General features: G+C 33.4%; 23 protein-coding genes and 1 long non-coding RNA gene across 54 annotated transcripts; 15 read left to right on the top strand and 9 right to left on the bottom strand.

Annotated features, from left to right (window-relative positions):
• Positions 1-6,398: 6,398 nt before the first annotated feature.
• On the top strand, positions 6,399-25,867 carry LOC136342592 (fatty acid synthase-like). Its single transcript, XM_066288556.1, has 36 exons — positions 6,399-6,499; positions 6,976-7,084; positions 7,700-7,861; positions 7,913-8,117; positions 8,875-9,078; positions 9,716-9,996; positions 10,054-10,196; positions 10,263-10,404; positions 10,463-10,673; positions 11,013-11,207; positions 11,384-11,691; positions 11,782-12,049; positions 12,332-12,558; positions 12,962-13,165; positions 13,394-13,544; positions 13,604-13,873; positions 14,072-14,301; positions 14,364-14,530; positions 15,841-16,150; positions 16,206-16,385; positions 16,439-16,563; positions 16,625-16,755; positions 16,811-16,967; positions 17,018-17,183; positions 17,244-17,555; positions 18,761-18,917; positions 21,065-21,220; positions 21,278-21,529; positions 21,608-21,761; positions 21,818-22,022; positions 22,087-22,237; positions 22,877-23,064; positions 23,349-23,476; positions 23,962-24,213; positions 24,995-25,258; positions 25,683-25,867. The coding sequence occupies exons 2-36, from the start codon at positions 6,982-6,984 to the stop codon at positions 25,761-25,763; spliced, it is 6,840 nt and encodes a 2,279-aa protein (XP_066144653.1). The 5' UTR covers positions 6,399-6,499; positions 6,976-6,981; the 3' UTR covers positions 25,764-25,867.
• Positions 25,868-27,013: 1,146 nt separating this feature from the next.
• LOC136342589 (fatty acid synthase-like) lies at positions 27,014-46,896 on the top strand. 2 transcript variants are annotated; one of them, XM_066288554.1, is made up of 35 exons: positions 27,014-27,231; positions 29,747-29,908; positions 29,962-30,166; positions 30,236-30,439; positions 32,495-32,775; positions 32,846-32,988; positions 33,462-33,597; positions 33,848-34,058; positions 34,834-35,022; positions 35,084-35,394; positions 35,450-35,720; positions 35,781-36,016; positions 36,920-37,111; positions 37,165-37,324; positions 37,578-37,847; positions 37,919-38,148; positions 38,208-38,374; positions 39,700-40,006; positions 40,920-41,099; positions 41,171-41,298; positions 41,353-41,483; positions 41,543-41,699; positions 41,759-41,924; positions 42,820-43,131; positions 43,190-43,346; positions 43,404-43,559; positions 43,611-43,862; positions 43,922-44,075; positions 44,451-44,655; positions 44,723-44,873; positions 44,944-45,131; positions 45,231-45,358; positions 45,764-46,012; positions 46,285-46,545; positions 46,713-46,896. In XM_066288554.1, the coding sequence occupies exons 1-35, from the start codon at positions 27,129-27,131 to the stop codon at positions 46,812-46,814; spliced, it is 6,855 nt and encodes a 2,284-aa protein (XP_066144651.1). In that variant the 5' UTR covers positions 27,014-27,128; the 3' UTR covers positions 46,815-46,896. The 2 variants fall into 2 exon arrangements, with proteins under 2 accessions (XP_066144651.1, XP_066144650.1); XM_066288553.1 differs by having other exon boundaries at positions 43,190-43,559.
• Positions 46,897-47,716: 820 nt separating this feature from the next.
• Positions 47,717-54,082, bottom strand: LOC136342603 (serine/threonine-protein phosphatase Pgam5, mitochondrial-like). 3 transcript variants are annotated; one of them, XM_066288585.1, is made up of 7 exons: positions 53,949-54,082; positions 51,162-51,350; positions 50,859-51,034; positions 49,847-49,974; positions 49,148-49,234; positions 48,541-48,674; positions 47,717-48,045 (listed from the first exon to the last, which is right to left on the bottom strand). In XM_066288585.1, exons 2-7 carry the CDS (start codon positions 51,323-51,325, stop codon positions 47,895-47,897), a joined length of 840 nt encoding a protein of 279 aa, XP_066144682.1. In that variant the 5' UTR covers positions 51,326-51,350; positions 53,949-54,082; the 3' UTR covers positions 47,717-47,894. The 3 variants fall into 3 exon arrangements, with proteins under 3 accessions (XP_066144682.1, XP_066144680.1, XP_066144681.1); XM_066288583.1 differs by lacking the exon at positions 53,949-54,082 and adding an exon at positions 53,740-53,929; XM_066288584.1 differs by lacking the exon at positions 53,949-54,082 and adding an exon at positions 53,740-53,928 and having other exon boundaries at positions 48,541-48,671.
• Positions 54,083-54,642: 560 nt separating this feature from the next.
• Positions 54,643-56,892, top strand: LOC136342607 (PR domain zinc finger protein 15-like). Its single transcript, XM_066288590.1, has 3 exons — positions 54,643-54,717; positions 55,614-55,858; positions 56,373-56,892. Exons 2-3 carry the CDS (start codon positions 55,626-55,628, stop codon positions 56,680-56,682), a joined length of 543 nt encoding a protein of 180 aa, XP_066144687.1. The 5' UTR covers positions 54,643-54,717; positions 55,614-55,625; the 3' UTR covers positions 56,683-56,892.
• A 1,543-nt stretch (positions 56,893-58,435) lies between these two features.
• LOC136342604 (band 7 protein AGAP004871-like) lies at positions 58,436-61,579 on the top strand. Its single transcript, XM_066288586.1, has 7 exons — positions 58,436-59,182; positions 59,251-59,351; positions 59,483-59,638; positions 60,567-60,664; positions 60,736-60,897; positions 60,994-61,159; positions 61,217-61,579. The coding sequence occupies exons 1-7, from the start codon at positions 59,125-59,127 to the stop codon at positions 61,346-61,348; spliced, it is 873 nt and encodes a 290-aa protein (XP_066144683.1). The 5' UTR covers positions 58,436-59,124; the 3' UTR covers positions 61,349-61,579.
• A 3,518-nt stretch (positions 61,580-65,097) lies between these two features.
• On the top strand, positions 65,098-77,951 carry LOC136342590 (fatty acid synthase-like). Its single transcript, XM_066288555.1, has 34 exons — positions 65,098-65,287; positions 65,720-65,893; positions 65,977-66,181; positions 66,400-66,603; positions 66,823-66,988; positions 67,233-67,350; positions 67,809-67,951; positions 68,007-68,151; positions 68,201-68,408; positions 68,497-68,685; positions 68,919-69,271; positions 69,327-69,603; positions 69,663-69,895; positions 70,484-70,684; positions 70,752-70,893; positions 70,957-71,214; positions 71,329-71,558; positions 71,927-72,096; positions 72,146-72,325; positions 72,382-72,529; positions 72,590-72,873; positions 73,031-73,161; positions 73,612-73,768; positions 73,830-73,995; positions 74,053-74,280; positions 74,343-74,592; positions 74,653-74,808; positions 74,871-75,122; positions 75,179-75,332; positions 75,418-75,622; positions 75,690-75,884; positions 76,125-76,378; positions 76,433-76,634; positions 77,403-77,951. The coding sequence occupies exons 1-34, from the start codon at positions 65,152-65,154 to the stop codon at positions 77,759-77,761; spliced, it is 6,873 nt and encodes a 2,290-aa protein (XP_066144652.1). The 5' UTR covers positions 65,098-65,151; the 3' UTR covers positions 77,762-77,951.
• Positions 77,952-79,437: 1,486 nt separating this feature from the next.
• On the bottom strand, positions 79,438-80,762 carry Vps37B (vacuolar protein sorting 37B). Its single transcript, XM_066288587.1, has 3 exons — positions 80,424-80,762; positions 79,969-80,146; positions 79,438-79,913 (listed from the first exon to the last, which is right to left on the bottom strand). Exons 1-3 carry the CDS (start codon positions 80,559-80,561, stop codon positions 79,516-79,518), a joined length of 714 nt encoding a protein of 237 aa, XP_066144684.1. The 5' UTR covers positions 80,562-80,762; the 3' UTR covers positions 79,438-79,515.
• Positions 80,763-80,880: 118 nt separating this feature from the next.
• Positions 80,881-83,136, top strand: LOC136342606 (ATP synthase subunit C lysine N-methyltransferase). Its single transcript, XM_066288588.1, has 5 exons — positions 80,881-80,991; positions 81,165-81,267; positions 82,179-82,358; positions 82,409-82,590; positions 82,916-83,136. The coding sequence occupies exons 2-5, from the start codon at positions 81,174-81,176 to the stop codon at positions 83,063-83,065; spliced, it is 606 nt and encodes a 201-aa protein (XP_066144685.1). The 5' UTR covers positions 80,881-80,991; positions 81,165-81,173; the 3' UTR covers positions 83,066-83,136.
• Positions 83,137-83,230: 94 nt separating this feature from the next.
• LOC136342595 (zinc finger matrin-type protein 3-like) lies at positions 83,231-97,908 on the bottom strand. 5 transcript variants are annotated; one of them, XM_066288572.1, is made up of 11 exons: positions 97,658-97,906; positions 96,821-97,027; positions 96,417-96,566; positions 93,243-93,623; positions 91,173-91,411; positions 90,255-90,358; positions 90,003-90,074; positions 89,752-89,949; positions 89,574-89,653; positions 84,549-84,821; positions 83,231-83,596 (listed from the first exon to the last, which is right to left on the bottom strand). In XM_066288572.1, exons 1-10 carry the CDS (start codon positions 97,689-97,691, stop codon positions 84,595-84,597), a joined length of 1,692 nt encoding a protein of 563 aa, XP_066144669.1. In that variant the 5' UTR covers positions 97,692-97,906; the 3' UTR covers positions 83,231-83,596; positions 84,549-84,594. The 5 variants fall into 5 exon arrangements, 4 of the variants coding, with proteins under 4 accessions (XP_066144669.1, XP_066144668.1, XP_066144667.1 ...); XM_066288571.1 differs by lacking the exon at positions 83,231-83,596 and adding an exon at positions 83,682-84,494; XR_010732670.1 differs by lacking the exon at positions 83,231-83,596 and adding an exon at positions 88,291-88,457 and having other exon boundaries at positions 84,691-84,821; positions 97,658-97,908.
• A 140-nt stretch (positions 97,909-98,048) lies between these two features.
• On the top strand, positions 98,049-101,988 carry LOC136342597 (myoneurin-like). Its single transcript, XM_066288575.1, has 5 exons — positions 98,049-98,070; positions 98,929-99,833; positions 100,140-100,327; positions 100,385-100,699; positions 101,692-101,988. The coding sequence occupies exons 2-5, from the start codon at positions 98,965-98,967 to the stop codon at positions 101,739-101,741; spliced, it is 1,422 nt and encodes a 473-aa protein (XP_066144672.1). The 5' UTR covers positions 98,049-98,070; positions 98,929-98,964; the 3' UTR covers positions 101,742-101,988.
• Positions 101,989-106,014: 4,026 nt separating this feature from the next.
• Positions 106,015-119,550, bottom strand: Gbeta13F (guanine nucleotide-binding protein subunit beta-1). The gene is made up of 8 exons (XM_066288580.1): positions 119,257-119,550; positions 115,354-115,440; positions 112,939-113,148; positions 112,762-112,885; positions 112,488-112,700; positions 111,776-111,938; positions 111,538-111,686; positions 106,015-110,216 (listed from the first exon to the last, which is right to left on the bottom strand). The coding sequence occupies exons 2-8, from the start codon at positions 115,408-115,410 to the stop codon at positions 110,110-110,112; spliced, it is 1,023 nt and encodes a 340-aa protein (XP_066144677.1). The 5' UTR covers positions 115,411-115,440; positions 119,257-119,550; the 3' UTR covers positions 106,015-110,109.
• A 1,592-nt stretch (positions 119,551-121,142) lies between these two features.
• On the bottom strand, positions 121,143-146,064 carry LOC136342594 (facilitated trehalose transporter Tret1-like). 4 transcript variants are annotated; one of them, XM_066288565.1, is made up of 11 exons: positions 145,943-146,037; positions 127,314-127,340; positions 125,407-125,427; positions 124,728-124,866; positions 124,542-124,677; positions 122,733-122,918; positions 122,568-122,666; positions 122,314-122,513; positions 122,029-122,253; positions 121,785-121,971; positions 121,143-121,717 (listed from the first exon to the last, which is right to left on the bottom strand). In XM_066288565.1, the coding sequence occupies exons 1-11, from the start codon at positions 145,969-145,971 to the stop codon at positions 121,260-121,262; spliced, it is 1,707 nt and encodes a 568-aa protein (XP_066144662.1). In that variant the 5' UTR covers positions 145,972-146,037; the 3' UTR covers positions 121,143-121,259. The 4 variants fall into 4 exon arrangements, with proteins under 4 accessions (XP_066144662.1, XP_066144664.1, XP_066144663.1 ...); XM_066288567.1 differs by lacking the exon at positions 145,943-146,037 and adding an exon at positions 129,697-129,924; XM_066288566.1 differs by lacking the exon at positions 127,314-127,340 and having other exon boundaries at positions 145,943-146,064.
• On the top strand, positions 132,319-135,139 carry LOC136342608 (facilitated trehalose transporter Tret1-like). The gene is made up of 4 exons (XM_066288591.1): positions 132,319-133,024; positions 133,241-133,376; positions 133,957-134,142; positions 134,987-135,139. Exons 1-4 carry the CDS (start codon positions 132,902-132,904, stop codon positions 134,995-134,997), a joined length of 456 nt encoding a protein of 151 aa, XP_066144688.1. The 5' UTR covers positions 132,319-132,901; the 3' UTR covers positions 134,998-135,139.
• On the top strand, positions 135,377-155,190 carry ATPCL (ATP-citrate synthase). 7 transcript variants are annotated; one of them, XM_066288561.1, is made up of 19 exons: positions 135,377-135,489; positions 144,037-144,266; positions 146,344-146,547; positions 147,658-147,993; positions 148,052-148,172; positions 148,231-148,428; positions 148,480-148,610; positions 149,053-149,285; positions 149,507-149,629; positions 151,626-151,661; positions 151,900-152,064; positions 152,121-152,575; positions 152,629-152,671; positions 152,725-152,845; positions 152,935-153,264; positions 153,500-153,618; positions 153,838-154,009; positions 154,059-154,128; positions 154,296-155,190. In XM_066288561.1, the coding sequence occupies exons 2-19, from the start codon at positions 144,062-144,064 to the stop codon at positions 154,672-154,674; spliced, it is 3,441 nt and encodes a 1,146-aa protein (XP_066144658.1). In that variant the 5' UTR covers positions 135,377-135,489; positions 144,037-144,061; the 3' UTR covers positions 154,675-155,190. The 7 variants fall into 7 exon arrangements, with proteins under 7 accessions (XP_066144658.1, XP_066144655.1, XP_066144657.1 ...); XM_066288558.1 differs by lacking the exon at positions 135,377-135,489 and adding an exon at positions 137,775-137,931; XM_066288560.1 differs by lacking the exon at positions 135,377-135,489 and adding an exon at positions 140,756-140,982.
• On the top strand, positions 135,496-137,121 carry LOC136342602 (solute carrier family 2, facilitated glucose transporter member 10-like). The gene has a single exon (XM_066288582.1). It carries the CDS (start codon positions 135,576-135,578, stop codon positions 136,584-136,586), a length of 1,011 nt encoding a protein of 336 aa, XP_066144679.1. The 5' UTR covers positions 135,496-135,575; the 3' UTR covers positions 136,587-137,121.
• LOC136342612 (uncharacterized) lies at positions 148,680-155,431 on the bottom strand. The gene is made up of 2 exons (XR_010732676.1): positions 155,322-155,431; positions 148,680-149,378 (listed from the first exon to the last, which is right to left on the bottom strand). It is a non-coding gene; the product is annotated as an uncharacterized lncRNA (long non-coding RNA).
• Positions 155,432-155,772: 341 nt separating this feature from the next.
• Positions 155,773-186,743, bottom strand: tweek (transmembrane protein KIAA1109 homolog tweek). Of its 6 annotated transcripts, none has more exons than XM_066288549.1 (80): positions 186,277-186,743; positions 183,468-183,724; positions 183,198-183,408; positions 183,044-183,133; positions 182,701-182,990; positions 182,261-182,404; positions 182,076-182,212; positions 181,867-182,022; positions 181,563-181,803; positions 181,185-181,341; positions 181,020-181,128; positions 180,776-180,968; positions 180,578-180,716; positions 180,208-180,337; positions 179,709-179,915; positions 179,452-179,646; positions 179,112-179,391; positions 178,759-179,057; positions 178,470-178,597; positions 178,094-178,402; positions 177,785-178,036; positions 177,330-177,690; positions 177,117-177,280; positions 176,902-177,051; positions 176,412-176,628; positions 176,200-176,356; positions 175,917-176,072; positions 175,502-175,851; positions 175,099-175,242; positions 174,869-175,033; positions 174,624-174,812; positions 174,393-174,573; positions 174,089-174,335; positions 173,606-173,786; positions 173,334-173,495; positions 173,148-173,273; positions 171,638-171,758; positions 170,857-171,000; positions 169,872-170,003; positions 169,123-169,311; positions 168,856-169,065; positions 168,646-168,801; positions 168,369-168,588; positions 168,153-168,309; positions 167,942-168,086; positions 167,568-167,760; positions 166,885-167,164; positions 166,617-166,730; positions 166,415-166,556; positions 166,143-166,357; positions 165,931-166,080; positions 165,626-165,868; positions 165,079-165,256; positions 164,810-165,021; positions 164,385-164,754; positions 164,137-164,328; positions 163,883-163,999; positions 163,550-163,823; positions 163,362-163,499; positions 163,148-163,297; positions 162,959-163,096; positions 162,103-162,312; positions 161,841-162,048; positions 161,429-161,664; positions 160,704-160,942; positions 160,399-160,609; positions 160,134-160,289; positions 159,937-160,076; positions 159,680-159,881; positions 159,192-159,271; positions 158,966-159,125; positions 158,749-158,906; positions 158,490-158,670; positions 158,245-158,435; positions 157,503-157,802; positions 157,270-157,452; positions 157,021-157,209; positions 156,837-156,967; positions 156,590-156,785; positions 155,773-156,529 (listed from the first exon to the last, which is right to left on the bottom strand). In XM_066288549.1, exons 2-80 carry the CDS (start codon positions 183,706-183,708, stop codon positions 156,342-156,344), a joined length of 14,997 nt encoding a protein of 4,998 aa, XP_066144646.1. In that variant the 5' UTR covers positions 183,709-183,724; positions 186,277-186,743; the 3' UTR covers positions 155,773-156,341. The 6 variants fall into 6 exon arrangements, with proteins under 6 accessions (XP_066144646.1, XP_066144647.1, XP_066144648.1 ...); XM_066288550.1 differs by having other exon boundaries at positions 163,154-163,297; XM_066288551.1 differs by lacking the exon at positions 171,638-171,758 and adding an exon at positions 172,941-172,989 and having other exon boundaries at positions 168,856-169,311.
• Positions 186,744-186,852: 109 nt separating this feature from the next.
• Positions 186,853-192,638, top strand: LOC136342600 (solute carrier family 25 member 3-like). Of its 3 annotated transcripts, none has more exons than XM_066288577.1 (10): positions 186,853-186,988; positions 188,621-188,747; positions 190,424-190,534; positions 190,592-190,693; positions 190,757-190,875; positions 190,951-191,149; positions 191,320-191,446; positions 191,645-191,768; positions 191,954-192,079; positions 192,258-192,638. In XM_066288577.1, exons 2-10 carry the CDS (start codon positions 188,666-188,668, stop codon positions 192,342-192,344), a joined length of 1,077 nt encoding a protein of 358 aa, XP_066144674.1. In that variant the 5' UTR covers positions 186,853-186,988; positions 188,621-188,665; the 3' UTR covers positions 192,345-192,638. The 3 variants fall into 3 exon arrangements, with proteins under 3 accessions (XP_066144674.1, XP_066144676.1, XP_066144675.1); XM_066288579.1 differs by lacking the exon at positions 186,853-186,988 and adding an exon at positions 187,755-187,819; XM_066288578.1 differs by lacking the exon at positions 186,853-186,988 and adding an exon at positions 187,879-188,030.
• Positions 192,639-192,976: 338 nt separating this feature from the next.
• LOC136342598 (spindle assembly abnormal protein 6 homolog) lies at positions 192,977-197,436 on the top strand. 3 transcript variants are annotated; one of them, XR_010732672.1, is made up of 9 exons: positions 192,977-193,691; positions 194,528-194,691; positions 194,750-194,903; positions 194,960-195,079; positions 195,289-195,633; positions 195,687-195,830; positions 196,414-196,615; positions 196,878-197,147; positions 197,206-197,436. XR_010732672.1 is itself a non-coding variant. In XM_066288576.1 (8 exons), exons 1-8 carry the CDS (start codon positions 193,563-193,565, stop codon positions 196,928-196,930), a joined length of 1,311 nt encoding a protein of 436 aa, XP_066144673.1. In that variant the 5' UTR covers positions 192,977-193,562; the 3' UTR covers positions 196,931-197,436. The 3 variants fall into 3 exon arrangements, 1 of the variants encoding a protein (XP_066144673.1); XR_010732671.1 differs by having other exon boundaries at positions 196,878-197,153; XM_066288576.1 differs by having other exon boundaries at positions 196,878-197,436.
• Positions 197,437-198,226: 790 nt separating this feature from the next.
• Positions 198,227-206,831, top strand: LOC136342744 (transcriptional repressor protein YY1-like). Of its 2 annotated transcripts, none has more exons than XM_066288858.1 (6): positions 198,227-198,910; positions 200,734-200,919; positions 201,081-201,223; positions 201,277-201,356; positions 201,415-201,534; positions 202,228-206,831. In XM_066288858.1, the coding sequence occupies exons 1-6, from the start codon at positions 198,460-198,462 to the stop codon at positions 202,328-202,330; spliced, it is 1,083 nt and encodes a 360-aa protein (XP_066144955.1). In that variant the 5' UTR covers positions 198,227-198,459; the 3' UTR covers positions 202,331-206,831. The 2 variants fall into 2 exon arrangements, with proteins under 2 accessions (XP_066144955.1, XP_066144954.1); XM_066288857.1 differs by having other exon boundaries at positions 198,274-198,910; positions 202,222-206,831.
• A 3,088-nt stretch (positions 206,832-209,919) lies between these two features.
• On the bottom strand, positions 209,920-223,220 carry Cnot4 (CCR4-NOT transcription complex subunit 4). 3 transcript variants are annotated; one of them, XM_066288853.1, is made up of 17 exons: positions 223,089-223,220; positions 221,968-222,126; positions 217,472-217,588; positions 215,868-215,975; positions 215,664-215,805; positions 215,239-215,415; positions 214,816-214,991; positions 214,094-214,358; positions 213,510-213,895; positions 213,049-213,238; positions 212,778-212,974; positions 212,564-212,701; positions 211,928-212,023; positions 211,667-211,805; positions 211,071-211,184; positions 210,432-210,539; positions 209,920-210,381 (listed from the first exon to the last, which is right to left on the bottom strand). In XM_066288853.1, exons 2-17 carry the CDS (start codon positions 222,073-222,075, stop codon positions 210,017-210,019), a joined length of 2,826 nt encoding a protein of 941 aa, XP_066144950.1. In that variant the 5' UTR covers positions 222,076-222,126; positions 223,089-223,220; the 3' UTR covers positions 209,920-210,016. The 3 variants fall into 3 exon arrangements, with proteins under 3 accessions (XP_066144950.1, XP_066144949.1, XP_066144953.1); XM_066288852.1 differs by having other exon boundaries at positions 223,005-223,156; XM_066288856.1 differs by having other exon boundaries at positions 214,816-214,988; positions 223,005-223,156.
• A 630-nt stretch (positions 223,221-223,850) lies between these two features.
• Positions 223,851-226,456, top strand: LOC136342334 (U6 snRNA-associated Sm-like protein LSm8). The gene is made up of 4 exons (XM_066288015.1): positions 223,851-224,174; positions 225,518-225,558; positions 225,846-225,973; positions 226,343-226,456. The coding sequence occupies exons 1-4, from the start codon at positions 224,144-224,146 to the stop codon at positions 226,431-226,433; spliced, it is 291 nt and encodes a 96-aa protein (XP_066144112.1). The 5' UTR covers positions 223,851-224,143; the 3' UTR covers positions 226,434-226,456.
• Positions 226,457-226,611: 155 nt separating this feature from the next.
• Positions 226,612-229,745, bottom strand: LOC136342333 (myotrophin). Its single transcript, XM_066288014.1, has 4 exons — positions 229,615-229,745; positions 229,410-229,514; positions 228,519-228,629; positions 226,612-227,871 (listed from the first exon to the last, which is right to left on the bottom strand). The coding sequence occupies exons 2-4, from the start codon at positions 229,479-229,481 to the stop codon at positions 227,701-227,703; spliced, it is 354 nt and encodes a 117-aa protein (XP_066144111.1). The 5' UTR covers positions 229,482-229,514; positions 229,615-229,745; the 3' UTR covers positions 226,612-227,700.
• A 146-nt stretch (positions 229,746-229,891) lies between these two features.
• Prp40 (pre-mRNA processing factor 40) lies at positions 229,892-237,379 on the top strand. 3 transcript variants are annotated; one of them, XM_066288011.1, is made up of 16 exons: positions 229,892-229,979; positions 230,067-230,238; positions 230,373-230,444; positions 231,668-231,901; positions 232,230-232,366; positions 232,636-232,739; positions 232,794-232,886; positions 233,388-233,608; positions 233,919-234,083; positions 234,757-234,936; positions 234,992-235,117; positions 235,273-235,435; positions 235,763-235,992; positions 236,082-236,276; positions 236,577-236,825; positions 237,031-237,379. In XM_066288011.1, exons 2-16 carry the CDS (start codon positions 230,236-230,238, stop codon positions 237,130-237,132), a joined length of 2,274 nt encoding a protein of 757 aa, XP_066144108.1. In that variant the 5' UTR covers positions 229,892-229,979; positions 230,067-230,235; the 3' UTR covers positions 237,133-237,379. The 3 variants fall into 3 exon arrangements, with proteins under 3 accessions (XP_066144108.1, XP_066144110.1, XP_066144109.1); XM_066288013.1 differs by having other exon boundaries at positions 230,286-230,444; XM_066288012.1 differs by lacking the exon at positions 229,892-229,979 and having other exon boundaries at positions 230,020-230,238.
• Positions 237,380-237,994: the final 615 nt, after the last annotated feature.

Below are 237,994 nucleotides of genomic sequence, written 5' to 3'. Positions count from 1 at the left end.
TATTTATTGTGCGTATCCTTTTCAATCCAGGAATTTACCATATTGATATTAATATTTACTTACTAGATGAAATTTTCATATAAAGAATGCAAGTTTTGCATACTTACCAACTAACAAGCAACAGGTTAGTAAAAGGCAAGAGATGAAAGTGGACGGAAGTTCCATGGATTCTTTAATATGTAAATCACCTAAAACGGAACTAATCTGATTGGGTAAACTGAATCTCTTGACTGATTACCTGAGTGAAAATTCTTCTTCCATCTGCCATGTAGTTCCGCAACCATTACCTTGCACCAACTCCCGCGAATGGAAACTACAAAGAAAGAAATATTATTCTATTTTATTCTGATCTTCATCAAAATATTTTTATTCCTGGGTATATAGAATATCAATAATGGCTATAACCATTGAAAGTGTTAAAGTCTAAGAGGGACGAAAGGAGAAAAAGTTCGTGTAACTGCCTGTGGTCATGCCATGTGTGTGTACAGGATTAATTTTATAATTTGATTAGTTACTGTGAATTTATTGTTGAAGCTAGGGAAAACTTGTTTATTTAAAAGTTTTATATAGGGTGTCTGAGAAATAGGGATCAATTTTAAGATGCATATGTATATTTCTGTTCACAACATTCAAATGTGCATTGATATACAAGGAATCCCATTAAAGAAATATAATTTTGATTGATTTTTTTGGGTTCTGATGTTCATTTATTTTTTCTAATATAACATGTCATAAAAATGTTCGTCAAAATATGTAAAGCTTTTATATAAACCACTTTTATATTAATATTGCAGTAAATTGTCAAATTATAAAAATTCACTCTGTACCTATTTTGAATGAGTGCGTACTTGGTAAAATCAGGAAATAACAACCTGTGATGCTAAATTGCCCAACATATCCTGTCCACTTCTCCTTGACCGCTCTATTCTTGCCACCAGCGTCCTGATGAAAACTTAAAAGGTCATAGCCAACTTTACGTTCTAGACCTTAGAGTGGTAACTGACCACTCACCGTTAACAAAAAACCGAATTGGTCATCCTGAGCGGGAAGAGAGATATGAAGACATTTTCATTCTAACGAGCGATAACCATATAATATCGTAGTAATTCATAAGGTATCTGGGCATCCAATTTGGTTCAAACAAATATGGCGCGCAGTACATATAAGACAATTGTCGGAAGGACCTCAATAAATTAAGAGTTCTTCACAGAATAATGCCGTCAATGGAAGGATCGTCTGCTCTATGGGATGATACAGTCGAAACGCTTCTACGCCACCCCAATTTGGGGTTAGATAAGGAGAATAAAAAGATATGAACATATAATACTGAGAACATAGCGATAAGTGTTATTGCGGGCTACATGTGTATGTAAGATTCGCGGTTCAAGGGCGGAGAGAAAAAAAACAATTCTCAGAGCACTTCTTTATTCTCCGTGAACCAAAAATAGAATCCCGATTCAACCCGGTATCCATACACAGAACACATCTGCTCTTCGTGAGAGAACCGATAAGATGGAAGGGCTGTCCACCCTTTTTCCTACGGGTACCAAACCCCTAAACGTCATTCTCACCTACGCTAAAGGAATTTATAAACAACCCTCTCTTCTCACGCTAATCTGAGGAAGAGTTTAGTACCAAACGCCTGTACCACTTTCAGATAATGCCAATTAATAGTCTTAACATAAACAAGAAATGCGAAGAGATTCATGACAGCCCTTTCACAATTTTCTCGCACTTATCTTGGGAGGAATTTAGAGCCAGAACCCCATGATATTTTCAGATAATTGATTAATTGTTTCAACATGGACAAAGAATGCTCACATGTATATGGAACGGTATCCCACGAAGTAGTTCCAGTACCCTCATCGTTTTTCTCTTACAGAAACACTTTTCCACGAACAACGGAAGCGAAGAGGAGAACGGCCAGAAACACGACCATCCAGAAATTGCAAGATCGCTGGTCAAATCTCAACGCCAACGGGCAAAAAGACCTATCTCTGTCCTAAGTTCATGTAAACATATGCGCCTGAATTACTACTTAACACAAACCTAACAGAGCATTTTTAATGCCTTTTATTCAAATATGAAAGAAAAGGGCTAAAGAAGAGCGTGAACAACCTAACTCGAACATCCCTTATCAACGGCACGTTAGAAAGTAAAACGAAGTGGGATCATTACAGAAATGTCATTGGTACGATGGTGAAGGAAAAGCAACAATCGGCGTGTGCTTAAGAAGAACAATAAGAGAACAAAACAATAACCCAATAAGGAAAAGAATAAGGCGGAAAACGTGTCACAATAGGGGTGCAATAAACTCTCGGCCCTTGAAAAACGATGACAAAGATTTGATGTGTAGAATTATATAAAAAACGGAACTTTAAAATCCACTGGACATTGAAGATCAGAACCTAGGGACAGATTTAGGTCGTCGAAGGTCGGCTTTTAGATATCTCCAGGATTTTAGTGGGTCGGAGCTTTGACCAGTCACACGTTACCGGGCCGCCAAAACAAGATTTTTCGAATATTTTCTTCGTGAAAACTAAATCTTAAAGTGGCCTTGCGAGCGAAAGGATGCTTTGATTGAATGGAGTACGTTATCTGATAATATAATAAATGCATCACGTTCTATGTGGAATTTTAAGCGTTATTTTTTTAGTCTACCACATTATCCAACCAAACTCCAACGTTTTGAATATGAAAGCAATTGAACTTAGACTAAATATTGAACATGCCATCCACATTCATAAATTCGACTATTTCAATAATTTATAATGCCATGCATATTACAAAATTCATTAATTTAACCCCTAGTTCAACACCATATCATTGTTCACAGGTCAATACACTTGAAAATATTTTTTTATAAATCCGATATCCATATCTGTATTATTATGAATGAATAATAGGACCTGCATTTTATCCCAAAATTAGCCGTTGCCTCAAAAGAGGACCGTTATGGTACCAGGTCTTCAATAATATATTATTAACTCAAAATAGGCGACTTCTTGACGCATCTCGATCGTAAATGTTCCTATGGGAATATAAACAAAAATAAATTAACTATAATCAAATTTCGTTGGTACGAAAGCTTTGAACATGCTTGTCCCACAGCATAATTAATATTTTCAATATAATCAAAAAAAAGTTTAGATCCTTGAACTCAACCCAGTTTTAAAATTCAATGTCTATTAGGTTAGTAAAAAACAAACAAAATTATCGTACATACATAATTCAAATATCCTATTTTTATCTCAAATTTTTCTATGTTTATTAAGGAATTCTTTCGACAAACGAAACCACGAAAACCACAATTTCGTTTATGAAAATGGACTATATTTAATTGCACTTATTTTAAATAATGACAGAATTTGTTGGTCTAAGTATGAAGAGGGAGAATGCTTAATTGGGTAGGTTATAAACTATGGACTATTTGGATCACATATCCGACACCGCCACCGCTCCAACACGAAGAGAAGAAAAAAAAGAGAGCAAAATTACTTTAATTATCACTGAAGTACTAAACCCGAAGAATTCCAACCAGGGGCGCACCACCACCAAGAGCCTTTACGAGCTATGGCCGAGCCGAATGCCATAAATCGCGGCCATCTGATGAATATCTATACGAGTCGCTTTTCTGAGAATATTGCAGATCCATCGACCTGCAGATCACGGCAATAGTCCCAACTGAGAAAGCTTCTTTTGACTAGTAGCATATTTCTCAGCCATAAAAAACCCTTGGTTGTGGCCTGATGGGCACCGTGGTCTGACACCCAGATGGTATACTTAGAATAAGTATCGAAGTACATGGGCGTAATTTAAGGGATGAAAGTACAAATAACAACTACTAACAAAAAAAAACAATAACTTAAAGTTCCTAACAATGTTCCTGTATAAGTTTTAGTATATTCTTGGCTGTGCAATTGGATAATCACCTCGTCATCAATTAAATTAGTAATTAATTAAATAAGTAAAAAAAATTAAACTAGTAAGTGCCTATTAATCTAATAGTGTGGTGTTTTATCTTCAGAAATTAAAGAAAAAGAAGAATTTTTGAAAGATAATGATATTTTACTTGTCAACACATTCGTCAGAAGTGGTCATATCCGTGTTATATGCCAAAGTATTAACTTTCAGAGTCATTTACTTCACATGTGTTACTAATTATCATTTTTGGAGCTGATAGTCAAATTCAAAAATATTAGAGTAAATATTAAGTCTACCAGAAAGTTTTGTCCGATAATTTTGTTTCAAATTTAAACATGTATGCACATACTCTTTTGAGCCATATATGGCCATGTTTCTTTATAACTGCATATATATACATGTTTCCTTCGAAATTAACTACAGTAAAGATTTCATGTCATTATTAAGCTATATGCGACTGTGAAAACATGGGTACTAATAAAGTTCATTTGAGACATTGTATGTTGTATGAATTCTAACAGAACAGGAATGCTACTAAAGTATGTCGAAATTTAGTGAAAGTTTTTGGAGGAAATGCTGTTTCAGAAAGTACATGTAGAAGATGGTTCAAAAAATCTGAAGCAGATGATTTCGATCTTAGTGATAAGGGATACTCTGGGAGGCCATCTCTGATTGATGACGATATTGTAAAGACCATGATACGTCAAGATCCTTTTCTAACAACATCGAAAATCGCGGAGAAACTTAACTCAGCTCAACAAATCATTTCGAACCATATTCGGAAGGTAGGATTGGTCTATAAATATTCCAGATGGATGTCTCATGAGTTAAGTGAATAAAATTTACATGACCGCATCGTCATAAGCACATCTCTACTTGCTCGGAACAAAAGTGAACCTTTCTTGGACCGTATGAAAACTGGTGATGAAAAGTAGATTACGTATGAAACATTGTAAGGAAAACAGCGTACTGTAATCCCGGACAACTTACCCCTTCCACTCCTAAACCTGGATTGAGCTTTAAAAAGAGAATTCAGTGTAGTATATGGTGGAACATTCAAGGACCAATCCATTACGAGCTTTTGAAACCCACCGAAAAGCTCAATTCGGAGAAATACTGTTGACAAATGAATGAGTTAAGGAAAGCACTCCAAGAAACGAGTCCGGTAATGTTCCACGGGTAGCAAATCACATTGCATCACGACAATGCTAGACCACATGCAGCTTTGACTACTCGCCAGAAAATCGCAGAGCTAGGCTGGGAAATTCTCTTGAATTCACCATACTCCCCAGGCCTTGCACCTTCTGATTTTTACTTGTTCCTCTCTTTACAAAATTTTTTGGCGGGAAAAAAGTTCAAAATGAAAAAGATGTCAAAACAGCACTTCTTGAGTTTTTCATCTTCAAAGACAAGTCGTTCTTCAAATATGGGTTTCACAAATTGCCATCGCGCTAGCAAAATGTCATAAACAATAATGGAAATTATATCGTACAATAAATATTGTTAGATGGATCAAAAACTGCATAATTTTCTTCTTCTTCATAAACGTACAGAACTTTCCGGTAGAACTAATTAAAGGTAATTTTGTAGTTGGAAACTTATCATCGTCCCCCAAAGAAGACACTGCCGGCAGTTATACATCGGCGGGTTTTTGGATTATTTTGAGGAAACAATGAGTTTTACAACTCACTGGCTATTAATTACATTATAGATTAATTAAAAGAAATCCCGGCTGGATAGTATTAAGAAAAACTGAAATTAATATGGTGTATGCTTCGTGCAAATTTGCATGAAAATGTGTTGAAAAATGTCGTTTATGCAAATTTAGATATTTTCAATTTTCGTTTTCGCAGATTAATTTGATACGAAAAAATTGATACATTAGAAGCTTTTCCCTGTTTTTTTTTATCTCGTCACATGTAAACCCGAAAGTAAGACATCTAATTTTCGAGATCACGAATCTTTTAAGTTTGACTTTCAGGATTAAAACTTCTGCAGACAAATCGATATTTTTACTATTTATAGCAAGATTTATAGCGAATCTTCAGTCCAATCTTCTTCGCTTTTCGATAAATGCTCTCTGGGATCTTTAATAATTTGTACAAAAAATAAAAATTAAGAAATGGGCATGACCTAGGTGCAAACTAGTTTTTGATATTTTCCCGTTAAGTTTGTCAGTTGCTCAAAGCATGTCTTAAAGAGTAATAACTTCAAATCATTGACTTAAAATTATGTTGTTTCAATTTACTATTAATTTGCGTCTTATCATATCAATATTCATGAAAGAAACATAAACATTTTTTTACAATTAGTCGATTTTTTTTTAATTCAGGAGCTTGCGTCACAAATATTCGAATTTTTCATTGTTTTTATAATGTAAGGCTTCCTGTTCTGGTAAAATCGGTTCTGAATATAATAGTATTATTATTCTGCTTGAAATATAGTATAAATACAATCTTTCCTTCATTAATACCTATAGTTCATTGATTTGGGGAGTGAAGACTAGGCCTAAAAGTTAATGTGCATTATAGCGAACGACAATAATTGAAATAAAAGTGCAAGTTTTGAGCGTAAGGTACGTAACAGTAAATTCTCTATATAAGTAAAAATATATCATTTTCAGAATCATTTTTCATGATCTTTTTTTAGGTTCGCATCAATCAAGCACTTTTTTCTTCTTTTAAATCCTGAGGTACTATAATACTTTTTTACCGTTGAGCAGAAACTAATTCACTTGCTATACAATTTTTCTACCACAAAGCAAAGTTCTGCCGGTGAAGTCCCGAAAGTGGGCTCGCCTGGCTAATTCCTGCTTTCCGGTCGTGTAACTTAATTAACTTTTTCAAAATATGAAAATTATTTTTTTACAACGGTACGGAGATTTGAAGTATGTACATATGAGGATGCTCACGTATCCGAATAGATTATCTAAGCCCCTTAGTCTAGTCAAATTATATTCCAATTTAATGCTAGCCCTAGATGCGCTATCATCAAGAATTCTTCTTCAAAAAGTTATTATTGCTTTATCTGCAGAGGCATTATTTCCTACAGGTGAAGATGGTGAAAGAAAATATCCAACTTGGCGAAGAACGAAATATGTCTTTTGAATTTGGTTCATCATTGTCCCACCCTCCTGTAGGAGAAGAAGTGGTTATTTCAGGTAAGAGCTCATCTGTTTTAAGTTAAACTGACATGCTGGTTGGGAAATGTTAGTTCTTTTGGTCGGCAGTATTGGTACTAGAGGTTTTTAACTCACGGTTTAACAACACACCCAACTATTAAAAGATCAACAAGTATATTTATGAACCATAACAAGACCTTTGACAGCGGCTGGTTCAGTATTTTACAATTTTTAAACTGCAATGTGCGTACTTGATATTATGAAAAATTTATTGGAAAGCAAACAACTAGAGGTACGAATTGACGACACTCTTTCTTTCCTCTTCTTCTCCTAAATTTCGCCGAACTTGATTTGATTTTTCATAAACTTAACACCAAACATACTCAACTGATACGCCAGTGCCTGCGTAGGTTTAATCTAGCAAAACAACCGAAAATTAACACAATGGGAACAGCAAAATGAAAAAACAATCGTCACAACAAGAGTATTCTCGACACTTCCTGCTTTACGATACTTCTTACAGATTCGCGAGGGTCTAATATCAAATTTCCACGGTGTCTACTTCTTCATGTTTTGCTCCAAGCTCAGCTAATCATTTGGCCAAAAATTAAATTACATTAAGGCAACATTAATTTACACAATATTTTTATATAGGAATGTCAGGCGTATTTCCTCAAGCAGACACTATTGACGAATATAAGCACAATTTGTACAATAAAATCGACATGACCTCTTACGTTGCCAAATCAAACAACGAGATGCCTACCAGCTATGGAATAATAAAAGATAAGACCCGGTTCGACACTGGATTTTTCGGTATTGGTAATCAAGCAGAAATATAAGAATATCCTTCAAAATTAATTTTAGATTGCCTACTTCGTCAAGCAACGGTGTTAAATCCTATTTGCAAATCCCTTTTGGAAAGATGTTACGAAGCCATATTTGACGCTGGTGTGAACCCTTCGGATTTAGAAAGAACGAATACTGGAGTGTTCTTAGGTATAACATTTGCAGAGTTCGAAGTTCACTACTTCCATTGCGAGCGTATCAAAGGAGCGAACACCATTCTTGGGTTAGTACTGGAAAAATTTTTGGTTTTATCGTTAGGCCTTCATATACAGTGACCAGCTGAAAGTACGCACCATATGAATTTTTTTTAAATGTCAATTTATCAAAAAATTTTATTCTTGACAAAAGTTTGTGCAACTCAAAATGCAGTTTACAAAATTTATATAACGAATTTTATATGGGGGAGTTTCAAAAATCGTGAAAATGGCTTATGATTAAAGTATATTTAATTTAATTTTGGTTCACACATCTGTTGTGAAAAGTTGTCTAGAATTAAAAGATGAGCCCAACAATGAAGTTCCAAATTTTTATTCCATAAAACACTTTCGAATGTTTTTATGATTTGCTCCATATAGGAAATAAAACAAATTAATTTAATATGCCAATTTCGTTTCAGAGAAGATAAAAAAATATAAATATTATTTGTGCATGTGTTTTAATGCAGAAGCGTTTACCAATAATAAAATTTTCTGATGAATTCAAATTTAAAAAAATCCCATATGGTGCGTAATTTCTGCCGACTACCGTACGTATGTAGTAAAAATAGCCAAAAATCATGTTTGAAACTATCCCGCAACAATTCTGATAGTCTAGATCAAAAGCCGATAAGCAAAAGCATTCTCTAAGGTCATGTATTTCATTTCAATAACGTAAAAACTGCGTCTATTGACTATTCTTCTGTAGAAACACAAGGCCTATGTCAATTCGTCTTCCGTGAAAGTGATTCACTTTGCAGATTCACTAGTCATTTTATATCTTAGGAATCTGAAGAGTGCGTTATCAAACAAGATCAGTTCCCATTTGAAACTTCAAGGGCCATCCATAACTACAGACACTGCATGCAGTAGTTCAGGATATGCATTTGAGCATGCTGTTAGAGCTATTAGGCTGGGTCAGTGCGATGCTGCTTTAGTTGGTGGTGCCAACTTCATATTTTCCGAAGGATGTTGCCTTCAATTTGCCAGGTAATTTTATTATTATAGTAGATAACTGGGGGTGGATATTGAGCAGGAACAAAAATTATTGAATATGAATGAAGTAATAGTCGTAGGAAAAATCTGAGATAATTAACATTTATTGCGACTTTATTCCTTATTAAAGCTTTGCATTTAAGTCACTCCAAAACTGGTTTCGATCCTCTCGGATCTCGTCAATTCGGTTCATTTCCAGCCAACTAATCGCAGGCGGATATCGATAACATTAATGGCAACTAGCTATCCTGGGACTGCAGGAAGATATCTTACCAACGCCATCTAGTATCATAAAGTCTTAATAGACTTTAATCTACAAGCTTTTTACTTTGTGAAAAAATCACATCATAAAACATATCAATCACAACACAAGTGACTTGTTGCTCCATTAAGCGAATCCGTCTACGTGAACCTCGTTATGCCTTAAAGAAATACCTCCTTTAGGTGCAGTTAAGCCGTAATCTCACTTACGTAGTGGCTACTTGCTCAAGCTAAGATCATTTTTATTATACCATATCACCTTCTGAGTTTCTTATAACCGAGACTAACATATAACTGTTGATTATATTATGGAAACATATGTTCTTTACGGGAATCCTTTGATGCTTTGATAACAGTTATACATTTTCAGATTAGGTGTATTATCTCCTACTGGACAATGCAGACCTTTCGACATTGATGGATTTGGTTACGTGCGATCAGAAGCTGTCGCAGCAATTTTGCTCCAAAAGGCAAAAGACAGCAACAGGATTTATGCTAAGATAGTTCATGTCAAGACGAACTGCGATGGTTTTAAGGAACATGGCATTACGTACCCAAATGGTCGTAGTCAGACTGCTTTGCTGAAGGAGATGTATGAGGAATGTGGAGTTGATCCAGTTACCGTCAGCTACATCGAAGCTCATGGAACCGGTTTGTTATTTACAAGAAAATGTTATCTTTAAGGTTAAAATTTGGGGTGGTTCGTAGGTACTTCTGCAGGAGATCCTGAAGAGCTTACCAGCATTGACGAATTTTTTACTCCTGGTAGAAACAAACCTCTCTTGATAGGATCTGTGAAGTCCAGTATAGGGCACACTGAGCCAACTGCCATGTTATCTTCAATTGTGAAGGTAAATAATCCCAAAATGAATTTTTTCCCATCTAGTTTTACTCTCCATCACAATTGTACCGATTAGGTGATATTGGCCTTCGAAACCAACATGATATCTCCAAATATTAACTACAAAACTCCTAAGAAGAACTTATATGGAATTATTGAAGGTCGCGTAAAAATTGTAGTCGAAGACACACCGTTCGAAGATAACGAGCCTATAGCCGGTATATTTTTGTTCTCAGTGCTCATTTTTGACAATTGTAAGATTTAAATTCGTTTCAGGAGTGAGCAATTTTGGCTTTGGAGGAGCAAATGTCCACATAATCCTCAAGAGGTGCGCAAAACTAAAACGTGAGGCTGGAAACCCAACAGATGGGTTACCAAGGCTGGTGTGTGTCAGCGGACGTACACGAGAAACTGTTGACGATCTTCTTGATGATATCGCTGATCATTTCGATGAAGAACATATAGCACTGATACACAATGTTTTTAGGTAAGTATTTAATGATGATTTCGTATCTTTATTCTTAGTAGGTACTTATTAAACTTGCTCAGATAGCTTACGTCGCCGATATTACCGCCATGACTGTGCACTTTCGGACGTATTTTGAATATTCTGCAAGCTTTCTTTCGTAATTAATCTTGATGAATTGTAGTCGAGTTTTTTTTTTATACTTTACACACCCAGATGCTGCTCAATCAGTAAACATGGCCTGATTTCATCTTAGCTCTATTTTTTCTAATATTTCTCAATTTTCCTCAAAATTGGCACTCCAAAACTTGGTGTTGGTACCTATATAGAAACAAACGAATTAATTATCATATTTTGCAGGAAGCCCATAAAAGACCACTTATATCGAGGATATGGAATTATATCAAAACGAGGAGTAATAATAAAATCAATCACACCCGTAACTGAGATCCGTCATAAAAAGCTCCATGTGCATTTCGGAGGCATCACGGTCCAAACCGAAAATTTGCTACGTGAGCTGCTCCACTTACCATTGTTGTTTAATTTCAACAATAGGTAAATTGCATTTCTATTGAAAGATATGTTCAAATGATTAAAATCACGACTCGTTCATAACACTAAGTTGTGCAACTGTTTAAAAAAATGCTGATGTCATTTTGGTTACAAATTTCAATAGTTGGCCAATTGTTGTCTCTGCCAAACGCGGCCCATAGCGTCAAATTCATTTTTAGATTGGTGCAGTTCTTCGCACAAAAGAATGTTAGTATTGAAACCATTTTGCAAGACAGCCAATCAAATGTTGCTCAGCTGCTCATCAATGTACTCACCCAGTTAGCCTGCTGCGAGTTATTGAAATTACTGGAAATACGCAAAGATATTGTGTCTGCAAATTCCATTGGATATCTAACAAAAGCATATTTTGAAAATGTCATAACATTTGATCAGTTTTTGGAATTTGCATGTATAATAATTAAATATATTCAAGAGGAATCAAGGAGTGTAGATTTTAACAAAATAATTAAGAAAATCTCAAAGCAAAGTAAGTTCTGCTAAGTTATTTCAGCGAAAAATAAATATTTGATGACATATTCAAATCCTCTAGAGTTTATTTGGTTGATTTGATTTTTAGGATCCAATCTGCTATATGAATTCCAAGCAGTATTGCATTCACATAAGAAAACTAAGGAGGTCAATGAGCATAAAGATGATTTCTACTTCTCTGAAAACCTGATAAATGAATTATTTGAGCTTAAAAACACTCCGAGAACAATAACGAAGCATTCATTGTTGCTGGAAATTGGAAATGGAATTGAGAAACCCGAAAGAAAATATCCTAACATTGTTATAAACTTTACCGCTGAAACTGGGATAATAGGAATTCTTAAAGTTGTTGGAAGGTAATTCAATCTGAAAATTATAATAATATTTCATTTCACTGCCATATAAAAAAACTTTTATCGTACTTTACCGAAAAACACCATTCTCATCTTCAGAGATGGAATATCCCTTGACATTCATTTTCATCTCCAAAGATCTTTATTGATTAAAATGAAATGGTATTCCAGTGACAGAAAATGCTATTTTCGTCACTCTAAGCAATATAAAATTTTATTGTTATCTTTCAATCTTCTCTCTGATCCCTTTGATGGATTCAACTAATTGAAAGTATTATTTTTCAGACTTTACGAAACAGGTCAACAGCCACAAATTCAGCAACTATATCCAAAAGTTCAGTTTCCAGTGAGTCGAGGTACACCGATGATATCTCCTAAAATAAAATGGTGTCACAATAAAATATTTGCTCTTCCTTCTTTCGGCACTGACTCAAAGATGAGCGAGTCCAAGAATTTCCAAATCTGTCTTGAGGAGGATCAGTGGGCAAGCTTGGATGGACATATTATAGATGGTAAGTGTTTGGAATCGTACTTTATCTAACACTACCCCAGAAAAGGAGCATTATGTGAAATTTATTATTTAATGAGTTCTTTCTTCACTTGTTACTGTTACTCGACAGGGATACATAAACCTTTATCTAGTCCTACTTATACCAATCTCTTCTCGACTCTGCTTTCCTTTTAACGCTGGAAAACCGACTGTAGAATTTAATTCAGGTTATTTTGGGTTTATTTAGATTAATTCGGATTGTCAAGGTACTATGAAGATCTTTCTTATTGAACGGATTTTTGCCGGCAAAAAGATTTTTTTACAATATGTATATTTTTTAATTGTATATGTTTAGACTTAATAAAAACTATAATCGAGTTCAGTAAGTTCTAGTAGAAATAATTAAAATTTACTATTTCATTTAGGGAGAGTACTATTTCCTGCAACAAGCTATCTCTTCCTGGTTTGGACTTTATTAGCCGACATGCATGAGACAGATATAGACAAGCAAAGTATTGTTTTCGAGAACTGCAAATTTTTGAGAGCTTGCCCGCTAACCAAAGATACAAGAATTTACCTTACATTGAAAGTTATGATCCAAAAACGAAGCGGCCGGTTTGAAATAACAGGTAGGATTGTGGACTTCTTGTTGCAAAACTCTTCATAAATCTTCTATATATAGATCTAATAGAAAATCCATGAAAAGATTTTGTATTCAAAATCATATATCTCTTCAATCAAAGCTCATAATTTTTGTTATGTCAACAGTGGAAGCCAACCGTCCTTTTTAAGACTTCTCAATCCACAGAACATGCAACACTTACGTCCATAATTCTCCCTTATCTTCTTTTTTTTAGAAAAAGGTGAGGTTGTAATGACTGGCTTTGTTTACAATGGTGAAAAAGAAACCAGGTTTAACTGGCCTCAAATTAAACCAGAAATAAATGGCGATAGCTTGAATTCAAAGGACATTTATAAGGAACTAAGACTTCGAGGTTACAACTACAAGTGAGTGCTTGATCATAATTAAAGGCCACTCTTTTTAATATTAAACACGTCTTTAAAAGGGGAGATTTTAAAGGCTTAACGCAGTGTAATTCATCAGCTACATATGGCAAAGCCAAATGGCTTGGAAATTGGATGTCGTTTATGGATACCATGCTTCAAATGAAAATTCTAGGAGAGGATACCAGGTTGCTTTATGTACCAACCAAATTAGAGAAAGTTATTATCAATCCCAGAACTCATTTGGAACAAATTCAGAAGCAAAGGCTTATTAGTGGAGATGCAACGGTAGAATTACCGGTGTATATTGATTATACCTCTGGAGTTATCAGGTAAGATCGATTACAGAGTAAAAGGAAGTTCGCGATTATATTTAACGAATACTCAATCGCATTAAATCACTCTCTAAATACTTGAAAGGTCCCTAGATCATATCCGCTCATATGTTAATGATAACTTAAATATTTCTACGAACGACACCTAAAAATTTGCTAGTACTGGAAGTGTCTTAAATTTCCATATTGTCTTAGGTCGGGTGGAATAGAATTACGAACACTTTTGGCCTCATCAATACCAAGAAGAAAACCAACAGCTCTTCCAGTTTTGGAGAAATATATATTTGTCCCCAATGAAGGAATACTAAATTTGGAGTCCGCTATTAGAGTGTTTATGCAGCTAGCTTTAGAGCATCATTGTGGGCTAAAAGTGGATGCAATTGAACTTATCGATGAAGCTACCGGAGAAGATTTGCAGCCCATCGGTTTGAATTTAATACACAGGGAAAAAACTCTCCTTTTTCACGTTTGATATTCGTATTATTAGGGCCGATCATTAATGATATGCTGGGTGACCAACCATTAGTGCAAGCAAATGTGATAATACTAACTTCCAAGAATATTGAAGCAGCTGTTACAGTAGAGAATACTGACCTGAAAGATATAACTGACGCTAGTGTTGCTGTTGCAAGTCAACTACTAAGCCGAAAAGCGGTGAGTAAACTTTTATTTTTATTTCACATGTCAAAAATGCCTGAAGCGGCAATTCAACTCATTGTGGTTGAAGTTCATTTCAATGAAAATATTTCCTACTTTAATTTTCTTATTTGTTTGGGCATTCTCGATGAATAGATTTCATGTTTAATTTACTAATGTGAATGAGAAATATTAAACAATTCTTCCTTGAGAGTTCGTAAGACAATGGTGATAAAGCGAAAAATATTTTATTTCGGGGTCAAAAAATAGATACAACTGAGTTTAATATTTATGGCTAAAGTTTTTTTGTCACAAGTAACCACCAGAATCAGCACTATTCAAGGCCAAAAAGAAATACTCCACGACTTAAAGCAACATCTAGAGTGATGAGGGACGAGAGTTTTCAAACATTAAATGAAATTATTATATTACCGGTATCTTAAGAAAAATAAATTTCTTACTTAGTGGTTGTACACATTGAAGCAAACTACAAATTTAATGACATACGCCGGCATTTTTTCTGCTCAAGTTAGAACATAATCCGCATTATTTGAAATATAAAAGAAATGCCACTTACATTAATCTAAAATTTAGAAGGATGAAGGATAAGAATTCTAAAATATTTACTATACAGGGAAGTGTAATGGGGTATAAGGCAAACGGTGATAAAGAAAAATAAGATAAAGGCTTTAAGCTTATTCCATTGGTCCAACAAGAATTGTATTATTTTTTACTGTTTCTGATATACATGCAGGTTCATTAATAATTTGCTATATTCGATTACTTTTTGCGTTAACGAAAAACTGTAAAAGCAACGGAGTACACTGATTCTTTGAAAAATTTGTAAATTTTTTAATTATTAATTGGAATTCATTTTTTTCCAATAAGTATTTTCTTGAATTCTTTACCATAAAAAAAATCTTTTCCTGGAAGTAAATTCATGTAGCATCAGCCTTGGCTTCAAATATTTGCTGCAAGTTATATTAGGCGTCCATAAGGAAAACGAAGTTGCAAACCTCTAAAAGTTTACTGCTCAATTTTTAATTTAGAGATGATATGATATCAGTAACTCTTTTGAATTTTATATTTTATTTTGGTATCTAGAATGAATTAAATATTTGCACCAACCAAAAATTCAACTCTTTGATATTTGAAGTTTTTAATTAAGATATTTTGTATATCAAATACTCTGAGAAAATAATAAATTTTACTTCTTTTCCATTGAACCAATATTAAGGTTTTGGAAGTCCCAACGATGAGTTCTGAAAAAATTTCTTTCTGTAATGTATAATTAAAATTAACCTAAACTAGGTAGTTTCTTTTTTCAGATCCTTCAAAAGATATTGAATGCAACAAAAGAAAACTCATTTATCATAAGTAGAGAGCCAATAAATCTGAATTTTGAACGCGACAGTTTACAACAAAGAAATATTAAGATCCTTTCGGTTATGCAAACGGATAAAGAGAAACTGTTCTTTTTAAGAAAAATAAGTAACCCAAATAAATCCAAACCGGTATTCATAAACATTAGTTGTAAAGATAACGATTTTAAATGGTTGAATCAGCTGAAAACTGAAATCAAGAAAGGCCAAGACGTTGTTCTTTGGAGCCAAAATGAAGTATTAAATGGTCTGATAGGTAAACTTATGCCTAGGCAAATTTAAGAATATTTGTAAATTAGCTTGTTTCGCAGGTCTTGTAAATTGCCTCAGAAAAGAACCAGAAACCCAAAACTTACGTGGAGTTTTTATAGTAGACGCAGCTCCATCATTCGATCCTACTTTGCCGTTTTATAAGAATCAGCTCGACAAAGGAATGAGTTTAAATATTTTTATGAATGGAAATTGGGGAACATACAGACACCTTTTATTAGGTAAGTAAATTAAAGCATTTTAAATCTATCATTATATTAAATTACATTTATAGAAAATCTTCAGGAAGTTGAAAATGAACATTGCTACGCCAATAGCACAGTTCGCGGAGACTTATCCAGTATCAAATGGGTTGAAGGCCCTTTATCTCATATAAACCAGCATGACAATATAGTGGAGGTTATAAAGGAACTATATTCTTGCAGACTAAAATGCGCTTAACGCAAATTAAATTTTTTAGGTTTTCTACGCTGCCTTGAACTTCAGAGATGTCATGACTGCATCAGGTAGAATTAACGTTGACGTTATTACAAAGGACAGACGTGAGCAAGAATGCGTTCAAGGATTTGAGTACTCAGGAATAACTTCTAGGTTAGTAAAGAGTAATGATGTAAAGTTCAATAGATTTTAATCTGTAACTATACAGTGGGGAGAGGGTGATGGGCATGGTAACACAGGGTGCCTTAGCTACTCTTGTAAAGCCCGACCCAAACCTTATGTGGAAAGTTCCACCGTCATGGTCTTTAAGAGAAGCAGCAACAGTACCTGTGGTGTATGGAACTTGCCTTTATGCTTTAGTAGTTGTAAGTTGTAGTGGAATGTTGCAAACAAAGCTCAAGTGAAAGAAATTTAGGTAGGGAAACTTAAGTCAACTGACACCGTCCTTATCCACTCTGGGACTGGTGGAATTGGTCAAGCTGCAATCAATCTTTGCTTATGGATGGGTTGCAAAGTATTTACAACTGTAGGAACTCAAGAAAAGCGCACTTTCATAGCACAGAACTTTCCACACATTAAAGGTTCTTATCACTTAAAGCACGCAAAATGACGTTTGGCAAAATATTAACTTATATTTACAGAAGAAAACATTGGCAACTCACGAGATTTGACCTTCGAGCAAATGATAATGAAAGAGACCAATGGCAAAGGAGTTGATATAATATTAAACTCCCTCGCAGAAGAAAAGCTAAGTGCTTCTGCAAGATGCCTCGCGCAGAATGGTCGTTTCCTTGAAATTGGCAAATTTGATTTGGCTAATGATAACACACTCAACCTGCTCTCCTTCAGGCTAGGCGGAAGCTACCATGGAGTTATGCTGGACAAGTTATTCAATGAACCTGATTGTGTAAAAATGGAACTGAACAGAATAGTTCAGAAATATATCGATATAGGTTAGTTGTGGGATTACCTATAGAAGGAGTGCTATATCTAGGGACTGCTTGGGTTGATTGCTTGATTTTCGAACTTTAATTTTCATTTAATCGATAAACTTTCATTGAAATCGAACTTAATTTCAGTATTAGTTATTCCGGTGTCTAATTGTGCATTTCCCAGTCTCGCAATGAGTGATCAATAACATAAAACGAAGGAGATTCTGAACCATCAAAAATTGTTTGGTTTAAAAGAATGATTTCAGACACTTTCAAGCTGGTAATAGTGTTTTTTGACGTGAAAACCAATTCATAATGCCTTTCTCACTATTTCAGCAACCTTGTGAAATGACACTGGTTTTACCATCATTTCCTGGTATGATCATTCAGACGGCCATGATCTCATTGTATTCTCTCCTAAATAGGCCAAAAAATTTGTTCTATGCTGTCGAACAGGACAAACTTGTTATTTTAGTTTTTCCAAAAAAAGGTCATAATGACGATGTAAAATATGTGTCTAGCCCACTCCTGCAATGCTATTCTACGTTTTCTTCTGCAAAGTCAAATTTCATCTTTCTAATTTGGTTTTAAGTCCATCATGAATTCTTATCATTTGTTCCATGGAATCCGCGAGTTCTCGCTCTTTGGCTTAAAATGTTCCTTCCATGGCGGCTTTTGATAGTATCTTCCTCTCCATGCTTTCTAAGCATTTTGAGATCTAGGAAAAATTATTTTCATGAGAAGTATTAAATCATTTAATAGTATGTACCGAAGGACATCCATCGACGTAGCAAGGGATCCCCATCTGTCCACATTCCTCAACCCTTTCTTCGTCATATTTACATGCCTCTTGATATCGCACATAATATATATAACACAACGAACAAACCCAACGCGTTAGCAACTAACAATGCATATCCCTAAAATAACAATTTTACACTTATTAAACCCAGAAATCGAAGACAGAATAAATAAAATATTTACTTTACAATTCGAAAATATAGAAGACCTGTTTCTTGCCAAGTTAATGAAAAAAGTCATGATGTATTAAAACAGGAATAAATATATATTTAGATCACTATTTATTACCCATTTTTGTATATTTTACAATGTAGTAGCTGGCTCAAATTGCTTTTGTCCCCTGATGCGCACGTCCCTAAACACAGCACTATCTTAATTACATACTTGTAAGTCGGTTATAGAAAAACTTGAATTGTGATTTTTAGGTGCAGTGAAACCGTTAAACTCAACTGTCTTTAGGAAAGATGAGGTGGAGCAGGCTTTCCGATTTATGACTACAGGACGACATATGGGCAAGGTGTTGGTAGAGATTCGAAACCAAGATGTCCAGGCTCTGGAACACACCCCCACGGGCCTGCCACGGTAAATATTTAGAAAAGCAATGGTTACAGTTGGCTTTTCAATTATTTGTTCAAATTTAACAATACCATAAAAAATCCAATTCAATATACAGTAAACCCCAACGAACTAGGCATATGAAGGAGTGTCTGTTTCTGCGCATCTCGATTCATAGTATATAAACTCCAAATAAAACGTGATAGAGTTCATTTTTGATACTGCTCGCTTGATGCGTTGGTCAGGCGGAACTGTCCAACGTTGCCGGCTCGCTTTAAATGGCCGGACGCTTGATTGATGCTATCAACAAACCAATGTATTAAAAATACGGCGATACTTAAAGGCAAACCTAGATAGTAAAGTATTTTTAATACATTTTTTGTTGAATATATGGAATATAAAGCCGAAAATAATTGTTTTCCTCACTTATTATCGAAATTTTTTTTTTAATTATCTTCCGTTTCTTACTATAATAGCGAATAGAAATAAATTAAAATGGAAATTTTTACAATTGAAAATAAAGTCTTCATAATCAAACAATTTTGTTCAAGACAATCCTTACAAGGGGTAGTCGCTGATTTTTAGGACTTTAAGAATCGGTCCGTTTCTAGTGTTACAATGCGTCGTAACATTCAAAATTTTCAGACGACTGGATGTGTTTTGCCATTACATCATAAACGCCCCCCACAAGATAACAATGAAAGAGAAGAACAGGAAATCGCGGTTTGAGCCAGTGTTGAGGAAAATCCTGATCAGTCTCTCAGTGAATTAGCGAACCAAGTAAATGTGTCACGTACAACCGCTCACAAAATTTTAAGGAAAAAGGGTACACTTCGTAGAAGGTGCAAAAAACGAGCCAAATCTTTCCTGAAGATCTAGGGAGACAGTTGGTTTTTCGTGAAACAATAATGGAAAGGGCCAATAATGATGAATATTTCATCAAAAACATCCTTTTTATAGATGCATCGACCTTTCCATTATTAGGTTACGTTAATTCAGTTGTCATTCGTTACTGGTCAATAGAAAATTTGAACCGAACGTACGAAGCGCGAACCCAATATCCCCAAAAACTTAATGTCTGGGAAGGTACTTTAGGTGACCATATAATTGGTCCGTTTTTCATTGAGGGTACTTTGAATGGGTTGAAATACCTTGGTTTGCTTCAGGCACAAATTATTTCAGCAATCCAACAATTAGAAATTAATTTAGGAGATGTATGGTTTCAGCAAGATGGTTGTTCTGCCCACAATACCGCTCTTGTTCTTGAATGTCTTGAGAGACATTTCCCAAACAGAGTGATAAGTGGACGGGGAACCATTCTATGGCCAGCAAGATCCCCTGATTTAACTCCTGCAGATTTTTTCTTGTGGGGTTATGTCAAATCTACAATTTATAGATTTAAGAGTGACAGGGCTAATAATTTGGATGAGTTGCAAATTGAAACTCGAAATTGCATGCAAACTATTTAATTTTGAGGAGAAAAATTATTTGAAATAATTTTGATGGCAAACTTTAAATAACGATTAAGCGCCCGGCTGTTTGAAAGCAAGCCGGCAACGTTGCAGAGTTCCGCTTGGCCTTCGCGTCAAGCAAGCACTACCACAAATGAACTCCATCACATTTTATTTGGACTTTATATACTATGAATCGAGATGCGCAGAAACAGACACTCCTTCATATGCCTAGTTCCCTGGGATTTACTATATAGTGTCAATGCATAGTCCTACAAAAACTTCAATAGTATTTGATGTATCCCATATAAGGAGAGCCAGTGAGTTCTGCTGAAGGAAAACCCCCTCTAGGTTTGTTGTAGGTTGCGAAATTGGGCCAGAAAAAAAATTGACATATCAGCTCTAAAGTTTGACTGTTAAATATATATCCTATATATTTCATTAAAAAAAAATTCTAAAGGAATATATCTGTTCGATTCTTTTGATTACATTGCAAATGCTAAAACAGATATTAGAAGTAAAACTCATTTATGTGAAGCCTCTATAAAGGCCTATAAGGCCACAATATAGTATAACATACCAAGGAGATTTTATATAGGCAGCATCAATAGACAGATGAAAGCGGAATAACTCCTTTTTATTTAGTAGCTATTTCCAAGCACATATTTAATGATTAAATTTAAACTTGAATCTATGAATTGATCACTTAAATATTGTTTTCAGATATTACTGCGAAGCCTCCAAAACCTATATAATATGCGGCGGCTTGGGAGGCTTCGGTTTGGAATTAGCCGACTGGCTAGTGCTTAGGGGAGCTAAAAACTTAGTTCTGGTGTCTCGGAAAGGTGTTACCACCGGTTATCAAAATTACAGAATTTTGTAAGTAATCATTCAAGTTTGCATAAATATTTTAATCTTGCCCTTTGTGATGAATAGATTATGGAAGAAATATGGCTGCAACGTTAAGATATCAATAGAAGATATAACAACACAAGAAGGTTGTCTAAATCTGATAAAGGAAGCTAATGCAATTGGGCCTGTTAAAGCTATATTCAATCTTGCTGTGGTTCTAAGAGATGCACTTTTGGAAAATCAAACAGCCGAAAATTACCAAGTTTCCTTTGGCCCTAAGGCTCGCGCTACACGCCATTTGGATGAAATCAGCAGAAAACACTGTCCAGAACTGAGGTACCATTGAACAAAATTATTTCGGCTAGTTTGCATGACCAGTTCCAATATTATTCTAATTTTTTATTTCGTCGCCAGGGATTTCATAGTGTTTTCCTCAGTATCATGTGGAAGAGGAAATGCAGGCCAGACCAATTATGGGATGTCAAACTCAGTGATGGAGCGAATTTGCGAACAGAGGCGAAGAGATGGGTATCCCGGGTTGGCAATTCAGTGGGGAGCTGTTGGAGATGTAAGTTCCAACTGGGGCTATTCAAAAAATAATAAAAATACATTTTTATTCCAAAGGTTGGCTTAGTGGCGGAATTACAAGAAGATCATATTGAAATTGAAATAGGAGGAACTTTGCAGCAAAGTATAACGAACTGTCTTCAAGTTTTGGACGGATTCTTAAAGAACAATGAAAATACTATTGTTTCCAGTATTGTAGTAGCTGAAAAAAGGAATATCGGAATGTCTGAAAATGTACTAGAAGTTGTAAGCGCACTGATTGGTAAAAATATTAGAACCAGCTTCGGTTAATGAACCATTAATAATGATAAAAAAATTTCAACCAGGTATAAGGGACCTCAAGTCTGTGAGTATGCAGTCAACGTTAACTGAGATTGGAATGGACTCAATGAATGCTGTTGAAGTCAAACAGACGTTAGAGAGGGAATTTAACATATTTTTGACTCCTAATGAGATTAGGAGTCTTACATTAGCACGGTCAGTAAAGGATTACAATTAGTACTTCGTTATTTAAATAAAGGGTTAGGCAAACATATATCAATTTTCCAAGTTAGTCTATTTCATGATCTAGTGAGGCACAAATTAAAAAAAAAAGTCACTAGAAATTGTATTCAAGACATTTGTCAAAGCTTCACCAAAACATATAAACTTGTAGTTCGAGTCGAATAACGAATAAAAAGATGAAATATCTGGCTTATTCCAACTTACCGAGAAATGTCTCGAAAGGTTAAAGAACTCTTCTAAACAAATGCATAATTTAAATAATTTTAAGATGATTTCTGGTCGAATTGAAGCAAACCAGTAATATTCACTAAGTGGGAATTCCGAAATACAGATGTTGGCACGGGTGATATGAAACTTTCGTGTTCGGTCTCAAGACGGAAAGATAGGTGAATGAGTAACGTAATTTTGAAAAATTCGTGTTTTTTCAAGAACTTTTATATTTCTACATGAAAATTTAATCACGAATTAATCCAACTAAATTTTAAATATTGGTACGATTTATTTCGTATAACCCTATACCTATACTTTTTATATATAACGAATATCTCAAAACCAAATCATATAATTTTCGAATTAAACCCCTTTCAAAAATATCTTATGCTTTATTTACAGCATCAAAGAACTGCAGGATAGCGATGATGATATAACACAGAACAAGGAAACATTAAAAGATATAGACTGGACCGAACTCTTCAGTAATGTAATAAACTCTGAAGAAAAAACCTCCGTCATCGTTAAACTAAAAAGTAAACAAGGAGAAAAAGAGGAAGGAAAATTGCCTAGAATCATTGCTTTACCAGGTAAAATTCTTTCTCATATGCATTTGATGGTGGTGTTACTAAAGGCAGTGAAGAACACTATCACATTATGATGTCTTTTATTACACTATATCCTCCTAAATAGTGGATAAGACCGTAATATCATGGTATTCTTCGCTGCCTGGATTACATTTGCTCCCAAAATTATTTACTTCTTCATATCTCCCCACTCCAAATAATCTAAAGAGGATTCCTTCATTTACACCCAATGTTCATTTCTATTGTGCTTTAACTTTTTATAAACAATGATGATGTATAATTTTTAGGTATCGAGGGCGTATGTTGTTTTTTGGAAGATTTAACAGAATTGCTAGAAGTGGAAGCGTATGGGGTAAACTACCTTGCGAGATCCCAAGTAAACTCATTCCCGAAAATGGCAGAAACACTACTTCCAGTAGGTAGCTGTAATTGAAAGCATGAACATATTGTTGAGTCGTGTAAGAAATTAAGTAAATAAAAATTAAACAACGACTTTTTTATAAAGGGCAAGAATATGCCCTTTCACTTCAATTATTATGATTTACGAGTTGGACATTTTCTTGGTGATTTAATAATAATCGGAAACAATGAAACCAGAAAATACACATACTACCGAAATATTTTTAGATGTAAACAAATCGAAGAAAACTGATCGCAGATGATAATCTCACATTATATTACGCTTCTTTAAAATCTTACGAGAGTTTTTAAATTACTTAATTAATAATTAGCACAGATGATCTTGAGATTATTGCTGAGTACTGACCTGCATATTGCAATTTCTTTTCATTTTTAGTTGCTGTATTTTACGCTCGTGAGATGAACATTGAAACATTATTTATTATTTATTAATAATTTATGGATGAAAATATCAAAAATTTTAACTTCTATTCGTTTTAGCAAATCCTTCCTCTTTTGGAACCAAATGAGCCATTCAACATAGTAGCCCATTCATTTGGGACCGCCTTGGCTTTAGAAATTGCCAAAAGGCTAGAAGACATGGGTTATCATGGTAGAATAGTATTTTTGGATGGTTCCATACTCTTCCTAAAGAAATTAGCCGTTCAGATAGCAGGCGACAACGTTGAAAACTCCATGATAGCAATCTTGCTTAAAACCAAATTGAATACGGTAGAAACTGAAAAAATAATGGTACGTTAATCAATGATTACTTTATTTATAAAATATAAGTGTAGGCTTTTTCTTTTCTTTCTTAACTTGTCTAGGGTTTTATTTCTGAGTTGTTACAATTAGGGGCTTACTTACTAACTTAAGTAAGAGGACACTTGAGTTTCTTCACGACACTCCCGACACCTCACCGAATCGTCACCTCGAGAAAAAAGAGTGTCCCAGTGTCTCCAATACCTTAAATGCTACTTTCTGGGGCAGTAAACCAGCGGCGTACCCCAACCAGAGACCGATTCCCGATCCGACATGTAGCCAGCCACATCTGAACATTATAAACATCCTTTGTCAGAATCGTTGTCGACTGTCCTTCGACCCTCTTTCCTGGTTCTAACAAAGAGATGCTCGACTTTCTTTTACTTCATGCGGCTCTCAATCAAGGATAATTACTGGGAAAATTCCAGTAATGCTGCGAACCACTTGAACTCAGTGACCATACACATGGGCGTATCATCAGGGTACCTCACTCTTTATTCCCCTAATCTAGTCTAAATTATAGATTCTTTACAATGTACATCCTCCTATTTGCATCTCGATTTGGTCAGACGGCAACAATTATACTTATTAATTAATATTTACAAAATATTGCAGCGATCTGACAAACAGATCCTACATAAAGAAAGTATAAAATCTAAATCACTGTCCTGAAAACTTTCCATTTGTTTCACGTGCAATTAATGGAACAACACACTTGAAATTATTAAGATTTACCTCTGATGTATGTCTAATGTCTGTCGTTATTTTTTAGGTGAATGTTTTAAAATGCAGCAACTTAGTCGACAAAATTCAACTTCTAATCAAAAGCCTGAAAACTGAATCGAAAATATCCCAAGACATCATGATTCGCAGTTTTAACGCTAATTTACAGCGTATAAAACTCATTGACTACGAACCTGATATCGGGAAGCTGAAAGCTGCAGCTTTCTTAGCCAAGGCGAATAACAGCTCTGTCAAAGTTGAAGCGGATGACTATGATTTGAGTCGATATTTCGAGAAAAATATAGACATTAAGGTGATTAATTAAGGGCTTAGTGTTTGCCAGCACATAAATTAAATGGGGTAGATCATTATACCGTCCGTGTCTTGAATGTTATTAAAGGAAAAGCTCTAGTAGTTGCGACTATCGTAAATTAACCTACGTTCAGAAATTTTAACGTTACTTTAAGCAAAATAACTGTGCCCAATTAAATATGTTTAGAAGCATTTTGTCGCTATCAACTAAAGACATTTCGGCATAATTGTGAAATTGATGATATAATTCATATTAGAATATGCAATTTTTTTATTTAGAGGACAATATATACCAAGCACGATGAACGAGCCAGTTACAGTTTCAAAATTATTCATTAATGCATTAAAAACTTCCATTGTAGGCTTTATATTACTTTCTCTTCTTAACGAAAATTGTTTGAAAGTAAATTTTACATTATTTTTAGGTGTTTAATGGAAGCCACACCACCATATTACAAGACAGGAACCTAGCTGAATCAATAATGGAGTTCATTAGCTCTAAGTAAATATGGAATAATAATTGTGGGTCTCTAGAATAAACTTGTGAATGTTAGCTTAAGACTTATTGAATACTTTTTAGTGAATTAAAAGATATTTTTTCATAGTGAAATGAGTTTTTATTTTACCCCTGGCATATCTATCCTTATGATATGATAAATAAAAAACACGACGCTTTGACAAAAAACTACTTGTATCTTATTGGTCTTCTATTTAAGTCGAACGACTATAAAACAGATATTATAACGATAACTCGTAGGTTGTCGTTCCCAACACACAGCCAAACTGAGTTCCAAGCAACTGCTTGCATGTAATCTTTCTTCACTCTTTATTTTATAACCCTTTTCTAATCTACATTGCCGTTACTTTCCCAATGTAAGTAGATTACACGCAAATTGATATTCTACAAGAGGATCATGAATCAGAACCTACGTAAAAATATTGATTCATAATAGTTCGTTGAGTTTGATCCACGAAGGGCCCACTTTATTTGCTAAAAGAAAGAAAGAGATTCATTTAAGAGAATGAAGAAACAAAAGTCCCTAAAACGATTGCAATACATTTAGACGTTTTAAGACTAATTGGCATCTTTGTCAGCGTACTACAGCATTAGAAACCCAAATCAGTAATAGCAAACATAAAAAGGAAAAATAAAGTTTTTACTTTTCTATAATTTATTATTTCTTGATTGCGCTTGTCATTACTGATTTGCTTTTTATATCTGATAATGTTATAATATGCTGATGAAGGAACCGTTCGGCATCGAAACGTCTAAATATAGTAGTCACAACCCAAAAACCCATCCTTGTAATATCATATCTGCTTCAATAATTTCAATAGACAGTATCGTTTGTGAGTAATCCATGAAATTTTTCATCATTATAATGAAGTTTGTTACCTTTAGATTAAAAAGGTTCCCTTTTATTAATTACTTAATAGCGAGATGAATTCGAAATTCGTTTGAAACTCAGAAAATTGAGAACAATTGGTACGTTTTTTTTTTTCATTTGCATGTCTGAGGTTTTATGTAAATTTTCAATTAATAGAGTAACACATTTATGGGTATTAATTACGTCAAGTGTTGACCTTTATAATATTTGCGTCAACTTGCCAAATTCTAATGATATTTTATTTCCATTGTTTTAGTGATCTGCAATCGTTTAAATTACAAATAGACCCAAAATGTTAAACGGTAATACGCACTGTTCGGTTTATACATTTTTACGCCACCAGTAAAAAGTTATTTATTTCTTGTAGTGTATCCAGTCCATCCATTCCATCCAGTTCCAACATCGGCAACTGTGAGGAAGGTAGTGCTTCAGGCTGATAAAGGAATAACAGAATATTACTAAGTGATATACATTTCTGAAAAAATGGCACAGGACAAGAGTAACAATTTGGAAAATGACCCATCGATACAGTTTGGCAAACTTCTGTCACACTCCACCACGCCGGATGAAGAAATTGTCATTTCAGGTACTTACTTAATTTAAGACTTAAAACTCTGTAATCAGTCCACTGCTTGGGTGAAATCAAGTACGTAATTCTGCGTAAAGAAACATTCCACAATAACTGCTCGTAACATACCATCGAAAGAAAATTCCCCAAAAAAAAAACAGTTATATAAACCTCTGCGGTTTATCCAAACAACTGTGGTCCTGTAGACAGATAAAGGAAAGAACAAAGCCCTTCCTATCGTCACTCATAAAAAATCCGAAAAAAGCCAGTAAAATTCAATTATTTCTACTTACTCTTTACAGACTACTTATTTGTCCATAAATCTCATCAGCAGGTTCGAGAGCTGAAACTTCAGTTTTTCTCGATTGTTTTTCTAGTTTGCATTAGAACTAGTTTTGTCATCCTCCTAGACTCCCTTTAATTCCTTAGGTTCCTAGGTTCTCTTTATCCAGACAACATCCATAACTGTAAATGTCACATTCCACTTCATCATTCGTCCTATTCACTGTAAAAATTACAAAGAAATAACGACCATACGTCGCAAAATCGGTCACACTATCTCTCATGAGTTAGAATTACTTTGGATTAATGGATATGAAATAAAACAAGGTGTTGTTTGATATCTCTTGCACAATACGCATAGAGAATTCGAGATATGTTTCATATTATTTTTTATCTGCTTCATTCTTCCTCCATCGTTAGGTCCGGAGCACACAAGTGTTTAATTAACGCATCCTACCTCCCACCGTCATTTTCCGTCATTGATTGTTGTCACATGAGAACACCATTTGCAAGAGAAAAGCAAAAACACAACAAAAAATTCCAATCCAAAACAATAAAAAAAAAGAACAGTGGCAAACGTTAAACGATGTCAAAAGGGTTCTCACATGTTTTATCCAGATCCAAACGAAAACTTTTTTCACCTTTCCATGAATAGATTTTTCCTTGTAAAATTCTTTTCAAGGAAAAGAACATTTCCTCATATGATTCAGTACACCTGCGCTTTCATAACGGGAGATTCGGAAGTTATTTCACTATTACTCATTATATGTCGCAGCTAAACACATTTTTACAGGATAAACGTTTCTAATTTAAAATCAAAATTAGTTTCCGAACTAATCTGCGCCATACGTGCTATTTTTCTGAGAAAAAAAATTATTTAAAATTATTCTTAACAAAGCTTCACATTTCTATACCACATCGGGCGTAACGTTCATGATTTATTTTTATTAATCCCACAAAATTTGTGTGGAAAATTTATTCTGGCCTCATGCTGCTGACCAGTTATCTTCTGTAGTTCCTCCTTCGCCCTCTAGAGCAGTTCGAAAAGACCAAATTTGTGGTCTGTTTTTTTTTATATTTCTTAAGGAATTGAAAACCGATCTGTATTTAAATCATGACTACAGAAATCTTGTACGGCTTCAGTTTCAAAGATTGCCACAGGAAGAAAGAATTTCGAATTAACGAAATGATCATAATCACAGAAAGAAATGATGAGAGAAACTATACCTCGCAATTAAATTAAATATATATAATTATTAATTACCTCCAGAATTTTGCGAAAGAATCGACAAGTTTAAATTTTATTTGCTAGCACTGAAGGAGAAGAACTTTAATCTACTTGCCACAATAGATTATGGAAATCTTTGGGACATTGATACCAGTTAGTGGGTTCTGCTTCCGCGGCTGGTTCCTGTGGTTTTGAAGTATTAAAAGGACCACTACTCTCAGTTTTTGTCAGACCGATAGGAACTAAAGTCAACAGACTTGAAAAGTAACCTTTAATCAATTTATTTATAACTGAAGTCTTAAATTAATTTAGTTGTGCAATCGGTGCAAGTATGATCACCGTTTTGCGAGTACCTCAATTCTGGGGGTTGCAGCACCAAATTTTTGTTTTCTCAAGTTGCGGTGAATTTGAAAAATATGAAAGTTTTTTTTTGAGTGGGTTATCTTACGAACTGCTAGGTTTGGTTGGTCTTGGGGAACTGAACGATCTCTCCTTTTTCTTCCCAAAAAAATCTGTTTTTTCCGTTCCACCCACAGTCGGGATTTGGAATTCCCCGTCCTAAAGTCGGGCGTAACGCAAAGATAACCCAAGTTTGATGGCTTAATGGTCCTTGCCCTTGTAGACCCTTGGTTGCTGATATCTGGTCATTTATTTTAATTGGTTGTAACTACCAGATGTTGGCTCTCACTTATAATCCATTGGAGTCGAGTTTTTGGAAGATTCTGGGTTCCTTAAGTGTGGGCAATAAACCATACATCCCGGGTCCTTGAATCAAGTCGAGAATCCTACTCGATTTTATGATACGCCTTTCAGCCATTGTTGTTAAAGAAATTAAGAATTTTCCCAAAAGTCTGAATTGAGTTCAGACACTACTACATTTTCGTTATCATATAGATCTGACTCGTTGCATAAGCCATTTAACTAACATATGAATTACGTTTAAATAATGTCTATTGTAGTAGGTACATATTTGACTTACTAATTTGGTTTCTTCCTTATTGTAACCTAATTTCAATACCACAGGTATGTCAGGGGTATTTCCTCTATCGGATAACATAGAGGAATTCCAGAAAAATTTGTACAACAAAACTGAAATGATTTCCCATATTCCTTCCAATGATCCTGAGATGCCCAGCGGCTTTGGGCTGCTGAAAGAAAAAAACAAGTTTGATGCAGGTTTCTTTGGTAAAACTTTATACATAAGTAATTGAACGTAAGATTCATCTTGGCACTTTCAGATGTGCATAAGAAAGAAGCAACTCCTTTAAGCATATTCGGTAAAGTTATCCTGGAAAAAACCTACGAGTGCATTCTAGATGCCGGTTTAAACCCATCGGACCTGGAAGGTTCTAAAACTGGAGTCTTTACGGGAATATGTTTTACAGAGTTCGAAATTCACTACTTCTTGGTGGAACATATCAAAGGAGGAAACACCATTATTGGGTTAGTTTAAATTAATTTTCATTTTGCAGGGACAAATCAAATTTCTTCATATCTTAATATTTCTCATAGAAACGAGAAATGTGCTATAATCAATAAAATTAGCGAATTCTACAAGCTGAACGGACCTTCTGTTATTGTTGACACAGCATGTAGCAGTGGGGGTTTTGCTTTGGAGAATGCTTTCAAAGCGATCAGACTGGGACAATGCAATGCAGCATTAGTTATAGGATCCAACTTCCTATTATCTAAGGGATGTTCTCTTCAATTTGCCAGGTAAAAATTATTGATGTTTTAATTAGAAATTAAGCCCTCCAAAAACACGCAACTTTGTGGCAAGACGTATATTTAATATACATACAGTATTCGCCATAAATATAGCAACTTTTAAAAAACTGAAATAAAACTGGAAATATCAGATAAAGAATCCTATAAATATTTTTTTAACTTATCACTCAACATTCTATTTAGAATACTTAAAGAAAATATAATAAAGAAATCATATAACATTTTTTTAAAAAAACTTTTATTTTTCGTTGGTCAAAAAGATAGCAACTTTTACAATTCCCTTCATTTATTGAAACAAAAATTGTACAAAACAAAAACAAACTCTATATTTAGTTAGTACTTGGTATAGTAACCCTTTTGTTTAATTACAGACTTACATCTCTCAGGCATGGAAAGAATTAATTTATTAATGTAGTCTTAACTAATTTCTCCCCAAGTTTTCTGCAATGCAAGGAATAAGTCATTCACATTTGTATAATTTTTCTCACGAATTTTCGCGTCAATAAACTCCCACATGTTCTCAATTGGGTTTAAGTCGGGGCTTTGAGATGGCCACGGCAGAACAGCAATTTTTTCATCTTCAAACCATTTCTTGACCAGCTTCGACGAATGCTTGGGATCATTATCTTGTTGAAAATACGATCTCAGGGGCATTTTTTCATCCATGTATGATATTAGATGTTCAGTTAAAATGTCTTTATACATAAATCTATCCATTTTTTCAACAATTCTGTGAAGGGGACCCATTCCCTGACCGGAGAAACATCCCCAGACCATCACCGAACCGCCGCCATGCTTAACCGTTGGTACAATATACTTTTTGTTTAACCTTTTTCCCACAGGACGTCTAACATTATTTACACCATCACTTCTGAACAAGTTGAACTTCGATTCATCATTAAAAACCACTTTTCTCCATTATTCAGGCTTCCAGTCAACGTGTTCAGCAAAATGCAATCGGGTCTTCACGTTCTTTTTGGATAAAAATGGTTTTTTAGCTGGCCTTCTACTAAACAGTCCTGCATCTACTAATCTTCTTCGCACGGTTCTTGCACTAACATCTTTTGCCCCTTTTCCTTTTATTTGGCCAAGAATTTTAGTTGAAGACGGAAATGGATTTTGTTTCGAAATCCTAACAATCAAGCGATCGGTTTTTTCTGGTGTCATTTTAGGCCTCCCAGGAATTGGTCTCGGACCAATGATGTCTTTAGTCTTATATTGTGCAATAATTCGAGAAATTATCGACTTATTTTTGCTCAAACTTCGACTAATTTCGATAGGTTTTTCGCCATTATCAAATCTCTCAATCACAATTTTTTTAAAATCCTTTGATATTGTTTTACCTCGACCCATTATAAGAAATATTGTAGAATCTAGAAATACTAATCAAACGGAACTTTACAACTGAAGTAAAATATATTGTTCAAAAAGCAGAAGTTGCTATCTTTTTGACCAGTCAACAATTGAAAAAAATTGTTAAAATTTCAAAGAATGTGATTTGGCCTATGAAAGTGTAAACATCGACTTTGTTGTCAATATCTGTTCTAACAAATATAAACAAATGATCTCGAAAGAGTATAGGGATATTAAAAAAAAGAATTTATAAAAAGTTGCTATATTTATGGCTAATACTGTATGTATGTATGTATATCGGAATCGTTTCCAACAATTGAAGAGGTGAGCAAAATCTAAAAGGTAAAGATGGTCTAACGGCCAAATAATGGACGAATATTTGTATAATATCCTCAATCCTAGACGAGAATTTACGTCACGAAGGTACTGACCGATATCTGATTTCTTCTGCCAGGCTTCCCTGAAATGTATCTCTCCTGTATATTTGTAGCATTTCTAAAATTTTCTCCAAAGGCAGCAACACTCTAAATCTATTTTTATATAGTTTTTACATTAACGGCTATTTTTAATAATCAGTGTACAATTTACAACAGAGAGACTGAATATTTACATATTTTTTCCTAATTACGTCTCCACACTACAGGAAATTGTTATCTGATATATCTTTAAGATGTTGAATTTTTTCTTCAGATTGGGTGTCCTGGCTTCAGATGGAAAATGTAGGCCTTTCGATGTTGATGGCTTAGGTTATGTAAGATCTGAAGCCACCGTTGTACTATTGCTCCAAAAAGCAAAAGATTGTAAAAGAATCTATGCCAACCTGATTCATACTAAAACGAATTGTGATGGATTCAAAGAACAAGGCATTACCTATCCCAGTGGAGAACAACAGTATAATCTACTTAAAGAAATTTATCTAGAAAGCGAAGTAAACCCATTAAGTGTCAGTTACATCGAAGCCCATGGAACAGGTATGAAGGCATATTACTTATCTGAATATTAGGACAAACTAATACAAATTGATGCAAAATTCCGTTGTAGGAACTATGGTTGGTGATCCCGAAGAGCTAAATAGTATTGATAGTTTTTTCACCCCGGGAAGGAAAAATCCACTGTTAGTTGGATCTGTGAAATCTAGTATAGGACATTCAGAACCAGTAGCTACATTATGTTCTATTGTTAAGGTATGCAGACACATTCTGCAGCTTTCGCGGAAATTATGTTACATTAATTTCATGATTTAGTATACTTACATTATTTATTACCGTTTTTTTTCTTTATAGCTCTTATTGTTTTTCAATTATTTAATTGAAATTTCAGGACTGAAAATAATTTTATGATGAGCACGGTCTTCCTTTACATACAAAAATGTACTTCCTTCACTTCACACGCATCTTTCAATTAATTGAAAAAATATACAGGGTGACCGGCATTGATCGGATGAAACTTTAATACCAATTCACTTTAAGAATCTTTATTTTTCTTATAAATTTATCGTCGCTGTCCCCGTTTCAGAACCATTTGCAAGAGTTGCAAAAAAAGTGTTATATTTTTAACTAAACTTTGTATTGGTAACCAAAATGATTAACAAACTTCATTTGCATTTAAAAAAAATCTCCAATCTTAAAAATATTGATATAAATTAATTTTGCTTCAGGTAATATTGGCTTTCGAAACGGACATAATCTCGCCAAATATAAATTACAAAACTCCCAGAGACAACCTGCATGGGATCATTGAGGGTCGCATAAAAATTGTAGATGAAGTCACTCCAATACCAGACGGCGTCGTAGGTATGTCATCATCATAACCAGAGTTGCGTACACACAATTATTCTATTTCTTTCTTATAATGTTGTAAATCAGCAGTCACCGTAAGTACACAAAATCTTGTAATAATCCCTTAGACACCGTACCCCCTATCAACTAACCCAATACGTTCAACGGTGAACTCATTTTATAAGTGAAATTGAAATATTGACAACTACAAACAGTTATACATAATTACTAATTAACAGCTAATTTACCTGTAAATTACATTTAGGAATAAGCAGTTTTGGATTTGGAGGAGCCAACACCCATATGGTACTTAAGAAACCATCAACCTTAAAACGTTATGATCGCAAACCGTCAGATAACTTACCACGATTAGTATGTGTTAGTGGACGTACTGAAGAAGCTCTGAATGTGCTGTTTGATGATATCGCAGAGAAGTTTGATGAAGAGCACATCGCCCTCATACAAAATATATTTAGGTAAGAACTTGCCTAAGTTAATGAGTTTCAGTTATCAACAATAATCGAAGTTATAAGGGCTTGATCGTTCTGATAAATCATTCTTCTTATTTGACTTACTATAAGAACATCAAAGTGTTGCGGAAATTTTTGCGACCGATTTTTGGAGCTAATAAACATTAAAATCCAAATGTTCCAGCATGCCTTGAGCTGATGCACACAAAATCTTTGGACATTTTTATAAAACATTCAACAGACCTTCAGGTGGATGATTCTACATCATTCATCGCGTGATTGAAATTCCTAAATATCTTCTAAGGAATAAATTCTTGTCCATCTAAAACGCTATTTTTCTTTATTTAAGCTGGATAAAATTTCGTGTTGAAACGGCCTTTCTTATTCCTATATAAAAAATTGTGTCATGCACAGAAGTTCGTGTAATTTTTCGCTGAAGCTTCTCATTGAGCACATCCAAAGCCGCATCACAAGCCAACCCATTCGAGCTTCGTGCACTTCCTTGCTCGAAAAATCGGGTGTTGTAGTGTCGTGTGCAATGTCTTTCACAAGTAGAAGCGTGGAATAGAGAAGACTCGGTACAGCATACGTTTAATCCATTTTGCTTATCGCATAAATAGCGTTCTCTAAATCCACAAGATCGGTATCTCCAGACTAACAGCTATCCAGACTAATAAGAAAAAAGCTCCTAAAGAGCATCTCGCAATCTGCTCCGTGGCATCTATTCTGGATTGTATGCAGTCATGTTTTGACCGAAACCAATATTTATTTTCGATTTCAGAAAACCAATTCGCAATCACTTATATCGAGGATACATAATCGCATCGAAAGCGGGAGTACTAAAAAAGTCTATAAACCAGTTTGTTGGCATCAAAACGCTGAATTTGTATTTTGGAAGCTTACCGAATTTACCTGGGAACTTACTACTAGAACTCTTAAACTTACCATTACTGACAACGTTTAAGAGCAGGTAATCGTATGGTATATGGTCTTTTAACTTAATGTTTTTCATCCATTTGTGATTTCCCTAGGTTGAGCGCATTTTTCAACGAGAAGCAACTGAATTTCCACGCCCTAATTGCAAACATGAATGCAAATACCGCACAATTATTCGTTAATTTGCTTACACAAGTAACAACATGTGAACTACTGAAGCAGTTAGACCTTAAGCCTAATAGCGTAACTGCTAATTCCCTTGGTAATCTTGCAAAAAGTTATTTTGAGGGTGCCCTTAGCTTGAACCAGTATTTGGAGTGTACGTCTGTTATTGCCACATTGGTTGAAGATGGAGTGACACAAAAAGGTTCCAAGGGAGTCACTATCGAGCAGTTGATACAACACAGTAATACAATACAATTATTACTATCATCGCATATTTTAGTAATTAAAATTTTTAGAAGCCAAACTCCTCTCAGAGTTCAAAACAATCTTACGTCCTAGTGGCAAACTCAACGGATACGGTTCACATCACATTACTAAAGATTCTCCAGAAGAACTTCTGGATAAAATACTCACTCATCAAAAAGCGACATTTTCTTTCTTGACGAAGAGCACAGTGATGTTGGTTATCGGAAATAAACCTGTATTTCTCAAGGAAAAACGTGAAAATCACATTAGAAGTTTGACAGAACAAGAAGATCTGGCTGGAGTTCTGCAAGTTATTGGATGGTAATCAGAACAATGTTCTACTAAATTTACGGGCTTGACTGTAGTTTCCAAATTGAACAGGTTGTTTGAACATGGACAGCAGCCCCAAATTCAACATTTGTACCCCAAAGTACAATTTCCAGTGAGCCCTGGAACTCCGATGATAAATTCCACACTGAAATGGAAACACGATTTGGAGTATTTCGTTCCAACATTCAATTACAACATAAAAAAATATAAAGGTGGAATTACGAACAATATACAGATCAAGTTAGACCAAGAGAAGTGGGCTAGCCTAGATGGACATATTATAGATGGTAAGAATTTAATTTGAATGGGGCATTTTATGCAAAATTTTTCCCATTGAGTTTTATTCAAATACCACTCATGTAAATATTTCGATAATTACATGCGCATATATCATGATATTGAAAAATTTTGTTTAGATAAAGATATGTAAATGTAGGAAAAGTTAGTGATGGCCATGAAAGGGGTGGAGGTTTGGCTTGAGAGTTAAATAACTAAAATTTGATAGAGGAAGTTAGGTAGTTGTTAAGACGCATGTTTCTACTTATTGGCATCATCAAGCATATGTGCGAAGATAGTATGTTTACACATCATGTCCGATAACTTAAATATATACAGGTGTGGCCTAGATAAAATTAAAGGAAAAAGAAAGAAGAATCATAAGTATCAGCTCAGTTTTGCTATCCTTTTTTTTCTTGCATCCTTGGCTAGTGTGCATGTGGCTATGTTTTTGAACATGCGCAGCATAATGTTGATACAAACTCTTTTTGCACACATCCCTGACGAAGCCAATAAGTAGAAACTGCTGTGAAAGGGTTGTCCAACATCGTCTCTGCATTTTTACTTAAACACTTCATTCCTTCTGCGAACGGAATTGTATATATCAATAAATAAAAAAAATAATTATAGGGATAATATATCGTGGATCTATAATAGTGCCCGTTCTTGGGTATGATAATACTTTCAAATCAGGAGTGTACAAAAAAAAAAACACTTACACATGATAAAAATTCCTCGATATTAGTACTCATCGGTTTTTTCAATAACTAGCACATTGTTGTTTAATATGATTAGTTTTTTCTCATTATTATGTTGCCGAGTTTCTTGTATTTTTACATGTGGTCAATCATTACAAACAGAACTTATCAATAACATTTCTATTTACCGTGGATCAGTATAAAAACTTCTTTCAGGTAAAATCCTCTTCCCTGCAACAAGTTACCTATTCCTTGCATGGAATGCATTCACTGAGACAAACGAGGTAAAGACAACAAAAGTGATATTCCGCGATTGCAAATTTATGAAGGCATGTCAATTGAACAAGAATACTTCCCTTAACTTTGAAATTATGATACAGAAAAACAGCGGGCGGTTTGAAATTTTAGGTAAGAGACGCTCTTCAGTTACAACGACTTACTACATGAAATATCTCTTTTAGAAAATGATATAGTTGTAACAACCGGGTATATTAGCGTTTATGACGATAAAATTGATAAACTGATTGATATTCCTAAAGATGTTGTTAATCCTAGAGATGATGATTTTCTGGAATCCCAAGATATATATAAGGAGCTTCGGCTTAGAGGCTACAACTACAAGTACATTATTATAAAATTAAGGAAGATCATTAAAAAAAAACTTGAAGTAGTATGGAAACATAAAGGACATATCTTGGATAAATTAATCAGCTATTATGTATTTATAAGATATTTGATAGTAAATAGAAGATGGGTTAATCAACTACCAAACCTCTAAACTTTACTACGGTTCCAGTAATGCAAGGTTTTTTTAATGATCATCTGTCACTTCTAAACCTTTTAATAAACAAAAATATCAAACTTTTATCTTTAGGGGAGAGTTCAAAGGCTTAACTAAAAGTAACAAATCCGCTACCTATGGAAAAATAAAATGGATAGACAACTGGATGACATTTATGGACAATATGCTTCAAATGAAAATTTTGGCGAGCGATACAAGACTCCTTTACATACCGGTTGGAATTGGAAAGATTATCATTGACCCTATACTTCATCTACAAGAAGTAAACAAATTGCGCCAAGGTAAAGAGGAAGTACCAGTTGACGTGCCTGTATATGTAGATAAAAGGTCGGGTGTAATAAGGTGAGTGTCGAATAATATTTTTATGTTAATTTAGAACTCCTTAAACCTTAAAAATAATAACTCCATTTTAGGGCAGGAGGAATTGAGATACAAGATCTTCTGGCAACATCCATAGCTCGAAAGAAAACAACGGCAGTGCCAGTATTGGAGAAATATAACTTTGTTCCCAACAACTGCAAATTACCACTCGACCACGCTGTTCGGGTGCTTACACAAATCGCTTTGGAAAATCACTGTGGGTACAAAATCAATGCAGTAGAGTTGATTGATGACTCGTCTGATAAAAACGTCTCACCAATTGGTTGGTATTCAGTAACAATTTCATTTTTATGCGTATTATAGCTTGATAATTTTCCTTAGCACAAATAATAAACACCGTCCTGGAAGACCAACCATTAGTACATGCTGATGTGAAGATATTCAGTAACTGGGACATTGATACTGATGTCGAAGTAGAAAAGAAGGAACTGAAACAAGTAGAAAATGCCACTATTGTAATTGCCAGTAATATTTTAAGTAGAAATTCTGTAAGTATTCCGTAGATACCTTCTTTTGATAATGATGATAACCTTTTTACAAATCTGTTATAAAAAAATAATTTGAAAAAAAATTAGAAATTTTGATAAATTGGCAAATTTCAATTATTCTCAATTCTTAGTTTTTATCTGGAAGACATGGCTTTTCATTTCACTCACTTATCTAGCGGTCATTTGCATTACTTGCCTGGAAACCTATGGATTGCCTTCTGAACTGCTTCATATAGCGTCTCATATATTCGATATTAGAGCTGTATATAGGTACGAGGATAATCCCAGATATTTCTGAGATTATCCATACACTGATACACTTAATTTTTTTTAATATTACATTATTTCTCAATATCGACTCCTTTGAGATTAGTCCATTTTTATCAGCGATGATCTATACCCTATTTATAGTAAAGAACTTCAAACGTTTCGAAATAGGCATTAACGTCGGAGTAAACCTCCAACCAAAGTTTGGAAATAAAAAATAATCTGAAGGGGCTAACTCTGGCGAATACAGTGGACGAGGGTGACGTTCGAAACCAAGTTGATTGATTTTCGCCATCGCGATGACGGAGATGTCCATGTATCATCCACAGTTATGAATCGATGTAAAAACTAGGCATTATTCCCGTCAAACACTCCCTTCAAACATCCTCACTGTGCTGTTTTTGTTCATTTTGCACACAACTCTTTCCTATCCGATTGTTCGGTCAAAATGCGATGCCCAGTCCTTCTTCAAATGCCTATCGTGTCTGCCGACTCGCGCAATTTTAGCTGACGGTTTTCCAGTACAGTTTTGTAGATATTCACCATAATATCTGGAGTGGTTAGATCTGGAGTGTCATTGGGTCGACCACTACGGAGTTCGTCTTGGCAGGTCGTGCGACCACCTTTAAACTCTGCCACCCAATATTGTATACTTGTTCTAGTAACATCTAACTCTGCTTCGATGTTACAGCAAAGAAGAAAAATAGGTGCTGCGATATCTTCACATTGATCGATAAGTTTCAGTTTTGTGATTCAATCGGACCCACGTGGATCAACATTCTTGACACTCTCTCCACCAAAAACATCATTCACAGGAAATCTTAATCTGAGTTGTGAAAAACTGTGTTGATTGGTATTGGTGTTTTCTTTTTTTCTTTGCCTTATTCCAATCTTTAAAATATCACGTTGATATATTTTTTTGTTCGAAAAGTTAACGAAGTAGGTATCGGTGTTTACTTTTTTTGATTTTTTAGCTCTCGCTGCATTATTGTCCTGTTATGTAACTTCAACTTTAATATAAAATCTTCATCCACAAATTTACACAAAGATTATTTTAGATTCTGCAAGAAGCTATGAATGCTATTAACGAAAATGGATTCATCATTACTAGAGAACCACTCTCCCTGGACCCATCGAAAACCAATATAAAAAATATGCATACAATTTCCATAATTGAAACTGACTTGGAGAAACTCGTATTTTTATGGAAGGGTTCTAATACACTAAGCAATAAGCAACGGGTGTTCATAAATGTAGATGATAAAGCAGAGAACTTCGAGTGGCTCGATCAATTGAAAGAAGAAATTAATAAGAACCAGGATATCATTCTTTGGAGTCAAAATCAGCCATTAAATGGTTTAATTGGTAGGTAGTAGAAGCCGCTCAATAACTCAAGAATTTTTTAAACTTCTTTTAACATTTTCTCAATTTTTCACGCACAATTGGATTATGAAAAAATTAATTCTCTCGAGAAAATTTTTGTATTCGTGTCCATAATATTTTACCCGGCGTTTCAGCTTTTTTTCAAAAATCCATATAGAATATTTAATTTACAAACAACAAAACAACCATTTTTTTCAAAAAATATTTATGGTTTTTTAAGGATTTGTTCCCAGCAAAAACCAAAAATCCCTTTTGTTTGTGTAGATATTACATAACGCTTTCCAGTATTTAACAGATACACAGAATGTAACATATCAACATAAAGATACTTCAAGGGGAGATAGTATTCTGCGAAATAATGAAAAAATACTAATAAACCCATAGTTAAAACCGTACCATTTTCGATGCACAGCGTGACAGTCTCACATGTTTTCTCAAATTTTGCGTTTCTTTCAGGTATGCTTCGATTTAAATTTTTATCATATCGTACTTCTATTTTCTTTAAGACTTCCTCAATTCTTTAGATTTTTGGTCTGTTGCAGTATTTTTGCGTCTTTCATCGTTTTCGTAGACTTCGCAAAAATATCGATCGGTGCAAATTAAGAAAATTCAGTCTACATATGCCGTTTAGATTCTAGAATACCATGTCTAGATTTTAGCTATTTTAATATTTTGATTTACGACATTTTACATTTTCAAAAATTTAACTTAAGATGTAGTTAACATAAATGCAAAAAATATGAAAAAAAAAGTTAAACCTTGCCACTCCGTATATCTAAAATGATAGGTTTTTGATCACGAGTCTGTTAGCATTTTTTAATTATTTTCCAGAGTACTATCGCTCCCTGAAATTTCTCTATGATGATATGTTACACCCTGTATAATTATGTTCTAGGGTTGATAAATTGCATCAGAAGAGAACAAAGTTCTCAAAATGTGCGAGCTCTATTTATAATAGATGATGCCCCTGCATTTAACCCTGATTTGCCATTTTACAAACTTCAATTGGATAAAAAGCTGGGTCTTAACATTTTCATGAATGGCTCCTGGGGAACTTACAGACACTTCCTGTTGGGTAAGGAAAATAATTTTTTTTAACAGAATTACTCTCTATTCATTACGAAATATGTTCACATTTTTCCACAGAAAATCTTGATGAAGTTGCGAGTGAGCACTGCTACGCCAATAGCACTGTTCGTGGGGACTTGTCAAGTATTAAGTGGCTTGAGGGACCATTATTACACAAAACAGTACCGGATAATGACTTAGTAGAGGTACTTCCAAGTAAAACAAGATAGCATCTGCTCATTTTTTATTTTGCTATTAAGGTGTATTACTCTTCCTTGAACTTCAGAGACGTTATGACTGCCTCAGGACGAATTAGCGTTGATGTCATAACAAAGGACAGACGAGAACAGCAATGCGTTCAAGGATTCGAATATTCAGGAAAAACCGTAAGGTGAGGGCGTCTGGGAGAAAGGTGAGACCAATTAAGATTCTAAAAACTTTCATTTTCAGTGGCAAAAAATTGATGGGAATGCTTTCACACGGCACTCTAGCCACTTTGATCAAAGCTGATAAAACCCTTTCGTGGGATGTTCCAGCGTCGTGGTCTCTCAAGGACGCGGCAACTGTCCCAGTAGTATACGGAACTTGTCTTTATGCTTTAGTAGTGGTATGTTTTTTGTTATTATTTTGAAAAATCAATTTCAGGTGGAATTTATGACTTTTCAGGTGGGGAAAATTAAACCTAGTGACTCAGTACTTATCCACTCAGGAACAGGTGGTATTGGACAAGCGGCAATTAATCTTTGCTTGGAAATGGGTTGCACTGTATTTACTACTGTTGGCACTCAAGAAAAACGTAGCTTCATCAAAAATAAATTTCCTCAAATAAATGGTAAGTGATTTTTCATGTTACTTTAAAATAAGTTTTTATAATTTCGGCAGAGTCACAATTTTCTTTATCGAAGCAAGTTGCGCTGCAAGCGAAGTCCTCTCGTTAGCAATACAACCAAAATTGGTTGCTGGATTTATTCGACTTTGTCGTATAGTCTCAAGAAGCGGGTCGTGCCAAAAATATTTAGATGAAGAGAGAAAAAAGCCTCTAATCAAAAATCAGAGCATGTCCTGTTGGTTATGGATTTATTGTCCTTACTTTATTGAAATAATTGGGGAAATGGCCCAAAGCTCTCCGGGAAAAACTTTAGCCAAGATTACAATTATATCCAATCATCCAGTATGTTCTGTTTCTTAAACGCGTTCTCATTAAATCAACACGTAAGTTGCACATTTTAGATGTGCAATAAAAGAACGCAGCACCCTCCAAGTTTTGATAAGGCGATTTTTTCCTCTCGGCCTCAAAAAGAACCTTAAGATTCCTTGAAATCTCCTCAGATTAACGAAATATTAAATTTCCTGCTTCCTTTTTTCGACTCGAATTTAAAACAATTTATAGGTAGTTTAGAGAAAATATAATAAATAGATAATCTATATAAAAAATACGATAAATATCCACAAAAATTCTGCTTAGGGCTCTGGCTGACTCAGAATTCTCTACAGGTATTTCCAGATTAGATGTAGGATATTCTAAACAAAACGAGAAAATTTTAATAAGCAATTAACCAACAATAGAATTTTTTAAAAAGAGCAATTCATTAATCTGAATTAAGTGTTTCTCTTAGATTTCAATCCAAGAATTATCTGGTGTATTCAGACACTTCTGTTCTACAGCACAATAACTTTTTACCAAAAAGACAACACTTGAAGTTTTTATATGACACACTCATTTTTAGAAAAGCATATTGGCAATTCAAGAGACCTCAGTTTTGAACAAATGATCATGGGAAAAACAAATGGCAAAGGAGTAGACATCATTTTAAACTCTCTAGCGGAAGAAAAGTTGCTTGCTTCTGCAAGATGTTTATCCCAGAACGGAAGATTCCTGGAAATTGGGAAGTTTGACTTAGCCAACAATAACAGACTTAACCTTCATTCGTTCATGCAAGGTGGAAGTTATCATGGAATTATGCTGGATAAGCTATTTACTGAAGACGATTCTGTTAAACTGGAATTTAAAGCATTATTTCAGAAATATCTTGATTCAGGTTTGTCAATAGTACTTGATATAAGTTATGTTTTCATAATCGTGTTTCATTTTCAAAGGGGCAATTAAACCACTAAACTCGACCGTCTTTAGTAAGAATGAAGTAGAACAGGCCTTCCGATTTATGACCACAGGAAAACATATGGGAAAAGTCTTGGTGGAAATAAGAAACGAGGATCTGAAAGAACCTAAAACCACATTTATGGTATTGCCCAGGTACCTATATTTATCCAGTTTCCAGCACATTCTACCAAAAAATCTACTAATTTTTAGGTATTTCTGTGATCCATCGAAAACCTATATCATATGTGGGGGTCTTGGTGGCTTCGGTCTAGAATTAGCTGATTGGCTCGTACTCAGGGGAGCTAAGCATCTAGTACTTACTTCACGAAAAGGAGTAACCACAGGATACCAATGCTGTAGGATTTCGTAAGTAGTAATTCTTACAACTATAGTCTCAAACTCAAGATATTGCTTTAGAATATGGCAGAGCTACGGCTGCAACATAAAAATATCCACAGAAGACATAACGACAAGGACAGGCTGCGAGGCTTTAATTAAGGAAGCGAACTCTATTGCGCCAGTTAAAGCTATTTTCAATTTAGCCGTGGTCTTAAGTGATGCCATTTTGGAAAACCAAACAAAACAGTCCTTCCAAACGTCATTTGGACCTAAAGCTCATGCTACACAGTATTTAGACGAAGTCACGAGAAAGCTTTGCCCCGAAATAACGTATAATTTTTTTCTTTTGAGATCAAAATGTGGTACTAACAATCCTTTTTCTGTCACAGGGATTTCGTAATATTTTCGTCAGTGTCTTGTGGAAGAGGAAATGCTGGTCAGACAAATTATGGTATGTCTAATTCCGTAATGGAAAGGATATGTGAAAAGAGGCACCGAGAAGGATATCCTGCTTTAGCGATACAATGGGGAGCCATTGGAGATGTAAGTTGAAGATACTTGACTTCTGCCCTTGCATATTAAAGTAACAATTTCGTATTGATGCTCTCTTATATAGGCCATCAATAGCGCATATATTCTCGTGGGCAATATTTGACAATTTCTTAAAAATTCCCATAAATAAAAAAACTTTTTTATTAAAAAAAAACACTACATTGCAAACGTATGTCCACAATAATGACATAGACGATTAAAACAAAGACATGATTAAGGGCTAAAGTTAAGGGAGCCACCATGGTATCGCATTCTAAGAGCGGAGACATCAGATCCTGTCTCGGCTATAAAAAATGCGGTTCTTTAAAATACTGAGAAAAATGGAAAAAATAGATAAAATTTTTGATAAAACTTACGTGCTTTAAGGTTGGACTGGTTGCCAACTTACAAGAAGATCATATCGAACTGGAAATAGGTGGTACTTTACAACAAAGTATATCAAGTTGCCTTCAAGTCATGGATACATTATTACGGCAACACAATGCTGTCATTGTATCCAGCATGGTGGTAGCAGAAAAGAGGGCATCTAATTCGTCTAAAAATGTAATGGAAATTATTGCAGAACTTCTAGGTAAAAATTAGCTAACTATCGCAAAAAATTATATATTTCTATATTATTTTATATTTTATCTTCCTAGGTATAAAGGACATTAAATCGGTAAGTCTGCATTCAACGCTAGCTGAGCTTGGAATGGACTCAATGAATGCAGTCGAAGTTAAGCAGACATTAGAAAGAGAATTTAATTTATTTTTGACTCCAATTGAGATTAGAGGAATTTCCTTGTCAAGGTGAATCAATAAGGCTTATTACCCTTATTTGTTAATTGAAATGTAGGATATTAACGTATGATGTATTTAGGATACAAGAGCTTAAAGAAAACAACAGTGTACAAGACATAAATATGAACCAAGAAACCTTAATAGATTGGGTCAATATTTTAAAGAACTTAGTTGAAAGTAACGAGGAAACCTCTTTCGTGATGAAAATGAAAACGAAACCAACAACACGAGACGAAAGTAAGCTACCTAAGATCATAGCTTTCCCTGGTAAGTAAAACTTAATTATAAATAAATATACTTATACTATACTATACTATATTATATACTTGTATTTTGATGAGACAACACACAATTATTGAATTACAGGTATTGAAGGAGTGTGTTACCTTTTGGAACATCTGACAGAATTGCTAGAAGTTCAAGCTTTCGGTATTAACTACATTTCTGAAGCACAACTAGACAACTATCCTAAAATGGCCGACATGTTACTTCCGGTAAGTACCAATGCTCTACTTATTTGATTATTAACTGGGTCGGCAGCAGCTAAGTTCGCGATATGCAGAATATTCAAATTAAAATTTTAATTTCGTTTTTTGTTTAGACTTGGGCAATAGCTCAACATTCTAATGAAATTTTGCATAAGTTGATAGTGATTAACTCAAATATTTAATTTTTGTGTACCGAAAGAGAGTGCCGTATACTGTAATGTGAAAAATGATGAAACAATGCACAAACTTGCATTACATTTATTCATTTATTCACTATTCGTAGTGCATTTTAATATTCTTCAATGTTTCTCATAACCTGAATTTTATTTGCATTCTTTAATGTAAATTTTTGAATCATAAATTACGTGTTGGATTATAAATTACTTGCTATCTTTGTGTTCTTTAATTTAGCATGTGCTCAGACTTCTGTCCCCCAATGAGCCTTTCCATTTTTTGGCTCACTCAATGGGAACGGTGGTGGCTTTGGAGGTTGCAGATAGGCTAGAGAAAAAAGGTTACCTAGGCACAATTACCCTCTTAGATGGTTCACTTGCCACATTACAGAAACTGTGTAATGTTTTTATGGACGACTCGAACAATACATTATTATCGTTAATGCTAAAAACACAATTAAATGAGAAGGACACACAAAAAGCAATGGTAGATATTGGATATTAATTGATACTGATAAGTATAAATATATAAACATAAATAATACATCAAATGAATTTTAAAATACTTTTTTTTTAATTTGAATGAAAATATGTATAGTGAATCACATTCAATTATTATATAGAATCTGATTTAGGCGAAACATAAGATCATCATATATCCGAAATATCATTAAACTACACATCGAGATTTGCACAATTTTATTGATTAAGTTATTTTAAGATTAAGATATTACATCAATACCTGCAATTTTTTTTCAGGTGGAAATATATAAAGATACTACCTTAGACGAAAAGCTTGCAACCATAGTGAAACACTTTAAAACAAATGAAAAAATTACAAGGTCTTTTATTATCAACTCTATCACAGCAGTTATAAAACGCATAAAAGCATTATATTACACACCTTGCTACGGAAAATTAAAATCTAAAGCGTTGTTAGCCAAAGCGAAGGTCATCTCCTTTAAATCTGATACAGAAGATTTTGAATTGGGACAATACTTTGAAAACCTGGATATCAAGGTAAACAACGTGATAATGACAAGTTCAGCATCCATGCTCATTGGAATAATTAAACTATAAATTCGGTTATTATAAATCTTCAAGTTACTCCATCGTGGTAAACCAGTCTTATACAGCACTAAACTGAATACACATCAGATGAATTAAATAAATTAATATATTTTTAGGTATTTGATGGGAATCATACAACCTTATTGCAGAACCAGGAGTTAGCGGACACAATCATGAACAACCTCTCCACCATTAATGGATTTTCAGAAAATCATTAGTGTCCCTTTCCTATTTTATTGTACATTTGAGTTTTAAATTACGATAAAGTGACTCAAAAAATCAAATAAATTATTAAAAGAATTTGCTGTATTACCTCATTACTTGTAAGGTTTGACTCTCATCTCAATGGGATTCTTCCAATAATTATGAACTGACGGATTTCCTGACGAACAAATACAAAACCTTCAATGAAATGTATAAAAATATTAAGAGTTGCAAAAATCTATTTTTTAAATTTTCTATTAATATTTTTTTTTTTTCATACACTGAACTCGTGTTGATACGGGTAAAGCTCCGTTCCTACGTACTTCTCGGTTATAATTACCTAATTATTCCCTCAATACTAATAATTGTTGCCATATAATCGATTCTCCTGATTACGGCCATGACCTTTCTTCTGAATACTTATTTTAAACCATAAATATCAATACAATCAGGTTATTCTTACATCCCGATTTCGTTCAAAAATCTTCGATCCAAAAAAAATGACTCTTTACTGCATTGAAAACAATTTCCTACTCTTCTGTAATGATTGGGCGTTCACCAATGTGCAAACTATGCTGTTTACTGAAATAAACAAGGAAAATTTCGAACAGATTCTTGTACTGCCAGAAATATTTTGCCAGCAATCCTGTAAATTTAAGACAATTTCTTAAGTAATAGGGTTTAGTTTGGAAACCGGAAGGAAATGAAATAAAACGTAAAATATTCATTAGTGTTTATCATTGTACGAGTGCTGCGTCAAATGACCGTGTGTTAACACAATACTTTTCTTTATACCAGTTTCTGTTATGGCTGTCGTAATACCTTATCTATGGATCGATGAATAATATAAATTAATTAAATAGCTTTTACAATTATTACATATTTACCAAATGAATAAAACCACCCCATGGCAGAATTTTCTTCAAGATTTATGAATTTTATTTCATTTTTGATACAATTCTGCAACTACGCAAACAAAAATTTTATTTTGATCTTAATTTAGCATTACATAGATACATTAGCTTCTAACAATGAAAAGCAAGTAAAAAATACTATTTCGCAAACTTTGAGATCTACATAATTCTATAAGGCACTTATGTGGATGATATGACATTGACGGGCATAAACCCAGCTTCTCCTAAAGTTCTAACTACGCATCTTCCTCCAGGAGTTATCGATATCCACGTTATACTGGCATGGTTAAGTGAGAACCTAAGCCATGCTTCAGCAGGTATTTGCAATGCTCTGAAATATCGAAAAAGAAAAATAGAACTTTAAAAAGAGTATAAAGTAAAATAAGTGGGTACAAGGAAAATGCCCTCCTAAAGGCTAATAAGTCAATATCCTAGTAAATTGGACAAAAAAAACTCATCTTCACTAATTCTCTTGTTAATTTTTGACAATAGTCAAAATGCATCACCTTTTTTGTCCAATTAGTACCACTTGATCCGTTTTACTCCGATACATCAAAAAGTGATCGAGAGAAAAATTAAACAAAATAAGCCATAAAGTATCGCTTTTAATGTCTTAACAATAAATCTGTTATTTTATAGCCTAGGCATTAGAAGTGACACCTTACAATGTGCTGTAAGTCATTAAAAGACCACTTTTTTATCAATAGTAAGAAAAACTTACTGGAAAATAAGAATAAGAAACAAATGTCACTTAATTATATCTAGCGCTTCAAGGTGATCCCTCAAAAAGTGTTCATTATGAAAAAAGAGGACAGTTTAAACTTACCTACAGACTAAATACCTAATAACATTTGCATGGCAGACAAGAACATGGTAGGAATCCTCCGTCTGGTGAGGATCAGCTCTGTGAAAATATTTTCTGAAGGCTGCCTCTATTCGAGCACCATCTTCAAAGAACTTCTTGAAAATAATAAAGCAATAATCGAGTTTATTAGATTAGTGATGCCTATTTATGTCTAATTTGTCACGAAAAACTTAAAATTTTTATTTATTTAATATTTGGATAGTGTGACAAAGTCGTAGCCAAATATGCTTTAAATTTACAGTAACTCTGGGCTTAAATGGTGCAATTATAAGTTTCACAAGTTAATTTGTTGCCATATTGCACCCTGTATTTTAATAACACGAGTTATCGAAAATATATTGATTACGAATCTTTCGAAAATTTACAAATTAGTTTTCACTAGAAAAAAGTAGTATTCAAATATTTAATTTTTTTTTCATAAATTACGCATATTTGGAGGTTGCCCACAAAATTTAAATATAAACTATACAATATTAAAAATAGATTGGTTCGATACATATTTCACTATGAACCGAACGAGGAAGTTAAATACTGCATGGGTATGTACATACGAGATGACTCAACTTACGTATCTTTCTGGTTTGTAACTACCCAATGGCGGTTCTGGTGGTATTGGAGCGCCTTCTCTAAGTAAATCACAGTAATGAACTGGAACCTGTAAGTAACTAAATGAAAATTAGAGTTGTCACATACCACTTGTTTAATTTATTTTCTGCATAAACTTGATTAATTATATGCTCCATAATATAGGGTACTTGTTTTTGCGCATTTAAACATCGGAATATCGGTTGTTTGTAGAATTAGAATATCGGCTAATTAAAAGTAAAGCTGCGTAGTGTGAAAATTAGCAAAATGTTGTTTTGAAATTTGGGAAATTTTGATTAGTTTGAAAAATATCCGGAGAAAATTGAGAACATTTTTATCTTCTTTTGGGTTTATTTGATGAAACAATAAAAAACACATCATTTTATTAGGTTTTTTAAACGCGGTTTGATTATTAGAATAAACCTGGAAAAAACCTATTGAAAAATATTCAGTTACGCCACTGAAAAATGGCAGCAATTACGCAGGATTCTTGTCATGAACTGTGAGAGCAACAGTTGAGAAGCTCACTCCTATGAGTTGCATTATCTTCAAATCTCAACTTAATATCTAAAAATCATAAGAACTATGAGGTACAAGTTAAATTTGAAATTGAACTTAAGCACCTTATATCCCTGAAAATATTAAGAAATGATAACCTAATTTGGTAAGAAAGAAAACTTACATTGGGTAAAAACTGTTGAATAATTGTGCCAGTTTCTTGCGCTCTAGTCATTGTTGATTTCACGAGTTCAGTATATGGCAAACCTAATTCCACAAGTCTTTTTCCTGTATACTCTGCTTGCAGTCTCCCTTAAAATAAAAAATACGTACGTATCCTTTATTGTATTGTTTTTTTCAGTTTCTAATTTTGCAGTTTTAGATCAAAGTTATATAAAACTATTATGGCAGGATGTAACACAGCACTCCCCATACAATATGTAAAAGCCCTTAAAGAATAATTACATAAAACTTGAAAAAAACACAAATCTTACTAAATGGGGAAAACACGCCCAACAGTCGATCTTTTTTTCTCTTTCATTTTGACAGGCATAAGCTATAAAACTTTTACTTTGACAGTTTTTATCCATATTCCTGACGTGTCTTATTACTTGTAACCGTAAAAATGACAGTGTAATTGTTATTTTTACCGAAAACAGTAATTTTATTAGTTTCGAGATTGCTACTTCTAGCAACCAGCTATTTTCACCAATTAATTTGTTTTGTACTCAGGGACATTTACCACTATTCTTAATAATTATGGTTTATAAATGAATACCTAATTACCTGTACCAATTTAGAGTGTTCACAACACAGTAGACATTCTTAACAATTCTAAGGTAAATTCAATCAAACTAGAATGGGGCAAATGTTTTACGAGAATAGGCTTTAAATTGTTAAAAAAAACAATGGAAACAATCAGATACTCACTAAAGAATTAATTTCGTAAAATAAATTATTGCCTTTTATGTATTGTGTTTTGCTCAGAAGCTATGATCACACGTACTGAACTACATTAACGACATAACTATACTGCAAAGCAAGCAGTACTAAACCACAAAGAACCATATCATAACACGGAAGAAAACTGCAATTTGAATAGGAATTTATGTAGTGGAAAATTCTTATACTATTTAAAATTGTGCCAGAAACTTCTATTTGAACTAACAAGCAACATCGCCCAGTAACATACTTACCTAATTTCGTAAGATACCGTTCTTTGTCAGTTTGCCCATCTAAATTGTATTGTCCATGTCTTATGAGAATCAAATGTCTACATGATGTAGGTGTATATTTGGATATGTCCTCATTATTGTTTTCGTCCTTACGTGATACTTTGGTTTTCGTACTGCGAATATATTGCGGAGCCCGACTAAAATAAATGGGTTTTTTTCAGTCAGGTTCAATTGTCACTTTTAAATTAATATTTAATATCACTGAATCAACATGGTTTAACATGTATACTGTCCAGTAAACACGACACACAAAGAAAAACTTACTGGTCCCAGTTATCATCCCATTTTGCACATGCTGAAGGTTCATAATTTGATGTCCATGAACTGAAGGCTTTGTACCTATCACTGTTTAGGTAACAAATCCCAGCTACAGTTGCAGCTGCTCCAACTCTTAGGAAAATGGTTCGGTATTTACTGAATGAAGGCATGTCATATGCGGGTTGTTGAGGAGGACTGAAATGTAATTTCTATGATTTGCAAAGTAGAAGTTTTCTACCTATGAATCTTAGGACTTTATGAGCATAACTACCTTAAATCATTAGTGCATTTGGGGATTATTTAGATGAGAAATCGTAACTTCGGATAAGGTAAATTAACACAAAGCATAAATTTACAAGTCATAAACGAGAGCTGGAGGGATTTTAATAGTACCAAGTGATGATATTTATTTTTTGGAAAATAATACTAAAAAGAATTCTCGCATTAGCTGAAAAAATTACGTTTTATTTAAAAAATAAGAATTGCTGCCTACTTCATATATATTCCTGAAGAGACATAGAATTACTAAACACTCTTAAAATTAGTTAATTTTCCAATTAGCATAAAATATAGCCGGAAACGGAATCATTACTGGTCACCCGAGTTTCAAAATCCAACACCAAAACAAGATGGTTTATGATGCTCTGTAAAGTTAAAATATTAGATATTTATTCCAATAGTTAGGAAATTATTGGTATTGTAGCAATATGCCACGAGTTACACAAACTAGCATTTTCTCACGAGTTTCATACATTGCATTTACTACTTTTGTCATTCGATCAACGAATCATAAGAAAAACACAAATATAAGGACAAATTGAAACCAAACCTTGTATAGTATGTACATGGAACTAAAGTAATCATTGTTGTTACCAATCCCATTTGTTAATAGAATTGCAAAATTAAGATACTTGCTTTTATTTCGTAACTAGATCCAAAATAAAACATGTTTGGATTTCCATGAAGATAACTGTTGGTAAATAAAAAATTAGAAAAATAATAATTTCCTGTGTTCAAAGGTGTTAAACTTCTAAGACCTTTGTGATATAGGATTTGTTCATGACATGAGCTGCTTTGAGGAATGAAACACAAAATTCTTCAAAACTTTTGTAATATATTTATAAACGTTTCAACACTGATTAATGTCTTTATCAGCATACAACATCATTACACATTGTATATTAGTAATACTATGTATAGAAAATAAAAATACAGTATCAAAAGGAAAACTAATTTTAAAACAAATAATGGAAATCTCAATTACAATCAACAAATAATGAAACACTCTTATACTCTTGTGTAGAGATTTTTTTTCTTTCTTTGCTAAAGCAGTTACTATTTGAGCTCTTGTTTTTTGACAAGCATTTTGCCTAGGGTCAGTCACAAAACCATATGTCAACCAACTATATATTGGCTTTTGGTATGTTGTTGTAAGGATATGATTTCAGTTTAGACTCTTGCAGCCTTTCTGATACGGAATCCAAGTTTAACCACTACAACAATCTGTGGAAACTACCAGTGTCTTGTCAAGTAAGTTATCACTGTTATGGTTATTCAACTAGCACCTTGCGTAAAACCATACAAAGTTAAATTAATATTATTGTAAAATGCTGATATCTCAATTTCCTATCAAAATTTGGGGTTTCAATTCTCAGGTTTAGAACATTAAAACAATGAGAATAGTACAAGGGAAAATTGAGAAGAATTGAAACCTAATTATGGTATATAGAGTAATTTACACAGTTTGAAATTTTCCAAACTTTCTTGCCATATCACTTCGATCATTTTCAGCAATATACCATTGCCAATTATATAAAAAAAGGATTGACAACTCCGATGTAATAAATGAGAACTCTGTATATTATTTAATTTTTAGATTTACTATTCCTTTTTGATCATTTCTGTTTAATAATCCCTATTCATATCTCTATTGCTTTGTTTGCAGGAATCTGACAAATAAATTCTTTATACATATTGATATACACAAAGGCTTAGTTTAGCAGATCCCAGTCCAAACCACACAGTCATTAAAGCTAATTGAATATTATTGTGAATGATTGTTTTTGCCAAGATTTTCACTTTTCTTCCAGGTAGTCACTCCTACTAAATACTCTTCATCACTTATCTAGAAGACTTAATGGAAAAACCTTCAAGACATTCAAACCTAAATTTTCTGCCTTACTTGGGAGTATTTAGTCTGGAACAAGGGACTGATAACTTATGCATTTTAGTATATAATATTTTAAATATCTTGAAGAATTTCAAGGTATTTTCAGATATTTCCAAGGTATTTTGATGTACAAAACTTTACCAATAATCTACCCCTCCAGCTGGAATTTTCCAGCTTCATATCATTAATAAATAATTATGTAGTTTTTGTTAACAATAACACATGCAAACAAATTATACTTATTACTATTAATTATAAATAAATTCATATGAAGCTGAATAATATTCACAAAGAAAGGTTAAAAAGTCTTGTTAACACAGATCCACAACTATAGATTGGGTTTTAAGGCAATCAGACATTGAATAAGAGGTGCCTCTACTAATGACACTGAATACACAATATACCCACACTCACTTATAGCTGTAGTAGCTCATAGCTGACCCGCAATATGCGGTAGCTCCTAAATCAGTTTTAACTAAAAATTATTAACTCCTCTGTCCCAAGAATTGGAGGAAGATGAGGGCAGGCAAGGGCATGATTAAAGGGGCACTTGTGATTCACATAAATATTTGCAGGTAACATTTCTGATAAGTAGTTTTTATATTTAAATACTACATACTTACAGATTAACAGATACAAACAATAAACACAAGAAAGATTGATTTGAGGTTGCGGTTAGGCTTCTAATGCTGTCTAAACAGTATTAACCTACAACTTCAACGACCTCTATTGAAAATGAATTTGAATCAAATCAACTAAAGCATTAGCGGGAAAAAGAGATGGAAGAGTTATAAATGATGAGGAAGAAGAAGACAGAAAAGAATAAAGAAATCGCGGAAACGTCAAACATGTATTACTTTCTTTTGTTTGGTTTAAAATGAATTATATAATATATTTAGTAGAAATTGTTGGGTCGAAAATTTACAAAGAGTTTTTCTTTCCACTATATTCCTATGATATGTGATGCTCTTCAACTGTCTAATTTTCAAATTACGTTCTGTATTTCGCTCAACTGTTAGGTATCGGATATTCTTTAAAAAAAGATTCACAATGAGGTTCGGACCGTTAACATAGAGCGTTCTTTAAACCATTTGATGCTTTTCTGCAAACAACTAATTGACAACAAATTAATATATGAACTTATACAAGACATACTTTTATTAATCAACGACCTACTTCAGATTTTTTTAACGATAAAATTTTAATGACATATCTGACGTAATCGTCAAGGTCAATTTGTTAGGATGTTGCATTTGATCTGATCCAAGGTGAGGATTGTGATGAGTGAATTACTTCTGTAAATCTGTGAGTATGAGTAATTACAATCGTAAGAATTTTGAGGAGTTTGTGTTATTTGTTGTTACTTATGAGTTTTTCAATATTTGTTTAGTGGTTAGAATTGGTAATTCGTAGTATATAATTATATTTATATCTCTTTCCCAATGATCTTAATAGTAGTAGGTAAACTTTATACTTATTACTATTTTACATTTGGAAATATAGGAAATAATTCTCTCGTCTTCCCATGGTCATGAGCATAGTCAGGATTTTATTGTCGTTAGAACCCCAAATGCTTCAAGAACATATTTGTATCTATACATTCTCATTTAGGTATATAGTAAGAAAATGGAATAGCAGTGTTCTTCTTAAAGCCTGCTCACATATGATATTTGCACAAGTTATCGAAATATCTAAGACCTCAGGTTGCAATTTGCAGTCTACTCAATTTATTACCACACATTAAAATGCCCACATAAAGTGAACCCTAGTGAGTAGTAATCTCACTATTGCCTCAATTTTACTATGAATACTTGTTTATGAAGGTATCAAGATTTAGAACTTAAATATTTCCCTTTCACATTCACAATTTTCCTTCAAGCCAAAGTCTTAGCTGAGAACATAAGCAATATATATATATGTATACATATATACTCCCCAATAATAATGGAATAATTACTGGACTGTAACGACACTTTCCTGATACATAGTAATAATACCTTTGGTTTCCTTGATATCCTTCCACTTGAACCATTCCGTGGCGTAACTGAGGGTTCCTTTGAAAGTCTTTAGGAAACTCCTGAGATTGTAATCTGGACTTGTGTAGCACCCTATTTCATAGGAAATTACTACTAACATTGTCCTCATTTCAGGTAATAATAAAATAGATCTTATGAAGATTCACAAGATATAACACAGCTAAATAAATGTGAAAATATCCTAGTAAACTTAACGCCTATTGTTACCATTTTGTTACCATCCCAGAAGTTCATCATAAGTATCTTATTCAGGGATATGAAAAAATGTCAAACAAAAGTAATGAACAAAGAGATAAATCTGAAGGGCAGCCTCAATTAACTGAAGATAAGTTAACAGAACTAATTGTAAATATGTATCAAGAAATCAAGACGGAAAATGAAGACGCGTTGAAAGAGCCTAATGAATATTCAGTTTATGAATTTTATGATGAGGAAGAAGAAATAGCAAAGGCTCAACAAATGGAAGAAAAACGAAAACTAAAACAAAGGACTTGCAAGTAAGTGAAGTCCAGGTCTAGTTTTAATATCTCGTTTTATGCTGATTCTAACCTTTGGGGATTCCATAATACTTCCTCGACGATTGGACACTCATCCTGGACATTACTTTGTTAAATTTATATATGCATACTGGTTTATAGAGAGTTATAGCGCGCATCCAAACGATTAATTTGGAATATTTATTATGGGAATTGCTCATCGTGTCCTCAAGATGTCGGTGTTCGAAATTTAAAATTGACAAAAAATAGGTATGTTCCTCTTTGGATATTTTTCACAAAAAAAACAAAATTTTCTATGTCCCATGTTTCTGTTTAATACCCGTTTTTTAATTAAATACGATCTTTTATAACTTTTATTCTTTCCCCAATTTTGGTGATATTTCCAACTGGCAAGATGAGAATCATTCCATATTAATCAACTTTATTCAAATTGCAGAGTAAAGCAAAATTTATATTTATACAAATTTGATATGTTTAAACTTAATGTTTTTTTAAAACTTAATTTCTTTTGCAGAATATGTAGTAAAGTATTTGAGGACCCCCTGTGTGTACTACGTCATAAGCGTCACGCCCATTCAACAAAAAAAATTATTCTTCCCAAGGCAGATATAGAGCCCCACTTGGAATCGAAGGAACGAAGCAACTGTCCAATTTGTTTTAAGAAAATACCAAAAAAAGGGTGCAAGTCAGAATACATTAAACATCTTATGATACACTGTGATCAATATGATTTTATTTGTAAAGTATGTGGTATGAAGTTTAGGAGAAAAGATCATTTGCAGCTTCATGAAGTCAGACATATAGTGCCGGCAGAAGCTCAGTAAATAGTTATTTTTAATATGAATGTAGTACTTCAATAGATATTCAACCCGTATTCTCTAAAATTTTCCTTTTGACTGAATGTTGTAGTACTTAAATAATTGTATTAAAAACGATTTCGATTAATCTGCTTATCTTCAGTTGTCGACGTATTGGAGCCAACTTTTTATTATAAGAGATTTATATACACAAATAAATAAAAATATATAAGTTAATATATAACATTATTTCATTTTTGAGTTGTGTTCCCAAAAAAGCATTGGCAACCAAAAAGAGAGAAATCTATTAGCGACATCATCCAAAGCACTTTTTACTATACGTGCTCTCACCTGCTTGCCCGATCTCCTCTATGGATTGTTCGGTTAATAGCAATTTCGTGCGGGAAAGCATTATTTAACGCAGTCGTTAGGCAAACAATTATTTCCGCACTCGGCTGGCTGAAAAGCCTCTTGTGCAAAAAATGGTTTATGTACTAACGTTAGTTGTACGTATGCCAATGTAACGTATGTAGTAACGTTAGTAATTTACAATGCGTTAAAATTGGCAATAATTTTTATTAGACAATAGGGAAAAGTTATAGGAAACATTTTCAAACATTATAGAGTCCAACAATCTTCAGTTCTTAGAGCCAGGGGATGCATACAATTAAAATGAGCCCATAACGAATCAACATACAAAATTATTTTGTGAGAAACATTTAGTATTTTTGCGACAACGAGCAAGAATACCTTTTTTTAGTCTAAGGTAGAGGTTCTAAAAAAATTATTTTAATGCCTTTATTGACACAGAGTGTAGAAAATGATTATTTTTATGTTAATGATGGATTGTTCTAAGCAAACAAATAAAGAAGTTAAATATGTTTAAATGGTATAATTTTAAGAAACCTCATCTAATATAGATTATACTAAAAAAATATTAAATTACACTAACTACTTTAAAACTTGTTCAAGAAAACTGATTTCCAAAGAAATCCTTTAGAAGCTTGTGCCTCCAGAGGAAGAGCCTATAGAATTTTTTTTTAATAGAAATGTGTCATATTATTTTGATCATTCGGTATGAATCCAAAAAATTACTAAATATTCTGGGATACTCCGTATATATAACATTTCCATAAGACTATTCACTATGCTAAAGTTCATGAAACATGCTAAAAATTGACCAGAACATCTGAAAATGATAAAGTGTATAAGCAAATTAATACTCGTCGAGAATGTCGAAAAAGATTAAATACGATTTAATCCAGGTTTAATCGCTTTTTAGCAATTTTCATTCTTTGTTACTTCGTATGCGCAGTGGATGTATCAACAAATTTGAACGTTACGTATACATTTTTGCACATCTCAACTTAAGATCAAAACTGTTAAGGTAACTGCTTTATAGGAAGAGTAAATTCTTGTTAAAACTAACAAATTCTAAAATTAAGATTTTAACAACGGCGATATTTATGATACCTTTCAAATTTATGAGCTCACTGATTATTTTCTTTACTCAAAAACGAAATTAATGTTTAAATTTGCTAGATTTCATGTTTATAGTAAAGAATAAGCCAATTGAGTTGTTTGCCGTGTGATAGAAGATCGGTTTTACAGTGATGATTAACTAAAACCTGCCGTGGTTTTTCTTCCGTCGGGTTTTTTTTGTAATTTGAGATATTTTAGAGGAGGTTATTGATCCCGGTTAACAATAATTTATACTCCTAAAACTTCTTGATATGAAAACTGATTTCAAAGCAAAGACGGTAGATCGGTGCGATTTGGTCTGTGCTTGCCAAAGAACTAGACTATATGTCTAATAGGTTATTTTCATCAGTTAATCGCTTAAAGCTCCGGAAAACTGCTAAAGAACCAAAACATCCTAAAATAGCTTCTAGACAGCGTTTTCTTCTCCCGCCAAACAACCGATAACTCGCCAGCTTTATTCATCCTTTGAGTTCATCCAGATTAGATTAAGGTCTAGTTATCCAGTTGCAATTCGCTACTGTGAGAAGCAGCTAATTTTTTTCTAAATTGAACTTTTAGCGCTGTGATTGTTTTAGACGTAGATTTTCCAGAAGCGTACTTAAGTTTTAGAGTAAGAACTTTAATCCTTGCTGCAGAATTTAGTCACTTGTGTGTGTGTTGATTAGAACTTCCGGTATGCGGATATGGCAAAGTGCCTTATTGTTTATATTAAGTTATAATTGAATATGTATGTTGATTGCGAATAAGTGCATCAATATACTTTTGTTGCCAATGGTATTTTTAATGAAGAAATGTAAAGAGAACGAAAAAAAATTTGTAGTACGAACACGAAACGGGATTTCGAAACAAATACTTTAGGAATATTACCTACATACGTTCTACAGTATTGTGCTAATTGCGAACATTCGGAACATAGACAAGACAGAACTGGAACATTCCAATATTCCATCATCGTGGAGAGTAAATATAAGGAAAAAAGACACTTGTATGAAAGGTGGATGGAGGCGGACTGAGTCAGGAGGACACGAATTTTTTTTGGAATACGGTAATGTTTTTTAAACTTTAAACTTTTCAACCCGAATCTTTATCTTTTGGTTTCCTCAATTCACCCAGAACAACTGAACATAATGGGGTGTGTAGAATTTGCTGCTACCTTGGGCAGCGTGGTCCTTCTCATTATTACATTACCATTTTCTTTATTTTGGTGTTTCAAGGTAAGAATTTAGATACATTTTATATATAATTAATACGTACAATTAATTTGAGTATAAAGATCAGAATGTTGATAGCTAAACAGTTGCTGGATAATGAGATAAAATCTACACCTTTGATTTGATCCCATCAGGTAGTCCAAGAGTATGAAAGGGCAGTAATATTCCGATTGGGTCGCCTAAGGAGGGGAGGCGCGAGAGGCCCGGGTATCTTTTTTGTACTTCCCTGTATAGACAGTTATTGCAAAGTTGACTTAAGAACCGTGTCCTTTGATGTTCCTCCTCAAGAGGTGAGCCAGTTGCCATTATTAAGTCTTATTTCCATTCTTTACATCCTCACATAAATCCTTTTTCAAACTGATCATTTTTATAGAAACCTACAAGAGGACGAAAATTAAAAAATAGCTAATTAGCACCTCTAATCTCTTTATATGTTCCTGAAAGTAGTGAAAGACTTCCAACCAAGATCTCAATAATAAGGAACGATTATCGAGACATGCTCACACCGAGACACTTGTCCAGTTTGTTTAGAGAAATGTCCGGCTCACGCCGTATTTTGAAAAGACACATCGATCGAACCATATCTTTAAAACTTCTATCATAAAATTCTCAGTAAGACTAGGTCAAATACGTATAACTTAAAAGTCAATATGTATTTTAAATTATCAGATTTGCAGCTGTTCAAAATATAATTATACATGTTCATACCTCGAAACATAAGACCACCCTGTATCTACTCCAAATAATAAAATCTAATTTTAGACTTAATTTTATTCGTGCATAGATGTGCAGCCGAGAATAAAGTCTTAAATGAATAATACTCTCTATTGATCTACATGCAGTTAGTACAGTGTGCATAATAAAAACATTCACTTTTGCCTATGATATGAGCAACTATTTCTGGAAATTCATGAGAATGCAATATGTACTTAGTTTCTTATTTCAAATGTGAGAGAATTGCGTTAAGTTAATTTTAAAGTCTTGATGCCACTCGGCATCAATGCTCGTAGGACCGTTCAAGAAATAATGAGATTCCTACTCATTAGTGTCTATCTATATAGATATTCCGATATGTTGTAAAGAATTGAGTAAATTGATTACAGTCCTCAACTGCAACCTGAGGTTTTTGGTACTTCGAAGACTTGCTTCGATCTCAAAGCAATATCACTTTACCTAAATAAGTAATAGATTTTTTCTACCACTTTTTATTTATTTTAGGCCTTAACCAAGGATTCTGTGACTGTAACCGTTGATGCTGTTGTCTATTACAGAATTGAAGATCCTTTAAATGCAGTAGTCAAAGTAACAAATTACAGGTATCATTTACTGAAAAGCTTCAACTCGCCATAGTGTAATAGAAAAATTTATAAAATCGGCTCTTCCTTAGCAATTCTACAAGACTCTTGGCCATGACAACTCTAAGAAACATTCTTGGGACAAGAAATTTAGCCGAAATTTTATCAGATAGAGAAGCAATTTCCCATGCGATGCAAGCGTCTTTGGATGTGGCCACTGACCCATGGGGTGTAAAAGTAGAAAGAGTCGAAATGTAAGGCGACCTTTTTTTCTGATAATAATCAAGGAAATTATAGTTATTGTACGTAATGTGTGTTGATATTTGGGTTTTTTCCTATGAAAAATATAGAAAAGACGTGAGTTTGCCCCAACAACTGCAAAGAGCTATGGCAGCAGAAGCTGAAGCGTCACGAGAGGCAAGAGCAAAGGTCATAGCTGCTGAGGGTGAAATGAAGGCTTCCAGAGCTTTAAAAGAGGCTTCTGATGTAATTAATCAAAGCCCAGCAGCCCTGCAGGTACAAGATGTTAAATCAATCATCTAACAATTCCTCGAAGCTGTGTTTTTTTTTTAGCTAAGATACCTACAAACGCTTAATAATATATCAGCAGAGAAGAATTCTACAATTATATTTCCACTACCTATTGATTTAATAAGTTACTTCGTGGACGTTAAACGTTCATCAGAAGCATCAGAAGTCATTTAAAGTGTCATTAAAATTTTAGTAAAATTTTCGATGATTATGGTAATCAGCATTCTGTATGTATTGGTAGAAATATTAGACATGTATATGATTTTTCCCTATTTATTTTTAAAATTATGTCCCTGGCTAATGAATTTGATAGACAATTTACTCAAAACCTTAAATTTATAAAGAATTTAAGTTTAACTTTTTATTGCTCATATAATATCGATAAAGTAACAGACATTAGGTATTGTATAGGTATTAAGAAATAAAATCAAATGATTTTCAACTTCCTTCATATGTTAGAAATTCATATATTTCATTTTTGCAGTCAACGCAACTTGCGCTTAATCAAGGACGTTCACGTGAAGGCAGAATATAATTTATTTTTTTCTTTAAAAAAATAAGTCCCTTATGAAAATATTACATTGATTCAAAGGAATGTCCCTTTTTCAAATTAACACATATATTTTCCTACTTCACGCCATTATTTGGACTTAAATTTACAATTCAGTAGTTATTCTAAATTCTTACATTGCATTTTTAATTGATAGTGGGGTTAAAATGACAATGTGAATTCAATAAAACATTACTAAGTACTCACTACACATTGTAAATATTTAAATTATGTTTTATACATGAAAGCAAAGGACATTTAACAGTTTCCCACAGTTCATTATTAGCACATAATTCTAACTTAGAACGTTATGAATTTTAGAATTCAACTTTACATCAAGTGAATTATCAAAAGTAAAAATTTATAATAGTTTCAAGCATGAAAAAGCTTGGCTATTTTTTGACGATCGTAAAAGACTGATTTTAAAATTGTGATCTACTAAACATTCTTTTTTCGGGGCAACTTAGTTGCTACGATTGACCTGCCATATACGAGTCCTTAAATTTATTAAAAATAAATGCAAAAAAAAACATTTCTGTAATAGAACAAGCCGCAAATGTGGCTGCAGCCCTAATTGTTTGTCAGCAACAAACGTAACTGAACGGGGCAAGTTTGCGTTTGTCTTGTTGTCTCACCCCAGACACAAGGGGGGCACAGTTGATTGGTAGTTTCCGAGGTGAACTATATCTCTTTTGTGTAGATATTATTTTGTTCGAAGGATCACAGCTTATTTGGCGCTGAACCGATGCAGAACAAACACATTTGATAACAACACACTTATATTTATCTTACTAAATTTTCAATGCTACTGTACAAGTGACAAAAGTCATAACACAGTGTAAAATTAGAGTAAACTAGAAAACTACAAGCGACCACCGATTATCAAGAAACTTTGACGATCGGGAGTTTTCTTTGAATGGGGCAAATGTTATGTGAATTGAGAGCAGTAATGGGATCCTACTAAGACTGTAGGAGTTAAAGAGAGAATTGGAGAGATGTTGAAGAGGCGTTGCGTGTTGTGTGAGAGATTATATGAGACTGGCCCAAAATCTCAATTTTTCCTACCGAATGTGAACCTTATATTATCCATTTATATTTTTACCGCCTCATAGTCATACCAATTAATGTGAATTATTAGTGCTGAGGACTAAGGATTGCTTATCAATACTGTGCCATGAAGGTGTGAGAAAAATGATGGGTGAGAAGAGTTATGAGCGTGAGAAGAGTGTGGAATGTGTGTGCAGTTGAATAATGTAAATACTGCCTTTAAGGGTAATTAATAAGGGTTTACGTTGGCAAAATAAAAAGACATTTATTAGTGGGTGAAGATGTTGGGTATTTTCCCCACAGTAACAATACTTAAAAACGCCACGCGTGAGGGTTGCATAGTGTGAATGTCCGAATGCAGTGTAGACTTCATATGCATAATCTATGGTGCATAAAAGCAAATGTATTCTAGAATCGTGAGTAAAGCAGAGGTGTACATCGACATTCATATATGACAAAAACCGTTCAATTCGAATTAATGATCTAGACAATATACTTTGACACCTTCCTCAGGATTTGTATTGTTTTCATCTTTTTTATATGGCAGGGCTCACCATTACCTCCGTGGGATTCATTTGAGAAATGAATACAGAAACGTACAAAGATATGTGTTTTTTTGTAAAGGTCTTGGAAAGTTCATTGCCAATGATATGTTTATTCAAATGCCAAGTTGCCTATAAGTTGATGCAAAGTTCAATTATTATTGTTCTAAAACACTGACATTTCCATTTAAGACCAAACTTTGATGTTTATAATAAAACTTATTTTTAAATGGTTATAAAGAAAAATTTGTGTTATATTCGATAAAAAAAACTTACTTAAATTTCACGATCACTCTTGACAATCGAAATATTTTAAAACGAAACTAATACTCTTCTATTGAAACTTATATGACGCTTTTCCTTGGCTTCCTTGCTTTCTAAGCTTATAACTATGCACTTTTCCATCGCAAAAAAACTATTATGAAAAAGTCATATTAGTTTTCATCTATCTTTACTATACTTCGGCAAAAATGTATTTTCAAAACTTGAAATTTTCAATTTTTTCAAAATGATTTAAAAGCCGAGAATAATTGCTTACATCTGTTAGAATTATAAAATTACTCCGGTGAATTCGCAAATTTTCCCACTTTTAACTAAACCTGTACATATTACCATTTGCGAAATTTCCATTCTAAACGTCCTTACCTTGATAATACTGTATAGGAATAAATTTTGCTTAAGCCACGTTCCGAATTGTTTGGCCAATATAAACTGGTTACACTTTTTACAGGGAGATTCATTTATCACATTATTTTTTTAGTAAGAATTTTTGTTTTAGGTTTACTAAAGGAAGTGCGTAAATGCATTTTTTGCCCTAAAAAAAAAAGGTTTACTAAAGGACTCTTTTCAAAATTGTTTCCTTTCAAATAGTTACGAGTTTTTTCAAAAGATTTGACATAATAAAGAAGAAGTGAGGTAATTTAAACATCCACCAGCGCAAATAGGCTTGGTAAATTTTTTAATTTAATTTTTATATTCAAAGACGTGGTTAAAAAAAATCGTTCGACTGTTTTCTTCGATTTCGAGGGTGAATCAGTGGGGAAGCGATTAAACAGATGCCTATGTATTGAAAGAAAAGACGAAGCTTTACTTTGAATATGTCAATAACCTCCGACTTTATATCCTCAAGAACAAGATATGCAATGATACTGGAAATTTGGGCACTCATCATATAGACGTTTACATCACGTGTTATTAAAGACATAATAAGTAGATTGGACAGTAAGTTTTATTATTGAATCGTAACCGTTTCACGTGACGTGCTATCTGAGTAAACCTGACACTAACAACGAATTTGCCATAAAAAAACACACATCTTTCCATACTTGTTTATTGTATTGCCATGTCTATATTCTTTCTCAATTATATCACTTTTTGTCAAAATTAAATAGATTTAAAATTTAGAGGAATAAATACGGGACGCTCCATCTACGACAGAACATTCCTGTTACTTAATTCAATTGGTATTTATGTCAAAAATTGAAAATAACTATTTTGCATATTTTCGCAGATAGATTTTCAAAATGCTTTCAAAAGACCATTCGCTATAAAATAAAACAAACTACGGCGTGGCTGAATGAAAAATGGTATGATATCACAGTGCAAAGGTCCTGGACATATCTCATATTACGGGCGAACCCTGTATGTTTCTAAATCTTTTAGATGAAATTCCAATTACTGCAGGAAAACAAAGGCTAATGCAATTGTTGCAAATGAGTTTGAATATCATAAAAATGTATTTCCTTTATGCATCATGTTATATAAAGACGGTTGCATATCGATAAATAGTATGTTTTGTCAATACAGAAATTTGCAAGTGATAATCGAAGAATCGTGAAATGGCGCTGACGCCTCCTAATGCTGATGAGTTTTCAAGCAAATGTACATTGAATAAAAGTGACTACGCAGATCCTTCAATCGAATTTGGAAAAATTCTTGCCTCTCCACCTCCAAATGAAGAAATAGTTATATCAGGTACGTATAAATTTTATCTAAATATTATTGGAAGTGTAATATTTTTTGGGCGTCACTTTAACTAAAAATGAATACTAAATTACTAATTTTTCAATAGAATTTTCAATATAACTTCGACGACACTGACAATAATCATCTTACAGTTATTTAACTGCGTGGATAATACCACTTTTTCCATTTTCGGAACTACTAATGAGACTTAGAATTAGACTTCCAATAATTCAAACCATTACATACAAAAACAATTATTTCAGGATATTACAATTACTTGATCTAAAAACTTGTTATGGATTTAGCAATTTTATAATTTTCTAAAAAAGTATTCGAAACTTTATACTGAAAATTTCTTAAATTAGTCAACATTTTGGAAAAACCATATCGTACAAAAATTCCATCAATACTGCGAGAATTATTTAAGAAATATTTTTCAAGGCATCTCTGGAGAATATCCAAACTCGAACAATGTCCAGGAATTTGCAGAGAATCTCTTTAATAAAGTGGATATGGTGTCAGATGACAACAGACGATGGGACCCTGAATTTACAGAAATACCTCAAAGAACTGGAAAAATTTACAATATTTCAAAATTTGATGCGGGCTATTTTGGTGCGTACATTGAAGAATTTCTTTGGGCTTCTATTGATATTCCTGACAATATGATTCCTGATTCTATGACAATATTCCTGCAGGATTCAATTATCAACAAAGTAAAACTGCTGATCCCATGCTGAGAAAACTGCTAGAAGCAGTTATATCTGCCATATTTGATGCTGGTCTACATCCAAATGAATTAGCAGGAACTAATACTGGGGTATTCATAGGAGCCTGCTTTAGCGAAACTGAAAAAACTTGGTTCATTGATAATTTGGAACCCAACAGCTATGCAATAACTGGGTAAACGTCTACTCCTACAATTTCTTTAATGTCCATATGAATCACAATAGATTTTCTAACACCAAAATATTGCGTAAGAAAATGTTTTTCTTCCATTAATTTAGGCAGCAAACCCCATACCTAATGATAAATAGGCATGTTCTGGGTGTGGGAGAAATGAATCATATCTATTTTTTGTTCAACTAGAAATCCTTAAAGTTTTTTTATTGATCTTTTAGATGTACACGATCCATGCTATCTAACCGAATCAGCTACTTTTTGAAGCTGAAAGGTCCGTCTTACGTATGCGACACTGCTTGCAGTAGTTCCATGTATGCATTAGAACATGCATATAAATCAATCAGACTTGGCTTGTGCGACAGGGCAATTGTTGGAGGAACAAACCTTTGCTTAAACCCATATGTTTCTCTGCAGTTTAAACGGTAAATAGTCACACCCTGAATTAATAAAAAGATCAGGGTTACATTTACCAATGGTTAAATATTTACGTCAAGCCCCCAATAATTCTAGAATCACCCCACCTAGAGATGGGGTAAGGTGATTTCTCATATGACCTGTTACATGGCATCTTCTAATTACCTTTTGCCACTCACAAAGATCCAACAATTTTTCACTTTTGTTAACTCACAATGACTTTCTAGATTGGGTGTTTTAAGCTCAGATGGAAAATGCAAGTCTTTTGACAAAAACGCAAATGGTTATGCTCGTTCTGAAGCAATATCAGCTATAATTCTTCAGAAAGTTAAGGAATCGAATAGACTATACTGTACCATAATACATGCAAAAACTAACTGCGATGGCTATAAGGTATATTCTAGATATTTCAAAAACACATTAAAAAATCATACTAATTCATTAACAAATAATAGGCCGATTGAACTTGATTTATTTATCTACATGTAAAAATTGAGAAACAATTTATTTAAGAGAAGAAAATTAAGTTAAAACGGTATGTTGAGAAATTGGTAACATTTTTTTTTCATGTTTTGCTTAAACACTATACATGTTTTCGGTTTCCAAATAATCTACAATGGAACCCTAAAATTTACAGAATTCTGGTATTACTTTTCCCTCCAGTGAAATGCAAATTAGACTTTTACGAGAGTTTTATCAGGAGTGCAATCTTGTAAAACCTTCTGATCTAACTTTTCTGGAAGCTCATGGAACAGGTAAGTTCAAAGTATGGAATCTACTATTTCAAAAATGCATTGTAAGAATCCGACGGCCGTATTTGTACGGTTTTCTGTATCTGAATATTTTTGGAGCAGATTGAACACATGGAAAACTACATGAACGACTCGATTCATTATTTAGTTTTAATATTCCTCAATATATCTGGTTCTCTTTCTATTGATTTCTTACCGATTCAACGGTATCGAGAAATTTGGTTCTAAATTTTAACGTTTTTCTTGTAACATTTTTTTTTAACGTCTTTGCATGGGACTCTCTAATTGTTGCTTAAATTACTTGTCGTTATTCGTTATTTCATGATTCTTAATATTGCTCTCATCTAATGATTACGCAGAACGTGGCCTGTCTAAAGTTTCTTTCTACTTCCATAATTTCGGTATCCACGCTCCACAACTTGAAATAACATTGGGTAACTCAATAATCATTTTGCTTTTAGGAACGAAAGTAGGAGACCCTGAAGAGCTTCTAGCAATTGAAACCATACTCCTCCCAGATAGAACTACTCCACTTTCAATTGGAACGGTTAAATCTAATATTGGACATACAGAGCCAAGCTCAGGCATGTGCGCTATTACAAAGGTATTATATAAAAATTATAACTGTTAGAACAAGATTACTACAAAATTCCAATTAGGTAATAATTGCTACAGAAACGGGACTGATACCTCCAAATTCAAATTTCATTGAACCTAATCCAGATTGTAAGGCTTTGTTGGATGGAAGACTGAAAGTGATTACTGAACCAACTCCTCTTAAGAATGAACATGATGTTCTTATTGGTAAGTTTCAGGATTAATGTCATTATCTTTTTCAACTGGTTTTTTGTAGGTATAAATAACTTTGGTTTTGGTGGAGGAAACTGCCATGTGGTATTAAAATCACATATCAAAACAAAACTAAAGACACCTAAACATGATATTCCGAGACTAATTTGTGTGAGCGGCAGAACAATGAACGCTGTAGACTTTCTACTGGATGATATCATTAATAATGATTTAGATGTGGAATACATCAGATTGTTACATAATATATTCAGGTATGGAAAACCTTAAGGTCCTTCACCTTGAGAGTTTCCATCCGGATTTTAAAATGCAAAAAGTTTCTGCATCTTTTTGCATTTTAAGGTACAATATCTCCGAACATTCCTATAAAGGTTATTTGTTGGCTACTAATTCTGGAGAGGTGGCAAGATCAGTCAGGTGTATGGAAAAAATCACTCCGAAATTAGTGTTATGTTTCGGTGATGTACCAGATGATATGGCAATTATTCCTGAATTCCTAAGCATGCCTACTATATCAACTTCTATCCAAAGGTTAGTACTGATCTTAGTACTAATTACGAATATTTTATTACGACTAGAATCTCTTTAACTCAGTTTTATATCGTTGTTTCGGCGAATAAAATTCGAACAGCTCGCATCTTATTAATATTCCCGATCTTCCCATAAATTTTACTATTTTCGCTCCACAGTAATCCCTTTTACTCGTTCAACTATGGTATTTCGTGTTTCCACTGTTGTACCAAACATTTTTTTACACATTTCAGACTGGATCAACACCTAATTCAACATGGTATGAGTGCTTCAGCAATCCTGCAAAAATGCGAAAACCAAGCAATCTCCATAAAAGAAAAAATTTTGAAAAAGTTCTTCCTTCAAGTACTTCTAGCTGATCTTATAAAGGGATGTGGCATCGTACCAGACTCAGTATTTGGAGTAAATAAAGGATTATCATTAGGAGAATTAGTGAGTGCATATTTTAAGAACGCGGTTTCTTTAAAAGTTGCAGTCAATTGTGCAGTGTGCATTGCATTTACCATTGGAACAGATAATTCTTGTAGTAAGAATGTCGTTGATATGGATATCTCCGTTCTGGTGGCGGAGAAAGGAAGCAGAATCGGTAAATACAGATTCTTTCTTCATGTGCCAGAGGACTCTACTTAATTGCCTTTTAGCGATCGAACTGTATCAGAACCTCGATAATATTTTAAAGATCAATGACACAATGAAATCAACCATAACAAATAAATTATCCGAGTGCCTGTTAAAGCCGTTTGATGTCAACGCAATACTAAAATATAATCAAAAAATTAAAACTGATATCTACGTTATCTATGAAGTTGGTAATGGTGAGATTGCACATATCCTGAAATCGAAATTAAAAAAAAATCTTAGAAATCACTGGGTGAATACCGGTCTCAATTTCAACGATTTTCTAATATCCCTTGGCAGGTATAGTTTCCAGCTTATTTTCGATTTAATTCGATATTTGCACACGTGTTACGTTATAGATTGCACGAATTGGGATTCTCTCTTCACCTTCATAATATCTATCCTAAAGTAGAATTGCCAGTAAGTAGGGGAACGTCCATGATCGCCCCCAAAATAAAATGGAACCATCAAAATGACTGGGGGTTTAAAAAGTTTAGCAAACCTATAAATGATTTGAACATACAAGGAAGGAACCTTACAGTTGCGTTAACGGAACGTGACTGTGAATTTCTTGGTGGCCATGTAATTGACGGTACTGTTAACATTGTTATTTTTTTAATATAATTCGATAAATTTTAATTATCAGTCGGTACGAAATCTCTTAATGGAAGTTCTGTAGGGGGTGGCCTTACAAGAATTGATACCTTAGTATTTTTTAGACACCTCGTGCTTATTTCAAGTATTGAAAGTAGTCAGTTTTTTTTTCAATGTATTTATATTTATGCATTGGATTAAAAAAAAGCGTTTAAAGAAAGTTTGTGACATATCCGATAAAGAGATCCAACGTTCAAATAAAACGGAAAGAGAATCTTAATCCATCAAAGATTTTAAGACATACTAATAGCGCCTGAATCCCAAATTACCAGTTTGGTCACCCTGTATAATTTCTGATTACTTAAGTGCAACACTTTTTTTCTAGATCTCTAAGATGTACATAACTTTTCGATGTAACTTTAATAATTGGTAGACATCTTGTACAAAATAGAGAAGTAGGTAAAAAAAAATTGTTGAGAAATTAATGATAGATGCGTGGTTTTTCAAATGTCTGAAGTGGAAATTGAATATAACCACTAATCCTTGAAAATATTTTGATTGTCATAACAATTTCTATATCCCATAGGAAGGACCTTATTCCCTGCCACTGGTTATTTATATGAAGTCTGGAAAACATTGGCTATAATGCATAATATGGCCCATACCGATATAAAAGTGTCTTTCGAAAATTGTAAATTTATAGGAGCTTGTGCTCTGCAAAAAGACTGGCGAACTAAGTTGACTATAACAATACAGAGATTAACTGGCCAATTCGAAGTGACGGAAGGTAAGTTCTTTAAATTGGAATTTAGCTATAATTATTAATTCTTACCTGTTTACAATTTTTCTTCCAGCCGGAGAAGCACTAGTCAGTGGGATCGTAAAAAGAGTCTTTGAAAACGAAATGCCATCAATTCCTTTTGCAAAGGATACCCCGAACTTTATGGATACAAAGGATATCTACAAAGAGTTGAGACTCAGAGGTTACAACTATAAGTAATACACCGTGCTTCCGTTGTAATTTATTAACATCTAAGTAAAATTTTTAATGAATTTCAGGGGCATGTTTGAAGCAATCAAATCTTGTGATAGTAGCAAAGAATACTCAGAAATAACTTGGAGATCAAATTGGGTCAGTTTTATGGATGCTATGTTGCAGATGAAAATAATGCAAGAAAATTCAAGAATGCTGTGCGTTCCAACTGGTATTCAAAAGGTTTTGATCGATCCCCACGCACACTTGGAGATGATAGAATTAACAGGAAAGGAAAATCCAGATCTTCCAGTATTTATATCTAAAAATACAGGAATCATAAGGTACATTATAAGATTTTGTAGAGAAAAAACGTAAAAAGAATTCAAATGTGATTGGATTAAAGCAAAGTGAACAAATCAGTCTTGAACCTGCAAATTTTTTTGCAATGATTTTAGGTGTGGTGGCATCGAATTTATGGGTCTAAAAGCAAACTCAATCCTACGCAGGAAGTATTTTGGCAATCCGATATTAGAAAAATACGTATTTATACCCAACTACGCCACGTTGAAATTAGAACAGGCCATCAGGGTCAACATGCAAATACTTCTAGAAAATTTGCTTTCGTTGAAAGTTAAGATAGTAGAACTACTGGACAGCGCAACACCAGAAGTATTGCAAACGTTAGGTACGTTTCAACAATGACATACAGGGTTCCAAAACAAGGGTGCAAAATCATTTATGATTTGTCAGTTATTTCGAAGACACCGAACGTTTCTAATTTTTTCTCCCCAAATTGTGGTGAAATATAAATGATAAATTAAAGAATTTTTAATTGCATTTTTTTAAACAAATTTCGAAATGACACTTTTGGTTTCGTTTTAAGACATTTTCGTTGCCAAGAATGATCATCAATGTTTTCTCTAAATACAGCCCTAGTAGAGAAATCCCTGTGTAGGACATCCTTGCCTTGGACACTCTGTGTCTGTGGCAAGGATACATCAAGGGGCACACTCACATCTGTGTATAATCAAAAAAATACAAACAATTTTTCAGGACCTATTATAAGTAATGTCCTCGAGGATCAGCCTTTGATCAAACCGGACATAAAGATTTTGAGCGAAGTCGCTATAGAAGTGGCCAATATCAAAGTGGAAAATAAAAGTTTGGCAGCAGAAAAAGAATGCAGCATGGTAATTGCTTCGAAGATTTTCAAAAGGCCCAATGTAAGCAACAAATACCTATATAAATCGATTGTTACTAACTCAATTTCAGATCCTTGAGTTAGCTCTCGAGTCTATACAAAATAACGGTTTTATTTTATCTCGCGAGTCTTTAGAATTCGACGTCTCTTCAGTTGACGTAGATACATTGAGCATTATAACAGGATTTTCGACCGATAGTGAGCAGCTAATAATGTTTAAAAAAAAAACCACGGTCTCTACCCCACGAGTCGTAAGTTCTGTTACATTTCTACGAGTTACATAAAACTATTTTTAAATTAATTTCAGATTAATATAAAGTCTGAAGATAAGAAATTTACTTGGCTACCTGACCTTCAAAGCGCAGTAAAACATGAAAAACACATAATAATTTTCTCTCAAGGGGAGTCTTTGAGTGGCATTCAAGGACTAGCTACGTGTATTAGGAGAGAACCTGGTAAAAGTGTTCCATATAACATAGTCCAATGAAACGTAAAAAATCTATATTATTTATTAGGTGGGTCTGAGGTTAAGCTAGTATATTCCCCAAATTCTCTACCAGAGTTTGATCCAGAACTGCCGGTCTATAAAGAACAGCTTAGTAAAAATATGGCAGTAAATATATTCAAAGATGGGCAATGGGGTACCTACAGACATTTGCTACTGGAAAAAGCACGCCAAATTGAAATGCCCCACTGTTACTTGAATTCTGTTATTGTGGGAGATTTGTCAAGCTTAACCTGGTTGGAAGGAAATTTGAAAAATAATAGTACTTTGCAATCAGATCGTGTTTTAGTTTCGGTAAGAAATCGAAAGGTGCCTTTGTGTAATTTATACTGTAATATTTTCTTTTATCCATATTTTTTGCCATTACAAAATCACAACAAAAATTCAGTCATCTTATTGATCAAAAACGCAAACGCGTTGAATAAAAAAATCTGAAACATCGTCACTTCAGGTTTACTATGCGTCGTTGAACTTCAAAGACTTGATGGTCGCTTCAGGGAGAATAAATATCAAGTATTATCCAGAAAGTGAAGTTTCAAAAGACTGTATGTTAGGACTCGAATTTGCTGGACTTACCCAAAGGTATTTTTAATGTTTAAAATGCAGTCCTATAGCCAGTTAAAAGTGTATTTCTTTAATGCAATTAACCAACATCCCTGGGGGCGAAAATTTTTCTAATATTAATGAGCACTTGTACTTTGAGCAATACTGGAATATGTGACATCATTGTGAGTTCTTCCCACTCGAATGAAATAATTACGTATTTGAATGACGTCAAAGTTGACAAAAAATTTTTTAATATAAATTTTGGATTGTAAATTATTATCTAGAAAAAAGCTCATTACTACTTTGGTAAATTAGACAAAAACAACTAGTTTTTTTTACTTCAAATGGGATTTATAACTAAATAATAGAGATTCTCCTTTTGAGAGTCCAACATTATTTTTTAAAACGCAATTTCCAAAACATTCTAAAATGGAACGAATTGAATTTATTTATTTATTTATTTATTTATTTACTCTACTTCAACAGTGGAAAACGAGTTTTTGGAACACTGCCTTATGGAGCATGCTCCTCTTTGGTTAGTGCAGATGCTTATTTAATCGTAGATATTCCTGACTATATGACCATGGAAGAAGCTGCAACTATCCCCGTTGTATATTCAACTAATTATTATGCTTTGATGAAGGTTAAAAATAAAAAAATATATTTCCTTACCTAAACACTTCATGTTACTATATAATTTTTAGTGTGCAAAAATAAAAAAAGGGGATACTATCCTTATTCATTCAGGAGCAGGTGGGATAGGTCAATCTGCCATAAGATTAGCTCTGTATTTTGGATGCACTGTGTACACTACAGTAGGTACACAAGAAAAAAGGGATTTTTTAAAAACAACGTTTCCGCAACTAACAGGCAAGATTAAAGTGAATAGGGTTGATAGGATTTCCGATCTTCATAGGTATATTTTAGACGAACATATTTCAAGTTCAAGAAATACATATTTCGAAGAAGAGATACTTCATCGAACCAACGGGAGAGGAGTCGATATAGTTCTAAATTCTTTAGCAGATGATAAATTGTTTGCCTCAGTGAGATGTCTTGCGAGAGGAGGAAAATTCATTGAAATTGGCAAATATAATCTTATTAACGATTCTGAGCTGCATTTGTTATTTCTCAAAAAAGGAGCAAGTTTTCACGGTAATTTGTTACCATATAATCATTATTAACTTTTGTAATCGTTTTCTACCTATATATTTCAGGTGTTTTCCTTGACCCATTATACAATGAAATTTGGTTAAAAAAAAAAGTTTGCAACTTCCTAAGAGACGGTTTAAAAAAAGGTTACATTAAACCTCTAAACAGAACAATTTTCAATATGGATCAAGCCGAAGATGCTTTTAGATACATAGGAACTGGAAAACATATAGGCAAAGTTCTAATAAAATTGCAAGATGAAAAGCAAGATGCAACTATTTCAACTTCAAAACCACAATTCTTTGGGGTTCCTAGGTAACCATAATTTGCGATGTAAGGAACAGGAATTTAATGTAAATTGACATAATATTACAGATATTTATGTGATAGTGACAAAACGTTCATAATATGTGGAGGCCTGGGAGGATTTGGTTTGGAATTGGCAGATTGGCTTATTTTGAGAGGTTGTAGAAAATTAATACTTTCCTCTCGAAATGGTATAAAAACTGGATATCAAGCTTACAGAATTTCGTAAGAAATTGTCATGCTATAATATATATCCATTGATACAAAACAAATATTTATAAATTTAGAATATGGAAATCTCATGGCTGCACAGTAAGCATATCAACAGAAGACATTACCACGTACGAGGGATGTTTAAATATTATTAAAATGGCGAATGACATAGGCCCTGTCCAGGGCATCTTTAACTTGGCAGTGGTATTGAAAGATTCACTACTGACCAATCAAAATGAAGAGTCTTTCGTCACCTCATTTCGACCTAAAGCATATGCGACGGAATTTTTAGACCATGTCTCAAGGACACATTGTCCACTATTAAGGTACCTACTGTGAAAACTATAATGTGAAGTAACATCACCATTATTTGTACATTTAGAGACTTTGTGGTTTTTTCATCTGTCGCATGTGGAAAAGGTAATGCTGGCCAAACAAATTATGGCATGTCGAATTCAGTAATGGAAAAAATATGTGAAAGGAGAAAACGTGAGGGGTTTCCTGGTTTGGCAATTCAATGGGGAGCGATAGGAGATGTGAGTTATACAATAAATTAATTTTAAATTAAGTTGTTGGAAGGATTCCGAGAGCTGTTTGCTAAGGCATGATTTCACATTAAAGGTTGGCTTAGTGGCAGAGATGATGGATGGTGCCGTTGAAAAAGAAATAGGCGGCACTTTACCTCAAAAAATATCCAACTGTTTCGAAGTGCTTGACATTCTTCTTCAACAAAATGAGGCAGCTGTTGTATCCAGTATAGTTGTGGCAGAGAAAAAATTAGGATTAGGAGAAGCCAATATGGTGGAGGCTGTAGCTAATATACTAGGTAAGATATTAAATTAATACTCGCCTTTTGAGAGAATTTTCAATATTGTATTCTCTGTAATTATTAGGTATTAAAGATATGAAGGCAGTTTCCCTCGAAGCATCTCTGGCGGAAATAGGAATGGATTCTATGACAGCAGTGGAGATCAAACAGACATTAGAACGAGAATACAATACATTTTTACCTGCCTCGGATATTAAAACTCTGACTTTTTCGAAATTAATCGATATTCAGGCCCAACAGGATAATCATTCTAAACTAGGTAGGTACTTCAATTCCTCCATTTTAGACCTTCCCTTACACAACAATACCTATTATATCTATTATAATAGTAAAATATGAAATAAAGCAAAGTAGAAATCGAAAAGAAGTAAAACATCATCAAGCAAATAGTCAAAAAGAATAATCATAGAGAAAGCAATGAAACCAAAAAAGAACGATCATAAAATTAAATTTAGTTAAGTTTATAATTAATCAAAAAATAAATTACTTTCTACTACAGGTACAAAAGGAGAACAATCTATAGAAAACATTATAAATGCCATCAAGACTAATATCCCAGTAGTGTTCATTAACTCTGAGGAAAATCGGAGTCAGGAACCAAATGCTACTCTAGTTTTATTCCCAGGCATCGAGGGAGTTATTACCGTTATGGAACCTTTATATAAAAATCTTTTAGCAAATCTAATCGGAATTCAATATTCAATTGACAGCCCGTATAGTAATATTCCAGACATGGCTGCTTCAATTTTACCGGTAAAATTGAGATTATCACGAATTTAGTTGTTATACAAGTACACTTGTTTTTAGACGATCCAATCGAGACTTGTTAATTCAAAATCCTTCAACTTAATAGGTCACTCCTTTGGAGGAATAGTGGCACTGCAAGTAGCCGCATTTCTAGAAGAAGATGGTTGTCTTGGAACTATAATTTGCATTGATTCCAGTCCCGAATACATGATTAGCTTAATAAAACTGACGCAGATCGAGGTTGATGATAAATGTCCTGTAAGTTTATTATGGTTAATTAGATGAATCTTCACGTTTCCTAAATTCAGGAAACAACTTGAACTAAACTGAACTGAATTCCTGTAAGTCACATACGGGGTTATTCACGCTATGCGGCACGGAATATTGTGTCCAAAATACGAGGCTTTCAAATCACAACTTTGATACTTTTAGGGCTTTTGGGATATCCTGTATAAAATGAAGATAATTTTAAAAAGTAGTCATAGTAAGTAGTCAAGGTAAAACTTTTTGAAACCTTCGTATTTTGGCAACAATATTCCGTGCCGTTAACGCGAATAACCCTGTATATAGATATGATCCAGATGAAATATCAATACATTCAAAGATCCTGACACCAAATTTTAAAATTCAATTCTAAATTCATAAAGCACTTAACTTAATATCTTTATTCGTCTACTAAGTTTTCGCAAGTTCTTTTAATGCATTTAAAATTATTCATTAACTACCCTTATTAGTGCACTATTTTTGGCACTTATAAAAGTTCTCCTTTTTGAAATAGTAGTTTTCAATCTAGCGTTGAAGTGCAAAACTATTTATTAATTTCAAGTAGAAATGTTATACTTTTTGATCTTTCACAATTTAGTCGGCAAAAGAATGTTGCAGTTAACAGATATATTAATGAACATTTAATAATCCCAACCTTCTCAAGATAAACAATCTTTATTAATACATCTAATTAACAGGTCTTTATAAACGGATCCAGTTTTTCCAACTCAAATACCAATTTTTTTTTCCATTCAATTTCAGGAAGAACAGGAAAATTCAAATACGCTTCCAAACCCACTAAAACTATTGCCCCAAGAAATTGTTAACAATATTACATTTATTGGAGACTATCAACAGAAAATCCTGATGGGCTTGCAGAATAGAATGAAGGCTATTGTTGAATATACTCCGCATTTTAAGCTAAAATCTAAAGTGATCCTGTTCAAGCCAACTTTAAGTACTGCGAAATTCCACAATCTTGATGCTGATTACGGTTTATCAAAATACTGTGAAAATCCGGTTGAAGTGAGAACATTTGAAGGAAATCATACGAGTATTTTCAAAAATGAACATGTGGCGACGGCAATCAACGAATATTTTTCTGTTGAAAATGTAGAAACTTGAAAAAGTTTGGCAATTGAAGTCAGGAAAATAAAGGTGCAATATCTACACTACAATATAATTTTTACTCAATATTAACTATATTGTAAATATATTATTGAAATTACTGGTTTTCATCATAATTAAATTAAATCACCACAAATACATAAATGATTGATTTTTTTAAATTGGATTAAAGAACAAATACTTCATATGTTTAAGTTAGTTATTTAATTATTTCCTTCTAAGGAGGCATTCGAACATGAAACGAGTATGATGAAACATACATATATTTGTACGTACATAGTATGTATTAAATACAAACGAATGGCAAAGAATTTTATTTGCTTAATATGCAAAATGGCAAAAGGACATATCGGTAAAGCCTCGAAAATCTTCGTAAAATTCACAATTTTTATTATAAAACCAGTGATTACGAATTTACGAAGACAAATAGACTTATGAATGGATATTTCCAAAGTGACATAGATTTAGGAACAACCAAATGGATCAGTACTAAAGTGATTACGTGTACCTAATTAATTTTTTAGTTGCCCTTTCGGAAAAATATGCATTTTGTTACACGAGAATTACGGCCTCTATTCGATTTTTCAATAAAAACGCATTAATCCGTTATATTTAAAGAATACTCGTAGATTTCATATTAGTTGTTACGAGAATTTTTAAGTCTTATTGGATGTTTTCATATTTAGATCAAAATCAGGCTTTTTAAAGTGAAATTAAAAAATATGCTGTAATATTCAATTTTATCTGACCACTTGCATTTTTCACAAATTTACATAAGTATAGTTGGAACACTTAATTTTTTTACAAATTTCTAGATCAAAATCAGCTTCAAGGTACAAGACGAAAAATAATATAAAATTAATTGATCCACCCTAAATAAAAGCTGCGAGAAAACTCATTAATTTTTTTCTTTCCTCTAAGTTCCCTGCGATAAGGACGGAAATGAATTTCGGGGTTCTTGTAACGGACAACACAAGAAACGAAGTTTAAAATCAGATCAATTTTTACGTTGAAATTTTCAACCCTAATTTATACCCTTTAGTCGGACACTTTAGGGCAACTATTAGATACCGGGAAGGCAGTCCGAAAAATGTCTTTTTCGATGTTACCGGACGGATCCCCATGCATTTCAAAATAAGGAAGCTATTTTGTCCTTGAGCTGACTTTGCATGTGGAAAAATCGGATTTTCAAAACAGCATTAAAAAAACAAACCCTATTACCATTCGATCAAAACCAAGAGATACGATAAACTCCATGTTACGTAACGTTACTGTTACGCAGTGTTATCTATACTTGTTACAAGACGATATTCTGCTACATATCTGTACACTCATTTGCATGTCCAACCTGAAAGTAGTCGTAAATATATGCTAACAAAGCCTAAGTCATGGTTGTCTTTCTTAACAAAAAATAATGTATGTGAAGATTATTCACCAGAATAGCATTTCCAAAAACTAAGCAAAAATGAGCAAACTTACACGAACTCGGAATCCGTAACCTATTAAAATCATTATCCTATTAAGAATATGATGCCACGATATACACCTATCTGATAGATATTGTATGACTCAACCATTTGCATCGATACAAATTTAATTAAGGGTGTTTTAGTTTATTGTTACCTCTAATTAGGGCTTTAGGACAGAGTAATTTTATAAAAAAAACAAATATAAACCTTAAACATAAAGCTGTATATTATTACAAAATCAGTAATGACAATAAAAAAACAAACATTTACCACAATGAATACTTAATAATTTGGATAATAACCCATTCCAGGGGGCATAGGCATATTTAGCGGTCCAGTGGGATAAGGCACTCCTCCAGCTGGGGGCGACAATGGCAAATTTGGGATTCCCGGAAAATAACCCTTATTTATATTAACAGGTGGTGCATTTATGTATTCAGGAACAGTCACTCCTATTGAGGGATCCCCCCGCTGTAATATTTTGGAGAGTTTATCAGCTTTGACCAATCTAGTATGCATTAACTTCCGTTTTACTTGGAACTCATCTAAGAAATTTTCTAACTCAATTTCACTGTCCAGAAATTTTTTTGCACATTTATCAGATTCTTCTTCCATTTCACTGGCAGCTGTTTGTAAAAGAGCAAGTGCAGTTTCCAAAGAGATATCTCCACCTTTTTGTCCTATTTCAATGCAAATATGTAATATCTGCATTTACAAAATGATGTATAAACATACGCAATTCTGAAGCCTTCTCATCTATGCTCTTCGTGAATTTTTCAATTTCTTCATACAATAACTGAAGCCTGCTGCGGCCTTCTGTGAGGTCTGGTTCTCTAGACAAATTAAATTCAGCAATAGATTTATTCTCAGCTAAGATGCTTTCCTTCCTCTCTTCAAGCTCTTTGATGCATGACTGAAAGAAATAATGAATTCCTCATAAACTTTTAACTGACCTTGCTTAAATGTTTTTTTCTTATTTTCGTTGCAATATGATTTTAATAAAATAATATCAACACTATGGTAATAAATTCTTTCTGTCTGCCTTGAGAAACAGTCAAGTACCTGAACCTAGCAGTCTCAACAAAAAAGATACACTTTCAACCAGGATATCTAATCTACTACTATCAATCTGTAGTTGCCTGAGTGTAGTGTGGTTCAATGGTCAATGTTTTAAATGAGTGTGGACTTACATTCTCAATATTTTCAATAATCTCACCAATCTTCTCATCATTATTGAGCATTTGGTCTAATTCTTCATTTGAGAAATTAGATAACTGTTCCATTGCCCTTTTCGCATCACCATGGATAACAGGAATAGGAACAGACATTCTTTTATCCACTGATTTCACAACACTTAAATGTGGAACTGTTTAGATTAAATGTTCTTTTGAATCCCAACAGATCAATAGTTTAATAGGCCCTAATGAAGATCATTGGTGGTAATCTAATCATAGGTTAACACTAAATAAAAACTCCCACAAGGCAGATGATAGCATTTTCAAATCCAGTAACCCATATGACTTAAATAATTATCATTAGTAACTCTTTGTGCATAATAATATAAAAATATATTGTGACTCATGACAAAAACAAATTCACTGACAGTGACAAGTAGGAGCGTCATGCAAACAGCTGTTTACTGTTATGAAGTACTGCAGGCCGTCAGCTGATTGACACACTGATTTTTTAATATTAATTAATGCTCATTGAGCGTAATGTATTAATAATTGATAAATATACAATAGGGGTAAAAGCAAGGTAGGTAGTACCTAGACTGAACGGATAAAGGACAAAGCGTTGCAAAATGCTTTAAATATCTAAAATAATTTTTTTATTAAATAAAAAACTATAACAAAAGTAAACACTTTTCTAAGTAAACTAAAATTCAACTCTGGTATACGCCGTACAATAAATGTGTGTTATTCTAATAGGTCCCAAACATGAATGAAATTGAGTTATTGAACTCAACCCCTTCACCCTCAAATTCAAGATTTAACGTATCATCCACAGGCAAAATAATGATTGGAATAACTGGTAAATATTACTTTGAGGCTGATAATGAACTGCCAATTCTCAATAGTGATTGCTCTATTTTCTGTCAGCTTTCAATCTAAGACCCTAGTAGTATAAGAAAATATGAAATTTCTTATGGCCCGCATTGTTTTTGAAGAAAAAACTACTTCCCTAAGTTCCCCTTCAATTTCACTAAATTTCAAACTCTTCTATTTCCTAAAGCTACAATTTTCTAGAAAAGAAGTGCACTACTGTGGCGTCAATGATACTTTTTATTATCAATCAGGGTCTTGTGTCATGTGCGATACATGAGCAACGTCACCTGATATCCCTGTGAATAACTAAGAGTTCTAACTCATAGTTGTTCACAGAGAAACTCCAACAGTACTATTGCAATAGTGATAACAAAACAATGCTTGAAAAATTACTTCAACGTAGCATAAACACACGGGATATTTAATGAAAAACGAACCGGCCCAGCTCGAGAACTGGCAATAACTAGCGCATCTAGATACATACGTTCTGTATTGAATAAAATGTTTAGGTCATTTTTTTCTTATTTTAAAAATACTATGAATCATACAATAGTTATTCAGTTATCGGTGATTTTTGATATGACTCGTTTCTTTAAATATTCAATGTATTTGTGCTCCAATAAAGTAATTTCTCAAGCAGGAACTACAATATTTATTTGAAAGAATTTATGTAATTACGCCGCAATAAAAAGCATTGCCCCTTTTTACTTTTATGTAGACGAGTTTTAAGAACCTTCAAGGTTTCCATCTCGGCTCGGTGATTAATTTATGTTTTTGCATGACTTCAAACTTAACCAATATACAAAAAAGAATTAAGTCAACATAACAAATGTTAAAGTTAACTTTAACTTTTTTTAAAGGTATAAAAATTATAATCAACTTAATCTCTACTTTCAGGAGGCATAGCTATTGGTCTAACAGTAATTTGTGCTCCTTTCGTCAGTCCAGCGCTCAGGAAACATTGTCTCCCTTATATACCAGCCACAAATCAACAGATGGCAAATATACTTGATGCACTTAAGGGAAGGAAGGGTACGTTATTGGACATAGGATCTGGGGATGGAAGGATAGTATTAGGTAAGGAATTTGAAATTTAGCATCGTCACGATACTGACTTTCTCCATTAGAAACAGCAAAAAACAAATTTGATGCACATGGCATTGAGCTGAATCCGTGGTTAGTCCTATATTCAAAGGTTGCCGCGATCAGACAGGGACTAGGCAAACAAACCAAATTCTTCAGGCAAGATCTCTGGAAGTACAATGTGGCTAAATATGATAACATCATCATTTTTGGAGTGGAGCAAATGGTATAATATCTAGTGAACCCGAAGGAGACTAAAAATGATACGGGTTAACTTTGATACATTACTAGAGATATTAAAATCAATGAAGTTCATAATCAATAAGTTCAGAAAAATCATGTGATTAAGGGAAATTATATAAGAAGAAACATAAACCCTTTAGGTTAATAATATTACACATACTGACCAATAAAATTTACAAGGTTACTTAGCAGTTTTAGCTAGACAATAACTTTATGTCCAAAATGGTGATCGTTATATTTGCATATTGAGTGATTTTAACTTTATCTACCTGTATGAAATTGTAACTTTCATATCTTTGTTATTTCAGATGACTGACTTAGAAAACAAATTCTTGCAAGAGTGCAAATCGGACTGTAGGATTTTGGCATGTCGTTTTCCTATGCCGAATTTAACTCCTACAAAAACCATTGGACATGGTATTGATACTGTATGGATATACGAAATTAAGGTCTGCTGATATCTGTACCACACATTTTTTAATGTTGTTTTCTTGAAATCTATGATGAAATAAACATGGAATTTGATGACTTTGATCGCATTCCTTAATCTAATTAACGCAGTTAGAGTCGAAGTTCGAAAACATTTACTATTTTAATGCTATTAAGACAAGAAAAATCAAGTATCTAATAAATCAATTTATTTGATACTATAAAACATGTCGAATTAGAAGGATTGTTGGCACAACTTTAATTAATTACTATTTAATAATAATAACCCTGTCAAATAATAAATACCTAAATAAAAATTAATGCACGAATACCCATCAATTTTTCCACTCTTTCAACTCAAATTTAAAGTAGACCAAATATCACATCAGCGTTCTTCCTCTAGCTGAAATTATAGGGGATTAGGCAATTCTTTAGAGGACTATTTAGGTTACTACAACATATTAACTTATTTTTTTATGTTGATCTAAACACAATTAAAATACTTCCCTTTCGTCCCGAAGCACTTTGTATATTGAAAATAATGCTGAATAATTTTGCTGCTGAAAAAATAAAAAATGGTAAATACATTTTGGGATTTGTTGTCGGATTTAGGAATGCTATGAAAATGGAAGCACAAAAACGACATTTCAGAGTTACATTTTATTTGGGCTTAAACATAAGCCTGTCAAGTTCTTACAGAAGGGGAGAAAATATTCTTCTAAAATTCTAATTCCTGGTACCTCTTGAGAAAGTAGTTATCGAAAAATATTAGAGATTTACGTATATACATACGTGCACATCGCATTTCAAGATGTTTGGCGAATGGTATTTTAAATAGTCAAGTCTCCGTAGTATATATTAATTCCGGTACTCAGAATTAAAATGGCTATCTATTAGTTCTATAAGCTGAACATGGCCACATTCATATATGTATTTTAACCCTGAACTTTTAAACTGAGAAAAGTTTTTGTATGTGAGAAATGAGTAAATACTTAATTTTATAATTTTTATATTTGATGACAATATTTTGGGCAGTTTCAAAATTAGCAACAAATGGTTTCCCCCACTGTATAGTGTAAAAATACCTAAATTCAAATTCGCAACATAATGCGTATATCGTAGCCCAAGTTAACATGGGGAGAAAATACACCATAAAAACTTCCTGTCTGGAAAACCCAATTTCCTAGTTATCATATTTTTTGTGTCCGATTCGGCAAACGCATATATGTCGCGAAATTTCGAATGGGTCAAGACACTTAATACTACAAAATTAGCATAAAATAAAAATGAGAACTCACATAAATATTATGTCAATTGTAGGTACATTAACCGTACATACATCCCACATCTTTGTCTGATAAACATCAGTTATATCTTTTCATTTCTTTAAACACTATGCAAATATTGGATATTTGATGAAGCTGTGTAAACGTGAGGTTTTGGTAAAATCACACTAAACTGAAATAGTATTGAACACTACTTGAAATATTTGTTACTTGCTTTGCGTCTTACCTTTAGCTAATTATAACCAATGCTGATTACACTTCTAAAAGTCTGTCTATTTGCCGTTCGCTGTAGGTTGGGTGGCTTTTCTCGCATGATTTTTGCTGTTCATGTGTTGCACAAACTGTTGTTTAGAATTGGTGGTAAGGTTACACGAGGGACAATAGAAGCTTCCAGATGGAGTACGGTAAACTGACAAGTCATCGTCAGGATTTACTACTGGTAGAGCCACAACTGAAGGATTGAGAACTTCGACGACAGTTGAACCGCTCTCCGGAATGACTAAAAATAGCAAAGAATAAATTGACCAAATTTGTACGTTAATTCACAAAATTTTTAGTTATACAGGCTGGTCCAGTTTTTTTCTAAAGTACCTAGTTAGTGTGATTCATGAGATTATTTGTTAAAACTAAAGTATTATTCGTTCTCACGAGTACTAACTGCAGGATACTTTTGGAATTAAACTCCATTCCTTGAATAACAGCACGATGATAAATTGCAAAATGGCTATTTTCAGCAAAACAATTCAATTGAAAAAACTCTGAATTTTTTTAAAAACATGGTGCTTTAATGTGATCGGAATAAAATGCTTTTGAGATCTGAAGAGGCTCAGTTAAATCAAAGATTAGGATATTCCTGGGTAGTGGTATTCCATGGAAATCGGTGGCCACCAAAACATATGTATTTATATTGTATCAATATTTGGACTTATAAGAGTATCCTAGATATCGACGTCCCTTTAGAATATTTTCCAGGCATTGCTACTTTCGAATGCTAGAGTAACGTATTTACAACTATTTTGATGCTTACTTAGAAGTTGTGTTTTAATGACGGTATTACACTGAAAGTCATGATTACAAGGATACCACATCCATGCTCAATCCTTCATAACTTACGTGCTTGTATATATAGATCTTGGCGTACGATACGACCATTTCTATGATCTCTAGCGACCGGAATATTCTCCGAAAAACGGAGTCATAATAGTCTATTAACAGAACTCGAGCATACCATCAGACATAATTTTAGTACCAGCCTTCGAAAACATTGAGATCCCTACAGGCTTCAATTTCATACGACTTTAAATCGTAATAACACACAAAAAGAAAAATATAAATACGATATACCTTTATTTCAAAGATCTATCAAACGATTACAAGTTTAAATGAATACAATTGCTTTTAAAGGAACAAATATGCAAGAGATATCAAGGAAATAAGCACCATAAAATATAAACCGGAAGGTCTTATATACTGAGCAGAATTGCATTTATTTGCGTTACATCGAAAGCATTGCGTGGCAGCAGGATCTAATTTATTTTTGAGGTGATCACAACTTCCAGTAGCTGAGCATCCCCTGAAGAGTAAATCGTTGTCCCCAGTGGGCGATTTTCCTTTAAAGATGAAGCATTTAGGGCTTCCACCAAGTGGATCTACTTGATGTTCGATTAAATTTTCCATGGTAGTAGTTGAAGTTTCTACTGTTCCGATAGGGCAGAATTCTTCTTCCAGATCATCTACTTTTTCAGAGCAGTCGCCAGATTCGCATTTGTAGCAAATCAAAGAGTCTGCTGTAACCGTGAACATCAGCAAGATGTAAAACACCAACTTAACTCCTCGTACGGCGCGTTTCATTTTGGGATTAAAAGGCGCTTTCCTTTCTCGTAGATTTCTTTGGTTTTTGATGACTTTTTAGGCTCAAAAGGATATTTTCCCTTTGACAACAAATTTATCACTCAATTTTTTTGTTGTCACGACGATTTCGTTTGTTAAACCCACGCCTACCGTGCAGGGGTATGATTCATGCTCATAAACGCAGGTTTTTAAGTGTGTTGTGGCGTTTCAGTTAAGGTAGAGGTATATTCAATAAAAATAATGTTTAATCGTTCAAAATTAGGGAATACATTTTAAATATCAATAATAATAATAATAATTACTATGATTAAATCAGTATTCTGCTATGAGGGACAGGCCTCAAAAGAATGAATATAAGAACGCCAGGGTTAATAGTTTTAACCATAAATTGATCATCGCTAAGAAAACTTCTTGTACGTGTATTTTATATTAAATGGGAGAGTATTTCGAAAGCGAATTTAAATTTTTTTGCGACTTTGGTTGTGATGGTTCAAGGCCTCAGTGGCGCACGCGAAATAAAAAAATTTCGTATTGATGAAATATAGATCATATATTTATAAAGCCAGTCCCAGACACAGGTCAATTTGATAGAATCACTAGGAATAATCTTTTTGAATACTCTCTCAGAAAGAGCTGATCTGCGCTTTCGTAGCCTTTAATTAAATCATAATGTTAAATCATCATCGTACGGCGTGGCTTAATTACTGCACAGTTTCGTAATAGAATAGTGACTTAGTACTTGAGTGTTAGTTGGTAAACTAAAGCTTCGTTTATGGGTTGAGTAAATAAATAGTGTCTACGGGGAGAACCAGTTAACTGAAATACTACCCCAAAATCGTAACAATTGGTGTCAGAAATGGCATTTCCGTGAGATATTTAAAGACTTGCTTGTGTTGAATTGTTTGCCGAGTATTTGTGTGTGCACGTGTTTCGTGACTATGATTAAAACGTAGCATAAAGCAATAGAGGGTCAATTTGCTGCGCTGCTCGCGTTTAAGCAAAACTAAGTACGAGCAACAGAAACTTCTCAGAAAATAATAAGAAAGACGTCGCCACACACGGAGAAACAGGAGGTTCCCTAACAAAAATTAATCAATTAATCGAAGATTTGGCAGCTAGAGCAAGAGCTGGAAAAGAAAAGAAAACTGTTAACCAGAAGGTTCTCAAGCTGGTAAATAAATTCTTGGTTATGGCTATTACATTAGCAGGCGTCAGATTTTATTTATGTCCCAAGCTTATAACTATATTCTAGCATAATTTCATTAAATTAAATTGCTTTATAATGAGATTAACATCAAACTCGTTCACAAAAGATCAAGATAGCATGTTTTATAGGTTCAATTTTGTTTGTAGATATAAAATCATTGGTACCTAGCAAGAGCATGATACTGTTTTTGCTTAAGAAAAAAATGATTAAGTAGCATGCAGACAAATTTTTTTAGAACCAGCATGAGGGCGAATTATATTCGGATGGACAAATGTCCAAAAAATCGTTCTATCTTCTCAACCTTTTACATAGGTACACGTACCTACAGATGTTTTTAAAAAATACTTACTGTGTGGTACGAATCCTTTAGCTAGTTATAATGAATCGACAAGTGTTCTTTAGAAATGTGGTAAGTCATGCCACATTCGCTATTAATTCAATGTGCGATTTATTTTTTATGAAAAGACTTAATATTTGACAAACAAGTAGGCAATTAAGTTTAAGTTTTGTTAACGCTTTGGTTTTTTTATCAACGCTAAAAACTAAAAAAAGGGAAATAATCATTTTTAACCATTTATACTTAATCAAACTATGTGCTGTTACAATGTATTAAAAATCGAGCGATGCCATGGAAATCTATAAATTTCCTTTATATATAATGAAATGAATATAAGTCATTCTAAGTATATTTATCATCCGCCGAAAGACTTCTTATACACTAATACGAAAAAAATGAAATTCTTCCAAACATAAATTTCTTCTACAAGCCTGATGGACATGTAGTGTTTCTTATAAAGAAAACACGACGTTTTAAGGTTTTAGTCCAATTTCGAGTGAGTTTATTCATTTACTTATTATATCAAAAGTTCATATCACCAATAAAAATGGAAACTTTAAAGAAGCGGCTCACCCAAAGTAAGTATCAAATAACCAAAATTTACAGCTGGTTTTACATCAGTAAAGATAAAACTGATTCATCTCTGTGATTTAAAACAAGAGCCTGTGTAAGACTTCTATAACAAATATATTAATATCCTCCTGTCTACAGGCCCATGACATCAGCAAAATTATTGCCACCTAAAAGAACAAAAGGGTTATGATTCGCATAAGTAATCAAATTATATGGCTAATAATTTACCTTATAAATAAAAAATATTTCATCCAAAGCTTCATTCAAAAATTCAGTAATGTCTTTCCTTTTTTAAGATTATCAACGTTGAAAACTTGGAGATATCGATGAAATCAGACAGAAAAATTATTGTTTTTAACGTAGAATATAAAGTCCAAAAGCTATCAGGGACATTAAATATCACATTCCTTTCAACAAAATATTTTTCTTACCAAGCCAAATATTAAAAGCTTTGTACATATTTCCGTATCTTTTACTTGACTTCTGGAGTATTAACGAAGGGCGCCCTATTTCCCAAGGATCTTCATATCTAAATCATTTGAGTCAGACATATCACCACAAGATGGAATTGAATTAACACCAAATTAACACGAACTAATAAATTTTGCAACACAGACGTATATTTTATTTTAATATTAATAAATAAAACTAATTTTTCTTATTCACAACAACCAAAGAAACCTCGACCCGTTACTACTGTTTACTGTTATTGAAACCAGCTTTACTCGTTTCAGATTAAATGTTGTTTGAGAAGTCTTTAATTGTAGCAGCCTTTAACTTTTTATAAAAACATGACCAAATATGGCCGAACGATATACCAGCTAACCCAAAACGAATTGCGTTTTCGTAAACTTTGCATCAAAAGATTTGACTAATTGGATTAGTGATCAAACAACAATAAATAAGAAAACAATTTCGGTATCTCCCTAAATTGCAGAAATGATTCCAAAAAAATATATTCAATCAAACTTTCCAATTTCGAAAATTTCGTTTTGTTTATATTGTAAATCCCACCTTAAACCATGTCAAAACTGGTTGATAAATATAATCGAATGGGCTCTTAACTGACGGGTTATCTGATATTTCAAAAACGTACTTTCAATTTTTCCGTTTACCTTAATATGTGTTATTATTAATAGACATTTTGATTGTTAATGTCTGTTCAACCCTTAATTCATATGATCACTTTGGGCCTGTCAGCTAAGACCGAATTTGGTCAAAGGTGGTATCACTTGATTGAGCCTTTAAGCAATTTAATTTTGTACAAATTATATTAAACTTACCCAGCTTTTCAACAAGTTTCCTTTGGTCGCCAAATGCACCAATACCCATACCTTTCAGCTTCTTGGCATGTTTTTGACCCCTAAAACATCAGATCATAAATAATGTTTCCAAATCAAACGTGCATTAAATTTTAATTCACTAATATACTTTTTTAATTTGAAATATTGGTAAACCTACTTATAATGATTTTGCAATTGCTCATCACAAGTAGTATTAATATTACAAACATCGCAATGGAACTGTTGTGGATCTATTTCCTTTTTCATCTTTTTGGTCGGAGGCCCACCTATCGTGGTATCGTTCTTTTGAGTTTTAAATGCCATTCCAAAATTGTCACCACCACCTTCAAAGTTGAAGGACGATTGTTTGACTGATCTGAAAATTTTTTTGTTCTTTTGTGTTAAACAAAAAGTTGGTGGTCACCTTACTTGATTCTGACCCACTTTCCATCCTTATCATAATAACCCTGTCCGGCAGGAGTTCTACGACCTAATAAAGCCCTAAACAGAAAAAAAATATTTAAATTAAATTACTGTGGTAATGACTCTGATATACTTCTGGGAACATTTAATGGTTTCAAACCGGCATTTCTGTAACATTGAATATTAGATTAGAGTATAATTGTGTAATGGTAATAATCTCTTCACCACTAGTCTCTAGGAAATCATAGAAATGCTTACTTTTGGTGATTTCTGCCCATGTAATGAGATTCAGCATGTAATTGTCCCGTTAATTGCAAATCGCAAACTTCGCAGTGGTACCACCTCGGATCCTTTTCACCATCCTGGAAAAATTATGGCTAATATAAGAAATAGTAAATTAAGATGCAAATGTTCAACAATGAATGTACTCATCTTATTCTAAACCCTTTTAAGATTTTTAAAATTTGTTTTAAACTAGGGGTACTCAATTTTTAAAATTTAAGGTACTATTTTTTTTACCTATGTAATACCTACTTATTTTTTGTGAAAATTAATATCTGTTTATTTCGAATATAAACATAAACATAAGTGATGCATGTTTCTTATTAAAAAAAAGCAACTTTGGCTCCCGAACAATACGTTATAGCCAGTTGATTAGGAATCACTAGTGATCGTTTTAATTGAGTATCAGACGAATATGACCTGTGACCTCATAGTCAATGAGTATGTCGTAGATTTTCATACAATCGAGATACCTATAGTTTCTGTCTATTCTTAAAACACAATTCGAGCGATTTCGCACGAAGAGTCCTTAATGAAATATAATATGAAGAATGTCTTTTTTACGCGAAACGAATGCTAAAGTGATTGAATCACACGAAGATTAGATCACCAGTCAATAGGCTCCTATGGTTGGATACGTTTAAAAATGAAAAGTTGTATATTATCGAAACCTTCCTACTAATTGATTAAGTTCCGACTATACTCATATAGGTCTCTAAAAATATCAATAAAAATTCGATTTCTCATACTTTTGCCAATATTCAGTTCAAAAAGAGTGAAGAAATCGAAGGGATAGAAGGGATAGAAGACGCAAATCCAAAAAAATTAATGGAGGGAGACTAGGAAGAATGAACTTTACACGGAACAAAAATAATTCGTTGATTTTGGCCTTACCTCTGCCTTTTTCTCACCCACAGACTGCGCCCTAGGATGCAATGTCTCCCCCGTTTTCTCTGCATGCTCGACTAACCACTTTCTTATTTTCTTCTCATGATTTTTAGATTTATAATGCATCTTAGCGGTTTGGTTACTGGACAGCTGGATGGAACATAGCTTACAAAAAAGGGGTTGGAATAGAAGTTTCAAATCCTTTGGTAGCGTATTGTCTTGCAAATCCGGTACGATTTCGTGAACTGAAAGTTTTAAAGGAATGCCCATAATTGAATGGCTTATTGGAAAAAGGGTATAATTCCACATTGTGGCATTTGCGGTAAAATTAAAAAAACTTAATAACTTTAAAATTTTTTTATTTTATGACTAAATTCACTACAGATGGGTTGTAGATTACATGGTAATTTATATATTGAAAGCACTATTGTTTCAAATTTGATAGCCATATTTGATTTATCCAAAGGCCAATATCAAAAAATAATTTCCCTTTTCCACTCATTTTTTAACACTGATGAATTAACTGCTTTTTAAAATTCTTTAGTGAATGTAAATTTTTAAAAAGCGAGAAAAGCAGGCAAATATGTTTTTACATTTATTTTTACTCACATACAGAAATATTTCTAAATAAACTTTTCAAATCACGTAAAATGCTTAATAATGCTTATGCACCATAAATACACCATATGTACCGGGTGATCAGTAAAAAAACACGTAGTAGGCGAGGAACTGTGAATGTAGAACAATGGTTAAACAATATACTATTTACCTTCAAACGTCTAAAAAATAGCCGAATTGTTCCCAAACATGTTAATGATATTTCAAGGCCTATTTGAGATTTTTCAAATGATCACTCTTTACATATATGGAATTTCAAAATGGTAATCAATTATCGGTCACGTTTTACAAAGAAGTTTTTCCCCGGCACCCGTCCAACAATAGAATCTAGGCTTCTAATTTCTATTAACTCATTGATGAATTATAACAAGGAATTTCATTGAAATCAGAAATTTGACTAATCCCAATTATGCATTGGGTATTCCATGGCTTCCCATGCTAGACCTCCTCACCTTGGACACACTATGCGCGTAAAACCGTTAATATAAGAAGGAATTTTTATTCGTTCATTGATACACTTAAAATAGTATTAATCATTCAATAATAATCGAATATCTGTTGACAATCGGCATATGGTGAGCACTGGAAATGTGGTATGGCAAAGCTTTGACCACCATTTGATAAAATATGGCTCCACGTCACTTATAGTCACTAATTTTTAAAACGGTTAACCAAAATTATTTCTTGAGATTACCATGGAACTGAGACAGACTTACTTGAACGCTGCAGATATGTATGATTTCATCCCGACATTAAATTTAAACAATTAAACATCTCGATTGGTTTAATATTTTCAATACGGCAATTTTCCGATCGCGGTGATTTTTTTTCGACTTTTGCGAAATACTTCTTTAAACATTTTTAAAATGTTGGCCTTTTCCTTGTTACTGTCAAGACATGTTTATGTTATTAACTTGTTAAAACTAATTAAAAGGTATAAAAAAGAGTGAAGTACCTGTTAGTCAATCGTAAAAAAATGATATACATCACGTGACCAAAAATATGTTTTGCAAGGCTCTCCATAGGTCCATCTATTTGACTCGCCCCGTAGGTAAGGGGTCCTATCTTGAACACCCTGCAGACCTCATTTATTTATTTCTCAGCAGAATAGTATTCGACAAATTCTCTATTGCCGGTTCCACACATGCGGCATTTGCCAACTAGTGTGGATGAATCGTTATGAACAAATATTCGTTGTTTATGGAGTTACTCGTCATTTTCGCCTTAAGTCCGTAAAATATACCGAATTAAATAGGCCAGTATAAATATTGCCAAACAAACGCATGCGTGTATTGAGATCTCATCAAATTTACAGTCACAATACGAATAGTTTTGGCAAATAGTTCACCGAATGGCGATTGTTCTGCATTCGCCGAATCCCCCATGTGTGGATCCGTCTTAAGGTGACCACTTCGTAATTGAAATTGAACTACATGGATATTTGATAGTAAACTTTACCTGTCAGATTAACCGCTGGTGGAAGTTTCTTCTTTTTCGGCCATTGAGGCTTTTCGCGATTAAACCTTTGACTTTCATTGAAATTATTCTGCCAATTATTTTGAAAATCGTTATTAGCAAACTGGTTAAATTTACGTTTAAAATTATGATTATTAAAAATTCCATTTGATTCATTAAATTCATTATTAAATCGATTATTCTGAAACCGTGGCTTATTGTTAAGCGCTTGATAAGGTTGCTTGCCGAAGTTTTCATTTGAAAATCTTCTATTTTCATTTCCGCCATTATCATTTCCAAATCTTCCATTATTACCCCCATCATTAAAGTCCTGATTGCCATATCCCCAAGTGCCTTGCTTATTGTTTCCACTGTTATTTTTATCTGGAATATTGAAAAATGTATAAGTACAGATACCAGTAAGTGAACGACATAAAAAAACTTAGGCTTAGAAATGTTTAAATTTTATATAAGGTGATGCAATAATACTTCATAAAATAAAATGAAAAGTTTATATTTTATGACTTAACACTTTTCAAATCATTGTTAAAATACACACATCGTAAATGTCCAGGGATAATTCTTTGTAACGTAACTTCTTAAAGTAAAAAATCATAAATTGGGGCTCGAAATATTCGATAAAATAAGTCAAAACATTTTTTTTTTAAATTGTTTACAGACCACAATTTTAACATATTTTGTTGTTGATCTGAATCGTGGTGAATTCCAAATTGGCGATAAGGCAGAAATATTTAGATTGTTAGTAATATCCTGATTTCTTTAAATATCGATTCCTTATTAATTTAATGAATGTAAAGTTTAAAAAAATCATATTATAAAATCTTTTCAAATGCGACGAAATGATGAGAGCAGAGGATATGTTGCAAACTAATCTACAACAAAACAAATTGATGTTGGTTGGCGAGCTGAATACGATTCAACGCGTTAATAAATCGAGATTATGTAGCCTCTTTAGGCAATCTGGTGACGTATCTAAAGGATAATAGTGTTACTGTAGTCTCAATGATATAATCATGCATATAGGAAGCAGAAACAGTTGAAATTTCTAGTCCCACTGTTATAAATCGGTTATATGAAGCTGATAATTTGTGAAAAGTGAGGCTAAGGAGATGATCTGGTATGCAGGTATCTCTCCAAAACTTCCAAAAGGTTCCTTCGTACAGAGATGGTACAGTTATGGGATGGGCTAGTATACATTTATATGGAGAATTTTTTAAATCCTGATCAGTAAGTATGTCAGTATGATTCTAGAGTTGTGTTATTCCATAAATTCTAAAACTTGGTAAAAACTTCATTCTAATGCACAATAATAGAAGACCACATCTTTGGTAGAGTAGAAAGAATTTTTCTTAAAGAAAATTAAATCAATGTTCTACCTTAGCCAGCACAATCACCCCATCTCAATTCCATCGAGCATGCGTTGGACAAGCTTCAAAGAAGAGTTTTAAGGAATGAGAATCACTTTGAGAACAGCCATTAACTATTTGAATATCTGTATGAACCACGGAGAGCTATCCTTCAAGATTTATTAGATAATTTAATTTTAAATACGCCTAACAAGTGCTAGATAATATTGAATGCCAGAAGAGTACATAAGAAATATTAATTTTAATTTCTTAAGTTTTTTTGTAATATTTCAAAACAATACTGTTTTAATTATTTTTATATGAAAAGATCTTATGTTTTAGTGTTGTAACTAATAAAGAAATAAGCATCCTTTATTAATGTATTAGAAATAATCAGTTTTATAATGGTTAATTATTTATTTTCCTAACATAAAAAATCCCTATACATTTGCGATGTGTGTATATAGGGCATTATTGACTTTACGTGCAACTTTATCCACCCAATTTTTATGGTGGAACGCTATTGACGACCATTTATTTTAGAAGTAACAACTTATAAACCTTTGTGTCCCTCCCATTTTTCCATATCTGTAACTGTTTTTAAACTATTTACAAACCTAAAATAGAAAGCATAATATTATTTGAGGTCCGACATGAAAACTACTTCGACTCGAGTCAAAGCAATAGAAAAGTATCAGGTATCGAATGTTAACTTCGGAAATAACTCCAAAATGATTACGGATATGGAAGAAATGCAAAAGCCAAATAAGTGATAACTGAACAAGGATTTCAAATTTCATGAAATAATTAACGAGTGTCATATCACAAAAAAAATGGGGTGCAAAATTTACAAGAAAAAACAAACTTTCCTTTTTAATTTATATGTATATATTCTATCGCCCATTAAAATTTTCCAGCTAATATCAGAAATCACCCTGCATAATGCAATTAAAATGAATATAAAAAACGCGAAATTTAATAAAGTAAGATTAAAAAAATGGAAACTTTGAGAGTAATCTGCTCTGTAGTTATTGTTGACCCACAACTCATTACACATAGAAAGATAATATAAATGAGCATAAATGTATATACAAAATAAGGCAGATCGTTACAAAATTAATTAAAGAAAACAATTTAATTTGAAATCATTCAATAGACGTTAACAACTTTGCAAATAAAAAAAAGAATAAACAAATGATTTAATGTAAATCCTTTGCTTTATGTAGAAATGCACCTTTGGTATTTAATTATTATAGCCACCACCATTTTATCTTATTAATTTAACTCAACAGAAATTTAACGTCCTTCCTTACAATATGTATTTTGAATTAAATTAACGCATATCTTTAAAACTAAAAAAGTTATAACTTGTGGCAAGTAAAGCTCTTCATAGGTAAATTATTATAATATAGATAAATATTCATAGGTAAAATAATTAAATTCTATTAAATTTTCTTATTGTGTTTTTAAAATCTCACTGCATAAAAAAGTTGGGGAGATGGCAATAGGACTGCTAAAAAAAAGTTTAATCGCGATGGCCAAAAAATAATATTAAATATGTTAAAAAATAACTAGCCTTTATCATAATGGACAGTCAAAAAGAATAAAGCAGACTTAATAAAAGGCAATTCATATTATTGTTTAAGTCTACATCTGGTCACAATCAAGTGAAATATATGGACAACCAATAATGTGAATCATCCTTCATATTCCTACATCAAGTATCTAGCTATCATTGAAAACACAATATTTATTTTAAATTAATGCAAACAACTCTCAAGGCACACAAAAATAAATCAAAATTGCTTACAGATGTTCCTTCCATAATTTTTAGGTTTCTCTTTAATCTGCTGCAGTGTATCATATATTGACTTGTTCAATGGAGCTCCAATGGTACTGCTTGGTGGTGGTGGAGGAGGTGGTACAGCCGCAAAATTAAATCCTCCTTTCAGCATTGAAGCTGAAATTTGAAATAAACAAGTTATCAAATAAACTGAAAATACTGTAGAACAACAAACTTTGATCAATGTAATGTTAGTCACATTGGAAAATTTATTTTTCTTATAGCAAATGGAAATATAAAACAAATTTTAAAATGTGTGTTCAAACCAAAGGATATTCAACAATTAAACAAAATTGTATTTATAAACTGATACTAATTTTTGGAATGCATTAAAGAATGTTTGCAATAATATTACCTACATATGAACTTACCATGTCTATTATTACCAAATTGTTGATAATTTGGTTGGTAATATGATCCAGCAGCTCTTGGATCATATGGATAATTGTAGTAAGAATCAGCTAATGGTGTTTCATTCTGGGTAGCAAACGGTCCCCCTCTTCCAGCCATGTTGGAATTTGCCTTGTTAGAATGTAGATCACTTCTGGGAATTCTATATGATTTGTCTAAATTTTTCTCTAGATTAAACAGAAAAAAACACAAGCGATTAGTATTTTTACTCATTGTTATACAAGAGTTATTAAAATTCTTTCAAAACAAAACTTTACACATATATTAAACATGTACTGATTTACAATATAATGTGTCTATACCATACTCACTCCAATAGTTATGAGTGTTTTCAATTTGATTTAACAAATTATTTTATAGTTCCTTAAATTTTTAACATATCAAAATAAAACTCTGAATCATTATATTTTTTGTAACTTACATGACTAAGGTGGTTATTATTTCTCCCATTTTATGGACAAAATTCTTATTAATAACAATACAAATTCAATTAAATAAATAGAGAATTAGAAAAAATTGTAATTGACAATATTCATAACTAAACATGTTTCATTTTCCAACTAGTTTTTCAATTAAAAAATTATCAGGAAATAAAAGGAAAATAGGTATAAGTCTTACTAGCCTTGGATACCTTGATTATCCATTATTTCCCTGTACATTGCTCAAATAAAAACAACATCTTAGTAAAAATTAAGATATATCAGAAATGCAGGAAAGGATGTGCCAAAATAGCAGAAAATTTATTAAACTCTAACGATTAGTCTAGAATGAAATGAAACTGGTACAGCATCTTTTACCTGGATAGAATTCACCATCCTCTGTTGACATCATAATGGCCAGATTTCTGAGCTACATATATCAGGATTGCCAACGTTTCATGTTCAGTGAAATTTAAAAATCCACAATATAAAATTGTGACAAAGAACAAAGTTTCCTGCGAATTGCAAAAAGGGGCCTCCCTAGAATGGGAATGGGGCCTGTCTAGCCGCTTAATTAAATTCCAATTATGATTATGAATCTGTCTGATTCACTTTGCTGTCATGAGTGTCGCTGTCGTAGACTAACAATTGACGGTAGTGTTAGTGCAGTGACAGTAGAGTCGACGACTCAACGAACAGGAATCAGGACAAAGTACAACACAAAAAATTTAACAATATTAATAGATTAGCCCCTATATCTAGAGATTAATTGGCTTAAAATTAATTTTCAGGTAACGTTCATTTAACCGGTAGGTATTTTCCTGTATATGTGCGAAAAATACACATACAGCCTCTACAACTTGAAATAATTTTACGATCAGAGATATATTATATCAGCGCAATCGCCTACTCTTAGTGTGTTTAGAACATATGAGAGCGTTCTGAAAACTCTTCTAAGTTTTATTGAATATTTCTTGACTTTTTATTTATTACCGTTGTTATTTATCTGTATTGTGTTTATTAATATTATTGTTTTATTTATGTTCCTCAAAACTGAAGAAGTAAATTTTTCTTCTTCTTCGCTTTTTACATATTAATTTAACTATTACCTTGCAATAGACCTTACATTGACCCTTTAAATTGACATATGTAAGTACCCGATAAGATATTTCATATCAATTATATAAAATTTAAAAAAGGAGTAGCTCATAATTCAATAGCTTCTTACTTCTATTGTCCATATTATAGCACATTTAATTATAAGCAAATAAACTAAGACATAAAGCTTGACCTGACGTTATCATTTAATGGGAAACCAAATTTTGTTACAATAAGTATCTAAGTAATATTTGCAGGCTTTCATGGAAAATAGGCTGACATAATTTTTGTAAACCAAAATACCTGAGAAATATGTTAAAATACCTGCCTTCGAAATACCTTGAAACATTTAGCTCAGAAAATCTTAGATATAAACTTCAAAATTATTCAAAGACAAGTAAATGTTGGTTACCTCTAACTACTCATACTTCCCTACATACAGTTTAAATTCGAAGTCAAAAATTTTCCAAGGACATCCTTATGTTTACTCGCAATTATGTTAATCTAAGAAAGTCTTTTTATAACTAAATAGATGAACTTTATATTTTCAGAATTTAAGTATTCAAGCTTTTCATTGGTTCAACACCATGATTGAGCCATCTACTAGTAAATCAATGTTAACATATAAAGTACGAAAAGATGTTTCATCAAAAATGCCAGATTTGTTGCCTTTGAATAAAAAGAAAGCAGTCAGTTCCATAACTGCAGAAAACAATAACAATAATAATGTAGAAGCCAAGTTCTCAATGCTTAAATATCAGAAGCCTCAGAAAGCATCAGATAAAAAAAATTCTGAAAGTATTATCTTATGTGAAAATGGCCAATCCAATAAGAGAGGTGGAATGAAGAAACTTGACATTATAAATCATGATAAAGATGCAAATGAAAATGTGAATGTTGTCAAGTTCCAGCATAGAGAAATCAATATAGAAAAAGAGAAGCCTACAAATCGGGGCACTATTCGAACTCTTTCTATTGCAGAAGCTACTAACAATAGAAAGCGAACAGCTTTTGATCTATTAAGTGGTACTGAAATTTGCATTGAAGAGAGTAAAATTAGAAAGATTGAGACTGAGGAAAATAAATACCCAAATTTAGAAAAAAATGAAAAATTATTTGTCAGGTTGGTAAAGATGGATATATCAGACAAACTAAACAAAACCTTTCCAAATGACAAAAATGATGCTAAAATAAACTTAAACTTATCAAGAGATTTACCAGTTTCTAGAGTATCTGTAATAAGGCAGCCAACAAAAAAGGTTTCCAAATCCGAACTACAGAAGCAAAATTTCATTAACATTAACAAAACAGAGAGTATGAAAATGGAGGAAATGTTATTAAAAAAGTTTAAGAGGTCTCAAGAAAAACAGATATTGTTAGGAAATTCCGGACCCACATCAGACACTAGTGAAAGTGATATTGAACCTTATGTATATGAGAAGACAAAAAAATCTGTGTAAGTTTGCTAGTTTTAAACATGGATCTCTGATGAATGGGTGCACACATATTGCGCATTCGGCTATCCAAAAAGTGCGTACTGAAGACGAGAATATTATCGTCAGATGCTGCCTGCGTTTATCTAACATATTACTACATGTCTTACTAAATCAAAAACAGGCAAAAACTCGGTCATATTACCGCACTAATGCGGATGCCCGGATATAGCAATAATTAACATGAAATTGTTAATGCTCTCCTTGTAATGATTTTGTTAATTTCTCCTCTGAAAAATATTAGAAATTAAATTGTTTTTGATTTTTAGTTATGAAACATATGAACAGGTAGAAGGGAATAATGGCCAAATGGTTCTACAATGTTTGTTGTGTCCATTTAGCGGAGAAACGTTCAAACAAATGTCCTTGCATTATAAATTTAAGCATAGGGAAACTCCCATAGAAGAAATGCATTTTTGCAACATAAAAAGCTGCAAATTTAAAACTATTCATCGGGGTAAACTTTAAACATTTATCATGGATTTCCATTAGGCTCAACTATTATTCTATTTAGGCATGTTAAAGTGGCACATGAGGAGACACATGCTAGCCTCTGATAAACTTGAAACCGACATATATCCATGTACGCAGTGCGACAAAGTATTTGACCAACGTAAAGGGTTTCTTATACATCTAAAACATATGCACAAGGACCCGGTAGTGTCTGATTCGGACGCAGTTGATAAAACTGACTATCCATGTGCCACATGCAACTTTAGAACCTCAACCAAGCAAAATCTTAAGGCCCATATTTATAGAAGCCACATACCTGAAGAAGTGAAACGCAAGTTTAAATGCAACATATGTGGATTCGAAACTAATTACAAAAGTAAGTGAAGTAGTACATTTTTAATTCAATCATTAAAAGTTGCGTTTTTTGCATGCTTTATTCATGGATTTGGTGTTTGCAATGGCTTATTGGTTACTTTAAAGTTCAGTTTGCCGGTTTTTGGTACATGCATAAGTTTGATTTGTTGCTTGATTTGGTGTTGTATTGTGTGATTTTGGTGCAAGCCCCCTAATAAGATTTTGTGTTTAATCTTGAGTTTTGTATAAGACACATTATCTAAGTCTATGCAATACATAAATATCAGTTTAAATAAATGGCCAATAAATATTACTGAACAGGAGCAATATAGCCGAATGAGCGGCTAATTAGCGAGGGTCGTCTGGTTTTTCTACGACACACGATCAGTTTGTCATCTATTTTAATGTGTGTCACTAATTTACAGACATTTTGATTGCTCTTGTGTATTCAGCTGTGTGTGTACACAATATTTCTACCAATTGTTGCAAAAACATATTTATCCAACAATAGTCGTTCAGGGATACATTTGAGAAAATTTAAACATTATTAAAGGAACACAGAGATTAACCTAATAACAACTAATTGGGTCCGCTGGCTTAATTTTGTTGCTCTTTGAGGATTTTAATCGGATAAAATTTCCGCTTAGAGATAGAGTGATTATCTCTTCAGTAGTATTTATACAATCTTACAAGTTGTTTGATAAAACGTTGCAAATATTTTAAATATAAATTTCTATTCCAGCTTTTGTGGCTATTATACCTGTGAATCTAATAGCTCTGGACGTATCTGTATTCTCAAAATTTTTACGAAGCTAAATTGATTTTCTGAATTTAGGTCAAATATAATTTTCTTAGCATCCATTTTAACCGACGGGTTAATTAAAATATTCGGGAAAAAGAACCTATCCTCAATATAGTAGCAAATAGAATTAAAACAGTAAAATAGAGAGTAGAGTAATAATAAGACCCATATCAACACAATAATGCAAATTTCAGCCCAAATCGTTGTTTTAGATTCGTTTAAAAAACATTTGTCACGGGTTCATCTTAAACAGGACAAATGAGATTGACGAATAACGTTCACATCAGCAAATTATTTCAGGCTGGCTTCCAGGAGTTATTGCTTCAGGGGTCTTGTATAATATTTAATTTATAATTTAATTTTCTTATATTATTTGCTTATTATGAAATTAGTTAGGAAGCAAATGTGTTTGTTCCTAGAATTACCCTTTTATGTGTGCAAAAAACAGTATGTCTCAATGTATGGCACTGCTTTTTTGATTGGTGCACAAATCTGGTACATATTTTTTTTTTAATAAATAACTAAGCAAAAATGTAAGTGTAAATTAAATATACGAAAAATGGTCAGGGAAATGGCATTTGCCTTAAACAGGAGCTTGAGGTTTTGGAACCAATTTAGTACATTTGTAACATATGTAAATTTTTAGTTCAGTTTTGATTCATGCAGTCTCAGATAAATTTCAAATATTATGAAATTAATAAAATATTTATGTATAACCGAATGGGAATTGAAAAATTATGCCTATTAAGCGTGATAAAAAAAAAACATACGAGTGTATATGTAACTATTTTTATAAAAACTATTCGCACTTATTCATTCAAACTAAATACTTCTAGTAATCAGCGACAGTACTTATGTTAATTAACATTGAGTACTCCAATTAATATTTAATTCATAGGCCATGTTTTGTGCATTCTGTACTTCATAATCTTATAACACATTGACCCCTTTTAATGTACCATTTTGTAAGAAGCAGCAACCTTCGTAGTCCGACAACTAAGACAGGGTTTGTATAGATAGCGGTTCGTTATACAGTGACCCTGCCAAACTTGCCAATGTCTCCTGTGTTCCATCAATCAAAAAATCAAACTCTCCGCCGATTACATTGTAATTAAATACTTCACGGCAAAAGAGCGAATCAAAGATAGGGATCTTTGATTGAGAAGCTTTAATTAGCAATGAAATTAGAATGAGTTTAGAATTATTTATCTGTAATGATGGCAAACGCGGAGTGTATTCGTCAGAAATAACTTTAAAAGGGGCGAATTTGTGATTGAATACAGTTAAGATTTTATTAGCCTAATATAGGTTAGTGAACGGAAAGAGGAGAATACTCAAGATGAAACTAAGTGTTATATGTACCTTTTTAAGTACAAGGATCAGGCATTTTATAGTGATGCCACACAGGAAACTGGCAAGCTGGAAAGGCCGGTTAATAACTTTAAAACAAACAGCAATCTTTATATTAAAACTTGCGGATAGATTACCAAGGTTGGTACTTGTTCTAAAACAGAGCATCCAGAGGGGTCAAAAATTATTATATGATTATGGACATTGAAATAGAGAACTATAAAAATAATTATATAAGTTAACATAGCTATATATAATTGATTTAAACATTTATATTTCAAAAAAATTATGCGTCTGTGAATATAATTGAAATGGGATTAGGTTTCCATATTTCTTTCTTCTGCACACACAAATTTGGTGATTACATCTTAAGATGTTCATTCAAATTAATATAATAGATTAAAGGAGTTAGAAATATGGAAAATATAAAATTCACTGTACAGTTTAAAGATTATGTGTATACCACGATATTTAAAGTTGAAACCGTATGCAAATCATCCTCTATGCTGTAATAAATAGAAATATAGAACGCCTTTTGAGTAGCTGTGTCCGAGGTAAGCAGGTACTAAATGACTTTTAAGGCATTAGGGCGTTCTGTAATTTTGTTTGTAATTAGTGCCTTCAACTTACGGACTGTTTAAATGGAAAATTTATATGAAAGATGTTGAAAATCAAATATTTTATTATATATTACTGGTGTAGCTAAACCAGAATCATCAATAATTTTACTGCCAATAATAGTATACAGCGTGACTAGTAAATGAACGTATTCATTTGAATGAGCCAAGAATATTCCCCTAAAGGGACTTATGCACACTAGTTGCTTGCAAGTGCTCACTATTCAGAATTTTTCTAATGCCACTTGTGTGTGTACGTCTTCATAATACATCAGAAATGATCAGTAAAAACTGCTCATTTGAGAACTATCAACTTTTTCCTCACAGTCAACACATCTTAAATTTATAGGTACTATTTCAAATCTTTCATAAATAAGCTTATACTCGACAAAAGAATACGTCTACTTACTCGGAATTCTGTTAAGAATTTGTAATTCAACATTTCATCTTTGTCATGTAAAAAGAAGAATATTTTTATAAAAGTAAATATTAGATTATCTTATTTATGCGTAGAGGCTACTTATATTTTAACAGGTAGCATTATAGATTTGGACATCTTTGGACTTTGTAGGTATACAAAAAATATAAAGAGAGTACAATTATTAATGGTATTTTATATGCAGTTCATGCCACGAAGTTGCTTTTAAACCTTTCAGTACGTTAACTTAATTTAAATATAGAAATAAGATGAGTTTATGTCAACGCTTTAAATCGACAATAATGTATAATTGAATAGCAAAAGTTGTTTTTTGCGATGGTGGTTTATGAATTTAATACATGCCTTTATTTAAGTTTGACAACATTTGATAGGTTTTTAGTAATATTTTTATGTGTATAAATAACGAACATCTCAACAGAAACATAAAATTTAATATCTTTTTCAGTTTTAGTGTTGCTAACACTAGACAGCTTTGAAATTTTTAACATTTTAACTGCAAGTAGAATGTGAAAGAGAGTCGTTCAACTGGGTCTCAAGCAGGTACAAATTAATTTTGTTTTTAATATATTTTCCACACGGCTGTTCTATATTTTGTGAAACTTACTAAATTTTTACTGTGAGACTTACTGTATAGTAAAAATTTGAATATTTCAAAAACTGTAAAGTTGCTTTTGGAAAATATGATAAATTTTTACAGGGTGTCCATTTTCGTTAGTTTTACAGGGTACACGGCATAGATAAGAAATATGAAATAGGTAAGTTTCGAGTTTTGACTGCAGCTTATTTGTCCAAAAAGCCTCGTGCTATCTTTATTTGTTTCCTGTCCATAAACGGGATATTTTTTAAAATTGGCCATTTTCGACTATTCGTTGCATTTCGGCTATTTCAGTTAACGAGAAATTGAAAACAGTCCCTTATAGACTTTTTTCCACAGAGCCCAGTGGCGAGCTCAGATGTTTTTATAAAATGGTTGGTTTTTAGATTACTAAATGTAACTACGTTTTTTTTTTTCATAAGACACCCTTAATATTTTTACACCTCCAAAGGGCATTTGCTTTTTAGCTTTATCTATATACATATTCTTATTGTTTAATATAAAAATGGGAGTTCAGTTTAATAATAATGAAATGCACAAAGACTATACATAAATATATAAAAATAAATCTGTGTTTTTTATGTGCGCTCTGGGAACTTCTAATTAATATGAAAATGCAACTGTGTCTGAGATCATTTTAAGTTTATGTTTATTAAGATTTGTTGCAGTGAAAGAGTCGAAACTTTGGCCATATATTACATATCCAGGTGAATTTCCAAAGCTAAATTACACGTTTTTGTTGATTGAACGCATTTTCGTGAATGTCAAATGCATGGAATTATCTCTAAAACCGGTCTAAAACGCCATCACTTGAATTCAATGTCAATACATGATTGTTTATTTTATTAATACGACAAACTTAATTGTTATAAATATTGCCAATAAAGCAAAAGGAACTAAATATTTTATCATTATTTTCCCTTCTTTGTTGGGCTATATGAATCCCGAGTTAGTTTTGGTCATCAAATTCGTTACTAGTTTAAAATTTTATCGTCACAAGGGCAGGAAATTGGGTATTTAGTTCTTCTTTTGTGTGCTATTTTTTGTAAGTATAAAATCAATAAATATATAAGAACCAAATATGTTTAGGTTGCCTAGAAGGAAATTTCGCTCCTTCATCCTTTATCTCCTGCTATAACAATGTTTGCTATGGTTAAGTACCTGACAGTCTTCCCCGCTAGTTCCAAAAAATTATTCTTTTGCGGTTAAGATTGGAGCTCAAAAGGAAATTCAACGAAAAACTGTCCTATAGAGAATCTTACGCGAGGCGTTCAAATATCGCCGACTACATTGCGCAAGAAAGTCATTGCAAGGGAAACGAAAAAGAGAATTTAATTTGGTAGAAACTAGAAGATCCGGAAGGTTTATGTTTTTATTTGATTTCTCTGAATCGTATGAATACAAGCCACTCGTAAACCTTGAATACAACTGATGCGCAGATCAATATGCCTTTGAACGATTGAAATTAGACTGTGCTTGTGAAGGGCGAATTCTACACTGCCTGGGACCTTTAGTTCAGAGGAAAAACAATATCTGTTTTTTATTTACTTTATTTTGTAGTTTTACATTACATTATTACATATATGCTATATCATACGACAATCTTCAATGTACTTCATTCATATTAATCAGTAACAATAAAAAAAGACAATTTGACTAAATCTACTTTTTTGAAAAATGATCGCTGTACCTCAAAATCTTATCAAGAACGATTTCAAGATAACGCGATTTTACCTTAACCTTACGTAAACAAGTACAATAGCAAAATAACAAAAAGTTAACGTGATTCGACACAAATATGGCCTCTATGTTACCTGAGCCACTTTTGTAGTCAACACGTCTTGGTTCAGATTTCATCATGTTTTCTTAGGAGGTATTTTATGTAATGAACGAACGTAGAAGCTTGGTCATTGGAGAATCGGACACGACTCTAATTTTCAATGCTTCATTGTTCGCTTAGTTTGTAACAGAGCAAAACTGTCTTAAGTAGCAAAATTTTCTTTCGAACGGAACAAAACTAGACGCTGCGAAAAACAGCTGTATAGAGGACTTATGTATTATACAAAGCTCGACGGACAAAAATATTGAAAAAGGGTATAGTGAAAAATTGTTATAATTCAGAAAATTAAGCAGGGTATAAAAATTAAAACACAGCTACATGCATTTTGTGCCAAAAAGAGAATCAGTTTTATCAGACGTAGGGTGGATATTAATATTTGTGATTTCTTTGTTCCTAACGTTATAAAAACACATTCACAAAGCCTAAGTGGGTGTTTCATCCCAAAGAATCCAAATTTACTTATCAGATTATTAGATGGATCTTTTGATATAATACGGGGTCTAGACAGGCTTTATTGGGATAGCTGCACCTGCGTTTTTGTGGATATAATCGGAAAATAGCTTGAAATTTTTTGTAAATGTCGCAATTTAAACCACAAGGTTTTTTCCTTTATATTCAACTCAAACAAGTAGAGCTGAATTATCATTTACAATGTAACATTTCACCCAGAGAAATCTGTTTTTGCTCTATATCTCAAAGGATCTAAACACCCAACCGTTTTTTCTTAACCTTAAGCTTTCATATATACAGTACATTAGCCTTATTTCACTAGATTAATAAATAATCTTAAAACAAAAAGTATACATGTATATTAATACAAAACGAAATTTCAATTATGCACTGAACAGCTTTAAATTGTAACCACGAAAATGCCGTTTTGGGATAATATAACTTTCCACAAAAACAGATGTTCGTGATTTTTGGTAGAAAAAATGTGCGGAAATTAAAACAATCTTATGTAGTTTAGACAGTTGGAACGAATCAAACTTTCATACTTAAATATATTCACGGAAATTTTTTACAAGTCCAAGCAAAAAGCTTCAATAGTGGATATTTTTATTACTATCATTTACTCTACGTAGTTTTTAAATTAAAAACGCTAATTTTCTAAGGTTATGCAGTAAATGCTTTATGGCCAAACTTAGTAGAATAATTGTCTTAAAACGTACGAATAATTTTTGGCATTTTCAATTATTATAGGTAACTGAACTTTAATATTTTGTGATATGTTAAACACATTGTAATATCACTGGATAGCCTGTCTTCTTAATAACTCACGATTTTCATTCTTTGTGCTGAAATATCACTGTTATTAGTATAGAAAAAACAACTGGTAGTAACGGTTACCTAAAAATCGTGCGATTCACATTGTGCGCATATTCGATATTATCGACATTTTACTCTCATTGATTTTCTACTTTTAATAGTCTGAATTAGGCAACTGTTTTTTTATTTATTCTAATAGATTTGTCTGAATGTATACCACCTTTTACATCTCTATCAATTATAGCTCGCTCATGGCTTTTTACGGGAACATAGATACAGTAACGAAATAAAAAATCTACAATCATCCATTATTTTTATATGTAAAACTGCAGTTTTTTTAAATTCTAAGTTTTAAAATACTAAGGTGTGTTGTAAAGCTGTGTACCCGACCAAGCGAGTGATAAAGAGCAATTATTCACTCGTGTTAAATAATGTTTGCTTGCTCACTCTATTATGTGCGGTTCATGTATTCTAGAGCTGCTCAGTTGCCTAGTTGATACACGGCTCACTTTGCCTCTTTCAATTTTAAATATAGAAGTTATCACTTTTATATTAGAGAACGACTTCTGCTAGATTTCTTTTATTATACCAGGCGATTTTCACTTCGCCAGAATCTGATCTTCCCACCAGCTGACATTAATTTCTTGAGTAAAAACCCAAAGTAACTTATTACTTATGTTCAAAATAATGGAATTACATTTGTTCAAACGGGACTGATTCAATCGAGAAAGTTAAGTTTCAATGTAGAAAATCTGCACTGAAACTTAATCATGGATGTCCAATACATACACACACACACACACACGTTACAAAAAGTATGCAATTTTATTCAACTGGAAATTAAAAAATTATTTCATTCGAACTTGTTGAGCTCTAGCGATGCTTAATTTTGTGCTATCAAATGAAAATCAAGTCATACCAGACAAGTTCCAAGAAAAGTCCCTTTCTAAGTTAACACTCCTCCTAATTCAAATCATGATATACAAGTTTAAATGAAAGATTTATCATGGGTTCACCGTATGCGATATACATATGTGCCAAAAATGTTTGTATCAACAAACGCTTAAAAAAAAAACGATGGCGAAAACTTAAACTTCCATGTGCGTCAATGTTATTAACACTCAAAGACTGTGAACAGCTGCCTTTTACATATACATAGACTTTGATATTAGACTTGTAGCCAGGCCATAAACGTTTTACTGCACATCATTGGCTTAAAATAATTACTTTACAAAAGTGTTCGACAACATTACAAAAAACATAACAAAACGAAACCATCAACAAAAAGCCCAAACTGACTTATAGTAAGTTAAAGATTAACTTTGCATAGACGCCATTTTTTAAAAATGACGCGGCAGTATTTTCCTTCACCGTTTGCCGATGGTGTCCTGATGGTCCAGAATAATACCTCTGCGTTCTTACATCGTAGACGAGTGGGGAAATAAAAACTTGTATACAACACATTATTTTTGCCACAAATTTTAATTGCATTTAAACGCCACTCGCTACATAAGCGTAAGAACACACTAAGCTCGTTATGGCACCAAAATAACCTTCGGTTATCGTTATGACTAGCTAACCCTTACCGTATCAAACAGATCAAAAGTCTAACCTTAACGAGTTGATTCGAAATAGATTTTTCAAGGGTCTGGTCTAGACCCAAATAGGCCAAGGCCAGGCTTACTTTTTATTCAGATTCTTTAGAAAGCTGGATGAAGTTTTCAGATATAGTAATAAAACTATTTGGTCTTTTTTAGATGTCTAAGTTCTTTGTACTCTCCTAACAAAATATTTCTCAGATGTTGTGCAACAGAAGTGGTAAGCCGAGATTCTGACGATTCCTTTGGTATTAATTAATTTCAAAGTACAACACATTTGCAAGGTTATAAATCAGGAACTACCCACTTCTATTTTTCATTAATAATTGCTTAAATGTACGTTGATCTGAATAAAAATCGGCTCGATGTCTCACCTACAACACTTAAAGTGATTTCCAACTAATGAAAAACTCAAAATAAACGAAAACAAAACTAAATATGGAACTGTTTTATTCGGTTGTTGCAATGTTTTTAACAATTATTACTAAATAAATAGTCACTAATTATACATACACACACATACAGGCCTCTAACTTTTTTGGAAATAATCACAAAATAATAACTTAAACCTACTACTAGCGTAAATACGAAGCTTGAAACTGTTTTATCCGTATAAAAATATAGTATAAAGCAGTATAGCGATAAAAAAGGAAACTGAAAATATTTATACAGTACACTATAAATAAAAAATATATATAAATTACAAAATTGAAGTTACCTTAATAAAATGCATATTTCTGACAGTGCGACATGGCTTATCGATCCAGTCCAAAAGCTAAGAATGCCTACACTCAACATGAAGATATGAACAATGAAGTGTAAACGACAAGTGACCGTGTGAAGAAAACAAAAAAAAAAGAATCACTGCGTGATGTAGGTGAGATTGTAACGGAAATTTTGGCTTTTACATGGACACGCATGTCCTTTAGTTCCAAATGCGGAGGAAGCTATCCCAAGAACCTGTACCAACAGCCATGCCGTTTTCTGTTACGCCTAGACAACTTACTCTGTTGTCGTGTCCAGCTAGGATACCTGTAAAAACGGTTAAAATATTCATATACGCATATACCTTGGAGTTTCTTTGAATGTATGATTTTAATTTATATTTAAGAAAATAAGGAATGTTCTTATTTTGAATACTTTTAACCCAATACGGGCTGTACCAACATTAGTATGTGTACAGGTATATCCCATGATTCGGCAGTCATAGACTGAAGGTAAGTTCCTAAACCAATTTCAGGTTACCGCCTTATGCGTAGCAAAAAAGTATCGCATCACCAACCTTCTTATACATATACTGATAAAGAAAGAAAATACAATATGTTACTTTAGCAATTAATGGTATTAGCGACAATATAAAGAAAAAAAAACAGCAACCTTGACAGGTAAGTGAGGTAGGTTTTTTTGGTATTTTTGTAATTTTATATTTCATAAAAAAATGAATCGTAAGTTTATGCAATGTTTACAACAAAACTAATTAGAATTTTCGATATACGGGGACGCGTAATTTTTTAAAATTTAAAATAACAATATATTTGCTTTGCTTCTAGAAATATTGATACTAATACGTCTTTGTCTGATACATTAGATGTCTTTTTAATTTTGCTTCTTTACTGACTGCACTCATTTCTCATGTAATCGTCATCTCATAGATTATATATAATCTACCTAGTCTGTCAATCACGGGACACTGCATAATAGTGTTACAAAAAGAAAGTAAATTCTCATTTTAACATGAGGAATTATAGCAGTGAATGGAAAACTTAATGCCAGAAAAACTGAAAACTATAATGAATATTTCAATAAAATAGGTTTCTCCTAGGAAACTGGGGATAAGAAAAGGAACGTATTTGCTTATTTTGATGCATTTATGCGTTCCTTCAGATATCTTCTTGTGTGGTGGTACTGCTAACAATGTTATGTATAATTTATTAGAATATCTTTTATTGATACCACAACATACCCAACCCTTTCATTTTTATTGTTTACGTGTTTCATGCAAATGCCAAAAAAACACGAAAAAGTTCTTTGTTCTATGTATGGTCAGGGATCAAGCTGTGTTTAACAAACCAATTATTAAGATCCACTTGAACCAATGAAATTATTGATTGAAATTGAATAATTAACAAATAAAATCAATTAATATGCTATTTAGCTACGGAAATGCAATTGCATGTCTGAGAAATCTTCAAATTTCAATATTTTTTACTTCAACAATTGATAACAAATGGAGCTGATTCTAGACATGCATTTGTATTTCGAAGGCGATCTACTAGGTCTTTGTTGAACGCACATTATTTAACGCAGAGAAGAACAAATATATAATAAACATTAGTAGACATTATGTACTTACCAGCTCTCTCAGTTTTCATTGAATCCCACACATTGCAGTTGAAATCGTCGTACCCTGCAAGAAGTAATCTTCCCGATTTACTGAAAGCCACACTGGTGATACCACAGATTATGTTGTCGTGGCTGTACATGGCTAACTCTTGATCCGCTCTAAATTAAAAAACAAACAAATACAATTATTAAAAAATCACAATAGTTCCAAAAAATAGTTGTTCATAGAATTTATGTGTAATTCTCACCTGATATCAAACAAGCGGCAAGTCGCATCGTCACTACCCGTCGCAAAGGCGTAACCGTTCGGGAAGAATGTGACTGCATTTATGTCCGACTCGTGACCAGGGAACGTTTGTTTACACATTCCTTCCCTAATGTCCCACAGTTTTGCAGACGCATCACATGCGCCTATAACACAGTTTTTGTTAATTCATTTTATTGTTTTTACAGAAAGTTATGATAAAGTAGACAATATACCAAGAAATAAGGAATCAATGAATGTTTTATCATGATAATTAACTTGAGATTAGTTTCTATGTTAAAAAATAGTATATTTTGTGTCAAACGCCCACAATACTATCTTGGTGCAGAAAACCAGAAGCTTTTTGAGTAGGTTTAACCGAATCATTAGTCAAGTCATTGCTATGTAAACTGTATTCCTACAATAACAAGGCATTTTAGAAATACAGTATATATAGTAAAACGAGTTTTTATTATTATTAGATAATTCAATATCATATCATAATGTCCTCATTTCAAGCGTGGCTATTAAATTAGTTTCGCTAAACTATTCGATTTTGCTTTCAAATAATATGATTAAATGTGTCAATATTGCGGAAATTACTCAGAGCATTATTTACATAGATTACAAACTCAGATTACGCCCTTAAACTAAATAGATTTTAAAACGTACTGACACCAATACATGCAATTTCGAATAACCGATCGATCACTTACCTGAAACGAATGTGCGCATATCAGGTGCGAGAGACAAAGACATCACGTCTCCAGTGTGTCCCAGAAAGCTAGTAACCTGTTGGCCCGTTTCAATGTCCCACAGAGCACAGGACATATCACCTGAACTGGTGACGATTTGGTTATCATCGAGAAACCGGCAACAAGACAGGTAGCCTGTGTGACCTGGTAGCTCTCGACTCACTCTGACGTTACCTTATTAAATTAATAACATGCAAATTTGAATTAAACAACCTGTGAAGCTGCTCTTTCTTACCTTCTCTAGTTTTTAGGCTATATATAGAGCATATGTTATCTAAACCACCGCAAGCGACATAAGAACCTGAGGGCGCATAAGCGCATGTCATTACCCAAGATGATCTAAGAGGTATAGCATGAACCTAAAGTAATAAACGGTTAACCGGCGTCAACAAAGTATGGCGGAAAGTCTAACCTTATTGGTGGTGTGACTATCCCAAACAATAAGTTTGCCATCTTGTGAAGCCGAAACCAGATTCCGGCTGTCCGAGCCCCAGTGCATGGCATATATCTTGGCTAAGTGTCCACGAAGGGTTCGGCGCGTGCGCATTTGCACTCGACCGATTGGTTCCAAGGTGGCGGTGGCCGCTGCCAGGTTTGTGTCGGCGGCTGCTTTTCGGGCATCCTATCAGCAAATTGTAACATTTGAAAATTTCACTACTTTTCGTTTAATAAAAGCATAAAAATTTATCCCGTCATTCAATTGCTCGCGGGTGGAGTTCCACACTCTCTATACCTGTTGTAATTTTATCTGCTTTTCGTTAAAAAGAAAATAATGATAAAAAAACAATAATAAAAAAAACAGCGAAATTCATTGCTTTAAAATCTCTAAGGCTTATATAAAAAACGTATCGCAACAATTAAAAATCCCATCTCGACAAAGTAATTCTCCTTTGATCATTGCCGTATAAACCGATAATAATTAATATAAAGCGCGTAGAATTCAGCCGCATTCAGCTTTAAATTCAACTTTTACATTCATACACATCACCTGGAAATAATAAATTAAGTTTGTATGCTTGACGAGGAATTTTTTTCATACGCCCTTTGCATCACACCCATCAACATCTTTGACTCGCTCTATATATTAAAACTATCTCTGACATCTTAGCTCGTTCTGACGTTCCACGTTTATCGTTTATATTTAACGGCTTATTAAGCAACTCTCTTGTAACACGTCTACTCCATCGTTCTCAAACTACATCTTTAACTTTTTATATTGTTTTCTTTGAGTCCCAATTCCTCCAACCGAAGAAAAATTTCTATAGTGGATCAATAATTGAAACTCTGTAGAAGTTCTTAGTGTTTCTGTATATAGTTTTTATTAGCAGGCAAATTTTTAAAAAAACATTATAAGTAATCAGAACTACATAACATTACTGTTATGAGTCAGTACTTATTTAATTTATTTGACCCATTCTGACAAATATTGCTGCACAAATATGACCTTAAAACGGATGCCAAGGTGTGTCATAATATACAGGGGTCTCGAATTCCCATGCGTTGCTTTGTATAAAACAAAAAGCAAATACATACATGCATATATATATATATATCTTTTAAACCTTAATAAGTAATCCATTCACCTGTTAAATCCATTAAAATTCCTTTAAATCAACACATTTATCAAGCAATCCTAGATGGCTATTATCTTACGGGCATCCACACTTTAATATTAATAATTAATAATTATTAAATAAACAAAAGTGTTTTTGACGGAAGTTGATGTAGTGCAGAACCCATAATTCGTGCAAGAATTTCAAATACTTCCATCTTAGTCAAAATATACATATGTATGTGCATGCATATGCCTTCACGGCTTTGCACATTGCTATCAGTGTATGAAAATTATTCCTCCGTCATGGCATGTAATATCAATTTGCTTCACAAATAACAGCTCACGTACGTTTTCCAATAACATATTAACTGTCTAAGCCCATTCGCAATCTCAGTCCTAATCTCCTAATGTGAACAACTCTAATTTATTAGCTAAGAAATAATAGCTTTTCCATGAAAACCTGTGTTATTAGCAAGTTTTAACGTAGCGTCACAAATAAACAGGTTTAGCCAGGTTAGCTGGCAGGTTAGGTCACCAACGAAATTCGTACGTCAACAAGAAAATGTAGGTAAAAAGTATCTGGGCCACTTTAGATAAATATTTTTAATAATTCTCGGAATTTTAAATACCCCAGACGTAATAGAAACTCAACATCATTGACGGATATTGATTCATTATTACAATGAAGCTTATCAAAGCTCATAACGCAAGTGGTATAAAATAATAGTCCTCATAATATGAATTGAATCCCCATCCATATTTATCAGCCATACATCCCCAAACCAATAAATAAGTTTATTACTACTTATTTACTTCAAGCAATGAATCACATTTCAATTATTTCAACGTATAACCAATGGTGGTATTAATTTGAATAGCGCGCATAGACTATAAACGGCGTTATAAGATTACAAAAGTAATCACCTATTTGATTTTATTATGCATTGTTTGAGCTTATCAGTATCAGGGACAGTTTAATCCCATCAAGCTACGTTTAACATGACAGGTTTAAAATGATACCAAAATTCATCTGATTAAAACGATTTCGGAAAACACAATATTATCTAACGTATTCGTGAAGCCCCAGAAATACCAATTCGTCATGAAAATAAATATCATGAGAATCATGGCCCTCCTGCGAAACATGTCTGAACTGTGTGAACATGTGAAAATTTGTTGGATAGTTCCCTTAAATTAAAATTATTTTTAAACTCTATAAATTATTCAGTCCATGAATTGAATATGAGGAAGGTAAATGAAAAGTTTTATTACCCGGATTGCATTTTTAAGTGTTTCAGCCTCCTGTCTTAAACTATCCAGCTCGTTCATACTGCTTCAGGGCCTCTACGAACAAAAAACCTGAAAAGAAAACGATTTTTGTTAATAATTTAAAGCTTATAATGGCACTACTTTTAATGGAATATGGGTAAATTACATCTGTCACATAGCTACTACTTAAGAATTTAAATCCCGTCTTGTATCGACTATTTTAAACCTGTTTCGGTGGTACATCCTTGCGTATATCAAAGGCACACGACACACGTCAATTTTTACTTAAGTAGTTTAAGTGGAGGCCTATGCTTACGTATATAGAGGTATTGTTGATTAAATGTAGGCACATAATTGTGAGAGCACGCTTTAATATTCGTCTTTTTTACACTCACAACAAGTAAAAAAAAAAAGTCAATTCAAGCTTCGATTCCACCAATCAGTACTCTAATCAAAACTTCTGTCAAATGAAAACTTAAGTGCATATTTAAAGGCGCTATATTATACGGTTGTCAAATCTAAGAAAGTGCGTCACTTTGTCTCATATAGAAACTTAAACATGACATATATCAACTTCCTTATGTCTGACACATAAAAGTATAGAAAAAGTGTCTTTAAATAAGTTCTATTGTAACCAATGGTGCCCTTCATTAAAAATAAAAGTTTTGTCACCCGTTGCTAGGGGTCGTCACCCTGTTGATCACAACCTCTTTAAAAATTTGTTAGTACAGACGTTTTCTTTGGCGTAATAAAGATCAATCAACACCAACAGAAGGGTATTTTAGAGTGATGCTTTAGGTACACTGTGGTTTAGTAAGTCATTAAATTTGCTATCTAGAGCCCTAATTCGCGTTGAAGATAGATATAAGATGAAAGTGTGAACTCATCACTCACATTAAACCATCTCATGCATAAGAATAGCGTTAAACACCGTGGATCCACTAAAACACAAATACAAAAATATTTGAAAACAGTGGGAAAAATATCGACAGATATATTAATGGAATTTTAAAAGAACAAATGTAAGATTATGCGTAACCAAAAAGGCAAGTGGGAACAACGAGACAAAATCTATTATAGCAAATGCTACATCCAATCGACATGTGCGAGATATACAGGACCCGATTAAACTCACAAAGACTTTCGGCGTTCCCGTATACTTTCAAAGTGGTCTGCCACAGACTTGATTAAACAATGTTGACATAGAAATGAGAGCATTTACTAAGGAGAGAAAATTACGTCCCAAATCATGTATTCAACGACTGACACTTAAAAGGGCAAATGGAGGTCGAAAACTGACCGCCCTACATGAACTCCACACCAAATTAATGAAGTCCATGAGAGCATACTTTCATAATATAGATCATCCGCTACCCAAAACCATATATCCTTTAACTAGCAACTGTACTCCACCAGATTTAACCAAAATGGAACACATACCACTGGAAAATAGCACAGATATAAACAAAACAGAAGAGGAGGGGAAAGAGCTCCATAGAAGACACTATAATATTGTGAACCAAGACCAAATAGACAAATTAAGGACATACAAATAACGTCAAGATGCGTTGTTACACTCTGAAAAAGAAAGTTTTATTTTCTTTATGTTAGATTACGTTATATTAACAAGTAACTCAATTGAATGGGTTATTTTCTGTCTATGGGAGGGGATACCAATGAAACTATCAAGCCGTGAATGATCTTTTTGATATCTATAAAATAATAATAGTGTTGGTGTTGATGATACAATCACCTATATAAAGTTGTAAAATTCTTTCAATTCAATACATCCCAAATTAGTCTCTAATTGTCCGACTTGACCTTCCCATGAAGTTTGCTTAATCCTGTCTATCGGAGGAAAGCTACCAAGGAAACCATCCAGCTTTTAGTTATCTACGCTACCTGATCTAATAAAAACTTTATTGCTATAAAAATGACACAAATTATTATAAAGCAACGTCAATGGTTTTTGAAATACCTACCTATTAATGCAAAACGATTTCTCTAAATTTTCTCTCCAATTCAATACAACAGGTGAAAATCAAAGTAGGTTATGCTATATAAAATAATCTTACAATTTCAAAACATATTAAAAATTCAAAAATGTATGGGTGTGCCACTTGAGAAACCAGTTAATTTTATGGTAAATTTTTAAACAATTGTTAATTATTTTGAATGCATAACTTTGTTTCCTCACACTTTCAACGGTACTAAAGATGTGACAATTGAAAATTGAATTTGCATTCAACAAAATTTTATGTTCTTTTCACTGGTTTTCTTGTATAATTTGAATATGTTACCAAAAGAAGCAATACAAATTTGTTAATGAAATAAATAACCAATTAAACTCAATGGGTAAAATAGATAGGTAAAAAACCTGTTGTAAAAAAGTACCTTTGTCCATATTCATTTTGAAAGGAACCGTGAAGTCAAAATTAAAAAACTAAAATCAAACTTTCTTACCTTTTTTTTTAATCCACTTAAATTTTTTAAAAAATAAAACAACAATTATATTTATGTAGTCAACATTAAAAAAAAAACAAGTTTAGAGTGAAAGTGTGACTGGTAAGCCAGTCGACAAAATGTGAGGGAACACTTTTGGTCTACATATAAGCGAATGTTCTTTCCTGAGATAATACTGATTTTTTTTCTTCTTATATGTGTTTGTTTTCTTTGTCAAATTATTGATAGTCAATACTAATATCTCACATAAACTATAAGAAAGAAATTATATTTGGATCAGCAACCCTCCTTAAAATTTACTTTTTGTACCATTCCTGAAATCCTGATCCTAAAATCTGGGAAATCTACAGGTATACTATGATATTGCTTTTTTAATTGCAGATATTAAATCTTTTAGTATTTAATATTTATATCTATCGGAGGTAGCATTTTAACTAATATATTTTATATTTTATGTGTATTGGTAGATACTGATCACCTGGAGGTTAATATACCTATATAGGGGTATGGGTACCTGTCCACCACCTGTCTTTTGCCAGACTGTAACTATCTGTGTGTTTTTACAAAAAGTGGTTGGAATTTTTCATCAAATGTCAGATAGACAAACATTCATGATGGTGGCTCATCACAACCCCACTGCCAAAGTTCACAGCATAAGAGCAACAAATACAATTATCAAGTAGATATCAATAGTAAGAGGTATGTACTTAGGGAAGCAAACTTACATAAAAACACTTTCGGGTTAAAGCCTCTATGAGTATTATTTGATCATATTAGAACACTAATTGTTCAACAGATTCATTTAATAAAATCCCATCTAAGAGTAAATTTACTTAGATATATGCAGATATTGGTACATATAAAATGTGGTCAAGAAAGGGGCAGTGGTAAAGCTAGTTTCATTCTTCCTGTCTGGCACAAACACAGCAAGAAAAATGACATAAAAAAACTAGGGTGTCAAAACAGAATTTGAAATTACACAAGGCCTATTCTATGGAAAACTACATATGTTGCAATAAAATTAATTGGGCCAATTTAAACTTCCATACAGGGAGAGCAAAGCATGTTTTAAAAGCTGGTTTATTAGCTATCCGGCCGACTGATGTGGGAATATAATTTTTGAGACACACCTAGGTATAATCAAGGATGGGTGTTTTTTCTAGTTGAACGATTAAAAGTAGTTTTGGAGAGGAGAATCAACTTATCCAGATGGCTGCCTACAAATTCCACGAACAAGGAATGCCTAGATTGGCTACAAATCGTGAAAAAATATTAAAATTAGGTGAATCTGACAGTTCTATTAAGAGACGCCATGACAGTCAATGCACCTGCTGGAAATCGTTCTTCCGCTTTTCAATTATTTCCAGCGCCTTGTTATGCATTTTTAAATACATCGAAAAAATAACCACCACTTTATAATTTCATGTATATTCTGTCACTCACCAAATTCCGGCCACAGCCTTCTATCTCTGGCTTTCGTCCGACTATCCTACAGAGCTGGTAAAATCACGAATACATTCGGGGATATGCATACAGTTTATGGCTATCCCACGCACTATTCATTAATTATTTTACACTAACAGGTTCATAAAATTAACTCTCACTACTGCGAAACAATTTTGCACAGATTTTCTTCGCGTTTTTTGTAAAATTTCCCTGATGAATTTGAGTCTTGGGTGCGGCGGTCCCGGTCCCTACTTTTCGTAACGATTATGGAGCCTGGAGTGACGTCATGACCGCCATTTTTAACAAACGCCACCTTTCGGGGTCATGGACACGTGTGACGTCATTTGAAAGGAACCCTGTAGATAATATCTGAATAATGAAAGTGGAATGTGGCTACCTTGCTATAGAGGGCGACACGTTTGAAAATCGAATTCAATTTTTTATGTAATTGAGCTTTTATTCGTTCTGAAATAAATGACTTAATAACTGTGGAGAAAAAATCAACAAATTTATGAAAAACATTGATTTTAATCGGCGAAGAAATAAAAAAAGCTAGAGAGGAGGCGATGAGCTTATAAGGTAGTCAACCACAAATTTAGAATAAAAATTAAGGTATCTTAGATTGGTCCCCTGAAACTGCAACTCTTTACCCCTTTAAGTTACCTTGTAACTCTGATGGTTTTCGAGATATTTTCACGAACCAAAAAAAAACCTGTAAATATGCTAAATTATTGTAAAAATCTATACGGTAATACTTAAAGCCATCTCCCACTGATCTCCATTTAATAAAAATTGAATTCGCTGTTCAACTGAAAAACATTTTTATCTCTTGTCCTTTCGTCGTATCTACGAATCTCACCGCTTTCGAGTTATTACTGATCTAGTAATGGAAAAGTTTCCAAACATTACAAATTGCAACGTACGTGTAAAAATATGATGTTTCATTATTGCGTCGGGGAAATTATTGCCTTACGAAGCTTTTCACAATTATTCAACTAAGGTAGTTTTGCACGTTCTAAAAAATAAAATACATCCTGGAACCATAAAGAAAAAGGTTAAAAATATTTGGAAATTTTAAAATCCTGTATCTCGGAAACAGAAGCTTTACAACCCCATGTTTATACATTATAAAGTTACTTTCTTAACTTTATTTTTGTTTAAGGAACATATTTTTAAATATTTCGTTATCAATTTAGAAACATCTTGTATAGCAATAAAAAGCAAAATGTATCTGTCTCTAAATTAATATGAACATAAGGGCATCGAACTTTTTGATATTCAAATTAATCTATTTTATGAATTCAAAATTTACCATAAATATAAATTATAAGGTATTTTCAAAAACTTACAGTTGCAGGATTTTAAACTCGATACAGTTTTCATTTAAATTTACACCGAGCAAGAAACAAAAAGTGCGAACTTTTCGAAAATCACCTGTATTTTTCTTTGCTGAAAATTAAATATTTTCTGAACACCTTCAAAATTATCAGTCAAAGCTTTTGTTTAGCCGAAATTGTCTGTTGAATTAAAGCCCAAGTTAATATTCTTAAAATACAAATGCACATATAATTAAAAAAAATCTTTTTTTTTTCTAGTTTGTGCAATGAGCAAATGAAATGAAAAATGATGAAAATTAATTTTGGCTCTACTCCATTGCTTCCACAGACAATACATTTTTAGATTTTGCTCGTTTTCTTAAAATCGGATGTGGTGCGTTCTCTATTCAAGACAACAAAAAAAAACGTGCAAACTTTTTGCGAAGCACCCGTAGCTTCTATTATAGATGAACAAAGATAAGTAGTGTTGATGTCGTCAGTATTTTAGCAATTCATTTCTTTGTTCGTAGAGTCAAGTGAGGTAAGTGAAAATAATAACCGCAAACAGTCGATTGCAGACGAAGCCGCTTTTTAATAATCATAATTAACAAACGATATAAAGAAATTTGATCTTAAATAAGCTAATAATAAATACACATCACATTTACTCATTTGTATTGACTTTCACTCAGAGCTTTGAACTTTAATATTATTGATCGAGTTTTCATGCAACATCTTCTGTTGCGTCCCTTCCTCAACATCCCCACCATTGTGCTTCCTCTCTACATGACCGATATACACAAACCTATTTTTAAAGTAATTGGTAATGTCTATCAGCTTCATGCCAAAAGTTTCAGGTAAAAATATGTAAGAATAAACCGCGCCTCCTAGACAGATAATTCCGAAGAACCATTGAAGATTGCTCGAACCACCGAAAAAGTCACTCATTCCATAGTAACTTTGAAGTGCTATGAACATCAGCACGCAACACATACTGTAACTGACCGAGTATCCAATACCCCTGATTTCTAGAGGGAACAATTCGGCGATTAACATGTTAGGAATAGGGAGGAGCCCTATTGTCGAAGCCACTACGTAAAATAGTAGGGCTGCAACTGGGACCCAACGCATTTCAGTTGTCCCTGAAATTTAAACATGTTTATGTCAATTTAAATCACCGATACGATTTTAATAAATTAATGCATTTACCTTCTTGAATCCACCTGGTCCATAATCCAGCAATAAACATACATAAGGCCATGGAAGTGCTGCTGACAAAAATTAAAGATCTCCTGCGATACCTTTTGAGAATGTAAATGCTGGACACTGACATTATAAGGCGAACCACTCCAATCATTATAGAAGCAAAATACCCGTTAATGCTGCTACCAGCTTCCTGGATATTCAATGTTTCATAACTGATGGCATTATTGTCTCATAAGAACTTATATACCTGAATGAAGGTAATGCTGTAGAACATTGTTATGTATATTCCTGAGAAATGTTGGAAGAAAAATAAACCACATAGAATTATTAACGGTTTCCATCCTGTTGGTTTAAGAAATTCATGCATGATGAATTTAATTCCTTTTTTGGCTTTCATTTTGTCTTGTTCCTCCTTTTTTTTCTGTTGTTCTTCCTGCAGTATTTTGTACTGTAGGTCAGCATACGTTTCTTGCTAAGATGGATATAAATCAATTAGAAACAAATAGTGAGAGATCTTAGAATAAGTTTTCACCTCCCCAGCTGGCTTCTGATATTTATGAATCCATTGTAAACTCTTCTTAGCCTGATCGTATTTGCCTCTCAAAATAAGCCAAGAGGGACTTTCATGTATTATAATACACACCAAGCAAGGAATCACGATAAAAATGTTGCATATCCAAGCTAGAGTCCGCCAGTGTAGATACCACCCTCCAATATACGTTAAAACCATTCCTTAAAAATTGAAATTTAACACTCGCTGACGTTCAAAATCTGGTCATGTTTTACCTAATGAGACATAAGCAGGAGCAATTGCCATTAGAGACATTCGTAAATTGGAGCTGGCAATTTCTGTGATATAGACGATACCTGGACTGGTGCCCCATGCTGTATTACAAGAGGTAATGGTGCCAAATTACATGAAAGTATTACAGTGTTTAAGGACGACATTACCAGAGGAAATTCCAACTAAAAGTCTTCCGATAATGATGGTTGTCACGTTGTTTGCTAAAGCAATCATGGACCATCCAATAACTCCTGGTATTCCTGCGATTTTGATGCAGTTCAACCTACCCAAGTTGTCCATTATTATTCCACTAAAAATGGAAGCCGGTGGAATGACCACTATCAGCACGCTGGCTATAAAAAATTGATTTTTCCAGTAACAGTGGAGTAAAAATTAAAAAACAATTATTTGAAGTTCGTAGACTATGTCTGGCCAAGTAATTCAATACTTCACTCAAAAGATTAAGATACTTGACTGAATCAGTGAATATGGGGAATCGTAGTAGAATATTGAAATGCCATGAAGTCTTAATCGAACCGCTCTGTTACTAGTTTTATTATATGTATAGACTTAAGTCAAAGTGAGATTGGCCTAGTAAGAATTGATTTAGATATGATGATAATGCACTTTGTGTAGAGCACTGCTTATCGAATTTCACTCAAAATGCTTTGCTTGGCCCTTTATATAACTAATTAAGAAATGCATATTTTTGTGTAAAGAGCTCTGAAAGCGAGGTTCTGTAATATGACACGAGTTATAGAAAGTTACATTTTCTAGTGAGCTTCGTACTTGATTTGTTTAAATTCGGCCATATGATAGGGAAGTAAATACAAGTTATACACTGCGTTTGTAGAATTGCAACAACTATTATTATTAATGCTGCATATTAATGTATTTTATAACTAGTTGCGGAATGAAACCTGTTCACACATCTATTTGTATTAAAAAACCTGTCAGTTTGTTTTTCACATTTAGAAAAATAGCTTTTGTACACCCCGTGTTATTTTCCAAGACTTTGCTTCACTCATCCCCCCTCCTACTCAACCAAAACGACATCCATTAACGAATAGTATCTATTTCCTAAGAAGTTCCATAATACTTATACGATTAGATATAGAAATGAAAAATGTCCCATATCTTTCAAAAGCTTAATTGCTTTTTATCAAGAGCAACCAATATTCTCAAGCTTTTACATCAACTTGAATATCATCCGGACGCTAGTTTAGTGTTTAGCAATAGCTTATTATTATGACAAGTGTATTTAATTAAATCTTGATTAGTTAAATAAGCCCGTTTAATTTGAGTGCAATTGAATTCCCTTTTGGTGCAACGTTTAATTATAAAACTAATACTCAAAATTTAATGGAATACACATGGAAACACTATGGAATACTTATAGAGGTGAAATATATGTCAGAGTCATCCCATATGTGGGGCCTCTGAAGTAAGAATGTCCCGCGCACGGATCTTCTGAATCATAAGAGATAGAGAAACGTTTAAATACAAAAAGGAGTTGCCTTAATGAATACTGGAAAATTACATTTTGGAATTAAAGAAAGTCCGATTATTTTTGAAAATATAAAGCAAAAATAGAATTTTCACAATGTCATTTTTACATTTCGGAGATTTTTTTTTTATGAAATGAATAGTTATTTCTAGCGAAAGTGGATAATTTATGATCAGATATAAGACCTTTTCGAGAAATGACGAAAGCTTACTTTCTTTAATGGGTTTTATTAAAATTTCCAATTAATTTGAAATGAACGTGACGAACCGCATCTATAGAAATAATAATATATAAGATGTTCCAGGAAAGTCTAGTTATATCGCATTTTACGGGGTCTTCCAACAAAAAAATCGAATAGGGTGTACAGTTTCTTGTGATGGTGCTGTATATAGTCCAATATACAATAATATTTGTTTCTGATATTAATCTTTCCAGTAAGATTTAATAGCCATATATAAAATATTGTTACCCATCCACGAATTTTCAGTTTTGGTGGCTTTGAACGGGCTGGCAGGCTCAGCTAATTGTGAAATTAGAACGGCCGAGTACGCTAAGGAGATTCCATTTCCTATGTGAAAACTTGCTGCTAATAAAGACGCTAAAATCTGCAAATTGATGTGTTAATTAATGAATAAAAATATTATGACAAGCTTACTTGAGGAAGAACGTTTTTTAAGCTTTTTCCTTCATATTTGCTGAGAGAGCGACAACTTGCTATCATGTCCCGAAGCCCCTCATCTTTGGTATCTTTGTACTTTTCAACTGCCTCATCATTGGAATTTTTGGTCGGCTTGCTGGAGATTGAGTATAATATTATATAGCTATATTTCTACTCTTATAATAGTAAATTGCAGATAACGTAAGAATAATCTATAACTGAATATCAGTCACTACATACATATAAGTGTATGTGTAATTATGATTCAAATCGTGGGTAAGAGTGTTGTGCAATAAATTAACATAACAGAGTTTAGGACCATTCATACTCAAATGTCTCGTACAGTTTTTATTCTCTTGAAATTGTTGAATTGGATAAATTTTAGAAAATCTACAGCACTAACGTTTCGAACGGAAAGCATCTTACTTTTCTCAATAACGTTACTGACCTCGCCTCGTTTGAAACATTCTGGTTATCATTCTAGTAACGTAACATGCCATTATTTTGCTTCCTTACTATGGACATTGTTATGAAGCCGTGCGAAATATTTTCTCATTGATGCACGAGCAACTCGTAGAAAATGAAAATTTCCGAAAATCGAGTATCTCTTGTTATCATTTTAAAATCATTAATAATATTATACATATGTATTAAGTAACCATTGGTGGGTACTTACAATAAACTCAAGCAGCTGGCCCTGAAACAAATAAAAATTCGATTTAGAAACAATATAAAGAATATAATTCTAGGTTTAGAACACAGTGACAAATTTCTACCAGAAATTAAAAAAAATGGTTTTCAGCCGAGCCCTTAGCAAAGGGCAACTGTTATTCTCAATTAATTTTACTTGAGAATAGTGCACAATTTCAACGCCACAACAATCCCCCCTTGTGTGAGAGACGTTATTCCGAAACAAAGTAAAAGAAAAAAGTATATTATTTGGTGAGTCCATCAGACCCTATGACTTATTATGCATTTCACGTAGGGCCTACTGGATCATGCAATCTTTTTCGTTCTTCAATCACCGGAAATTTAAAAGATTTTTACTTTATTGGCTATAAAATTGCTTGGTTCTGTGATGCCTGCTGTTTTAATACCAAAGATATACAAAGAAAATTTTTTTTTTTAATATATAAATATAAATCTCCCCCAAAAAGGAGTAGTAAAAGTGAAATTTCGATCACAGTTGCCTCAAACAAATGACAGTTCCCATATGCTTACAACGTAATTTTTTAATCACTTACTTTCCTAAATTCAAAATCTATAATTTTACAAAAATATCTAGTAAGAAAAATATAAAAATAGTTTTTCTTAAATCTAGTTACACTGAAATATTATTTCGGCAAGTAATGGAATACGAGGCAGGTAAATTAAAAAAAAAAGAACTTTTTTTAAAAAAGCGAATGGGAAAAAATGACTCACATATTAGCGTAAATTAATTTTTTTAGCCGAGGCACTTTTTGAATTATTGATAATCAGAAAGACCGTTTCATTATTTTTCTTGCTTAAATTAATCATCTACTTTTTTACTTCCCGCCTTTCATTTTAGTTGCAACGCGTTATTATTTGTTGTCTGTAATTGTCTCAAACAAGCAACATTTGTCGCCGTATTGTTATAACATAAATTTATAGTCAGCTGTGATTCATGCTATTTTTTTTTATCGAATTAGTATTTTTTTACTTAAATCATTTTTTTCTCTTTAAACGATGAACACGCAAAATCACTCAAATTGTTGCTCGTTCCGTTGATGCTCGAAGGTTCGTTCCTCCCTCGAGGCTAAGTAGAACAAGGTCTTCCCTCGTGCTCTCTCATGTTGAACTACGTTTTAACATGGAGAATTGCGATAGGATGCAAGGGCTAGGGGTTTACAGAGGGCGGCCACTCTCAGTGAAAAGAAACGCCGTTGAATGGTCCCACACACAAGATGGGGAGGCGGGAGTAATAGACCGGGGTAAGATGAGTTTGTGGTTTAAATTCGGCAATAAAATACGTTCGAATTACAAATTTTTGAAAATGCGAATATACCTCAACAGATGTGGTCCAAGGAGGTCTAATCGAAAATAACTCGAGCAGATTAGGGCAGCCAAAATATGTATAAAGTCCGCACAATGAAATGATAGCAAAATTCAAAGTTTGAGGTTGAAAAATCGGAAAATGTGTATGTTAAAAAGCGCTTTTGAGTATAATTATGCTGATTGCATCATCAGTCGTAGCTTATGAATCAACACTGAATTATTATTTTCCTTTTCGTGACTAAACGGAGTTTGAGTTGGGTTTTGAATATATTAAATATATCTAAATTAACAGTAAAACTCGATTTGTGATTACTATTTTTAAGAATCATTTTTGCAGGTAGGTACCCCTGTAGCGTTATCTTCATTCGTTAACCACATTCATGTGTTTGAATTGCGGTACCCACGTTATCTATATAACTTTTTGTTTCAAACTTGTAAACTGTACTGATTGTAGCAAATTTCATAAATAATCCTCAATCACAGATAAAAATAATTCAATGTCATTTTATTATCTTGGGATCTAAGTTCTTTACAGTCTTAATTTCTAAACATTAAATTAATACTTACCCAATTGGATCCATCTTGACAAAACTCCTGTGAACAGCACAAAACCCGTAATTAATTTTGATAAATTGGAGTACCTATTTAATATTTGTTGAAAACAAGAACAGTATACATATAAAATACAGTAGGATGAGGAGAAAATCAATGACATACTGACAATGCAATAGCATTTCAAAGGATTTTTACAATATTAGGAAGAATATGGAAGGTATTTGTTAGTTATTATTGATAAATTTATGACTGACAACTGAAGGATAATGTGCCTTATCTTTCCATTTTAGCTTATCTGCAATAATAACTTGGGGTGCTTTAATGAAACATGATTAATTGGTTTATTAGCAGATCGGGTTTAAGGTTTTTCAAGTAGAATTAGGTATACACTCGTAGTCAAGGAAGACTGGTTGTTGCTCTCCTTGTTCTGTATAGACAATAATTTATTGTACTTTCTATTAATTTCGCATGTAGATGATTTTCGTTTCTTTTTTTGTTTCTGTTAATTATTTCTTTACATCGTGGATAATCGAAATGCGTCCAGTTGGTCCATAACGTAGGCCCACAAAGCAGTAGCTAACGCAGTTGCAGAGCGGACGTTTACGTAAGAACGTCCCCGCATCAGCAGTTCGTCGATTTTAACTTTACAAGTGTACGTTAAGTAACGTGTATTTGTGAATAAATCGCACTTTAACCCAAAATCAAATGAAACAGGGAGTAAAGTCGAAACACAACGACTGTTGCGTAATCAAATTAATTGATTTAATCAATTTTTTAGATTATTTGTAAAGATATTATTCTTCAGGATTGTCTTCAAGTGTACTTGAATTATAATTTTATTAAGCTATATTTAAAATCCCCAATGAAATTAATATTTACGGGTGAATTAACGTGCCTAGGTTAAGCAGAAATCAAATGAAAGTTTCGTAATTCAATGAACCCGGTATATTTTATAGTTTCAAACATCGAGAGACTTGAATTTGGAACAATTTTAGCAAATTCTTGCATGCATAAGTTAATAATAATTAGTTGCCTGAGAGGTTTATCGAAAGTTTGCATACATTTGCCTCGAGATTTATTTACTCTCTCAAAGTTTCTCATTCATTTTTTTTTCTAAATATGAGAGAATTATATGCGAAGTAATTACTATAACATTATGTCACATCTGAGGATACAGGATGTAAATATGCAAGTACAGGGACACTCAAATAAGGATCTAACTCAAATATCACATTTCTTGTTTAATATAAAGTTTTTTGGAGAAGTCCAATCTGTGGGAAACCTTCTTATCAGTTGTCAAATATACAGGTCTTTTTAAATAATCGCATTTCAATTTGAAATTTACAGGCTCACGAAGCTGAGTCTCGTGAAGTAGGTATGTAAAAGTGAAAATGTTAGTGTCTTTAAATTGTTTAAATATTGAGTAGTTGAGGTGCGGGTAAGACAGTTAAGTGGATAGTCAAAATTGAGTAACTTCTATGCTTTGTATGTAAAACACCGTTAATACAAATACCTAACAATTGTACGTTTTTGAAGAGTCGAGAGGACCTATCCAATAGCTGAAAAATATTGGGTTGATATGTTGTCATTTTCAGGATATTCCCAGAAGCCCTATTAGGGATTTAGCTTCGAGCTTGTGGCTAGTTAAGAAATTTTGAAACTAATGTGATAAAACTTTGATTTTCATACAATTTTTCATCCAAGTTACGTTAGCATCACTTGAATTTTAGAAAAAATTATTTTTATTGCAAAACATCGAATTTAATTCTATATAACTTATTAGCGGTTGAGTAACAAAGAAAATAATTTTAAAAATATTCATACTTCCGGATGAAATGAGAAATACCCAAAATATTAGATATCTTAAAACATATTCTAAATTACGCGCGTTTATAGAGTACGTCTAAAATAAGAATTTCTCGCGTGGATATTTTGTAAACGGCAATTGAGAAAATTTTGGTTAAGTGGAAGAAAACTATTAGCATGGAGGAAAAAGAAATTTAAATAATTTGAAAATTTCCACCTTTTTTTAGGTTTTTTCTAAATAATTGGAAAATCAAAAATTATTTTTTCAGATCTGTTAGCAACAAGAAACATTTAGCCAAGTGTAAATGTATTACCGTTTACGAGCTCCCCGTAATAACTATCCTTATCAGGGGCACATTATATAAGCTTGTTTTAACGCGAAACTTTTATAGTTTCCGAAATTTTCATGGTGACCTCCGGATTTGTACCACTATGAATAAATTCCCAACATAGTAATAAAAAAGGAGCGAAAACAAATAATGTTTTCCTTTTACTAATCCAATGATCCCAAATTCTCACTTTAAATATTTTCACTCTTCGGATATGTTGTCACAACAAAAATACAAAGCATATTAAACAAATTAGACACCTCTAACAATTCGAATTCCTTTGTCGCAAGAACTTTCGGCTTCTTTCAGTGGACATTAAAACAATGCGAAATCCGCAAAACGCGCACCTCTACCAAGAAACATTAACACTAGAAGTATCAATATGTGTGCTATATGGAAAAAACTCGAACAGGACTGGCTGGTTTAATCTAAACTAAACTTAAACCCGAAGCTAAACACAAAGCTGCAATATAATCGCACTGACAACAGCGAATCCCCGCAACTCCTCTCCGTGGATTGGCTTAGCATATGTAATTCGCGAACGCAGGCATTGTGACTCATGATATTTTTGTTAACGGGATATACCTTCCTAAATGCGAATTTTGTACGTCTTATTACTTTAAGAAGTAACCCAAGAGCTTTCGCTCATATGGTTTATATGAGCGGAAACTTTCATAAGTTCATAAATTAAGAGATAATCAATTAATTATCACTTTATTATTCGTCTTTTCTCTTTTGTTTTCGTTCTGAGTAATTTCCCTACCTACTTCCGATCATGTGTGAAAAACCGACTAAAAAGATGTCAGCAATAGTCAAAAAATTCAACTTATGAATATCATAGCTATTATGTTAAATCTAATTATATCCTCAATACTAATTATTGTACTAAATCTTTAAGCACACATGTTTGAGCAATATTTTTAAAAACTTTCCACCCCCAGATTTGTTGAAGTACAGACACATCGACCTTCGAGTAGAGGGGAAACACAAGGAATAAGAAAGTTCTCACCACCGAATAATTTAAATAATAACAGACATATTCATTGAATCAATAGTAACTATAATAATTATGTAAGTTAAATATGTCACAAAATTGGACATCCTGCACATAATGTAAGTTTTAGAAGCAACAAATGTTATTGTTTAACATCTAACATATAGGACAATGTTCTACAGTTGTGAATCAACGGTATGATATGTGCTTCGTTATTAAAACACAATTTTCCAAAGATTAAGTCAGTAAACTGCATTGATAATTTTAAATTTTTTCTAATTACGTCACTAAAGTAAAATAACACAATTATATGTATATGTGCCAAGAGTGAAGGTCCCCATTTGATTGCTTTCTCCATCGTCCACCTTGATGGTGATGTTTTACCTTACTTTTATGAGTAACTACGTTTAGAATGATTCTTTAATTGTTAACCGCACGCACGTTAAATATACATTGTGAAGCGTAAAATTTGGATTTTGTAGTTACGTAATGTTCAAAAATGAAAGTCCCGACTCGCTAGGCAATACTGTCGATAATATAATGATGGTATATCGCCTTAAAGTTAAAACTTACCAGCTAGACGATGCGTATCTCAATCAGTACAATTTACGTTATATTTGCATTTGAATTGAGTCTTTTTAAAACCTGGCACCACTTGAGAGATATGAGTACTGTTGACTATTTCATAATTTAGCAACGTAAATAGTAAAAATTTCTTTGCTCAACGTTGGGATCTCGAAAACCGTAGAGACACTAAGACGATCAAATGAGGGAAAAGTTGCTCATTCTGATGCCCAACAAAATAACGATGTGAAATTTGAAATTTTAAACGTTGTAAATAATTTATATGTAATTATTTTTACTTTTCATTGGATTTTTGGTGAGTTTTTTCAACTTATTTCTTAAAATAATTATTAAAGTGTTCAGTCAAAATCGACGAAGTTTTATAAATTTTCATGATGCTAAAAAATATAAAAATAATGTTAACCTTTGGCACCCTGTGTTTCATTTATTGTTAGCTTTCAGATAAACATAAATTACGTTAAGGCTTGATATTATTAATATAAGAAATGTTTGATTCGGATATGCACCATCAATAATTAGACATTATGTGATGATAAAATGTTTGATTTGGATGGCGCCCTTCTGTTGAAAAAAAGTTGGAACAGCATATAGCAATACTTCGACATGAAAAAATCATCACTTTTTTTAATTGCTTAAATTTCCGTTATACTACATAGTCTCTTTTAACTTTGAATTATCTAACCCACATAACAACACACAATTGCTAATGTAACCATTGTTCAATGCACAATGGCATACTGAACGTTTTAGGATAAAATAACTTAAATATGTGGAAATTATTGTAGAAAATGGCTTAAAATAATTGTATGCCGTTAGCACTAAATGGTAAAAAAAGAATAAAAAGAAAAATGAAAATAACCAAAGACTGTTTGTGAGCATAAAGTCGAAAACAAGCCCATTTCCCGGCTACAAATAAATGTTTTCCTTGTTTATGCACTATTTAACTGAGTTTATATTGAATTTTTTACCAAATTTATAACTATTTCTCTCAAAAACGAATCGACAGATTTTGAATCGCAATACACATTAAATGTAGTTCGAAAGGAGCTTTAATTTGAGTGCCACGTGACCCACATTTCATTTTTTTTAAATGGACCATTTTGTGTTACTGACGACGTAGGCAACATTAAAAAGAAATAAACAAATGTCAAAAGATAGTGTTTTTCGCACTATTAATGCAGCTTTTGAGTTTTTAAAAAATGAACAGTGGGTAGAGGTAGGGGGTGATAGACAAGTTAGAACCACTCGGTGTAATTTTTACAAAATGTATGGGTAAACATCAAAACCGTACCGAGAAATGGCATGCTACACTCTCGACATCTTTTCTCATACCCCTGGTATACATATTTACAAAATTATGGTTTATCGCAGTTCCTTATTAAATCATAATACATTTTAGAATAAAAGATAAACGAATGTGTGTCTGTAATCTAAGTAAGTCAACACATCCACTTAGTACTGGCTGCACCAAAGCCTAGTGAAATAACCATACTTAGTGAATTTAGAAACGTCTCCTGGCCATATAAATATAAAATCAAATAAAAAAAAAACTTTGAAGTTGCGAAAATATACACAAACTTTAAAGGCTGCACAAATAGACGATTTGATGGCACGATTTGAGATAAAGTAATTGTGAGGAAAGATATGGAATAATTTATGTTTGACGCCTTTGATTTTTATTCCAGTTTTAAGGTCTTTGGACTTAGCATATATTAGTATTGTTTCGTTATGTTGACCTGTATTCTTAACGTTAAGACAGGTCTTTATTGCGGCAGTAACATCATATCTCGCATTTTGATTGTGACTATTACCAGTTTGGTAATATTCTTCTTCTTGAACGAAATGGAGTGATCATAGTGCGATCTACCTGGGTCTAAGTGTCAGACATGACGAACGAAGAAAGTCCCGAGGAGGTAGCGGGTACCAAAAAATTGCAGCATTGTGAAGTGGATTTGGACAAGGGTGAAAACGAACCTTCACAACTTTGTTGGAGGGATTCTATAAAGCAGGCAAGTGCTCATAATAACTAACAATATTTACGTGTACTTAAGAAATATCAAATACCTTCAACAGTAATTTTAATTACCTCGATTAAAAGCCATTTCGAATCAGCCTTCAAATAACCCTCAATATGTTACACCAAAGTTCAATAAAACGCCTCCACTTACGACTGCCTTGTTAGGCACAGTGTTAAGTCACCGTTATTTATATTAAAATTATTTCAGATTATTGCATGTTGTGTTGCAAATACACTCGTAATTCAACCTGGAATAAACATGTCCTTCAGTGCGGTGCTATTACCGCAACTCAAAGAATCAGGAAGTAACATTGTTATAGATAGCACACAGGCTTCCTGGATAGGTAGGTAGAGATTGATTGGGTTTATACTAGAGAGAAAATGCCCCACCGTATCGCGAAAATATCGAGAGTAGGTTTTACTGACGCTTCTTTTGTTTGTGGTGATATCTAGCATTATCTATGGTCCTCGCGGTAATGACCAAGAGATAAGAGATAAGGTACCCCCAATAGCTTCTCTTGTAGTTACCTCTTGCATTTACAAGTATCAGAGGATCCAGAGTCATGCTACTACTTGTAATTGAACTTTACTCACAAGCTTAATTTCTTTGTCATCATCGCACATATTCTCGCTTCTCATGAAGAAGCTAACCGATTATACAATATGATTTTCCGAAAGGAAGAATAAGGCAGCATCTCGAGGAGTGATAAAAATTTACATTTACATTTCCAAAATACTTTTTGGTCATGATTCAGCCCTTTAGAATTGTAGTGATTCGTCCTTATAGATCACTACAGCATTACACAGTTAAAACACTTATTGCGTAATCGATCGAATTTTCAGCTTTAATTGACAATGTAAATGATTTTATTTATTTTGTAATATAAAATCTTACCGAATCTTCAGTACCTATTTCAATTTTAGCTAGTGTTGTAGCCATCGTCCTGCCTTTGGGGTCACTATGTGTAGGACCTATAATGGACCGGCTTGGGAGGAAGAAAACATGCATCCTCACAACTATACCTTTCTTAATATCTTGGGCATTACATGCCTTTGCCACTAATATTTGGTGCATCTACACTGCAAGGATTGTAGCTGGTTTTGGCGGAGGTAGGTCTATAACCTTCTGGAAAGTATCATTGACTGAACATGCATGCAAAATACTCCTTTATGTGTCTTACCAATGCTTAATGAGTAAAGATGTACCCAATATAAACATTAATTCTCAGCAAGACTTATAGAATTACCATACATACTGATTATTTGCCATTTGTGTTGGATTGGTTCAATTGAGAATTTCACTAGGGATTCTTAACCGAATTTTAATGAATAAAATTGCATGAACCAATATAAGTATTTTTACCTCAACTGCACCAATTTCGTTCAACCATCTATAGAACAAAGAACCATTATTAGCTCTTTTCTTACGCAAATGTATGGCTCATATTTAGACATTAAACGTATATTAACACCAAGGTACTGAAGTACACATTATGGTCTGATCGTCAAATTTAAACCACGAGGCGCTGAGCGCCTCGAAGTTCCGAAGTCTTAAGATGAGAGGGCCATAATAATTTCTCAATCGCGGTATTGTCAGTACTGCAGTCTACAGCGTATGGTCCTGTAGTTCAAGAACTGAGAGATAGTTGAGGAATATTGAGAATCTACTTGTTCGAGTTCATTAAATTGGACTTTCAATGTCGTGAGAAGGAAAAAGTTTCGTAATAACTGTTTGTTAAGTGTTAGGGACATTGCTTTCTCATAGCGCAATTCCGTTGAATTATGTCTTTAGGGGTTAAATGGTAAAAAGGATCAGTGGCAAATTTTCATGACCTTCCACTTAGCAAATAATAGGAAAATTGGTCATACCATATATATATTATTGGTTTTGTTCATGTGAATTCAAATTAATATATATTATGGTTTAATAGTGAAAGATGGATTTTCGTTACAGCTGAAAAGTAGTAGTGCAACAATGTTACCATGATCATAAGTGAAACTAAGTCATATTCGAAAACGTCATCACTGTCAAATTGACACTTTCCACCAATGGAATTGCAGGAGAATCCCAGACATCTATTAACTTCAATTATTGGACCATCCTTTTTTGCAGGGCTGACAACTGTAGCTCTAGTTTACGTCAGTGAAATAGCACACCCTAAGTATAGACCAATGCTTCTCTCGTTAAACAGTGTCTTTGTCTGTTTTGGAATCCTTCTCACTTGTGTCCTAGGTAAAACATCAATAATATAAAGTAAAATGAAATTATGAATTGTATTCTCCATTATAGGCTCCTGCTTTAACTGGCGTACGTTATCGCAAATATTTTTCGGTTTAGTCTTGTGTTCCACTGGTGCCTTGTTCTGGATTCCAGAAAGTCCGTACTGGCTGGCTATCTTTAAGGATGATGCCCTAGGCAGTGCCATGGCGTTAAAACGAATCTATTCAAACAACATGGTGGGTACCTCATACCACTCCTTGGTAAGGTCAGAATTGGTTCTTTTAATTTTACATAGTTAGCAGAAGAAGCTTATCGAAGAGTCATGGAGAGTAAGGGTCAGTGTCTTCAAGAGATCGATGAAACATCCGAAAAATCTAAACTCATCCAAATAAAACAGGGCTTAACATCAATTTACAAAGACCCCATGGTATGGAAGCCTCTAGTGATTTTGCTCATTATCTTTCTGTTCCAACAACTGTCAGGATCATATGTTATCATCTTTTATGCGATCGAAATTTTTCGTCAAATAGGAAACAAACAGGACATGGATTTGTTTGGTGCCTTAGTGCTCCTAGGCACAATACGTTTTGTAATATCTATCATATCAGCAGTGATTTCCAAAAAAATAGGACGTCGCAAGCTAATGTTCACGTCTGCATTTGGAATGATAGTTACTAGTTTCGGATGTGGATTTTACATGTATCTTTTCCAACCCAGTCATTATTACATCGAGCCCAGTGCGTCTACGATGCCCATGCTATTCGATAGCCGTAATGAATTAAATGCTACCACAATTCTTCCTCAAAATTTAATTCTAGCTAACAGTTCAACTTCAGAATTTAGTGTTTTATCAACACTTCTCCCATACGATGCCGTATCATTCGTTGTAAACTCCTCCGCTTCCGGATCGCAAAGATCCCCAATAATAAATTTGAATGGCACTGTTTCGATCCCTAGCTTACAATCCAATGTTAACAGCAATATAGCTTTATTTTTAGTATTAGCCTACGTTGGTTTCAGTTCTTTTGGATACTTAGTTATTCCATGGACTCTAATAGGAGAGTTGCTGCCCATAAAAGTTAAGGGTAACCTTGGAGGCCTCTTAGTCTCAGCAGCATATATCCTTATGTTTATTGTGGTCAAAATATTTCCGTTTGTTTCAGAGTCTATATCTTTAGATCACATATTTATTATTGTAGGATTCATAAATACGGTCGGATTGGTCTTTTTGTATGTGTGGTTGCCAGAGACATTGGGTAAAACTTTTGAACAAATTTCTCAAAAGTTTGCTTCCAAGGAAAAAAAGTTTAAAAGTCAATCAGATACTAATTAAAAGTATGTTTAGGCTAGATAAAATTATAAAATGTTTCTTTTTATTTGGAATACGCTAAATATATAAATAAAGTATGATTTCTTCGAAGGAGTTTAGTTATCAAACCTCTGTAGTGGAGCTACACGTATACATATAAGTATGTATACCCCTTATTCGACTTAACTATTAGCTATGGACCATTATTATAGCTTGTTGACTATTTAAGAGTACATTTGTATAGAATATAGACTTATAAGACATTGGATTATTTATTTAATAGAAGTTAACATTTTCAATGTCTCGATAGGGTTTGGTCCGAGTCACGTTGTAGCCATCCAATTCACTTAGTTTACACGTATTGATTTAGAATTATGAGATCAAACTTCTAGGGATTATTCAGTGTCACAATAAAAGGTATACGGGTCCATCTCCGCAAGTGTCTCCGTAAGGTGCTCCGGTCGTATGATGCTTTAAGACAGTTATGTGCGAAAATATGTTTTATCGAGTTTTAGTACGTTTTATTTAATTTTTTTAAATAAAAATAACTCTACAGTAATGTTGTCCTTCAATTTGAATGTTCCTGGTTAAATGATATACATGGTTTTTGTAGATTTAGTTAAAAATTCGATAATCGTTTTGAACGCAGTTACTCGTGCAGTTAGGTCTTGCTCTTTTTCCACTGCCGTTTGATAAACCACAGATTTAACATATTCCCACAGAACAAATCAAAATGTTATTTTAATTAGATCGGGGGACCTAGGGGACCTCGAAACTGAACCACCTTTACCAATCTAGTTTTGTCTGAACTAATGATTCATATACTGAATATGAAATACAAAATACATTTTTGTGCATAACTGTCTTAAAGCACTATGCATTTCCAGACATGGATTCTTATATTCAAATGTATTTTATTGTATAACTGAATAATTGCACTTCTTAAACTTCATTTCATTGAAATGTCTTACATCTATATAAGATCTACATGTATAGACTTTAACCTCCTATATTTCATTATACAAACAGACTACACAGATGAACATTAGAATCTCATATGACGGCATATAAAAATTAGTGATGATTGTCTCTTCTCCTTTTTAATAATATACGGAGAATACACAAACATACTCACTCTCTCTGTACACTTAATGTAACGTTGCCGAACACGGTTCTGTTCCTCCTGTCAAGTCAAAGTCAATGCCAATTTCGTTCCATTTCCATTGGAAATCTTGGAATTTGAAATATGTATTTGATTGCTTACATCGTATACAGAATTATTGTGTAATTTTACAAAAGAGATATCTAAATTACATTAATAAAGATTCTAGTGAGACAGGTTCAAAGGTCGCATCTCGAAAATAAACAGGTAGGTCAGTTATAAAATTTAATTTAAAAAATGGACAGGTTATAGTTTTCGTGGGGTATGTCTAAGAGAAAGGTAGTTTCCATTTAACATTTTCAAAGTGTGTAATGCCAATGAGTAATTTATCGGTTTATCCAGAAATAATTGGTAATTTTATAAATTAGCCTTTTATTTATGAAATAAATATTACCAAAATATGTTACCATTAATATTTCTACAATGTAACCTTATGAATGAAAACACTCAAATGCATGAGAGTTTATCCAGATTAGTATCTAATTTCAGCAATTAAATGCTTAATTGACCATTTCCCATAGCCAGGGTGAAGTTTACTGACGTACCAATTTGATAAATTCTATATTAAAAAAACTTTCATTTTTGAAATGTTAAACCATATTTTGGCATAGTGGTTTTTATAAGTTTTTCATTCTTTTCCTCTTTATCTTACCCTAATATATTTCTATACAGGTTTCTTGTGATTTTTGAAATATTAACTGTTTTATTAAAGTTGTTTCCAATATTTTGAAGCAAACTCTTGTTGCACCAACAAATTTATCAAGAATTTAGGTTAATTGCTATTTTATTATATTTGTTGTCCTAACCTGTTAAAGTAAACATCACACTGAAGAACTTTCCAAAAATTCATATAGGTGGAAGTCCATAATGCAATGCTCTTTGTAGTAAGTCATAACTAATACATGAATGAGAAGATCAATAAAAGAATGGAACTTAAGTCTAAATTACTTAGTGCCTACAAAAATAACATTTTTAGGTAACTATACAAAATGTTCCTTTACCAATTGAATTCAAACATATTTGGTCAACACTTAAGTTGCTTATTTGATTAATTGCTATTATTCATATTTGTAGTGAAATTAATATGGTACTTTACAAAACAATAAAAAATGCTAATAGACTTATGGTTAAAAACACACTATTTTTTATATACATGGTGGTAAAATTTCACACTTTTATTCATAGTTTGCATTTTTCTGTCTATTGCCTTCAGTTAAATTCTTTAAATTTCATACTCTTATTTTCTTTAAAATTGTTTAAATGTTATGAGTTGTTTCAGATAGTTAATAACTGAGTTAAATTATTATTTATCCCTTATTTTCTTTATATTGATAAAGATTTTTGTAAATTCTATGAAAACATTGAAACTTATGAAAATACTGCAAGAACCCAAAAAGCAAAATAATTGAAGGAAGAATTGAAGTTTGGTGTCTGAATTCATACAGGGTGTTCTAAATAAAAAAAAATACAAAGCAGAAAATAATACATCACTTAAAAAAAATAACATCTTGTGTATATCTACCGACAATTTTGACATTTTCTTGTAAAGGAGCTTAAAGAAATTAAAAGCAAGAAATTTCAAAAATTTCTCCCCAATACTTATGTGAGAAGAACATAAAATATGAGATAAACTGTCAAATTTTACCCCTTCAAATGTCGTAAATGGTGCATTTTTTTGCGATGGGCCTGTTAACTTTTTTTATTATTTTGCTAAGGACTAACGCTCCCTGAAATGTCTCTATGATAATATGCTATAACCTATATATTTCAGAAAGTGGAAAGTTAGCAGAAAAAAAAACAGAAAAAAATCTGAAACCTTTAACACATGGTGTAGTTGTTAATATGCATTTTATAAATAATATTATTTTACACAATTGTTTTATTTGTCGATTGTGTCCTAGGATTGAAAGAGCACAGGTTAAAATTGAAACACGCTGTATTTCATTAATAACAAATCCTATAGCTACCAAAGGAAAATAGATATGTCATTTTCTACATTGTCAAGGAAATTAGATTGTTTGCTTGTAGAATTTCCATATTCATTCAACTACATTTTTGTGTTACAGATCTACATTAACAATATGTTAACATAACTCTTCTCATTTTTTATTATTACCTGGTTTTGGGACCAAAAGTCAAGGTTTGGTCTGATAATTATCATATTCAATGGCTACCCAAATGCATGTTAGTATGTTCCCTAAGTCAATTAAGGATTAGAAACATGATATGATGTGTAAATGGCGCAATTACAATTCAAGCTAAATATAAATTAATATTAGTGAGAATAATAACGACATAATCTTGTTTATGCGATTGCAATGAACCATTTGACATTGAATAAAATGCCTTAAAGAATATTATGATAAAATATTAAAAAATCGCTCAGATATTGATATTTTCAAAATTGTTAAAAATTGCGTGGTCAGATAGTGATTATATAATGCTTTTGACTTTCAAATAACCTCAGTACATTAGGTGTATGTTATGTTGTGTCAACATATCAATGTGTACCAGACGGGTTGTTCCTATATATACAACTAAGATGAACATTGCGACATTTTTTGTGTCCGCTGAATTATATTTTGAATTTTTTTATTAAAATTAGGTATTCTTAATTCATAACTCAGTTAAAGAAAAGGATCAATAAAAACAATCATCTAAAAATACAAGGGGCTAATTGAATATGTCCAAATTTATGCAAAAAAAATATAAAACACTTCAGGAAATTCCATTTTATGTGACTTGTGTCATATTGTAGGACCTCGTTTTACACGTGCCTCAAAATCCCACTCGTTAGATAAAATTATTCATTTCTTAACTCATTATAAATCTGGCTGAGTTAATTTTTACGCAAGTTACTTAGCAGTTACACCTTCGTCTCCCTATCCGTTGATAAGACTCTCAAGTTTAGTGGGAAATATGTATAATAAGCAAGTGGCTGCCTAACAGCAATGTTTAAAAAAAATGGATGTTTTGTTATCACGCTATCGTCACCATCGGAACACGTACGTTACGAACGGTTTATCACCAATCGAATGCATTGACTAGTGAGTACCACATGCGTACTTTCTCAGTATGGCGAAAGCATTTTCGGTTGAAGGTTCGGGCAACCAATACTCATTTTCTTTCGCATCGTAACATTCAAATACCTCACTTTTATCATACGACTTTTATTGAAATTCTTCAGACTGACCATAACCACAAGTGAAAGCGGTATTTGTTAACGTGTAGTGAAAAGTAGTTTGTGATTATAAGTATGTATTTTAAGACAATTAACATTCATAGATTAAAATTTATTACCTTTACGAAGGAGTGTTGATTCAGGTTATAAACACTATGCCACAAGTAGTCACCTAGATGTACCGAGTAGTATTGTGAGCTAACTTGTGTGAATTTTCGTTGTTTTCAATTTAGTTTTAAAATTTAACTAAGATCTAATGTGGCTCCTATTTACTACAGCCGTTCCACTCTAATTGAAATCGGTTGAAAATATTTTACTATATAAATGTACTGTTTTTTACAATAAAACAAATCATAATAGGGGTATAGGGTGCATAATACTGGTCATGTGATATTAAGGTTTGTTGAATAGAAACTAAACTAACGTCGGCTTTTTAACAAAACCTTTATTAAAAAACTTTCCCAAGTTCATTAAAACTTGATGAGCCTGTGAAGAGTAGGTAAACATGTGCCCAGTGAAAACAACCAAATTTCCATGTTTATCATTCAAATTATCATTATAAAAAAATTAAATTTGATTGTTGAATGCATTTATTGACAAGTTTCCCTTTTACTACTTGAAATGCTTCCCCTTCAAAGATTTCCATAAGGTTCTTATGGTGGCCCACTGACATAGATCATTCCGTATTTAATGGTGAAATTTGACATGAATCAAAAACATTACCACTTTCCCTTAATTGCCAAGAGTTACGATCTTTTTAAAAGAGTTGCGGCCAAAATGGAGTAGTAACAGTACATTTTGATTCATCATTAAGCCCTACAGAAACTAAAATGATATACTAGTTTTTTTTTTCGTTCTGAAGTGATTCTAATGTCAGTTTCTCGCTAATATCACCGTCATTGTCACCACCTACGTTTATTCTTTTGACACTGACATTGACTGATAAATGCATTTGAAATTAACATATTGGCTGCATTTTGAAATATTTGCTTTCCATTGTTGAAAAAGTACGTGCTCAGATCTTTTTGAAAATTTAAAGTTAAAGTTAAAGTTAGATGTATGTTGAAAAGGCTGTGAAGATTAACAGTGTCAAAGTCGAATTTGTTTGACACTGCGCTGTAATAACATACTTAAAATACATTTTTAAAAGTGGTTAATGCTCTTGTAAGTTGCCAAATTTTACTATGTTATCAACGTGATTTTGTGCTTCCATTTTCTCTCCTTTTTGAAATTGGTAAATTTGAAATAATGACATTATCAATTGATGGCAGTTGTCTTCGATTTCCGATAGTCGATAACATTCTTCTAATCAGTTTCTCACAAATTTATCAATCCTATCTAAGATTAGTACTTTCCCATGAATAGCATAAATATTGACTACTTTTTGAAACAGTTTAATTTTGAAAGAATTTATGCTCAATAATATTGTTTTCCGACGTAAAAATGAACCTTCTGTATGTGTGTTTTAAATACACACACATTTAAATGTTTTGGAAATATCAGTTTTCGATATTTTGAAATCGTGTTCATTGCTTTCACCGGTTAAATGTTCAGTTATTTTACGCACAAAAATTATACATAAATATTGAACGGTAATAGATGTTTGACTTTTTTTATTAGCTATTTAAAAAATTTAGAAAATTGCGTTTAGTTTCCTTAAATTATACAGGGCGTCTCTAATTTTAGTACCAAGAATGGTTAGAATTTTTTTTAATTTTCGAACCTTCATAGCAGCTGTGATATAAAACTTGCACGGGAGGCAATAAATCACAAAAATCTAGTTTTCAACAAAACGGTTAAATACTCCATTTCGCAATTATGTATTTATCTACTATTATCCATTTATATTTTTTAATACCTATATCTCCTAACTGATAAATTTAGTCATTTGGTGTTGTTTATACTTTTGATCCTTCGAGAGAATATTTTGTCTATTAAATTTGGTTGATACTCTTTGGCAGTTATGAAATGAAGAAAAAAGGATCTACGCGTTATTTACGCAATCCACCTTGAAACGTGCTCTTCTAATCGTTTTTCTGGAAGTTCCGATGTATCCGATGCCCAAGTGTTGGTATATTGGGACCTTAGAAGTCCTAGTCGGAAAATTTCTAAGTTAATTTTTTGAACTTAATGGAGCAAAAATTAACACTCATTCCCTATTTTTTTAATAAAAAAAATTACTATTTACATGCAAAAATTATTTGATTAGTAGAATATTATTTCAAGAATAAAATGTAGGAGATCATTGAGTTTAATATGCAAAAAATATTATTTCTCATAAGATTAATTAAAAAGAGTGTTTTAGGAATACATCCTGGATCCCTCACTGTATATTTTTATACAATGCAGTATTTTTATACTGTTACTGAGGAGCGTATTGTGACGTATGCAGATGATGTAAATCTTGTTTTCACTGTGTAGCATGTAAATGAAATGCTACGACTATTGTTGCTGATATGTTTCATGCCTTCACATGGCTTTTCAATTTATATAGTGTTGTGTGCTTGAAATGTAGATTTGTCGTATTGTATTTGCTATAAATTCAAAATGAATTTGTTTAATTATTCTATTGTCATCTGCTTGAAGCCCGCGTTTAGAGGTTACTGAATCAAATTCGTCAAAAATTCATATATCTATCATATTTACCCATTACATCTTTCGCCGTTAATTTAAAGATTAACAGGAACTTATGTTCTGGTTAAAGCGTGGCCTAAATGCTACTTCCGTCAAGTTTTATATTTGACCTATAATATGCTGAGAAAGTTGTTTTCATTGGCCTTCGATATGTTATTATGGGTTTGTCCTGTACTGCAGGAGTTATTCTGATTTTCAATAGTGATGGTTTTATTGCCATTTATCTAGACAAATGCGTAACAGTACAACACGTCATAATTACCCATATTTTTAGACCAGAAGGTATATTTAAATTAAATTATGGAGATATAAAATTAGTGGCTTTTTATGCGTCTACGTTGATGAGGCCCAAAAGCCAATAAACTCTCTTGAGAAGTATCCACGTGCGGGTTTGAACTTCGTAACAATTTAACGGCTAATAACTTTTTTTGTTTCTTTTCCAACCTGAAACTTAATTTTACCTACAGTAGGTAAATAAATAACGTCTCTCGTTACAGATTAGTGAACTAAGTGGGAAGAACAATGTCTGCAAAGGCTATTCGGGAAGCCACCGGAAAGAACTTAATCAACAAACACTTGGGCGGGAATTGTGCAGCAGTGCAATGCCGGTTTGCCAGCGTTGATCCAGATACCAATTTTGCAGCATTAGTGGCCAGCAATTCCTGGTTAAAAACCGAGAAGCTGGTAGTCAAACCTGACCAGCTTATTAAAAGAAGAGGGAAACTAGGTAAGTTTTCGTCAGTTTTAACCACGCAAATCGCTGAAGATTAATTCTAAGCATGAATCTGTTTAATTTAAATATTTTTTACATTTTATATTATTAGCCAAGAACAGTTGGTAGAATATTTAAATTTTATCACCAAAATGTGTTGTGCCCAATAATAATAGTACGATAATTTCGATCACGGTTATTATTATGTCGTCTTAACAGTTATCACGTTACATCAATTACCATATTCTTTAATGAAATATATATTAATAATATTGATAAAGATATATTTTACAATTGTTTGTTTATCTTGAGGGGACTCAAGATAAATAAGGAAACGAACTCAGTAATATTCCCATAGCGGAGTTCAGCCAAGATTGGTCTCGAACCTTTGCAGGAGTCTTGCGGAAGGTTATAACCGACCTCTTGGTCTAAATTGATATTGAGTGCTGTTCCCAGTGTTATTTTAAATGCACTGGTGATGATCAAGCAATTTTATATCATAGCAAATCTTATTCTGTATTATCTTATGGCTGGCCACAAAAGTACGAATCTTTATGTGCATCCTCGCTTTTATTATCGCAATAAAAGCCAGTGTAGGGTTTGCGGTTCCAGGTTCCATCCTTGGTTCACTGCTCTGCAGATTTGCCATGTCAGTATTGTTGTCTTATTGCAAGTGTTTTTCACGTGGTTTTTCCAGATTAGCTTGCCGTCATTGGTTACTATCAAGTATTTAGTCACTGATTTCAATCATATGTGCTTCTTCCTATTGCTGTAATGGATTAAATTTGTCTTCTCAGGATTGATAGACAGTCCCATCTCAGGACACGGCTGTTTTATCGTCTTACAAGTAATTTATCATCACTAGCCCGTTTTCAGCGTACGCCTGCGCGCTGAATCTCTGGGCGTGAAGGCTGATCTCGTTTTTTACTCACCTCACATTTGGCTTGATGTTCCAACTTTTCTTTCATACTTATACGCGTAGAATGGACTAGTTAGTAACTTCTATGCCTCCTCCGTCGTCAAGTAGTTAATTAATTAGTTCGCAAATATTTAAACTCCGGCCGTTTGGTCTGTCGAAATCTCTAATTCACCCTTATGATGAGACACTTTAATGTTACTTAGCAGACCTGTTACAACTGCTCCATCATAGGGGTGAATATTTGTCTGAAATCATGGAGGATATTAAACCGAGGATGTAAGCGACTCGCACAAGTTTTAACAGAAATTGGTTGCAATTATGAGAACATTCGAACTATTAAAAGTATATTCGGCGTTTTCTCTTTTTTACTGGGTATACGACACATTTTCTAATGTATTAAGCAGTTTCCATTAAATTACTGTTTTTTTCCTAGCACAAATTGATGCGATAGAACCAACTAATTAATAACTATTATCATTTTGATGGTCATTGTTACGTAGAATTTCCGACGTATTATGCGAAATACTGAAATGACCAATTTTCGTCTTCATACGCTTGTGCGAATACGACACAAATTTTTTCGTACGGTGATTTTTTGTAAATGGCCTTGATGGGAAATATGAAACAATTGTTCAATTTTTAACGTAAATTTAATTTCGATGTTTTTGACCCGCTCTAAGGTTATCGCGGTCCAAAACACACTGAAACAAACCTAATTTTGGCTTATTCAGTCGTCATTTCTAATGTATTCGTACTTATAACAATTACTTACATCTCAACAGAATTAGAATTCTCAGCCATTTACGATTAAACACTTTACTCTCTTGTTCTTCTTGAGAACGTCAAAAAACAACAAACAACGTCACCAATAAGAAAACCCACTGACAAAGCAGCAAAACCAAAATTTGTAATTGTCTTTTTGGAATATGTCCAAATAGGTATACGTCATGTTATTGTAGGTCGTAGAGCAATTTTTGGCGCCCATAATTTTCCCTCAGTGCCAATTCAAGAGGGCAATAACTTTTCACGTTAATTGAATAATTATTGTCCGCATTCCAGTTAATGAAATGTCCAAATTAGAAAGTTTTCTATTTCGTTATAATCTAAAATAGACCACATCGTACCGTTATCAAAATTGCCATCAACGTGGGATCACAAATGGATTTATTTTAGGTTTGATTGCTGTAAACAAATCTTTTGATGAAGTCCTAAAATGGATTGACGACCGATTGAACAAAGAACAAAAAATCGGGCAAGCTACTGGAAAATTAAGGAACTTCATCATCGAACCATTTGTTCCTCACAAGGAAGAAGAGGAAACTTATGTATGCATTTACTCCCACAGGCATGCTGATACTATATTGTTTTATCATCAAGGTAAGTAGTATTTGGTGGAAAAGAACGTTTTGACCTAGAAATTACAAACGAAGTGCGGTGATTTGCATATTCGTATAGACGACGCTTGTCGAAACTCAGCACTGCAAGATTTGTATGTTCTTGACTACTTAAGAGTTGCATTATTAAATTAGTGAATAAATATCCTGTGTATGTATACACAAGGTGGTCTAGGGAGAAAGGTTTTATTAATTTGTCATGAAAACCTTAAATTCATCCATTTTTTACTTTGAAGGGTAAATCTGTTGCTGATCGCTTTTTAATCTTCATTCCTTTGCTCCTGGGGGCAATCCTTTCAAATTTTTAAACTAGAATCAGGGTTGTGCTATATCTTGTACTAAAAATAATTTTATTCTCTAAATGATGTTTTTATTAATTAACCGATGGTATATTTTGTATTAATTTCATTATATCCTTGTTACCGGTGTATTTTTCTTCATTACCTATCGCAATAAATATATCACTTGACCTCTTTTGACATTAAACCTCAGAACTTCTTCTTGAAAAGTGTCAACTACAAAAAGGTAATTAAATTTTTAACTAAGAATAAGTAATTTTTTGCGTTTAATTTTTACAAATTTGTGGTAACACTGTCTGTATTTTAATTTTATTAAAACCTACAAGTTGCAAGAGAGAATCGAGATTATGGGTTAGTTTTTCTTCAAAAATAATTTTGCCGAAGCAGCCGCTCGAGTGTTTCGTTTATACACACAAAAACAGCACATCTATGAAAAGGGTGGCTAAAGAATCCGAAGTTTTGGAATTTACCCATTTCCTTCGTAAAAATCTAAAGAACGGAAAATTATTATCCTTATATCATTAAATTTTTACTAAAGGGACTAAATGACAAACACTTTTACCGTCCCTTATAATCCTGCGAACCCTTTCTACCCAGAACTGCTAACATCATAAGATTTTTGATGGTCACCTTTGAATTTGGTGCAGTATGTTGCATTCATCTGTAAACCTATCATCGTCACACAGTCATTCATATCATCATATACCTAATATTTTAAATCTATTTTTAAGGCCCAAAACGCAGCTTATCCTACTACCCAACAGTTCAGTAATTATTATCGATTTTTATGACAGGTGGAGTTGATATCGGTGATGTCGACAGTAAAGCTATCAAACTTGAAGTTCCCGTTGGTCAGTCGCTAAAAGAAGAAGACGTGGTTCAAGTTTTGTTGACGCATGTAAAATCGGCCTCCAAAAAGGAATTAATAGCGAAATTCATTTTTAACTTATATCAACTCTATGTGGATCTCTACTTTACCTATCTAGAGATTAATCCTTTGGTGGTTACCGATAATGAAATTTATATCCTGGATCTGGCTGCCAAACTCGACGCTACTGCAGATTTTATGTGCAAACCTAAATGGGGGGAAATTAATTATCCTTCACCATTTGGACGAGACGCATTTCCAGGTATTTTAATAAATATTGTAAATAAAATAGGTTTGCTTATTTTCATTTTTTGGACCAGAGGAAGCTTATATTGCCGATTTGGACTCAAAATCGGGTGCTTCGCTGAAATTGACTATTCTTAATAAGAAAGGACGTATCTGGACCATGGTAGCTGGTGGAGGCGCATCAGTTATCTATACGTAAACTTCAGACATATTTAAATTAAAATTCAGTGTTCATTTTTTATTTTGTAAATAGTGACACAATTTGCGATCTTGGAGGCACCTCCGAACTAGCGAACTATGGTGAATACTCCGGAGCGCCTTCCGAGCAGCAGACCTACGAATATGCAAAAACCATTTTATCATTAATGACCCACGAGAAGCATCCTCAAGGAAAGGTACTGATTATTGGGGGTGGCATTGCTAATTTCACAAACGTTGCAGCTACATTTAGGTGAGTGGTTTGAAGTTACTGCCTATACATGGTCTAATTTTGGTGTTTCAGAGGGATAATTACAGCTTTAATCGAGTTTAAAGATAGGTTAATAGAACACAGTATAAAAATATTTGTCCGTAGAGCAGGACCAAATTATCAAGAAGGGTTGAGGCGCATGAGGGAAGTTGGACAAACTCTTGGTTAGTGTTATTTTACCTTCATATTTAAATTGATTTAACACAACGGTATCATAAATCATTAAAGCAAAAGCAAGTAGAATGCATTTATTAAAAATTAAGGTAATGTCAGATTTTATTACAAATGTGCTAAAAAAAATTACACCAAATTTAAAAACGTGTAATTCCAAATCTCCATAACATATTCAAATATGATTTGCGGTAATTTCAAGGGCGCATCAATTTGAACAGTCTTATTGAATCTCACAACGTTTTATAATTTGTCACGCCTATGGAAAATCTAGTCTCAGTTTTCGCAAAATAATACCACAGATAAACATTAGAAAAATATGTACGAAAAATTAAAAAATGTTTTGTCGCTCTACACTAAATTGGCTGCTTAGGATACAAGAAACCGCGAAAATTCTGTGTGTTTTATTTTCCTAAACTACAAATATTTAAAAAGGTATTCCTCTCTACGTATTTGGTCCTGAGACTCACATGACTTCCATCTGTGGTATGGCTCTTGGCACCAAACCAATTCCCCAAGAAAACAATGTCGAATTCGCAACTGCTAACTTCTTACTTCCTTCTGGAGATAAGCAGCCAATTAAAAAGAAACCTGAAGAAGAAGCAGCCGCTGCAAGAGAGAACGCGATTAAGGCGGCTGCCGACCATGCTGCAGCCCGACAAAAAACGGTAAAGTCTGTTGGGTATTGGCTTTGGTGTTGTGGCTTAATGTTTACATAGTTTCTGATAAGTGGGGCGTGGGAACTTGTATGCCTAACTGCACTGAAAAGAAAAAGAAAGCACCGAATATTAAAGAGTTGGTAAAAGATATGTGTCTTTCTCTTTGTAAATTTTGGTATTCTATTATTTCTGCATGTCGTTTAATATTTTTCTTTGTAATATTATTTTAGGATCGCAAAGATGATAATTGTTGTACATACGTATATCCGAAAATTGGAAATGCGTTAAATGTGACGAGGAGATTATGGGATGTAGATACACAGATTGTGAAAAACGATGTTACTAAGTCCAAAGTTTGTACAAACAGTAAACATAAATGTTGAACTGAAGAGTAACCATTTGCTGTTTTAACGAATCGAATCCATACATATTAATGTTGAGTTAACACAATAATTGTTTTCATTTGGTTGGAAGAACTATCAGAGCTGATCGTAAGGGTACTTTAGCTGATAGAAATTTAGTCTCTGTCTGAGCTATTTTGGGGAATCCATGCATGCTGTGCCTTTAGCTGCAGTGTTTTTTCACTATTTACATATCGTGGATCATTGAGTTACACTTCGGAGATGGACTGTCAGTTTTAACACCGCAATATGTTTACACAATTATCATCAGAAGAAACTTACATATTGACCATTAACTATTGAACCTTCTACTTCTCCAACATGATCTTTGGTGTTTGGTGAGCAATTAAAAATTCTCGTAAAAAAGTTTCGTATATCTCATTTTTATTTGCTTTAGTGAGCAGATTTTTAATTACTTGGGAAAAACAAAAATTGAATATTCGGTTTTCCCTGGATATATGCAAAAATAGCTAGAAGTATAAAAAAGTCAAACCATGTTTGTGTTGACTTCCAAATTTTGCAACTTTTTTCCCATTTTTGCAGCTTCATAACTCGTACCCTTTATGATACATGCTTGATTTCCTTATCTTAGATATCCTGTAGTTGTAATATAACGTTAACTTACGTTATACATAAGTCATAGTCTAATCTAGTCTACATTGTATTGTTGCAAGCATTTCCGACATTGTGTGATCATTGGGTAGTAGGCAGTAGTCTAGTAGAACCCACTTATCAAAAGCTGTGAAAATAATTTTATTTCAGTGTAAACATTAAATGCTGCTAAAGCTTTCTGGTTATGTTTGGGAATTAGTTATTGCATGTATCTCTGCATTTTTATTTTTAACGTATTTTTAGGCTCGATGTACTTCTCTATGGTGGTTTGGTTACATTTTAATTTGTAAATATCTGAAAATTATTACTTTTTTGCAAACTTTATGTTCCTTAACCACTCTAAGGTACATAACGCCGTCTCTGCTAGTAACGTTCATTTTCACACAACAATTAACCAATTTCAAGTTATGTACCATCTACTAAAAAGCTTTAAACTAATCGTACATTGATGTCAATGAATTTAAATGCCCACATGAAGAATTTTAGGTGAGAAGATATTGTTACATTTAAGAGATGTTGGGACTCTCTAGACTTAGAGAGTGTTGGTGACTTTTTTTTGTGTTCTGTTAAGATTATAGGTATATTATTATTGAATTTTTCCTTCTGCAAGTCAAAGTGAAACATTTTCGAATCCACACTGTTCACATAAGATATACAATGCATAATGCATACATTGCTAGATCTTCATGAAATGATAGAATGCAGTCGCCAGACTCATTACATTAAAATAGGATAAAATGTTGAACGCACCAAATAAGTGAATATCCTCTTCTCCCTTCTAATTTTTATCCTTCTTAAAAACAATATATTTCTATAACAAAATATTCTATAGATTATGTAGGATAAAAGTATTCCAAACCGTCTATACATTCTCTACTTTATAAAAATTAATGATTTTTCTATATTTTTAAGATGGTTCCTGATAAAGTTGTTTTCATGTCTTATTAACTATTATTTCGTCCTATAAAAGTAATAATCGAATGTACAAAAAAAAAATGCATGTCTGAGTAAGCAATGGAGGAACTTTCACAGTTAACTGCAACTCCATAATACAAGGTGTCTCGTTACTATCCCACCATTTATCATATGATTAGTATTCAACTTTTAACCTCACTCGTTGATACATCAATCATTAGCACAATTATATGTTTATCAGTTTTTTTTTTTGTTAAAATCGAGTACACTCGAAGGGAGAAGCCTTATTTGCGCACCCTTTTACTTAATCCATATCTTCCGCCTTTTTACCTACTTGACATCAAGGTACAATCTTAACTCTTAAAATTGTAACACTAATACTTGAGTGAGCGCCAAAATTAATTTATAATAATTTTTCAAGGAACCAAACCAGATGGAGACGCATTCCTCATTTCAGGTCAGTGGCATCAAATCATTATTTTGTAATTTTATGCTCCCTTCGTCTAATAGTCATATAACAACTTTGATTGATGTTTGACTGAAAACTGACTTTTCAATTAAGCATCGCGCATGGTTGTTGATGTTTCGTCAAGTTTTGTGTCTATATCAAGCTTTCTCGGTCACTTATTGTCGAACTGTTCACAATAATTTAAAACCAGAAATAAATTTAAAAAAATGGATTTAAATGTCAATAGGGAGATGCCAACACGTCACCACTCTTCACAGCCACCACAAAGTCGATAGTTTGGGGCATGCAGAACAGAGCTGTACAGTCAATGTTGGACTTCGATTTTGTTTGTAGACGTCAGGAACCCAGTGTAGTGGCCATTATTTATCCCTTCACTGGTGACCACAAGCAGGTTTGTAAATCAGCAAACTTACTTAATTTTTGCTTACGTAATTTTGCCACTTACAGAAATTCTACTGGGGGCATAAAGAAATTCTCATCCCAGTCTATAAAAAAATGAACGATGCCATGACGAAACATCCCGATGCTGATGTTCTCATTTCATTTGCTTCCCTCCGTTCAGCCTATCAGAGCGCCGTGGAGACTATGGAATATCCTCAAATCAGAACTATTGCCATAATCGCCGAAGGAATCCCCGAAAATATGACTAGAAAGTTGATTAAATTAGCTGATGAAAAGGGAGTCGTAATAATCGGGCCAGCTACAGTGGGAGGCTTGAAGCCAGGTTGCTTCAAGATAGGCAATACTGGAGGGATGATGGATAATATTCTTCATTCCAAGCTTTACCGGCCGGGAAGTGTGGCGTATGTTTCTAAGTCAGGAGGGATGTCTAATGAACTGAATAATATTGTTTCTCACACAACTGATGGAGTTTATGAGGGTGTTGCTATCGGGGGAGACAGGTACTTTTTTAAAGGCAATTGGGAATCTTACATAACTTTTTTTTTTTATTTAGATACCCAGGAACTACTTTCATCGATCATATTAAGCGATATCAGGTTTGTTTTGCCTGAGAGTTTTAATTAATGTTAATTAATTATGATGTTTTTAGGCTGATGAAAAAGTTAAAATGATCATTCTCCTTGGCGAAGTGGGTGGAACTGAGGAGTACAAAGTCTGTGAGGCAATTAAAAAAGGTGAAATAACAAAACCTTTGGTAGCCTGGTGCATTGGTAAGTTTTTCATAAAATTATTATTTTTTTAATGTATAATGCACACACAACATACAATACAATATTTGAATAATTTATTTTACTTTAAGGTACGTGCGCCAGCATGTTCACAACAGAAGTACAATTCGGTCATGCCGGCTCTTCCGCGAATTCCACCCAAGAGACCGCAACATCCAAAAACGACGCCCTCAAAAAATGCGGTGCTCACGTTCCAGAATCTTTCGACAGTTTAGGCGAGATAATTAGATCAGTTTACAATAGTTTGGTGAAAAAAGGAGTTGTTGTACCTGCCCCTGAAGTCCCGCCGCCAACAGTTCCCATGGATTACAGTTGGGCCCGGGAGCTGGGTCTCATTAGAAAACCTGCTAGTTTTATGACATCGATTTGTGATGAAAGAGGACAAGAGCTGATCTATGCTGGTAACGTTTATTTAATAGTTGCACCGTGTATATAGAGTGTCTGACAGTCGATGCAAACTTGGAAGTTTATAGAAACAATTTTTTCTGTAAAATTAATATTTGTCTACTGCAACCTGTTGACATTCTAACTTTATGTATTCGTCTTAAATTGACACATAATATCGTGACTGAGTCATTACTATAAACTAAAAGTTTCGGCTTCATCATGTATAACTCAATATTTACTTTTTTTCAGGTATGCCGATTTCTGAAGTCCTCCAGAAAAATGTAGGAATTGGTGGTGTAATCTCCCTACTTTGGTTCCAAAGATGTTTACCTCCATACGTCTGCAAATTCTTCGAAATGTGTTTAATGGTATTTATATTTGAAACTTCCATTATTGTCTCTGCATATGTTGTATTCATTCATACACAATTAGGGCGTAATGCAGTAATTCGATTCCGTTTCGTATAATTTTGTATACGCTGTGTTGGATTTGCACTAGAAACTAATTTTTGGTCACAATTTTTTATCATAACCATTATCAACAACCGTCTCAAAGGTATAATATACATTTATGTCTTCCATATTTAGGTCACTGCTGACCACGGGCCCGCAGTGTCTGGTGCTCACAACACGATTGTATGCGCCAGAGCTGGCAAAGATCTTGTCTCCAGTTTGGTGTCGGGATTGTTGACTATCGGCGATAGATTTGGAGGAGCATTAGACAGCGCTGCGCGACAATTCAGCGAAGCTTATGACAAAGGTAAGTTTCTTCTTGTTGTTTGCTTTAGTTTCTTTTATAACGGTTTTAGGAATGCATCCAACCGAATTTGTGAATCACATGAGGAACAAAGGTGAATTGATCATGGGTATTGGACACAGGTAAGAAAAGCAGGTAGAACAGTTTTCATTTGTTTAATATTAACAATTGACGTAGTGAAAACTTTCCATGAATAAATTAGGATGTCATAACACAATTATTTCGTGAACTACAACCCATTAAGATCCTGCCATGTTATTCGACTCTATAACATTGTTTCTCCTTTAAGAGTAAAATCTATCAACAATCCCGATCAAAGAGTGTCCATCCTCAAGGAATACGTCCTGGCGAACTTTCCCGCCACTCCTCTACTATCATACGCTCTAGAAGTGGAGAAAATTACCACCAGCAAAAAACCAAACTTGATTCTGAACGTTGACGGCTGTATCGCAACTGCTTTCGTGGACATGCTAAGGACCTGTGGTAGTTTTACCAGCGAAGAAGCCCAGGAGTACATTAACATTGGTGCCATCAATTCTCTGTTCGTCCTAGGTAGGACCATCGGTTTTATTGGGCACTTCATGGATCAGAAAAGACTGAAACAGGGCTTATACAGACACCCGTGGGATGACATTTCCTACGTGTTGCCTGAACAGTATAATAATTAAAAATCCCCGTGAATCCTTTAGGATGTCTGCTTTCTTTTTTTGCTAGTTATAAGCGGGGTATATGACCGAAAGATCTAAATTTATTGATATATCCAAACGTCGCGGACATGTGCTTGTTATAAATAAGCAATATTTCTTTAAAGTTTTTAGGAAGACAGCCAAAATGTAGATGCTAAAAAATAGGCTTCTAATAAATGGTGTGTCACGCAGAAGTCCTTATAATAGTATCATGTTGGAGTTGACTTAATTGAGACATCTTCATATACTCGTTTAAAACGAAAAATTAAAAAGTATGGAAGCACGTCTTAAATTGAAACATTTTTTGTTAGAAAATTATAAGATATTTATATATTTTTATATATTGTTTTAGTGCACTATCATGTAAGGGTTTTTAAATGTTAGAACGCGCAGAGGTGTGATGCTGTTAACTTATAAATTAGGTGAGGCACGTTTTGATTGTTTTCTGACCTCAGTAAATTCGTTTTTATTTTAAAATAAAGTGACGTATTAAGTGAATGTTTTAGAAAGGGAATAATATGTAAATAAGTATTTTTCATTCAACAATGCGATCAATTCGTCAAGTACGCTGGAGTATTCCGTAGCACTTGTGGTCTGCAGTGAGAGAAGTCAAAAGATAACATAGTTACCTGAAACTGGCTGCTCCTGTATCTCTTATGGTTCAGAAGATCCTCATACATTTCCGCAAATCGATAGCACTCTGTACAGAAAAAAATACTCAATTTAGCTATACGATGATATCAATAAAACATGGGAAGCAACTATTTACCAAACAATACTTATCTGTATATTAACAAAAAGGTCTGTTAATGTTCAGTACATGCAGATGGGCATGAAAAGCTGTTAAAAGCAAGATTTTGCGATTGCGACCATTTCCGATCACCATATTTGAAAACTGAGCACTGGGAAGAATTTTTACATTTTTAACTTTATACACCCTTGATAGAAATAAACAAAAACTAGAAAGTTTGTGCTCATGTGGACATGTTGTAGAGCAGAATATGCATTCGGTCCCAAGATTACCCAGGTTGGCATAATTTATTAAACAAGATATAAGCAAAAAACGATTTTAAAACAATCTCAAAAGTTCATTGACGGTTTATTTGTCAAATTCGATCCAACTGCGATTTATTGTAATTTATACATACACAAGTTTCCGTTTTATGACCCCAACCCTGACCTGACTTAAGCGAATCGGTATTTCTTAAAATGGCTGAAATTCCAATAGTGGAACTCATAAAACGGGCGCTCTGTATATCATTCAAGCTCGGAATAAATCTACCACAAATCGATTGAGAACGCTCTAACCATAATACAGAACTTACAAGTAACTGCTTAGTTGTATTCCTAACGAAGTCAAAAAACCAGTTGATAGTTACAAATTGCCTGCGGTTAACATTAATCTGAATAAACAAATCGATATCACAAAGAAAAGTTAACACCTTAGAGGTCTATTAAAAAGGTTATTAAAATATTTAAAATTAAGAAATTAAAATAATTAACACCGGCCAAAGATAGCTAACTATTAAAGCTATTGCTTTATTAACTTACAATTATAGCAATAAATGAGTTAATACTAATCTCACCATCAGACAGACTATTACCCATAGAACACTAAATATTTGATCAATAATTACTAGATATATTTACTATTTCTTACTATCTATAGCTTTTCTCTCGTCTTTATTTGCTCGGTCCTCCTTGACTATTTGTATTACCCTAAGCGTGAGGGCCGCTAATATTGCGTCTAAGGGGTCCATAAATCCTCGTTGCAGCCATTTTGGTATGGTGGTGCGGGCATGGGAAAATCCCAATTTTTGTAGGATATAATCGATCCCTATCAAAAAAAATATATTACTCCAGTTAATACGACAAATCCACATAAATATGTAGTTACCATATGGTTCAATATATTTTCCAGCAACACTCAACAATCGCACAGTAGGTTCAAGATGCCAAGTTTTGCAGTTGTAGTCCCTCCAATCTTTGGCAAAAATATCTCCATCTATAGGGCCTTTCTTCACGGGGGTGTCACCTAAACTAGCCTTCAACTTTTCTTGGTCGGAAATTGATCGTTTCTCAAACCCACCAAGCTAAAGAAAAAACACCTGCAGTTTAACTTAACACGATAAGGAAAGACCCACCACTCTCTCCTTCTCTTGAAGGTACGAGGTTATAAGATCGTGCAAGAAAAAGAACGATTCGGCGTCTACCGTAACGAAAATGTGGTCTTCAAATTCCGTGATGAAACTGCATTCAACTGCAGGTTTTTCTTCTGTAATTAAAGTTATTGATTAGGGTAGGTCGCGGTATCCAAACAAATATTACCAAGAAGATCTGGTATAGTCGAGCTTTGCAAATGCTCAGTTTTCAGATGTATCTGTAAACCTGGCAACGCAAAAATTACTTCTCGTGTGTGATTGGGATCTGCCAAGTTGGCAGAAGCTCGGGAGTTTCTTTCTATCGAACTTGAGCCTTCAGCTTTTTCACGCTCCAGCGACGGGAACCGGTCTACTTCTGTATATTTCAACTCGACTTTAAAATATCTAAATAATTGCAGTATCAACAAATTTTTACCGTCTATTTGACTGTTGGCAAAAGCATAGTGGAACCATTCTTGCAGTGTTTTAAACTGGGGCGGAAAAATTACTGTTCTAGTGACTTTGCATACAGTAGCCATAGATAAATGCCTCAAGGAATGAAGTCCTAGACTGCATATTAGGGTCTGCACAACATGAACGTCTTGGGCAGGAACTGTTTCTATTTAAAACCCTAATATAAGATTGTATCATATTTGTAATTAATCTTACCTGAAGTTGACGGTATCTCTTGTCCCTCAGTGTTAAAATTGATACAAGGCTCCTTTAAACTGAAGAGAGCCCACGACTTGCTCTTGAAGTTTATGCCATGGAAACAGGCCAAAGACACGTTATTACCAAGAAGTTCCATAGTTCCGCCCAACACAGTACCAGATGCTGGCAATGGAACGTGCATGTTGTTTAAATGTATGCCAGCTACATGGGAGAGTACTTTTTGCCAGTGACGATGATGCCTGGCGTCTGACGGTGGAGCTGTCAGAACCTGAGCAGGCGGTAACGGAGCTTCTCTGCCTATAATCAGGAATTCTAATTGAAAGCGCTTCTTCATTATTACACGAGGACTTCTCTCCGCTCAAATTCTCATATTCTGAAAAATCTACATTGCCGAATGATATATATTGAATTAGTAAGTACTATGTAATTAGTCTGTGTTTTGGGGATTACCTTTTAAAAAACTTGAATATTGTTTATTTTCAGGAACTCTACATTGATTTATCAAATATGATTACTGTTAATGTCTATTTTTTTGCAGCACGGAAAAATGTGCATTTCATGACGACTCAAGATTTTTAATGGGTTGGAATGATATATATTTTTCAGTCAACATCGTCCTGGGATTCGTTTCTTAAACGTCTCTAAATAACCATAAAACTATTAAAGTTGCAGGCCTTTACATACCTGAGCTTACCAATTAACAAACTAAAAAATATTAAATAAAAATACGATAACTTACTCTTCTGGGCGGTCATTCTCGGCCTAGCAGATGAAAACCCGCTAAAAGCTCTTTTGCTACTATTGAACTGCTGAGAGAAGAACTCCTCCAATTTATTAAACATTTTCAATAAATCTGCGGTAGTCGATTTAGATATCATAAGTTGAAGTTGATCCCAACTTAGTACTCCGTGAACGAAGATGCTTGCCGGCCTAGTTAAAGTGTGATATAAATGAGATGTAGATTGGAAATAAGCGACGCCTTACCTCCTCGTAGGCATGAAAGAATCCCTGTTAAGTTTCCATTCGTCTTTTAGCTTAACATTTAAATCGCTTACTCTGCACATCAAAACAGACGTTGCCATATAATCTAGGCGCAGCTCCAAAGCTCTTAACTTTAATCCGATTGTATGGTCTGGCTCAACTTCAGGTTCTTCTCTTATGTGAACTGTAATGTTAGGAAGTCACATAATTTTAACTTTCTAAATAGTTTAATAAAGGACTGAGTAAAAATCTCATGCCGTACCGTACGTATCAATGTTGGTAATTTCAATATTTCCGCCAACAATCCCGCCTTTGGCATCTAATCCGGAACTCCCTAAACCGATGGCAATGTATAAGTTCTTATGCCCAGTGGACCCGATGCTGAGACGTCCGTCGCTTTTGAAATCTTTGGTGAGCCATCTAAAACGATTTTAACCACTTTCTATACAAATGTGAAACAATTTGAAAATGTAACTTACGAAACGTTCCCCATAACATTGCCCATGTTCATGTGGACATTAAGTTTTTTGAAATTCACAGCGAAAAGTACTAAAGTTTCCCAAGCAGTCAAGTTCTTTGGTTCAGATGGACTTGGAGTATCGTCTTGCGTGTTGGTCGAATCTCCACTAAAGGCCTTACCTGTGATCAATTGAGGGATTACTGATGACATGAAAAAAGCAAATACTCGAATATATACACGCTTACCGATATCGCGCATTTTGCTGTGTTTTTGAGAAACATGTTCGTCATGTCGGGATTTCGAATTGCCTAATAACGGGGTCGTTCTAGAAACAAGTGGTCTCATTTAATGCATTTTGCATATACAGGAATATAATTTTAAACTGCGTTTTAAATTCATACATTAAATGTAAAGACCCTCAAAGACTCTAAATCTGCTATTGGAAGTGTTCTAATATGCCATGTTTGGCCATTATGACGCGAGGACAGGGCCTTAACTGGCGCTATCATCTGATACAAATAGTTTTGATCAAGGCAAATTTAGGGTCTCCGTGAGGTTTTACTATCGAGAACGATAATTTGACCCTTAGAACCGAATTATTAATATTCTGTCAACTTTAACTAAAAGCTGATTTCGACAGAAACACTGTAGTAAAAAATGGTTTTTATGCCATAAGTATAACGTAAAAGAAATTATTGTAACCTCACAATAGAAGAAATATTGATCTTTTTACCTTTCATGTTTGCTAGAAGCTTCCGGAGAAGTCTTATGGGTCACAATGTCGTCCTCTTCACTGTACGCTGCTGACATGCTCAAATCGCCTAAAAACATTCTCCGAACAATAGACCTGCGATACCATGCTTTAGGAAACGCCAATATTTCCGTTAATCGCCTCATATCATATTTGAAAGATGCCGAACCGGTGTCGATTATAGCTAAATCATAATTGCATTACTATCTAAATTATTTCAATCAAAATCTCATAATTACTTGAAAATCGAATCACAGCTCTATTTTGATCGACCCCTTTGAGGCCTTTGCTCGATTCCTGTTTGAAATTTAACATTCTCGATCGGGATAGATGGAACTTCACGAATTCCACGTTAATCGATAAAGAATCCTTCCGCTCGCTAATTTTGATACAAAAGATTGCTGAATTTATGCGCTAAAATGTTTTAGGCAGTTACCTGTCCGAGAGCGGTGACCATTGAGCCTCTTTCAAAGCCGATTTCTTACCTCCGTAGGGGTGGAAAATGTAGACTGAGAAGTCAGAGAGACAACCTGTTACGCTGAGACCTCCAACTGCAGTGGCAGCAGTATTAGGAGCACCATCGCCAAACTCACTACATTTAAATACATTAATTTTAAAAATGGACATCTTGAGATAAAAATCAATCGAGTAATAATAGCTAAAAGAAACTTAATTATTAACAAAACCGATAAGATATACACCTCGAAAACAACTCATCTTCAGCCCTCTTTGAGCTAAATACTATGTCCAAAGACGGCAATTGCAGCATACACTCAACTCTAGACACTGGCAGGCAGCTAAATCGAAATGTACTTGGTTGCATGTGGAAGTACACCACAACATCCACTGGAAAACTGGCGTATACGTAATTGCCATAGTTAATATCTTGATCTGAAGAAAGAAGAGAGGTATCTAAAAGATAAATGATGTATTAATATGTAAGTGAAAGACTCATACTAAATGCAAGGGATCAATCACTTAAGTTGTAATACAGACAATTTCTTACCTGTAGTGGTCAGAGTTTTTGCAGGTATTGGTTCTAGAGTTTGTTCCAAAAATTCAAGAATATGCGGGCTAATAATGGTTTCTTCTGGCACGCTTTGCAGAGTCATAGAGGCGAATAGTGAGGCTTTTTTGATACCTTGCTTTTTCGAGGCGGTGCTATTTACAAAGGTGTTACTCATGTACGATTTGTATGTTTCTCCAGTCGGAGGAGTGTAATTTCCAAATTGTAAGCTCTCCAAGCTAAATGAAAACGAAACAACAAGAATTATTTTATTGGAAAAAGTTATTGTCAAACAATAGTTCTTGACGTTGCAATTGGCGTTATGTTACGGACGTTATGATGCATTAAATGCACTTCCAATTTTATGAAATTCAAGCTTTCTTATTTTTATTTGTTGTTAAGTTGGTATCTCCGAAGCTAAAAAAGTTTTACAACATTTTTTTTCATATAGTTTTCCAAATTTATGCATATAGCTTTCGAATCACCCTATATAGTTCCTCATTTCACGCATGGTATTTCTTCAAAAACCGCGACATTAGAATTATCCGCAACATCTTTTTTATGTCGTATTCTGTGGAAAGTTTAATTGTTATCAATCAAAAAGTGAACACCAGCTGCTGGTTCACGTTTTGCTCGTAGTTGTTTAAGAACTACCTTGTGTGCCTTGTAACGGTCGAATCTCTTGCATTTTACAAGCGGAATTGGCAAAATAAATAAAAATATACCTCGCCGTTGGAGAATGCCCGTAGTTTGGATTTGTGATACCGTGCATTGAAGTAGAGCACTTTAATTCCGAATTCAAGCTATGAGACTTGAACTCCGATTGGCTTTCTTGTCTCTTGAAGGCCATATCTATGCGCGATTGCTCAGAATCGCTGTATGGTAATTTGGTGGAACTGGTAGAGGAAAACACTTTATCGAAGTCAAACTGTGACTCTGGCGCAGTATCTTCGAAGATTACCTGCAATATTATAAATGATTTCAAGTGCGATACAGACAAATCTTAAGAAGTGAAAGACTATTAAATCTTAAAAAATCAGTTAGGGATGCGGAATCTATTTTAATAGTGACACGTGCCCCTAAGTGCAAGGTCTAGGCGCCTATCTGCTGTGGCCTGCTTTAATACGTAAAACGTACTTTCGATTGATACTGCAGCCTTACGTCCATCCCCGGAATATGGAAAATGGTCAAGTCAACTAGGGTGTTATGAGGAGTCGACCTCAACTTAGAGCTGCTTTGGGAAGTCACTTTCTCCTTATTCTTTCTCACGGCATCGGGACTTGAAGAACTGGAGTATTCCAACAATCCCGCAGCCGAGGACGAACGGTCCTTCCTCATTCGATTTCTAAGGTGATAAAAAAAGATACTACTTCTGCTGCTATCAAACATAGGAACATACAGCTTAATTTCTTCCTCTTTGACGTGATCTTTAGTATGTAAAACACATTTTCCGCTATTTATGAAAACTTTCACGTCCAATTCCAGGTCAACATTGGGTTCCTGGCATTTCTGTGGACCTGTGCTTTGAGACACATTTTGGGAGTTAATTGCCTGTACTGGACTTGAAGTTAGCGCTTGATCGACGTCGAAGGCATCCATGAGCATCGCCCTAAAATGATCTCGTCGTGAAATAGGGGTTGGTATATAAGATATTTGGTTAAAATATGATAAATTTATAGAAATTGTTTTATTGACGGGGTTAATATGCGGGGTGCAATAATTTTGGTGTAGTAATATCGCTACCGTGGTCCATATAAAACAATTGGTTTAACGGACTTTCTGTCGACTGACTCGACGGGACCCGTTCTGTAATATGTAAAAAATAGATCATCAATGATCTACTCAAATGCCCAATTTTCTCATTATTTTACTTTATTGTACGATTCTTTTATACACTTAAGAATATATAACACCAACAAATACTGTACTGTCGTCCCGCTTGGCCCTATTAAACGGAAAGTTTAGATTTGTTATGAGAGAAAAATCTGATCTACTTGAAAAATAAAATAATTCTCTTGAAGAGCAAAAAAAAACAACCTGAAAAACGAGAACAAAAACGTATAAAAATAATAATTCTAAAATTGTTTCTCCAGATTTTCTTCGGAAATAACAAAAATTTTCATTTTCTTTTTCATTTTCTCTAATCAGCGTTGAAATGCGCAATTATGACTTCATTTAACCAGCTCTCTATCTCTGGTATGTGCCAAGATAGATTAGTGTCGAGCAAAGCAGGGAAAATATTTATAATCAATTACCCCTCGACGCACTCATAGGAAGCAGGCATTTTTTTTCTCAAGGTGACCTTTTCACCATCTATATCCAAATGATCCACCCAGTCCAACTGAGTTTCTGGTAAGCTGATTTCCGAGCTTGCACTTGGAAGGGATTTTTGCCTAAAAATTTGGTTTTGTTTCGCATAACCGACATCGATTGAAGAAACTTACGAATACCTGCTCATGGTCTGAGTATCGCTGAATGTGACTCTGGGACCTTGATCAGTTGCTTTGACTCGCAAAGAGGCCGATCGAGATGGTCCTGAACGAGGAGAGCTATCAAAACTCCCTGCACTAGGATCAAGTTTACTGCTTCCAGGGCTAAACCAAAGAAAAAAATCTTTAATAAAATCAACAGCACGCAGTACATTTGTGACCAGTATACCTTCCGTTATCTTCGGGCATTGGACTAGGGACCACGAACGACTTGGACCGAAAATTGCTAGTTTTAGACCCTAATCCGAACTTGCCCTTGATCGACGAAGCTTTTATGCTTTGCCGCCGTAACTTTTGGATCATGTCTCTGTAAGTCACATCGTTGAAACAAACATTCGATAAAAACACATCAAAGACCTTCTAAAATCTTTATAAACCATTGTTTCCAGTTCTTGCAATCGTTTCATCTCTAACTCGATAGTTCCATGAGATGCACCCAAAGACCTCAAATCTGTAATAATCTTCGCTTGCTCATTCATCTCTTTTTCGATTAATTTTGATCTAATTCGATTGTCTAAGGAGGGATCGAACATAAATGCGGGCAAGATGCTTTCTTGGGAAGTCCTGGTACCGTCTGTGGGGTCGTTTTCGTCCGAATCGTAGTCTAGGGGTATTGCAGTATCTTCGGCTCCTTTAATACAAATTATTTAGTGATTGTGAGCAGTTTGTTAAGTGTATGAGAATCAAAACCTGTTAACATAGTAAGAGTGTGGCCCAAGGAAGAGAGCTGTTTTCCTACATTAGTGTCCAAGTGGATGTCGACACCTTCCATTTGCCACTGGACGTTAAGTAGCCATTTAGCGTTTTCTATAAAAAAAAAGAATACGAATTATATCCGAAGTGGCATGAAAAGTGAAAAACTATGTGTTTTTACGGTGTCACATAATAAGTACTTGTTTTCTAACGCTGAATGCCAGTTATATTACAATGTCTTTATTACATACCATTTGGACCCTTAGCCGCTACAGTTCTGCTGCATACTTCATAAGTCCCGTCGCTGACAACACAGAGGTTCATAATGGAAGAGTCCCCCATATCCGGTTTCCAATCGTCCAAACTTGTTTCAAATTCTTCGGCAAACCGAAGACATAAATTGGAAAATTTACCCTTGCTCACCAAAGACCCGGAACTGCAAGCTAAACCACATCGTTATATTATACTATCAGATTCAACCGATTCCTATTCGATTTACCTGAAATGCTCGTATTTTCCAGAGTGACTACTACAGCCCCTCTACTATCCTCATATCCAGACCTAACGTTCCAGGTGATGGGCAAGTGGTTTAACGGTAGACAAATTCCCATATCCTCGACAGTGAGTTGCAAGAATAAAGTACCCAAATGAGGAGTGCCCAATTGGCTGGTCAGTTGCCCGAATTGAAACTTTTCTTCTTTCATTTCTTTGTTTAAATTTGCGCGTTTTTCGTTCCAATAATCGTAAGCATTCTTGTAATTCAACCATACAAGGATCGCTTTGTCTACAGCAACGGGCTGAATATAAATTAGAGGTCTTTTTAAGGTTATTAGGACGACTTCTTTATTTTCGCCTTCAACGATTTCGTCCTATTTAAAATACAGAACAATAAGCTTCAACTTCATATAACCAATTCTACTCTACCTGAAAAGCATTCCGGAGAACAATCTGTGTATTAAAAAACGCGACATGCTGATATTCGATGTCAGCTTCCTCAAATAAAACATTCCGTATAATTTGACCCAAAGACAGATTTAAGTCCACTTGTGCTTTTCCGAATAAACGTGCAGTGGCTCCACTCGGATTTGCTCCGGAAACGTTTTGCACTCTATTTGATAACTCCAGAACCACCGCGCCTAATTTAAAGATAATGTTTAGTGTCATAATGACAAAAATTCAAGACAAAGAATAACCTGTCTCCAAGCGCACAGCAGAACTGCCTGCTGTGGTGGCAGTCAATTGTATTCTTTGGATTTTTATGACCAAGGAAAACAAGAGTCGATTTAAGGTGGAGGTTTCCTCAGTATCTTCTAGCCAAAGAGGAACCGGGCGTTCCCCTCCGTATACCTTTTGTACAACTTCATTGACTTCCTGAAAGAACGAAATGTTTTAAGAGGCAAATGTTTAAGAAAGAATTGACGAAAAAAAGATTGTAGTGTCAAATCAATGATTCTTTGCATGCGAGTCATACAATACTGAAGTTAGTAAGCACGTCCCTTTAATATTTTTTTCACACACCAGGCTTTGTTGTTACAACACTCTTGAGTACTTATAAGTTAAGAAAATAATAATTTATGTTCTCGGTTTCACACAGATTAGCCCACATCAGACAACCATAAATAATGAGTCTCGTGTAAACCGTCATTCAATACTAGATTTGACCGCTGAGATCAGATGATATTTTTTTTAGTAAATTAACAAAAGTGCTTATTAAATTAATAATCTTCTTGAACGTCTTACCTTCATGAACACTTTTTGTACCAACACTAAATGATTGAGTAGATCCGTCGTTAAACTATGTTCAAAAACACCGATATCTGCATTTGCGTTCAAATATCCCCCCTGCCTGAAAACAACACCCTCTGGATTTCTCAGACCATTAGCTGCAGTTTCCGGGATATATTCGGCTACTACATGAACAGCAGGCAAAGCAATGCTAGCCTCAGATGGTAAGTTTGCTTCAGTCTTATCTGTTGTGTAGCCCTGTTTAAATTAAATATATACAATCAGAAGCTTTTAGATTTGCTCATAATTGTGCAACTCACTTGAGGAAGCTTAGTTGTGAAGCTCAAGCTGTGATGGGGCAAATCTATGGTAAATTTGGCCTTGCTTCCAGTGAAACCTGTACTATTAACTTGATCCATTTTATACTGGGCTTGAAGAGATGGTAAAAGAGCGGCAGTAATACTTAAGCTCTGGAATAAAGTAGCAGTTGACTGTATGACACAAATACTAATTTAAAATTAGTATTAAATACCTGCAATATGACCGAGAATTGCATGACTAATGGTTGCAAAAGACCTTTTTCTACTTGAACTATTCTGTGGACAGAATGTCCAATTAACGGGGTATCCTTCAGCGGGTGATTTGGCGAATTTTGTTGCTCATCGTCGTTTTGAACACTTCTGGACATTCTGCTAGAAGTTCGTTGAACCCTAAGCTCTTGTAAAGTTGAACTTAATTGTTTGCTCCCTAAAACCAAAATTTCCCTTTATAACTATCAAGGTGCCAGGCCCGGTTAAATCATACCTCTAGTCACCATTCCGTGCAGGGCTACGGGATGTTGCGGTATATCGATATTTACAGCTCCTATCGTTAGGAGTCCCGAATTCTTATCTTTTTGGCGCTTAGTGACTGAAGAGTATAAGGCTTGAGATTTTCCTATAGTCACCTATTGAAATAAGCATTTAATTTGTAATAACATTAAGGTTGGTAGTGAGCAATAGCTTACTTTGACCACTGTTTGCAAATTTGGGGCTACACCCTCCAATAGAACTATCATAGTTCTTCCTACTTGACCAGTGAGTGAACATTCTAACATTTGTGGAATTGACTTTTTTCGTACCTGCAAAAAAAAATGCAAATTAAAATTATGTCAAACCACTAATTTCGAAGAAATCCAAGCACAACATGATTGTCTCAACAGTTCTTAAGAGGACCAAGTATTTGTGCTATGGAACCACTAAACGTGGGTGGACTTCTGTCTTCTCATCGCTTACCGTCAAGCTGCTGTGCAAACTTGTAATTTCAGCTTCCAACTTCAAACCAGACAAAGTTGCCAAGAGTCTAGTCCTGTGAATCCTCGCAACGCCAAAGACAACTAATTTAGTATGCCCATTGGTCACAGAGTTACTTTCTCGGTATAGGTCTCTATTTAAATTTAGCGGGGGCGTGCTGTCCACTTTCTCAATGTCCTCGTTGGACTTCATTTCAGTGAGGATATCATATTTTCTTGTTCCTTTATAGTGCTCAGAAATGTCGTTCGTACCGACAGAAAACCTAGAACAGCATCGCCAGTGTTGAAAAATTAGTAAGCTTAAATGGAGTGGTTGATTTGGTCTCTCCTACTATGCTAAACCGCTTCTGTAGCCCTATCGTAATTTTTTCGAAAAAAATATTACAATAGAGCTACTTTTGTCTTAAGTTAACAGCTTTTGATATACGGGGTGCAAAGTTTCACTTATATTCAAATTCTAATATGAAAATTTCCATTTAAGTTTACTTTCTTAGAAGGATCAAGCAATTATTGAATCACTTGAACTCTCAAGGTAAGACGCTGGGGTCAGTAGGGGAACAGATATCGTGTCATCTTTTTATAATACTTTTCTTTTTACTACATATCAATTGCTTAGCAACGTCGGCATCCCCTGTAGCAATACACTGAAACTAATCCAACATTTACCTGTGCTTAATAGTTTTAGTATCAGGCATATTGGCGTACAATTCCAATAAATAATAGATTGTTTTCCAGCATTTTCCTGTACTTTTATCTGAAGAGACGGTTATTCGTTCCAACGCAGATCCACTGGGTGTGCTCAAACTGATGGGTGTTCCTACACCTTCGCTAAGATTCACGTACCCTTTCACATTTTTACCTAAAAAGTTTGGCACAGATATTTCAAGGAAATACTTTCCTTATTAAATCCAATAGCGTCTTAACCATTACTGTTACCATATAAAGTGGCCCAAAAAAAATTCGGGCAAAATGTTAAGTATTATTGAACATTATACAGTATTAACAAGCAGTTCATCGAACTATTGAAATGCAACTTTTACCTGTTGACCGCAGTTTCTGAGCAAAACTCTGTGGTCTAGATCGTATACTCGGGCTTGGCGATATGACCGGTTTGCTTTGAGACGTGTACGAGCCCGGATCTGAAGTTTTCAATGTAAGCTGTTTGGATAAACTTGACGGAACATCCTGGCAAATTGTAGTGAAAAAGTGCATAAATAATGATTGCAAAGACATACGAGCTTCAGAATTTACCTGTAAAAGATCTGAGGCCGAACTATGGTGTTTTTGTTCAGTATGATCGCTGGCACTGGTTTTGGGTCTGCGAAGTTCGGTAGGAGGTTGTTGCTCTCTTAGCTCGTTTTGAGTATCTTTGACATTCTGATACATGTTACTGATCTGATGAAGCAACCTATATTAACGGCGGCAAATTAAATCAGTAATTGGTTTCAATTTCAAACGTCTCCGTACCTCAGTAACGGCATATTCACTCTTTGATGAATGTATCTTACACCCATTGTAAAATTTATTACCGTAGACGTATGATTTTTAAGCTGCCCTCTGGAGATATACAAAACATTTCGCGTTTTCATTAGGTCATTCACGGCCATGTCAGTCATGCGGTCAACTTCAAGCTCAATAGACACTTTTTCACATACAAAAGACGGCGACTCGTCACCACTGCTTATTTCTAACAAACCAAAATGATATGATGCACTTAGTAATCAACCGATAACGTATTGCTTACCTATTAACAAGCCACGTCTTCCCTTGTTCTTGCCTTTCTTCTTCTCGATTTTTCCATGCTCCGATACAACTATATCAATTCTGAAAGTATCTAAATTTCCAACTAAACACAAGTTTGATCCTAGCGCATCTAGAGTAGTAACGTCATTGCCAGCACCTAAAAGCATTAGACTTATCACTAACTGATATTACTGAAAAATCCAAAAACCACCTGAGTCAGTTATAGTAGTGAATCTTAGCTGCTGGGGCATGACTCCTAACCCTGACAATAAGGGTTGGAATATTTGATTGGCATCTAAAAGCCTGACAGACTCTTGTATGGGCTGCATAGGAATTTCCCGTACTACGTTCTCTCTGGGTAAAGTACCTGGTTCCCCAGATGATTCTGTGTGTAAAGTATTAACTTTACTTTGTTCAACACCTAAATAAACCTCGATAGTGCACATATATTTGCCAAAATATAGTACTTGAATTGTACCTTCCGGGACTTCCTCAGTTTCTGCATCCTGTTTCGCCATCCAACTATACAAATCTTCACTGGAATGTGTGTGACCTATTGCCCTATGTGTTGGACTTGATGGTAGATCTGGACTCGACTGGCTGTAAGCATCGCTAGGATCTGACCCAATGTTTATTACAGTTCGGTCTTCACGCAATGTGCCGTAACCTAAATTTGAAAATTTTTGTCGAATTTAAGTCTTAAAAGAGACGTCTAAACCTTGGCCGGCGCTAGACAGCCCTGAACAAATTGACTTTTTGCCACTCCTTGTCCCTAAACTGAATTGTTTAGATACAAAGAATCTGAAACTGTACAGTTTGTACATTGGGTAGCGCTATGGACTCACTCAATGTGCAAACTGTGCAGATGGCGCCTAGGTTAGTCGTGCAACCATACATGACGGCAACGAGTAATAACATTTTGAATTTAATTGGCTACCCTGTATATCGAAACTGGTTCATTTTTGATGGTGAATCTATTAGCATTTTTTTAAATTATTTTTCAGAGTACCATCACCCGCTGAAATATCTCCATGATGAGATGTTACATCCTGTTTACAGCACTATACTGCTGTAACAATAGATCGAATGTTACAGAATCGTAGTCTTAATGGCAGTCCTGAATGATTGCACTTTAGAATATTATGATTTTTATCGCAAACCGCCAACACACAATAACACGAACAAATATCCCACCTTACGTTATGACCACTAGTCATGGTTACTTACAAATACTGTCTTCATTCATACGCTTAGCTGTGAATGGATTAGCGTTGGTAAGAAGCGGGAAGACCACGCTTGCTCTACAACTATTGGGCGGTTGGACGGGAACAATGCTCTTTTTGCGTTTTCTTTTAGGAACTAAAACCGAATGGGGTTAGCACAAAAAGCATACTAAACAAAAAACGTATTTCACTCGGGTACTTAGGTAGTACCTTATTTTATATTAAGGTCATTATCATGAGTCTGTTTGTCGCATAATTCATTTGCATTTCACATTATTTCTCTTCTTAGCAGAGAAACTTATATTTTAAATTGATGGTATCACCAAGTAGTTTATTGTCACCCGAACCGCAAGTTTAAATGTAACCATCGAAAACGTGAGGGTCATAAGAATTTCCCAACTGTAGTATATATACGATTTTTTCCACTACTAGATTTACCTAGATATTATAAAATTACAATGAACTTACCTAAAGGATATATAAACTAAATCCAAAACTCAAGGACATTTAACATTGTGGCCGATTAGGTGGCTAGGTAAATAATGAGCAATTTCTATGTTATTATTAACGTGCTATTCAACTGATTTAGAAAAAAATTCGAGAAAAGGATGTTTACAGTTATTCGCCACACCCAATAATGGTGTCTTTTAGAACTAGTAGTGGAAAAACACATCTACAATCGAATCATTATAACTTTGAGTGTATGACGTCAACCCGTCGCCATTCCATGTCCTTATGATTTTTTTTCACAGGAATCTATGTTGTTGCAAGCTCATGTTGTGTATAATTTTTGGTACACAGTGGCAGTCACCGTGTTAACTGGTTTCTATATTAAATTGAAAACGCTCAGTAAATTTTAATGACACCAAAATACCGATCAGATCACCCCAAAACTTAAGCAACAAAATCAACAGCAACTTAGTATCCATTCCGCGCAACCAAAGCATTGGAAAGCCCCGTGTGCTTCTGACACACTATTTCGTACTCACCAGGAGGACTAGGCGAGGCCAGAACACTTTCAACTCCTCCAGAAACCACTGCAACCTGCGAGGTCTGGACGCCATTTTCAGAATAAGCAACAGTTCTAGGCGATGGATGAACTGAAGTTGTTTCTTTGCTTATCATGCAAGGAACTAAAATTTTGATAAATCGGTCAGAATACACATTCTAGAAGGTACAATTTAGTTTTTTAATCAGCGTTTGTTGACATAGGCCAGATTTTAAATAGAACAATGGTAGATTGTGGTAAGCGTAAAAATTACGGACAGAACGCATTTCCATTGGTGGAAAGTGAAAAAATTGAATAATAATTCATTTTAAATGATAGTGAGTCATTCCGCTAGTTCAGATAAAACTGTCAAATGTTTTAACTGTGAAACAAAAACATCTTGCACCAATGGAATTACGCCACGTCTACGAGTTTTCACTGATGCGATTTGACCATGAGAAATCTTGAGAAAATACTTCCCGCGAACAGGTCAATGTCAGCAAAACGTCTTCGAAGTCCCACAAAAAACAAATATAACGAACAAATGCTTCGAGTTTGTGTATACATTTAAGAAGCAGTTAAAGCTAAGTGCATCTAAATGGGAAGCTGTAAGCGAGTTATTTACATCAAGAACACTAAACTCCAACTCTCTTGAGAAAATTTATGTTGTGATGGACTCTTGATTTGCTTTAGTACCTCACTTTTGCGAATATTGTAGACAAGTTTTTGACGCGGTACTAAAGAAAACCACGTCTTAAAAAAAGCAGCACCCCATAACCTACCCAAATTTCTATGCGGTGCGTTGGGCCTCAAAATAACGCCTGCGTGGAGTAATCTCGCGTGCTCATCTGTTATATCGGTTTCCTCGTTGCCGGACGCCTCACCGTCCGTGAAACAGGGCTCCTATCGACCGAAAATGGTTGTGATTGGTGAAGGGTGAAACGGTGACAAAAGCCAAGTGATATTGAGAATAATGACTTATAAATTTATTTTAAAAACATCTTAATATCTCAGTTTTACTGATATCAACATTCGGTAGTACTTACCCTCGAAAAAAAAATTAGTACAAAATGACATTTTAGTGTCGCAATGTATCAGTACTCTTTTGGTAGTAAAATTAGTACGAAAGTACGAAATGTAAGAATCATAAAGTCCTAAAAGGCAAAAACGCAATATTGGAAATTTTCGTTAAATTTTACGAGCTCATCACAATGCATATACAATAATCTTAGAGAGAGTAAGAGCATTCGGGAAATTCGATGTCCACTATTTGTCACATAATTTGATTTCTTTCACAAGCAGTTGGTAATTTGTTCTTGTGAAAACTAGAGATAAAAAATTCCAGTTTTCCAGCATAATACACTTTATCACTGTAAGTCAGCACCACAGTGAAATATAACCGCTACAATAAAGCGCTACAGCGCTGCTGTTCCCTGAACGCGTCCGGTAAAAAAGAGACCTACGAAAATATTAACGTTTCTTAAAAAATATATAAATCCGTAAAAAATAATAAGGAATTACACGATTTTACACTTTTTCGGGGCATTTCCAGAAATAATCGGATTTTGTTTAATGAAACACGCAAAGTCCTGTCCTGATGAAGTCAGAACTTGGCCTCCATTTACCTAACTATATCTTTAAGTTTTACCCATTCGAATATGGAATACCACCAATATACGTTCAGCCTTTTGTTAATCTACAACTTTTTTTATTTAAAACTATTTGATCTAACTTTAATATAGTATAAAAATAGATATGAGACAATCGTAACTGGTTTAACTGACAAATCTGAAGAGCGAACCAGCGGCCAACAATGATTCGCAATAGAATGAAATCAAATTTCATAGTTCGAAGTATTTAAAAGTTAAGAGTACTTTCAACTATACATTGCTACATTAAAGGGTCACCCTGAGTGTATTAACACATTATGAATACATTAAATTCTCAATATTCTTCTTTGATATACTATACAATATATATATATAGAAAATGAAAAAGAGCTTGATTAGTGCACATGTGATTTGCATGAGAATTATTAGGCACAATAGTACACAGTTCGATTGGAAAAAATTGTAAATAGCTTACTGTCGCCGTTATTCTCATGGACTGTGCCTGAATCGGTTCTAGAAATAACCTAAATAGAAATAAATTATATTTTTATTAGAGCGGTTTTCGTGTTAATAAAATCCAGGTCAGATCAATAACAATAATTGGGTTTTCCATTCTACAAACACTGACTATTTCTACGCGCTTGTACAGAACTACCGCTATCCACTAAATACTGCACATTACCTCTTGTATATCAGGAACAGCAATGGTAACATTCATTGGCTTAAATCTGAGAATCTTCACGGGATTTTGACTCATTAAAGGGGTATACAAAGTGTTCTTCCACTGTCGACTCAAAACTATTACGCCCTTAAAATTGAATATAATTTAAATTAACTTGTGTCCAGTTTAGCCAAACAGTAAATATACCTGTCTCAAGGTAAATAATGGGGGAATTTCTGATTCTCTTAAATTGGATTCAATATAGCTGGAATCGCATTCCAAATAAAACTGTCTTAAAATTCTGCAAAGCTGCAGGCTTGGGTCATCGTTAAGTGTTTGAGCTAAAGGAGTCAATTTACCATATCGGCTCTAGAAGAAAAAAACTAAAATGGTTATAACCATTGATATCTAAAGAACTTCATCAGGGTACTAAAGTTTTATGAAAGTTGCATAGGAATAAAATTGAGGTGTAAGTATACCTTAGGCAAGGTATGAATATGTTGTCCTTCCATGGCTTCGGCCATAAGACACGCTATGGTGGATGTAGATCTTTTATACATGGTCCGAACCATATGAACCACTCGAATTGCAAGTCGATTGCTGGGGTTCATCCAGGCATTTATTGCAGGTGAAGCGGTACTTAATAAGTTCCAATCAAGCCTGCGAGAACATCAATTATAATCATAAGCTCGGTTATTGTTTAGACGTTTAGTACCGACTTAAATGGCCCAATTTATTATTTTGTGGAAGAATATGTATAAAATAGGTATAGATCGCCTAGCCAATTATTAACCAAGGTAGATAATTGAAACAATTAAGACTTGAGTTTTATTTTTTCTTATATTTATTATATAAGTATTTTCTATTTCTCGATGGTTTCAACATAGTTCCCTGAACACATTTTCCAAAAGTGTAAAATCTGCCAGTAGAGCCGCAAAACTAATACTTTTTGGTATATTTACCTAGTGTAATCAATTTTCCTCGTTATAGGAGCCCTAGGAGGAGCTGCAAAATTAAACCAAACAACTTTGAGTTCAATAATGCATGACGAGACGTTTCCGTTGTCTTTCCCATTGTCTTTGTCTAGCTCGTTGTGATGACTTTTCTCTTCGATGTTCCTCTTTTCGGTTTTAGGTGTGCTCGACTCTTTATTCGTTGAAGCTCTATTGGATGTTTGGGTAGAATTTTTCGGGGTGTTGCTCACGGATTCTAATAATGAATTTCATAAGAATTTAAAAATCAATGAGTTAGATGGCCCTTAGGTACCTAAGTTTTCACTTGATTTCATTGAATCAACACTGGGACCGTCTACTGTACCACTAAATGTGGTCTCTGATTGTTCAAACTTAGATTTCTTGACAATTTTTAAAGAAATTCCTTCCAAACCGCACTCGAACATAATGAATCCTAATTTATCTTCCGTGCTAAATTCGTCAATTTGAGAGACCTAAAAATCGGTCAGTGAGACAACTTCATGCACTTAAGGAATATCCATACATTGTCCGTAGTAGACGGTTGTAAATAATACTCCACGCCTCTGTACATATCTTTCACTTTGGTGGGGATAAACAGTACTTTAGATTTATATGTGGGTATAGCTGTAATAATAGCGTCGTCTAAAATGGAGGATTCGTTGCGTAATCGTCGTAATTGAGCGTGAACTTTGCCCACATTAAAGCAGATGACCTAAAAACAAAAAACGTTTTCTTAACAATTTTTAATATTTGTAACACGAAACTCACCAATTGCGATTGCTGGTTCTCACAACTTTCAATAAAAACCGGTTCGCCTTGGATAACGTCCGAACTAGTATTGCTTTGTAAGCCCAGGAATTTGGCTATGTTCGCCCCTTTATTCTTAGTTTTTACTACTGAAGGCCTTAAAAATCGTTCCAAGAGTTCTCTGGCCTAAAACGTCATCAGCAAAATAAAAAAAAATTCTCTCGGTCAATAAAATCATCCACTAATCCTACCTGATTGTCGTAATGGAATTTAACAGTAATGTTGTCGAAACAAACGGAAAATAGCGAGACGCACGTTAGGTCTTTAATGTTATCCAATGCAGAGAAGGAAATTATTTCTTCGACGATGGATACTTGAAGCAAAGTTACATTAACCTAAAATACGCATATAAAATATTGGTTTTTAAAGATATTGAAGAGGCAGTTCAAAACAAAAACTCTATCAGAATCCTCTTTTTTATTTTTTATTTGCATTGTTATTAAATAAATTTTTAATTGAATTTGTATAAGACTATGGGTACACTGTACTAGGCGATTTTGTTTTTCTTTAAAGAATTTCTGTGTGACTGGTTGTCTTGTTTTTCCGAACACTCTCAATGCTTATTCAAAGTTCTTGTACGTATTCAATACTTACTTTTGGTAAAAATACAGCTGCCTGCAATTGTTTCTTAATGGTTTGTTCATATACAGGCGGCGCTTCACCACTGGTGGAAGAAAGTTGGCACAATTTTGCTACGTTTTCCGTGGTTTTCAGAACATTTGCCGATTCCACCTGTCCAACGCACGACGCGTGCAAATGATTTAAAACGGTTAAAGGATGTAGAGCTGCTACCGTTGGTGTTAGGGAATCGACCAATCGTTGCAAACTTTCCAACAATAATGGACTGATCATAATATCTAGGTCGCCTTTAAGTTTGACGATTACTATTGTGCGAGACCCGCTCTCTGCCTGACTACTAAGCAGCTCTTCTTCTTGAAACGAGCCTTCATTTTTAAGGAATGACATAAATAAAATATCATTTCAATACTCTTCGAGAACATTTTCTTACCCGAATCGTTTTCGACTTCGTCATTATCCCAAACGTGAACATAAGGAGATGTGGGAGTTTTGTTTTGGTTGTTAATTCCGGAATCAGAACGCGACACCATTTTTAGAGATGTTATACCGTCACTTAGCGGTTCCATCAAAGGAACAAATCTTCCACCTATAGGAACCATCAAGTTTAGTTATTTACCTGACCAGTGAAATGAAATATGTAATAAGTTTTTTTATAACTCAGTGATCTCGAAGATTACCTGGATGGTAAAAAACAGTAACAAAACAGCACTTGCCTACATATGCCAACTTCTCTTCAGAATTTTTCTCGAACATTGTCGTTGAAAATTGATCATCTTTTTCCTTGTTTTGCCAGTTTTGACACCGCAACTGGCTCAAATGAGTTACATAACTCGACATTAACATTGGAGAATCCACAATCAAGCTGTTCACCTGTGTCATTACCAAATTCACAAATTTGCCTCCGGGAGGTTCAAAGCTAACATACTTGCATGTGCAGATCAACTAACGTGAAGTCTTCTTGACTTCCTACAGCAGAGACGTAGCTCGTATTGCTGACACTATCGGAGCTGTCGTTAAGTAGATCGGTTGTGGTGATTTCTTGAGTACCAAACGTGGGATTACCGTTATTATTTGCCAGTATCCGGGGGCTAACGGAACGATATGTTGAATACTTGTAAGGGGTGACCAATCCCTGCACGGTCCTGCAACAATAACTAAATGTTTAATTCAAATATTAAAAACTTTTCCTTAATAGCATATAACATATCGTGTGATAATTTATTGGATATATTTGGAAAACACGCTGTTTAATCGCTTTACTATTAAGCTCCTGAAAAAATCTACTTTCCTCCCTATAACATTTGTATAAAAACTTTGCTTTAAAATAAGGAAAAAGAAAAGAGTTAACGTTTTTATGAAACGCCTTGTAAAATACAATAAACAATGTCTAATCATATTTTGTTAATGCTACACACCTGTGTTCTGGAGTATGGATTTCATGATCGCTTCGATGTGTTGACAAGTGAAATTTTCCACTTTCCGGAGCTGAACCCGGTGCATGAACCGCTTTACTTTGAAGTCCGTTACGATCAGTTGCAATGCTCAACTCACTGGAGAACTTCTTCCTATATGAACACATGTTTTTTCATTTTCTTCAAATTCAAAGGCAAAAAGTATTAACAGTTCAAACCTTTGTGGGGGAACGCTGCTGCTTTCCTGCTTGGCAAACGCGTCTCCGGAACTCAAAATCGAATTCCGAAGACTGGAACTTCTTGAGGCAATATTGACATCTTCGTCTGCAGAAAAGAAAGCTTCGGACTGGTTTTCACTGGACATAGATGTGGTTCTTTGTACCTAAAGGCACAAGTTATATGTGGAAAATGAAAACAGCATGAAAAAGCACCTCTTTTAACAATTTTTCCTCATTGCTAATCATGCCACCCAGAGAGTGATGGCTTTCGCTTGCATTAAAACTCTTGGACATTTGCGGACTATCAACCAAATCTCTGACGTTTCGATCGTTGAGATATATATCGCTTTTGATCGAGGAAACCTCACCCTTTAGATCGGCAGCAGTAGTAAAATAGTCAACTGCCAATTTTGAATCAGAAGCGCTGTTTTTTGGGAGCAAATCAGACGTTTCTATAACAGTTAATTTCGTTTTGTCCGAATGTAGTTTTGAATCACTATCCAGTTTTGTGGGAAGATTTGCTGGACTGGCGTCTATTAGGCGAGAATAAGGGACTTCTTTTGCTCCGGTACTTCTACAGCGAAAGATTGTTTTTCAAACATGCACAGAAAAATTATCCAGAACAACAAAAAGCCAAATTAAATACAACAATTACATAAAAATCAAACCTCATAGATGTAGATGAAAACCTCCGGTTACTCTTTCTCTCGTTTCCATTCAACGGACTGCTATACTGCACATCTTTTTCAAGTGATTTTTCTCTTTCGATTTTGGCATTACCATTTACTCGACTTTTGGATTTGCTCAAACTACCTTGAAGAGTTATTTTGTTAAAAATATAAGGCGGAGTTCGGAATATTAGAGCGTTTTCGTGAAGAATGCTCTGGCCATAACCTGGATCACGACCTTGTTCGTTAATTCTGAAAACATTAATGCAAAATGCAAATAACTGAAGGACAAAAACGAGATTTAATAACCTAAATTCGGCAATATTTATTCCTTCCTCCAGATCTTTCTTGCTAGGTTTAAAAAATCTCGGCCCATTTCTGTTATTACCGAAAAACATGCAGCCTCCTGTGCATCCGCATTTCCCGTACGATTTATTCAAGTCCGGCCACAGAAACCATAATTTTTTAAGCTTGTCATCGTGAATTCGAAGAAACTTTTGCTGAGTTTCATAAACATTCTGATCTTTACTGTCAGTAGATATGGCAGATTCGATGATCAAGGGACCAAAATTAATAGCACCGACTTCAAGCCACAGATCTTGGGCGTCTAAATTTTGCCTTAAAAAGATTTTCTCATAATCGACGAAATTTGGCCCTAAGGTACTTTTAGAGTATTGTAACTTACTTGTTGTGGTTATATTTGTGAGGATGCCAAACCAATTGCCTTAGAGATAAACTAAAAATTATACAGGAGAGACCCGAACTTACTTGTTTACCATGTAGATTGCAACTTGCAAGTCGTACTGGGGAAAGCTGAAATTTATATAAAATAGTTCAATATATTATTATGAATATTATGAATATTCAATATATAGTAGTGTAATGAAAATACTCATTTTTCTTCTTGAAATGGTATAGATCTATTCTCTAACTACTGATTAGTGTTTATAAAGATAAAATAAACTATAACTTACCCACAATTGCAAAGCCGTTCCACTTTCAACTAACCAAAGATCGGCCGCATCAATGGCAACTCGAACCAGCTTATATTTCAATTTATGCTCTGAATAAGACATTGTTGGAGTGCTGTTACTAACATTAGTGTTATTATCTTCTTGAGACGAAGCTGGAATTCTTATTGACCCGCGAATCTTATCTTCAGCTTCTTTTTTCTTATTCTTTTGGTCGCTTTTACTTTGGTTGGAGAGCGAACTTGGATTTTTGGACATAAGACTGGTTCCGCTATTTTTGGGTTGCAGTAAGTGTTGAAGTGCTAAAAGCTCTGGTGTTAACAGAATTCTTAATAACTTTAAATGAACAGAAGTACCTTGCTGAACATGTTGTACATGTACATTTTGAGTACTCGGTTCCTTCTTTTTAACAACGGGTTGATTTAGTAAAGAATCACTCGCAGGTGAATTAAGTTCGTTTTCGTCATCAACAATTAGTATGAACAGGGTCTCAAGGCTAGCCATAATTGAATATAACTGAGGACTAGTGACTTTGCCACTCAGTTTACCTAGTTGAATTTCAACCAACCATGCATATTCTACAGTATCTTGGTCTAGTGATTGTCCGACATCAGAAAACATAGCGTGTCCTCGTATCTAAAAAGTAAACTCCTTCCATAAATCAGGTGAACTGCATTAAAAAACTGAAAAATTAACCTGCAGAGAACTTAAAGTTAACTTTCCCTGATTTAAGTGTCTGTCTTTACTGGGCCTTGCAACATTATCTGACACTAACAAAACTGCCGGACTAAGCAATAACTGCAGTTCAGTCTGATCGTATCGTTTCTTCATTTCGAAACCGAACCGTTCTACTAAGATCACAGGACAAGGTGGATCTTTCTCAGTGCAATTCTAAATATTTCAAACATTATTATTAGGTATTTAAGCCGTAAATATTTTGCTCTTCATGTCACCTTCAATAAATGCCCTTGAATGTCATGCATAACTATTGACACATCCACTTCTAAAGGCCTGTAGTATCGATGATCAAAATCATCACGAAGTTCTAGTGGAATGTTTGCACTGCTGCCTTCCGACTTTAAATCGGTATTTGATCCGCTTTCAGTTACTTGGAAGTGTTGCATGTCGGTGAATGTTTGATCTTCCCCAAATATGTTTTCCTAGATTCAGGAGTTTATTACCTACTGCTAATAGCTCAAAACTGATACAGAAATGCTGTAATTTTCGTAATCTTTTCCATGCAGAAAACAAACACGAGATATTTCTCATGGAAACTTGATAAAAGATTTTTTTTTAATTTTTTAAATGCAATTTAAATCAATCAAACAAAAAACATTTCTAGAAAGAACTGAGAACCCAACGTAATATTAAGAAAACTGATGCTAACTTCCTTATGGAAATTCTCTTCTCAAAGAAAAATTAGCAACAAACAAACGAATTTATTTTTCCTACCTTAAAAGTCATAAAATTTTTCAGCGCTGTTCCGTACAAAAGAAGAACAGACGGCCCGATTTCCAGCTCCACGCTCACTGTGTCTGCTTTCAACGTAGTTGGATCAAATTTCTGATTTCGTTCGAGTGATCTGAAATAATATTTTTAATGCACAAAGCAACACCAAGAACATGATGAAAATTGCCTGAAACTTCAATGAATCGCGAGCACATAATAAGACAGCTCAAATAAAACGAGACAAAAATGCTTATAAAATATTTACCTATCGCGTTATAAATAAGCTGAAAGTTTAACACATTGTAAGTCGACAACGAAGCGTTTTTGGAAAATAGTTTACATATAAATAAATGAATAAATACGACAATTATACCTTCTACGTTTTTTCCTTTGGTGCGGAAACCGCATTGGTGACAACAGAATTTCTTCTTTCACGGGAGTGGATATATCTGCTTGTGGTTGTGGTCCCAGGGGGGGACAAGGATGATATAAATAAGTAATATTTATTGCACCTGACACAATATAAATTTCAATTATAAAGATCTTTTTAATTCCACTCACACCTTCTTACCGATTGGTATCCACCAAAAATCGATCCATCCGAGAGAATTCACACACACATTTCGCCACTTTGGTATAATTTCAGTCTTCTTAGTTGAGGAACCATCCTTGGACAGTACCTTGGCGTGTTTTTCCAGCGATAGAACTATATTTCTACTGGAATGAAACTCGGGAATGAACAAACTTAAATCCACACTCTCACCCTAAAAAAATTCGCAGAGCTCCAAATTGTTCAGTTGTAATGGTAACATTACCTGTATTGCTAAATTTATAGGTACAGTTTCCGGCAAAAACTCGTCAAATGGCAAGTCAAAGGACATGTGTAGAAAATGGGCACATAGAGCAACCTGAGTATTTTCTAACCTAGGAAGTAATCACAAAATGCGTTTAAATGGAGATAAAACAATTTACTATCATACCTGTTTCTTTGACCCGCGCTACTGCAGTCAATCCAATTATACTGATTAATCATAGTAATCAACTCACAGTGTTTCAAAGTAAGCCCAAATCTCCAAGTGTACGGCACAAAATTTACCAAGTCTGGTCTGGCCTTTGAGGCCCAGTCATTGATCAAGTCTAAAGAAAAAAACAAAATTTTTGCTTCAAATATTCACTAGATAAAGCATCAATAAGCAACATAAAATTGCTCCTAAGTGCTAAGGCGTGTAATAACCGAAGCAATGTATACAGGGTGTACAAAAATTGAGAAGCTTTTGATGAATGGCAAAAGTTTGATTTGCAGGGGTAAAATAATATTCTGTATTAAATACACTTTCCATAGTCATAAATAAAATTACCTGTGAAAAACCATTTATGAAAAAATATCAAACTAATAGTTGCTTTGCATCCAGTCAAGTTAACCTCCCACAACTGATGTTCATTCCAAACCAATGGATAATGGCACAAAACGCAAAATTCCAACGTTTCACTTTCAACAAGTTCTCGAAATTGTAAGCTAGTGGTGGCTTCTACATGTAGTAATTGGCCGTTTATTTTGGTGCTGAAGCCCGTTTCTTTTGTGACCCATGGTATTGTCACCTACATTAGGAAAAATATAGTCAATTATAGGCCATAATCTAGAATGTATCGTTATTTGCGTGCCTCCAAGTAGCTTCCTGCGCCAATGTTAACATGAACTGCATTAGTCTCTTTATCTTTGGTAAATAAAATATCTATGGCGGCTTCGTGTTGTAGAACCAGTCTTACATCAAAAGAATGCATTACTCTTTTTTCACCAGGACTAGGTGTCTTGGTTACCTAAAAAGACGAAATTGTTGTCCTTTCCCGGAGAATATTCAAAATTTAACTACCTCCATGGGTACGTAATCCTGTGGGTAAAAGAAACCATAAAGATGGTCTCGCTGCCGATCTGCCCAAGGGCCATAACTAAAATTAGTACCCTTACCACACTTAATATCTATTCCCCATTGAGGCGGACTGGATTCAACTGAAGTTAACGTGTTATGAAATTTGTTGACGCATTACTATAACTTACCCATTTCGCCATTAGCAAGTCTTATTAAAACGGGCTCTTCTGGGACTAATCCAGCTTCGTCCATGTAAAAATAGAGTTCCAGATCGTTAGAAGACATTAAAACGAACCCTTCTCCCATATAACGTGGAGGTTCATCTAGCATGCCTAGTAAAAATACATTGAAATTTCCGCATAATCTTTTGTGGATTAAGTGAGATGCCAATGCATCTCATCGCGGTTAATCCCAATTTTTCAGACTATATTAAAGGTCTGGTCTGATAGCAATGCAATTTAAGTGGGAAACTCTAAGGTGCATTTTCACGTAAAATTTGAGGAAAAGTGGTGCAGATGGGAGTTCACATCAAGACGCATAAATCCAAACAAATTTCGAATTTCATGTAAAAGTTTTACTACGGCGGTGATCCAACTAACGGGACCAATTTTGCTACGATGAGGCTTACCAGTATATTTCAAGCTGGGTGCCAACATGACTCGAACATTTTCAGCCTTGCATTTGACAAAATGCATGAATCTGTCCAAAGTGCACACAGCAGGTTTAGTGGAATAAACAAAGTGGCTTTCTTCGAATGTTATACTGAGTGTAGTAGGTACTAATCGATTTCCAAAAACGAGCCTACTAGATATGATGTCGCATTTTATAACAGGAATCAAATCTCTCCAAGTGCGAGCCATAGCGGCTTCGGGGCGCTGTTTCTTCGGTTTCTTTTTCGAAGCACTTTCATTTTCGTTTCTGAAAATACACGACGTGAATAATGGTAACACTAGAATGTGAAAAAGGTGTACTTTTCCGGTTCTTCACATTGATTGTCTTTATTAGGAAAAATGCCACAGGGCAACCCAAAGGTCTTTTCAAGATTTGAGTACAAATGAGATCTAAAAAAATATTCAGGAAACCATAAAGAATGCAGAAATCCTGTATTATTACATGAAATTTTACCTGTTATAAACATGTAATTCAAACCCATTGAGCATCACTGATAGTCTGGTATCTGAATGGGACAAATCCTCACTAACATCTCGAGGAACGTAAGCCCGCCACCATCTAAATATTAAGTAACCGTCTTGAATCCTCAAGGTGTAGTCATGAGTAATATACGTAAAATCTCTGAACATAATTTTCCCAGACAACGCATTTAAACTTAAAGAACCTGCAAAAACCAACCTTACGGCGTATTTGATCAGTATCAAAATTATCGGGAGAAATTACCAATTCCAAAGTTACCCTCGCTCATAAATTTGTTTGCTACTTTCGTTATAATATAACCCAAAATTCTTGAGTTGTAAAATGTTATGTAGATAACCCAAAGTACAGCAAAAATTAACGAAAATAGAAGAATTAGGAAGTTGGAGTCCATTTTTAAATCGTCCAACGACACGGTGCTGTTCCATTTTGATGCTTCGGTTTTTTCGATGATGTAAGACATGGTGGTGGACTCAGAAGCATCCATGTTAATCAATTTTTACCTGAAAATTATATTAATGTTTAATTGGTTGAGTTGCTGTCTTAAAATTTTATTAACTTAAAAAACAAAAATTCTATTTGAAAACACTGCTAAACCAATTACACAAACAACCATTAGTTGTTTTCTATTGACATAGTTTTCAGCTTCAATCTGTATTCTTTTAGAAGATGGTAGAAAACTGCAAAATAAAACAAACCGATGTACCGAACGTGAGGATACATTAGTTGAAAAATTTATATTAACCATGATATAAAAAAAAATTAGATGGTAGCAGGGAAAAGGGGATTTGATATACATCTACAGCGTGCTTCACAAGAGAATGTCACAAATTCAGGAGATAAATCTATGGATGATTTTAAGAAAAAAGTTCATATTAACATGGACTCGGTTTCGCTTCCTGTCTGAAATATAGAGTGATAAAAAATATTTCAAAGTTTTTGCCTAATAAGTCTGTTCCAACATTAAATATTGTTATGAATATTGGGGAACGTAAAATAGGTGTAGACACATGTTTTAAAGGAAAAACAATGTTTTTATTTTCATCAATTACATCCCCATTAAAGTGACTCTGAATACTGTAAATGAGAAATATGAAACGCCAATATTTTTTTACAAAAAAAAATCTGGATGTTCCATATTTCTGAAAAAGGTCTCTGGAGTTTGGTCTTGTATTCTGCGTTTGAAAACGATACCAGTTTTCAATAAAAACAGATCAAAAAGTGTTGAATTACAAAAATATATTATATCAAAAAGTCACTTTAAAAAAATTTTATTTCTAAGCTGTTTCAGTTTTTAAGGTATCTAGTTATACAAGGTAGTACTTTTTCGAGATCTTTTTGACATTTTTTATCGTTGCTGATCGTTTATTTTCCTAAGTTTCAATTTCTTGTCCACTTAGAAGTTTTCCTTTGTTGTGGTGTTTCTGTATCTGGCACTAGTTATTTTCAAAAATATCTAGAAATGTAGATGACTATTTCAAGAAAAGAAAACATGCTGAGTCTCAAATTTTGAACAACATATAATGTTCAGAGAGTGATAACTTTGAACTTATGCTTATTGACATTGGACTTTCAATCCATAAATTCATCAAAATAGATAAGTATGCCATATGAACAAAATTATTGGTGCTTTGTATCAGAGGGTTTGTATGATTTACTATTTATTATCAAATATCTGTCATTGACAATAGATGAGATCAGATGAATTTATATCTCTGATGCTTTAACTTCTACTTGAGATTTTTTTTAATGATTCAGTAGAGTCTTATTGATGACTATAGTTTCTTTATTTCTATATTAACACTAACTCAAATGGTGTCTAATTCAGTAAAACATATATACAAAGTAAATTAAAATTAACGCCCTAATGAAGGAGTCTTAGTTTTAATCCTGGAAATATGCATTGACATTGACCTTTTTGTTTTTCTCTTTTAACAAATATCAAGTGTATAAGACATTCAAAAACGTAAAAATGTGTTTTTCTTTCATTTATTTTTGCATCTGCAGCAGTGTTATTAGTAAGATGGTATTAATTAAATAATTATCAATCTAGATTAATAAATTATTAGACATCAGTATTTAAACTTCCCTGTTTCAGCACTTAAAAATAGTTTTCAATCTAAAATGTATTAGGCCTTTGCAAAATTGAACTGGAAAAAAAAATTTTTCTTTAAAGATAAATCTTTTCAACTATAACAATGTTTGCAATGAACCAGCTAAAATCCTATATAGATGAATGAGACTAAATTGGATAGTAGGGATAGTACCCTTCTCATAAATCTCAGTGAAGAATATCCCCATTTTGAGAACTACCTAAGAGTACTGTTTGGTCAAAAAGAGATAGACTATTCATGACGCCTAAACTTTTACTTTGTTTAAATTTTAACAATCTATAGTTTCTAAATGGAGTAAGATAGAGTAAAACAGTTTACACTACTCATCTTAATTTTGAAAAGTCTATTAAATTACGCAAATTTTTAAAAACTGTCAAAACTGTTGGTTGTGAATTCTGAAAATTACTGAAACATGACGGTTTTTGAAAATTTCAAAATTAGTGTCATGTATATTGTTATTTTAAGAAAAAGGGTATATTTTAAATTTACAGTAACTATAAGATATATTTAAGTCTTTATATGGCAATAAAGCATATTTATTTCTCTCATTATTTGAAAGTGTATTTGGGATAAAGCGTTGAGTCAAGCATGGAGTCAACAACTGTTTTATTCTATCACTTAGCAAAAATTGGTGTCACATTGACTGCTTTTTGAAGCACTTAAAGTTCCAACTCAAACTAGACCTTAGTTAATTATTTATAAGAAAAAAATTGTTATATTACCAATAATAAAAACATTGTGTATCATAATATTCTTTCAGATTCTTTTCTTATGAGTTCTTGTTGAGTGATATATATGTACAAACAATGGTTGATAAACCTAGTAATAAAAAAACTGAAAATTTCTGTTTAAATTGAACTTGCTGATATATGGTATACAATACTGAGAAATAATACTTAGATATATATTAGGTACATAGTATATAGTAGTTACATACTTACCTAAAAGCTTTAAAACTAATCTGGAAAGTAGTTAAATTTTCCGAAAAGTACTTGATTTAAAGGTTCACTTAATATGTATATATTTAAGATGCAACTATGTTAGGAGAATTGCAAAGAAAGATATTTATTACTTCCTTTAAATCTTATTGAATGACAATTCCAAATAGCTACCCCATAGTAAGAATTTTAGATATTGCAAGAGGATGACTTGTTCCTCTTTTTTTAACCGATATATATATTTTAATTTAAGACATGTTGAGTAACGAGAAATCGCCACTGATGAAACTTTTCTTCACTTACCAATGGGAAATTTAGAAATTTTGAAATAAAAATAAAATGCTATTTTTTTTAATGTTTTTATTTTTTCTTTGGAAAAATTTTTTGGCATTTATCGAGTCGTCAGCTGATTTTGACGTTACCGATAAAAAAGCATCCACGGTTATCGGGTCGACTTTTGTAAAGGGAGTAAACACGTTGTGTATAACATTTCATAACATAGATAATAAATACATATAATACATAAATAAATACATAAGTAGCTAATTGATCAAAAATAGCTCGGAACTGTTCCGAACCACGTCAACGATAAAATGTTAAGAACTGTGACGTCACTGGTAACGTCACGGTCACATGGTGGATAGTTGACAGGTGGCAGTTCCTTTAGCTTCACCATTTTCTTTTAGTCGCGGTGGTCCTTGTAGCTTTTAAGGCGGTAAGTTTTTCCTGTATTTTTTTTTATTGGTTTCAATTAATTAACTTGATTGCAAAAAAATTAATGTATTCATAACTAATTTTGAAATGAAGTATTACGTGCCGCAAAATTTCAGCCACTAAAGTATTTTACTGAAATTTAGCAAAAACTATAGTGTATGTTTCGCTTATGTAACACGTTGTGTTAACAAGTAAATTTTAAATATTAAAAGAAATTGTTGAAAGAATTACGAAGATTATTTATATTTAAATGCTTCTTTTTACTACAAACTCCTTTTCCTTTTAGTTAAGGCTTCCTTTAATTGTATTTATTGATCTTCCAAGAAAATCAATTTGTCACAATTTATCACTCTTCTAGAGCATGATTTTTGCTTAATAATTAAAGATAATATTTTAGTTACTTAACTTTTTATCTCGAAGGCGACACAAAATGACTTCAAACCATGTTCCAAGTTCACAAAAATTGCATAATATGGTCCAAAATTAACCAGAATTATGGCACACATTATTCTATGGAAGCCAAGGTTATAAGTGTTAAATGATTTTCCAAATTTATTGGAGTATTTTAAGACTAATCTGATTTTTTATTTTTAACATGGCTTCAAATTCGTTTTACTTGGACTCTGGTACAGTTAATTATACTTTTAAAAAATTATCAATTGAGTTATCATTGTTACAATGTGTGATACATTTTTGGCATAGGTTTTTGCCATTCAAGCATTTAATCATCATCACTATCTATTCCAAGGTGCCCTACATCATCATAACTACATAATAATATACCTAATCAAAGGAGCCTGCCAACTACATTTAATTTTTCTCTCACTTATAAGTAAGTACTCATGTATTTAACATGTTTTGATGATAATTTTGTTGTGCTTTAGTTTCATCTAATGTTACAGTTTACATTTTAGTTTATATCCCTTCATAATTTTTCAGAACGCATAGTTCACATTTTCTAAAAAGGCCATTTTAAATTTTTCTGCTTATATTATTTTCATACTTTAATTTTTTGTTGAATACATGATATCCATGCTTTACTGGTAAGAAATCTATTTGTCAGCTGTTCTACATTAAAAATCAGATCATTTCATTACAGCTTAGGAAGTATCAGTAAGTACAGTAGGAGACAAAAACTCTACAAAAGTTGTCATTAATAGTTTTAGGTACTCATATAGTATTAATTGTATAAGAAGCTGAAAAAATTCATATTTAGGAACATTTTGGAAATATTAGTGATTTTGATAGGTTCTAAGTAAAGTGTACCTAAAACATGTGACTTACAGGTTGCACATTATTTATCTAATCACATGTCATCTCATAGTTTGTTATTGCAAATTAAATATCTTACCAAAATACACCTATACTATACACCTTACTCATATCTGTGAATTTCATTAGTGTGATTTTATCTCAGATTGTAATCTATTATTTTAGGAAGTACACTCCCTTAAATATTGGCAAAAAATATCTGGATTTTTGTTTAAATTAACTTATAGAATACGCTCCAAAAATAGTGACTAGGCTTTTCTAGCATTCCTCATACATTTTAAATTTAAATAGAAAATCAAAGGAGGAATTTCAGATAAACTCATGGGAAAAACTGATTTTTCACATTTATTTTGAATTACAGGGTTAGGTTACCACTGTCCAACCTTTAAGGTAACCCTCTAACACCATGGCGTTTTTCTCCTCATTGCTTCCAAAGGCATGGTGCCAATCAGCTGAAAACACCCCCGCAATATCCCAAAATCAACCAGGTAAGATCATAGTAATGAGAATTTTATTAACTGTATGTTTTATACAAAAATCAGGTATTTTATTGTGAAGGAACAGTAAGCACAGTAATAACTGACAGAAAATTGAACTCTGAGCTATTGGTTAAGGCCTATGTTAAACCTTTTCACTAGTTGTATCACTTAATATCTTTTTCACATCATATTTTAAAGTTCTATGCAGGGCGTTTTACTATTGAACACTATTCACGGGACTATTACACAGTTACTTAATCTCTTATGTTAGACAAATTATATGTTCGTGTTGTCGAGTACTTTGGCATCCATTCGGTTTTTAAAAAATGATGTAAAAAGAATCAAGATACCACAGAATTTTGAAATTCTTGGATTAAAATCTGAAAAACTTGGGGTCCGTAGATTTGATTGAATTTATAAATTTATGAATGAACTGAACACAATTCAACGAAAAATCAAGAGAGATAAAATTTAGGTAATAGATTGAAGAACTTAAGAAAAATAAAACAAAATGTGTAGTGACATACGGACGAATTTTTTAAAAAGATTTTACGAACCAGATCTTAGAAAAAACACTATCCTGTACAATAATTGGAAGCAATCTACTCTCATATTAAGCAGCATTTATCTAATACGCATACAAAAATTTAAATGCTCTATCTGCTGTAGATCAAGCACTATAAAATTAAAACCAAATAATTTCTTAACTTTTAGCACATGCCAATTCCGCTGCCGAACGATATTGCACACGTGTTCATGAAAACTTTTTCTGTATTTTGTACTAGAAAATATATAGCTTAAATAATGTCTTGTGATTCTGAAACGCTCTGTATACCTAAAGTATATACTTGATAGTAAGATCTTCGTGATTCATCAAACTATTTTTCGGTTTTCCAAATAACATACTTTAATATTACCCCTGGGTCATGGCTTGAACAGCAAAGTCATGAACGTCTGACTTAAACTTTTATTACACGTTTCTGACGTGCGTAAAGAAAAAAGATTTCACAGTCTATGACTTTGCAGTTAAATATATCTATTTCGTATTAGCCCCCCTAAATAAACAATAAAACATTTATTAACTCCACTCAATGCAATGAAGGTTTTATGGACGTCAAGGTGGATCAGAAGTTGATTTGTATTTATTTTTGGTGCATTTATAAACCACATTTATGGCTGCCTTTGCCTTAAGTGTTAAAAATAAATGCAAAATAATTATGTAAATTCCAATGTGACTACCTAACATATTTTTGGTAGTGACCATTTCACCTTACAAACATTTTCTACGGTATATTACTTTTTTTATAAAATCCAGAAGAGAGAGTTAGTCATGTCATTCATAGTCTATTGAAAGCGAAAAGCAGTCTACTCGCATTCGTATTATTATTAAATTATTAAAAGTATATGAGATTGAGACATTTGATTCTCAATCTTGCATATGCTATAAAAACAAGCATTAAAAAGAATAACAGCATTGCCAACATAATTATGCATACTCAAACGAACAGAGTTAAACCCACAGTTCTTCAGCCTGATATATCTAATTAGCTGGCTGTACGACTTGCGAACAAATTTATCAAAAAAAACGCAAACTTTTCCACCTTTCGCTTGGTAAAAATAAGATCATCTATCCAATTATCAAATTCATAAAGGTGGTAATATTTAGTAATGTTTTCCTTTACCAGGCCTTGTAAAATCTCTCGTTGCTGGAAGACAAATTGCGGCTGCTGCAGTTGCTGAAGGGGACAGCTGCGAGTTCGCTTCACTTCATTATTTCGCCCTTTGCGGGTTAGGAGGTAAATTATCCTTTACATTGATAAATAATTTAACTAATTGCAAAATACACTCTTCAGGAATTCTTTCTTGTGGTATCACTCACACTGCTGTAGTACCACTCGATCTAGTAAAATGTCGTATCCAAGTCGACCCTGCCAAGTACAAATCCGTATTTACTGGTAGGTCAATGCTGTTGCTAACATTAAGTTCAATCGGGTCTCAATTGTACCTTTTGTATATAGGATTTAAAGTAACCCTAGCTGAGGATGGAGCTAAAGGATTGGCTAAAGGGTGGGCTCCCACTTTCTTTGGGTATTCCGCTCAAGGTTTGTGCAAGTTTGGTCTCTATGAAGTTTTCAAGGTGAGTGCTGTCTCACGAGCTTAGTCTTGTCTAATAAAATTGACAATTTTAATTCTGTTAATTTAATATTTATAGGTGTGGTACACCAACCTTATTGGAGAAGAAAATGCGTTCTTATATCGTACTTGGTTGTACCTTGGCGCGTCAGCTTCTGCTGAATTCTTTGCCGACATTGCATTGTCTCCTATGGAGGCTGCCAAGGTTAAAATTCAAACCACTCCCGGCTTTGCCAATACACTGAGAGAAGCCTGGCCCAGAATTATGAGGGAAGAGGGTAAGGTCATTGTAACCCTAAGTATTCATAGTATGCGATATCATATACATATGGCATATATAACTAGTTTTTTATCAGTCGCCTTCTGTAGAGATATATGCAAAATGTGAAAAGAAAATACGCTATCGATAACATTGTTTTTCGCCTAATCAACTTATTCAACATTGCAGGTGTAAACGGTTTCTACAAATCTCTGGTTCCCTTATGGATGAGGCAAATTCCTTACACCATGATGAAATTCGCTTGTTTCGAACGTACAGTTGAATTATTGTACAAATATGTCGTTCCTAAACCCCGGTGAGCATTGAGATTTTCCATATAAAATCGATAATTAGTATTAACTTGCCTTTGGACATATAGGGCTCGTAAGAAAAAGAATCTGAGCCCAAATTCTAAGTTAAATTATTGTATCCATTCTGGCACACAAAAAGACAGAAGCAGTTTAGTTATTATTGTCCCTCCAATTTAACACAGCTAATAACTTTTTAAAATTAGGGCTGAATGCACCAAACCTGAACAATTGGTGGTTACATTTGCTGCTGGTTACATTGCTGGTGTGTTCTGTGCCATCGTTTCCCATCCTGCTGATACTGTTGTCAGTAAATTGAACCAAGAAAAGGTAAGGGTTACGTGTTAAGCCCAATGTTTTGTTTATTCTGCTTCCTTTGTACCCATCTTTTTTTGCTAACTAATTTTTTCAGTTTTAATTACCATGTAAACATACATAACTGTGACAATTCTAAATTTATATTAACTAAAATTAAAATCAACAAAATAATTCTCTAATAAACATGGGGTTCTCAGGGATCTACAGCTATAGAAGCAGCTAGGAAACTAGGCTTCGCCGGCTTGTGGAAGGGTCTCCCACCCAGGATAGTCATGATTGGTACCCTTACTGCATTACAGTGGTTTATCTATGACGCCTTTAAGGTATATACATATTATTTTGTGCTTCTCAGGTTTCTCTTGATTGGTAACACTTACATACCTTTCATGTGGATTTGAGAATTAATCAAGGACAGAACCAATGAAAATTAGGTTCGTCGTTCTTTCATAAATACATCAAAATGCAATCTGCCCCCAGAGTAACACTTTGGTTTTGCTATAGGTTGCCATGCGTATGCCCAGACCACCACCACCAGAAATGCCCGAATCATTGAAAAAGAAGCTTGCTGCTGAGGGCAAACAGGCTTAAGTCACAGTTGAATTAGATCAAATATTTAATTTATAAAATTATTTAAAATTTTCGAAAATTCCAATGTCTTTAAGATATAAGCCTGGTTTTAGTATTTGCTAAGTTCCAACTACCAAATAGTTATTGTTGAAGCAGTATTGAGACAAAGAAAATTAGTAACGAATAGGGAGGAAATTTGTGGGAGGTGGCGTTACTCAAAATTATAAACTCCAAATTGTGACATTATTTGTTATGTCTCTGTTCTGTTGTTTTAGATTGTATATATAGACATCAAATATACTGCAGCGGTATTAATTTTGTATTTAAAACCTTATTCCTTAAGTCCTTATTTAAGGCCTCGGACGTACACACATCCGACTGCTGCAAGAGCTCTCTTTTAAGGCTTAATTAACTTCCTAAAAACCGACAAATAAGTGCGTTCCGTATTACTGTCTCAGAAACGGTGAAAGTCACAAAATCGATTAACTGAGAAAAAACGTGATTTTCTGAAAACTTAAAATAGCGTTGCCAAATTGTTTACGGTTTCTAAGATTTTGCGGAAAATGTAAAATCGTCAAGTAGAAATAAATTATTTATTTATATATTATTTTCCCAAAATTCTTTGTACCGCTACGTTTGAAGAACATGGTAGTACTTGATGGCTGAAGGTCACTGGTAGGATACAGGTGATTGGATATTGTTATTGGGTGGAGTGAAATTATTTACATGATAAACAGCAGCATGGAAACCCCTGAAAATTATGTCACATCGAGCAAAGAAACGGCACTCGTATATGCGAGAAAAGGGTTAATGTCGTGAGAAACCGGGGGTATACGATATTTACCAGTAAGTATCAAAAAGGATAAACCCCGCAATGTAAATCTATGGGATATGGCTTGCAGTTACAGTTAACAGCAGAATAACAATTTGGCTCTTACGGAACTAAAAATATCAAAACTGTCCCTGTCAAGGAAAACCCATTTATGGTAAACTGTGAACAAAGTGTATAATATGTCGATTATTTTCTATCCCTCTCTATAAACTTGCAATTTTTGTTTTATTTATTAAGTGAACTTTTTGGTTAGAATCTTCTTACATTTGTATAAGTTGCAGATTTTAACCATTTTATTGTATTATCACATTCACATTCTTCCCATAGAAAATGATCATCAAATTAAATCCCCAATAATCGATTCAGGTCAATTGGTGGAGTACTGAGTATTTAGCAAATTTGTCAAAATGTTAAAAACATCAGGAAAAGAATCATGTTTATACAGTGGCAATCACTTAATTCCGATATTTCTTCAAGAGGGTTACACAGATGATAGAAATTTGACTATAAATATATTAGATCTTGAGGATAAACTGGTAAGTAAAAGCACAAAAAATACGGGCAGTTTTAGAGAACAACTGGTTAGCATGTAGCATTTGGTACCATCACTGGGCCATTTTAAGACAAAACTTATTGATCCAGTATATGATTGGAAATGTTTTATTATGACTATTTTATAAAAGAACTTCTTTGCTGCCACTAATTTCATAGAAACATCAGTTTAATAATGTGTGAATGTTCAGCAGGATTTGAATCAGACATCACTAACTTTTTGGGTTCTTACTGTACCATCTAAGTTATGAAGGTACACTGTTTTGTTGAGCTTATAAGGGTACTCTTCTTCCATATCTTAGAGGTGCCAATTAAGCGTTAGGAAATGTTACAGGGAAAAGAATAGCATTCATGATCTGCAAGCTACCTATTCTTTGCACCATATCTAAATTTGTCATATATGTTGATCTTGCCTAATGTAGAAATTTATTTAATAAGTTCTGCTTAATCACTTCTTAATGACATCTCTGTATGTGAACAATTAAACTTCTTGTTTTCAATATATGCTACTGCACATATAATATACAAGCTATGGAGTTATTTCATAGATTCTTATCGATTTGCAAATGCATCACTCCATAAAATCATAATTAGTAATAAGATTGGCTTATAATACACCCAAAAGTTCCTTGGGATTTGTTGTTTTTATTCATTTTTAATCTGATGTCATTGTTTACATTGTGGTATATTGACCTCAGGCAACTATTCTAGAGTAACATACAGGCCCTTTTCTAACATCTGCTGTATCATATAGTATTGAGAACCTACAATGATATTTTGATGTAAACCCTTTGTCTTATCATAACTCCTTCTCTTTTAGCAAATCAAACTTCGAGATTCATCTGATCATTCCTTCAACTTTACAGAGTATATTGATCCAGGGGATTTCGAGTTGCTGCGACATAAACAATCCCTAGACATAAATTATACAGAGTTTAAGACAAACGTGGTTGATATGCTGAATCAGTTCCGAAAAAAGGAGATGTATGTTTATTGTAGATGTATTTCTCTATTTATAAATTAATCACAGTATGACTGACAGGTTCTTAAAATGTGAGTTATATGACAAAAAATGCACGATGGTGTTCTTTACAAAATCCAAAATAAAAAGTATAATTTATCTCACATTAGACCTACGATTAACGGATCAAAAGGAGATTGTTGCTGAGATGTATTTGGAAATTGATAAATTACAAGTATTGTAGTGAAATGAAACATGTGAAAGGTGCCATTATTAATCTATAACATTTAGGGTCTGAACAAGAGACTTCACAATCAATTACTAAAGACGCAACAAACGGTAAAAGAAAGAGAGCTAGAGATTCAGAATCTCCAGCAGACAACGCAGTTGGTCGTGGAAAAGTTTCATAAAGTTAGTAATTATTTTTTACATTGTTCTTTGCTCCCAAATTGTTAGAGTAAGTCAACTTGCCTGGAAGGAAAATTCCTTGGAAACAATAATTTTTAACACAGATCATAGTGTTGACTTTCATATAACAATCCTACCAGTAAAGTCGGCAACACACTAATGATCAGGTCTATAACATTTAAATAGTAATAAATTCTTTGGATATATTACAGGATCTTGAGAATGTTGACCATTTATTCACAGCAAAATGTGACCAATTCCAAAGCAGCCTCTTTTATAAACTAAGTAGGTTTAAAGATAAAATAATAGAGCTGCACAAGAAAGTAAATATTTTAAAGCAAGAGAACCACTTGAAGGCTAGTTCTAGTGACCGGTTGATCAAGACTCTAGAAACCTTGAGATTAGAAAATATTGATTATAGTACCTCAATGGATAGCTTGAAAAGAGAAAATACTTCATTAAACATTTTAAGGGTGACCTTAGAACGAAATGTGGCAGATTTGAAAAAATCGCTGGAGGAAACTCAAAATCTTCATCGAAATTTTGAAATGAAGAAGGTATTAAAAGCCTAATTAGATAACACATTCAATAATATTCATTGACATTTTAGACTGAGCTAGAAACGGATTTGGAAAAGCTTAGTATCATAATTGCACAGAAAGACAGTAAGATCAGTGAACTCTCAAAGGACCTTGTTCAAGCCAACAATATGATCGTAAGATTTAGCAACGAGTGTGATGCTAGAGATCAGCAGGTGGGTCCGTATTACATGTCGCCCACATGGGAATGTTCTAAATTACCAGAGTTAGAAAAAAGATTAAATTGGGAGTGTTTTGTATTTGAATGCTGAGTTAGAATAACTTTTAAAAATCACAATATCTCAATTATTTCCGGAGATATAGCGGAAGAACCGAATATTCAGTATTTTATTTTTCATTAATATTATATAAAGAGATGTGCAGTGTAAAGGTAGACCAAGATTGGTGACGAAATTTAAATTTTTCTTGGTGTTACAATTTCCATGTTTCTTAAGTATATATATATATTTCTTAACTTTTAAAACAACAAATAATTGTTTACCATTCTAAATTATTTATCGTTTTGTTACCTTCAACAACGTACTGAGAAATGTACACTGTCTTCGGCACAGATACGGTAAACATTTCGAAATACACTGGGAGAACAGACATTATGTTTGTGCTATTTGTAGTCCAACAAAATTATTTGAACTGATAATATTTCATTTGATTTAGAGCTTTCTTTAATTCTCTCAGTTCTTCACAAACTTAAATCTATAAAAGTAAAAAAATAATAATTTAAGAAGAGAATAATTTCAGCTCCGCGAATATGAAGAAGATGTCACTGTTAAGGAAAAAATTATTATGGACCAAAAGTGTCAAATAAAGCAGATTTTAAATTCGTTTGAACAGTATAAAGTGGATTTTAATTTCGAAAAATTTGAAGACACAAAGCGAAACCTCCTCATGTCAGAGAAGAATGTAGACGATTTGAAAGAAGAACTTCGCAAGTTAAACAAAAGTAAGGACTTGTAAATATAAAATATTTGGTAACATTTTAGTTGAAAAACGAATTTATTGGCCACATTCGGCAGATGTAACACTTGGAGAACTATTTGAATTTCTCAACAAAAATGGTGTCAGCTCCCATTTAAATGTACTTGACTTAATGGTAGTGCTCAGTAGAAATCTCAATAGTTGCACAACTGCTGACTTTGCCGAACGGGGACAATGTGTTTTAAAGATTTACATGATGATTTTCATGTTTTGATATTTTATTTCAGTAAATGCCATTCTAACACAAAAAGTGAGCCAAGCTGGCTATTTAATTAAGTAATGAAAGTGTGACCCAGTAAACAGCAACGTACCAACTCTATGCATCAAAGTACAGTGCGATTTGTAATAGTCCGTTGGCCCTATGCAACAAAACGTCTTTTTGGCTGTTATCAATATGTCTGGGCCAATGGAATGTATAGACTTATGCGATAATCCGTAGAATTTTGAGTTTCGATACTGGGCCTGCACAAGTCTATCAACATTATCCGAACCAATAGGTTACAGTATGAAATGTGTAATAGCGATACACAAGATAGTAGATTGTTACCATTACAGTTCGCCTGTATTTCATTGTAAAGTGCCTTCACATTGCCATAGATTAGTGTTTGCTGGGGATGAGTCAACAGAGTTTTTATATTTACCTAGTAATAAAATAGTTATATAAGGTTTTTTTACACAATTATGGTTGTGAAATTTAAATTCGTTGTTATAAGAAGCTGAATATTATTAATAAAGTAATGTTTAAATTGATTTTTTATAAATATATCGTTTGATTTATCTTTCTTATATTATTTGTTTTATTTTCTCTTAGATGTTCACAAACAGTGTTTTTAAGAATTGCAAATTTAAAGCAAAGCGAGGTACATTGCTTGAAAGTGTGTGAGTATAGATAGTTTGTAATAAAAAATAAAGATGCAAATAAAATCACTATTTCGTTATAGTACATATATATAGAATCTCTAGAAAAAATAGCGATAGATACGAATGAAAGAGGTAAAAAAGCTTGTAGATTAAATAGAAAATGAAGGTTTTTGGGCAAGAGACGATTAAGCCTGGCGAAAGAAAATATTACACCTCGTAGATTTTTTTACGTGCTTCATTTAATTTTATATAAGGGATGGTACTTTATGGCAAGGTGTTTTAAGATTTGATTTTTGTACTAGCAATCTGGACCAACTAGAAAGATTATTTTTGTTTATTACAGAATTGAAAATTTTCCCAGCGATCGAAAAACAATAAACCCTTTTCTTAATACCTACCCTCTCACAAACCACCAACTGTTTTAATTGTGAGTTACATATGTTATACGAAAACTGCATAGTATTTCTATTTATTTTACATTAGTTTTATGATAAATATTTGATCTTTCCAATGATCATTCGAACAACCCGCCTTAAGGTACATTTCAAATAACCCGCGTAAGAGCAGAATCTGAAAGATGGCACCACTAAAGCAGACGCACGTCGGGCAGAATCCATCCTCCTCCATTCTATTATTGTTTACGTAGTTTCCGTAGTAACGTTTACCACACCTCCTTACCGTATGTCAATTATTCTTTCATGAAATAATTTTCCCAACTATATGAACTTCCAATAGCCAGATCACGTGTTGTCTTTGTCTATGTCAATACCAGTATATTTCACTGGCGCAGAGATAAATATACCTGGTTCATATATATACGAGGGTCGACGAATTATCTGAAATTTGTCTCATTGTTTAATGGCGTTCATTTAGTTCGCGGAAGCCATTGTGGTTGTGAGTGGCCATATTTGTTCGTCCATCTTTTATTATTATAAACAACTTGGAGTTATGGCGGATCGTCCCAATGTGATGTGCGAAGTGGAAATTCAACCGGATATTCAAGAATGCGTTGAAATTGAGACTATCCCAGTTGATATGAGCGATGCCGTGGAAACAATTGTGGAGTATGGCGAACCTATTATGACCTCTCAAGGCCTGGAGGGCCGAGAGCTTATTTTAGAAACACATGAAGAAATTATAGACGATTCGGGGGACCCTTTAAATATTTACGATGTGCCAGTACCCGAACAGGGTGATATGTATACTGAAGCTACCGCGGGCCCTTCTAAAAAGCGAAAATCCATCAAGAATCGTAGCATAATTAGACGGGAAAACGAGTTTTTGCTTAGTGATATGCACGTCGAAACAAAACCTAGAAAATGGGAGCAGAAGCAAGTTCAGATCAAAACTATGGAAGGAGAGTTTTCTGTTACCATGTGGGCATCAGGAGCTAGTGATGGTATGTAGGACAATCTTTCTATTGCTTGACTAAAAATTCTGCAAAAATCCTTATAGTGGCAGGCAGCTTATTCATAGGTTTTTTTAAATGATTCGAGTCGTTTGATTGGTCGGCCAGTTTGAAGGTCAATGGGGTCACCTCAAACTAATAGCACTACAGCGATTACGGCACAAATACTTGTTGAAAAAATACGTTTCTATTGAAAAACAGAGGAATAACTGAGGAAAACAGAGGTTTGTTTTGATGGGGAGCAGCCATACTAAATTTTCTGCCATGTTTTTAAATGGCCGCTTGAATTTGCAATGGAGGACTGTCATGGCGGTAGCCGCCTTTTATTTGAATGCATGCAGCATATCATGCAACAAGTAATCAAATGATATTCTACACTTCAACCGCAGATATTATTCGGTTATACATATTGTTATTTATTTTTACTAAATAAGCTAAAAAAATTCAAGAAGTAATCAACAAGAAGTAAAGTTAAGGAGTCGCGAAATGAAATTGTGATTTGTATTAGCATTCAACACGTACCTATTAAGCCTGATTTATAAGGGTGATCATTAAAAAACTCTTCAAGTTGTCATTCAAACAAAATTGTAGAAGCGTGTCTTAAAATAATGCCCCACCAGTTAGCGATTAAAATTGGTTTATTGATGCTCTGCATTTATTCGTCATCGCATACTGGGAGTATTTTTTTTTAATAATCACTCTTTGAATGACATAACAGCCGTCTTTGGAGACCATAGTAGAACCTTCCTATCAACTGATTTTGATCCAATCAGAATGACCCCCTTCATAGGTAGCCAATATGATTTGATTGAAATCAGCAGATATGGATCAATCCACTCTAGATTTGTTTTTGCCAAAACATGAAAGGCACAGTCACCAATTGTCCTCAATGCAGACTTTTATTCAAGATCTGTGAAAATTTTTGTTTTCAATTAAAACAAAAAATAAATAGCTTGACAGCTTTAACTGATTTTTTAAAATGAAACCCCTATATATTTTATTTAGTTTGTGTATGAACTGCTTCAAGGTGTTAGTTCCAGAAATCGTGCTTATGCGGATGACCTTAAATTTCACATATCACCCTTGAAGCCGTTTATCACTTTGATGTAAAATCTACTGATTGTTTGTGTGCTATTCTTGCAACAGAGCTTGCTTTAATGCTGTCAAGTATTGTGATATTGAAAAGAATCTATCTACGTCACATTAAAATGAACCTTGGTATTCCTGCGATGCAAAGTAACTTATAAGAAAGTGCGAACTTTCTCTACAAACTCTGTGACTGTTTTGGCAAAGTAAAAAACACCAAAAGAGTCCTGAGATATCGTCCGTAACAATTAAATCTTCGGGAGGCTTGAAATCATTACAACTGTCACGCCACCATAATGAACAGAAGATTCACCAGTTTTTTTTAATAGATTTTTTTAACTTTTGGGCACAATAAAACCGAAATGTTGTATGAACTCTCATTCAGCCAAGAGTGGGAACTTTTTGAAAACACTCTGTAATTTTTTTGAAAATCAAAAACTGAAAACTGCCGAAAATATCTCGATATACCAAATGCAGGGAGTTCAAATGTACCCATTTTACAGCAGGCAATTCTTTACCCTATCTATTCTTGAAAAAATAGCTCTCATTTCAGTTCAATATCCAACACTGATCTTAGAAAAAGCAGCTTTTCCAAATCTCTTTAATTTCTGAATTTCGGTAATGTATTTCCGAAGTGCACGCTCTGAGAAATTACCAAAAATTCAGTCTAAATTTACTTTAAATTAACATGTAGCGTAGCATTTAACCCGATAATATGACTTATTCAGATGAAGGTTCCAACCCTGAACCAGATCCGGATTACACTGAATACATGACAGGCAAGAAGCTATCTCAAGAAGGAATGCCAGGACTAGATTTATCAGATCCCAAACAATTAGCCGAATTTGCCCGACCAGGATTAAAGAGCCCTAGAGTAAGACGCCCAAATCAGGACATGTCTGAAAGAACTATCGGTAATTTCCAAATTTTTTCCTTAATAACAAATCTGTCAAAACTAATTTTTGTTCATTAAATAATGCAAAAGTTTAGGGCAACATTTAGTTATGTAGTTGCATAGTGTAGGATAAGTAATAAAATTATTAGTGAAATTGTCTTTGTTAAGATTCTTTTGTAGCTTGTCCTCATAAAGGGTGCAACAAAATGTTTAGAGATAATTCGGCAATGAGAAAACATTTACATACACATGGGCCAAGAGTTCATGTTTGTGCAGAATGTGGAAAAGCATTTGTAGAAAGTAGCAAATTAAAAAGACATCAGGTGAGATTTTCAATATAGATGAAGATTTTGTAGTGATTTATTTCATTTTTCAGCTTGTTCACACAGGAGAAAAACCATTCCAATGTACATTTGAAGGTTGCGGTAAAAGATTTAGTCTTGATTTCAACCTGAGGCAGGTTGCCCTAAATAGAACACAAAATAACATTTTAAAATGGTCTTTAATGTTTCAGAACCCACGTTAGGATACATACTGGAGACAGGCCATATGTGTGTCCATTTGATGGCTGCAACAAGAAATTCGCTCAATCAACGAATCTAAAAAGTCACATTTTAACACATGCCAAAGCTAAGTAAGTCGCTATTATAATGGCCACATGTGGTAGAGCTAACAGTTGTGTAAATGTTTGAGATTCAAATCAAAAATGACATTAAATAGAGGTATTTGACAGGTCACGTGTCATTTGACAGAAATCGCGATAGTTCAACAACTGTTGATTCTGCTGGAAAGAACCAAGGTTTTGATATAAATATTCCTGCATACAATTATGTATGAATTTAATGTGTGGCTTAGTTATAGGTTTAATTACGTACGGCTATAAGGTCGAGAGATATATATGTTGGTAAATGCATTTCCTGCCGTTTACTTTAATGAAAAAATCAATTTCTAAATTATTGGATTTACAAAATATTGTGTTTTATAGCGCTGTATTTTCGACACATCTCGCAAATTTGAATGTGTCTTATCGTGATATCACACTAGCAACCGTCAAACTTTCATTTCATTAAAATGTTTATATCGTTCAATTGTTGATTTTCATGGTAGTCACGTTTATAAAAATAGTGTGTAATAGTGTTATATTGATTGATGACATGCATTTAAAGCAAGACTACAAAGTCTGAGTTTATTTCTCAGGCCACAGGCCTTCGGAATCACGCTGTCAACCTTCAGTATTATAAATGACGTTATCCATATGTCCTAAGAAAAATACTTCGATATTTAAGTTTTAGTATTCCTTCAGGTTACTTAATTTTTTCAGATCAAGAAACAATGTACAAAACCGAGCTGGAAATAACATGCAAATGATCCAGTCCCCGTTCGTTCAAGTGGAGGTGGCAGATCCAGAATATATTGTTTATACTGACTAATTAGCGTAAGTAATACTACTGTTCAGACTGAGGGAAAGACAGAAAGCTGTAGAACGGAAAACAATTCAACTTACTACTTATTTCGATGAGCATTTATGTATATACGTGAAAATTCTCAAGCCTGTGTGAGAAATATCTACCTTGTATAAACCAAATATAGTTTTTTAGGATTATTAATATTGAGTGACACGATGAGGGTGTTGTTTTAACAACTGCATCCATTAAAAACGACATTGCTTATTTCTCTTTCTGCCTTCAAAAAGATACGTGTGCTGGTTATTAAACAATCAACCTATCTACCTACCTATCCGTAAATTAATTGTATGGTTTAGTTCCAACTAGTTGTCAGTAATATCATTGAAGAAATGGTTAGTGAAGCTCTCTAAACTGAAATATTAACCGTTCACCTGTTACAATTCACTCACTGTCTGGTTGTGGTCAGCTCAAATACTGTTACATTTATTTTGTATTGTTTATTAAATTAACATTAGTTTGCACCGCACGGGTCAGTCACTGTCTGGTTAAATGATCACAGGAATATTTTGATCGAATCGCCATTGATATTTAGCCAGCCACGGAATTCTAAGATGTTGATACAAGAGAGTAACGAGGCTCGGCTAGTTCCTCCCTCTCCCCACGAGGAAAAATGTATAGTTTTTTATTTTAAATTAGAAAAAATCGTTGTTTTATTGCTGAACTAAATTGACAGTTGTCTGCACTAGTGGCGCACTATCGAATAAAATTTAAAAAATTTCCGACAGTTAGTGCACTGTTATAATAAAAAAACGTGGAAATTTTAAACAGTGCACCATTTTGTCATGGCTACTCAGGGATTCCGGTCTGTGCCTTGCCTGACACTCTTACAGTGTCAAACATTCATTTTTAAGACCATACGAATTTTCTCATTTAAAATTGTGATTAAAAAAAACGATAAAAGAGATCTTTGTGCAAATTCTTTATAATGTTGACATATCCTGAATTAGTTACTTGATTTGAAAATCTAGGGCAACGAATTCATTACATTACTGCACCACACTAAAATAGAGAACACATTCAATTCGGAGAGATTTGTGATAAAGTTCGTTGGGGTACAGTAAGCACAAGTTCAGCAATGAAGAACAAACCTAGTACCAAACTTCTTAAGGTTACACATTGGAGTTCGTAGATTATAATATTTTCCTGCGCAAATTCTAAAATGCTTGGAACAAATAATTTATAATTGATTATCAGAAACTATAATGCATATCAAATCAAATACGTACATCAATGCAATTAATGCTATGGATTCCTAGGAAAGCGTTGACAATCTTGCTTGCATTGCCCCCTCTCCGCATAAAGAATAACATTAAATCATTCGCATAAACCGAGAATTTGCTGTGCTTTATGTACTGATTAACGTAATCAGTGAACATGACTAATAACAACAGAATTCTGTGGATTACGTGAAGAGGGAACGAAGGTTTTAGAATTACTGTCACCAAAGATAATAAGTTTCTGTTCCGTAAATGGAAAGCTGAGAACAACGTACCGTCATTGTGAAAGTTTAAACTGTGCAATTATTAGAAACATAATGACAAATGCTCTCAAAAGACTTAAACATATCCATGTGAATGGGATCTACCAGAATTGCCCTTAACAACTTATTACATATATGATGGCTAAATTCTGTAAAATTTTACTTCATGTAGAAACCGATGCTGCAAGCATTATGTACTTCATAATATTAAGGTGAAGGACCTTTTCAAGTATTTTTCCGCGCGTATCTGCTGATAGTTCTGATCAAAATTTGTATTATAAGCCTTGCGAATCGATACACGACAGAGACGCATTTTCCACCAGCGCTATTTTAGGAACTGAATCGTTCCAACGAACGCATCATAATCCCCCGTTAGGATCAACTTTTTACCTGTATAAAAAAAGATGTGGAGGTATCAACAATAGGTTTGCTTTTTATTGCTGACCTAATTTTAGTTCTTTAGTTCTGCGTTAGTCTTTGAATAAAGATAATCTTTTCTCTTCTCACAGTTATTGCCCTATTGGGACGGAAACATTTAAACAGTGTGCAATTATTGCTATGATGACTAATAAACGCAACTTGCCTTACTGCACAGTCATTCATTTTTAACTCTACGTGACTTTTTCAAGGTTAAATTTAGATGATATTACAAACTGATAGAACACAACGAACAATAAAACGTTGTTAAATCTTTGACAAAGTTCCTGTGTTCTGAACTAGCTGTCCTATCTCAAGACCTAAGAGAGCGAAGATCATCACACTACTGCACAGAATATATTACGATAAAGCTCTCATTAAATTCTAACATATTTGCTATAAAGCAAAGCACGCTCCGGTGCCGCAAGATAATACCAAAAGTTCAGCTATGAATAACCAATCTAATAATTGCAACCCTCGTGACCGCAAATTCTGTTAATTCTAAATACATTAGGTTTGTTTCAACTGATTAGAAAACCATCCCAGAACGATTTGAGATTTTACCGATATGCCAGACTAGTGATCACGTAGGTTGCAGACATTGTTGAAGATCCTTTACAAGTTGATATACGTGTTCTAGTCGAAAAAGAATCGAAACGCTTTTTAAATATATCTCCGGAAATAATGAAACAATCTGAACAAATGATGTGTGAATTTTTAAGTGTTGCGGACACTATTAAAGAAAGAAAAAACGTTCCTCACCTTCGGCTGAGTTTGAATCCAGTTAACAAGTTTAGAGAAAATTGAAAAAACTGGCAATATCTGCTAATACCACCGTCCAATTTAAAACGTTATACTCCAAATTACAAAATTTTTTTAGATCGCGTCAATATTTTCCGAAATAAACAGTGAACGTTTCCAGCCTTTTTCGACACGCTATGCACAGCGATTCACTACATTTAATCTAGTGGATATTTCCATTATAATCGGTCGTACGGAAACTTTTCAATTAGCAAAGTCTAAAAATTTTCTCCAAATCGTCAAATTTTCTTTCTGGAAATATCCTTTGAATCAAATAGTGATTCGCCCTGTACGTTTTATGTATTTTTGGCCAATTAACTTTTGGACACGTAAAAACAGCGAAGAATTAGTTTTGCTATATACTATTTCAATTATTAAAAATCTTGACTCGCCATGGAATACAGACGTTTTTTCCTATATAAATAAAGGACGGTGATTATGGCCAAATTTCATAATGTCTCGCTCTATTGTTATGGCCCTTTATATATTTATTTATATAGGGAAAATTGTCTGAATTCCATTTGCACGGAGATTACAAATAGCACGTACAATACATTGACCAACGCGTACGTGTACATTTACCCATTTTTACCTCTTGCAAACGTTCTAATTGGCAAATCACTTGCATCAAGCGTTTAAAATGGTCAAACTTGTCCGATCTATTTAACAAAACCCAGATTTTTGCAGCGTTACTTTAAGATTTAATTATTTTGTTTGTTTAAGAGATACATTTTTATTTTAAAGTTTTGACTGAGTTATTTTGAGTTCTTTGTGTTTAGATTTTAACCTTTTGCTAATATAACTGAACCAATTATTTCTAATATTTATATTTAAGAGCTGTAAGGGCAGTGTTGACAATTTCTCCTTCTATACATTAATTGCGCATTCACTTGCGGCACGACAATTTTCTAAGATTAAGACATTTATTTACTTTCATAATGTCTTGATGTATTTATTTTTCAAATTTGGAACCAGCAAGAATATTTGAATTTCGAACATTGTAAAACAAGAAAAAAAAAGACTCTCTACATACCAATGTAACAGGTCGATCAGTGTCTAAACATCATACGTTCCATGGTAAACAGCTTTCTATGGTTTTCTGATGAAAATTTGTGTGAATTACTTTGAGAAGACAGAGGGGCCTTAATCATTATTGACGTTACAATCAGAATTTTACGCACCAACAAAACGGTTTAAATATGTCTTAATTCACACGAGGATTTACTTCAGTTGTATAGTTATTACTATATTCTGTGTTTTCTAGGTGTACGTATTAGCATTTAATTTACTATCGTGTGGCGTGCTTTTTTTTAAAGATTACTTTAAGATTGATTAAGTGATTGAAAGGAAACGTTTATTCTCATTTAAGGAAAGTCGTACCATTTGCTTCAATGTACAAATAGGTATAAAAGGAAGCGGAACGACACATTGCGGTTTACGAAATATAGTTTCAAGTGAACGAAGCAAATAATTAAACATTTATTGTGGGAGGGGCGAAAACGTGAATTTAAATGTTAAGGGCACCTACATGGAGTTTGGGTTTCAGCGAGTCAGGAAGATTGAACCATGACTGTATAACCGTGAATACTATCAAGGGATCTTCTCTTCCCCCTTACTGCATTCCCATCCACTCAATGGTTGTTGCTTCGTCCACGCATAGAGTTTTTTAGTTAAATATAAATAATAGCTTTAAGGGATAATCTGTACATTTTGTGGAAATATTCGTGTAAGAAAGTGTACATAAAACAATAAATAATTTTTACTAGATACCTACCGTAGTTATTTATGGAAATGAAACGCACACACATACTGTAATACATTATATTTAGCTGTTCAATATACTGAAAGGGGTAGAATATTAGTTAATATCTCGTGTCCAAGCACCCGCGTTGAAAACTTCTTTTTAATAAAATCGCATTTTGTAACGATTAGTGTATTTCTAGCCAGTATTTGCATGGATCGGACGTTTTATGTCAAATAAGTTAACTGAAATTACCTAAGTTTTAAGAGGTTTAGGAAATCTGCTTGGTCTGCCACCAAACTGGTTACAAAAGGAGGCATTTGTGATTTAGTCGGAAACTACAGCTTTTCAAGGATCTGATAATCATTCCCTTCTTACGCATGAACATTATGATTTACGATTCACAAAACGGCCTTTATCGTACGAATATAGTTATTAGAGAGTAAATAGTAGAAATTTCAATTTCGACTTGACTAAACACTTTAGATAAATTCGTAACACATCTAAAATCTTCGATGTTCAGGGTGCCCTCCCTAACCTTATTGCGTTTGCCTGTTCTTATGCACCCTATTTGTTTTGAAAAGTTTACCATATCTGCGTAAAAAAACTGTCAGGTGCGTTTCGCAGGTGCTAAGGCTAAAAAATGCCAAGTAATTTATTGGGAGTTGTAGAATGGTAGGCACAAACGAAAGGTTTGAAACATATAGCAACAAAAAATGATCGGATTCATTGTCACCATGGTTCAAAACATGCTTGAGCGCATAAACGTGTTGTTTTAATAGATAGTACCAAAGGTGCAATTTTCTTAGCTTTCGCATTCGCAGCTATACTGCAATCAAAAACACAACAAGGGCGTAAAGTGATTTTACGTCAAATATGCAAAAATATTTTTCCGCCAATTTGTAACTATGCTTCTCTTTGACCCCGTTTGCTGACTTTAATTGACGGTAAAGATGTCTAAAAATATTGGCACAAGAAATGAATTAGAAATAGATGTATCGGGATTTTTGTTATTGGGGGTCGATTATGACCTGAAAGTTTATGGCCCGAACGCCAAGTTTAAATCCAAAGCACGGAATGTTGGAGGATATGAGGCGTGAGGGCCATAAGTATGTCACGACCGACGCGTATAGGGCTTTTTCCACTATTAGGTTTAATAAAATTGCAATAAACTTACCAAAATGAAGCATAAAAACATTCTAAACAAAAAGATTCTGCTTCACGTCATAGTTCAGTCACCGTCTTCGGGTTCGAATTTTTGAAATAGACTACGCATACTTCCAATGATACCGCCCACTAATCACGGGCTGCAACAAATATACCCAGAAAAAGATTCTTCACAATATTCAAAGTCAACAATTTAATTATGGCATGATAGTTCCAACAATGCAAGCATATACCGACTTTAAATACATTCATATTTTTCTTTTTATTTTCATTAATACGTAGTAGCAAATAAAATAGTAAACATAGGAACTATGCGCATTGCGTTCGCTATTTTTTGCTTTGAACAGAAAAGATACGCTTTCCACCTGAATATGTACTTTATGATCTTTTCAAAATCAGAGTTTTTTAAGCTACTTATTTCAACATGCTTTAGCGTTGACGAGTACCATTTATGTATGAATTAATACACGTTACCTTGACAGACATGATTCACGTGTACATGGTGTAAAGTTTGCAATTCTCAAACTACCAGGATCGACCATGAATTGCTTGGTGGAATAAAGTCGCAACGACCTAAATCAACGGTTTGTTTTCAAATTTTTACCGTTTACGCAAAAACACAGTAAAATTCAGAGAGAAGGCTAAAAATTCAAAATTGAAACTAATTTTCATAGACACTAAATATATTATTTCAAAGAGCATTTTTGTGCTGGAAGAGAGCGGTAAGATGTATTTGGAGGACCAACGGAAACGGATAATGCCTACCCATGTTGTTGAATTATAGAATTGTCACAATTGTTTATTCTGGAGATGGTTTTAATGGTTATTAAGTGGTATGGATAAGAGTAATGGCACGCGCGGTTCACACCCTTCTACTATAGATTCCGATATCCCTATAGGCCATTGCTATATTATAGTCTGTAATGGGAGGGTGATTAATTTTCCATCTATTGAGCTTTTGTTGAGACTATTAAAGTCACTTTTCTTGCAAAGAATCTATTGCAATGCACGAATGCTTTAGTGATAACTTTAGGCACAATGATCAAGTAGGCAAAGGCTAATTTTATGTATTTTACATTTCCTGTACGTATATCTTCAGCATTATTATGTATACTAACTTTTAGGCGACTAAATAGTTCTTCTATTTTTACAAGCTTTGGAGATGGTGCAATTGCTGCGAACTAAAATCTGGAACACCCTGTATAGCAAATTACTATTATCATTTTTAGACATAGAATACTTGGCTAAAGATTGAAATCTTGCTACAAAAAATCGAATATCCTGTATAAATAGTCGTAAAACAAGATATGGGCCAATGGGTTTCTATATCAGGGGAAGTGAATTCGACTGAGAGCCGTTTATCTGGTCCGATACCAAAAAAATGATTTCTGCTAATTTATTTTGAGCCTCGAGCAAGGACCACCGAAAAAAAAACAAATATAATAGCTATTTATGTAACACGTGGGATTTTACAAGACGAGTGAAGCAAGATCCTGCAATATAACACGAGTTACATAAATTAGTGTTTTTTAACGCGTTTCACGCAAGATATTTTTCTAATTTTAGTATATGACGAAGAGATCAAAAGAAACTGGCATACATTTTAAAATATTTAATTTACATCCTGTATCTGTAGACCATTGGTCCCATTTGTAAATCGAGTTATGAAATGAAGGTACCTGCTTTCATTATCTAACTAGTTACAAAATAAAAACCTTCTAGTCACCAGTTTCAATTGAAAAAACCGTCGCTTTATTTACGAAAATCAGAAAAAAATTCTTCAAAATACGATAAGTTGATTTTAAAAAATGCTTAAGGACTCATATGATAGTGAAACTAAGAAAAGTTAGTATAAAGTTACCATCAAGCAGATTTCCAAGACCCTCCAAAAGTACCGCACGTTCAACGCCAATATAACAACAAGAATAAACAGAGTATTGCACAACATCAACTAAAAAAATTACAATTTATTATTCAATAAATCAACATCGATGATTTAAAGTAAACGCGATCCATTTGCATGAGCTAACTACCGAATTACATTTTAACATTCTTGCTGTTTTGAAGTCTGGCTGTTTCTGAACCCTGGTGGGCTGGAAATTTGTGAATTTATGTCGTTCGCAGTGAACCAATTTAAATTGTTTACGTTTTGGGGTTGGTTCAGGTGTGTGAAATTGAAATTCGGTTGTTGTTGTAGCTGTTGCGTAAACGTAGAGAATGGGTTGTTCGCCGGAGGGAAATCAAAGGGTCTGACCGAACCGTTTTGATTTATTTGTTGGGTGTTTAGAGGAGGTACGGATGCGAATGGGTCCCTTACCGCGGATGCCATTTGGGGTACCTGGTAGCTTCGACTAGAGCTCAAAATTGCTGGATCTAGTACTTTCCAATCGTTACATGTGCTCGCAATATCTGGAAAAAAAGTCGGTCAAATTTGTCAATCTTCGTCGAATGAAACTTACTCTTTTGCTGCTGTACTTGAGAATTCAAACTACTAGGCCAATTGTTTGTAGGACTATTTATTTGCTGTTGACTATTTGACATGTTCAGGAAAGGTAAAATTTTACTACCTGTAATAAAGATATTCTTTGATATTGGTGACTAAAATAGTGACGCAGACATAACTAAAATTCCATATTGATTTGAAAAAATTTGGCCTCTTAAAAAGAGAGAAATTGATTCTTAAAAACTTTAAACCTAATTCTGAGTCACCGCACTTACACGGTATTTGATACGTAGTATTTTTGAAAAGTATCAGAACAATGGAATATTTTAGCACCAGCTTTAGTAAAAATATGTTAAACATTATTAGCTTTAACACACAATAACCAAGCACAAACGTTTTAAAACAGGGTAAATGCATTAGAATTTAAAAGTTTAAAGAAAAAATACTCGAGATTTTTCTAGTATACTATTTAACAGAACTAGATGGTGAGCATTACATTCCTATTTTTTCATATATTATTATTTTAAAAAGATCAAAAGATATAGATCGGGGAAGAAGTTTAAACATTTTTCGAATTGGAAAACAGATTATTGCAAAATGACACGGAAAAAATGCACATAATTAATATTTACAAAAAATAAAATAGATTACTTACCAAAGGAGTTCATATGTGTCTGTTGCTGTTGCTGTAGAAAGCCGGGTGGTGGTGGGGGCAGTATATGGGTGCAGTTTTGATTGTGAACTACTCCATTCACCTGGCCAAGGCGACCTGCAAAAACAATTTATTTATGAGAGTTGATAATATACGATTCATATCAAAGGGACACGAATTACCTGAGAATTTAAGACTTAATTAAATATACAACATAATATAAATGAGATGAAAAAAAATAACCTAAATCTACTTTTTCCCAGAGTTCCATAGAATGACGAAATCTGAGAAACATCCAAAGATATTTGAGATACCAAGAATTGTTTAAAGGGTAGATTTTTTATTTTTCTGCAGACCTTACGTACAGATGACGAAGACAAATTTAACCTATCGTAATAGTATGTTTGCACTATATATGTATTTACTTATTCTTTTTTTTTTCAATGTAAATGAACGCCGATTGATAGTGGAGGATATTGAGCGATGTTACAATCAATAAACAGTAAATCAAAAACGATTTATATTCTCTTTTATGAACATAAGTAAGCCTATAACTTTTCTATTTTTGAAGAAACTCATTTTGGGCGGTCAAAACTAACCTGTAGTTAAAACTGGATTGTATTGTTTGTGATTTTGCTCTGTTGCCATCATTTCTGCTAACGCCTTTTGAGTTTCTTGGAACGGGTCGAAATCTAATTCGGCTTCTGAATTTCTTGTATTATTTGCTGCCTGGGGCGTCTATAAATAATTAAAGTTACGAAGAAAATGGTTTCAATTAAAAGATTTAACAAAATTTTATCATTTTGAATTTGAAATATTACATTATATTCTATGAATAAACTTCTTCGAACTGAACGGACCTGTGGTTTTGAAAACATACTGTGAATTCCTCCATTTAAATGAGTGGCATCGCCATTGGTGTATGTAGGAGTTGGGATTCCATTTTGATAAACGGTCTAAAATGAAAACACTTTTCAAAATAGCGTAGGAATAATACAAGGTCAAATTTATAATGCTCGCCATTGGATCTCTGAAAGACTGACAGTTACACGGTCTAATAAATTAATAGAAAGTTGCGCAATTTAACGTCTGTTAAGGATTCACGTTGAAAGTAAATTTATATCTTGTTTGCTAAAATATTTTGAGAAATTTAAGCGAATTTCACAGATACGTTCAACTTTATCACGGATTCGTAATAAGTATAAAAATGTACGTCTATTCTGTAATTTAAACGACTTTATAATTGTCGCCGTTTCGGGCATTCCAATGATAGTCATTGTAAAAGTGACAGTCCTGTATATATATTCAGAAAAATAAATTTAAAGAACATTGGACGCTTTCGGGCAGTCGAAGCAGCTCAAATTGGCTATGCAACGTAAACTCGAATTGACAGGAACATATAGTGACTTACATAGCTCATTTGAGGCGTTTCGAGGATCTGAAAGCGGCCATTATTAAGACAAATTTTCTTTTCGAATAACGGTAATATGACTCACTGTTTGTGCCCCACTAAAACTCTGTTTTATGCCGAGGTTTCGGAACTGTTCTTCTAACTGTTTTTGTTGTAATATGTGCTGATAAGGATTGTGTAAACCATTAAAACCATTTTGATAAGGTGAGACATTTGGCTGCTCCTAAAACAAAATTCGTAAAATTTCATCCGAAATAAGGTCAAGGTATGTACGAATCTATCACCAATTCCAAACTCACCTTATTATTATATTTATGGAAATCGCTAAAGAACTTGGACATATTCTGTTCTAACCCATTTGAAATATGTGTTTGTGCCTGACTGGTAGTGGAATCTTGTGGTCTCACATTGTACCCGTTGGTTTTGTTAGCTAGGGCGTCCATGAGGTTTTCTTGTAACTTTGACATTTCATAAAATCCACTAAAGTTATCTACACCTAAAAGCACATCCAGTATATCAAGACTTGTAAATTGCAGACTGATTATTTACAAATATAAGTTTTGAGCTTACCCTTTCCAAAAGCAGATTCATGTGCCTCCATTGGTAAGAAACCCCCAGTGAAATTTGATAATTTACTAACATCCCTTTGATGTAATTTTTGTTGTAACAGTTCTTGTTCTCTAGCAAGAGGACCCGCGAAGCCAAATGCCGCTGCCCAGTCTTCTGTTGTATTTATATTTGGTAAAGCGTCCGTCAGCATCTGTGCAGTAAAATAAAAAATATGTATTACATCAATTCTACATAATGAATTATGGTGAGGAGTCAGAAAAATATTACAAAGCACTTAATTGTGGCAACGTTGCGCTTTTTCCTGTCTGACAAAACTACGTATTAAAATGTAGAAAATGCTAATTGGTCAAATAAATTTGGAATAAAATAAAAACAATGTGAATAAATAACATATGATATAAATTCTTGATAAGCATCTATAGGTCGCTGTGAGAACTTTAATTCACAACAAACGTACATACCTGATGCCCATCCTCATCCTGCAACGTCTCCACTAAAGGTCTAACTGATTCTATTTCCCCACCCAACCTTTGCCTGTCACAGTTTCCATCCTTGGTCTTACCATTATCTAAGGTGGTTTGTATCTTTGTAAAACCGCTGGAACTGAAATAGGAATTGTTGTCCTCTGACCTTCCCACTAAATTGGGAGGCAATTTTCCTGTGAACGATCCCATGCCATTGATCGAATGAGACGAGTTGGGTGGGGAGCTCAAAACATTGGGTGTAGTTGAAGAATCCGAGGGTGTGGTGGACCTCTGAAGTGGTGGTGAAATTGTGCTCGGAGGTGAAGAAGAAGGGCTAGGTTCGCTTGAAAGCTCAGGAGACGGGTAAGAATCTGAGTCTTTCCCTAAAAAAAAATTAATATATGAATGAATTTAAATGTATTGGCGATATTCAGCGAAAAAATTGAATTGGTAAATGCGCAAATACTTTACGATGGCTCTAAAAAATCTTGAGGCATAAATTAATTGATAGCTCAAAGAACAGAAACGGTTGGTAAGCAACTACCAATTTAACTTTGTTCTCTAGTGAGTTTGTTACTTACCATCTAATTTACTACTTAATTGTTGACTACTGCTACTACTTGTACTAGTTGTCCTACTATCCTGTGAAGATCGACTTTCACTCCCGCTACTACTGCTTTTACCATCCTTCTTCTCTTTAAACCTAGATTCGCCACTATTTTTCGTCTTTCCCTTTCGGCCTTTTTCCTTTTCCTGCTTCTTCTCCTTGTCCAATTGCGGCCAGCTTTCTTTATTCGTCCCCCCATTCGCGTCTTTCGATGTATTGGTGTTACTGCTATGATTAGACTGTAACAAAGCTCAAAATAAAGCGTAATCCATTCAACTCAGAATTTGGACATTAAGAATTGACGTTAATCATAAATTATATTAAATTTCATTTAATTATTAAATAATAGTGAATTATTAAATTTATTCAGTAAAGTATTAATAATTAATTATTTACGTTACGTAAACAGTACAGAGAACTGCTCACTTTACTCCTTAGTCTTAAATCTCACAACTTCACAAACACCTTGAAAAAATTCTTCATGCATGTAGCATAATGCTTTGTTTTTACGATACTTTTCCAATGAAAATGTGATGTCCAAATTTTCATACAAAAATGGACAAAAAATCATGTTACTGCCATGGTGAACCATTTACTTCAAGCCTTTGTGATCGTATTATCATTTTAAAATTCGCCATCACATACCTCAACACATACTGGCTTTCATAAGCAAGTAAGCATAAAAACATAACTCACCCCCGAAGTCCCATCTTTTACTCCCTTCACTCCCTGAGTCTGCACCCCTTTTAACTCCGCCCCCTGACCGATCTGAGCTCTGGCCCGTACTAATAGATCCTCATGCAACTTCTTCTCGTACTCCTGATGTTTGCCGAGATGCATCTGTTCACGGGTGAAACTAGCTTCGGGGTCTCCTTAAAACAAAGCAACGAAGGACTATTATGGTGAAACCGGTACGACAAGATGAACTTAGGACGACGAAATAATGGATAAGTAATAACTACTGCTCTAAATCCTGTTGACGGTTTAAATATTATTTGATTCATATCTGATTACCTGCTTAGACAACTAGTATATTTAGAATAAATAACTACGGAAGACTTAAAACATAAACAGCAACAAATGGACAATGGAAATAAAATAAGTTTTCCTTTAACTCACCATACTCATGTAAATACATACAATCCGGCTTTGGACAGGACTGGTTCTTCATAAAATGAGAACAATACTTCGTAGTACCAAGGCTCGACTTTATCACCCTATTGTCTATTGTGACGTTGTTGACGGCTTGGATAGCCCTCAGCGCATCGTCACTCTTCAGATAAGTTACATAGGCACCTGAAACAACGAAAATATGGATAAATCGGTGGATGTCCAAAAAATATAAATATTAAGATGATATTAAGATGTTAATAGAGGTAGAGCCATATAATTTATATGATGATTCTTCAATGTATTCTTATAAATTTTTTTGTTGATTGTACTGCTGTTCCGATCGTGTTTATAACATAAGAATTTTAAATAAAACTCATGTGTATTGTTATTATTATTAAATGTTAAAATACGACTGGCTTTTAAATACTCACTTGCACTAGGACCTTGCGACCCAGCATAAGAAGTGGATTGATTTATCACCACCTTATGAATCTTTCCAAATTTTCCAAAATACTCATGACGCTTTAAGATTTCCGGATCTGCCAGCCTAGGAGGAAGACCGACCACAAACACCTGGATAAAATAGACAGTTTGTGAAAACAAGTATTTGGAACAAACAAGAAAGCAGAAATTACCAAGTTTCTCTGCACCACTCTAACGCTGGCCAAATGTTTTCGGCTCTCACTAAGCAGCGCTTTACGTTGTTGATTGCGCTGCTTTTTCTCGGCTTTCAATTTAGCCACCTGTAAAAAAAACATATTTATTCATGTAGTGGGTTCATATTTTGTTCAATAGACATTTCAGTGAATTGGTCCCACAAAAAAGATTAAATTGACAATTTTAAGTATCTTTGAAGGGTATTCAGTATCCAGTAGCAGAAGAAATAAAAAAAAAATCGAGAGACAATTTCATGAACCAAATTCTACGTATTTATGACACACAAAACCTCTGGTCGGGATATTATTCAATATGAAGCAGAGTAGAATAAAACTATAAATCTTAAGTAGACCATTAACTTCTTTCTCAAAGGTAATTAAATCAATTAAAATAATGCAAACCCATGACCTGGTTATTTAAAAAATTATATCACTGTGACGCGAAAGAAGAACCTCTGTAATCTATAATTGTACATGAATTGTTTTATAATCGTCTAATAAAAATGGAAAGAAAATAACTTTTTGCAATACTAACCTTAACTTAAACTTCGATGCAGTAAATGATATCGCATTACCTTTCGCATTAACATTTTATAATGGGTATATAATATGAAATACAAAGAAAACTTGAAAAAAAAAATGTGAAAGCTATTTCCAGTAGGTACTTTGGGCACTTCAAAGAGTTCATTTCATTTGGCCATATCCATCCAAGATCACCAGCTCTTAACGTGAATCTTAGAGCAATAAGCAGATATTGAAATAAAACATTCAATACACTTGATTGAAAGTAATACATTGCTACGTTTACGTTATGAAAGCAAAAAATCGCAATATTCTGGGAGGATTCAATCACCTTAAAGTCCCATCAGAGTTTTATGTAACAGCTTCTTTCCACAATGATCCTGCTTCAAATGCTGAGCTCTCTTGAAATGACACTGAAATATATTTGTTTCTGACTGATTGAGACAAACAGGATTGAGAAATTTAGGGGGGCAATCTGCACTCACCTTTATAATACTGAACCACATACAGTTGGAACATTTTTTAATTAAAATTTTAATTAACATCTACATTCTCGAATTCGATAATATCAACATGTATAAATATGAAGTAAACAACCGGCGGGCAATATACAATGGTAATAATTTCACTTCAGACCAATATGAAGTTTTTGGTTCATGAAGACTTTTTTGCACCGTAAGAAACAATTTTGCAAATAATAACTGGCACAAAAAAATGTTACTTTATATTAAAGAAAGTGGAAGAAAGATAGAACATTTTTTATAAAATTCATAAATCCTCATTTAGCAAATATAGAAAATCGGCATTTTTTATTATTCTGGCTTAAATATTGGTATTTTTCATACGCTACCGGTAACCCCTAATAGACACTGAAGAAAAAATATCTAGCTTTTCCTGGACTAAAGTGAGAGTTTACAAAAATTGAAATAATCATGCATGGAAGTATCGACTCAAGACTCAAGTTGGATCAAAAAGTATTCAACTCTGAGTGCTATTTAAGAATCGCTTTCTAGAAGCAAAAAAGTCTTTCCAAGATTAAAAACCAAAACTGTTACACTCACCTGTTCTCTGGACAACGGAATAAAATCAGCCGGGTTCTCGGAATACGCTTTGCGACAAGCCGGACACAGGCCACCGTTCTCGTCTTGGCGAATTCGGTGCCAACAGAAACGACATATCTAAGGAAATGTAATTATAAAGCCATACTGAAATAGTATAAAATTAAGAAAATGATGAATGGAGACTTAAATATTAACCACTGAAGTATCTTATCTTTTCCTAATTAAGACAAAGTTGTGAACACCCCCAAATCCTAAGTTTTGATAAATTTCTCCTATTTAAAATAAGCTTTCGCCCGAGGAAAATTGACTGTATATTTACAATCACACTATTGATAATCTAATTCAGTGTTCTATGTATCATTATTACATTTACTATGGTATCTACCGTTTGCCTAAAACACTAAGGCTCAATTGTATAAAGTCGGATCATCTGAACTAGAAATTGGCCCTTAAACCATTCATAATAATGTTGCTAACATCAAGCGGCACCATTAAGGGGGTTTAAGTGATAGTTTTGGTTTAGCCGAACCCTAACTAATCGACTTCCATACAACTAGACCTGAATCAATGTAATCTGGAGTAGTGTCTCACATTTAGCACTTGCAAAGCATAAAACTCCCTAAAACTACAGTTTACTTCAAAACAGCGAGCACAGCAGATGCGATATAAATTTATAGTCTCTTAACACAAAATATAAAATTTGCAATGTATTTGCGCAAAATTTTTTATGAGGTCACATCATTTAAATTCAACCGCATCATTGTGCAGTCTTCCTATACAAGAAATCCACTCTCAGTGATGGTATTTCGCAAATAAGTAAAACTATTCAATCCTTAAATGCCAAAGGTTTACCTCACACTTCGTGAAAGTTCAACAATTGCTGTAGCATAAAAATATCCACTTTGCATTCATTTAATAATGCTGTTTGTTATGTTTACAAAGTTATCAACTGACCAACCTACTTCGCCTATCTGAGCTGAAAAAAAATCAATTAGTGTTGATAAACAACACCCGGTCTATTGAAACGCACCGACTGGAAGTAATTGCTTAATACCAACGATAAAATGTGCCATTTTCAGCCGAAATGATGGAAGTTGTTTAGAAAATGAATGTTTATTATCACACCCACGTAGCACTTAAAACCGAAATAGAGCAAAATGCTTTACAACATATATAACAACTATCAATATCATGTCATAACAAATGACATAGTTCATGTAAGTAGATTCATGTTGATTAATTTCAAATATATTCACCTTTTCGTATATTAGGGAAACGTACAAGGAGGAAAATTATATATTACACAACCACGAACACGAAATCTTCAAAATTGGATGCATTTGGTTTGCTTGGTTGCAGTGGATGCCGGTACTAACTCGTGGGGAATAAGATTATTTCCATATGGCTGAGGGCGCAATTTGCAGGAAATGCAAATATTGTGGTATACGGAAATTGAAAGTCTTTCGATATCATGAATATTTGAGTCAGCAGTAAAAAAATTTAATTAGAAACGTTCTTGCGTCATGCAAATACGTTTTAAAACTGTTCAGCTAAATTAAAACCAAGAGCATTATTAAACAATTATCGAAAATAAATGGTGAGAATATTAAGCAAATCGAACAGGTAAAATATTTAGGATGTATAGTTATACCAGACAGTAAATATAAAAAAAAGGATGTACAGAAAACAATTAATAAATCAATTAAAACGTCAATTTGAAATCTGGTGATATATAAGGTGCTTCAGAGCTATGCCACCTTATTGGAACCTCAAAGACAGAAAGAAATAGAAGGTGAATAGAATGGTGGAAAGCTGTGCAATTTGCAGACTTATGAAAATTCATGAAAAACAATATTATCATATTCTGGTTTGTAATTTCCCGGTCAAATGTTAAAACATTTTTTGTAACAACACATTCTTATGAATACTTTTGAATACCTATAAAATGACATTAATTAATTTGGCACGCAATATTTCATCATTCGTTTTAATACATTTAATTGGAGGCTTCTAAGCCCCTTGACATATCACTTATTACAACACTAAAGTTACAGAAATTATAATGGCTTTAACATTAAACTTGAATAAATAAAAATACGCACGTGAAGCAAATGGGACTGTTCAGCTTTATTTAACATTGTGTTTTTCCTATTTTTTATATGGCATTTCATGTAGGACCTAATTATTGAGGTGCTGTCAACCTATACTGAAGCTAGTTTCAATAAAAACGTTGAAATACGATCTGAATGCTGGTCAAATTTTGAGTTTTCATTGAACTAGCTTGATATTAATCAGTAAGAGTTGAACATCGCAATAATTATTTTGTTTTTTGTCTGATGTAAAGCTAATTCACAAAGACAAAGTTTGCTAAGATTTACTCAAGTTCAAAACCAATTTCCATCTTGCAAGGTTTTCTATGATGCTAAATTCTAAAGAAAAAAATCAAAACCACAGTAAATTTTTTTTGTAGAAATTTTATTACCAAATATGTTTAGAATCATTGAAAGCCGTCCGCTACCAAGTTTAGTAAAAATATCATTAAAAACAGGTTTTCATTCAAATATTTTCACTATCAAAATTACTGGTTTTACAATAAATCACTAAAAAAATACTAAGTAAACAGCACATTACAGACAAAAAGACGCATTTTAGTAATTTCACCGAATGAAGTACTTAACTCGCTTTACTTTCGAGTTGTGCGCAATTCTTTTTCTACGATCTACGACAGTTTTAACATAAATTTATTGAAATTTCATTTCTGCACTATCCAGATATGACGAATATTTTGTATGCATTCCAATATTCTGAAACAACACTTATGGCTGTCATGGAAATAAGATATCAGCTAAAAGCAGGTACCAGCTGTGCATAATAATATTACATAATAGTGTCAATGTTCACTACATATCACTTGCTTATAATAGCTGATTTTCTGCTATACATATTCCGTACAATAAAATTTAATAATAACTAATGTTTTCCTTTTTATTAAAATCATCAATATAAGTTTTGATTATTTTGCATAAAAACCTCATCAACAAATGGCTTCTATGATTTTTTGTTTTTTCAAATTACAACTTAGCATCATAGATTAAAGATAGAAATTGTTTACGAAATTTTCAATAAGCCTTGACGAGCTGCATTATTTATCTATCGTTTTAGAAATAAAGCGAAGGAATTATTTTTTAATTTTCTACGTAAAAAAGTTCAATTACAAGTTCTTTTTAGATGACAATAAGTTTAGATAAACTCACGCGAAAAATAATCTACAAGCCCAACAGTTGGACGTTTTTCCATATCCCTATTATTTTCTTAACATCTCTGACAAAACAGTGATTTAGGCTGCCGACGAGTCTCCATAAATTTAATAATATCTTATTGCTTCCATTTAAAAATTCAATTTTGTACAGGAAATCATAAATTAACAAAATAAAGTAAGATTTTTAGTTTTGAAAAAAATAAAAAACATAAAACATTCCAAACACCCACTCTTATGGCACATATTCCATCATGATATTGGTAGAGATAGAATAGGATTTCTGTCGCGAGGACTGCAATTGTAGTTATGACGATCTAATTATTCTTACCGAACAATTCAAGAAAGAACCGTTAAGAATTTTAAATATTTCAAAGTGACAACACAGATCCGTAAAATTTTTCAGATGTAAAAGCGATGGAGAATACAATAATTGAAAAGCAATAGATGCCACAAGTAGATTTTAGAATGGAAAGCAGCTACTACCTATTGGTGATACTTTGAACTGTATTAAGCACCAGAAAAAAATTAAAATTAATATTATTTCTAAAGCTTTTCGTGTTTAATTAAAGAATCTTAAGCTGCAGTTTTAGGGGCGCAATTTAAGACATATATCTAATCTTTAAGAAGACTATAAACCCTCAAAGAGAACTGCTTGAAAGTTATAAGTATGACAAAGAGATAGATACTACTTCTAGATCTTTCTCTCTCTATCTCTCTGGCTCTCACGAATTCATGTAATTAATAATGATATATAAGGTATGCCTAAGATGATGCAATTTATATGTGACAATTAACATTTACCCTCATTTTTACTTTTGATTAATGTCACATTACTAGCTGACTATAAAAACTTCACTTTCTTTGGATTTCATAGGTAGCAACTTTAATAATATTGTTAGGTTAATGATAGTCATAATAGTTAAGCCTTAAGTATCATTGGGGGCTACCCTCAAACACGTTTGAGATAAAGTAGTGCATTGTATATATTATTTCAACTTAGATATTAAAAATCTGAGTTTGCCAAGCTGTATCTTCTCCCATTTATTTGTGAAATTTGACCACTTTAATTGTTTTTTATTTAAGTGCATAGGGAAAACACAAACTGTATTTCATGACAAGTCAAGATTATTAGTAAGTTGAAATTACATACCTATTGGACTATAAAATAGTGTAGTAAACTTTGTATATATGATAATAATTTAAGAATTAATGTATATTTTTGAGCAACTGATTTTACCTGATAGCCACAAGTGCATGGGAAGAAATTCAAATCATCCACCTCCAAAGGCTCCATACATAGGGGGCACTCCACCTGCTCTTCACCGCTTTGATTTAGCACTGACATCTTTCACTTTTACTCAAGCTCGACGTGACTATCCAACTCTATAAGCTTCGCCTGTTCCAATGAAAACAATGTGTTCATAGTAAATACTTCAAATTATGGAACAAAAGCTTTAAATTTCAAATAAGACAACGCAAATTGATTTTTAAATGGATTAAATAGTATCTGGTTTATCTCTTAAGTAGCAAGAATTAAGTATGAATGTATTCATAGTGAAATATTACCTGTCATATACACAAAGAAAAATATTGGGTTTAAGCATAAAGGAAATACAGTGAGGAAGGTAATTTTTTCCCATAATTGGGTCATATTGAGAGAAGAGTGCAGTGATGACAAGACCTATAAAATAATGTGACTAGATACTAATACAAATGTACAATTTTAGAATATGTTACAAAATAGGACAATCTAATATTTTTTTAAGAGTGGATAGAATTTTCAATAGTACATGAACTAAAACCAAGTCATCACAATTCCTAGAATCCTTTGTTTAACTGGAAATTTGTTCATGGGCGAGGGTATGTTTGGTATTAGCTCAAAATTGAATTAAATGTGCTAGGTCTTCAAACAACAAGCTTAATATACCCAAGAACATCCAACCTTAACTGTTTTCTGGCAAGGTTCAGGGCAAAATTAGATTTAATGAGAAAAAAAACTGTAACATCTGTCAAATTGCTGCCAAGTATTAAATTTTTACTGATAACCCCAGAGAAATCGTTTGAAAGTTCAGCATTTTCAATAAAACGAAATTCTTACGCTTCCGCCCACGAAAACATTTCAAAATTTCGTGGGGCACAACCCTTCCTTTTAAGTCCAAAAAAATTCGGGCCAAAAAACTATTGTGTGATTTTTATGCAATAATTTTGCAATTTACCCCAAGCATTTTCAAGCCTTTTTGGGCAGTTATCTAAGTTTTTTCTACATGTACTTACGCACTGAACACCGCAGTTTTCTTTGAAAATAGAAATACCAGAAAATTCGCAGGTGATACGTGGAAATTCCTTGTATTTACTTACTTTAAATTTATGATTAGACAGTTACCAATATGGCGACTTTGATCTCGAAACCTTTGCGCAATGATTAAACGCACTTTAATCGATTTAAGTAGGAAACTACATAAGATCAACAAATTTTAAGAAATATTTTCTTGCTATTTCCTTCTAATGCATGGCATTCTCTCTTCTTTGCATTCTATGGGTTTGACAGTTGGGAAAAAATGAACCAAAAGCAATTTATACATGGGAAAAGTTTAATATTTTCTCGGCGGTACTTTAAATTTAAACTTTAAGGTGCGTTCAGCTCACTGTATTCAGTGAAACATTTAAATGTAGTTGAGTTTAAACGTTTTCTCATGTCTTTTAATTAAAACTAGGACAAAACAAAATTGTCAGTTAGCGTAGATACCATAAATGAAAACAAAAAAATATATACAGCGTGATTTGGAGATTGTAGATACTGATTAATTTAATAAATTTTGTCGAGAATCTTTAAAATATTTTTAATTAATGTCAAACTTAATTGAAGATATAATTAAAAAAATAAAATGTCAACTATAAGCAAGTTATTCTTGTCAAGAAAAAATTAGTTTTTATACTTCACGTTTTAACCAGTTTAATGTATAATGTTAATATGTCAAATCTTTGGGTAGTTAGATATTAATAGCGACAACAGTGGCCAGGATTTTATAGTCCCGGACTACTGCAGAACTGTCACTGGTGGCTGTCAGTAGTCAATCAACTAATGTTCGTTTATATTTATATTTTATGTTTCCTTTTAATAATAAAAACAAAATACAATAAATAAAATAAACATTTGATGTAATTAAATAAATATAGAAGAGATCCAAAAATTCTTTTTGAACTTTAAATTAGAAATGAAAATATTTTCAGTGGCTTAATAAACAGAGTTCTGTACGTTAACAATTATAATAACTTGTAAATTTATTTTAATTTCAGTTTTTCGTGCAGTTTGATTGTGTTTAGCATAAGTAATTACACACTTAAACGCGTCTTTGAAAATTTAATTTATCAAACGAAATATCTGCAAGGCCATCAAAGTTTATTGTGCAAATATGGCTTCAGGATTGGATAGTTTTGTGAATCGTATCCTTTTTTGCTTGCCTCATGATACTGACCATTCTTTATATAACATAGATTAACTTTCATTTGTGGAAAAACCCTTAGAAATAATAGCGTAAAATCTCACTACTTTGTAATTAGCAAGATTCATATCTTATAAAATAATAATATACAAGGTGTTCCATTTATAAGTTGGTGAGGGCAAATTGTCTATTATGATTGCACTCAATATGGTGTTCAGAGGACTCAATAATATATAAATTCTAGTAGCTATGATAAACGTTTTGTAAAAGAATTGAAACATGTTCGTCATATTGAAAAAGAAGACATTTTATTTGTTCTCAAACAAAGCAGCATTTTGCTGCAATTTTATACAGCTCCAATCAACTCACTCAACTTATGAATTGATCGTCAATAAACAATATGAAAGTTTTTGATACAAAACTGAAAAAAATTGACAACACATAGCATTATATTTGCCAGAGTATGGTAAATGCAATAATGAAAATGTAAAAAGGGAAAAGGTACAGGCATTTACAAAAAATATCGTGACAAATAAATAAAAAATAATGTCCTTGGGGAGGCAAGCAGATCAAAGAAAATATAGGACCTTATCATATTACTTTAATTTATTCTAGATATATTCAGGAAATTGGGCACATATTCTGGGACATCTTGTATAGAATGATTCCATACACAGATATAGTTATTGGCACAAAGTAACTGATACAAGTTACTAAACCCAGCACTACTGTTTGTGAGCATGTGTAATATGAACAGGCATTTTAGTAGTGAGTTGATCAAATCAGTTCGGTTTATTAAACATTATAATGCACATTCTACTTACATACAACTTGAGCATGTAATTTGTGTTTGATATTTGCACCTATGAATTCAGTTTTGATACAATATTCATCATTGTTACTCAAATTAATTTGTGTGTCTTTGTTTTCAATAATCTGTAAAAGGTTACCAGTTTTATCTCAAAGTGAGTTTGTAGTAGATCAATTAAAAATTTATGGTTTTTAATTTAACACATTTTATAGTGTACCCAAAAAAAAAAGAAACTAAATTGTAAACTATAGATTTTTTTAGCAACTATATAAATTTTCAGTTAAACATGGTGCTATTGACTTCTTACAAAGATATAGGGTATTAATGTTTCACATTTAAAGGGTTTGCTTCACAGCTAACCTCTACGTTGTTTGATATGTTAAAATTCCTTACATATAGTAAGTACTGCTTTTATAGATTGCAGTAGTCATGGGTATGGAGAAAATGCCTTTTACAGAATAACACATGTAGTTTTTTACTTTAGATGTCAGTATTTGCTGCATAATTCATTTCTTTAACACCTATTTACCCAGATACTGTTTCCATTATTACCTCTGATGGAAGGAACTTTATAGTAAGTACCCTAAAGTACAGGTTCTGTTAATTTTTGCTAATGTCAGAAACCAACTTCTAGTTAAGTTGAAGTATGTAACTAAATTAGATTGGGATTGGTTTAAGTTGTTATTATCACACATCAAAATGAGAATAACATCTCACATATATAGGTGAATTTCCAAAGTTGACTAGAGTCCATTTTTATTTGCACATGACATTAACTCTTGGTAAATGAAAAAGTATAGTTGATCTAGGCATCTACAAGTGTAATATGCACCTATACATTCTATTAAAATATTCTTTTAGGGAACCTTAAAGGGGTATGATCAAACAATCAATATAATTCTGGATGAATCTCATGAAAGGGTCTATTCTACAACAACTGGAGTGGAACAAGTGATGTTGGGCCTTCATATTATAAGAGGAGATAATGTGTAAGATCTATCAGTTATTAATATGTATTAGTTTCAATTCCGGATTCATGACTATGGAAATGTTGGAAATTGAGTGAACTAAGTGTTCTCTCAAAAGACTGAGTTGGTGCCTGCGTCCTTTCTTTCTTTTGTCCTTTCCTAACTACACCCACATGTGTACAAATTTTCAACTTTTTTTTATCTATGTTTATTTCACACGTGTCTGATGGACCTGGTAAGTGGAAACACGTCTTTTGATTGCCCAACATCCTCTTTCCATTTCTACTTCAACACTTGATTAATTTTGAGGACCTGCCACTAAATTTATCTTATATTAGACTCATCTGCACAAAACTTTTCCTTAAAAACTAAAATATTTGTTCTTTGCAGAGCCATCATAGGACAGATTGATGAAGAAGTTGATAACAGATTAAATTTAACAAATATCAAAGCAGAACCATTAAACCCAGTTGTACACTAATTAAAATAAATTATTCTTAAGTACACAGAGTGTTTAACTTGAGCAATGAGGCTAACCTCTATTGTCTTAAATAATTAATGTTTAAAGCATTTCATGACTTAATTTGAACTGTATTACAGTACTCTCATCGATCTCGACAAACACCCCGTCGACTAGGGCTAGGCTTAGGAAAAATGTATTCTTGCAAAATCATTTTATTAATACAATAAATGATAATAAATAACAAAATACACATCAGTCGCTATTTGAATATGACCAGATCAAACAGGGAAACCAAATTTATTTGTGTAAATTACTGCAATAGTAATTCTACGGGTTAGTACGTCCGTTTAATCCGGTCCCTATTATAATATGCCAATCTACCGCTGGACTACAAAAAAATATAATTTGCAAACTTTGAAAATAAATCATTTTAAATAATTGGTATTGGTATGTACTTTCACATGTAAAAAATATCTTCTATCAATAAAATATTATATTTATTATAACAGGGGACAGCATTAAGTCATTGTATAAGTAAAACAGGCAAATTTTGTTTTACAGATAACTTAGAAGTTACAATTCGTTAACTAAATCTAAATTTAGATAAATTGTTGGACAGACTTATTACATATTTCAATATCTTTGCAATCACATGAACTACCAGAACCATTTTCCAGAGATCTTAATAATTTTAACGAGTTGCGACCGGTTCTTCAATGTCTAGTAACGGCAGCTGTCAGTTAAACAAAAAAAGTATTGGCGCAGATAAATATTACCTACAGATAGATAAGGAAGCAAAATTAAACTAACTTTAATATTGTTCTTGGCAATGGAACAATTGATAGATTAATTTATGGAAATCTATTCCATTACTAGAAAAAACACCATAACAACTAATTTTATAGATATAATTTGTGTTAACTGTCGCATGAAATGGTTTTCAAATTAAATTTAAAGGTAGAAACTTAACCAACAGTTTCTGTATGAACAGCTCCATCCTAATTCAATGGATTTCATTGTATCCTATTCATATAATTAGATTTCATACCATAGAAATTTTTACAGACAATTAGCCATGACTACAAGTAAGGTACTTCACATGTAGTGTTAGCAGTGCATTGAAGAAGCGGCCTTCAGTTGTAAATTTTTATATCATGGAGATTTTATATCTAACCAAAATTTGGAATTTAATATGATCTTGATGACATACAAAAATCCTATTATTTATAGTTGCAAAAGTAGTTTCCTTAATCAACACTTTAAAGTCAGTAAAAAATATAGTTCTCTAGGCCAATAGTTGTTGGATATCATTGGATTCAGCTGATTCTAGATAGGATTTACCATCTGGGGCAACACCATCTTTTTTGGCACCTTTCTGAAGTAGGAGCTCAACACATGTTTTATGTCCCTCCCATATTGCTGCTAGGATGGGAGTGATTCCATGTTTATCTTTGGACTAAAAATTTGTGTTTTTACTTATAGGTGGTTATACAATACACAATGGCGGAGAGAATAAATATTTTTATCTATAAACATGAGGTTAGTAACATTTATCGCACGACGTGTGATAATGGTATTTTACTGACGAGATTATATTCAATTGAATCCTGATATCACAATCAGGAAACAAGTAAAAGGCTTAATTAAGGTTTTATGCATTTCTATAACATTCGCTTTGCTCCAAGCAGTAAAATATAAATTAAGAAACTAAGAACATAAAAAAGTTTTTTTTCTTCCAGTGGAAGGTGTTAATTGGGCTATTGCATTCTTTTTTATTATATAGAAGGAAAAAAAGCTATGCCTAGTAAAAAACGACATAAATTGATAAAAATAAACAAAAATTGGCAGACTATACCAGTGAACTCTCATATCAACAATAATTTATGAGGTGAAATTAATCTGTTTTTTTTTTTGCTAAGACAACATGGGAAATGTACCACTTGGTCAGAAATATTAGTTTGAGACTAGCTTTAAAATTTCCTTTTTTAGGAATATCAGGTGGTGGTTAGTTATGTAACCACAGAAAATGGTTTGCAATGCTTAGATAGGTCTTTTTCAGTATAGAACTATCTGTAGCTCTGGTTCCAATAAAAATGAACTTACATTTACATCAGCCCCCACTGCAATCAAATATTCTATCACAGCTTTTTGACCATAATCAGCTGCATATAATATCAAGGGACGGCCATCCACTTCTTGGTTTACATTGATAGACTATAATATGAAAGAGAGAAGCAGTAGAGCTAAATAGTAAACAATATTATATTGGTATTTGTCTTTAATATTAATTTGAAATTCTCCTTATACTATATATACATTTTCTATTTACATAGGACTTATGAAGAGATATTCAAAAATAGTGTCTTATTAAAAGGTCTGGACAATTAATTCACCTTCACGATAGTTGCATCTATAAATTGATATTAAGAATCATGTTAATTTAGCCAGAATAAAAAATTATTACTTTAAAACTTGTATCTTTTCATTCAGCATTTCAACAAACTTTAATAAAACAACCAATTTAATTCAAGTGCCATCAGGTAATCTCCAGGGTAATGAGACATAACCAACTATGTAAGACAACTCAGTGTGTCTCTCAATATTGTATTTTATTGAGCCCTTAATTAAAATAGTGTTTTTTTTATATGCATATGACCTTCAAATTAGAAATTATTTATATTTTTACTTTGAAACATTATATGAAAACTGATCTATCTCCAGATAGGGTGCTTAGCCTAGTGCCTATAGAAGATATTTTATGTATTAATACACATTAATGATGGAAAACTAAGGGACGAGTGCATTAATTATTAGGTAGATTAGACAGTTTCTGTGGGTTTGGCCCGTGGTACCCCCACTTGCTTATAAGATTCATTTTATCAGTAGGTGAGGTCTGAGACCTAGATATTATGTTACCTAAGTCAGAGACCTACCTAGGTATGTCCAATATATGTTTAAATACACATTAAATAACTGTAGGAAATGTCATATTACCTGTTTTTCTATAATATCTTTTACTTGTTCCAAATCACCATTCTTTATTGCCCAGACACAATCACGGCTCATTTTTAACGGGAAATGACTAGAATCAAGGGCACCCTGAAGGTAGATACACAAACCGGTGTACTTTAGTATTAAATGCTAATTGAGGGTCGACTTTGGTAGTCGAAGTACTGGGTAACGCTTTCAAGTTACTCACTAAGTGAAGAAGTTTTCTGAGACTGTGTGAAACAGTTAAATTGAAGGAATTTCGGAATCAAATAAATCAACATTAACAAACCGCAAAAAAACAAATGTCAAACGTCAAAATCGCCCAATGTCATTGAATAGAACTTATCAAGTAGGGAGGAATTGCAAATTTATAAAGAAAAAATCCCAGAATTGAGGGTTTTTCTCAGGATTTTTAGATTTTTTAACAAAACTCTTAGTTAATCGAAATTGAGAAATAGACGATTGAGATATGTTATATGTGGTAAGACAAAACTTAATAGTACATTTTGAGAGAATATATCTTTTCTTCTTTGGTAAAAAACTGGCGGCCATGAAAGAGAAAACACAGCACTAGTATGTATATTTTTGAATTTGCATTTGGAAAATATATTGGAATTGGAAAGAAAGTTTGGTTAGTTTTTGAGTTTTCAGTTTTTTCAGGTTCTTGCCGAAATAAAAGCCTAAAACAAAGTTAAATCAGTTGAAAACTACGAATTCATAAGGAAGATTTTGACTTGTTCCACTATTCTTGTACACTTAGAATGAATTAATTGAAAGTTTTTAGTTGCAATAGGTATTTTCGTCAGTAATTGCCTGCCTTGCTTCTAAAATGGTAAGATTCTTTGGAAGGTTCTGCCCTATTCTTTTAAGATCCATCAGACCTTTCAGATATTCTTCTTAAAGAAAGTCACTTCCCCGCCTTTTATTTGTACTTTTAAATATTTATTGTTACATGAGTTGTTATAGGACCCCAATGTAGCACCTCAAAGCAGCTTTGTTGCACCTCCTGGAATAGGAACCCCACCATTGATGCAGCAGGTATGTAATTATAGAAGTTTGAGTATTGAATTTGTGGAGCGGCTTAATAGTTTTGTTGTTCTCACTAACATATGTCTCAATTTGATAATATATAATTAACTCAAAAATATTTTTGTAGCATCTGCTCCTTACTAATTTAAGTATGTTTAATTTTATTAAAACCATATTTAAAATAGGACCTCTTTTGCATGTAAATTGCACCACATAAAGTAAGTATTTACCTGATACATTTCAAGTATTATATCTAATTTCTGCAAAAGAAACTTTTTAAGGTAAAGTCAAAAAGTTTCTTTGAGAAGAAGAAAGTTTAAAGAACTTTTAAAAGTGAAGTTCCTTGAATTATAATTCTCACATTTAAAATGTGTACTCTGTTTTAATACATTGTAGTATATCTTAAATTTCACTAAAAATGTAAGCTGCCTTAACCCAAGCATTACTTAAGTCAAGTTTGTTAAAAGAAAATTTTATTTAGAATATGTTGCCATTTAGAAATGATATGTTTGATGATGCCACTTTATAAGTTCATTACTTAGACTATAGCCTACTATGTAATGTGTACTAAGCACTGGAAAAATTTATAGGCTATTTTAGAAAGAGAAGAAAATACTTTATAGTAGATGCTTGCATATAATCATCTATTATACAGAATGTCTCAGAATCATTAATACAAATGTGTATATTGTGCTAATGGATATAAAGATAGAGTGATTCAGCTAAATAAACCATATAAAAAAGTTGTTTGTTTACATTGTGCAGGATAATAAATATTTTTCTTTTCTGTAAATTGTAAATTTATCTGCCTTGAAGTTTGCCATAGAGGGGTTTTTGGCTACAATAAATTCATTTTAAATATCTGTTTCAAGTTAGTTGATAGCAATACCCATAATTTAATTTTTTTAGTAATTCTGATACTCTGAACTTTTTTACATAAAAAAAATTCTTCAATGAACATCTAATTGATTTTTAATCATTTTCAATTAAATTGTTTATTGTACTACCAAGAATTTATCAATACCATCAATGTCACTGCTTTCATTATAAAGAAACTGTATCAAATATAGTTTAAAACTTAATATCTTTTTTTTGTTCAAAGCAAAAAAAAACCTAGGCACACATGTCAGTTTTGGCAATATATCAGTAGTTTGCAGTCCAGTTAATGAGGAGCACTTTAACCATTTACTTTGTAATTATTTGAACATGATAATATTAAGAAACTTCTTCAGATGCCAATGCCTGGAATGCCTGGGTTTCCTCCAATTATGCCTCCTGCATTCAGTGTACCCCCACCAGGTTTTGGTGCTGCAATGCCTTCTGTTACACCTGTTGCCACTAGTAATACAGGAAGTAGCACTGAATGGACTGAACATAAGGCACCAGATGGGAGAATATATTATTACAATAATTTAACTAAACAAAGTTCTTGGCAAAAACCTGATTGTTTGAAAACAGCAGGCGAGGTATGTATCTATAAGTAAAATATATTTTTTATAAATTTTAGTTATTATTTTTGGATGGTGGTAAGTAAACTTTAGGAGTAAACACGAATATTTAAGGCCTGAGGTAATTTTAAAATAAATTTAATGTTTTAATTAAATAATGTGGTAAAAACACATCTCAGTAAGTGTTACAATATTTTTCTTACAATTGTTTGTGTGTCGATTTTATATATTAGTTTAATTACATGACGTGTATTACATGTGCGTATGTTAGTTTCTATAATATGTTATCTTTTTGAAGTATGATAATGTTTATTTTAACCAAATGTGAACCTCAATGTTTTTATAGTTGTTGTTGTCCCAATGTCCATGGAAAGAATATACAACTGATAATGGTAAAATCTATTACCACAATGTTAATACTAAAGAGTCAAGATGGGTTATTCCCCCTGAACTAGACGAAATCAAAAGAAGGGTTGTAGAAGAGTAAGTTTACTTAATATTAACATTTATAACACACATTTAGTGTTAATTTTCATACTAGAAAAATAACACTGAAATTTTAAAGCATTTAGTGTTATTGTATCTACATTAAATATACAGGGTGTTTGGAAAAGTTGGTACCAAATTTAAGGATCATTATTAAGAAACGTAACCGCAACTATAGTATACTTGAATTAACATAATGATTTATTACCGTGTAACGTTGTTATAATATTACAATAATTAAAAAATTTATCCGTGATATTTTTAAGATCCAAACCTAAAAGTGGACCAGTTACTCCAAAAGAAATTTCTAGCCCATTACCTGCATCCACACCAATATCTGGTGCCGATTCACCAAACGCTTCGAATCCTGGTAAGTTTAAAAATCTTAATTCATATTTAATTTTGTTAAACTTTGATATTATAGCGTCGAGTCCAGGATCAAAGAGTAATGCGTTGGAAGCTGCCATGGCTGCCACTTTGGCAGCAATTTCCATACCAACACCTCCATCTAAACCAGGTAAGTCTCTGTCAAACCTTTCATGTTATTTGGAACGGGGTCAGAAAATATTTAATTATTAAAAAAACTAGATTTAAAAAAATCTCAATTGAACTAGAAATCAAGTTTTGAAAAAATTGCAAACAGTGGTGTACCACAAAAAGTGGGCCAGTGAAAACAAACCAGATCCCAGAAAAGTGTCATTGTATAGATTTTCAATTGCAATGTATAAAATAAGGAGGTATTTCATTTTCACTATAAAACTCATGGAATAAAAAGCTTGACTTTTTTAAATTAGTACTGGGTATTCCAAAAAAGAACACATTTTGAAAAATCCTGTTCTCAAATAAATAATTTTGTTTTTACCAAATAATCAACGATTGACAAAGCTCTTTTTTGTAACACTTTGTTGACCTGTAAAAGTAATATGAGAATGTACCTATTTTTAATCCAAATCTACTCTAACTCATAATATAGAAAATGTTTCAATAGGATATGATCAGTATTAAATTTTTGTCGTAGATGACGAATCAAACCTGACCAATCATAGTGATAAAAAGGATTGTAAAACGGCAGTACCTGAACTCAAGGTGTATACTGACAAGAAGGAGGCAATGGAAGCTTTCAAAGAATTGCTAAAAGAAAAAAATGTTCCTTCAAATGCAAGTTGGGAACAATGCCTTAAAATCATACAGAATGATCCAAGATATGGATCTTTTAAAAAGTTAAATGAAAAGAAACAAGTTAGTATTTATTTATTGGTCACTTATTATTTATTTAAAAAAATATGTAAAGGGTGGGTCAAATCTGAGTATAGATGGGTGCTATCTGCATCAACAATTTTATTTTAAGCTTCCTCTAGGCTATGGGAAAACTCTCAAAACTATTAATTTCGGATCACCCTGTATATGTAGTGAACCACAATAGTCTGAGTTAGTCAGTTCATACCAGAAAATATTATTATTATTAAATTATTAAAATATTGAAAAATTTTAAAGCAAACACTGTTTATGTCTAATAATAGAGTTTTCATGTTTAAATCCATGATTGTAGGTTTTTAATGCTTACAAAACCCAGAAACAAAAAGATGAGAAAGAAGAACAGCGCAATAAAGCGAAAAGGTCTAAGGAACAGCTTGAGGAATATTTGATGCATGCTGATAAAATGACTTCCACCACCAAATATTACAAATGTGATGAATTGTTTGGACATTTAGAGGTAGGACACTATGTACTTTTATTTACAACCCTGTATGTACTGATGTTATTTCTTTTATTCTGCAGAAGGGGAAACTGTTCGATTTCTGACTCACTTTTCACCCATTTGTTGAAAACATTCCATATGGGTAGAAAGTTTGTGTTTTCCACCTAGTTAGAAAATGATTAGAGATCATTATATTTTTAGCGAGCTAATCGCTCACAAAGTTATAATACTCATTGTTGTTTTATTTACGATTACGATTAACCAACCACGAATATGAATGTCAAAGAAAACGTCGTCATTCATGTTACGAGTTAAGACCCGTTACCTTTTTGTGTTTCGGATTTTATTTATGTATGATTAATTAAATTTTATCCTCACGTCCTGATTTAAATTTGATGTTTGGCTCATAATGATGTACTTACTTCACAACCTTGATATACCATATACTATTACGAGTCGAATATAAAAGATTCATAAGTTTTTTTTAACAAAACCACTTCAAAATAATGCGCTTTTTTATTCTAATTTTGAGTAGAGACAAAAAAAAACACTTTTCACTTAGATATGTATTCTATTATTACACATTTGTAATTCTTTGCAATATGCAATAATTGCATTGCATAACAATTTGAACTGTCTTAAGAAAAACTCTTCCATAAATGACCACAGGTAATTTTTTTGTTTGCAGGTTTGGCAAAGTGTTTCTGATCAAGACAGAAGAGATATTTATGATGATGTAGTGTTTGCTCTAGCAAAAAGGGAAAAAGAAGATGGAAAATCTATGAAAAAACGAAATATGAAAAAATTAACTGAGGTTTTAGAATGTATGACTAAAGTAAATTATGACACAACTTGGACAGAAGCGCAAGTAAAAGACAGTACTGCTTTAAAATGTCTAAAAATATTAACGTTAATTTTGCCAGGTAATGCTGTTAGAAAATGTTGCATTTAAAAATGATGTAAACCTGTTGGCAATGGACAAGGAAGACGCACTTATTGTATTTGAAGAACATATTAGACTTTTGGAAAAGGAATACTTAGAGGACAAGGTATTGGAGTTATTTTATTAAAAAAACAGTTGTAACTAAAATAGCTGAAACGACAAATGTTTTGGTGGTTTTTGAAAATTGCTATTTTGGAAAAGTCTTGGCAATTTTTCATGAACAAAAAAGATTTTGAAGGTCTGTTTTATTAATTCCTTCAGGAGAGAGAAAAACGTAGGCAAAAGAGACAATACCGCAAGAACAGGGATCAGTTTTTAGCCCTTCTAGATCATCTTCATGAAGAAGGAAAATTGACGTCTATGTCATTGTGGGTTGAATTATATCCAATTATTTCTGCTGATATACGTTTTTCCGCTATGTTAGGTAATTCCGATTTTATTCTTTTGTAATATAACAAGTTCATTCAAGATTATATATTAATTTTAGGACAATATGTATGAATTCAATTAGGAACGAAAAAAGTACAAATGCAGGTAGTGCATAAGTGCTTTTTCTGGTCCAGATGACTTGAATGCATATTGAACTAAAACTATTTAAAATTTTTGATGTATGAGTTATATTCGGAGAATTTCATGAACCAAATGCCACGTATTACTATAAATACCTTATTATTAGAGTAGTAACGGCTGGTCAATGAATTTCTCAGTTTAATAATTGGTCAGTTGTTTGTGGATTTAGACACATTTTCAGGTCAATCCGGTTCAACTCCATTGGACTTGTTTAAGTTTTACGTTGAAGACTTGAAATCGCGATTTCACGATGAGAAGAAGATAATCAAGGAAATCTTAAAGGAAAAAGAATTTGAAGTGAAAGTTTCAACTACATTTGACCAGTTCGCTACTGTTATATGCGAAGATAAGCGGAGCGCAACTTTAGATGCTGGAAATGTGAAGTTAACCTACAATTCGTTGCTAGAAAAGGTAATTTTTAAATGAATATTTCGTACTTTTACTTTAAAACGACACTTGTAAGACATACAATAAATTTCCTATGGAATTATACATTTTAGGCAGAAATGCGAGAAAAAGAAAGGTTGAAAGAAGAATCAAAAAGGATGAAGAAATTGGAATCTGCATTTAAGAGTCTATTAAGAGAGATGAACATTGATTTTGAGAAGTCCTGGGAGGAAATTAAACCGAAACTCGAGAACGAGGACGAATTTAAAGCGTTTGATAGCGATTCTGAACGACAGAGGGTTTATAAGGTAAAAAAATTGACAAATCCAGCCAAATCATCAGAATCCGCCTTTAGCAAATTAATATAAAATTAAATATAACACAATGTATGTAACGCGTATGTAATAGCTTACATTACGTATATCATTTTTAAAATTTACAAGTAGAAACAAAATGAATGTTCAACCGAATATGCCCTTTTATATTAAGTTGCGATACATCAACGAGTTTATAATAAACGCAAGTACAAGTTATGAACATTACATGTTAACCACTTTAATTGCTGAATTTTTATAAACATCAGCTAATTGTGTATTATTTATTTCCAGGATTTTCAACACGAAATGGAAGAGTCTTGTTCCCACCATCATTCGCGCTCTAGGAAGTCGAAAAAGAATAAGAAGAGCAAAAGCAAGTATCGAAGCACTAGTTCTAGCGATTCGGACGATAAAGAAAAGGACAAATATCGAAAATCAAAACACAGGTCACGAAGTGGCAGTCCAGATTCTGAGAGCGATGAACACGGAAATAATAAGAAAAAGAAATCGAAAAGGAAGCATAGAAGGAGGAGCCGATCCGTAAGTTATTAAAATTAGTTCTGGTCTTTAAAAATATTCTTAAGTAAATGCAATGTAAATGTTTTTTGTTAATACAAATTACTGGTTTTCCATATAACAATCACCATAAATAGTATAATTTAAAAAAATAAATGTATAAATTAAACAAATAGTATCAACCGTTGAATGAAGTACGTTTACTATTAATTAAAAATTTGTTTGTCAGAGTTCTCCGTCAGATAGAGCCAGGAGTGGAGAGATAAGCGAGAGTGAGCTAGAAAAGCAACGGGCTTTGCTTTTAGCTAAACTAAAAGATGAGAGTGACTAGCAGTTAATGAGACCTCATTAGAGCCCTATCCCTTTTTTTCTTACGGTGGTAAAATGTGTTCTCTTCATTTCTTTCATCACTCAGGTATAAATTGGGCAATTTTACTATCAAAGTAAGCTGTATCAGTGAGGAAAGCTTGCGAATAGATCCGCATAGACTTTTTTCGATGAAAAGAATTTTGTGTCTTAGTCATAAGTACGAGTATCTCGACGCTTATAGTAATATAACTATGTAATTTCTTTTGTAATGTCAGGTGTTTTTCGCTTCAACCTTTTTTCCGTCTACATCCTTATTCGAATATAACTTACCCTTTTCTTCTATTCCCATCGCCTCATCCTATGCGTGGAACCATCCAACGGCGTGTCTCTTCAAACAGAGTAGTCCCCCTCTAAAGCACTGGACTTTAGGTCGGATCGTACTTCCCCACGTTAAACTATTGTTGAACGCATCAATTCAACGTTAGCGACCACGGACGGAGGCTTTGATTTATTTAGCTTTGAAGGAGGAACTTATCTCTAAGCATTAACAGTATGAGCATCACACACAAAAGAAAGAAAAATTTTTTAGTCATATTCACATGACGTTCACTTCTATACATTAAATGTTAGCTACACTAGAAAAATGTCTTTGAAACAAAAAAACACCTGATTATCCTGATTTATAGTTTTGAATTATGAACATGTTTGTCGCTGCGTTACCATACAACTAAATCACCTAAGGATGATATCGTTTCGAAACATACAAAAACTTTATAGCTTACCTTTTATAAAGGTACAGCTCATAGGTCGTACCATAAAGAACGTTCGATACGCTGTACGAAATAATAAATATGTATATTCGTATTTTTTTATATTTCTACCTA

The sequence above is a fragment of the Euwallacea fornicatus genome, chromosome 12 (assembly GCF_040115645.1).
Source record: "Euwallacea fornicatus isolate EFF26 chromosome 12, ASM4011564v1, whole genome shotgun sequence".
In the NCBI taxonomy this organism is placed as follows: domain Eukaryota; kingdom Metazoa; phylum Arthropoda; class Insecta; order Coleoptera; family Curculionidae; genus Euwallacea; species Euwallacea fornicatus.
This window is presented reverse-complemented; position numbering and strand designations above follow the sequence as displayed.

Excerpts from the sequence above, each read along its gene's own strand:
- LOC136342744 (XM_066288857.1), top strand. The coding sequence starts at position 198,460 with ATGGCGGATCGTCCCAATGTGATGTGCGAAGTGGAAATTCAACCGGAT. Across the intron at positions 200,920-201,080 it reads CATGTCTGAAAGAACTATCG|CTTGTCCTCATAAAGGGTGC; the intron begins GTAATTTCCAAA and ends ATTCTTTTGTAG. Across the intron at positions 201,535-202,221 it reads TTAACACATGCCAAAGCTAA|ATCAAGAAACAATGTACAAA; the intron begins GTAAGTCGCTAT and ends TAATTTTTTCAG.
- LOC136342590 (XM_066288555.1), top strand. The coding sequence starts at position 65,152 with ATGGCGCTGACGCCTCCTAATGCTGATGAGTTTTCAAGCAAATGTACA. Across the intron at positions 74,281-74,342 it reads AAAAGGAGCAAGTTTTCACG|GTGTTTTCCTTGACCCATTA; the intron begins GTAATTTGTTAC and ends TATATATTTCAG. Across the intron at positions 76,635-77,402 it reads TGATGATAAATGTCCTGTAA|AACAGGAAAATTCAAATACG; the intron begins GTTTATTATGGT and ends AATTTCAGGAAG.
- Vps37B (XM_066288587.1), bottom strand. The coding sequence starts at position 80,561 with ATGTCTGTTCCTATTCCTGTTATCCATGGTGATGCGAAAAGGGCAATG. Across the intron at positions 80,147-80,423 it reads TTATTGAAAATATTGAGAAT|TCATGCATCAAAGAGCTTGA; the intron begins GTAAGTCCACAC and ends TATTTCTTTCAG. Across the intron at positions 79,914-79,968 it reads TGAGAAGGCTTCAGAATTGC|GACAAAAAGGTGGAGATATC; the intron begins GTATGTTTATAC and ends GCATTGAAATAG.
- ATPCL (XM_066288561.1), top strand. The coding sequence starts at position 144,062 with ATGTCTGCAAAGGCTATTCGGGAAGCCACCGGAAAGAACTTAATCAAC. Across the intron at positions 148,173-148,230 it reads GGCGCATCAGTTATCTATAC|TGACACAATTTGCGATCTTG; the intron begins GTAAACTTCAGA and ends TTTTGTAAATAG. Across the intron at positions 154,010-154,058 it reads CAGCGAAGCTTATGACAAAG|GAATGCATCCAACCGAATTT; the intron begins GTAAGTTTCTTC and ends TAACGGTTTTAG.
- LOC136342334 (XM_066288015.1), top strand. The coding sequence starts at position 224,144 with ATGGCTTCAGGATTGGATAGTTTTGTGAATC. Across the intron at positions 225,559-225,845 it reads CTGATGGAAGGAACTTTATA|GGAACCTTAAAGGGGTATGA; the intron begins GTAAGTACCCTA and ends ATATTCTTTTAG. Across the intron at positions 225,974-226,342 it reads ATTATAAGAGGAGATAATGT|AGCCATCATAGGACAGATTG; the intron begins GTAAGATCTATC and ends TGTTCTTTGCAG.
- LOC136342603 (XM_066288583.1), bottom strand. The coding sequence starts at position 53,759 with ATGAGCTACTACAGCTATAA. Across the intron at positions 51,351-53,739 it reads ATGAGCTACTACAGCTATAA|TCCTCCTCAACAACCCGCAT; the intron begins GTGAGTGTGGGT and ends ATTACATTTCAG. Across the intron at positions 49,975-50,858 it reads ACGGTATCTTACGAAATTAG|GGAGACTGCAAGCAGAGTAT; the intron begins GTAAGTATGTTA and ends TTTTATTTTAAG.
- LOC136342595 (XM_066288572.1), bottom strand. The coding sequence starts at position 97,691 with ATGATGTCAACAGAGGATGGTGAATTCTATCCAG. Across the intron at positions 97,028-97,657 it reads GGATGGTGAATTCTATCCAG|AGAAAAATTTAGACAAATCA; the intron begins GTAAAAGATGCT and ends TGTTTAATCTAG. Across the intron at positions 89,654-89,751 it reads CAATTGCAAAATCATTATAA|GGGTCAAAAACATGCCAAGA; the intron begins GTAGGTTTACCA and ends CTGATGTTTTAG.
- Cnot4 (XM_066288853.1), bottom strand. The coding sequence starts at position 222,075 with ATGTCAGTGCTAAATCAAAGCGGTGAAGAGCAGGTGGAGTGCCCCCTA. Across the intron at positions 215,976-217,471 it reads TTCCGTTGTCCAGAGAACAG|GTGGCTAAATTGAAAGCCGA; the intron begins GTGAGTGTAACA and ends TTTTTTTTACAG. Across the intron at positions 213,239-213,509 it reads AGGATGAGGATGGGCATCAG|ATGCTGACGGACGCTTTACC; the intron begins GTATGTACGTTT and ends TTTACTGCACAG.
- LOC136342592 (XM_066288556.1), top strand. The coding sequence starts at position 6,982 with ATGGTGAAAGAAAATATCCAACTTGGCGAAGAACGAAATATGTCTTTT. Across the intron at positions 13,166-13,393 it reads CGGCCGGTTTGAAATAACAG|AAAAAGGTGAGGTTGTAATG; the intron begins GTAGGATTGTGG and ends TCTTTTTTTTAG. Across the intron at positions 14,302-14,363 it reads AGAAGATTTGCAGCCCATCG|GGCCGATCATTAATGATATG; the intron begins GTTTGAATTTAA and ends TCGTATTATTAG.
- LOC136342589 (XM_066288553.1), top strand. The coding sequence starts at position 27,129 with ATGGCACAGGACAAGAGTAACAATTTGGAAAATGACCCATCGATACAG. Across the intron at positions 35,721-35,780 it reads GTTCTGCAAGTTATTGGATG|GTTGTTTGAACATGGACAGC; the intron begins GTAATCAGAACA and ends CAAATTGAACAG. Across the intron at positions 37,848-37,918 it reads AAAAGGTCGGGTGTAATAAG|GGCAGGAGGAATTGAGATAC; the intron begins GTGAGTGTCGAA and ends ACTCCATTTTAG.
- Prp40 (XM_066288011.1), top strand. Across the intron at positions 230,445-231,667 it reads CCCCACCATTGATGCAGCAG|ATGCCAATGCCTGGAATGCC; the intron begins GTATGTAATTAT and ends AAACTTCTTCAG. Across the intron at positions 232,367-232,635 it reads AAAAGAAGGGTTGTAGAAGA|ATCCAAACCTAAAAGTGGAC; the intron begins GTAAGTTTACTT and ends GATATTTTTAAG.
- LOC136342608 (XM_066288591.1), top strand. The coding sequence starts at position 132,902 with ATGACGAACGAAGAAAGTCCCGAGGAGGTAGCGGGTACCAAAAAATTG. Across the intron at positions 133,025-133,240 it reads GGAGGGATTCTATAAAGCAG|ATTATTGCATGTTGTGTTGC; the intron begins GCAAGTGCTCAT and ends AAATTATTTCAG. Across the intron at positions 133,377-133,956 it reads CACACAGGCTTCCTGGATAG|CTAGTGTTGTAGCCATCGTC; the intron begins GTAGGTAGAGAT and ends TTTCAATTTTAG.
- LOC136342333 (XM_066288014.1), bottom strand. The coding sequence starts at position 229,481 with ATGAGCCGTGATTGTGTCTGGGCAATAAAGAATGGTGATTTGGAACAA. Across the intron at positions 228,630-229,409 it reads AAGATATTATAGAAAAACAG|TCTATCAATGTAAACCAAGA; the intron begins GTAATATGACAT and ends TTCATATTATAG. Across the intron at positions 227,872-228,518 it reads CAGTGGGGGCTGATGTAAAT|TCCAAAGATAAACATGGAAT; the intron begins GTAAGTTCATTT and ends ACAAATTTTTAG.
- LOC136342600 (XM_066288577.1), top strand. The coding sequence starts at position 188,666 with ATGGCGTTTTTCTCCTCATTGCTTCCAAAGGCATGGTGCCAATCAGCT. Across the intron at positions 188,748-190,423 it reads AATATCCCAAAATCAACCAG|GCCTTGTAAAATCTCTCGTT; the intron begins GTAAGATCATAG and ends TTCCTTTACCAG. Across the intron at positions 191,447-191,644 it reads TATGTCGTTCCTAAACCCCG|GGCTGAATGCACCAAACCTG; the intron begins GTGAGCATTGAG and ends TTTTAAAATTAG.
- Gbeta13F (XM_066288580.1), bottom strand. The coding sequence starts at position 115,410 with ATGAACGAGCTGGATAGTTTAAGACAGGAGGCTGAAACACTTAAAAAT. Across the intron at positions 113,149-115,353 it reads CACTTAAAAATGCAATCCGG|GATGCCCGAAAAGCAGCCGC; the intron begins GTAATAAAACTT and ends ATTTGCTGATAG. Across the intron at positions 112,701-112,761 it reads TAGCCTAAAAACTAGAGAAG|GTAACGTCAGAGTGAGTCGA; the intron begins GTAAGAAAGAGC and ends TAATTTAATAAG.
- LOC136342606 (XM_066288588.1), top strand. The coding sequence starts at position 81,174 with ATGAATGAAATTGAGTTATTGAACTCAACCCCTTCACCCTCAAATTCA. Across the intron at positions 81,268-82,178 it reads AATAATGATTGGAATAACTG|GAGGCATAGCTATTGGTCTA; the intron begins GTAAATATTACT and ends CTCTACTTTCAG. Across the intron at positions 82,359-82,408 it reads GGATGGAAGGATAGTATTAG|AAACAGCAAAAAACAAATTT; the intron begins GTAAGGAATTTG and ends TTTCTCCATTAG.
- LOC136342602 (XM_066288582.1), top strand. The coding sequence starts at position 135,576 with ATGGAGAGTAAGGGTCAGTGTCTTCAAGAGATCGATGAAACATCCGAA.
- LOC136342598 (XM_066288576.1), top strand. The coding sequence starts at position 193,563 with ATGTTAAAAACATCAGGAAAAGAATCATGTTTATACAGTGGCAATCAC. Across the intron at positions 194,692-194,749 it reads CAGTTCCGAAAAAAGGAGAT|GTTCTTAAAATGTGAGTTAT; the intron begins GTATGTTTATTG and ends TATGACTGACAG. Across the intron at positions 195,634-195,686 it reads GAAATTTTGAAATGAAGAAG|ACTGAGCTAGAAACGGATTT; the intron begins GTATTAAAAGCC and ends TTGACATTTTAG.
- LOC136342594 (XM_066288565.1), bottom strand. The coding sequence starts at position 145,971 with ATGGCTGAGAATTCTAATTCTGTTGAGAT. Across the intron at positions 122,514-122,567 it reads TCCTGCTTATGTCTCATTAG|GAATGGTTTTAACGTATATT; the intron begins GTAAAACATGAC and ends TCAATTTTTAAG. Across the intron at positions 121,718-121,784 it reads GACCAGGTGGATTCAAGAAG|GGACAACTGAAATGCGTTGG; the intron begins GTAAATGCATTA and ends TTTAAATTTCAG.
- LOC136342607 (XM_066288590.1), top strand. The coding sequence starts at position 55,626 with ATGTCAAACAAAAGTAATGAACAAAGAGATAAATCTGAAGGGCAGCCT. Across the intron at positions 55,859-56,372 it reads CTAAAACAAAGGACTTGCAA|AATATGTAGTAAAGTATTTG; the intron begins GTAAGTGAAGTC and ends TTTCTTTTGCAG.
- LOC136342597 (XM_066288575.1), top strand. The coding sequence starts at position 98,965 with ATGATTGAGCCATCTACTAGTAAATCAATGTTAACATATAAAGTACGA. Across the intron at positions 100,328-100,384 it reads ATTTAAAACTATTCATCGGG|GCATGTTAAAGTGGCACATG; the intron begins GTAAACTTTAAA and ends TATTCTATTTAG. Across the intron at positions 100,700-101,691 it reads ATTCGAAACTAATTACAAAA|ATTCGTTTAAAAAACATTTG; the intron begins GTAAGTGAAGTA and ends TCGTTGTTTTAG.
- LOC136342604 (XM_066288586.1), top strand. The coding sequence starts at position 59,125 with ATGAAAGGTGGATGGAGGCGGACTGAGTCAGGAGGACACGAATTTTTT. Across the intron at positions 59,639-60,566 it reads TTGATGTTCCTCCTCAAGAG|GCCTTAACCAAGGATTCTGT; the intron begins GTGAGCCAGTTG and ends TATTTATTTTAG. Across the intron at positions 60,898-60,993 it reads AAAGTAGAAAGAGTCGAAAT|AAAAGACGTGAGTTTGCCCC; the intron begins GTAAGGCGACCT and ends TGAAAAATATAG.
- tweek (XM_066288547.1), bottom strand. The coding sequence starts at position 183,708 with ATGGATGCTTCTGAGTCCACCACCATGTCTTACATCATCGAAAAAACC. Across the intron at positions 177,691-177,784 it reads TTTTCATCTACATCTATGAG|AAGTACCGGAGCAAAAGAAG; the intron begins GTTTGATTTTTA and ends CTTTCGCTGTAG. Across the intron at positions 166,358-166,414 it reads GCACGGAATGGTGACTAGAG|GGAGCAAACAATTAAGTTCA; the intron begins GTATGATTTAAC and ends TTTTGGTTTTAG.